Source organism: Rhinolophus hipposideros (genome assembly GCF_964194185.1).
Source record: "Rhinolophus hipposideros genome assembly, chromosome: 19".
Lineage (NCBI taxonomy): Eukaryota > Metazoa > Chordata > Mammalia > Chiroptera > Rhinolophidae > Rhinolophus > Rhinolophus hipposideros.
The window spans coordinates 29,657,562-29,920,892 of NC_138065.1; the positions used below are offsets into that span (position 1 = coordinate 29,657,562).

The following is a 263,331-nucleotide window of genomic DNA, read 5'->3' on the forward strand; positions in this document are numbered from 1 at the left end:
TCCAAAAAATAGTCACTTTATTTGTATCCACTCTACTAGCCCTTTAGGGATTAGGACAGGTGTCCAGAATTCAAATCGAGCCATTAGAACCAGACCAAGGCAAAATCAGGACTTAGAGGAAGCTTGCCTTCCCATCTCCTCTTTCTCCATTTTCTTGTCTTCCTTGAACCATTAATGCTTCCATCTCTCTCCAGACATCCTGCCGGAGTCCAGCTGAGGACTGCCATTATCTTGTATTCACTTTCTCTCTCTAAGCTCCAGCCCACAGAATTTATATGGCTTCTTAATTATTATTCTTTACAGAAAGATTTCAAATTGAGCAGTCCTGGGAAAATCCTTCACACTGAGTGTCAACTGATAACCACTGAGTACCTGCCAAGAAAAGTAAAACAAAGGCATTGAGTTTGGATGAAAAGAATTTGTGTGCCTTTCGAATGCGTCCCGCCTCTCCTCCCGCAATCATAGACCTTATACCCTAAAACAGAAACACAGGGCATCATGTAGTAATCGAGAAAGGCTGAGAATTATTTTTCTTCTCCTACAGTCCTACCCTCAGTCTCAGAGACCAAATCCAGGGGAAGCTTCCAGGGCCTGAAGCACCTGATACTTCCATTCTACAGGACCTTGGGACAAGCCTTGTTCGTGGGTCACCTGGGCCAAAAAGATGACCATGGTGTTGGCAGCACACTATCATGGCCTGATTCATGAGGGCGGCGGCACTCTTCTGAGAACTCGGGGATTGCTGCCTGGAATGGAGGCTGACATGTGCCGCCTGAGGTGGGGCATTGGTGGAATGGAGGCTGACATGTGCCGCCTGAGGTGGGGCATTGGTGGAATGGAGGCTGACATGTGCCGCCTGACGGTGCATATGCTTTAAACCCAGCTCTGCTCTTACAGAAGGCCTGGCCTCAGAACCCCTATAAATTGCCACGAACCCCAAGGCCAGCCACAGTCAGACACGGACACAGAGTGCAAGAGACACACCACTTAGACAAACCATTTTATTTCCTGTATTGGGCTTATACAAACTTACAAGATACAAATGCAGAGCTCACGGGGGGCTCTTCAGTACCTATATCTAAAAAGAATGCTGCTGAGAGGGGGATCCAAACTCTCGCCTATCAATCAGGATGCCCCCCTCCCCAGGGAGAAGACTCATTCGCTAGAAAGATGCGAAGAGGTTGCTATAGCTGTTTGGTCCCCTGACAGAGATGCCCTCTGTTTATCTTACCTTAATTCTTCTTCTAAGGTCACTTTTATACTAAATAAAGACACTGAGATCATACATTTCTTTGTATGGTTTATTATCTAATACTAGCAAATCAGATTGGCCCCAGTATGTGCATAAATAGATATATGTGTGTATATATATATGTATATTTCATATTTTCCTTAGTTTTAAGAGCATCCAGGTGGGGGCTAGGGGGTTCTAAGAGGGGAAAGGAATTGGTTTCCTCTTGCTATAGTCAGTCCTGCCCCTAGAACATGCCTCTCCCCAATGCAGGAGAGCAAATGTGCACAGCTTGCAACCTCAGAAAGTCTTTAAAGTGACAGGAGCAGTGTTTGATTGCAGCCTCTTGGTTATTGATCAGGGAGGTAATATGCTAATTGGGAAGGTTCTAGATTAGTAACCAGGGCTGTCCCCAGATGGGTTACTCTGCCCCGGGCCTCCACCTGGGCCCCATTCATTCATAGCAAGATGCTCGAGGCTGGGAAGAGGGGCCATTGAGTGTCAAGTTGGGAGGTCAGGCTTCCAGTGCTGGCCAGCAGCTCTGTGCTAGATTCCAAAACCCCGGACTCCAGACCTGGACAAAAGACTTCCATCCTGCCCAAATTTGTGCAGAGCGAGAGCCCTCACCCACCTTAACAGCTGACAAGCAGTTTAGAAAGCTGAGCTGGCTTAGTTTGGTGTCCCAGTGACAGCCAGTCAGAGGAAAGTCCTGGGCTTTCACGGGCGGAACTGAGATGCTACATTGTCCATGGGACCCTCCTCAGCCCAGAAGCTGACTCTGCAGTATGGATGCCAGAGTGAGGAACAGGGCCCTTAACAATAGCCCCAGAGGGAAACAGATGCTATAGATGTGACCCAGACCAGAGAAGGTCCAAATGAAAAGGAGAGTGAGAAGTCCAAGGAACTTAATACATCTGTGCTGAAGAACCAGGGATCCAAAATAATTTCCGTTGGCATTTGCACCATATCCTGGGTCCATTAAGGAATATACTGACATTCTTGGTGCTGTTTGGCACAGGCTGCCATTAAACTGCCTGCCCTTTCCAGCAGGGTGGAGAGAGGTGGTCCAGGAGCATTTCGGAGTGGGGGGGAAGGTGCCTGCATGGGTATACTTTTGTGCACGTGTTTACAGAGGATTCATATCTGATAATCCTAGAGGGCCATCAAGAGTTGACAGTGCAATCCAAAACTTAGACCACGACGTCCAAGAGAATGTCCTGCTCTGGAAAGATGCTCTCTGGGTGAGCACTGGGGACCAGCCCTCTGCAGACTGGGCAATGGGAGGAAGGTGCTGCTGGGGAGGAGGGAAGGGTCGAGGGTTGGACCTAGACACAGCCACCCCAGTCTCATATCGTTCACCAATTCCATTCAGACATTGCACAGTTTGAAAATAGATTTGCTTTTATAACAAAAGCGTAAAATAGATCTGTCTCAAAATAAGTTTTTCTCTCCCCTTCTTTGGATCAAAAGGCATGCGATACAGCCGTAACATGCTAGGAATGGTGTGGAAAGTAAAGGAGAGAAAATGGGCCTGGGCAGGAGTTCTAGGAAAGGATCGGACATCCAAACAAATATATATATATATATATATTACATATATATATCTATAATATGTATAATCTTCATAAAACATATATTAAGGCATGTAAAGCAACATAAAGGGCCAACTTTATGAAATAAGACGTGAGAGAGAAGTGACAGAGGTGCATACATTAATCCTTGGTATTTTACATGTATTTTTAAAAATATCACTTAAAAGGAGAAACAGACAATGTAAGGGGAAGGCATGGAAGGCCCTGAAAAATCTGTGTCTTGTGGATGGAGAAAGGTGTGGGGAAAGACAATGAGGGTTACCTGGAAGCCAGCTCCACCTGCCGGTCTGTGGGGGAGAAAGGACAGCTTGAGCTATGCTAAAGATGGGAAATGTAGCTAAGGGTCATGTTCAAAAAACCTGCTAGAAGTGAAGACAAGTAGAATCCCCCCAGTCCGTAATGCCCCAGTAATTGGAGAATATCCTAAGCACCTAGAACAGTGCCTGATACATAAAGGTGCTCGATAAATATTTGTTGAATGAACCGCCATCTTTACTTGCATATGAACCAGTAACTGCCCCAACCATGAGCAAGTGGACAATTGGTGGAAGGTAAAGTAGTTGTTCTTGGGGCTGCTGGAGTCTTGGGGCAGCAACTCTGGCAAACAGAAGGCCTAGGGGCCAACTTTTGAGCTGCACTCTCCCCCCTCCCTCCTTTCTGGCTACATTCATTTCAAGGTGAGTGGAGCAGAGCAAGAATGAGTTAGCTTCTGTCTCTCCCTGACTGGCTTTCCTGGGTAGGTGGATTAAGAGAGGGAAGCTACAAGGGAATCCTTCACATAGCCTCAACTGGTCCTCATCTGGGATGCCTGGGCTGTGGGGTGGGGTTTAGAATCTGGCCTCCCAGAGTTAGACTGCATCCCCACTGCCTGGAGACACTCTCAGTTGGCTCATAGCACATTCCGGGGGGACGTGAGACAACAAAATGTCACGAAAGTGGTTAGGAAAGGCCCCAAGGCTCTTGTGTCGTTGTCTCTGCCTCAAGCCCACTAGGGGAGGCAGACACCAGGCCCAGATCTACTAAGTACCGTCTGTCTCCTAGACTGTCCTACGCAGCCGCCTCACTCCCTACCCATATCCCCCTACCAAACAACTTAGCTGAAGGCCACTGTGTGCTCACCAGGGGGTCCTCCTGGGGCCATTGCACTGGCAGGCCCCTTGACCCTGGGGATGGCAATCTACTTGGCACCAAGCTAAGGCTCCACCTTGGGAAACTTATCCCACCCCCTTTCCACCTCTGTTCTCTTATTTACAAATGAGTCCTTCTGCTTCTTTCCCTTCCTCTCCCTTACCCTTCTCAACCTCCCCTCAGACACTGCACAGACCTGCTGCTATCCATCCACAGCCAGCACTGTCCCCTCTGGGAGCCAAGGAGCCTCTCCCTATCTTGTGTCATTTTATCTTTGGCTGAAGCAGGGTGGTCAGTCTCCACTGGACCCCAAAGGAGCACCAATAAGCAGAGATGTGTCAAAGCCCTGGGTACAGCTGGGACAGTAGGGTGGGACTGCTGAAGGGGATGATGGCAAGTGCTGTTCTTAGTGTCAAGAAGGGCTGGAAGAGGCAGAGTCCATCTTCTCATCACCTGTAGTCCTAACCTATGGTAGCCCAGGGCATTTTCCCCACCACAGTGTCTTCTCCATCAGGAAATGTTCCAGTAGGACCCTCACAACGCCAGCCAGAGTCAGGCCTAGGCTCCCCATGACCTGGGCATCAAACAGGGTGCTCCCCACCCCATCATCTCGGGCTCTGGCCTAGGACCACCGTCTGTATAGTGAGGGCTTCAGGGCCAGGTGTGGTGGGTGTGCGGACACTGAGGTATCCATGTTCCTCTCAGCAGCAATCCCTGGCCCCCAGCCGTGCTCCTTGCCGCTTGCCCATGGTAGCACAGGGGCTGGGACCAACGTGGGGCCAGGACCTCAGGCAGGCAGAGGAGGGCTTCAGACGGTGGCTCTGTGGAGCTTCACAGCATTGGCCTCGGCCAGGGCTTGCACTAAAGAAAAGAGAAATTGAGTGAGAAAAGTGCTACACAGAGGAGCAGACCTTAAACAACCTTTCTCTTCTTGTAAAAACCTGTGGAAACCTGCCCCACTCCTTCACCCTGAGAGAGGGGAACAAATGAATAGAAGTCAGTGTGCTTCTCCACTTGCCTGATACCAAGCGGCTGTATGCTAGGGGTAAGGAAGGTACCTAGCCTTTGGCTATAGATTCCATTGTTATTTTAATTTACGATAACATCTAAGAGTGATCTGGGAGAAACAGCTTCTGGGGGCTCCTGGCAGGACTGCTGTGTATCTCAACAGATGGAAGGCTTGACCAACAGTAAACACAGAGATGGGGTGTCAGGGAAATTCCCTCCTGACAGCAGGCCAGGCAGGCCTCAGCGCTGTTCCCTGACTGCTTCTGGAGAAGCAAAGCCCACTGGCGTTGCAGCGTCCAAGAAGCGGCCCTGTCAGCCGGCCCTAGGCCAGCAGTGCGCAGGGATGCTGGGGCTCAAGCATTGGGATGGCGGAGAAAGAGCGGAACGGAGCACCGGGGATGAGGGGAGAAGCGATGCCGGAATGAGAGTGTACAGATGGCTCCATGTGGGTGAGGGCAGGGGTCCCACTCCCGGGGGGGGGGGGGGGGGGAAGGAGGGGGGGAGGGGAGATGAAATACAGTAGAAAAGTGCTTACGTCAGAGCTCAGACCCGCATGGTATGGCTGCTGTCGATGCCCCGTGGGGATTCAGACGATAGGGGGTTGGCTGGTGGACTCGGGGAAGCAGGGGAGGTGGGAGGGCTTGGGGTGGCACATTGCACTGGAAACAGAAATGAACAGGGAAGTGAATTGGGGTGGGGGGGGTGTGAACAGGCAAGGCCCTGCTCCGGTGGGCAGGGAGCAGGGCAGGAGGCAAGCAGAGAGGAGAGCTGAGCCTGGGGCCTTGCTCAAGCTGAGGCAGGGCCTACCTGGTTCCAGGTGCTGTGGAGGAGAGCATGGGGCCCCAAAGGAGGCCTGGCCGAATGCAGGCTCTGCTGAGATCCAGTGTGACTGTGAGCAAGGCCCGGCCTCTGAGCCAAAGGCTCCCCTCCTATCCAGACCGTGGGGAGGAAGGCTCACACACCTCTCCACTACTGTGTGGACAAGATGGGGGATGGTGCCTTGTCCATGGTGATAGCACTATAATCATGATTACTAGTGCAGTAAAATCACTCTAATCCAAGTAATTAAGGCCCCCATTTATGACTAGATTGAAATGAAGTGATCACGACGTCAATCCAGGCTTCTGACAGACTGAAAATGAGTTCTGTTAACCTAGGCCCCAGGGCTCAGAAACACTGTTACTCAAGACCTCTAGCATCAGTCCAGGAAAGGCAAACTTTCATCCATCCCTGAAAAAATCATTACAAACCTTTAAGTGGTGACTTTGAATTAATGAGATTTTGCTCTATTATCGTTATTAGTCCATGTTGAGAACAATGAGACAGGCATTGTATTGTTAGGGTTCAGCTCTATGCAGTCTCTGGGCCCTGGGCCACCTTCAGCGCAGCTGTGAGACAGGAGGAGGGCAGAGAGGATGTCCTCACTCGGCTCAGAGAAGCAGACCTCAGCCAGGTCACACTGTGTTTCCTCCAATAGAGGGGTCCTGGCATTGAACTTCCTGCTCCCTTGCTCCCACCCTGCCGGGACCTCATCACCTTTCCTGTCCTCTGGGCAAGAGAAAGGGCCAATGCAGTGCCTATCGCATATGCACACACACCACATATGTATAGAAGGCATAGCGCTCTCACGAGCAGGAAGTCCTGTCTGCCCACACACACTACGGACTTTGTGCATGGGACCTGGCAACACTGCATCTTTACACTCACGGCACACAACTCATACACGTGTGTGTTTGTGCACTTCTTCCACATGGCCAGCACACCTGTAACTTCACATACCAATATACTCACAAATGCTTTCGAAACACATACTCATGTGCATGTCAATATCATGATGGTTAGTTATCAGGCAACCTCGGCTCCTAAAACAGTCAAAACCCCAAAAGCTAAGCAAGGACCATGTCAAGGAAACCAAATAGATGTCACAATGTACGTGCAGTGAAGCTCTTACAATCTACTCATAGAAGAGCTCCTTGGAGTCCAGTGTCTCTTATCTATACACACTTCTACTAGGTGTAGGCTAACCGGGTTTCTAGCCCATGGGCGATTAGAAACAGAAAAATGTGAAGAGAGAAAGGAATGGAGGTATCTGTAAGAAGGCACAAATGAAGAGAGAAAATCTTTTGTAAAAAGTAGACATAATAACTTTAAAAGTGTAACCACTGGGGAGCATTTCACATAGCTACAAACAGATCTGGGCCAATTACAGCCCGCAAGGACATCCCTTTAACAGAAGTCAGCAAAATAAGGGTGTTTATAATATAATGACTTTAAAGGAGCAAGAGCAAGAAAGATTAATTATGTTAACTATCATTTTTTTAAGAAGGCAGAGAAATACCAAACATACATTAGGAGTACACCCACTGAAATAATTAGAATTCACACATGCATCAGGTATGTACTGGACAGATGTGATATTATAATTGTGTGTTCACAAGCACTACCACATGTGCATGCACAAATAATGGGTCGCATGTAATCACATTTATGAGACTGTGCTCTCCCCAAATGGCACACACAAATGGATGTTCACAAATACTGCAATATATACACTGTGCACAACATCTACACCAATTTGTTATCATTCCCAAACTGCAAAGAAAGATGACTGCACACGAACACGTGCATCATAAACACCACCTCCACCCTTTATTATACTGCCACATATACATAAACCTACACTGCAACAGCTTACCAAGCATCACCCGTACTTATAAAAAATGGGTCTCCACACAGCACCCACAGAGCACACGCACACACACACACACACACTCCTGTGTTTGTACTCAAATGTTCCCTCTTCCACACACCTGAATACACACAAATACAAACAGTGCTGATACAGACACTACACGTGACCTCATGCCACACAAACAAACCTAACATTGTCACATCTGCACACACCAGGTGTACTGACAAACACTGCAACTCTTGTCACTGACCACACCATCCATGCCACACACCCATACTCAGGCACTAACTCTATATCCCACGTCTGCTGCACTGTCCTCACGACTTGTGCCTAGTGTCCCCATACCCATAGGTCCCCAGCACGGACCTATGCCCACACTGCATGTGCCCAGGAACATTCGTTGCTATGCCTGGCAGAGCTGCAGCTCTGGGAATCTGGGCCATGGGGCCAGGGACAGTAGGAACAGTGAGCTAAGTCTGAGATCCAGCCCTGCCACAGCCATTTTTTAAATAGCTGGGGTTTTGGTAAAAGCCAGGTGACCATTTGCTTTCAGTGCAGACCCTGAAATGTAAGCCTTTGTGTGCAGAGGGGGAATCTGATAGGCTAGGGGGAATCTGATTGTTTCCGTGGAACCTTTGGCTGGGAAACTGTAGTAGCGAGAGCCAGGGGCTGGGGCAGGGGCAGAGGGAAGTGTTAAAAACTGTGTGGTGAGCTCTAACCCTTGAAACAGGAAGTAGTCTTTTGCGTAGAGCACGTAGAATTTGATCTTTGGAAGATCCAAGTTCATTTCACAGCTAAAGGACCGCGAGGTTTGACAGAGGCCTCCTTGTAGCCAAACTGGTTTTGCTGCCTTTTGACTCTGGCAGGACAGGGCTCTCTGAAGACCATGCTTTCTCTTGCCCTCAACTCCAGCCCACTGACAGCCTAGCCTCTCTCTGAAATACCTCCTGGGTTTTCCCTGGCCACCCATCTAATGTCCATTATACCCTAATTGCCAATAGGTTCTTCCTTAAGGCTTACTTAAATCCCCCCCTCTGGTTTCTGTCATACCCATATTTAAAATAGCTAAAAACAAAACCCAAAACACAACTGGTTCCTATTTCTACTTCAGCTGTTGCTATTTCAACTAGTACTACCACCACTACCACCACTACTACAGGTATTGCTTGGTGTCATTGGGCACTTACTGAGTGCCTGGCACTGTGCCAGGTGCTTCCTTGTTTCCGTTCCTCACATCACCAGGCAGGTATTTTGATTTGAATTTTACAGATGAGGAACAAGTCTCAGAGAGCCATAACTAAACCCTCTTAATCACCAACATGAAACACCACGCCCTCCAATGAGCTCCTAGCCAAAATCCTTATCTGCTTGTTGCCTGACTCTCGCCCAATCTGCTGGGACTGTGGCCGGTACATCTGTCTCTACCTCCTTGACCAAAGCCATCACAAATCTGGCATCCATCCCTCTTGACTTGCCTTCAAAGCCCTCACTCTCCCTCTCCCTCCTAACCATCTTGTCTTAAGGAGGAGGAAATATTCCATTTCCCAGGCTTCATGACTTAACCACTGTCTCCTCTACCTTTCATGTTCCTGTTCATACAGAATTTCTTCCATTCTTCCCATCTTCATTCATTTCATCCTTGCCAATTACACTCTCATCTACTCTGAGCCATGTCTCAGGCCACGCAGAAGTTAATCCTGTTGACTTTAACCTCACGGTGTCCACTTCACACCAGGCTGAAGTCAGGTGCTCAGATTCATCTTTTCTTAGCAGAAAAATAGGCTGGGGTCAGTAGCCAAAGGCGTGATTGTATCAGTCCTAGCTCCTTGGTTACCTGCACCATTTTCTCTCATGCTTTCTATCTGTATGCAGCAAGAATGAAAAGTGAAAGGGCACCCTGGAATACCTGGCCCTCACTCCACAACTAGTGAATACTTTCATCTTTCCCAATCAAGTCAGTTATCACCTTTTCTCTGTGCCTTTCCCAACCTGCCCAGGTAGAATGGCTCCCTGTGATCTCTGCATGGCCTGGGCCATTCCTCCATATAGTGGCAAGGAGGGTCATTATAGTTCTGACCTCCGGCATGCCAGCAATTCTGGCCCCTGTGCACCCCCTGAGCCTAGCACAGTACATGGTGCTCAATAAATGCTCACCCTGACTTTGAAGAATATCTCCCTGGCCCTGTACCTCTGTGTCCCTGGCTCTCTCAGTGCCGTGCCTCCTCCCTTACACATGGTCAGCCGGCCTCCCTGGTGGAGCGAGGCCCAGCCCCTCTCACCAGACAGCATGCGGCCCCTGCGGGAGGCCTCGGTCGCCAGGGCGCAGGAGATTTCAATCCGCTTCTCCTGCTCCTGCAGCTGGCTCTCTGGGTCCTGAGGCACGTCCACCAGGTCCCCCTCGCCGACGGGTACCACGTTCTGCATACTGGAGAGGCACAGACAGACATGGTGGGGGGGCAGGGTGGTCCAATTGGCTTGGGGGGCATTGCGCACTGAGGCTGGCGGGGGAGGGGGCAAGGGCCTGTGCGTGTGTAGACTCTGGTCCCCAGCAAGGCTGTCCCAAGAGGTGAGTGGGACCTGGCAAAACACATGTTGGGACCCCTACCCACAATATTTTTAAATGAATTAGAAAGTTCAAGTAAACATTTAGAGCAGCCTTAGAGGAGAAAATAAGCCACCAAAGGGCAACCCATCAGTTTGTTTTAATGAGAGCATGTGCATGAGCTTGGCAGGTCTTTTGGGCACCCAACGGCAGCTTCGTTGCCCTGGCCACAGGGCTGGGCCCAGTCCACTGCCCTGAGCCACTGTCTCCATTTGCTCCCTGCTGGGGAGTCTCAGGGCCCCTACCAACGTGGAATGGGGTGCTGGAATCAGTGGTACTAGTGCTTTAGGTGTCCTAGGTGGTCAGATGCCAGGTGGTCGGAAGTGGAGGTTCACCCAGGCCTGTTACCTGGACTTGGCAATGAGCGTCTTGATCCTCTCTACCTTCTTCTGCTTTTCCTTCAACTCCTCAGGGCTCAAGGGAGTGTCAGGCTCCAGGTCAATGTACCGCTCGGGGATGAGGACTTTGTCTGGGGTGGAGAGCTGCGGAGGGACCCAGGTCACTGCCTCCATCCCTCCCAGAGCTTCTACTCCTCCTTCGCCCCCTGGACTCTGCTCACCTCCTTATTGATGTCCACGTCATAGTGCTGAGGCTCCAGCTCCATCTTTCGAAGCCGGGCAATTTCTTCCCGTGGTGTCTCATAGGCCTGCCCACCAGGCTCTTCTGCTCGCAGCGCTGCCTCCAGGTTGGAGATGTCCACCTCATGGACGCTGCGGTGACGGCGCATCTGAGGGACGGCACCTCCACTGCTACTGGTGCCTTCAGGCAGCCCGCACTGTGCCGCGTCCCCGCTGTCCCTGCCCAGCACGCCCAGTCTGCCCACCACCCCGTTGCTTCTGTGCGGCTTATCCAAAGCCTGCCCACCTGCAAGCGTCTGGAGGTACAATCTCATTGTTATCTCCTGTCAACACTTGTCACTTCCCATCCTACTGTGTCCTGTGTTGTGTTCACCTCCTGTGCCATATATTTTGGACAGCTGAATCAGTGTTCTTACAATGATTGCTTACTGCTTCATATTATGGAAGTTCCAATCCACCAACTAGAACGTAAACTGAGGGCAGGACTTATAAAGTCATAACTTTTCTGTATTTCTGAAATTTAGTGGAAAGAAAAATTAGGCAGATGTCTTGGGCTCCTCCAGCTCTGCACTTAATGGCCGTGTGGCCCAGGACTCTCTTAATTTCTTGTGACTTTGTTTCCCTCTCTTTAAAATAGGAATAATAATTACTAACCCAGCATTGTTGAAAGGACTAAATGCAATAACATGAAAGGGAGTCATGAAATGCAGAGCTATTATGAGTATTTTCAGTATACCCAGCCCAACGATAGGTGCATAGAAAATGCTCTAGAAATGTGTGTAAGCGATGGCTGCTTCTGCATGGTAGATTTTGTTACTATCCTCTATCAACTGAGTTGTTTTATAGTTTACTCCAACCAAAACCATCAAGGCATCCCTTTTCGTGAGGTGTTTTTCTTTAAACACAAGAAACAAACCACACGTTGCAGGATCTCTTTTGCTCGGTGGGGAGAAGTCTCCCCCAGATCACCTAGGTGCCCAGCTTGTGTCCTCCCCAACCCCTCCCTCTCTAATGCCCAGCCTACCCCCCGCCTCTCCTGCCCAGGCTGGCCACACCATGGGAGTGGGTTGTGTTGGCAGATGTCAGGCCATGCCTAAGGGTGTCTGGGAGGACGTTACCACTTTGTAGGAAGGCCGGGGGCCGGGGTCGGGGGCTGGGCTGGCCGGGAGCTGCAGGCTCCTCCGCTTCTCCTTTGTGGAACCGCTCTGGTGCCTCCGCATGCGGTCGATCTGCTCCTCCACGCTCATCTTGACCTTGCCCTCGCCCGGGAACATGGCACTCTTGGGGCGCTCCTGCTGCAGTGGGAGGTGGGCTCTGGCAGGTGTCACATCTCCCACCCAGCTTTTCCATCTGTCCTAATCCCTTAAATTTCCCTTCTCTGGGAAGCCTGCCTGTAGTGGGTTGAATAATGGTCCCCAAAAGATCTGTCAAAGTCCTGATTCCCAGTACCTGTGAGTGTGACCTCATTTGGAAATAGGGATAGAATTAAGGATATAATATCCTTTATATTGCAGATATAATTAAGGATCTCAAGATGAGATCATCCTGAATTAGGGTGGGCCCTAAAACCAATAATGGGTGTCCTTATGGAGAAAAGAAGATACACAGAATAGAGGTGATGTGAGGGTGGAGACGGAGGCTGGAGTGATGTGTCTACAAGCCAAAGAAGACCAGGGAGTATCAGCCAGAACCCGAAGTTAGAAGAGAGGCATGGAGTGGATTCTCCCTCACAGCCTCCAGAAGGAACCAACACTGCCAACACCTTGATTTTAGACTTCTGGCCTCCACAACTGTGAAAGAATAAACTTCTGTTGTGTTAAGGCCCCCAGTTTGTGATATTTTGTTAATTTCCTAGCAGCCCAGAATACTACTACATTGCCTTCAGCCAGCACCCTGGACTCTGAACACTGGCTTTTGCTGCATTTGTATGTTATCATTGGCACGTGATAATAATTGTGTCAAATATTGTTTTATCTTTGTTATGCACACCTTCCTGGTCCCTTGCCACGTCTTCCTAAAGGACTCCCCCAGTGGGGCTGCTGCCCTCCTCCTGCTTGCTCCGCTTTCTTCCTCCAGCCCAGGTTTCTTGAACAGCAGTGATAGATGGGTGGACACACAGAGGCCCCTGGGCTGCCGACCTGGCTCAGGCCTGAAGGGTGTACTCACCCGGGAGGACAGCCCGTTGGTGAGTCCACTGGCACTCCTCCTCACTACCCCTGATGGGGTTGCCTCTTCACCAGCGGGTGATTTTGTCCGTGGGGGCACAATGCCAACTGCAGGGAGACAGAGCAGCCAGTGGGTCTCATGGAGAGAGGAAGGCAGAGAGACAGGGAGCCTGTTTCTCAGAGAGGCTCAGTCTCTCCCGCCTTGCAGATGAAAGGTCTGGGAGGTGAGTGCTCTCTTTCGGTGTGAGTGAGCGCCTCCCTGGACTCCTCTCTGGCCCTTAACCTTAGATCTAGGGGAGGATGGGACAGGAAGTACCTTTATTGAGAGCTGCCTGCTTCTCTGCCTCCACATCTTGCCTGGTGGGCACAAGTCTGGTATCTCTAGAGGTGTCCAGCGCTGATGTCTGGTGGGGCTCTCTCTTGCTTTGCTCACAGCTGGTTGTAAGCTGGGAAGAAAGGATGAGAAGACATCTGATGCTGGAGTGAGTGTCAGGAATTTGGCTCTTAGTGATGTTTCTTTGTTTAGCAATTATTGAAGTGCAAACCCTTAAAAACATGGGACAGGGACACTCTATATGTGCCGGCTGGGAAGTGGGCAGGGAGGCATTAGGCTGTCAAATGCAAGGTCATCTTGGGAAGAAATGAGGGCTCAAGCCTCGGGAAAGCTCCTTAACCCGACCAGTCCCCTTGGCAAGCACCAAGAAGGATGGACTTGCTGTGAGCCAGACAGGAGGGGGCTGCAGGCCAAGGATCTCTGAGGATTCTGTCAGGATAGCACCCAAGACTGGAGCAAAAGAACCAGGTGAGCTTTGGTACCAAGATTCTGGGGGCAGGAAAGGGGCACTTAGCTTGTGGCTCACAGAATCAGGAGAATAGAAGGGACCTCAGCCATCACCTGTGCCATTGCCTCCCATTGTGCAGTTGAAGAACCTAAGTCTCAGTGAGGGGCATAGAGAAAGAAGTCTAGGCCAGAGGTCAGAAACCTCTACTCCAGCCCAGCTAGAGAGTGTAGATAAGTCCTATCAACTTCCTCCATCGGTAAAACAGAGGTGCTGTTACCTGCTCTGCCCACCTTACTGGGCAGACCCTCAGGATTATGCACATACCAGTAGCTGAGATAAGAATATGGGTTTCCCAAATTTAGGCACAGGACTCTTGTCTATTCACCATGCAATCTCTTTAAACCTAATTGCACATCTTACCTGGATCTTGACTAGGGATCCAGGCAAGAGAAAGGGCCAGAACAGGGGATAAAAAGGCCTGTATCCTTACACTCTACCAGACCCTAGTAAGACTCAGAGAGGATACAGGCAAGGCAGAGACAGAGATAGGTTATGGGAGGATTGGAGTCTGGGGTGGACAAGAGTAAGAAAGACTGGAACAGCACCAGTGTGTGTGTATGTGTATGTGGGGGCTCCCTTGATGCCCATCGTCTGATCAGGCTGGTAGTGAGTGGGTCATGCCATCACCCATGGCCAGCGGCCACCCAGGAGTGACTCATTTTCCCACTGTCCACAGAAAGCAAATAGAGAAAAGAGGGCCTATGTGACTGTTTCAACCATCCCTTTCCTGATTCCAAAGTCCAACTGGGCAGAGAGCCCAGCAGAAATTGAGGTATAGGAAAAGTAATATTGGAATGGGGAAATGACTCAGTGTCTTGCCTTGCCCCCTCACTTGGCCTTTTGTTCCGCTCCCTCCACCCCTGCCCTCTAGGACCCAAAAGTGCTGGGTACCTGACCCCTGGCTGTCTCGTCACTGCGGTGCCAGGAAGGGGAGTTGGGGTAAGGCCAGAAGCCGCTCTCACTAGGGAGTGGAGGCACGGTGGGAGGAGACTCCAGGGGGACGTAGGCTTTGGGGAGGGGAGGCCGCGGTGGGCCAGGCTCCTGAGGCAGAGAGAAGCCAGAGCATTAGAAGGCACAAGAGCAGCCACTGTGAGAGCAGAAGAAAAGAGCGTTAGCAGGAGGCAGATGACATCACTAAGACCCGGTGGGCCCTGGATCATCAAACTCCCTCTGTGGTCCGGACAGAGCTTCGACTACGGAGCTAACTCTCTGCCCGGCCTTCTAGGCTCACCTCGACTGAGCCCCACCTGTGTACCCCTCCCCATTGCTCCCCAGTTTTTCTCCAAAGCTCTCTCCTCATTGCCTCACCATCACACTGAACACATTCCCACCCCTGTACCTGTGCTTCTGCCATCTCTCCTGCCTGTGATGCCTTATTCCTCTACCTGTCCATTGCAGTACTTCATGGCCCAGTTCAAGTTCTACCCTCTCTCTGGAACACTGGAGTGTTTACAGTTTGAACCATGTGGCTCAGTATTGAGACACCCAGTGCCATATTGCTGCGGCTGATTGTTAACTGTGAATTGGTCTTGGTCCCAATTGGACACTGGGCTCCCTGAGTGAAAGCCTTGGGAGTGCATGGGCGTCTTTCTGAGAAAGCCTCCTACCATCCCTCGCCCACAGTAGAGCCTCACTAAACACTGGGTGATTGACTGACTAAGAAACTGCTCCCCATACCAGCCCTCAAACCTCTTACCCATGGAACAATCCTGGATTTAAATTCCTATGAAGTATTTGGTATCTTTGCTGACCATCCTGGTGCTACGGAAGAGATTCCCCTGAGAGGAAGCTAGAGATGGCAGATGGAGACGAGAGTAGGGAAAGGAGAAATCTGGAGGGAAGGTCACCAAATTGGATGTGAGAATGACTACCTTAGACAGGGCACCAAAGCACTAGGACTGGAGGCTCTGGGGAAGGATGGGCACAGAATTTGTGTCGTTTCAGGCAAATGAGGACCTGATCCTCCCACCCTCACCTACCTTCTACTCCATTTTCTCAGCTTACCTCATTGGACCCAGGCTTGGTGGGGGATCCCTGAGAGCCAGATACCAGTGAAAAGGGGCTCAAGGGGCTGGTGAGGCTGGCAGAGCTGAGAGGGCTGGCAGGGCTGTTGGAGCTGTAGGTGGCTGAGGGGCCAAGTCCTCCTTGGGGAAAACAAGAGGAGAGAGATGAGGGATGGGGTAGGGGTGTGACCTGGAGTATTGATGGGCTCCATAGGTGGAAGACGCCAGGGAGGACCCGGGAATGTGGGAGGGAGGATTTAGTGTCTCAGAGCCACTCAGGCCTGACAAAGCTCCCCATAATGGGGCTGTGTCACGTGCTGGAGAGATGTGCTGCACAGGGGAAGATAATGGAAGGAAAGGACGTGATTGCTCCCAAGATGTCAAAGAAAGCCAGCTCAACGTCCCAAGGCTGAATGAAGTTACTAAGGTAGTAGTCTTAGACCACCAAGGGGCCCATGGGCTTATGCTCTTTGACCTTTTCTGGGGAAGAATCTAGGATATCAGGGTCGACAGCATCTCTGAATGGTATATCTGGTCTAACCTGGGGGGAGGGGTGTAAGGCCCTACCTACCCACCCAGGGTCCAGGTAAGATCCTGGAGCCCCGAAAAGGCCCTGACAGGCTCTGAACACAGTGTGAGGGCCTGGAGAAGTGTGGAATGGAGGCCAGACACACTGGAGCATTTCTGGCGAGGCCAGACGCCCAAGAGGTGGGGAGGAGGTGCCCACCTCTGTGCTTGGCTGTGTCTGTGCCCCGCGAAGGGTTACTTTTCCGGAGCCCCTCCATCACGTCCTGAACCCTCCAGATCTCCTTCTGGATTTGCCGGGTGAGCACTTCGTTCTGCAACAGCCATAGAGCCAGTCAAAGAAGTGGCTGCTAAGGAGCAGCCCAGCCCTTTTCCTGCATCCCTCGGACCAGCAGTAGGCAGGAACCTGCATACACACGCGTGTGTACACACACACACACATCCCTCCAGCACACACACACCATACCTCACACACACACACACACCTCTCCAGCACATTGATCTTTTTCACAGACAGCCTCTGTTTCTTCAGCATCTATAACATGGAGGTTGGATTTGCCAGAGGAGAGGACTTTTGGTAAACCTGAGGCTTCAGAACCAAGAGAGAGTGAGGGCCCACCCCTGAGAGCCCCCCATGGGAGACCAGGGTGGTGTTGGAGCAAAGGCCCCTTTAGGTGGACATTTTATGGTAACCTGTTTTCCAGGGCTGAGAGCTTCCAGTTTCCTGTTTTTCTGCCCTTTCAAACAGCCCTTTTGTAATACCAGAGCCAACACATGTCCAAATAGCCATAAATTATATTCAATATCAATGTTCACTCTTTGAAAAATAACAGCCACCACTTATTTAGCACCCCTTCCACCTGGCGCCGTGCTAAGTGCTTTGTGTGTACTAACCATTTAGGCTGCACAACTCTATGAGGCGAGGGCAGCAGCTGTCCCCACTTCAGAGATGAAGGGACTCATGGCCAACCATCTTTCAGTAAGTGGTCGACCCCCACCTGCATCTGGGTCTATTTGTCCCAGGAGCGGGCGCTCTCTTGACCGTGACACTACCCTATCTCCTAAAACTTTCTGGACCGGCCATCAGAGCTGTCATATTACCCTGGATGTCCTGACTGTCACCAAAAGGTCTCCCTTTCAATATTTCCTTTGTCTTTGGGTAAAGAAAGAAGTCATTAGGGGCCAGATCAGGTGAGTAGGGAGGGTGTTCCAGTACAGTTATTTGTTTACTGGCTAAAAACTCCCTCACAGACAGTGCAATGTGAGCTAGTGCATTGTCGTGATGCAAGAGCCATGAATTGTTGGCGAAAAGTTCAGGTTGTTTTCATCTTTTTCATGCAGACTTTTCAGCACTTCCAAATAATAAACTTGGTTAACTGTTTGTACAATTGGCACAAATTCATAATGAATAATCTCTCTGATATAAAAAAAGGTTATAACATCATTTTGACTCTTGATTTGGACTGATAGAACTTTTTTGGTTGTGGAGAATTGGCTGACTTCCATTGTGCACTTCAATGCTTTGTTTCAGGGTCATGTTGGTACACCCATGTTTCATCACCAGTGATAACATGGCCCAAAACATCATCTTGCCTCTCCAAAACTTCGACTCTCCTTTGCTTTTGTTCATTTGTGAGCTCCTTCGGGACCATTTTTGCACACACCTTTCTCATGCTAAGATTTTCAGTTAAGATTTTCCTGACTGTTCCTTTATTGATGTTTACTTGGTCTGCTACACTTCTCATAGTCAGCCAATGATTTTGACGCTCAATTCAACGAATTTTTGCAATGTTTTCGTCAGTTCTGCTCTGACTGGCCACTCTGACCTCTCTTCATTAGAGACGCGTTCTCTCCCCTCAGAAAAACGTTTAATCCATTTGTACACTGCTGTTTTCTTCATGGCATTATCCCCATAAACTTGGACTAACATGTCCTTGATTTCACATCCACTGTTTTCACGTTTAATAAAAAATTTAATGTTTGTTCGTTGCTCTAATTCAAGCTCACACATTCTCACAACAGCACACAGAAACACACAACAACAGTAATGAACACCACTCAGCAAGACACCTCCACACATCAACATGAACACAGCTGTGAGACACTCATATACCAAGGTTATGAAACCTTACCGAGCTGTTCGTACAGTGCTGCCAATGTAAGCGCACGGTGGCAAGTCTGCGAACTTAATTGTCAGACCTCGTATACTTATATTTATAGGTCTGTTAAAACCTTTTAGTCATAAAACACCTGATGTCTAAACTAATGCTTCCCATGCTTCCACTTGACTCCATCCCCTGTGATTTGATGAAAGTGAAGAATCCCACATTATTTTCCTCCTGAAATTTAGAGTCTGCTGTAAGTGGCCCTGAACCTTGTCTTGTCTTAGAACCAACTCCTTATGTTAAGTCTCTGAAATCTCTAAAGCAAGAAAGGTGCCACTTTGGTCTCTTTTGGACAAAAAGAAAAGAGAAGACCTATAGCACATGCCAACCCCTGTCAGCTCAGGGCCCTTTTTACCTGGATGTCCAAATTGAGCTGCTCCCAGAGATCGTCATGCAGGGCAGAGACCTCTGATTCGAGGTTCTCATATTCCATGGTGCTGTTCGTCAAGGCCTGCATTGGGGAGGGTTTACTGAGAAAGCTGCCATCGCTTAGCATTCCTCCTTATCCTGCTCTGGGGCCTGGGGCCAGGGTGCTTGAGGTCTGGAAGGTCTGGGAGGAGGGCACAGTGGGCCAGGAGGAGAGTGCACAGGGCCGAGGCATTATGCTGACAGCCAAACCCTAGCCTTACCAAAGGTGCCACAGCCCATCCTGCTGCAAACCAAAATAAAGAGAAGATGGCATCCTCTCCAGATATGTGGATAGGCCAGAGGGGGTAACATCACTCCCTCATCCTCCTGCTCTCCCCAGATTGGGTGGTTGAAACTGGAGGACAAAAGTAAAGAGGCCAGAGGGAAGATGTTTGCTCTCTAAAGGTTAGAGCCTGTCCTCCTTTCTGGGCCACGCTTTCCTACTGGGGTTTTTGCTACTGTCCCTAGAGCTATTACCCAGGCAGTCTTTACTGTAGGGTCTGCCCTGTGCCCACCTGGAAATGAACAGAGCAGCAGCATTGCCACCAGTGTCCTGGGGCTCCAGGGGAGAGGACACAGGTGGGCAGAAAAGATATTAGAGCAGCCAAGGAAAAAAGTGGCCCTGACTTCACGCTGTCCTGAAAAAATCCTGGTGTAGATGTAGGTGGTGGAAAATTTGCCAGTGTCCTTGGTGGAGACTTTATGGAACAAACAGGCTGCCATACTGGCTGCCTATTTGCAAGGCAGTGTTAAAGTTTATGCCCCTCCCAGAGGAGCACCCTGCTCTGGCCCTTCTAGGAGAATCGGGTTAGGGGAGCAACACCTGGGAGAGGTGCCTCTCATGCAGGGTGCAGACCCAGTGTGCAGGTTACCGTGGTCGCCTGAGACAGCTCCACCCGGATGTTGATGAGCTGGTTCTGCAGTGACTCCTTCTTGTGCAACAGCTTCTCTGGATAGGTGGGCTGGCTTCCAAACATGTCAAGTTCCTGATGGGTCCCCATCAAGGCACTTTCCAGGCTTTCCTGAAGAAGGGCAGGGGGAAAAGCTGTGAGCAGCCCTGAGATCTCTCTGGAATTGTTAGCAACACAGGCCTGAGCCCTAGAAGTTCAACAAGGCAGCTTGAGGGAGGTTGTCTTCACACTGCCTAAGATTCCCCAGGAGAGTGTCAGCAGGTCTGATTAAGGGCAGGACGGAAGTTCAAGGAAGGCAAGTTTGACAGGCAAGCTGTCAGTTTAGTCAGGATGGAAATAGCAGCTCACACTTTCTCCCCACCAGCCCCCAATGTGCCCCCATTCCAGGCCACCCCTTGGCTCTCACCTTCTCAGCTCGGAGTTGCTGCACCAGCCGGTCCTGCTCCCTCACCACCTTGTTCTGCTCACACAATTTGCCCAGCAGCTTCTGGGGTCCCAAGGGAGCGGGGGTAGGGTGGGAGAGAGAAGGGGGTGAAGGACACAGTTTGATAGAAAACTGAGACTGGGGTTGGCAGGGCCTAGCTTCTGGATACCGCCTCCTTTCTCCTGCTGAGGAACCCTGCCCCTTCACCTTGACCTTGGAGACTCCTGGGAACAGGAAGATGGTCTTTACCTTGGGAGACTCCCCAAGTACTCACTGGGTGGGGAGGTATGTTTATTCTCTGAGGAAGTGAGCCAGCTTGAGAGAAGAGAGGTCTGAGAGCCAGACGATAAGTTCCTGGCTTCTCACCCTCCTAGGGCTTCCGTTTCACCAGGACTGAGGAGATAGCGTGGTCTGGCCTCCCAGGCCTCCTCAGTGGGTGTAGACTTGAAGGGTAGGTAGGCTGTCTGAACGACAGTCTCAGAAAACCAGTGAACAATGTAAACTGGTTCCCCAGCCCCAAAGGATCTGTCCTCCCTTCTTCCTTCCTCTAGGGTCTCAGGATGGCTGACACTAGAGTTCCACGGAAGTCTGGTCCTTGCCTGGACGTAACCTCTCCCAGGCCTGCTGGGCAGATCCACTACGCAGGCAAGGCCATTGGTGATGGAGAGGAGGCAGGTCAAGCCAAACCCCTCTCCTGGAAAGACTTTGCTTTCCTGTGTGCATACCTTTAACCATGCCATTCCTGAAACATTCCTGTGGCTCTTTTCCACTGCACCAGATCTTGCTCTCTGCACCTTTCAGTTCAAGGCCAGCTCACATGGTACCTATTTTGTCCCTGACTCACCAGCCCGCATGGCCCCACACTCCCACAGGACCTATTATCGGGCCCGTACAGTATATGAATCATATGCTACTACCTATTGTCACCTGGCCATCTGCCATTACCCTGAAGCCCCCTGAGGGCAGGGACGTAGCCACGTTCTTCTTTCCAGTTACCCAGGGACTATGCCAGGCTGGGCACAAAGTGGACTAACTGATCTCCTAACAAATCTGTGTTCCCGCAACAAGCAGATCCCATTGCTGCGGGCAAAGGGGGCCTAGAGCTCAGCAGGAAAACAGCCAGCACGGGAAGTAAGTGGAAAGAATGAGAAAAGAAGGGGGATGAGGAGGGACAAGCAGAATGTTGTCCCTGTGGTGAGCAAGGACATGAATGAAATGTACGAAGAGCTGCGAGAAGGAGAGAGATGGACAGAAGCCTTGATGAGGAGCTCAAGGACAACAGTGGGAGCGGCTGGAGTGGACAGAGGAGCAGAGAGCTGCTCTTACATCTGTGTCTTGCTCGTTTAACTTGTAGGTGTGGAGGCTCTCCCGGAACACTTCTGGGTATGGAGGGACCTGCAGGAACATGAAGCCGGTTAGTGCAGCAGGGAACGGAAGGGCACGTGGGGGTGAGGAAGCTGACAACCCTTGCTCCATTTTCGCCAGAGACCACAGTGCATCACTCCGGGTAGCTTCCATTCCAGGGCCCTGAGCTGAGGTAATTCTCTGTTCCCTGGCTGGGAAGCCTCGGATGGCCCAATCTAAACTCCATCCCAGTTGTCCTAGGCTGATTCTGGAGATGGAGATGCTGCTCAGCTCATGCTGTGTATTTCCTCTTGCCCACGCTCGAGGAGCTACTGCTGGGAGGAATTCCAGGGATGTGTAGCTCCCAGAGGGATTGTTGATAACAAACATGAGAACAACAGTTAACCCTAGGCTGGTTTTGAGGATAAGACATGGGAGAATGGAATAAGCACTGGAAAGATTTGAGAACCATTATCCTAGTGGATTAGATACCAGTCACAGGGCTTATGCCTACACCAGAATCGGTATGAATTCAGAAGTATCTCTGGCTCCAGCACACGCTCCCTGCCCTGGTAAGCACATGCATCTGGTAACCACAACACACTCGCCACACCTCTGGCATCAGATAGTTCCGTATTACACCCCTATGCCCTTAATCCCAGTGATGTCTGTGAAGAAGATACGAAATATGAAATAGAAATCCCCGACATTAAAAAGCAGAATTGTGATCCCTGGCAGGCATGAAATATCGGTGCTGGCTATAGTGATACGTTGTGAAATGGGCCTTGGGTTCATCCATGAATGTGAAGAATGGAGGAGACATGGTGGAATTAAAGGAGGGAGACCAGGCTGAGCCTGGGAGAGGAGGCCTGGCAGATGAGCGGGTTCGGTGGAGCAAGCCCCATCCCAGATGGGTTGACTTGACAAAGCACAAGCAGCTAAAATGGTGTTGATAGGGCCCATGCTGCCAGGCAGAGGTCTTACTTGCAGGAAGAGTTGGGCCCTGGGGGAGGAGCTCTCCACCATGCGGTTCACCATACTGATGAGAGTCTCACTCTCACTCATCTGTAGCAGAGGAAGGAACGGACAATTCAAACTCAGACCTACATAGAAATATTTCCCCAACACCCGCCTGTGCTTGCTTTCCAGGAAACAGGAAAGGGCAGTTCCTCTTAGGGACTCCAGTACCCTCTATTTGGCCTTACCCACTGCTTATCCCTTGTGAACTCCATCACAGGACCAGCATTAAAACTGACTTTGAGGAAAGGCCACAGAAGGGAGCTGGGAGGCCACTGTGCCCTTGCTCACAGCTCTGAAGAGGTCCCAGCCCTATGACACTTCCCCAGGGTGCCTGAGTGTCCTGGGTCTCATCCATATTGGCCAAGGTTGTCATCTCCTCGCCCCAGCTCTCATTTCTCACCACATAGGCAGTTGCAAAGGCCAATCTCCCCAAATTTGAACTAAATGAAACAACTGAGAAAGAACACCTGGGACTTGCTCTTTGGATGGGCCTTCCCAAACATTATAGGCACAGGTCTCTCTCCCCAACCCCTGCCCACCTCTTGGCTCTAGAGCAGAAAGGATTGCTAAACACGGTTTCCAGAGCTGGGCTGGTAGCATCCATGTCCATCTTGGATGACGCTAGGGAGCAAATAAGGAGGCCAAAACAAGCAAGCCATGTTAAAGGGACACCAGATATTGGAACCCTGCTCTCCCAACACGTTACCTTATGTTTCAAGGACCATTAGAAATATGGAGCGGGAAAGACTATTGGCCAAATGAAAAGAAAGAAAAAGAAAGGTGAGGGACGGAGGGAGAGAGGAAGGACAAGTCAAAGCAATCAACCAGAAATGCCATCATTTCCCCCACTGATTCCAGTGTGACAGCAGCAAAACGTGAACATTTTAGGGAGTGTCCTTGGCTGTGTCCCTTTAACTCAGTTCACCTGCAGGAGTAGGCAGCAGAAGACAGAAGGGAGTTGTGCAGGGAAAGCTTTTGAGGGAGGAAAAGTGAGGAAGGGAAGGGACCGGGCCATCTTAGGGCAGATTTTCTGGGGTCATAGTTCAGGGAACCACCACCTTTTTTGCCCTTATCTTCCCAATCTTTGTCGGACCCACATGTATTTTCCTCATACCCCATTTAGAGGGCAGCACAAATGCAGCCTTGCTTTTGCGTGCTGTGGACAGGGTGAAGGGCACCCATCTACCCACACTTACAGGGTCTGTCTACAGCATTTTAAAAGGCTTTCCTAGAATCTGATTTTTCAAGCCCTTTAGCCCAGTTGGAAATTTTTTCTATGACATAAAATGTCATTTAAAAGCCTTTTAAAAGAGTAGTTGTAACATGAAATTGAGTCTTTGTGAAATAGTTAAAAGTCAACAGGATATCAACTACATTTTCTGTAAGTAGCTGAACTCAAATTGATCCCTATCTTCTGGGAGCCTGTGTGCATATGTGATATAGTGTTTAATGTGTATGGGTGTGCATGTATGTGTATATTTACTTCCGCTGCCCGTGTGTGTGTGTGTGTGTGTGTGTGTGTGTGTGTGTGTGTGTGTAAGACAAAGCAGATCTCCCAACACATCAGGCTTTGAGATGGTAAGGAAGGCTCAGGCTCTTCCTGGACACCTGCTGATCTCATTCCTTCCCCAACAATTGGATCTAAAGCAGTGAAGGAGGGAAGCAGGAATATTCTTCCCCTGGCCTGCTTCCATCTGTGCTGTGGCTTTGGGGATCTTTTGGCCCATGTGGGTTGTGCGTGGAGGACTCCTGTGTGCCATCTTCTGTCTCCCCAAAATGTTAGAGAGCTTTTGTGAGAAAGTACCTAGCCCAGTGCCTCATACATAGTAAGGGCACTCAGTTTATATTTTAAATTGAGTTTTAGAAGAAAAGAGCAATAAAATAATCATAGCAGCAATTACTACTCGTTACCAACGCCTGACAAGGTGCTCTCATATAAATTCTTACTTGATTCTTCCAGTAACTCTGTGAGGTAGAAATGGGAAATTCTACAACATCCATCTTATTATGATTGAGAAAACAAAGGACCAGAGCGACTAAGTTATGTTTTCAGGGTTAAAAAAAAAAATCCTTGTAAATGGCAGAGCTGGAACTAGAGTGCAGTGTCTAACTCTGTGTTCTGGAGTCTAATCATATAAATTTGATTTTTAAGAGTATCTAGAATGTCTATGTTTATCTAGCAGGAGATCCTCTGAAAAGTTATTTCTGAACCCCCAGCCGAAAGGCCCAGCCCACATGGGAGGGCAGAAGCCTCAGGAAAAGGCACTGCCGTCTGGATTGAATAATTGAATAATTGGACGGTCAGACTTTGTGGATGGCCAAAGGGAGGAAAGCCTGCCCGGAGCCCAAGGGCACTGAGCCCTGCTCCTCACCACCCCCTAGCACCGCAGCCCTTGCTCCTGGACGGCGATCAGTGCTTCCAGGCCTGCTCTGGGTTGGCGTCCCAGACTAGACACCCCCATGGACTGGACACCACATGCTGCTTCTGGAACTAAAATGCAATGTCCTTGAGGGCCAGGAACCATCCCTGCTGATTAAAAGGCAGATGTCTCTGCTCCCCAGTACTCAAGGTCTTCTACAAGGATGAACTGACCAAGACATCGCGGGCTGATGAGATGTTGGTCACGTGGCTTGTGACCTCAACCACCAACCACTGCAGCTATATCCTGTGATTTCATGTTTCTGGTTCTTTCTACAACTTTGAACATCCTGCGGAGGTTTGACCCCAACTTCTTCATATATTATATGTTTGACCCCAACTTCTTCACATATTATATGTTTCACCCCAACTTCTTCATATATTATATGTTTCCTCGGCTGTAAACTGGGTTAAAAGCTCAGAATCATATTCCAAGCTCTGCTGTGCACTGGTTGTATGCCCTTGGCATGTTTTTTAACCTCTCTGCGCTTTCGTTTCAGCAGCTATAAAATGGGGATAATAACAGTACCCATTATATAGGGCCGTTACAAAGATTAAATGAGTTAAGATCTGTAAAATGCTTAGAACAGTATAGAGCACAGAGGAAGCACCCAATCACGGTAGCTGTTGCCATTATTATTATTACTATTACTACTACTACTACTACTACTACTACTACTACTACTACTACTACAACTATCATTATTATTTCCACCACCACCCCAGGCTGCCTCCACAAGACAGTATGTGCATGGTGAAATCCCACAGATCTGAACCTAAGAGTATGTGTTCAGAGAAATGCCCAGCATGTTGCCTGTCTAAACCCAGCCCCTTTAGTCCCACAAGGCAACGTAGCAAATGGTTGGAACCCTGGAGCTGGGAGCCCAGGCAGCCAATCATTTCCATCCCGTGGGAAAACTCATTGCCTCTTCAGGATACTCATTTATAAAACTGGGTTGAAAATACTCTCTCAGTCCACTGTACTGAGCTATGTATACAAAAGAACTGCATGCAGGAACTAACAAATATACTGAATTGATGTAATTTTTAAGTTATCCTAGGACAGATCTATAGTCCTCAGTTTATAAACTATGGAGTTTAGTAACAACCTGTGAAATATAATTGGATAATTTCCCATATTCAGGCTGAACTAAATCCTAACATTTTAGCCCCAAGCATGGAGCTCCCGCTCATCTCAGCTACTCTCTCCAACAAAGATGCAAATTGCTGCCTGCCCCCTAGGGGCAGTTCCATCTGTGCTGAACAAATAGGAGGTGGCATTAATTATTCATGTGGTCATTTATTATTATTCTTTCCCCAAAAAACTCCCAGCTGCCCTAAAGAGCTTTGAAGAGAAGGGGTGAGAAGGCACAAACCAAAATATAAGCCACTTTGTTGTGCCCTGGTTGTGCCAACAAAGGGTGTCAAATGGATGGAAAATGAGGTGGGAAGGAGAGGGTGGGTAAACGTGACAGGAGCAGGGGGACACAGGAGCAGGGGGACGGCGAGGGGCACCAGCTCTGCCTACCTGCTGATCCAAATACTCTAGGTTTCTTTGCAACTGAAGGTCTAAAAGTTCATCCTACCCGGAGCCCGGAGCCCGAGGCCCAACGGCAACACAAACAAACAGGAACATGACAAAAGAAAACAATAAAAGGAAGCAAAGCAGTTAAGAGTTAGCTGGGCAAGGACAGAAAGAGGTCTCTCTGCCCTTGAGGAATTCTAGGGAAGGGAGGGAATGAGGATGTGGGCAGGCACAGAAGCTGCCTGCTGGACACACTCACTGGACACTCCCAGACCAGCTCCTGGAGTGTCACACTTGGGCCCCCCACTCCATGGCTCCTAGGGTCAGCCTGGCCCTCCCTGTGTGACAGAAGCACTGCTGAAGCAATCTAGTAAGCCTTTCCAGCAGCATTTTCTGAGTTTTCTGGGGAAATCTGTTGTTTCTGGATGGGTACATTTACCATGTGACAAGGCTACAGGGTTTGGACACTGGCAGAGGAGAATGAGAAGGAGTAGCAGCCCTCCCTGCCCACCAAGGCCCCCTCCACCCTGGCCTCCTGATGCTATCCTGGGAGAGGGGACAGCAATAAACAGCCCTTCGTGGATGAGGATTCTGCCTATTGGTTCCGGTGGTTCTCCCCGCTCCCTACCCCCAGCCTCCAAGTGGAGCGTCCGCGGCTAGTTCTCCTACTTCTTAGGAGAATAATTCCAGGAAGAGACAATAGAAAGGGGAGGAGAAAGGAGGAGGAGACACAATATGGAAAATCTTTTCTTCCTCAGTCCTTCCACACTGTCTCCTTCCCCAAAGTGACATTCCAGGCAAGGATAAACTGGAAGCAAATACACTTAGTGGGCAACTTGGGAGCTCCAGCCTGACTTCCTCCCCAGGCCACAATCTGAGCCTATGTCCAGGCCCCTCGGCATGCTGGAGAGGAGGATTGTTCTGAGGATGAGAGGATCAGGACATTACATGCTTCCATATCTTTTCCCTACTCCTCGGCCCTGTGTCACAGAGGAGAAGGAGCAGCCGACACCAAACTCCGTATTGGTGTTAGAGTCCTGGCCAGGAGGGAGGAGGTATCCAGAGGCTGCTAAAACCCAGATGGGCCAGGCATTGGACACAGAGCATCCCTGCGTCGGCCCTAGTTTGGCCCACCCTGGGAGGAGAGATCCTGAGGGAAATGGAAGGGAAGGAGAGGACGTACCATCTTATCGTGGACCGTGGGGGGTGGTGGGTAGTTGTAGGGGAACAGTCCTGCAGGGACTGGCCTCCTGTCTCCCAGGTAATCATACTGGAAAAGAAAGGGGATTGGAGAGGTGAGGGGGGTCTGACTGGGACACGGACTTCCCCACCAACTGAAGTTCAAGGTTAAGAATGTTTGTATTTTGTCCCAGAGCAGACTCCAAACTAAAATGGGCAGCATTGATCTGTCCAGGTCCTCAAGATTTGAAAAGACAGAATACTCTCTGCCCTATCATAAAAAATTAGGGTTCCTGGCACAACCTGGGGACAGGCACAGAGAGCAATGTTCCTACTCAACGGGCAAAGCAAGTCCCCCAGGGCAACAGCCCTGGGGGTGGAACCACAGGGCCAGTGGCCCCTGAGCAGCACCACTGGTCCTTCCGACACACAGCCCAGTGTCCCTGGATCCCAGATGCCCCCACATCTCCACCTTTTCTCAGCAGATGGTCTCAGGTTTCTGGGGTACCTCAGGGGATGAAGGAGGAGGGGAAGGCTGGTGGCTCACCTTGGGAGAGCTGATGGATCGCCTCATTACATAGGCAGCTGGGTCAGCATAGATGTCCTCGCTGCGAGGTGGCAGCCGCTCAAAACGGGCACTGGGTGAACGGACTGGGGAGTAAATACGGGCACGGCTGTAGGCGCCCTGGCTGGGTGAGCGGGGCACAGAGTGGGACCGAGGCTGCAAGGACAGGCGGCGCAGAGAGCCAGAAGTGGCATCCAGCTCATCATAATAAACTGGCTGCCGAGAGGGGCTGGGGATCCAGACAGTGCCATCCTGCCGCCCATAGCCAGCAGGCTCCTTCCACCCGCCCCCATTGCGAAAGGAGTGGCGCTTGTCCTCCAGAGCCCAGGGTGGGCTGATCCGATCGTAGGCGGGCATGGAGCAGATGCTGTCTGGCCGCACTCCTTGTGGGTAATACTGGTAATCATCAGGGTACTGGGAGGAGTAGGGGCCATAATACTCAGGGGTCCTGCGGGACACAGGGTAGAACCTAGAGGGACTGAGAGACAGGACAGTGTAAGGAAGTGGAGAGAGTGGTACGCCCCCACCCATCCATCCATGCCCCAGCCCCACCTTCTTGTCCTCTAGCCTAGAGCGGGGTTTGACCAGGTGAATGGTGCCCCAGGCTGGCCTTGTGAGTACACAGAGCACCAGGTTTGTTTCCAGAGGTGCAGAGAAGACCCCCTCCTCAGAGCTCCTTCCTCAATCAGCTCCCTGAGGCCCAAAATTCCACCTGTCAGAGCTTCCATCTTGTCTTTTTAAAATGAAATACCCCTGGGGAGAAACTTTAAGCTTTATTAGCCATCTCTATTTCAAAGTGAACCAATTTATCAGATCCTGTCCAGAAAGGCAAATAGAAGAAAGAGTGCAAGTGTACCAGGAACCTCAAGGAGAGGGACAGAGGAGGGACAAAGGGCAGCTTCCCTGATTTTATGGGACTCATGCCAAGTGAGGCTGTCTCCCTAGGGCAGGTCAGAAGCCCCAGGCACCAGACCACCAGCAGTGAGCAGCCCTCCTGAGTCTGTTACCTATAGCCTAGAGCTGCCCAAACCCCAGGGAAGGAGCCCCACTTGCCCTGATGATCAGGCCCAACAAATGTCTTAAAATCTTTATCACTAGATAAAGGAGTCAATTGTTCTAGAGAACAGAAGTAGGATCAATGAGTGGCAACATTTTGTTACTTTTCTTTTTATAAACACTGGCTTTCAAATAATCAGAGCTGTTCAAAAATGGAATGAGTTGGCTTGGTGGTTAGTGAGTGTCCTGTTGGTAGAAACAGTGGAACAGAAGATGCTGTAAGAGGGTGGAATGATGTCTGATGGAATGATGGACAGATCTCTGACTGGAACAACGTTAAGGCCCCTACCACAGTCAGCCAGTTTCCTGGGCCACTCAACACCCTGTGGAGAGGCCCTGGGTGCTTTGTTCCTTCCCTGAAGGAAGCAGAGAGCAAAATCAAGGGCAGAGGGAGCCATGGGGTAGGAAAGGATTTGGGCGCGTTGGGAATTCTGGAATTTTATTTCCCAACTCAGCCTGGCTTCCAGAAGGTTTCCAACAGGGGACACCTCTCACATTACTCCCCTAGCCCCTGCCCCTAGCTATGACTGCACCCCAGCTCCACCCTCGTCCCCCACCAGGCCTCACCTCCGAAGGTCTTCAGGTGGAGGTACCCCCCGGCGCAGGTTTACCCACTGCTGAAGCTGGTTCATGGAGCTCTTGCGCTGGGCGATCTTGTCAGAGTTGGCATGTGGCGGTAAGCTCCGCTGGTGTTCCCCACTCTCTGAGTCTTGAGGCTGGAAAGCTGTGCTCCCTGGCCGGCTGGGGGAAGTATACTGCCAGCCGTTGGGTTGGGTGGGCCGCTCCCCACCCCCTGGGATCCTTGGGCCCTCGGGGTAAGGGCTGCCCCGTTCTGAGACTGGTTCCAGTCCAGCTTGGATGCCATTGGCTTTCACCAGAGGCTCACTCTGGACTTCAGGCCTCTCTGGCCTCCTCTCTGTCTTCTCACAGCCTCGGCCATCACCCTCCTCTCGAGTCTTGGCCTCTGGCTCAGGCTTGGGGAGGCTGTTGTGCGGTGGCTGGTGGTGGTGTTTGCTGGGTGGGATGTTCTCTGAATCTGGTTTCTCGTGGCTGCAGGTTGCCAAGGGAGACATTGTAAGGGACTCCAGCCCAGCATGGAGTTGAGGAGGGGGTGATAGACTGGGATGGAGAAACGGAGTGGAGAAGGATAGGCAAGAAGGTAGCGATGGGAACAAAATTCAATGAATTACTATTCTGTTTCCTAATTATTACAAAAAGTCATCCAGTCCTGCCTATGCCTCTGTGCTCATTCTACCCCCCAGTTCTCCCATGGGTCACGCCACACCCCACGCCCGTCTGCTGACCTGCCTTGAGCCCAGCCTTCAAGCTATGACCAAGATGAACCTCACCCAGTTTTGGTCTCCTCTGCCGTCTATCCCTGATTCAGACCCCCAACTTGGCATACACTACACGGAAGCTTCACAACACCAACGACCCTTGATGTCCCAGCTACAGAGACTTCTTATAGGTGAGCCCTCTCTCCTATAGAAAGTTCCTCAACTTCCATAAGCCTTGGGCTCCTTGATGGCAGTATGGAGATAATAATGCCTCCTTTCACAGGACTGGTGTGGGATCAAACATGGCAGGCACCAGGGTAGAAGCTGTTGCCTCAAACTTCACAGGCATAGAAACATGCTAGTTCCCTTGTCAGAAACAAGCTTCTCCTAGGACTGACTTTTTGTTAGAATAGAAGCTCCACTAAGCAGGATCATGTCAGAATTTTCCTTGTTTTCCTAGCTCCTGCTATAATGCCTTACACATTTCTACTTGTAGGAAATATTTATGCAATAAATGAGTAAGCTTCTGGAAGTAGGCCCCTTGATTGAAGCAAATATTTGGAATCTCGTGACAATGTTCTTCCTATAGTTTCCCAAATTCAACATATTCAAGCATCCTTATTGAGACACTGCTTGGTAAACATTTCTAAGACACATGAATAGACTTGGACTCTATACTGTCACACCTCCTTCTGGATCCCCGTTAACATCTAACTCAAGACTCAACAGCCAGTTGAAGGCACTGAGACAGCGGATGAGGAAGTGATGGGAGCAGCCATGCATGTACTGAGCGTCCATGAAATGCCAAGCATTTTATATACTGTTTAGTCCTCACAACAACCTGTGAGGTGGGATTATAATTGCTGTCTTTGAGGAAAGGAAACTGCATTTCACATAGGTTAAGTAACTTACACTGAGGTCGCACTGTGGGCAAGTAGCCAAGTTGCCAAGTAGCCAAACCTGAGTCCACCTTCCTCCAAAGGCTGTGTGCTTAACATGCACAGCCAAGAAAAAAAAAAGAGCAAATGACCTTGGTCTTTGGCTCTTGGCCCCAGTGGAATCTGGCTTCTCACTTGGCCTCCACCAGCTCAGAGAGAAGAGGAAGCGCAGGTCAGGGGAAGAGAGTATGAGCTCTGAAATCACTCAACCCGGCACCCTGCTGGGGTGTAAGGAGACAGTTCATATGTTCCCAAAGATCCAAGCCAGCACACTGGGTTCCATGATGGCACAGAATGGGGCACTTCCTCTCTCTTCCTCTTTCTCTAGCACTCCCCACATCCAGGCCCAGTACTCTGGCACTCACTTGTGACGCACAGCTTGGGGCACAGACTTCTGGGCGGGGGGGATCTGTACTCGGGCAGCCTCCCCCATGGCCTGGATCCAGGCCTCCTGCTCCTTGGGGCTCTCAGCACTGAAGAAGTAGGTGCGGACCCCAGCATGCTCAGCCTGTGGGGGGAGGCAGTACGTGGAATTGGCCCCGGCCTCGTCGATCCAGCACACAGTCACCTGTAGGGAGAAGACACCCACACCCACAGAGAGGGTGGTCAGTCAAAAAGGCTGTTCCCTTCACCTGCAGCTCTTTTTCCCACATGGAGCTCAGGAGCAAGGTGAGGAGGGTGGCCCACAGTCATCCAAGTGCTCCAGCTGGCACCCACATGCCTGCCACTGGGCAGCCGAGGTAAGCTTACCTGTCCCACCTGAGGTGATTATAAGCAGAAGGGACAACTACCACACCCACTCTCCTACCACATCTTTGATTTGAAGGGCAATTACCCAATGTCTAGGAGAGATGCCCCCTAACACACGCCAATCTCTTGGCCTCTGAGAAGCTAGCATTGTCTCTTCCATGCAGAGACAGCCAGGCCTCTCTCCATGGGCATGCAAGGGGCATGCACAGACAGACAGAGCACGCTACCTAGTTGGCGGCTGCGAGCAGGTGCGGCAGGCGGGAACCCAGAAGAGAGCTCCTGTCCAGAGGAGGGGTCCTCACACGGTCAGAAGGAGGAAAAGCAGAGAACAGGTCAACCAAACACCAGAGGAAAAGAAAGAAGACGATATGGCAGGAATGTTAAGGAACAGACAGAAGTGGGGAGCTCTTCAAACTATCCCCCTCCACTTGGTGTCACCATTGGGACAACAGCACCCAACAAAGTCCCCAGTTCAACCCACCAGGAGGGGGAGAGAAGAGCTTGCACCAAGGGAATTTGGTGGGGCGGTGGAGAGAAATCAGGGTATTCCAGTGCTAACCCTCGCACTGTTCCTGACCAGCTTTGGCCTTAATTGAGGCGTCTGTTGAATGGGGATGGGTCTACCTGGTGAAACTCAAGATTCTTAGGCCACAAGGAAAAGATGCTCCAGAGCTAGATTCTTTCTGGGACCTTAGCATACTCCAAGGTGAGACCTTCAATTTCCCAGGAAAAGCAAGTGGCCTTCTTTATCCCACTCAGCATGAGAAATCCAAAAGTGATTAAGAGTCTCAGATGGGAACCTCACTTTGACCTCTGAACCCCTGGGTGTTAAATCCTGAGTCTCTGGGGGTTGGAAAGAGAGAAGACAGGGCTCCTCTCACAAAGCCCCAGGGCTCTTCTAAGTGGCAATGTCAAATCCACAATACCCTCCAAATGCTTTCCCAGCGGGCCCACTGCAACCCCCTTCCTCTGCACAGGATTTCTTCCTGACAGGAACCCTTACCCAGTGAGGGAGCATCATCCTCTAGGGGCAGAGATGGGCCTCCTTCCTCTGGGTCCTGCCAGGCCCCACCCTCCAGCAGGAGGCCCAGCATGTCAGCAGAGGCAGGGAGGTGCTAAGGAAAAGCCAGTGAAGCTGTGAGGAGGTGTCTGGGAGTTGAAACTATACACAAGGAATGTGGAGACCAGGCAAGCCCTCCGGGGTGGAGAACACAGGGTTATCACAGAGGACACAGACACACCGAGGGCACTCATGGGTGTGTCCTGGGGCTGGTAGGAGTGCGCAGCAAATGAGTTCATTCGCTAAGCATCTAGTAGGGCTTTTGTGAGTGCAGAGCTCTGCTCTGGGCACCAGTCACAAGGAAAGCACACATACTCTTTGCACTTGAAGAGCTCACGGTAAATCTGGAGGACACAACATGCCCATGAGGACACGAAGGAGCAAATGCCTGGGAACAACTGCTGCTGGAGGAAGGCAGAGGGCCTGGGGAAGACAGGACAACTGAAAGGCAGCAGGAGGTGACACCAACCTGGATCCAGGAAAGGGGGCCAGAGAATTGAGGGTGGTACCCCAGTGGGGTGAAATCCACTGAGTTCCCACAGGCTGGGATAGGAAGAGGCTAAGGCACCTGGCAGTGGGCGGGGCAGGAACAGTCTTGGCTCATTATCAGCCATCCAAGAGTTTCACTCTGTAGCCATAGCAGGACAAGCCTCCCATCTGTCTCAGCTCCCCTGCTTTCCTTGGGGAAGGGCCTCTGATTAGCCACAATTGGAGTCCTTTGTGGCCACTAAGCCCTCCGAGTTGGGTTTAAAGAGGCTCTGCCCTCCTTTGGGGGATGGGGATGGAGGAGAGGAGCTGATGGGAACATAAGTGAGATCTGGGGTTTATGGAGGGTATGTATGTCAGTCATCGGGATGCCTGCCGAACTCCGAGCTAGAGTGTGCATGTGTGTATGCACAGGTCTGGAAAGGAGGGTGACATAGGCTGTCTGATTGTGTGAGTGTGTGTGTACATCTGTGTAGAGCAGGACTCTTTGTTGTTGGTTAAACAGACTGTTCCTATTTCCCCAGCTAGAACCCAGCTCCCTGGAACCAGAGTTTCATTAATTGTTCATTCTGTTCACATCTCTGGTAGACAGGACCTAGGGAGGCTAGAAACTAATTATGTGCCAAAGAAGTCCCTCTTTGTTCCCCAGAGCAGCACCTGTGCATGTTGCCCACCTCTTCTCTACGGACAGGTGACCAGAGTCCGAATGACAGAAAGGGGCAGAGTCTCTGAGGCTCAGACACTGCCCTGGAATGACCTGCAGGTCCTAGCATCTAACACCATAGCTTTAGGTTTTCAGGGCCTCGGACAGCAATTCTCAATTGGGATAGAGAGAGGGCTTTGTACTAAGCATGGTAATTTCATACTGGAAAATGAAAAGGAACCAGGGCCTTTACATCATAAAACACAAAAAGGGCCTGGGATTTGTATAGTTTTTAATGGGTTATGAATTTTTAAATGTGGAAAAACACTGCCTAGTAAGAACCAGCTGCAGCCTTTAATGGGTGGATCCCCAGAGGTTCTGAGGGAGCCACACTGAGCAAGCCTGTGAGGCCCATCTTCCTGCATATTTGTTCTCTCGAATTGTCTGCGTGAGGTTTACTTCTCTTGATTGTAATGAGACTCAACTCCTAATTTTCTCTGAAGATTGAAACTTAACTATTGGTCTAGTTCCCTGGGCCCAAGGTGGGGAAGAGACTTTCCAGAAAGGATCTCACAGCCCCTCCATTCCCAGCCCATAGCTCCTGCCTCAACTGCAAGGGGTCTCCCAGGTTCCAGGTGCCAGGCCACTGGGCAGAAGGCCCATGGGCTCAGGACACAGCTGGGCTACATTTATTGACATTTATACCAATAGGACTGATACACTCCTCCTCCCTCATCCTAAGAAAAACTGTGGTACCACACTGAAGCACATCTCTACCGGCCCACCCTGGGGAGAATCACCCACCAAACCCCAGAGGAAAGAAGAGGGGGTTCCAGCACGGCCTTACCTTAGCCTTACAACAGCCTGCACTGAGTCCAGGGGCTGTTGACAACTCCCTCCCCCCACTACCACTTGAGACTCCTTTGGGAGGCGGCTCTTAACCCTTCTCTATTCCCCCATGCTCTAGAAGAGCAGGCCTCCCTCCCCCATCTGACCTGAGAGAGGAGGGCCAACTGACCTTAAAGGTGTGTTTTCGGCTGATGTTGTCCGAGGGCTGCACTGCGGCCACCCGGAAGCTCAGGAGTGGGATGCTGCCCAGGACGCTGTCCTCCTTCTCATCTGTCGGGAAACAGAGGCGCAGGTAAGATGTATGCGCACACATATGTGCATGTGCAGGGGGGCAGACAGAGGAGCCCATCAGCCCTATTATGATAAATAGCAACAAGCAATAAATATTTGTTGCTCATCTATTTGTCAGGCACGCAGGGCCACCACACACCACCACACAGGTTGTGCTCTGCACAACACCAAGAGGCACGCTCCCCGGAGTTGGGGTGCTGGGGTGCGTGGAAGCTCTGCAGACATATTGCAGACACAGGGACTATAAAGGTGGATGAGAGGGAAGTAGTCCCATTCTCCAGGAACTGACATTCTAGTACCGAAGGAGGCAAATCCATTAGAGCTAGTATTTTAGAGTGTTCCATCTATGTTGGGCACTGCTCTAGTGAAACGCCTTCATGGATTTAACCCTCCCAACAATCCTATGAACAGATACTATTACTACCCCCATTTTATAGGTAAGGAGGCTGAGACACAGAAAGGTTAAGTAATTTGTCCAAGGTTACTTAAGTAGAAAGCGGTGGACTGGTCTTTGAACCCAGGGAGTCTGACTCCCAAGCTATTCTTACCCACTGTCTTATGCATAGTGCCTTTCCACACAAGACTATTCCAAAGGCCATATGTGTAATAGGATAATAATGGGATAGGGTGTGGTAGAGTGGACAGTCCCATCTTCGCCTCGGCTCCTCTGGGTAACTGTTTCTAAGGTTCTGCTAGGCACCCAGCAGTTTGCTTTGTCCTCTCCTGACGCAAACCCCTCCCCTTTACAGTCCTCATTACTCCACAGGAAGATTTGCCCCTGCAAGGCCTCCTAGTCTATTATCCCTGGATCAGGTTAACAATCAGGCTATTACATAATTTGTTCTGGATCTCCAAAGAAGCCTGATGGATTAGTTGGGTCCCCAGCTGTCAGTAAGAGGCCAGAAATGGTGGGGCTATTCTGAGGGACAGGTGGGGAGCAACTATGAGGCCATGGCAAGACCCTCCCCACTTGCCCAGGATAGCTCCTTATTCCCTGAGCTGAAAACTCTGTAAAACCCTCAGATAGAGCTCAGAAGAAATATCTCAGGGATTATAAACTAGTTCCCCTTCTCCTCTTACTCATCACCTGCACAAGATACAAGGTATGATCAAAAAAATACAGTGAATGTTTAAATAAAAAAATTATTACAGTAAAAGACACATTGCCATTAATCCTCCTCAAAATACTTCCCCTCTCTTTGAACACACTTATCCCATTGTTCTTGCCACTTTCTGAAGCAGTTTTGGAAGTCCTCTTTTGTGAGTGTCTTTAGTTGCGCTGTTGAGGCTGCCTCAATGTCCTGAATTGTTTCAAAATATTTACCTTTCATGATATCAGATCTAGTAAATAAAGTGGACGAAGACACACCATAATGTGTTTGTTTGTTTTAAGATTTTATTGGGGAAGGGGAACAGGACTTTATTGGAGAACAGTGTGTATTTCCAGGACTTTTTTCCAAGTCAAGTTGTTGTCCTTTCAATCTTAGCTGTGGAGGGTGCCGTTCAGCTTCAAGTTGTTGTCCTTTCAATCTTAGTTGTGGAGGGCGCAGCTCAGCTCCAGGTCCAGTTGCCATTGCTAGTTGCAGGGGGTGCAGCCCATCATCCCTTGTGGGAGTCGAATCGGCAACTTTGTGGTTGAGAGCCCGTGCTCCAACAAACTGAGCCATCAGGGAGCTCAGCGGCAGCTCAGCTCAAGGAGCCGTGTTCAATCTTAGTTGCAGGGGGCAGAGCCCACCATCCCTTGCAGGACTCGAGGAATTGAACTGGCAACCTTGTGGTTGAGAGCCCACTGGCCCATGTGGGAATCGAACCGGCAGCTTTGGGAGTCAGGAGCATGGAGCTCTAACTGCCTAAGCCTCCTGGCTGGCCCCCATAATGTTTTTATTTGACAGAAATTGCCATACCAGAAGTGTGACACTGAGTGTTGTCATGATGGAGGATGAAGATACTCACAAAAGAAGACTTCCAGAACTGCTTCAGAAAGTGGCAAGAACAATGGGACAAGCATGTTCAAAGCAAGGGGGAGTATTTTGAGGGGGATTAATGGCAATGCGTCATTTACCATAAATTTTTTTTTATTTAAACACTCACCGTCTTTTTCGATCACACCTCATACGTGGTCCAATGTCCAGAGTCCTGTGCAGGCCTCCGCATGGTACCCAGAGAAGAGCTAAGCCAAAGAAGCAAGAGGAACTGGGGCTGGGGATCCAGGGCTTCTTCAGGAAAGCAGGGGCTGTCAGCCCCAAGAGGAGGCAGGCCCCCTGCCTGGTATTGTCTAGGCCTGTGTTTGGGAGTCTAGTGAGAGCACCTCTTGGTGGATAGTGACCCCTACCACAGTGCACCTGGAAATGCACAGCTTTTTAAGGTTGTCCTTATGTCAGGCCCAGCGTCTCTCCTCTACAGAGAGCTGGGTTTTCCTCCAGCTTTGTTCGCACTCTGGTTCCAGGGGAGCCCTTTATCCCACGGTGCCAGCCTGGGCAGATTCTTCTCCCCCAATATTGGGGTTTCTTCTGTGACTAGACCCTGCTTACGTGATCTCTTCCTGATTTCTCTCCTCAGTGTTCAGGTGGTGGCAACTCAGGGCACAGGGACAGCAGCGTTATCGTGGTGGAACACTGGGTACAACCTTTGTTTGCCAAAGTTAATGATTCACTGAATTGCTCCCAGGAGGCCCGGAGAAGTCAGTGCTCTGCCATTTCTGGGGCATGAAGGGGCATGGAGGAAAAGGGAACTGCCTCTCCTGCTGCAAAGTCATTTCACCCTTCTCTTGCCAGCAGCCTGCATCAGTGTGACAAGACCACCTCTGTCATCACCCTCATTCGATCCCTCCAGACCCTCCTTGATACAATGTTGCTGTATATATTTTTAAAATACCTTTCTAGAGATTGCTGCACCAAAGCTGTCAGATCTTGGCCCGCCTTTCTTTTATCTTTTATTTATTTTTTTATGTTTTGAGAGGGTCAGGAGAGTGTTCAGTGGAGCAAAGAGAGCAGAGCTGGGGATATTCATTTATTCCACACTGGTGGAGCAACTACTATGTGCCATTGTAGGCACTGTTGTAGGTGCTGTGCATACAGCAATGACCACAACAGACAAAACTTGCTGCCTTCATAGGTCGGATAGTGCATTCCATGGGATAGCAGGAAGATCAGCATACAAGCTCCAGTTGGTAGGTGACCTGCTAGTAGTAACTAATGACCTTCCTCTCGTTCTCCTTTTCCACCCCTTTCCTCCCTGGACTTCACCATCTGTCATGTCGTGTTCACCCCTATATCACGAGTGCAGGCCTAGAACTCTGCCTGAAACCCAGTAAGCACTCGGTAAACACTGAATGTGAATGAGTAAGTGAGGGAATGTGTGAGCAAGTGAGCTTTGTCTTTATTCCACTGCGACACCTTACTGATGACAGAGACTGCAGCGGGGGAGATAGTCCCTCCCCGCGACCCCCTGCCAGCCAACTTCCATCCAAAGCAGAGCCCAGTGATCTGGCAGAATGGTAGGGTGCTGGGCCCTGGCTTCTCGTAGCCCCCGCAGGCCTGGGGGCAAGCTCACCTTTATAGTAGAAGAGGCAACGGTCCACCAGGACAAACCAACGCTTGTTCCACTGCTTGACCCCAGAGCTGGCCTGCGGGGCACATAGAGAGACAGACAGGGTGAGCTGTGAGTTGTGCATAGGGAGAAGGGGGACGTGGCAGGAAGAGTACTACACTATGAGGACATTCTGCCTCTGGTTGCAGCTCGGCCACTAACAAGTGGCAGCAACCCTCTTGAGACACCAGATGTAGGGAACTGACATTGGAATATTGCCTGTGACGTTCAGTTCTGTCATCCTGGGCCTCAGTGCCTCCCCCAGGGAAGATAAAAGGGGTGAGGAATGAGTCAGAATGCGTGAGCAGAAGACAGGCAGGGACAGTGGCAAGGCCAATGGGGACAGTTGCTGGACCCCAGACTTAAAGGACACACCACCCCACCTCTCCCTTTTCATGGCAAGAGGGACCTGCTGAGGATGAGCCAGTTGCTCCAATATGGTGGATGACCTAGCATATTTCGAAGTCATTGCATCTGCCTATCAGGAGATCTAGATGGATTCCCAAGTATGACACTAATTGTTCTGTGACATTTTGGGAAGCTAACTGACTTCTCTGGGCCTTCATAAAATTAGGAGATTCGTTCATAGAGATATACCAAATTAGGACATGGGAGGACATACCAAAATAGACACGGACTATAGTAACCACCAAGGATACAGCTATGAGGAGAAAGCGAGGGGCGTGCTGGGCAGAATGGATGAGGAGGCCTCACCTGTTTGAAGAGCCAGCCCGCCTTGGTGACAGGTGCATTGGGATTCCGCTTCATGGAGTGTGAGCGCTTGCCAAAGGCAATGGCCTTGCGGGAGTTCCGGGTGGCCTAGGGAGGCAGAGAGAGGAGCAGGCCTGACTTCCTCTCTCTAGTGCTTCCTGTTCCACAGGTGAGGGGAGCAGCTGTATCTCTCCGGTACCCCCAGGTGCCCACGTGTGAATCTTGGATCTGTTACTAACTCAAGGGCATTGGCCTCTCAAGTGATTGTCTCTTTTTCTTATAAGGCTCAAAATAATAGTCCTGCCTGTCTGATGTGTTGGGGGCTTTAAAGGTTTTCTTGAGGAGAAACTAAGATTTTTCATTTCTCTCCTGTGTCCTTCCTCTACTGTCCTTACTCCCTACCTCTTTCATAATGCTTTCTAGAACCCATTCAACTCCACCCTCTCGGAGCCCTGTTCATTCTCAAATGTCCAACACACCATAGAGCTGGGAACATCTACACAAGTGTTCTCCTAGCTCCTTACTGCCATGTGGACACTCATTCTTTCACATTCTGGCAACAATCTCTTTCCTGAAGCACTACTAATCTTCCACCATCGAGCCCTTTTCATCACGGTCAGCTTCTAGATGATTCTTTCAGCATCAGTTATCTTCTTCATTCTAAGTCGTGCCATCACTGTTCTTGAAGATGACTGAACCAATGCCCTAATTTTATATGACCTTGATGTCCTCAACTCCAAAGTCCTCCACTGCCACCCTAGCAACTGACTCCCATGGCTGTACTCAGCTCCTACGCCTCTGCACCACTAACATCTTCAGTTCTAATATTCCCGTTGTCTGATCACAGCATTCTATCTTACTCTCTTCCTGAACTGCACAAGTTTTTCTACTCCACTGGGATCCTCAGCTCCTCAATTCTTCCCTTTTTTTTCTGGAGCCATCAGCCTCTTCGTGGTTTTAGTTATTTCCCTACAAAGTCTACACCCCATGGTAAAGTAGAACAACTGCACTCTCAAACAACCCATCCATGGTCTTTCTGCTCGATTTTCTAAAACTCAAACTCCCAGATTAATCAAAGTATCCACCCTCCCTGCACTCACATGCAGATTATGGTGCTGCTGGAGAAAAATCACACTGCAGTACAGACGAGGACACTGCAGATCCACAGTCCCCAGTCGCAGCTGGGCTCAGCCCTGATGACATCTCCACTCCACACCCCTGCCTTTCTCCTGAGCCTTGCAACTTCCCTCTCTGCCCTCCCCACAGTGGACCTGACTCTTGCTCCACAGAGAAAATTGAGGTTATCAGACATGCACTTCCTCCATTTTACATTCTTTTACCTAGAAAATTACTGCCCTTGCCACTATCTTTTTCTCTTTCTCTCCAAGGTCTAATAAAGAGGCATTGTCCTCCTTTCTAAGACTAACATGTCGAAGCCACCATCTCCTCTGAGACTTTGCTCCATCAATAATCTTCTCTCCAATCTGTCTTCAACTTTTCCTTCTCCACTGGCTTCTTCTCCTCAGCTAATATGTTCAGGTATCTCCATCTTAAAGCATCTCTCTCTGTCTCTCTCCCTCCCCCCTTCCCCACACACCTGAATGCCACCCCCCACCCCACCCCTGTAACCCTACATCTGCTGTCAGGTAATCCCTCCCCTCTTTCTCTTCAGGGATAGGCTACTGGGAAGAGTCCTGACTTCCTCTCCTCCCATTCTCTCCTAAACTTCCTCTACCTCTTTTCTGAAATGGCTCTTGCACTCTCCTTAAAGTGAAGCTGCTCAATCTTTGACCTTTCTAAAGCACTGGACAATTTTAACCTTTCTGTCCTTCCTGAAACTCTTCTTTTGGTTTTTTCAATGCTATTCCTCCTTTTCAATACCTCCATCTGTGGCGACTCCACCTCTACTCTAAGTGTTGGTGGACCTTAACCAAACTTTTATCCTTTTATTCTTGTTTATCTAATTATATGTCGTGCCTGTGTAATCTCCTCTACACCCATTGCCTCAACTGCCAGCAATATGCTGAAAATTCCCTAACCTACATCTATAACCTCTCTCCTAGCTCTAGTCCATTTGGTAACTGGTTGTCCAACCAGGATGAAGAAAAGTACAAAGCCAAACATCCTCTTTCTAACCAAATCTGTTCTTCAGTATTTCTCATCTTGTGAATGGTATTACAATCCACTCAATAACCCAAACCAGAGCTCTGAACCACCTCACACTGTTCCCTCCATTCTCTTACCCAATCATTTATGCAGGTCTGGCAAATCTATCTGGCAAATCTACCCATGCTGGTATTATGAGCCTTGCACTCCCCCCGGCTGAGGAAGTCGGTTGCCAGTCGTCAGTCAGCGGCTCACAGCAGCTCTCACCAGCTGCCAGCCGCTCACGATCGCTGCCAGCCACTTACACTGGCTGCCGGCCACTCATGCTGGCCACCGGTCACTCCTGGCAGCACATGGTACCCCACAACAGAACGTGGCAGCACACGCTGACCTCCGGTTGCTCACAGGAGCCCAGCTCCAGGGAGAGCTGTTGTTCACAATCTTAGCTGTAAGGACGGAGCTCAGTGGCCCATGTAGGAATCGAACCAGCGACCTCGGCATTAGGAGCACAGTGCTCCAACAACAATGTGAGCCACTGGGCTGGCCTGGTTCTCTTTCTAAAACACAATAAAATCATGTCACTCTCTTGCTTAAAATTTCTTAGTACTGCTCATCACTTAGAAGAGAATTCAAATTCCTCAGCATGGCACACAAGGACAGGTCTGCCTAACTCCTGTGCTTCTCTCCCACCCACTATGCCTTTGCTCACTTGCTCTCTCCCATTGAGGGTGGGGGAACAACATCTCCCTTCTATAAGTCACAGCTCATCCTTTAAAGTCTACTCCACAAAACCTCCCTGGTCTCCCACAGCGGGTAGCTGCCCCCTGCTCTCTGTCCATTCGTAGAGTCTAAAACTCGTCACACTGCAATAGTAGCCTTCCATCTCCTTCACTAGATTGTGAGCTCTTTATAGGGAGGAACTTCTGTTCTGTTTATCTATTACCAGAGCCTAGTAAGATATCTGGCTATAATGAGCGTTAGTAAATACTTGTAGAAGGAAGGAAAGAAGAAATTGGGCTTTATTATAAAGTACTCCCAAAACTGGGAAATAAAATTATTTTCCAAACTTTACTAGTAAAAACCCACATATAATGGCTGAAATTAGCCATCTGAAGAACTTATCCACTGCCCTAAGAACAGGCATGTCCCCAAATCCTTTCCTTTATTCTCCTCTCAGTCCATCACCTGTCATATTTCACCTCCTCTCAGCAGCCTAGAAGCTGCTCCCTGTACTTTACCACCTAAGGTGTTCTCCTGCTACCCGCTCAATACTCTAAGCTCTTTATCTTTCTGCCACTACTTCTCAGCAACCCTCAGCCTTAGGTCAATCTAATCACCTGCCTTCCCTGCTTCCGCAGCCAGGCTATGAGCATTGCTGGAGGAAATCCACATGCCTGGGGGTTAGAGCCACACAGATTCGGTCTATGATCGCAGATGACTTTTCGACATTATCAGGCAATATTTTATATGTCTCTCGTTGACCACTATTCCTGTTCCCCAAACCTCAGGAAAATTCTCAAGCCTCCCAATGCCTCTTCACCCACCCCACTCCTCTCAGCAGAAAACCCTACCTCCTACTTCCCTGCAAAAGTTGAGGACATCAGGGGGGAATGTCTTTCACTTACAAGCCCCCCATCCCCCAGCTACACATGCCTTTTTTATGCACTCTCAGGAAGAGAGCCCCTTCCCTATCAAGGCTAACAGCAGCTCTGAATTTGACTCCTGTTTCCACAGAAATGTGATTCATTGGCTATCCTCTTTCTCCTGAACCTATCCACTGGGTCATTCTCCTCCTGCCTCTAACATCTTGAAACAAAACAAAATGAACAAAGAAAACTTACTTCCGTCTTATGCAAGATCTTCTAGCTTTCGCCCGCCATCCTTCATTTCCCTTAACAGTCAATTTCTTTAAAAATGTTTTTTGAAATATTATACTTCAAACATTTCAGGAAAGTAGGGAATAAATCACTACTACACATGGGATTTTTTTTCCCTAAAAAAACGTGACAAATAAAGCCGAAATTGCCTTTAAGCCCCTCTTCAACCTCATTACCTTTTCTTCCTCCCTAGAGTCAACCACTGACCCAAAATTAGTCTGCCTGTCCATGGTTATATGCTGTATTGCATATTTATCTATAAAAATGTAGTATTGTTTTTCATTGTTTACACATTTTACATGAATGATATCATATTTTTTATATTTTGCAACTTGCTTTTTACTCAACATTATGTTTTCAAGATTTATCCTTGTTAATACATCGAGCTCTAGACCATTTAATTTTTGGACAGTACTCCATTGCATGACTAGAACATCATTCATTATCTAATTTCTTAGAAGAGCAGTTTCTACTCTTCAGTGTTTCTTCTCCATCCTCCCTCACACTTTCTCTTTAGCCTTCTCTGGCTTGTCTTCTGCCCTCATCATACCACTGGAACTGCCCTTGTAAGGTGTCCAGAAACCCCAATATTGTTAAACCCCATGGATGCTTTCATCTAAGTAAGACTTCTTACTCAATCTCTCAGCAACATTCTTCTCTGGATTATTTATTCTTCCTGAGACTCCCGTCCTCCTCCCTTTCTGAGCTCTCAGCTGCCATGTCCTTCATGAGTTATTCTTTTGCTGTCCCCCTAGATCAGTGGTTCTCAATGAGGGTGGGCACTTTTGTTCCATAGGGAACACTTGACAATGTCTAGAGACATTTTGGGTTGTCACAGGGTGGGTGTTACTGGCATCTAGTGGGTAAAGTCCAAGGATGCTGCTGAACATCTTATAATGAGTAAGCCCACACTGCAAAGAATTATCAAGCAAAAAATGCTAATAGGGCTGAGGTTGAAAACCCTTCATCTAGATGTTGCTTTTCTATGAGGTTCTGGTCTGAGCACCTCACCTGCCCTTTGGAGCCTGCAGACACAGCTGCACAGGCTAATACATTTCCTAGGCTTCCTGCTTGACAGCCTGCCTTGGGGGCTGGACTCACCCGGACACTGGGACGCTCTGGAGGGAGCTCAGACACCATGTTGTGGTTGGATATGTCACTGTTGGTGGCTGTGCGTTTCCCACCTGCTTTATTAGACATGTCCAAGGCCAATCTGCTTTCAAGTTGACCAGAAGAAAAGAAAGAAACTATTCAGAACCAAGAAACAATGGAAACCACCCATCCCTTTCCCACCCTGCCACCCACTGTTCCAGCATCAGCACAAAATTTAATCCCCTAAGTGCTATCAAGAGGTCATCACAGCTGCTCCCTCAGTTCTTCTGACAGTACATGCCAGTAATCCTGGACATTCTCCTTTTCCTTTCCTGTAAATTTATTTTTAAAACCTCGAGCCTAAGACTCTGGAATTCTTTTTTCTTCTAATCTAAAAGACACAAAAGCCCAATGAATTATGAAAGTCACTTAATTATCTTTTTTTCCTTTCTTTCTTTCATTTAGCCAAGATCCAGAGCAAGTAGAAAATTAGCATTTGACTCTCAGGGTTAGATTCCCTCACCACTCCCCTCAGAGGCCTCTGGGTGACATGCCAACCTCAGATCTGTCTCAGCCCTTCAGTTCAAACTATGGGATACACCAACCTGAGATCTGGTAGATTCTGGGAAAAGTGGATGAGGATATGAAGCCAGAGGGTCTCAGAAGCTTCCAGTCCTCAGAACTGAGAAGAGTGACCCTAAATCCCTTAGCTCTCCTTTCCCCCCATTCCTTTCCCCTTCCCAGCTGCAGTGGCAGTGAGGTGGTGGTAGGTAAGGATGGAAAGGTCAGACAGTAAATGGGGCAAACCTACATTTTCAAGTCAAATTTTTTGTTTTCCTCTGGAACCTGGCCAGTCACTGGGTGTAGAAATGTGTTCCGTTTTTCATTGTGGCTGTGGAGGCAAAAAAGAAAAGAAGTTGTGGTAAAGATGAAGAAAGTAGAGACACAACCAAAGGGTAGACAGGCCCTGAGCAGTGACAGGGACAGTGACCATGTAGGAGCTCGTCCCTCTGTCCTCCAGTGGGATTATTAGAGGCAAAATGGAGGATTGGGCTGTAGAGGAAGCAATGGGGAGGACACCTTTCACTAGCCAATATTAACTACTTACTAGAGATCTCTGAGGCTGGGCAGGTATGTGGGTGGGACAGGCAGGGGACTCTAATAGTTAAGATTGCCCATGTGGAGGGTTCTCTCCCAAGGATAATGCCTGCCAGTGCGCCACATAAAAACTGCTCACTCATTTCTGCTGAAAGAATTCTCTCACGATGTTAGACTCCTTCCTCTCCTGCTCTATGTTTCATCTCCTTAAATGAAATGAGAGATCCAGAAACTCCATTCCTGAACTTCGGCTGGGACCTGTACACACACTCTAAGCCCAGGGTCTCCCCATCTAAGGGCTACTGGATGTTGCTGAAACCTCAGGCAGTGAGATTAAATGCTGGCTCAGCAGTCAGATCTAATTGAGGGATGTGTGGCCCCGGAGTGAGGTGTTGCAGGATCAGCCTGTAGGATGCGGGCGGCATGGACCAGGCGGGGTCCGTGCAGAGGCAGACGGGGAGCAGTACTGTGGAGCTTCCTTTGGGAAGTCCTGTTGTGGCCCTTCTGGCTGACTGACTGTCAGGCTAGTTCCCTGGAGGCTCTCTGGGGAGATGGGGAGGAAGAGCAGCAGACAGAGCTTGGAGTGAGTTGGCGCAGTGGGTCTAAGGCACAAATGGCAGCCATTTGAGATGGATTCTGTACACAGGCAACCACCTGGCAAGAAAGTTGTAGGAGAGTCAAGCATGCAGCCAGTGGGGGGCTGGAAAAGTGTTAAAGACCTCTTCGTCCACCCCTCTTGAGAGATACTGTGAGTGCAGAGCAGGCTCAGCCCACCCCAAGAAGCAGGTGCCCAGATAGAGCCTGCTGCGGCTGCACCAAGGCCGTGGGTCCTAACACTGGCCATGTGAACACTCCAGAGGAAGGAGATCCTAGCTTGGTCCCTTCAGCTGCACGAGAGAAGTAAAATAACCTTTTGGAGACCTCTTTTCAATAGCCCTGGACACATCCCAGCCCTTGGGATATCTGTTGAAGCTAAAGATAATATCAAAAGGTATTTTTTCAGCTTCCAAACCAGTCATGTTCAGCTCAAATTCACAGACATGTAGCAGATAGAAGCACAGCGGACAGTGGCAACAGCCTAGGGGGAAATGTGGGTTTTATAACGGGGCTTGCAGGCCAGGACCTAAATCAGGCCAGCGTCTGCCTGCCCTGTCTGCTAGTATATTGATCACCCGCTTCCTGCTTCTCAAACTCCTTCCTTCCCTCCCTTCCTTCCTCCCAGGTCCAACCAGAATGCTCTCCTCAAACACAGGGAATCTTTGAGAGGAAAGATAGCTATTTACAGTTACCCTCATCCCTGGCTCTGCCCAACCTAGAGGTTCAGGGGGGCAAGCGGTCTGTGACAACTAAGTTCCTCAAGCTGCCAAGGTCTCTTTTTTTTCACACTGGAACAGAGCACATGCCGAGAGAGAGAGAGAGACAGAGAGAGAGAGAGAGAGAGAGAGAGAGAGAGAGAGATCACACACAGTCTGCTATCAGCTAACACACATCTTTCAGAGCACAGAGAATTTCTTCCTGCCCCAGCATTTCCTACCCAGCAACCCCTACAAATGACGTCCTCTCTCCATCCCGGCGCTACCAATTTCAAAATAGCTCCTAGCTTCCCCTTGACAAGCACTGCAATGCAGCAACCACTGACCTAACTATTCTTCCTCCTCCAGGTTAGGTCAGGCAGTCCCCTTACTCTGAAGCCCCAGATCCAAGGAGCTGCCAACACCGCCTGCTCTCACTTCGCTTGGCTTATGTCCATTGAAGAAATCCCTACCTGACCCGGCGATCAGCCCGAAACTTCAACATCCTTTTGGCAGCTCCGTTCGGCAGCCTAGGACGACCTACCAGCACCCGGCTCCTACCACCCCTCTGAGCAGTAAGTCCTCCGGCCCCACGCAGGCCCTAGTCGAGCTCCAGACACTGCTGGTGCCCCCTCTTCCTGGCTCCAGCATGAGAGAAGGGGTGTCGAGGAGCCCTAGGGGGCCTGTGGCTCCCCAGCATTCAGCCAGTCAGAGTGCTGGAGGCAGAATAAAGGAGCAGGGGATGATAATCCTCCCAGTCCACATCCCCAAAGAGAAAATGCTGAGATGGAGAGACAGGCGTACGTGGAACAGGTGTACAACTTCCAGGTAGTCCGACCTCACTGTGCTAAGGACACAGAGCAGCTGGGCGGGCAGAGGAGTCTGGAGCTACATGCCCATCTGCACGGCAGAAACTCAGCCAGCCGACCTGCGGGAAGACAGACAGTCCTCCCTGCCTCCCGATTCCCAGCCTGGAACACAGGCCTTTGGGCTGAAATCAACTTGCTTCCCAAAGACAGTTCTGATCCTGTGGGCACAAGGGTTAAATGAAGCTCCGGATCCACTGATGTTGTTGCCGCGCTGCCTGGAAGCTGAGGTTAATGAAGTCTCCTCTCTCCTCTCTCAGCCTGCCCAACCTTCTTCTGTCTGGACAGGAGCAGAATGAGGGAAGCTGTCTGCCTCGTTCCCTTCCATGCTCCCTTTTGACCAGCCCCAGCTTGTTTGCCCTCTGCTCGAAGTGGTCCAGCTGATGAGGGGCATGAGAAGCACATGGGCGCGGGTGTAGTGGAGCCGGAGCTGGTGGCAAGGACTGGCTTCTTTGTTCAGGAGAAATTGAAGGAGAGCTTTCTCCCAAAGCTCGTGAGGAAGAGGGCAGCAAATGGGGCTCAGAGGAGGTCACTGTGTGTTTATTTCTTAAAAATCTTGTCAGATGCAATATGATAATTTCCAGCTGGCAATTGTCAGATCTGCTCAAGGGCAAGGAGGTCTGCATCGTCATTCATTCCCCTGACCTCTCCAGACACTGAAGATGGTAAAATCTCCCCTCCTAATGTCTTCCATGACTTAGGGTCGTTGGACTGCCAGGGCCTCAGAAGGTCATCTCTTCCATGCTCCTGCCTCCAGGCAAGCCAACTGGCTCTCCAATCAATCACATTAAGTGCCTTGGTTGTTTGTAAAGTGTTCTAGCAAAGAAGACTCCAGACCCACTGTTACCTTATACTGACGAGATGTTCTTTTTGATACCAAATTTCAGTTCTTCTGGCTTTCAAGATTATTCCATTTTTGTCTTAGGATAACAGACTCCTTTCTGACTAACGTGATTCCTTTAGCAGTGCCAGGCATTCTGTTGACATCATAGTCTGTTGTTATGGCAATTCTGTGATGTCACAACAGACACTGAAAGGGAGGGGCTAATCTAATTTTTTGGACGGAGGACAGAACTCCATCAGAGAACAACGTAATCAGTGAATGCAAAAGCAAATGGACAACATTATTATGTAACCCATGATGAGGCAAACTGCTCAGATATAGCTGGGATCAATAGCTGCTGATATTTAAGCAACTAATCCTAAATCCAAAAAAAAATGTCAATATATTCAGACCTTTAGTGGTAATTTTGCAAATTTTTTGTCCTGGTGACAAGAGGCTTCAGTTTCCAGATGCCACATTCTCCTTGTCCCTAGTCCAGTTATCGAACCCTGCTGTCATTATGGAGAGCTGAGCCCACTTCTGATGCACACTTGAGGTCTCTGCCTGTGCACAGGAGGGGCTCGATAAATATTTGTAGAATGAATGAGTGAATGAACCAACAAAAGAAACTCTCCATGTTCTGATTTAATTTTAGCCATCTGCATTTGGAGTTTCACATTCTATTACCAAGGGCTTCCCTATCTCTGCGCTCTCTTAAAATTAATTACTTCCTCTCGGTGAGAGAAGCTGTTTCCATCCCCTCACCCCCTCACTCAGCTCCCCTGACTGGCTCCCCCTTGAATACATAGTTTGGCTTTGATCCGTCCTCACTAGGACGGGAAGAAAATTAAGCTCATCTGCACAGGAGGAGGGGTGGAGGTGCAATGAGAAAATGAGTTTTCTTCCTCTAGAAGCAAAAATATCCCCTTTCCCTTCAAGCTGAGCTCAGGGGCCTCCCACAGCCTTTGCTTAAGTTGCAAGTTAAATTACTTCTCCAGTGCCCAGTGAAGACAGCACAAGGGAGTAGGAATGAAGGCTCAAGGGTTTGCCCTGCCTGTCAAGAGCCCTGAAATCCTCAGGGTGACGTCCACAGACCACACGCAGAATGCCTAGCTGGGGTTTTTTTCCTTCGCCACTAAATTGCATAGAATGGTAGGTTGCCATTTTAGTTTAGGCATTAGGAAGACCTTACCAGGTAAAGAATATTTAAAAAGGGAAACAAGGAGAGGTGAATGGTTTACTCTCTCTTCTTTTCTTTCAGGATGTCAGAGGGCCACCATTTCTCAAGGACAAATGGTTATGAATACATCTCCAAATGAACTTCTCAAATGCTACCCAAGGAAAGGGAGAATCTCAGGCAATAAAGGAGAGTTAGGGATGGAGGCAGGGGCATCCCTAAACTCCTGGGATGCCCACTAGGCATTCACCTGGTCCACTGTACCTACAAAGCTGGCCCCAATGGTAATGCCATCAGCAGAAAAAGAATTGGCAGGACCAGGATTTCACTCCAAGATTAAACATGAATTAGCACTTTGATTTGACTTCTTTGGCCCTTAGTTTTCTCATGTGCAAATGAGAAGCCTTCTAATTCTATATGAAATAATAGCTGTAAACTTTGAAACTGTGAAATGTTTTGTGCATTAGAGACAATGGTTATGATCATTTCGCTTAAAAACAAATCAAGAAATACGCCAGGTGCTGGAACTAGAAAATGAGATCCCACGGTGTCAGACATAAAAAGGCTGTGTGTGGGGCGGAGCAGGGCAGGAGGGGGCTGGCATTCCGGAAGGGCCAAGACTGATAAATGACAAAGAAAAGGGGCAGTTCCTCTCTGCTTTCCAGGCATTTGTCTCTCCATGTAGTTGGGGCTTTTCTACAGTTCAAGAGACACTCTCAGCTTCTAAGTCCTAGTAATAGATGGAGTCACTGCAGAGTAACCATGTACTGATTCCACCAAACATCCTCCCTGAGAATGACCATCTGTCTAGAGTGACATCTGGCAGTACGCAGTCAAAAGCAGCAAATTCAACCTTCACAACTCTTGGCAGGTGTGCATATCTGCACATGCACTTACACATGCACACGCACACCCAAGCTGGACACCCAGAGATCCCACTGTGATAAATATTAAACAAGTGGAGAAAGACACTCAGCCCTTCCACCCCGGAGCCCCTCTTGGTTATCTGCCGTACACCAAGCTGCTTCATTTCCATAGCTCCTGAGAATCTGCTGACAGAGAATTAGCCCTGCCCAGGCTTCCCCATCCTGAGAACGCTTTGGCTTCTGGCATTACAGCTCATTAGATGGAGAGGGGACAGTGAGGTGAATGGGAAGGAGGGCTGCCTATGGACCATCCCTCCCACTTCCTTCCAGCTAGCAAATTCCAAGCCAAGACTGTCCACACTCCAGGGAGGATTTCTGCTGCCAACAGAGGAGGAGAGAAGTTTGGCTCCTGCTCTCCACCTCCCTCTCTGGATCTCATCATTATTTTCAAGGCGCTTTATCTGCTCTGGCATTCTGTCCCAGTTAAAAACCAGCTCAGTTTACATTTCCAACAACCCTGATGTGCCTGGTTCCTGGAGCTCCCCCAGTCATTCCTAGGAAAAAAACATACACTCCCCCAGCCAGAGCCCCTCTGTTCGATGATTGCTGCACACAGATAAGAGGCCTAGTGAATTAGGCCCTAGTGGCAACTCTAGGTATTCGCATGTGAGAAGGAGCACCTCTAAAGATAAAGTCTCCTTTCCATTTGCTGCCTACAGATCAAAACACCAGTTCTACAGGCTGTGGGGGGGCGGTGGGGGTTCCAGCTGCCAGCCTTGTACTTGTACTTGCTCTCCTCTCCTCTCTGTCCTGGCCCCACCCAGGCCACAGTAATTTCCAAAATGGCTAAAAGAGGGTATCCTCCCTCAGGCAAGCTTGACTATCTGAAAATGCTAGGCTTCTGGACTGAGTGTGTAGGAGGTAAGACTCATGCTGCTCTCTTTCCGGCCTAACTCTGCCTCTCTTCACACACACATCTCCACCCCCAGGGCCAAAACACATTTCCTTACCCATGATGGCCAGTCATGGAATACTGGGGAAGGTCACCCTGAGCCGGGACCCCACATCAGATGGAAAGCAGAAGAGCTGGCTGTTGAGCCATCGGATGGAAAGCAAAAATCAGAGGCCAGATCCAGGTTTCCTTCTTTCCATCCTATATGGATATCCTTCCGTCTCACTGTGTTAACTCCTAGCCCCTGCCCTGCGCCTCTAGGCCCCTTTTATTCCTATACTAGAAGAGAGGAAAACCTAAGGCAGCAGCATAAGAGTGGGAGGACCTATGTACTTTTTAGTCAGGGTAATGGCTCACTCTGTGTGTGTGTGTATCTAACTGTCTCTATATGTGTGTATAAATGTGCGTATGTGTGTGTAGTGGTATACGTATGTGTGTGTATGTGCTGATGTGTGTGTCTGTGTACATGTGTGTAAAAGTGTGTGTGTCCATGTGTATGTGACGTGTGTGCAGTGTGTCTACGTAAGTGTGTACATGTCAATGTGTGTACATGTGTACGCATGTGATATGCATGTATGTGTAGTCTGTGTATAGTGTGTATGTGTACATATATGTATATTGTGTCATGTGTGATGTGTGCCGATTGTATATCTATTGTGTGCGATGTGTACGTGTGTACATGTGTAATATGCATGTGTAGTGCATGTCTATGTGTGTCTATGTGTGTGGTGTGTATGCATATATGTGTAAATGTGTGTATGGGAATGTATGTGGACAGGGGGAATAGAAATTTCTCTCAGGGAACTTCATGGGGAATCTTCATGCTCATCTTCTTCCTGGCTTGGACTATCTTATCTTTAAGCTGATTATTTTATGAATTCCATTTGTTTGAATTCCAGCACCTGAAAGGTGAAGATTACCAGGATGGGTATTCAGCCTAGCTATGTCAGTTATTAAAATGGGGAACTTCTTCCTTATTGGACAGTAAAGAGCTGCTCTGCCAGGCCTGTTGAGTGCCCCCACCCCTTCCCTGGCCAGTGCCGAGGCCCTCCACACCTCTGTGATCCAGAGACACCACAGGGTCCTCCAGGATTCCAGGCCAGTGTCCTTCCTGGTGGATATATTGTTGAATGTCATTCCTAGGACATCAAGTGTTAAGAACAGTGGTTCTGGGGCCCAGAGGTTGTTATGGGCAGGATGGAGGCATTTCCCCCTCACACCGTGCCCCAACCTGGAGAACTGGGCCAACCCAGCTTCCTGGGGCTCCTCACACCCCTGTCCTCCTGCTTCTGTTTTGTTCCCTGCTAAGAGGAAAGAGAAATGAAAGAAGGAGAAAAAGAGGCTGCCTATGGCTCCAGCTCCATATTTTCCTTTTCTCAACCTTCCCCTGAGTGGCCCCCAGCTAAGCCAGAAAGAAAGGAGAAGAAGGCCCCAGTCCCCTCCCCTCAGCCTCCAAGCTGCTTTCTCTTGACAGTCAGCAATGGGGAAAGAGTCCCAAGAGATAGTGGGGCAGGGCAATAATTAATTACCCCTCCTCCCCCAGCTCTGAGCCCAATCCCAACCCCCTACCCTTCAGAGGCTGAGGCAGTCCAGCTGTCCACACTTCCAGGCCTGTGGAAGGTCACTGGAACCAGCTCTTTTCATTCCTAGCTCAGCAAATTTGGGTCTGGTGTCCCACAGAGAGCAGTAACCCCACTCCACCCTGCAGGAAGGAATTTTACAAAGTGCTTGTATGAAGCTGGGCTGTTGTCCCTCCTTTCACACCCTCAAAAGCTACAAATGATTTCTTGGATCCTAATCTGGCAATTTGCAAGGGTCAAGCTCTTCTGTTCCTTAGTTTCCTCGTTTTAAGAATGAAATAATGGTAATAAGTGATGTCTTGTTCAGGAAATAACATAAATTTACCACCAGACTAAACAGCAAAGGAAGAAAGGTGATGATGCCATCAGGAGGTATGGAACTAAGGGATAAATCAAACTCACATACATGGTCTCTGGTCCTTGCACTGGGAGGAAGGCAAAGCTCATTTCAGAGTCAGGGAAGCTGAGGTCCACTGCCCCAGCTATAGTGACAAGAGAGACAAGACAAAGTTCCCATCTCCTTCACTGTCCCCAGTCCCATCTACATGCCCAACCTGAGCTCCTTGTCTCTAGGAAAGAAGAGGAAGAGAGCTTCATGATTCAGGGTGATTCCAGCTCCATAGGCTGCTGCAAGGACACAGGGATGAAAGCTACAGACCTTCTCACTTATAAGCCCTGTGGGCAGAAGTCTGGGGACTGTGGTGTGGGATGTGGGGTGGGGGTACTGCCTAGGAGCAGAGGTGTGGAGGGACAGCCACATATACACTGCTTACAGCCTGGCCTTCTTTGTCACTGTGCCCTGGCCAGCACCTCACACCCAGCAGGAACTGAATAGCTGTTTGATGGAGTGGCTGTAGAGGCAGGCCAGTGGTCTGCTTTGGGATGTTGAATAAGAGAGGCAGGAGAGATCAGCCTCAAATCCCTCTCATTGGATCCCAGGGACAGATTCCATCTGCTCCATGGCCCCTCCTCTCCTTGCCCCCTCTCTACTTGCCAGCCAGACTCTGATAAGAGTCTACAAAGCAGAGGCTTTGTCTGGGGAAGAGGAGAGCAATAAATCAATGGGAGTGGGGGAGCAGGAGCCTGAGTGACTGCTTCTGGAGGAAGGAGCCCCCACCTCAGAGGGTGGCATGGGGTGGGAGTACAGAGGCAGGTGGGATGGCAGCAAAGCTCTAGCGTAGCGCTGCTCCTCACCTGCCCAGGGGATGAGCCTGCCCCTGTGCCCCCAGGGAGGTTCAGCTGCTTGTCCCTCCTAGACTGGGAGTAGTGAGCAAGCAGGGACACATGCGGATTGTGGTAAGTTATGAACCCCTCCTTCGTCAGGACTGGGGAGTCTGGAACTTCCCCTATACTTGGGGAGCTTGCCAAGGTCTCCAAGGGCAGAAGAATGTCCTGGATTGCTGTCCGCTGTAGGGAGGATCCAAAAGGAGCTTGGGGACAAGGGCCACCGGTGTAACCAGCCAGAAAACAGCTACGCCTGGGGAGAATCCTTTCTGTTGTCCACCTCTGGGGACTGAAGACAATCATCAGGACCTTCCCTGACATCCCAGAGCGGAACAGAGGTCTGGAACGGAAAGGATTTAGGAAAACTTTTGAAGAAAGCTGTCCGATGAAGACAAAGAATGGACAGAGGGAGGAGTCTCTGTGGCTACCCAGTACTTGCCTTTTACCTTTCGGGGTCTCAGTTTCCACATTTGTAACATGGAGTGATACCAGAGTTGCTGGGAGGATTAAACAAGATCACATATTTAAAGCATCTTGGAGAATGCTTGGCACATAACAGTTGCTCAGTAAATGGGTGATGTTATAATCATTAATAAAGGAATAAAATAAAACAAGTAGCACCATCCCAAATCTGTGCCATCCAATTTAGTAGCCATTAGTCATATGCAGCTATTTACAATTAATTCATTAAAATTAAATAAAAATAAAATTCCAGTTCCTCAGTCATGCCAACTACATTTCAATAGCCGCAGTGGCTACCATACTGGACAGAGCAATTGTAGCACATTCCATGTAGAACAGCCTCTAAGACAGGGCTGAGCAAAATGTTTGTTCTCTAAGCCACCTTCTAGTTCTAATATTTTTGGGTTTTATGAAATACCTTACTCCAAACCAGTTTGTCCTTCCATCAGCTATGTGCTCAGTGTCCTCAGGGAATACAAGTACCCTTATAGTCCTCAGCTAAACCAAAAAGAAAGGGAACTCTGCTGCCAACAATAGCAAAAAAGTAAAAAATCTAAAACCAAATGATACACTTCAATGCCCAATCAGAATTAATTTAGATAATCCATCATTTTAAAATATATGTATTAAGACCCCTTCTGGGGTTTGAAAATACTGTTATCCACAGCCCTCCTGGGGGGAAGCGAGGAGGGGAGGCATTTGGGAAAGGTTATAGTGAAGCTCAAGGAGGTGGGGAGAGGGGAGTTGGAAAAGGGGAAAGAGTTTGGGAGACAGTCTAGAGATACAGGGGACACGTTCCTCCCTCCTGCCTTGCTTTCCTTCTTGGATTGGCAAACTTCCATCTGAGGTTAGAGGGAAGAAGAGGAAAGAGGTGGTGCGCAAGGTCTTTTGGTCCAGAGCAAGTAGAGCCAGCACAGGGGGAAGAGAGAGAAGCTGCCACCAAGGACAGTGGGCTTAGGTGCACCTGCACCTGCCCGTCTCCACCCCGGCATCCACCCTGACCTGGATGGAGCCTGTGCTAACAAATGGCACACAAAGCAGGTGCCAGTGTGCCCACTGATAACCACGGCTTAGAGAGGGGAGGGAAGATCTCAGAGAAATGGAAGAGGTGCTCCAGGCCTAGACCCCAGCCTCGAGTCCAGATGAGGAAAAGAGGAGGCCAGGGAAGGAAGGGAAAGAGGGAGGGGAAGGAAGGAAGGGATTCAGGTAAGAGACACTGCTGCTTTCTCCCCTGTCCCTCTGCCATGCAGTAGCTTTGAAGGAATACTGGGCAGGGAAGCTGTGATAAGAAGGGACAGAATGCTTTGGGAGGCCAGCAGAGAGGAGGAAAGGGAAAGGGGTGCTCTGCTGGTCCCAGCCAGGACAGAAGCCAGTCTTGGAAAGTGACACGTGAGTAACAGGTGTGTCTGCCTACACCTGTTGGAGCACATGAACAACTATCCTGCTGCTGCAACTTCTGGCTGGGCCTGGGAATAGCACAGGCTACATAATTCACAAGGCCCAACGTAAAATAAAAATGCAGGGCCCCTTGCAAATTGAGAATTTCAGGATGGTGACAACAGAACAACACACCAAGCCCTTCCATGAGGTCCACACTGCCTGAGAGTAGTAATTCCTACGTGCTTTTACTGGGAGGGTGAGGACGGAGGTAGCTGGTCACATTTATTGCTAACTCTCAATACAAGGCAGAGCACGGCAAGTAGCCCCACTGCTCTCCCTCCCACTCTTCCTTGGCTCACATGCCCCGAAACTGGGCTGTTTTGCTCCTGCCTTGCATTGGCTCTCGGGGCTGGTACCTCCCTCTTACTGCGCCTGGTTTGTTTTCCTGAAGGCAGCCCAGCCAGAGGAAGAACCACCACAGAATGCCATCTGAGTGAACTTGCCTTATCTCTCAAGAGTGCCTTCAAGACTGGCATACGGAGTACTTTGTTCCTACCAAACAGACCCCTCCAGGGTCACCTACCATCACCATTATGTCACCAAAACTTTTTCGTCCCAAGAAGAGACAGAAGACAAAAGGGCTCCGGGCTGAGAGGGGGTCATCAACATTTCTGGTTTGGAGACTAGTCAGGCTCTCACTTTTTGTCACATGTGCATGTGTGAGAGACACACACACACACACACACACACAGAGAGATTTCATTAGCTGAGAAAAGTCAGTCTGATCGACCTCTTGCAACAGAGCCAAGGAGCTCTTGTCCATATTCCCTGCACAAGTCTGTCACGAGAAGGTGCCCGGGTGAAAGAGCACAAGTGTTCTGGAGGTTGCGGGAATGAGGGACCTGAATGAGAAGTTGAGGAAAGGGGACAACAAACAACTGAACCCAAAAGATTGGTTCTCTTTCTTCCTGGATTTCAGTTTTGCTCCCTAATGACAACTTTACCTTCTTGATGAGTTAAGAGTTTTCCCCACAACTCTCTGCACCGCCCCCTACCCTCCACCTCTCCACAAATAAGTGAAAAGGAAAAAAGGCCAGACACTGTTATCCCAGTCTCCTTTGGCTCTGCTCTCTCCACCTTCCTTCTGTGGCCTGGTCCCAGGAAATCAGCCCACTAGAGAGACCCACGGTGCTTCTGCCCAGAGTTCTGGAGACAATGGCTCAGAGAGGAAGGAAGAGCAGCGGCTGCAGCTTTGTGTACGGGGTAGCCACACAAAACCATTGTCTCTGCATCAGGACAGACAATGGTTTGTATCCCCGGCTTCTGCGTGGAGTAGCTCACCCTCTTGGATTGAAACAATCCTGAAGGTTTCCTTCTAATAAATAGAAATGATACCGACCTCTGGCCCCAGGCTGAGAATTTGGATCTGGTTGTAACAAAAGCCCACTAGCCCACTCTAGCTGATGGAATGGGTGTATCTAGTGTCCCCTAACCTGTTCCAGAGCCACCTAGACAAACACAGTGGACAGATAACCGACCACTCACTTACCTGTGCTCTTCTGTGGTCCCCTCTGCTCTCACTCTGACTTCTTTCACACTCAGGAATAGGGAAAAGGTTTCCCTTTAATACTCACCAGGTCCCTGGTGGGTAGCAATCATTAACAGCCACACATGCTGACTGGTCTTAACCCCTTCAGTGCTGGGCTGCCTCCAGCTGGCTGACAGATTGCCGTGTCCCCTCTTCTCAGCCCTGAGAAAGCGGCGACTCCCACATTGACGCCATGCACCTGAGTAAAGCACTGCCTGCCATGTACAGAGGGAGCCCTCTAGTCCCACCCTAGCCGCCCTGCCTGATTGGAGCACACTCACAACCTGAGGCGCTTGACTCTGGCATGATGCCCAATTGGATGAACCCACATTATGAAATATTTGCCTTGTGGGCCAATAGAGGAGCTGGGATCTGGGGGAGGGGATGATATTTTTATTTATTCCTGGAGGAGGGAGAACAGACAAAGGTAGTCATAGCATCTCCAGCCTGGGGACGAGAAGCAGTGGGAAGGCGGCTTCGTGTCAGTGAAAGTGCCCCTGGCTGCTCTGTGGAGGCCCAGTGCACAATCCTTGAAGGCATCTAAGCAATTTCAGCTCCTGGCTGTTTAGCTAGAGAGTTTCTTTGCCTTCATAACTGCCCACCTCATTCAGGAGTTTGAAGAATGGAACTAGACATTGTAATGGAAAGGAAGAAAGGAAACACCTTGACAGGCAAAGGATTGCTTGTGTCTGCAAAAACTATGTGGCCACAGGTGGTCGGTCTTCTTTGTATTTCAAAGTAGCCGAAATCATTTTTGCTTCTTTGTAGGATGCAGATGAAAGGTGGGCAGGAATGAGCAGCGACAGATCCCCTCTTTATCCATTTAAAACTAGACAGCTGATTTGGAGAAATCTAAATCCAGCATAAAAGTATCTACATGTAGGACACATGCAAATCTATGCAGATATGTGTGAAGGAGCAGCTCCAGGCTCAGAGTAAGTCCTTGCCAAGATTTTTCTAGTTTGAGCAAGAAATCAGGTAGTCTCAAAACCCTATAACAGAACATCTCACTAGAGCATAAAGATATCAGTAGAGGGAGCATTCAGAGCTCAATAAGCCTACTTATTGAACATTTACTACCTATAAAGCCTTTAAGTGCAGTCTAGCAGAGATTTTAAACCATGATCATAAATATGATAAGATATACAGGGAAATGCAAATACCCTCCCTCTACACACCCACAATTAATACCCCCTTCTCCTTTGCGGTCTCAGTGGATGATGGGGCTGCTCCACCTCTGAGCAGCCTGGGTCTAGTCACTGGCACTTCCTCCTATCACCACTGGTTCCTGTTTGTCTATCGGCAGTCCAGCCACGGTGGCTCAGGATCCGTGCTTAAACAAGCCAGGGGCCTTATCTTATCTCCTGGGCTGCCTTCCCAGTGGCCTGATGGCTGATTGGCCCTAGTCTCTTAAAGGGGCTGCACTGCATTGCCACCTGTTTCATTCACCCTCAAGGATACCCTAAAAACCTAGGGGAACATTGCCTGTGGAGGGTCCGATTCACCATACCACCTCCTCCTCTCACACACTTTGCAGCCATGGCTGACGCAGGGCTGCTGATGGATGACTTATTGACTGAAAACAGGGAAAGATGCTGATGTTTTACATGCCATTTTAAATGCTTATCATATCATGCAAATACCACAGACCTCAGTATTTCCAGGCTCCTGTTCTGTTAAACTGAATTTTTTAAAGGGGCTCAGGATACAAAGACAACATAAAAAAAGTCGTTTGTATCTCTACATACTAGCAGCAAACAATAAAAAATTTTAAAAATTTAAAATATCACAATAGCGTAAAAATATGAAATACTTAGGAATACATTTTACAAAAGATATGTAAGATCTATACACTAAAAACTATAAAACATTGCTGAGAGAAATTAAATAGAATTCAAATAAAGGGAGAGATATAGTTTGCAAGGACTAGAAGACTCAATTTGGTGAGATATCAATTTCTCCATATTTTTCTATGGATTTATCATAATCCCAAACCAAATCCAAGCAGATTTTTGGTAAAAATTGACAAGCTGATTCTGAAATTCATGTGGAATTCAAAGGATCTAGAATAAACACAACTTGGAAAAGAAGAACAAAGCTGGAAGACAGACTACCTGACTTCAAGACTTATTATAAAGCTACAGTAATCAAGACAATGTGGTGTCAGCATAAAGGTAAATGTTTAGATAAATGGAACAGAAGAATCAGCAATAAACACTGCATTTTCAACTGATATTCAACAAAGGTAGAAAGGCAGTTCAGTGGGGGAATGACAGCCGTTTCAATACATGATGCTGGAAAAACGGGAGATCCACACCAAAGGAAACAAAAAACCCTTGACCCTATTAACATTGAAAAATTAACTCAAAATGGCTTAAGACCTAAATGTAAGAACTAAAACTGTAAGATTTCTCAAGAAAACAGGAGAAATAGAGTGACTCTGGGTTTGGCAAAGATTTCTTATATATGACCAAAAATACACCAACAATAAAGAAAAAATAATAAACTGAAGTTCATCAAAATAAAAACCTTGGGGCTAGCCCGGTGGCTCAGGTGGTTGTAGCGCTGTGCTCCGCCGAGGTCGTGGATTCGATTCCCACATGGACCAGTGAGCTGCGCCCTCTACAGCTCAGATTGTGAACAACGGCTCTCCCTGGAGCTGGGCTGCTGTGAGCAGCCGGAGGTTGGCATGAGCTGCCGGGGGCTGCCATGAGCTGCCATGTGCTGCTGTGTGCTGCCATGGGCTGCTGTGAGTGGCCGATGGATGACCGACTGCCTCAGCCGGGGGTGGAGGGGGGAACGCAAGGCTCATAATACCAGCCTGGGCCAGGGAGCTGTGTCCTACACAACTAGACTGAGAAACAATTGCTTGGAGTGGGGGATGGGGGCAAGGGGAAGAAAGGGGGAAAAATAAATAAATAAAAATAAAAAAACTTTGCTCCTCAAAAGATGCTTTAACAAAAATGAAAGGTAAGCCATAAACTGAGAGAAAAGATTTGCAAAACGTGTAACTGACATAACTTTTAGCTAGCACATATAAAGAACTCTTACAACTTAATATTAAGATGGCAAACAACACAGTAAAAAACAAACAAACAAAATGGTAAAAGATTTAAACAGACACTCCGCCAAAGAAGACAGACGATGTTAAATAAGTGCATGAAAAGATACTCAACATCACTAGTCATTAGGAAAACACAAATACAAATGAGGTAACATTACACACACCCACCAAAATAGCTAAAATGAGACTAACCATACCAAGTGTGACATGAATGTCGATGACCTGGAACTCAGACCCTGCTGGCGAGAATGGAAATAGGACATCTGCTTTGGAAAATTTGGTAGTTTCTTAAAAAGTTAAACATATACGTAGTTACCAAACAACCCATTGATTCGCTTAGGTATTTACCCAAATGAAATGAAAGAACACATCCACACAGAGATTTGTACACAAATGTTCATCACAACTGCTTTGTAAGACTCCCAAACTGCAGGGGTAGCCAATTAGCTCAGTCGGTTAGAGGACAGTGCTCTTTACAACAAGGTTGCCGGTTCGATCCCCATATGGGCCACTGTGAGCCACGCCTTACATAACTAGATTGATTTGACTTGGAGCCGATAGGTCCTGGAAAAACCCACTTAAAATAAATAATAAAAGGTTTTACACACAAAAAAATCTAAGCTTGAGAATTAAAAAAAAAGAAAAGGAAAAAAAGGACACCAAATGACAAACACCTGAATATCCATGAACACCAATGTATGTGTCACATCCATATGACAGAAGCTGCCTCCGCAATAAAGTGAATTATTGTTCTACACAACATAGATGCATCTCAAAATAATTATGCTGAGTAAAAGAAGCCAGTGCCCTCTCCTCAAAAAAGTATGATTCCATTATATAAAATTTTTAAAAAATGCAAACTAATCTATAGTGGCAGAAAGCAGATCAGAGGTTGTAGGGGGATGAGGTGCATGGAGGAGTTTCAAAGAGGCAGGAGGAAACTTTGGGGGATTGATGGATATACGCGTATGTGCATTATCTTAATTGTGGTTATAGTTTCACAAAATATATCAAGTTTTACCCTTTAAATATATACAGTTTATCATAAATCAATTATACATCAATAAAGATAAAAAAGGAAAAAAGCCTTCAGTGGACAAACTAAAAAAAAAAACTACTCTTGGGCCCCACCCATTATGTTTTATACTGTGATGAAATGTGAGTGAGTGGGTGGCGGATGGGAAGGGATTCCAGCTTTTCCTCGTGACTTGTTTTAGTCTGACAGAAATGCTGGTTAAAGACGGGGCTGGACATGGACCCTGAATCAGCCTGGACTCTTCTCATGGATTTAGGTCAAATAATGTGGCAGACCTGAATATGGCCTTTATAAAAAATAAAGGATTTGCTTTACAACAGAAGGCGTAATATCAAGTAAAACCCTTCACAGTTCACAAGGCACTTGCATCATTATCTCCTTTGATTCTTTTAGGGTTCTGTGAGGTAGGCAGAAAAAAATATTAACACTTTTATTTTACCAAAAAAACATGAAGATTAAAGAGGTAAAGGGTCTTGGGTAAGATATCCCAGCTCCTACATCGCAGGCAAGGCTGAACCCTATGGTTGGCCCAGAGCTCTTTCCTGCTAACACATGACCTGCCCCCACAGCCTGGCTAACACCCCTGCCTATGTCCCTCAGCTCTTGCTGTCTCAGAACCATGTGGAACACGGACTGCACTGGGCAGATGCTCTCGGCCAGCAGCCAGCGACAGACCTGGAAGGGGCTCCCAGGATGGATGAAAACAAGGGCAGATGTAGGGAAGAACAGGTTCAACCATGGAGAACGATGCAGTGGTAGGACAGGGAAGACTGGTAGACATGAGGGGATCCAAGGATCTAATTCGATCACACATTTGATGAGAAAAGAGGGGGGGGAAATCCAACCAAACACCACTCCCAAGGCAGGAAGTCTGGTGGGTGTGGAAGCAGCTGGAAGCTGTTAGAGGGCTCCAGGCCAGAGACTCGGCTGGGTTCCAAGCCTCTGTACCCCTCCTCTCCCTCCTGTTCTCTCTGTCCCTCCTCCTCTCTGGCTAGGGTGCAAGAACAGAGCTGGCTGGAAGCCCCACCTCTTTCTCCCCCTGTTCTAAGGACAGGATGATGGGGAGAGGAGAAAAGCCACCCTGCAGGGTATGAGGGCACAAAATGTGAGGGGCACCCAAAAACTCAGTAATCAAGATTAATGATATTTTAATGCAATTGTTTTTGAAATGAAAATGCAAAAAAATCTGTGATGAATGAAATATTTTCAATAAATCTGGATCAGTATTATTGAATTTCCCTTTTGTCTGTGATTCCAACATGGCTTTGAGTGGCACTGGTACTGATCCTCTTTACTGATATTTTGTTCTTCATGAAATTTTTGCACTGACTTTGATTTTTTAAAATATTGCATTAACATAATGTAGCAGACCTGAATATGGTCTTTATAAAAATAAAGGACTATTTACTTTATGACAGAAGGGAAAATATCAAGTAAAACCCTTTACAGTTCAGAGGGCACTCTCATCATTATCTCATTTGATTCTTGTATGGTCCTATGTCGTAGGCAGAAAAAAAGTTATGTTGGTTACTGAGTTTTTGGCACCCTCTTAAATTTTGAGCCGAGGGACAGTGCCTCCATCACCTCACCCTAGTCAGCTCTGCTCAGAGATGAGGCGGGGGTAGCAGCAGGGAGACAGGAGCCTGGACAAGGCCCAGAAAGGACCAGGGAACGTCCTGCACTCTTCAAAACCCCTCAGTGCATGAATAACAAAGAAAGGCTGAAGAACTCTTCCACATTTAAGGGGAGTAAAGACATGGTCCTGGATTAGATTCTAATGACATTATTAAGGCAACTCATGAAATTTAAATATGGACTGTACAGTAGATAATAGTATTGTATCAATGGCATGTTTCCTGAATTTGTTAATTGTACTGTGGTTATGTAGAAGAATATCCTTGTTTTTAAAAGGGGGGGGGGAGATGAAGAGACCCCAGAGGATGACAGCTGCCTGAGAGCTACAATAAACCAAATACCCCTCTCTCTCCAGCACTCTCTCCTCCTATCCCAGGAAGTTCCAAGGGGGACATTAGGAAATGGTGATGGCAGGAATTCTTGTCGGAGACTGGGTATCGGAGGGCTGCTTGGACATTTTTTTCCTGAAACAAGAATTAACCTTGAATTCCTAAATCACTCCTCACCCTCCTAGGAAAACTTAACAATTGGCACAGGAAAGAAAAGGAAATTAACACCTACCTAAGCCATGACACTAGCAAATTCTCTGCTTAACCTCCAGAGATAGGCACTGCTGTCTGGGCTGATGAAGAAGAAACCTGAGTGGTCAGGTAAGTAGCCCAAGGCTATACAGTTAGGAAGTGTGAGAGCTGGGATTAGAGCCCAGGACACAGTCCACAATCGCTCTCTTCTCACATTGTGTTAGTTGTGCAACTTGAGATTCCCTTCTCAGGCATCACCCTACAAGCTAATCTCTTGGTTTATTTTTGCTAAATTGAATCTGCATTGGCCTTGAGATTTTTGGCTCTAGAGTCAGACTGCCCCAGTTTAAATCCTGGCTCCACCAGTTACTACCTAAAGGGTTTGGATGAGTGATTTAACCTCTCTGTGCTTTCATTCCTCGATCTGTAAAAAGGGATAATATAAGCACCTACTTCATGGGTTTTGCACAGGATTTAATGAGATGATACACGTGGAGATTTTAAGGGACTGGCACCTAGTAAATGTTCAATAAATGCCAGTAATAATTATTATTATTTTTTGAAGATTTTATTGAGGAAGGGGAACAGGACTTTATTGGGGAACAGTGTGTACTTCCAGGACTTTTTTCCAAGTCAAGTTGTTGTCCTTTCAATCTTAGTTGTGGAGGGCACAGCTCAGCTCCAGGTCCAGTTGCCGTTGCTAGTTGCAGGGGGCGCAGTCCACCATCCCTTGTGGGAGTCGAACCAGCAACCCTGTGGCTGAGAGGACGCGCTCCAACCAACTGAGCCATCTAGGAGCTCAGCGGCAGCTCAGCTCAAGGTGCCGTGTTCAATCTTAGTTGCAGGGGGCAGAGCCCACCATCCCTTGTGGGAGTCGAGGAATCGAACCGGCAACCTTATGGTTGAGAGCCCACTGGCCCATGTGGGAATCAAACCGGCAGCTTTCGGAGTTAGGAGCATGGAGCTCTAACCTCCTGAGCCACCAGGCCGGCCCGCCAGTAATTATTATCTGTCTGCCTCTGCCTTGGACTGTTCACTCGTAGGAAGCAATGTCCTGATATTGACTATTAAACCCCTCAGCACTTTGACATGGGAAGATGGATGTTTAATAATTGCTCCTAAAGAAGTTGTCCATCAAGATGGCACTGAGAGATTCCTAAATATAGTTTGCAATGCGTTTAAGCCACTACCCACCTCCTTTTCCTGGGGATCCAGAATAATCAACACCTGAGAAGCTCAAGCAGGAGGGAGATCTGCCCCTAGCACACTTTGAACTGGAGTTGTTTTTTGTCTGTGTGCCACCACACTTGGAAATCAAAAAGCAAGTCAGTTCTAGGGGTTGCATCACTGGGCAGAGGGCGTCAACTGAGAAGACCCAAGTTCTCGTGCGTACGCTGCACCCACCCGGTTGTACAACATGGGCAAGTACTTGCCCCTTGGGGCCCACTGGACATGAGACAGCGACTCACCCTGCCCCTAAAGTGAATGACAGCACAAAAGAGGCCACTGAGTCCTGAGTAAGTCCAGGTTCTTCAGGAAAGCCCCTCTCGAAGGCTAATTTCCCACCTGGAGGCCTCTGCCCATTTTAGAGGTTTGGATTCATCTGGGGAGGACCCAAAAGTACAAGAAGGAAAAAAAAACCAGCAGAGTATGTTGTAGGATACTGAAGAGGGATAGGCCAAGGGCAGGATGGTCAAAGGTCAAGCAGCAGTCAGACTTAGCCAAGATGGTCCTTCTGTGACAAAGGCGGAGCTGGAGCAGAGCAATTTTCTAACTATAAACAGAAACTCAAGATGCCCCAAACCACACAGTCATGACACAGAAGGTACCAGGGAAGTGTGTGTAGAGGAAAGGGCTGTGAGAAGTGGCAGTGAGGGACAGAGAGAAGGTGAGTGGATGCTGGGACTTGTGGATGCAGGCACAGAGCCAGGTTTTGTGGGGCCTACACCTTATACAATTTGGGGGGACCTCATTAAGAAAAAAGATTACAAACATGAGTTACATAGGGCGTTGGAAGAGGCGGTGCAGGTGAAGGAGCCTTAAGCTAAGCTGCATTGCTTCACGGTGAGCTGAGCTAGCCCCCACGCCTGTTGGTATCCCTGAACACCGGTGCACACTTACACACCTGCATTTGTCTGGGCCCCCTTGCCCCTGCCTCAGCACTATTTCTCGTTCCCTTCACACAGTGCTTTGCCTGACCTGATTTGTCTTGATGGCAGAGAACACAAATTAGAGCCCCCACAACTTGGAATTAAATTCCTCCCCGCTCAGTGCAATGTATGTTTGGCTTTTGCACCACTCCCCTAACCCCCTCCAATGAGCTACACCATGACCATCACTACCAGGGCCCAATCCCTCCCCACACCATGCACTTTGCTGTGGGTAGCCCCACCTTCCCGAAAGGGCATTATAGGGGCCCTCCAATCTGCCAGAAGGGGTGAAATCGCAGCACCCCCCACCACCACCACCACCACCGCCTGGCCCCTTGCATTCCAGCCCTGCGCCCAGAATTTGACCTTCTCTGTGGCTGGCTGCAGATGTGTTCTGTGTTACAGAAATAGCTGGGCTCCTGGGCCCGTGCAGACCCTCCCTCTCCTCCACTCAGAGACACCCCCACCTTCCAGGCTCCAGGGGAGTCAGGCAAGATCAGAGGGAAGTGCTCAGTTCTCCATTCCCCTCCCACACACCCGGCACAGAACAAAGCCAAATGGGGCCTGTCTCCCCACCCCTCCTTCCAGCCCCAGTACTTCTGCTCCATGTCTGCCACTACAGTGAGTGGAATAGACCTGAAAAAGGCATACAGAAAAAAGGGGTAGAGCACCATGAAGAGATTATACAACCTGACCCTTCAATTTGTCTGTTCTCTTCTCTAGGATTTGTTTGGATGAAGGCAGCAGCCAACTCAAACCCCTGTCTTCGCATGCAAGAGGATGATTCTACAGTCACTGATTTGATCCTAACCTAAACGGGACAGTGGGTCTGGTAGCCCTCATGAGCCCAAGATGGAATCAGGGGAAACAAATTCAATTACATTATGAATGACTGAATTCAGAAACAGTGATGAGCTTTTGCATATTGACTCCCTAGTATCCACTGGAACAATACAATCTTGTACAAAGGACTTTACTAAAAGGATAGAATTTTACCTATGGGCAAAGCAGGGGCCTAAATGGCCTTCAAGGATCAGGTCACATGCCTTTTCTACCCACAGGGAGTGGCAATGACACCACAACCATGCCCTGGGCTCCTTTAGTCACACTACCTGCTACCTACTAGGCGTTGCCCATCGCCATGATCAGGAGGGAAAAGAACTGAACAAGAGAAGTCAGGGGTGTATAAACTCTCCACACCAAACTCCTCTAGGCTTGGAGGTCTAAGAAGGGCTAATGTGTGACAGAAAGTATCCACCCCTTTCTAGAAACTGCCCACACCCCGAAGTTACAGTGGTAATAGCCATGTTCTTAAACCTCGAAACCACTCTCTTGGTTACACGGGTAGCTGTCTGATCACAGCTCAGCCAAACCCCTTGCTGGGGATGAGAACTTGGACTGAGAGAGAAAAGAGATCCATCCTCTTCAGGTGACACGCATACGAGGGAGTTGCTGAAGGCCATCTCTTCTACCCTGTAGACTGACTACGAAGTCGAGAGACATCTACAGTGAGAGCAAAGACTGAAGCCAACACATGGAGAGGAGCAAAATAACAAGATCACACTTGAGGCATTAGGCTTCTTGGTTCTAGCTTGTTCCTGTATTCCAGCCATTTCTTTGACCCTTACAATAAAACCATCTTTGGGGCTTAAGCTGCTATGACTAGTTTCAGTAACACGTACTCAGAAGTCCTAACTATACCAGGAAGAGGGACAAGATGACCAGGATGACTCCTGGGGGACCCAATGTCTCATCAGCTCTGCATGGCTGGTTGTCATGAGGAAGAAAAGAAAGGTGAAAAGAGGAAGAAGGAAAAGGGCTGGGAGGTTTGCCCAAGGGCAGCAGAAAACAGTTCTGGGAGACCTAGTTTACTACTATCCAGTTTAGAAAAGCTCCTAGGATTTTTAGGAAGGAGCTGGCAACAGGAGAAATGAGCCTATCTAGGTGAGCTAAGATCCCTAATGAAGGTGGCAGGTGAGCACTGCTGATGGACAGGCTTGGGGAGTTCTGAGTCAACAAGCTGACAGAGCTTTGAGACATGTACCACAGGACAGCCATGATTCTGGGGAGTAAAAAATGTTGTGTTCTTCCTCCTGCACTTTCTAAAGCAAATGTGGGTCTTTTGCTACCTTGGAGCCTCTGAGTTCTCAGGCCCAGGGGTTCTAATCGGCCCCTCAGATCTTCTTTAGAAAAACCTAATTCCCTGACACCAATTTCATGAGCTAATAGTCCCTTTAAGAATATTTTCCCCCATCTGTTCTCTAGTTGGCTGGAGCAGATGTTCCTTGTTGCTATGGCAACTAACCTACCACCCTTCCTAATGGTTATCTTCCTAGTGAAGGACACAGCACAGGCCACTCTGCTCTGCTGCTTAGAGTTCACTGACAGCGGGTTTCTCACCACACAGGAATACCATGAACACATGGGCCTGGATGTTATGAGTTCAAATCGTTCATGACCTAGAGATGACCCAGAAATGGCAGTCGTCATCTGACCACACTTAGAAGGCAGGGGAGAAGGATTATCTATGCCACTGCCCAGACAACAGACCAATGTCCATCTTTCCAATAAAGTGCTAAAAGCACATAATGTATCTTTAGCAGATTGAATTAGCACTTCCCTTGACCTTTTTCCACATCACTGGTGAAGACCAGTGAGACCCTTTAATTGAATTCTCCTTATTTCAACATCATTATCTGGGGTTGATGATCCTTCCAGACAGTCCTTCTCTCAAGACTGGTCCCTACTCAAAGAAAGACTTCTATAGCCAGCAATGGGTGGGGAAGCAGGAAACACTGTGCATTCCACTGGTTCTTCATAGGAGGTGGGATGTGAGGGGGTTCCCACTGCAGATGATGCTTCTCTCACTAAACCCAACTTGACCCCAATGTTCTTGGCTCTCACAGCCCCCACAAAGCCAGCTGGATTCTTCTTGAAGCCACAAAGCTGACTGAACTTTAGCTTTCTTTCTTCTGTGCCTTTAGCCTACAGGGATCCCAGAAGGCAATGTATAAACAAATGAAACTTCTCAGATGTACAGAAAGTACCTCCCTAATTAGAGCTCCCCACCCCCACCCTTGACTCTCCTTCACGCATTCCTAGAGGTAAAGTGTGCCAAACCTCCAACTAAGAAGCCTGACTCTGGAGGCAACAGACCTGGATTGTAATCACATTTACTGGCTGAATGGCATTAAGCAAGTTACTGACCCTGTCTCAGCCCTAGCTTCCTCATCTGTGAAATGGGAATGCTAATTCCACCTGATAGGATTTTAGGTGGCAGTGCAGAGCTGCAGTGCTTTAATCCACAAACATCTCCAAAGCCACAAACATCTGAAAATTGAAAGCTTTTTTCTAACTCAACTGGTGGCAGAACCCAGCCTGACTTGACCATAGTTAGCAGCAAAGCATGACCCAAACTGGCACGAGACTCTTCATAGCCTTTAATTTATCCCACTTATGTGACTCTCTAGGTAGGTCTTGCTGCAGAAATATTAACATATTTGATTTGGGAGCTGCTCCAGACCCTGCTGGAGATTGTATGTAATACACAGTATGTATGTCATGTTCCCATTCTGAAACCCACAAGCCCCAAAGGTTTCAGAGGACGAGTTGTAGAGCTGTCTCTGCTACTCCTCCAGCCCCTGAAGACAGGGGTTTCAGGAGAACCACCAGACTTATTCAAACTAAAGATGTTGACAGCCACTCGCCTCATCACAATTTGGATCTCCCCTGGGTCCCTGCAGCCTGGAGCCAGCTCCCTGGAATGCAAGTTGGCATGGGGCAGGGGAGAGTACCCTAAGACCAGCCCAGCAACCCTTAAGGATCTACTGCTTTTCTACCAGAACAGAGCTGGCAGAGGACGTGCATTGCTGTTACTAGGTTGGACTTCAGGCATAGACATGCCTGAAGATTCCTAACATACATGCCTCCCAACTCCCCGCCTCACTGGGCTTCCAGCCCTGTCTCCAAACCCCCACAGCTTCATCTGTACTACCTACTCCCTAAAGGTGTTCCCAGGGAAATAAACGACTGAGCCTCGGGGAAGGCATGGGGGGGACAAAGTTTGTGGGGAATTGGGCTGAAGCAAGGAAAAGATGCTGAGTGTGAGGAAGATGATGAAGATGGGATGCTCTGGGGTGAGAAAAAGCACATCCAATACACACACAGTGGAACAGGTTTAGCGTGTTTCACCTGATGTGTTTTATGGCCCCAGGAGGCTTTTAAAATAGGAAAGCAGCCCTGGCCAACAACTATGAGCAATATTGGGCAATTGCTATCCTCAGATCTCTTGGCTCTAGACATACATTTTAGGATCTTATTGATGATTGTTAGGGACTTGACCCAATCTGAGGCACAGGCGTTCAAGTGGGCTTCTCAGTTCTGACCCTGGATCTGCTGTCCAGAGAATACCTGTCTCATCCTGCCCCCTCCAGCGACTTTTCCAACAGACATGCAATTCTGAAAGAGATAGCAGACTCTCCTTCTCTTGGAGCAGTAAGGTCTACCTGAAGTTCTGAGAAAGGCCCTACTATCTGCCTCTGAAAACTGAGGCATGTGGAGTTAAACGAATAGGGTGGTGGCAATAAAATTTAACTCCCTCATTTTACAGATGAGGAATCTGAAGCCCAGAGAAGGACTGAGTTGCCCAAGATCATTCAGCCAGTTGAAGACAAAGGTAGCCCTAGAGTCCAGATACTACTTTCCATAGCCTCACCATGACAAGGATGGGGACATCTTTAAGGTCCCAATCATGTCTTTGTTGACCTTTACCATCAGAAAAGGCCACACTAAATGGTACCTTCTGCCCTCTTGGCTTAAACATCTCAGAAGAGATCCTACCTCCAAAAATTTAGCTGTGCTCCCTATCTCTGTGTCCCAAATATATCCAAACTTAGGACAAAATTCTCATTAAAGCCTCCTTGGGGAAAGCCACCATCACTGGTGACCAGAGATAAGGTAAGAGAACTACTGCCTCGTCACGATCATTCACCTGCCCCAAACCTTCAGATGCACTGCAGAGATCTTTAATCGGTACTTTTGGATCCTTTTTCACTTTGTCTTTCCTACTCAGCTGGTTTGAACAGGTCCATGGTGCCTGTCATCAGTCACAGGTTCAGGCTTTTCCACAGCACTGCGCTTAAGGAATGTGCTGCCATACTGACCCCTCAGCACCCAGAAACCTTTTGGAGAGGAGCCCATGCACTTGAACTTGGTCTTCCTTGTCAGAGCCCAGGCCCCCATTTCCTTTACTGGTAGTAGTTTGTCCTGCTTCTCTGTTTGCACCAGGAAAGCTTAAAGGTCTGCTACCTAACCCCCAAATTTAACAACATAAATCAAATCTCAATTGTTTTCCTAGACTAGGAGGGCACTTGTTTAAGACCATGAAAATGGGGTGGAAAATCAGAAAATTCTCTTATAAAGAAGCTCCTGGGAATCTGCTTTCAGAAAAAGGGTCTTAGAATGAATCTCAAAAAGAGCATCTAGTTCTATCTCTAGGGTGATTTCAAACTAATTTTCCCCTAAACAATTTCTCTCCTACAAGTCTGCACACATGTGCACACCCAACAATGTGTCTCAGGTCAGAAGCCTGGGGATTCCCACATATTTGCTGCTATTCAGGCCTGACTCCTCAGAAGGTAAAAGACTCAGACACTCTAATGCCTCCAGGAGCCTCCAGATTTAGAAAAGCTCCAGTCGATATTCTTGAGAGCTCAGGAAGATCCACCATTTCAAAAACTGATAGCAAAATTTTTAAATGCCCTGATTCTTGACCATCTAGTTACAAAGATGTTTCCAAATGATTACCACCTGGACAGCAAGACCCCAAATGTAAAATATACCTCATGCTGCTCCCATAATCCAATCCACAAATCCCCTCCATCTTTCCAAGGATAGAAGATGACTTCCATCATTCCCAAAAGATGACTATAGGAATAGGAATAGGCAAGGCCTATTTGGAGCCCCTCAGAGAAGGGGGAATCTCAGACCTTAATGAAGGGGAAAAAGAAGTGAGAGCACATTCCTTTGCCAGTGCCCTAGTCCTGGAGGTAGGAACCTCCCACAACATGGGGAAACCAAGTCTCATTGTGAGTTTATCATGCTCCAAGGACCCACAGGGAAATAACAGTGGAGATTAGATCAGAATCCAAGTTTTATGGAACCTGCCCCAAAGAGCCCTTATCAGGGAGATTGTCATCTGTCGGGAGAAGGTCCTGCCTGGAGGCAAGAATTTTGGATTTCACGAACCAATTACATTTCAAAAAATTAAATTTAAGAAACCACTAAAAGATTGCCAGTATTTTGCCAAATAAGGACATTTTAAAAGGCCAACTACCCTCTACTCTCACCATCAGCTCAAGAAAAGATTAAGAAAGCCATAACCTCAGAATAAATATTTGAGTACATCTCCTGCCCCAAAAAGAAATCCTTTAAACTGAATACATTTTGCTTTCCAAAAAAAAAAATTCAGTATGTTTTACCCATTTTTCTCATTTCACCTCAGACTGGTGAAAACTTGATAATCACTGAGGCAGCTGACCTCTCTACGTTTCTTTTAGCTTAAGCCTAGAAATTAAGAGAAAGACTCTAAGCATTGGGGATTGCGGCCTTTCCAGGACTGGACAAATGTGGAAGAGAAGGGGAAATCAAGAAGCATACACTGTTCTTTGCTTATGTGAATGCACTCTGTCAACTACAAAGAACTGAACAAATGTTGGTTGTTATTTTAGAAATACAGTGTTCTGTGAGGATCTACTTCCACTTGGAGCTTCCCAAAATTCTGGGAGTCCCTGAATTTCACAGTTCCTCTGCCTGTTCAGATAATCCCGGGAGAACAGGAGGAAGTCAGTCTGCCCCAAGTCAAGAATTATCTGAGAGATAAAGGTAGCATCAAACCTGCAATGTAACAGAGACCCAGACCTACCGATACCATTTCAGTCGCACAATTAAGAGCCCGGGAGGGCTCCCTGCCCTTCCAGGGAGCAGTTTTCCCCTCTGCCTTCCACCGGTTATTACTCCTTGCTCATTACTATATGGAGAAAGTCTGGGGGATGAAGAAGTAGAGGGAAGTGAATACAGTACAGTGGTGCACAGGGAAAACCCAAGAAAAGTACTGAATCAGGAATTGGATCTCGATCCTAATCCTTGCCTTTTGCATCTTTTGGCTCCAGTCTCCCCCATCTCTGTTGTAGGAATAATATTCTCTCTATCCTACTTATAGGACTACACTTAGCCTGTGAGATCCTTGAGGGCACAACCAGGTCTCATCACGCTGTATATACTCAGTATTTAACACAGGACCTAGTAAAGAACAGGGGTTGGCAGACATCTGCTGAACTGAGCCAGATGGGAATGTCTATGAAAGTGAACTCCAAGCTGGAAAAGCACTACACGACTGAAGAAAAGGAAGGGTTACTATTGTCTGTTGGCCAAAATTATGTACCACACCATCTATCAAATATACAAAGACGCTGGAATTCTATTTGGAAGTAGCTGGTGATGTAAATAAAAAAAGCATTTTTAATAATGTACGATCTATTAATTATATTGCCTAACAAATATCTGTGTGATCACCTCACAGATTCAACTACACAACGTCTTGCGCCTCAAGTTTGTTTTTATGCACTCTGCCCAGCCCACATCATCTCTCAGCCATCTCTCTTGTAATATTCGGAAGTCAGTAGGCAAACTCTGGTTCTCTCACTATTTTGGGTTACATGTATATTGAGAGTTGAGGTCCCCTGGCTGGCTGCAGCTTTAGAATGTACAGAGCTTAGGACTCCTCGTCGTTCCCCTCTCCTTCCTCCTTTCCATCTACCCCATGTTTTGCTTCCAGCTCACTCCACCACACTCCTCTTCCAATGCTTACCTCACCACCCCAAATCTGCTTTTCAAAAGCTACCTCCTGTCTCTTGCAGAGTCCCATTGGCCTGGCCCACCCACCGTTCCTGCCAGACCCTGCCTCACAGCATGGGTTGCCCGCTGGGCATAACTGCACAAACAACAGGTCATGGCATCTAGGTTAGGCTGTCTGCCCACCAGCCCCTGTATGAGGTAGGTCTCTGATTTCTGTTCCTGGCCATTGAGACACCATACAAACCCTGGGAAGACAGAGCCATGTTCAGTCAGCCTTACCTACCACCTACCAATCATCTCCCCACCCAAATGTCTGCTTTCAGGAAGAGTACCAAGCCCCCATCCCCACCTCTGCTCCAGACATTGGCCTCCATCCTGCCCCATTCTGAGGCACTGAGAAGTGCTCCTGGCGCTTGACCTCTCAGCTTTAAAGCCTGTAGGTTAGTTCAAACTAATTCCACATGGAGGTCATGCTGGTATCCATACTGGTTACAGCTTCCCACCATGCACACAGCTACAGGACTCACAGCTAGCTTTATCAGGAATGTTTCCAAGTGCCTGCAAAAACCTGGACTGGCTCTAGGGACAATAGTCCTCTGGACATATATCTCCAGTACTGACCCATGTCCCCAAGTTCCCTCCGCAGCCCCCTACCTCCACGTGAGGAAACAGTCACATTTTAGAAGTCAGAAAATTTCTCAAAATTTTTGATGGGAGACTCCCATGGAAGATGGACATTCATGGGATATTCTTGTTAGGAGAGAAAGGGGAGCAATAACAATAAGAGGAAATAAAAGGTTTATTTTCCAAATATAACAGAAGTGCCCCCAACACACACACACTTTCTCTCTCTCTCTCTCTCTCTCTCTCTCTCATCATTCTCATTACTCCTCTTTGCCCAGCATGTACATATGTCCTTCTCCCTGGTCCTGTCCACTGAAAGTTTGGGTAGCCCCAGTTCCTCCTAGCCCAGGTCCCCTGGACCCCAGATTTTACCTTTCACGCTGGAAGTCAGGACCCAATTAGAAAATGCAGAACACGGACTGGGAAAGAATGAAACAATATTCCAAATCCAAGAAAATTGTCAAGGCTAGCAGATGCGGCTCCAGTGAGAAGGAAGGAGACAGAGAGAGAGCCTGGGAATCCAGAATTTCACCAATCTTCCAGGAAGGCTCTAGTGTCAGCTCTCTCTCTGCTCCAGCATTGACTGAAAACCAGGGGAAAGTCTCCTGATAAAGCAAGGGGTCTGAAATCCGAAACTGCAGGTTGGCTGAGTCCTATATAAACACACTCACACCCAGCTCCTTGGTCTGATGGCTGAACCGCCCTTCCCTCCCCACCCTGCCTGCAACTTGGTAACATCAGACAGCCCTTTGGCTGTAGCTCCTCCAGACATCCCAAACAGAGCCATGCAGACATGAAGAAAGAGGACAGACATGGGGAGAGAGGCCTGTCATGAGCTGTCCACCGGCTCTCTCTGCCCCAACCCTCTCCAGTAGTTCAAGTCCAGGTGGCTCTGAGGATCATGGAGGTAAGGGTTGTCGTGAGGGGCAGCCTGTGGGTGTCTGCTTCTGCTCCCCACATAAGGAATGCAGGATGTGGCTAGGCCAAAAAGGAACACCCACGGGGCCATAGATAGGGGAGTCATACCACTATAGTCTCACTGGAGGCTGGATTCACACGACGTGCGACCTGCTGTCCGCTTTTCTGCCACCCGACCGACGACTCTCTCTCCACCACAGCCACGGCAGTTATATCAGTGGCCAACTGGCTAACCGGCTACAGCTGATGGCCAACTAGCCACAGCTGACGGCCATCTACTACCCGAGCCAGCACCTTTCCACATGAGGCCGAGAGCCTGGAAACTGCTCTCTGGGGCTCTGTCCCCACAGGGTGATGGGCAAGTTACCACTTTAGAAGCTGAGATTTCTAGACTCTTTCTCCATATCAAAGAGTAATAATCTCCTGAGATCAGAGTCCAGATAACTAGTCTACGTGTACTAACTGTAAATGTACCTTTCTCTTCTCTCTCAAATTCCTGCATCTGGTTCTTACAGAGCCACTCCTCTCCCTATATTTCACCTTCAATGTAATAGCACCAGACCAGGTGCTTGTGGGAAGGGAAATCACGGTGACAATTGCCTCATTTTGTAGATGAAGGAGCTGAGACCAGGAAGATGAAATGGCTTGTCAAATCTGGAGAGGGACTCCTAGCACAATTTGGCATCTTGGGTGGTAGAATGGAAAGGCAGCTTTAAAAGTCAGGTGGAATCACGTTTTAATACAACTAAATATTCACTTGCATCACTGATTGTGAGAAAAAGTCACTTAACCTCTGTGGGCCTCAATTTCCTCATTTGCAAAATGAGGCAAATGATACTACCTGAGAGAGTAACAATTAAATAAAGTAGCAAGTATAAAGCAGTAGGCACATAAAGATCCACCGCCCTCCGCTCTGTTCATTACTGCACACTCCCTTTCGTTAGCTTATTTCTGACTCAAGAGGTAACTCTAAATTGCCTTTAGTATTTACTGTTCCTTCAGGTGTTGGTTTAACGTTTCTCGTTCATTGTCTTTATGTCAATCTGACTAGTCACATTCGCAGGTCACTTTGTACAGTGCTCAGAATGCAATGCTTCAGGTCTATAAAGGGAAATGTTTAATTCACAGGCCAAGGTCATAGATTCGCACTGCAGACCTCCCTGCAGATGTCTCTCACATCTCCACCTCCACACTCCAAGCTTTAGTCTCATCAGCCCAACCAGCTGTTGAGCACTTCTCCAAAACGACAGGCACACCCTCATTTTATTGTGCTTCACAGGTGTTGAATTTTTAACAAAGTGAAGGCAAGACCCTCCACCACCAAAAAGATTATGACTCACTTTATTGCACTACTTGCTTAATTGTGGTCGTCTGGAACCAAACCTGCAACACCCCCAAGGTATGCCCGTAGTCTTCGCCTTAAACTCAGCACGTCTGAAATGAAATTAAGATTCACCACCCATTGACTTACTAACTATATTACAGTACTGATGTAGAACAGTCTCCAACACAGAGTAAATAAGATAATGAGGAGCAGAGCAATTAACTTTGTATGCTACCATGTGGCTTAAGAAATACTTTGTGGGCTGACCCAGTGGCTCAGCTGGTTGGAGGGCCGTGCTCCTAACACCCAGGTCGATGGTTCGATTCCCGCATGGGCCAGTGAGTTGCGCCCTCTACAGCTGAGACTGTGAACAACAGCTCTCCCTGGAGCTGGGCTGCCGTGAGCAGATGGAGGTTGGCGTGAGCTGCCATGGGCTGCTGTGTGCCACCATGAGAGGCTGGTGGCCAGCGTGAGAGGCTGGCAGATGGTGAGCAGCTGACCGACGACTGGTGACCAACTGCCTTGTGACCGACTGCCTCAGCCGGCGGGAGCACAAGGCTCATAATAGCAGCATGGGCCCAGGAGCTGTATCCTACACAACTAGACTGAGAAACAATGGCTTGAAACGGAGTGAGGGGAGAGGCAGAAGAAAAGAAGAAAGGCGGGGGAGGGGGGAGAATACTTTGTAACTACCTGTATGATTATATTTACCTAGAGCAGGGGTCAGCAAACATTTTATGTAAAGGGTTAGGTAGTAAATATTTTCAGCTTCATTGGCCTTATAGTCTCTGTTGCAAATACTCAATTCTGCCTTTGTAGAACAAAAGCAGCCACAGACAATATATAAACAAATGAGCATAAACAAATAAGCATAAATGAATTAGCATGAATTAATCAGCATAAACAAATTAGTATCAACAAATGAGCATAAATGAATGAGCATTGACAAATGAGTATAAATGAATGAGCATGGCTGTGTTTCAACACAACTCTACTTGTGGACACTAAAACTGAATTTCAGATAATTACACTGTATCACAAAATTTTATTTGTTTCTTTACTTTTTTCAACCATTTAAAATGTAAACATCATTTTTGGTTCATGGGTCATGCAAAATGAGGTGGTGGGTCAGATTTGGCCCATGGGTCATAGCTGAGACTGGCTTAGAGCATCTCAGGAAGGACACACCTGAGACTGGTAACAGTGACCATCTCCAGGGAGGGAGCTGGCGATAGATCCAAGATAAGGTAGGAGGGAAGCTTTCCACTGAATACTATTCTGTACCATTTGAATACTGTAACCTATGCACGTTAAAAAGAGTCAATTATTAATGGGCTCCACATCGAAGTTCTCTTACTTCTATCAATATCAACGTTAACTATCCCAATCAAACAGGCTTCTAACTATCAGGTCAACTCAGAATCTCTCTCTCTCACCCCAATAGTAAGTAATCAGTGTCTAAAATCCACTGGCTCAGTTCACCAAAGTGCCTCAGCCTACTACTAGCTATTACTCTCCCATTCACTCCTACCATTGCCTTAACCATTTACCACACTCAGCTGTCATTCCAGACAGCCTTGTACCCTTACCTGATTTTTTACTTGTGTAAAGCTTATTTCCAAAAAAAAGAGACTGAAGCTTTTTAAGGAGTGGGACTATGTGTGGCAATTGCTTGCCTTTCCCCTTGGCTCCTACACTAATGCCCTGCGCCTAGTGGGAATGCTGTAAATAGTTGCTTGACTATTAATCTCCCATCCTGTTCAAGATAGTTTGGAATACAGAGAAAGATCCACCCAGAATAGAAGCTGGTTTTGAGGCATGCAGCAGGGCAAGAGTACACATGAGCTTAGAGCCCTTGATCACAGTAATGAACATTTAGGGAGAGGAAAGATGTTACAATTAAGACTTGATCTAAATGAAAGAGGTGCTTTGGAAAAGGAAGTCAGGAAGCCCCAGGGGAATTTTCTCCTAATTCCAATCTCTTACGCATTAGCTTAATAGGGTAGGGAAACCCCCCATCCTGTCCTGGGGAATTTTGGTGATCCCAGAAGGAGAGCCTCCCACACTGAGGAGGGATCTCAGCACTAAACAGTCTGCCCTCCCACCTAATGCAGGAAAAGATCTTTGCAGCACCTAGGAAAAGTGAACATGCCACTTGAACTCCTGCAGAGACGAGATGCTCACTACTTTTGCTGGTAGCCCGTTCCACTGTAGAAGAATGTTGTTAGCATGATTTTCTGCTTCCACTCATTGTTTCCAGGTCTGGAACTAAACAGATGAAGACTTCCTAAGTGGGTCACAAAAAAAACTAATGATAACTGCCAAATATAATAGTTCTCAAATATTTTTTCTTTTCAAGATGTTCAAAGAGTTTTTAAAGACACAAAGTCATTGACTCTTTGGAACTGGAAATATCTTTGCTCAAAATGTTTATTGAATGAAATTGAATATAGTCCATTTTCCTGCTTCCCAACATGAAAGAATTCAGGTTACGCTATAAGAGGAATTGTTTTAATTCTTTAAAGGAGGAAACTTCACAATTACCTATGGCAATGTGGGTCCCAACATCCCATTTACACACAGGGAACTCATGATTAGAACAATGAGGGGAGTTAGCTGACTTGCACAAATCACACAGCTAGAAAGTGGTAAACCCCAAATCTAAAACCAGGTCTGCCCAGCTTCAACATTCACAGTCTTTTCCCTACAGCCCAAAGTTTCCATGACAATAGATCACCAATCTCACCCTGTCTCTGAAATGGGAAGAAATGATTATTTCTATGATTTCTACCAGAAGCACAGAAGCGATCAACAGCCTGCCGCAGTCCCACAATCTCTCCCCAGATACTATCCTCTTGATACATTCAAGCCTTCCTGGGATAGAGAAAATTAGACCAAAGACAATCCAAAGCCAGGATGCCAGTGTCCCAAAGACACCCAAGGGGCAGAGGCCTCTCCCTGGCTCACACATGGTGCCCAGCCCTGTGCTTTCCTACGGCCAGCCTTCACTGGGGCCTGGCTCCAGATTCCCAACAGGGCTTGGTGTTTGGAAGCCCATGAAGCATGGCATTGTTTGGGCAGCACAAACACAACATTTACCTGGGGCCTGGCACCTTTCCTCTGCAGCCCTGCTTTTGGTAAATATTTGGCTGGCTTACCTAGAAGAGGGCTGGGGCCTCTTTGCCCCACATCCCAACAACCCCAGTTCTAGGAAGATGAGTTCGAGTGCTGGGGATAGGCACTGAAAAATCACAAACACTGAAATGTAGCCACTCCCCCAGTCATCAGTTTGCCTCTAGCACACCCTCTGGGCAGAAACATTTGCGCTAGGCCCTGTGCCCAGCGTGGAAACTCAGCTTCAAATCCCCAAATCGTTCCTGATTGTCCAGACGGAGTTCACAAAGCTCAGTGATGCACCGTCTGGCACACAATCGGCAGAGTTCCCCACCTGGCTCTCTTTCCAACCTAACTTACAGGTGCCTGGAAAAACACTCGGTTGCTCTCCACCTCAGAGTACCAACCCCCAGAAACACACACACTGTGGCTTCCGTGGCTACCTGGACACCATGGATGAACTCCCCCTTGCCTCCCCATTTCTCAAGATGGCAAACCACAACTAGGAATTTGAAGCTCATATACACAGGATGTTAATATTGGAGAGAGAAACAGGCCCCAAGCCTGTTTCAGGCTACCTCTCTTCTCAGTCCCTGCAGAGAAAACACCCATTCTCTCTGATAGTCTACAGTCTGTATTGGCCCAAGGAAATCCCATGATACTCTGCCTCCCCTTCCCCCATTCTCCGGGGGCTATCCTTGAGATCTTCTCCTCACACTCTGAAGCTACCCACCCTTTTATCTGTCATCTCCCTGAGAGATGTAGTCATTAGCAGAGAGCAGTATGTAGGTGTCTAATTAAGCAATCAGCAGCAAATGCAGAAACCTGTCCAAGCCACCCCACAGAGCATCCACCGGGGATCCTCTTACAGGCAACTCCCTCCCCCGAGCTTCCTGGAAAGGTCCCTATTGTTTGTCTAGAACTCAGAAAAGTGTCCGATTCTGCCCTCCTACTTATCTGCTGGCACTGGCTTCCCGGCCTCAGCACAACCCCAGGGGGGGCCATTCACATGGAGCACAATGTGACTGGTGTCCCCAGAATTGTGGGATACAGCAGCCCCAGGTGGGTGGGAAAGTGAAGGTCCTCAGATGGGAGGAAGAGGTTCTTCTGAGAGGATTCCACATACCTGGCCTCTTTAGGAGTCCCAGAGCCATATCTTGCGGTGCTGGCATTTTGGGGTCAGGGCACAGGTAAGAGGAGCCCTTGAATAGATTGGTAGGAGGTGGCAGAGGTGGGCAGCGTGTGTGGCTCAGCACTCCTCCCACCTATGTTTCTAAGTCCTCTCTCTTTTTTGCACTGTAAGCTCACCTGTTCCTGGTTCACCCTTTAAATGGAATGTTCCACTTGTTTTGGAAGCTCAGGGGTGTGTGAAATTCTCTGTTCAAAAAAAACTTTCTTTTTAGAGAATGGAGTCCTGGGATTCCATCAGATACTGCTGCAGATGACAGGTGGAGGAAATGGGACAAGGGCAATCGCAGAGGAGGACCCTTGGAGGACAAGACAGACTTTAACTCATGCCCACTCCACCTAGCCTGGAGATGGTCTAAGCTGGAGACTGGACGAGAACAGACACCTGCCGCCTCTGTGGCTGCAGGCAGATCCCCTTCTCGGGTGTCAGACCTGCACCCCAACAAGCTGGGGTGAGAAACGGTGAGATCCCCCCTTAACCCCTTCTACGGTGCCCCTCTTTGAATCATATCTTTCTTCTAGGCCCTTATCTCCCAGCTCAGAGACCTTTATCAGCCTTACCTCTTTTACCTTCACAATGAAACAGGAAGGTAGAGAATCCTGTGTTGATGCCACACGCTTTCCAAAGACACCGTGTGTGCGGCCGTATTGCGGGGGGCGGTGAGGAGGAGGAAGCAGCACCTCAGGGACAAAGCCAGGGCTTCTAATTCCACTGGGGCTCCAATTACCCCAAAACCACACCCGTGGAGGTGGGCACCTAAGTCAGTGCAGGCCTCAGTGCCCTCACGTGCCCCACGGCTCTGCCAGCTTTGCCCAGAATCCTAGCACACACTCTTATTCCACCAAGAAATGTGGGTTTTTCTCTGACAGAAATGGGAGAATGATTTTTTTTTCCAGTCATTGGGCCCTGTCCAGCTGCTTTCCAACTCCCATGAGACAAACTGAACTGTGATTACAGCAGAAAAGATTGAGGTTTGACACCAAGAAGCACTTGAAATGAGTGATAAGAGGAAGTTTAGTACTCTGCCATTGTGCTTTAAAAATACAGCCAATTTCCCCTCCGTAGGGTATGACTTAATGGCTGTTTTCATCACGTTATTCTCTTGCTCAGAAACGTCCAGTGGTTGCCCCCACCACTGCCTGCTACATAAAGGCCTCACTCCTTGTCTTGGTGTCCAAGGCCCATTACAGCGCATCCCCATTCATCGTTCAAATATCATATTCCACTGCTCTCTATGTAAATTTTCTAACCCAGCCGGAGTTTCTCAATATTTCCCAAAAAGCCTTAGGCATCTCTGTTTTGGGCCATGCCATCCCCTCCCTCGCCTTTCAGATGCCCCTTTCCTCTCCAGCCACCAGAGCAAGACATTTAATGTAGCAGTTCTCAGCCACACTGATTATCTCTACCCCGAGAAACTGCTCTAAAAGTCCGATTCCCAGATTCCATCCTAGATGCCTGCTGAATTCCAGTCTCCAGGGGAGGCTGGTGGACACTGCTTTCAGGCTGAACTCAGATGCCATCTCTTCCAGGAAGCCTCTGTTAAATGCCCCTACCTACAGAAAGCCCCCTCCCCTGTGAAGATATGGGCTTGTATTGATCATTGCTTCTACAGACATGCCCTGAGCATCCGCAGTGTTAGAGACTAAGGTGGGGTCCCTGCACTCGAGGGACCCCCAACTGGACATAGACAAACCCACAAAACCATCTTCCCCTCAAAAGCAGCCCGTGATGAGGGCAGAATGGAGAGTTGGGAGATGGTCAGAGGAGAGAGCAGCATGAGGACAATAGCTTCCGAGAGGGAAGGTGGCGCTCCAGAAAGAGTGCCACAGTCAAGGTAAGAGAATATTGGTCAGGGGTCATGCTGGAGGTAAGAATAGCCTCCGTTTACTGTGTGCTTACTTTGTGTTCTATTGGAACTGCTCTATATTTGTTTAGCCCTCATAACTAAAGCTGGGGCCGGGCTGTGGAGTCCCACCAGCACAAAGTAGCTCCTGCTCAGTAAATGTTTTCTCATTGATCAATAGATAAAACGTTCTTTGAAGGCTCATTCCCAGCGGGAAGAAGCCAGGATCTTTCAGGAGCAACTACAGCTCTGAAAAATAATTCCCTAACTTTTAGACTATTAAAAGCAACACCAGGGAGCAGAGGTACTGGCTGGTAGGAGCCCAGCTTTCCTGACACAGGATGGAATAGTGGGTGTTAGGGCACTCCCTGTCCCCATAAGGAACCCAGGTGAGGCTTGGGGAGACAACTGCCCCGAAAGACAGCTGTGGGTCACTCAGAAGAGACTACAGGGAAAATGTTCTCAATGGACGAACCTAGTGGTATCCAACTTCCAGCAGTCCCTTACCCCAAATGCCAGTGTGGGACCTGTGGGGGCAGGGTTCCCTCAGCACAGCCCAGAGCTGGCAGAGCCTCCTGAGCTGATCTTGACCTTCTCCTGCCCCAGAAGTGCAGCACCTTAGCTGATCCATCTCAGAGAGATGATGGTCTCTTCTAAAAGGTCACAGCTTCCTTTCGTTTCCACCTTTTCTAGCCATGAGTTTAACCTTTGTCTGGCTGGCTGGAATTTAAACACATTTCCCACTGGAGAAGTCAATATGGATATCAAATTTATCGGTGTAAGAATGACACCACCAGGCTCTAGCCTCCTCCGTCCTCTAGCCTGTGCGTTAGTACATCCCAGGGTGGGAATTACTCTGTTGTATCTCACCTATGGAACAACTGGAGCTGAGGGACAGAGGAGCCAAGTGATGAACCCAGACAGGTGCGGTGGCCTCTTTGTATCCACTTCCTTAAACATCATCATGGTTAATACAGAATCATACAATTGACCATGTGGTCTGCAGCTGAGACCACCAGAACTAGAGTCAGGGGACACGCATACTAGTCTGCTCTGAGCCTGGGCTACGTCACTGAACGTCTCTGTGCCTCTCTTTTTTCACCTATGGAATGGGACAGAAACTCCACTCACCTAATTCAACTTTTGTGAGTATAAAATAACTTGAGAAATATAAAAATGTGGCACCTGGCTCTCCCAGTCTGTCCTTCTTTCTTTCCCACCTTGACATTGATGCAAATTTCCCCCAACAGTAATAACAAGTGTTGGAGAGGATGTGGAGAAAAGGGAATCCTTGTGCATTGTTTGTGGGGATGTAAATTTGTGCAGCCACTATGGAAAACAGTATGGAGGTTCATCAAAAAATTTAAAATAGAGCTACCATATGACCCAGAAATTCTACTTCTGAGTATTTAGCTGAAGAAAAAAAATACTAATTTTAAAAGATATAAGAAATCCTATGTTCATTGCAGCATTCCTAGCAATAGCCGAGATGTGGAAGCAACATAGCTGTCCATCAATAGATGAATGGATAAGGAAGATATGGTATCAATATATGGTGGAATATTATTCAGCAATGAAAAAGAATGAAAAGTTGCCATTTACGACAACATAGATGGACATAAAGGGTATTACACTAAGTGAAATAAGTCAGAGAAAGACCAAAACCATATGATTTTACTTATATGTGGAATCTGAAAAAAAAAAACAAAAGCAAAATAAATGAACAAACAAACAAAACAAAAACAGACTCACAGAAACAGAACAAGCTGATGGTTGCCAGAAGGCAGAGGGAGGGAGGGATAGGTGAAAAAGGTGAAAGGGAATAAGAGGTACAAACTTCCAGTTATAAAATAAGTAAGTCAAGGAGATGTAGTGTACAGCTCAGGAAATATAGTCAATAATATTGTAATAACTTTGCATGGTGATAGATGGCTGGTAGACTTAGGGTTGTGATTGTATATAAATGTCAAATCACTAGTTGCACACCTGAAACTAATATAATATTGTATACCAACTATAATAAAATATTTATTTAAAAAAATTCCCTCCAACACAGCGTCACTCAGTTCATCTCTGGAACTGTCTGTAGGTTTCACCAAACACAGCTGGTACTTCTGAAGGGAAGAAAGAGGAGACAAGAAGATACTATAGAAGACTGTAATTGTGAATTAAGTCTCCTTCCCCCCAGAGTCGCCCACAGTCCTTCATGTTGTTACAGAAAAGTCATAACAGGAGCAAGAGGTGCAGGCATTTCTGTCCTGTCAGCTTTATGGACCATTTCCTCTGAAATTCTCAGAGTCCTCATTTACTATCCTCTCCAATGAGAGATGGCTAACATTTCCTCATACTAGGCCAAACTCATGACTTGTGTTTGTATCTTTTCATTCTTTGTAAGCCTCAAACAGTTAAAAAACAAACAAACAAAAATCAAATAGGGAAACTGAGATCTAGAGAGGGTAAGGAACTAGTTCCTGGTCACAAACTTTGTGACTATCAGTGAGGGTGGGTCCTAGTAAGGCCAGGCTCCCTTTAAAGTTGGTAGGAACTTCTACCCTCCTATAGCTCCCCGACTCCCCACCCCAACAAAAGTGACCCCTCCCTCTTGCACATGCGCTGTAACTCTTGCACAGATATTTCTGAGCCTCGCCATCGTCCAGTATTGCCAGAATTTGTTCACTTATCTGTCTCCCCATTGGACTCCAAGTTCCTTGAGGGCAGTGGTCATGTCTTTCTCATCTTTGCTTTTCGGAATCTGGCATATGGTGATTTCTCAATAAATGTTTGGTGTAAAAAAGGGCATAAGGGAGGGGAAGTGGGAGGAGAGAAGGAAGGGAAAAATGGAAGGGGAGGGAGGGATGAAGAGGGATGACAGTGGGAGGAGTGCACCGGAAGCAGGCAGGAGGGAGGGAGGAAGGGCGGGTAAGCAGGTACCAGCAGATAATGTCTCCCCAAGCCAATGGAATTGCACCGTGGTCTTCTGCTGATTTAACTGGGACACGTGGAAATAGGCTGCCCGCCGCCCTCCCCAGCACGTCCAGGATATAAATGAAAAGCACTTGTAAGGGGGTGGCCTTTCAGCTACCTAGGTGGCCAGGCAGTTTCCCAGACTCCAGATGTTACTGCTCCACTGTCTTTCTTTCTCTCCTTTCCCATCTCCATTAGCAGAGCCAGTGCCTCTTCTCCTCAGGGTACTGCTATGCTCCAATGCCCCTCATGCCTTGGTGTCCTCATGGTTAAATGGAGGCTCATTCTTGTCCTGGATGATGGGAATGGATTTAGGAGAATGGGGGCCTGCAACATAAGCAAGAGATACCCCTTCCCTAGACCCCCAACCCCAGAGGTGGGGTGAGCTTTGGGAGATATTTCTCAGGTGTGGAGTTGATGCCAGCAGGAACCTAAGAGTCACGTTCCTCCCTCCTGGAGGGGACCCTGCATGACCTGGGGAAACAACTGGAAACCATGACTTAACAAATTGGCTTCTCCCTGGAATTTCCCTGGGGTGAGGAGATAGGAAGACTTTCTGATCAGCCATGTTTGGACTGAACCCCTGAGAGGTCCCCACTGCTCCTCCTTCTTTTTGGAAAATACCAGGTCCCCTATTCCTCCCCATATAGTCCTCGATCATACATCAGTCACTCATTCCACAAGTATTTGTGGAGACCTACTATACCCAAGGCATGCTGGCCCCGGAGGGAACTCTTTGAACTAGATTTCTAGAATAGGTAGGGGTAGGATGAGGGTTCTTGGCCTTCTCTAAAAAATCCAAATAATGCTATCACACTCTGCAAATCTGCCTGATCTCTTTTGAAAAACAAATCCTCAAGCCAAATCTGGCCCATGCCAGGCAGCCAGGCACCTGGAAGTAAAGCAGGAAGCTATTCCAGGGGATCTTGTGGCTTCTCTTTTGTGCCAAAGAACTGGGCAGGGGAGGAGGTCCAGGCTCAGTCACTCTGGGCTCTCTGAATGGAAAACGCTATTGTTGCAAGGCAGAATGTGGGAGAGTATTAGTCAGAGACCATGGCTGCCTGGATGACCCTTGGGAGCATCCAGAGTAGAAAGAGTCAAGCTACATGGACAGGAGAGGCCATTACATAAAGCACCACTTAGTGGAAACCAAAGGCTTTGAGCTCTCATTCGGACCCTACAGCTAGTGTGCTGTGTGCCCTCAGGCAGGATACAACCTCTCTGATCCTCAGGTAGCTCACCTGCACAGAACCTCAAGGGGGCAAGGAGAGGAGAAAAAGCAAACTGTGCCCATGCCTGCTTAAACCCTTAAAGGATTAAATCCATTCTCCTGGTTAGAGCTGCCAAGGCTCTTCACAAGCCAGCCCGCCTTCCAGCCTTCTCCCCTGGGATCCCTGAAGGGTTCCCGGTGCTCTAGCCCCTGACCATACTGATGTATTTCCAGTTCACATGCTACTTGGTACATCTCAACCTGTGGGCATGCTGTTCCTTCTGCCTGAGCTGCAACCCTTCCACCCCTTCACCCTCCATTAAGGTTCAGCACAAAGCTGCCCCCTTCAGCCGCTCCTGACTTCCACCCAGGCAAGCTTCCTTCTTCTGTGTTTGCAAAGCATTCTGCACATCTAACCTTATTTTTCTTAATTCTTTGTTTACAAGTCTGTCTCTGCTGCTAGGCTATGAACTTTAAAGGACCATGTCAAATTCATCTTTCTTTCAACAAACATTTAGCAAATGTCTGCTCTGTGCCAGGCACTGATAAGTGCCAGGATCCAAAAGAGAGAAGGGCAGTCTCACAGTCTGCTTTCCCCAGTGCTTAGGCCAGAGAGGGCACTGAGGGCCCGGCCTGCTGCAGAGTCAGGAAAAGCAGGCGCCAGGAGCTGCCCTGGGCTCTGCAGTGCAGGCTCTTCCTTCTGTCCTTTAGCAGGAGACTAAAGGATATGGGGAAGAAGGAACTACAAACATAAACCATGGCCTTTTCCTGAGCACTTCACTTTACTATGTACTACCAAGTAGGCACTGTTGTTGGTATTTCAGAAACACTATTTTTCCTAATTTTCAAATTCACTCTCTGACAAAGGCCTTCATAGATGAGAACAGTGGTGCCCAGAGAGATTGGAAAATGTGCTCGAGGTCATGTAGCAGGTGGCAGATAAGACCTCAGGTATGCCTGACAGCCTCCTGTCCTTAGTTCCATGCTGCCCAATTTAAATACACTAACAGATGAGCACCTGTGTGCCTAGACATCTTTTTTAAAAGGAAGAAATAATGATCTATTAACCTCAAGGCTCTAAATGGTATGACTTTAATCCTAGCTGCTCAGACAGCCTTCTGGAAATTCTCTGTCCTCTTCCTTTCCCATTACAACAGCAGTTCCCAGAATCTTAATGAGCCAGGCTGGCTCCCCACCCAGCCTGGGGAAGCCAGTGGGACTGCTTGTCAGAGTGCTGCTATCCAGCTTTTGCCATCTTTAAAGTCATTAGGCCCCTGCAGCCTCAACCAATGTCTCTATTATCCAGAGCTATCAATCCCTGGGGCTCTGCCCTTAACTGGGAGATAGCAGATAATGGGCGTCCTGTGGCCTACAACCCCCTACAAATCACAATCACACTTCTCAGGTGTGCTCGTCCACATTTTCCTGTCAAGCATTTTTCTCGCAAAACCCAGTTCTGGCTACTGCCCATACAAACCCTTCTGCCTGGGCTTAAACAGCTCTTTCCCACCATCCCTTACTCCTTCCACTCTTTCCTTCTGCAACCCCCCTACTCGAACCAAGCTAACTGGCCCTGGGGATTTTGTAAATGCCCTTCCTGTACCATGAAGTGTCGTTGTTCCAATGCAAGTTCTATTCCTTCTTCCCATTCTAAATCTAAATTATCTCTTCCAGCAGGACCTCCCTGAAAGACTATGGCCAACCCTGATCTACCCTTTGCTTTGCATTTCCTTGGAACTTAATACCCTCCCTGCATTTACATTGGTTAGAACCATTTGTTACATTCATTCATTTGACAAACATTTACTAAGGGTCTACAACTATGTGCCAGGCATTTGTTTTTTGTCTACTGTGTGCCTAGCACTGTGCTAGGCACTGGATATTCAGCGCCCTCAAGAAGCTTGCCTCCTGGGCCGGCCCGGTGGCTCAGGAGATTAGAGCTCGAGCTCCTAACTCCGAAGGCTGCCGGTTCGATTCCCACATGGGCCAGTGGGCTCTCAACCACAAGGTTGCCAGTTCAACTCCTCCAGTCCCACAAGGGATGGTGGGCAGCGCCCCCTGCAATTAAAATTGAACACAGCACTTTGAGCTGAGCTGCCGCTGCGCTCCTGGAAAGTTTGAACCAGTCTGTCCTTATATTCCTGGCACATAATGGACACTCAATACATATTTATCAAATGAATGAACGACTTACTAGAGGGGCACATGGCAGAGGGTATGAGCTAGCTAATATCAACAGCTATTTGAGTGCATACTTTGTGTCAGGCATAATTCTAAATGCAACTCATTTCATCCTCACAACATGCACATGACTTTTGAGATGGCTATGAGCATTATCATCGCCCTTTTACCGCTGAGACCACATGGGGTTAAACGCCCAAAGGGGCAGGACTTGAACGGCACCTGGAAGACTGACCCCAGCGCTGTGCTGCAGACCACTAGCCAAGTACAGGCTGCACGCTCCTACTACCGGGATGTCACTCAGCTCTCATTGCAAGCATGCTGAATGAGTATTCTGGTGAGTGACGACTGAAGTCACTTCTGCCCTGTGCCCCAGGTTCTGAATGAGCCTGCATGAGTCACCTGGCTTGAAGGAAATGTAATAAAAATCCAGCTTGGAGGGGTTGGCTGTGTTTTGGCTGCACGAGGACTTCATGAGCCGCCTGCACTGTCCACATCCAAGAGTCCCGCTACTCCCCATGAGCCTGTCTCTAAAAGAGCGGCTTCTCTGTGACCTGATTGCCACACATAAAAAGGAACCAGGGCTGCTTTTTATGAAGGTGAAAGGAAATTTCTAGCATCTCGACCAAAGCTGAAGTAAAGAGCAGGGTTAAGGAGGATAGAGTCACGTTTGTCACTGAGACAAAGACATGCTGAAAATTTTTATAAATAGGATAAAGAGGGGCCTCAGTGAATAACGCCTTTATGGGATGGGATGGGAAGGACGGGGCTGGGCAACTCCAGCTCTGGCTATGTTTTGACGCCCATTAGAAAGGATGTTCAGACAGGAAAGTCTCAGCACCAACGAGACAGAAGTTGGGGCAAAAAAAAAAAAAGAACGAAGAAATAATCTTCTCTGATGTTGGGTTTCTCTAACAAAATCTTAACTGGGAGGGATAAGATTCAGAAGAAGGGATTTGGAGCAGGAGAGACTATCCCAGAAATCACAAAAGCTGAAGATTTTGTGCCTAAAGGTGCTAAATCGGAAGTTGATGCTGATCTTAGTGCTTCTATATGATCTTGAGCCAGTAGCTTACTAAACTTTCCACAGATTTCAGCTTCCCCACTTATTAAAAGGGTATCATGTCACCTGTAGGTGTCTTTATCCTTTGGCATAGGGACTGTGTTAGGGTAAAGGAGACCAGAGACCAGATGGCTTGGAGTTATTTAGAGGAGAGGAGATGCAAAAATGCAAGCTCTGATCGGAGGTCTGGGCTGTAGACAAGCAGGAGCCGCCTCCAGGTTTCCTTTAGCTGCCCCAATTGCAGGCAGAGAGAAGCAACTGTTTTGATTGTCTTGGAGCAGGTGGGAGATAGAGAGGACATGCCTCCTGCACCTTGGATAGGTGACATCTCTGCCCAGTTATCTGAGTTCAAATCTCTGGAATCAGCCCACAGAAGCTGAATGGGAGGGGGGGTCCGCCATGGTTTAAGCAATACAGAGAAATGGAAACTGGGTTTAGAGAGCTGGCAGAGAGAGAATCCCAAGAGATAGGGTGGCCAACTGTCCCAGTTTGCCCAGCACTGAGGGGGCTCCCAGAATGCAGGACTTCCAGTGCTAAAACGGAGAAAGTCCCAGGACTACCAGGACAAATTGGTCACCCTAACAAATGACTTACACATGAAATAAGCCTCTGGTTTGCCAAAGAACCCATGGGTGCCACATGAACTCTTCATGCTCAGAACTATTGAGAGCTCAAGTGCCAGGGTTGGGAGGCTGAGCGCCTCCATGCCCGTCCTGGTGAGCCCTTGGTGCACATGTTACTGTGGGCATGTCCCAGCCCTGCTGGGAGCCTTGGTTCTTCCAGAAGCTCTGGGTAAGTTTACCTTCCCAGCTGGAAAATACAATCCTGTTAGAAACTAATAGAGATTGCTTGGGACCCTGAGCCCTGAGAAAGGCTTTTCTTGGTGATTTCTTAGTGTGAACAAACCCAGGTGGAGGCCACAGAGCAAGATTCTGCTTCCTGGCTATCCCCAGAGCTCTGCAAAGCTCTGCTTAGCTCTGCAAAGATCTCAGTGGCCAGGGCAAAAATGGGGTAAAGTATGGGCAGAGGGAGTAGCAAGAACAGCCATTTCCATGCTTCTAACACCAAGCACAGCTAAGCTGCCATTAATTTACAGACTGGACAGATCAGAGAAACGGGCAGTGCCCCATTCCTCACCCTGAGCAGCCCCCTCCCAAACAAGTCCAGCACAGCGAGTTTTGCCTGGCTTCAATCCACTTCCTTTCCCCTAAGCTGCTTTGTGGGGCAGGCTGCTGAGCACTAAACGTGTCCAGTCCTGCTGTAGCCGACTTTCTCTACGGCCAAGGGCAGGCTCCAGTTCCATGCTCCTTCTGCCAGCTGAAACAGAGCCCGGGCTCAAACTGGGCCCCTGAGTTCATGGAGACCAGAGAGCATGAATGGATACTCAGCTCCTGTGTCCCTTAAAGGCAGTCTGTCCTATTCTAGAGCAGGGACAAAGAGCACGGCTTAGGAAGTCAGGATGGAGAAAGCTTCTCCCTTCTGCCTCTACCAACTTACAGCCATTTCTTAATTCAGCAAATATTTTATTAGTGACCCCTGTGCACAACACACTGGTGAAAAAACAGAGGTGACTGAGACCCAGACTCATAACCCAAGGAGGGGCAGGAGGGCACAGAGAGCTGAAATGTACATATCCTTCCAAATGCTCACCCTAAGGAGTATGTGTGTGGCGGCCCAACTCCGTCCCCACGCATCTATGAAAGTGAGTACATGCAAAGAGGGAGATAAAAGAGAAAGAAGAGAAGTCAAAATCCTGGTTAATACACAAAGCAGAGCTCTGTGCAACAGATAATCAAACTTTACTTCAACTTAGAACACGTTTCTAACAAGCAACTTTTGCCGCCCGAGCCCTAAATCCAACCCCTAAGGTTCAAACTAGCAAATGAGGAAGGTCTAAGGAGAACTGTAATCAAATTCCTTTTCTTTCTCCTTGACTGGTTCATTTGTTCATTCATTCATTGACTCCACATTTCATGAGAGCTTTCTGTGTGCCAGCACAGAGCTAGGCACTGGGACTTGGAGAAGTTCAGTCTGACTCAAGGCCACTGTCCCCATCATCCCTGCTTTCACTGTATGATCCAATGGGTCACAGCTGTGCACCCTTGAACTCTGCTCACTACCTAAATTCTGGGGCCCTACGCTTAGGCCGGGAATGGTCCCCAGCAGAAGCCCTCTCTGCACTGCAGCCTCTGTAGTATGAAGTTATGAACAAAGCAGCTATTTGGGTGTCTGCCTCTTCCTAGTCTCTCCCCTCCCCCTTTCTCCTCTGCTGGGATGGAAACTCTGCCACTCTCAGCTCACATGCTCAAGTCACAAGGCTGAGCTCCCAGCAGAATAAGAAGCTCAAGGATATAACAGGCGGGAGCCCAGTGAAACAGAAATACAGCATTTCATTGAGTTTGTTATGTACCAGTTCTTTCTTTCTTTCTTTCTTTTTTTTTTTTTTTTTTTTTTGTGCCTAAGAAAGCAGTGCCAGTGCTTCCTGTTTGCCCAGCCCTCCTAACTCTCCCCCCACCTGGCACTGAAGCCTCGCACCCTATTTATCCTTAGCTCCATTCCTTGTTGTATCTCTCTGAAGGTCCACAAATGGTGTCTTATTGTCTGTATTGCCCAGCACATGGAGAGTTACAGGAAATAGCCAGTGATAAGGAGCTAATACAGAGCAAATGAGCTCAGTGCCTACCAGTCTCCTCTCTCTCTCTCTTTCTCTCTCTGTCTCTCTCTCTAGACCCCTTCTCAGAAACCCTTCCCGGTCTGGAGTGTCTGGCCCACTTAGGCCAAGAAGCGTGCCGGGAGCCCTGTGGTTGATTGGCACCTTCTCTGCCCAGGGAGGTTGCTGTGTCTAATTATCTAACTGCAGATTTCCGTCTCTGATCTGCATGGGCAGACGGGCTAGCAGCTGTGCCAGGCCCCAGGGGACCGCAAGCTCTCAGGGCGGAGGCTTGTCCACCTGGCTCTCTAGACCTGAGGCCTCACGGGGCCTCCTCAAGGGCAAGAGACAGCATAGGCCTCCAAAAGGGAAAAATACAAGAGCAAGTCTAAGCCAAACCCCACGTCCTCTCAGTCCCTCCCTGCTGCTCCTATTCCTAAGGAAAGGACAGAGGGCATATCAGAGAGCCAGGGTGGCCAGTTTCCTTTCCCAGTGTAGGCACATCTTCTGACTCGCTGTGGATTTCAGGTAGCAAGTTCTCTGGACACAGCTTCGTCATCCTTGAAATTAGGGCTGGAACCCTAACTACTTTGACATGACCTTGACGGGGATGAAAAGGAAAGAAACTGTTATTAAATGCTGCTTGAGCCTCCTTATTGATGGGTCTTGGAATAAGTAATATAGCACACAATACTACATCTGTGACATATGGTCATCTTTCAATTGTCTGCTGCCACTCTGTGCGGATTCTCGCAGTTAGACATTTTGAGTGCTATGAGCAGCTGATTCAAAATAACAGTGCCAGGCACTGTGCTGAGTTTTTTGTTTACGTGATCTCAGCTAATATTTCATAACGCTACAAGGTAAGTGGAGACACTGATGCAGAGAGAAGCTAGCTGACTTGTCCAAAGCAAAACAATTAGAAAGTGGTGGATCAAAACCCATACTCAAGCAAGCTGACCTCCGTGCTTCCCTCTTAACCTCATGTAGTGTGTGTGTGTGCGTGCGTGCGTGCGTGCGTGCGTGTGTGTGTGTGTGTGTGTGTGTGTGTGTGTGAAGATTAGGTAGCTGATAGTGGATCTGAGACAGGGGTGGGTATACGGCATAGTCAGGGAAGATTGGTGTCTGACCATTCATCTGATTAAATGTGGCTGAACTGTATTTCTAGGCTAACCGGAAAAGTTATCTGGACTGACTTGGGCTCTGACTCATTCCATCAGCACAGAAACTGGAAATTTGACTGAATAAAGACACAAAGGACTCTTTCCAGGGCTCCCACCTGGCATTTATGGGATGCCTGCCTTACCAATCCACAGAGGCCAGGACGGGTAGGAGTGGACCACCCCATTGCCATGTGGTCTGGGCCTCCTCAGCAACATCTCCCAGAGAAGGAGGCCTCTTAGCAAGTAAGAGATCACTTACTGTGGGATGAAGGAAGTAACGTCTAATTAGAGAGCATCATTAATAAGTAATTAGCCTGTAATGAATTAATGGATCTAGGCAAGTTAAAAAAGAAGAGACAGCCAGACATTGTGGGTCTCCTGATAGATGTACACACCACAACCCAGGGATTCTTGCTTCCCACCCCCAAATAAATAAATTAAATGAACCTGAATTTCATTAAGCCTTTAATCTAACCACTCATACAGGGACAGTGGAACATGTTAGGTGATATGATGAGGATGCAATCAGCCAAATCCAGAATGCTAAAAATTCTACAGGACAAAAGACCTGGTTTCTTCAGCAAAACATTGCAAGAGAGAAAGAAGGAGAAAAAGAGTATCTATAGATTAAGAGTGATTTAAGAACTTTAACAATCAGTCACAATATATAGATTTATTTGGATCCAAATTAAAAAGAACACGGGAAAAACATACAATTATCAGAGAAATATGAATATTAACTGAATATTTGATTATATAAAGAAATTATTGATTTTGTTTAGGTGTGATAATGATTTTTTTAAGTCCATATCTTTAGAGATGAAATGATAAGCGGTTCAGGATTTGCTTCAAAACAATCAGAGTGTAGAAAGGACTGGGATTATATCTAAAATAAGATTGGCCAGGAGATGACTTCAAAGCTATTGAAGCCGGGGTGCAGAGAGGTTATTACAGTATTCTTTCGACTTTTATATACGTTTGTAATTTTTTTAAATGAAAATCAGACGCTCCGTGACCATCACTGTGGTGACATAGCACAGTGCAGTAAAGTCCTCCAAGCTGGCCAGGCTGATGGCTCTGACCTCTGGGGCTCCCACCCTTAACAGCATGATGGGAGAGGACCCACAGGATGCTTTTCCCTTTCTAGCAGCTCCACTGCAACAAGTTAGACCTCACTTTCTATGGCTATATCCTCCTCGGGCCTTTGATAGAGGTAGCGCCAGTCCAACACTGGAGAAAGCAACCCTCTCAAGGTCCCACCAAGAGACAGTAGTGGAGATACATTATCTTCTGCGGTGAAACTGCACACACCCCTTCCTCTCCAAACCATCCTGGCGCAGAGCTAAAAACTAAGAGCTTTTCCAGCCGCATATTGAATTCAGCCTCTCATTACCCTAGGATCTGGAAAAGAACTAGAATCATTGCAAAGCAGCATTTGCATAGCTGGATCAAATGCCTGTTGCCACACTATACAAATGATGTATAGTATTATACACTTGAAACTTATATAATCTTATGAACCAACACCACCCCAATAAATTTAATAATAAAAAATTTAAACAGGAAAATAAATAATTAATCAATTTTTAAAAATGTCTGTTGCCTTTCTGCCTCTGTTAGGCACCAGAGTGAAAATGGGGAGGACGGGAGAAGGAAGAAGTTGTGGGAAGGACAGGCCACAGAAGAACCAAGGACCCAAGTCCACACTCTAGCCCAGCCCAGCCCAACCCAGCCCAGAGGCCCAGGCTACCACCAACCCCACCTTGGGCAAACAGCTGGCACCTCCCAGGTTGGTCCTTCCCTTAGCACTTTCTGGTGCTGCCGATCACAGAACTCATGGGAAAGAAGAAAAGACAGAGGGAGAAAGGGATGAGAAATCAGAAAGGAAAGGGAGAGGACTACAGGGTATTGGGAGAAGTCCTTGGGAAGGGAGGAAACAGAGGGGAAGAGTATACCAGGCCTAGCACATTGCAGAGTTGAAGATATAATTTAATAAAGGAAAGAAAAGAGAAGAGGGAGCAAGGGAGAAAGAAAGCAACACTAAGGCATGAGGGGAGAAAGATGGAGTGGGGAGGGTTAGATACCCCCAGGAACACATAACCAGAGTGACTGCTTGGCAGCCCCACACCTCCACAGTCCCCCAGCCATTCCTAGCCCAGTTTGCTCAGAAGGAGTTCCCTGCCCTTACCAGCCCAGGAGGGGTCTGAGGCATCAGCTGGCAGACACACTTCCTGGCCCAGCCAGTTCCTTTCCCACCTCCTAGCAGTCTGCTTCTGGAAGAGACAAGTGGACTGATGTACCTGCCTCCTGAGGGGCTGAGTGCTGGACGGGAGGCTCCACCTCAGACCAAGTAGCCAATCAAGGGAGCCAGAAGGAGCCTGCCCAGAGCCCGCCCTTTTGGGGCACAATGCTGAAGGGGACACAGGGTTAAGTTAGTATTCCTCCAAGGTGCCTGTTCCATATTCATGCCCATGCTGGCGGTCACAAGATGACCACCTCCCACCTCTTCACACTCACTGACCTTCAGGGACCACAGGACCCAAGGTTACCTCGGAGTCAACCCACGCAAGCATCAGTCCTCACCCTTAGTCACAGAGGAAGCGGAACAACAAGTCTCTCTCTGGCAGTTGAGGAACCCAGTGACTAATTCCAGGGCCGTCCCAACTCTGAAACTCAAATCCTGGCTCTGCCACTTGCTGGCTGTGTGACCTACGGCAGGCCACTGACTGCCTCTCAGCCTCAGTTATAAAGTCACCAGTCTCCTGTCCCTCAGCCTGCACCTCCAGAGCCAAGGAAGCACACACAGAAGGAAAAGTACTCTGGGCTCACAGAGAAGCAACACTCTATAAATGTAAGGTATCGTTACCATAAACAAGAGTTCCTGCCACACCTAGGACGGAAGAGGCAGGTTTCTGTAAGGTTATCTGAATAAGGAGAAGGCGAAGAACAAACCAAGTCAGAGAACACCAAGGCCCCCAGGCCTCGGGCTCCCTGCCCAGGGGCTCCATCAGAGGGAAACGGAAAATGCTGCAAGGAAGAGTAAGGAAGAAGGGGACAGAGAGACAGGGCAGGGAGGCATGATCTGGTCCTAGGATTTGTATCTGTGGGTTGATGAGGTTTCTCTAATTATCTGGAGCTTGGCCCAAACAGGGTGGCTGGGAGCAACAGGCAAGTCACACCCAATGGCTCCTTCTCTTCACTGTCCCTGGGGAAGGTGGGAGGAAGTTGCAAGAACTTCCACAGGGAATAAGGGCTGAAACTTAGGCCTCCAAGAGTTCTCGGCCTCTCCTCAGAATAATAATATTCATAATAATCTCTGACATTTGCATAGCTTTTTATACACGTTGACGCTTTTCTCTGCAGCTTCACAAAGCCACAGGAGGGAAGCCTCATGACTGATCCCTAGTCCTCAGCTGACTAATAGCTGCAGCTCGGAGGAAATAGCAACCATCTTAGGGAACCGGTGCTGACACTCAGAACCTGGCTGTCTCTTCCTGGGCAGGTCAGGCTTTGGTCCTCAAGGGGGCTCAGCCCTGTTCTGCCGGCTGGAAGGAGCCTCCTTGATCCTACTCGCCAGTGTTCCGGGCAGTGCACCTTGCTTGGGCTACCAGGACTAAGCGCTAGCAACCCACTGCCAGACCAGGCAAGTTCCCAGGCCTCCAGGGTTAAAGGCAGTTCTATAGCAAGAACTGCCTATATTGCTGTTCTATAGAAAGCCCAGGGTTTCACTGGCAATGCATTCCCTTAAAAAACTAAGAAATGTCCACTCCTCTTGCTCCTGTTAGACAATGACTTATTAATCAACCTATTTAAAACTGTATGGTCCCTCTGAGGTTTTGAGTTCTGAAGAGGTCCAACTTTGGGCCATTTCTCTCCAGGTCTTGAACACAAAAGGCCAAGAGTAACATGACGCCGGCTATAGTAGAAGTGGAGAAGGAAGAGAATTCTTGTTTCCAGAACCTTCCCTGGGGACAGGCCTGGGATGGGGTGAAACAGGCGGTGTGGTCTGGACATGCTTCAGCCCAGGTACCCTGAAGAAATTCCCCTGAGGCAAACCTTCTGCACTGGGGAACTAGACAAAGGCCATAGCTTATACAACACCCATCGCAGAGGGAGGAGCCAGGCCCACCATCAAAAAGATGAACTGGAAGCAAGGCCCCCTTTCATCCTGTACAGTGAAATCTTAAGTTTTTGTGCTAATAGAGGGAGTGACTCAGAGAACCTGACCATTCAAATAACTTTTCGAATAAGATCACCATAGGAGGTGGGCTCTGGGCCTGCCATTCTGGAGTTGGTCTTGATAAAACCACCTATCAGGAAACAGACAAACACTTTCCCACTGGACTCTTCTACTCTTGGCCTCCAAGGGTTAACCTATAGCCAACCACCACCACCCCCATCTTCCACTCCCAGCCAGGCCAGGAAAGCTGGATGGCTGGGGCAGTTTGTGGGAGGGTGTTTAGCTTGGCCTCAGACCAGCACTACAGACAACTCCACTCAATGTATAGACACCAGGTTGGGCCCCTTGACTAAGTGCCTGCCTTCCTTCCTCACCAGAGAAAGGCTCTAGGGAAGGCCCTTCTTGGGGGAGGAGAAGAGGGGGTCTGTTTCTCAGGCCTGGAGAACAGTCTGAAGGAGGATCCTTCTCTCAAATGCATCTTTGCAGCTGCGGCAGGCAGCCACACTCTGCTTTCTGCCAGAGCAACTGGATTAAGGCAAGAAGGCATGCAGGCAACACCAGGCAGCCCCCAGCTCCAGGGACAGCAGTGCAGAAACAAGTGACCTTGGGAGGAAGCTGACAGACAAGGAGTTATGTCATTCCCCTTACCGCTTTTCTGTCTGGGAAATGAAGGCTGAGCCCCCAGGGGGAAAAAAAGGGCCAGCTGTTCTGAGCCATGCAATGGGAATGATGGTACATATGTGACATGGGCATATCTGTAACCTCTTTTCAATCCCCCCATAGCCACTAACAGTTCCCTGTCACCTCGCCACAGCTACTTTGATGGCCAGCAAATAATTCTTCTGGGACACCTTTGACAAATGCCTCTTGCACAAGGGAGGGGCCCAATATAAACCTCTACTGTCAACAGGGGCCCTGTACCTCTTAGATCTGATCTGAACCCTCCTGCTTCTAGTCACCCACTCAACTTTATCCTAAAACTTTACCCTAAGACTTTGGATTCCCAATCTTACCCCCTGGAGCCCCTGAAATCGCTCTCAGTGTGTCACCAGAAGTCCCCATTACCAACAAATCTTCCCTATTCACATGTAGTCTTTAGACTATAGGTTAAGCATGAGCTAGCAAACCTGCCTGAACTTTCATCCCCAGTCCCATTGTTCTGGAGATAAAACAGTGTGCCTCTGAATTTGGTCTCCCTGCTCTCAATAAGTGACAGTTCGGTCAGGCGCTGGCTCATGAACCTTCAGTGTATCTCCAGTGTCTACAGGATAGAGGCTAGCTCAAAATGCAAGACCTTATATAATCCAGCCCCAATTCATCTATCTTCTACTACCACCCTACAACTAAAAGCATAGATTTCCTGTAAATGTTACAAGTCACTGGTACCAGAGGAATTCAATGGAAAGAGAGGTTACTTCTGGCTGAGGCCATCAGGCCTGAATCCTTGGAAGGTATATGAAGGGGGAAGGTGTTATTCAGAATCATGCACTGGACCAGCTTGTATATGATTCTGCCTTCGTCCTCCCTGTCATTCACCATGGGCTTGTAAACATAAAGGACATATATCTGCAAATCTGCATGAATGCAGGCAATGCTTTTTTTCACTTGAAGATCTATCAAACTCCAGGCATCCAGGTGCAGAATTAGACTGGAACAGAATCACAAAAGCTAGTAGCTGCGTGTGACGAGCTCCCTGCTAGTGCTGGGCTAGAGTGATAAAGAAAGCAGTTTGCTGGGACAGCTTCCATCTCACCTCCCCTGAGCCCTGCGCTCAACCAAACAGCTTACACTGGGAGGAAAGAAAAGCCTGAAGGCAGGGATAAAAGAATTTTAAGAAACTTGCGTCTGTCTGAATTCTCAGACTTTTCAGTTTGGACCTTTGGAGGGAAGGGTGTGAGAAGAGTTAAGGGAAAAAAGTCCAACCTCCCCTGCCTTCTGTGATTCTGGCAACTTTATGCTATATATCAGTGGCCATGCAGGGGATGGGAGATGGAACTGAGCTTGGAATGAAGGGACAGAGACCAGAGCAGACTAGTGGACGCCTAGACTAACCAGTTCCTCCCTTCCTGGGCAGTGTCTCGAGCCAGAAAATGATGAGGCCAGAGCCAGAGCAATAAGAGAGAAGGGTATCAGGGGAGCAAAGACATAAATCATCGCTGTCCCCAGCTCTACGAAGGAACCCCCTTCACAGTACTGCAGTCTCCTTTCTGATCCATATCATAACTCATCCAGTGAAGCAGCACCACTGCACAATCATCCTGAACGGGGTCTTGTATGCGATGAGATAGACAGAGACCAAAGAGTGAATCAGACCTGAGAGGTAAAGTGAGCAAGTGAGCATGAGGATGAGGAAAAGAAAAAGTTCTTGAGTTTTTGTTGGAATTAATTTTCAAAGAGCAAACAAAAGTAATTAATATGGCAGGGCAGGCTCCCCAGGCTCAGCTGCTCTGGGATAAGAACCCAGGTGACTGAAGACCTGGCTGTCTGCATTGTGATTGGAACAAAGGTGGGAGGTCACTCACTCATGCTCACCACTCACCACTCATCGGAGGGGAATCTAGGGAAAATGACTCCCTATGTGCCCCAGGGAGAGGGTCAAGGAAGCACAGGACCAGAGTAATAATGTATGTGTTGGTGAACAACGCACACACCCAAAGATGATGACAGGGCAGTTCTGTCAACTATGTCACTAGCCATAAAGGCACCCCAAATGCATAGAGTGCTTGTCAAGCCCTTAAGAACAGAACAAGAAGTCATGTCAGGACGAGCAGTATGAAGTGAATGCCTACTCTACACCAAGCACTGGAAGTTTTGCTTGTCTTATTTCCTTTCATCCAAACAACCCTGTGAGGTGTATTACTCTCCCCATTTTACAGATGAAAAACTGAGATTCTAAGAGGTAAAGTATAGGAGAGAATATTCGTCCAAAGTTCCCAAAGGCCTACGTTCGAATCATGACTCTACAACTTTCTAACTACATAATCCAACGATGTCACCTTGAACATGTGTTAATATCTCTGAACCTCAGCTTTAACATCTGTAAGATAAACATACTACCATGTACTTCTCAGGTTGCAATAAAAATTAAATAAGATAATTTATATAAAGCTCCTAGCTAGTGCTAGTAAACACACACACTAAGTGTTCAGCAAATGTGTCCTCTTCCCCGCCCCCTTTCATTAAGCTAATTTAGGCATTCATTGAACAGACAGTGAGTGAAGAGTCCAATGTATGAAAAGGGGTTAAGGAATGGGATGTATGGAAGCCCTTTTACAGCCCTTTTATGAGGTTTTTTAGGGTAGGGTGTAGAAATTAACAAGAAGAACAGGACAGAATTCTTGCCTTCAAGCAGGAGTTGACACCCAGCAAGCTAAGCCCATAAATAACTGAATGCTGTGATGTGTGATAAGAGCTGAGTGAGACAAGGGCAAACAAAGATACGGAGCCTTCAGGAAGGCAAGGGAGGAGGGATGCCAGAAGAGATGACTCCTGTGGAGCCTTCAGGGAAGGTTCTGAGAAGAGATCACATGACTTCTGAGCTGTGAGAATGGGCAGGATTTGGAGTGGAAATGACGGGATAGGCTCTCTCATATGGCCTCTCATAAGCAGAAACTGATAGAATCCATAGGATGCTAATCAATACAGGCTTTTTGTCTTCAAGGGTAGAGGATCAAAGATGGCTGCAAATTCTTTGCTACTCCTACCATTGAGAGGTGTAGTCTATTCGCCCTCCTGCTGCATCTGGATGGGCCTGTGACTCAGTTTGGTCAATGGAATGTAACAGAAGTGACATTGTGTGACTTTTGCAGCTAGGGCATGAGAAGCCTTAAAGTTTCTACTTGCGTCTCTTGGAATACTTTCTCTTGAGACACCCCCTTTTGGAACCAACTGCCATGCGGAGGGAAGCCCACGTTACATGGAGAGACCACAGGGAGATGCTCAGGTTGACAGCCCTGAGCTCCCCAGATGACAGCCATGTAAGGATCCACCTTGGCCATCCGGCCCAGTCTAGCCTTCAGATAACAGCAAGCACAGGAGACAACCCAAGCCAGCACCTAGCTAAGCCCAGGTAACCTAGAGAACCATAGAGATAACAACACATTATTGTTGTAAGTCACTACTTCTTGGGGTAATCTATTCTACAGCAATAGGTAACAAGAGCGCCAAGTCTCTATGTCACTAACTTGGGTATTACTAGGGATGTTGGAGCAAGGATCATACTAGAAATGGATGGGAGAGAAATGCAAAGAGAAGGAATTGCATATAGGAGAGACAGGAGAGAGAATCAGTTAAACTCTCCCAGTAGCCTCCAGCTTCCCACTCCCCTCTACTCTTCCCAACATGATGCCAGATCAATATAACTCATCATTCAATTTACCCCCTGGGAAATAACTGGGGGTGAAAATCAGTAATATATAAAGACGTTTATAGCAGAGCTATTCATAATAGCAACAAATTGGAAACAACCCAAATTCCCAGTAAAGGAGAAGAGCAGTACAAGAATGAAGTAACATGACAGAATTATTTACAGCTATTTAAAGTGACAAATTTATGGAACATTGTCATACCTCGAAGTGTTTGTATAAAATCATATTAAACAAACAAAAAATGCATGGCACAGGACAAGAGCGACACACTAATTACAGTGATGTAAAAATATTAACAAAGAAGGGCCCATGGAACAAGGCACAGAATAGAGTTTTTACCCCTTTTTTAAAGCAAAGTTGATTAAGTACTACTTCCTAATAAAATATCAATCAACTTCACAAATACTAAAAATGAGATCATGACGGCCTGAGGATGAGGCGACAATATTTTGGAAGATGGGCATATGCTCTCTGTCACCCAGAGGATGTGGGTAAAACCCGGGGGTGAGGACAGGTGGGCTGGATGACAGGGACTAGTGAGCTGAAGTAGGCTGTGGTATCTCCTCAGCAGGGTAGCTGAATGTTGGGAAACAAACCCTTGGTGTTTGCTGACACAGTGCAAGGAGAAGGACTCACACAAAAGCCACCCATTATCGCATAATTATTGTCTCTCTCGTGCCTGCAATTAACGGCTGTCTGAGAGGCGGTTCACCCGCATTAGAGTCAATCAGCCAGCTGAAGCACCAATTAACAAGCCCACTGCAGAGACACTCTCAGCACCCAGCCGCAATTGGTGGGAAAGGATATAGGACAAGATAACACAGATCTTGGGCACACTCCTACCCCAAAAGCAGGAAGGGATGCTCAAAGCAATATCCTGAGCGCCAGGGTAGAAGCCAATATTGCCCCACATGAGCCAAGCTGGGCATGTGCCTCTAGTGCCAAGCCAGAAGGGTCTGTATGTGTTCATGTGTAGGCCAACAAGGTTCCTGGGTGTTGCCACAGCCCAGCATGGAGCAGCCCTCAGCCTATGGGAGTCAATAAAGGGAAAGACATGGCCCAGAGGTGCAGTCACCTCCTGAGTTACAGAGGAAAGAAACAGAGGGCAGAGAGGAACCAGACCAGACAGGGAGCCATCTCGACTGACTTATGCTAAAACTGACTTACACTGACCCTTGGCTATTTTTCTTAGGCAGCAAGCTCAGAAACACAGAAAGGACCCAGCATCAGAGGACTGAAGATGATTCTTCTGTCCTGAGGAAAAGGATAGGAGAGCAAGCAGCTGACAGGGGGCTTCCCGTGTCCTCTCTCACAGATTTGGGGAAGACAACGGTGCCCTGCGGTCCTGCATGGCACACCCAGTGCCTATATCAGCCAGCCAGGCTTTTTGTCCAACAACAGACTGCAGCCAGCAGAGCTCAGGCTGCAGGACAGGTGGCCCAGAAGATGCCTCCCAGGCTGCAGGGACGCCCCTGGGATCAGACAGGCATATGATCATGTTAGAGACGACCTGGTCCAGCGGTTCTCAATCCCAGCTTCACACTAGAATTCCCTAGAGAGCTTCTGAAAAATACTGAGGCCTGGGACCCCCAGAGACCAACTGAATTAGGATTTCTGGGTGGGAGGGGGGCCTAGGCACATGCATTCTTCAATGCACCCTAGGAAGTGCTGATGACTACTCCAATTTCCTCAATTACAGATGAAGAAATAAGAGTCTGGGGCAGTGATACCTTGCCAAAAGGTGACAAAGGCAGCAGGGAGCAGAGCCAGAGCTCCAATTAGCTCATCTGATGACAGGGATGCAGCTTTTATGCTCAATAATGCTGCTGAACCGATGACTGAGTGGCCAGTGGTGCCCCACAGGGGTCTGTTCCCAATCCTGCTATATTCCACATCTTCATCCATGATTAGCACGAAGACTCAAAGGCAGGGCTACCAGATTTTCTGCTGACGAAGCCAGGAAGGATGGCTAACATGCTTAGGGCAGAATCAGGATTCCACATACTGAATAATGGCCTAACATTAACAAAATGAAGTACATCATAAATGTAAAATCCTACATTTAACATTGAAAAAGATTCGAGTTGTATATACAATCCAAAGGTTTGAGATATGCTCAAGAACATGTAACTAATAAAATAGGGAAAACACAAATAGAATCTGGATTTTTTAAAAATGTATGACTGTTTTATAAAAACCTTATTATTGGCATTCCAAAGGAACAAATGGGGAATGTGGAGCGTTTGTAATCAAATAAGTGTTTGTAATCAAATATCCTGGAAATAGTTTTATGTCTGTCCTCAGGAGCCTGGTCAGTAGGACTGATTGCAAGATATTGGAAGATGGGACTCTTCCCTCCTCAACCTCATTCCTACCCCAGGTTGAATAATGTACAGCAATACTTCTCAAATTTTAATGTGCGTGTGAATCTCCTGGAGACCTTGTTTAAACACAGATTCTAATTCAGTAGGTCGGGAATAAGGCCCGAGATTCTGCATTTCTAACAAGATTCCAGGTGATATAGATGCTGCTGGCCCGTGAAGAGCAAGGATTTAAGAGAGTCTTGAAGGTTTGCCTGTGAAACCAGGCACTCTGAGTGTGCTTGGAGCCCCTGTGGGAAGTGCAAGAAGTGAGTGGGAGAGCTGGATTTGGAGGTTAGGAAGGTCCTAACAGGACGTGCTTAGCTCACTTGATAAGCAAGTGCATCAAATAAGCAGAGACGAGTGAAAGAGACCCACTGAAGGACAAAAGACCCATGGGGCAGGGAATTTTATTTCAGGCCAGTGTAGGTCAAGGGGTTTTCCAGAGAGAACACCAGTTGCAGAATGGCATTATAAAAAGGACAAGACTTCTTCAGCGAGGGTACATGTGTGTTTGGAGCCAGTGTGAAGAAACACTCTGGGCTCCTGTCACGCAGGGGACCCTGCTCGCTGCGCCATTTGTCGTGCAGGGTCTCAGCTCCCAAACCCCGCCCAAGAACGCAGGACACGGTAAGGCCAAAAAGGAACACCCATGGAGCCATAAGTAAGGGAGTCAAACCAATATATTCTCGCTGGCGGCTGGGCTGGAGACACAGGAAGCAGGATCTACATAATCTGCCTAACAACAGTCCACGCTTGCCAGCCACCATCTTCTTGCTAGCCCCCATTCCTTCCTCTGCTAGCGTAGCCACAGCCGTTATATTAGTGGCCAATGGCTTACGGGTTACAGCTGACGGCCAACTAGCCACAGCTGCTGGCATCTGATCACAGTTGATGGCCATTTACTACCCGAGCCAGCACCTTTCTATGTGAGGCCGAGAGCCTGGAAACTGTTTTTTTGGGGTTTTGTCCCCACACTCCACCCCTACAGGGTCTCGCCTCACAATCTACGCGACAAGCGTCTTCTGCGAGGGGCCCTGTGCAAGGAGCCTGGAGGTGAATGCACTATCCTGAACACAGCCAGGCTCTCTGGGCACAGCCAGGGTTTCTCAGGGCACCACCAGTACTTCTGGGCACAGCCAGACTTCCTGGGCTTCTTAGGGTACCACCTGTTTCCCTGGGCACAGCCAGGGCCTCTCAGGGCACCACCACAGTACTTCTGGGCACAGCCAGACTTCCTGGGCTTCTTAGGGTACCACCTGTTTCCCCGGGCACAGCCAGGTTTTCTCAGGGCACCACCACAGTACTTCTGGGCACAGCCAGACTTCCTGGGCTTCTTAGGGTACCACCAGTCTCCCAGGGCACAGCCAGAGTTTCTCAGGGCACTGCCACTCTCTCTGGACACAGCCAGACTTCCTGGACACAGCCAGGGCCTCAGGGCACTGCCACTCTCTCTGGACACAGCCAGACTTCCTGGACACAGCCAGGGCCTCAGGACACTGCCACTCTCTCTGGACACAGCCAGACTTCCTGGACACAGCCAGGGCTCTCAGGGCACTGCCACTCTCTCTGGACACAGCCAGACTTCCTGGACTCAGCCAGGGCTCTCAGGGCACTGCCACTCTCTCTGGACACAGCCAGACTTCCTGGACTCAGCCAGGGCTCTCAGGGCACTGCCACTCTCTCTGGGCCTCTCAGGGTACCATGCTGAAACAACAGCGGCTCACATCAAGGTGCTTACATATTATCAATGGCGGCCAGTCAAGACACAAAAGCAAACATTCTCGCCAGTCCCACTACATGGTGGTATGTTCCCAAACAGTCAAGCGTCCATTAAATTAGGGATAGAAGGCAATTCCCCATAGTCCATAGTCATTCGCCAGGGCTGTCCTGGGGGTGAGGGATGACCTTGACCTCACCCTCATCTCCCAAGGAGGACTCAGCAAGCGTTTCCTCCAGGGACTAAAAGTCCTGCATCCGGGCTGCCTCAGCAAGCACTTCCCAGCCCACAGGGCAGCAACAACCTTCTCTTTCTCCGCTTTCTTCGGCCTCTGCTGGTTGGGGAACCATCCACGTCTTTCCACCCCTCCACGGGAATCGAGCTCTCCGGCAGCTGCTCCTCCTGGTCTTCCCCAGACCGAGCTTTCACACGCACAAACTGCTCCACTGCCCTTCGGAAAGCTTTGGCCAGCACCGTATCCTGCCGACTACGCCATGTGTCACGCAGGGGACCCTGCTCGCTGCGCCATTTGTCGTGCAGGGTCTCAGCTCCCAAACCCCGCCCAAGAACGCAGGACACGGTAAGGCCAAAAAGGAACACCCATGGAGCCATAAGTAAGGGAGTCAAACCAATATATTCTCGCTGGCGGCTGGGCTGGAGACATAGGAAGCAGGATCTACATAATCTGCCTAACAACAGTCCACGCTTGCCAGCCACCATCTTCTTGCTAGCCCCTATTCCTTCCTCTGCTAGCGTAGCCACAGCCGTTATATTAGTGGCCAATGGCTTACGGGTTACAGCTGACGGCCAACTAGCCACAGCTGCTGGCATCTGATCACAGTTGATGGCCATTTACTACCCGAGCCAGCACCTTTCTATGTGAGGCCGAGAGCCTGGAAACTGTTTTTTTGGGGTTTTGTCCCCACAGCTCCCCTCGACACTGACCTTCCCTCTGAGGCAGATCACATCTTTTATGTAGGAGAGGGGAAATCTAAACCTAACAGCTGTCCATGGGAAAGTGACCTGAGCTTTGAGTATAACGAGCTCAATTTAAACTCCAGTGACTTGTAAACGTAGTCTGAGATATAGAAATAGATTATCAAGTAGAGGGCATCAGAGTTCTGCTGAATAGACCACATATGGAGTAGTGCATTCAATTCTACACAGCTTATTTTAAGAGAAAATGAAAAGTGCCCATGTCCTGAGTGGCTTACTGTTGCCAGGCACTGTTCTAAGCTTTTTACATGTGTTAATTCGTTTAACCCTCCCAACAACCCTATGAGGTAAGTGCCGTCATAACTAACAGTTTGCAGATGGATAAATTGAGTCTCAGAGAGGGTAAGGATATAACCAGAGTAACTGCAGCTGGGGAGTGTGAATGGAGCTGGATGCAGTCTCAGACAGACAGACCCCAGAGCCTCTATCTTTCCCACTGTGTCTGTTGTTCCTCGACACTTGTCTGACTCTGGAAAGGATGACAAACAAGTGAGACCAGGAAAGAATGACTAGGATGTCAAACTGGAACTAAAGAATGGACGGTAGAGGAAGAAAAGTATAAGATCAACATAAAGGAAGGATAGGAGTTGATGCTGTTCAGTAACGGGAAAAGCTGCTTTACAAAGCAGTTTTCCTAGTCACAGGTGATGATTCAAATGGCGCTAGCTGATCACAGGTCTGAGACACTGGAAATGTGACTGCTGTGCGAGGAGGGTTGAACCAAATGAAAGGTTGCTTTCAAGTCTGAGACTCTAGGTCCCTCTTCTGTCTCGGTCTCTCCATCAAGAAAAACACAGATTCTGACACTGGAGCAACAGCATTTATATAAGCTACATTTAGTTTGACTTGCTCACCGATTCTGGTGTGTGTGGTAGAGAGAAAGTGACAGCAGTGCCCAGACAACAACTTGCCAGGGACAACTACAAACTGACCAAAGGAAGAATTGTGGGAACTATGCAAATGAGCTGCTGCTGACACCTCCTTCTCTGACCTGTTATCTCATGAAGTTCTTATGGTAGTGATATATTCTTCTCAGCTGGCTGAAAATAGCTTGCTTCTTCTCAAAGAAATATTAAAAACATGCAGAATTGTCATAAAAAGTATGTAAGAGATTTAGTGTTTCCTAACCCACATTATGCTGTGGGCCAGCCCTTATCTACATTATCGGAGTACCCCAGAAGTGAATGACAGGGCCAGGTCTCCAAGGAGAAAGGCAGAGGAGAATGGAAAAGATGTGATCCAACTCCACCTTGAAATTTTTTAGCCAGTGACTGGGAGACAGTGGTCCTGTGAACGAGGTGGAGAAATACAGATGAACCTTGAACAACATGGGTTTGAACTGTGAAGGCCCACTTATACGCAGATTGTTTTCAATTGACTCATGTTGTTCAAGGGTCAACTCCTCAGTTGGAAATCTGCATACGTGGAGGACAGACCATAGTAATATTCGACTGTATAGGCGGTCTGTGCCCCTAACCCCCACACTGTTGAAGGGTCCATTGTAATCTAAACTCTCAGCCCATGAAAGAATTTGGACTGAGAGAAGCTTCTTATCTTACCTTCTTGCGTGTTGCCCCATCCCCAGGCATAATGTCCCTAGAAGATGGGGAAGGTAGGTATAAGCACCAGCTCTTCCAAGGCATTATGCTTTTTACTGCGGGGAAATATAAATTTATCAGAGAGAAGGACATATGTGCATAAAAATATTTTGAAACAACTACTTCCAACTCGCTATTTCAGCCAATAAAAGGACACATTTAAAAGCATGATGTAATAAGTTAATGTGTTGATGACTTGGCCTTGGTTCTGTCAACACCAAATTTGGAAGATGCTGGTCCCAATTGGAATGCTTTTGTTCAGATTCAATAAAGTCCTGTCTGGGGTCTGGATGCTCTCTAAGTCACCACTCTTTGTCCCTTTGTTTCCAGAACAGATCACCAGAGGCAGCACCTATGCCTACTTGACCCAGGTTTCCTTTCTCAGACCCTCGGCTCTCCCTTCAAGGTTTCCTTCCACTAGGAACCCTCTCCACACGCTCCATCTCTGCCATGCTGCTCTTCCAGAAGTCTGTTTCTCTCTCCTCTTCCTGCTTTCTTCATATCTGGGGTCTGCTGCCATGAGGAAGGCTTACAGGATCTCCATCTTTATTCCCCCTCAGAACCTATATGCACTCTGCATTCAGTACAGCCTCACGCACAGCACAATCCAAGAGAGATGGGGAAGGTAGTTGAGTTGCCACATCCTAACAAGGACACTCTAGAATCACCTGAACAGGATAGCAGGATCAGCCACGACTCTCCTGTCCCCTCTTATCCGACCATGTGCTGCTTCCTCCCCCTCTGAAAGGTCCCCCTCCACAAAAGCCACTGGAGCAAACCTTCCTTTCTCTGATGAGTCATTTGACCTGAATAGTGAGGGACCAAAGGCATTGGGGAAAGTCAGCTCACCCAACTTTCCCAGTCACTATACACACTCACATCGAGAGAGAGAGAGAGAGAGAGAGAGAGAGAGAGAGAGAGAGAGAATGAACACAATGATAGGGATATCAGGGAAGAGCAGAAACACATGGCAGTGAAATAAAGAGGAAAGAAGAGAATCAGTTAAGACCACCCTGCTGGCTGCCACCAGAAGGTTATTTGGGTTTAAATGAAGACACTGGGTTTCTAGACTCAGAGAAGGCCTGCACTTCAAAAGGAGGCCATGGCTCCTGGAGGAGCTGCTTCCTTCTTAGATAAGCCCCTTCCTGTAGAATGTGGGCAGGAGGGAGCTGTAAGGACTGGCACTGAATATGGTCTCTGAGTTCCATCAGAACTCTTAGTCACACACCCACCACCCTGGCTCCATGTGTGTTACAAAGGCACTCAGAGCCTAAAATCAGGAGCTGGGTCTGACTGCTCTCATTTTTATAGTTGGAATTGATACTCAAACCAGTGGGTGCTGAGTAAATTAACAAAGTTGGGCTTGAAGCACCCTCCCACCTACCCCATACCCCACAGCAACACATGGCAGATTGGGCAGCCTTTTGTGCAGTAGGGGCCCTATAAACTCTGACAGGGGAATACACCCAAACAAACGGAAAGAAAATGTCTCTCAGCTATAAAGGCCCCCTTGCTTGCCCATTCTTCTGTTTGTAAAGGGCAAAGTCCTTGGCAGGAAGGGAGGGAACATGCACCATCCACTGAGCGCCCGCCCACACACATGGGAAAATCCACTCCTGAGAGATGGAGAAGTGGGCTAAATTCTCACAGCATGGTTGAAAGAGGAACCCGAGCAGTATGAATTCCTTCACATGCTCCTGATTCTGATTCCAAGCCTTATCTTTAATTTATCCCAATAAATATTTATAGGTTCAGCATTCTTCCTGGATATTCCAGAGCCACTCATGCCCCTCCCCCTCCAGCCACTCCTCACCTCGCCACCTGGTGCTAAGCTCTCCCCAAGCTGAACCTATTCTGTGGTCAAGTCCACACTTGGCAGGCCTCCTGCTGACTATCATTTCCGTTGTCAAACCAGAGATAGGCAATTAAAAACTGGCTTCCGTGGGGACTGGCTTAAGGCTTTCCTGTCATAAAATCTCCCAGAAGCCTGAGGCATTTAGGCATGGCCCCAGGCCCCTGATATGGACTCTTTCTTTCCTTACAGTTGTACTCAGCCCGGCTCAGTGACCAGAAGGGTTAGCTCCAATGCAGCCAGGCCCACCCTCCCCTTCCCTTCCTGGACTTATTCCCCTCACAAATACTGAGGGAATACTCAGACCACTTCAGGCCCAGCTGGCATCTCTGACAGCTCTCCCCAGCACCCAGCCTCTCCCATCCCCATAATAACAGACAAGAGGCACCAGTTCAGGACTAAGCTCCAGGCCCTTGATTTTGACATGGCCATGGCAGAGCCATTTGGATCTTTAGATCCCATTTGCTCTTTCTATGAGAAGAATCCTTCAGTTCCTCTCACAGCAAGAAAAAGCTTTGCAACAAATTCAACACACATGGGGGTTGCTGAGCCATAAACCTAAAGAAGAGACCCCAATTCAAGCCTTGGCTCTATGACCCTGGACAAATTGTGTGACCTTTGACCTGTGACACTGGGCAACTCACGTGACCTCTGAGCTTCAGTTACCTCACAGATTGGAGTTGTAGGATCCAACTAGATAACATTATATGTGGATGTGAAAGAAACCTGAGGTTATATACATACCTAAGAAGCTTAAGTTTTTATTTTCTGTCAGTGTTTCTCAAATTGAAGACAATGACCCCACTTGTGGGTGTGAAATCAAGCGGAGGGGTCAAGACTATGTTTAAAAAAAAAAAAAAAAATAGACCAGGCTAGTTTGAAATGTAACAGGAAGCTAGCAATGAAAAAAACACATGTGTTTGCTACGTTGTAATGAAAAATTTAGTCCCACTGGTTGCAGTCAAAATTTTCAATTACGTCTTACTTTGAACACTTTCTTGCAGGTGTTCCCACCTGTATAAACTTGCTTCCTGCCCTTGGCATAATGGGATGGTAAACTCCTTGAGGATGAGAGCCATGTCTCTGGTTTCTCAAGTTTTCTAACTCTCCCACCCCTACCCCTGTCACAGGGCTGGGCTCTGACCAGGGTTGTTCTCCAATGCAAGCTGTTCATGGTCTGGAAAGCGTCCACCAAATAGAAAATCAACATGGGAGATGAGGAGGGAACTGCCATTGACAGTGCAAGGCACTGTCCCAAAGAATGTCCCTGGAGGTCCATGTTAGCACCTCCGTTTCACAGATGAGGAAGCAAGAGCTCAAAGAGGGGCGGGGACCAGGATTGAGACCTAGGTTTGCACGGTCCATGGCTTTCCCTCTGGACCACGCTGCCTTTGTCACTGCCCAAGAGCTCTTGCACCACCCTATCAAATCTTTCCAACATACTGCCTTGGCCAAGACTACTCACACCACAACACACACACACACACACACACACACACACTTGCGCACACAATGGAAACAACACAGCATCCTTTCCTACCTGCGTTTTTCTGGCTTTCCCCTTCCAGTAAGAGCGAGAGGAGAGAGCTGTCCTGGGGGCATCTGGGGTTTGTCCTCCTCTTGGTCCCACCTTCACCCTTCTCTGCCTCTTTTGAGGCTGACTCCCCCCAGCTCACCACCCCTCCCCCAATACCAGCTAACTGGTTACCAGGGCAACCCAGCTGGGAGGCTGCCAGTTACCACGGCAACCCAGCATGGCTGCCAGGCTGCCTTGCTTAGCAAGGTCAGGGACCAGCCAGGCAACAGAGCTGCTGGGATGTTGCCGGGTGGGACTGGCCTGGGTCGGAGGCATACGTGCCAGAAGGAATGAAGTTGCTGCTGGTAGGTGGCCATCTCCTAGTTTCCAGTGAGGCAAGCTCCCCCAGCCTGGGGCATGAGCCACAAGCCGCTCTCCCCAATTTTGTCACTCAGGCCCGGTCCCTCCAACCTTTGCAACAGAATTCGTCACCTCACCTCCAGGAAGTTTTCTCAGATCCAGCAGCAATTGGCTGTCACTCAGCCTAACCCTGACCACCCCTCATCCTCCCCCCTCTCTGAGCATATCTGAGAGTCAACGTGCATGCAGCATGTGTGTGTCTGCATGTCATGTAGTCTCTCCATGAAATATGTTGATAATAATAATAAAGAAGTGCTAATATTTTCTAGGACTTACTGTGTACCAAGCATGTTGTACCTTATGTGAAGCCTCTCCACTGATCTACACAACAAACTTACTATCCCCACTTTACAGACATAATAACTGAGACTTTGGAAAATTAAGGCACTTGTTTAAGGTCACGTAGGTATTAATTAGCAGAGCTAAGATGAAGTTATATGGATTAGCTTCTGAAATTCCTTGAGCTTTTGGCTTCTGTCCCTCCCCCACCAACCTGGCCTGGCTTCAAGGAAATATTTTTTAACCTTTATTATTCAGTGCCACATGTTTTATTTATATTATTTTATTTCATCCTTACCTCTATGAAGGAGGTTTTAGTCTCCTCAGATGGTAGCTTAGGAAACTGAGACCCAAAAGAATTAAGTGACTTTCCCAAGCTGATGAGACCCAGCTTAAGTTCCCTTCCTCAGGGAATCCTTTTCTGCTTCCTCACACAGGGTGTGGAAAAGAGTGAAAAGAGTTTGTCACTCTTTTCTTGCCCACCAACATATGTAGCATTTGTTTCTATTACATATAATATAATCGTTTGCTCACAGGTCTGTTCCCTTACTAGACTGTGAATTTAAAAATTCGCTTTTGTAATTCACTTTCACTTAATACCTGCCTGATACATAATAAGCATACAGTAAATTTTGGCCAAAAGAAAATGGTGGGACCAGGATTCCAAATCCTATCCCATTCATTCATTCATTCATTCATCCATTCAAAAAGCAGTGATCAAACAACTGCTATGGGCCAGCTCTGTGCAAAACATCATAAAGACAAATAAGACCATCTCTTGACTTGAAGCAGCCCAGTCTAGTGGAGGGAGGGTCAAAGCTGAGCAGGACAGGAAATAAATGCCCCTCACCACTGCCATCAAGGCTTTCTCATGACTGTTTCCCCATGCCTGTTCCTTGGGCCAAACTCCCTCCCATCCAAAGCTTCACATATCCAAACAACACTTATTGAACGCCCACTACATGCTAATGTCTTCAAATCACCCATGGTTTGGGGCAGAGTGGGCAGGATAAGGAGACAGTGGGAATCGGGAATTACCAGACAGCATGAGAAATGACAAATACGGTACAGGGGTCCAGGAACTAGTGGCCAGGGCCACCGGGACCACTTTCACATTTGATGTGATAAAGCCACTTCACGTTGCATTGCTTTACATCCACAGCCACTTCCCACATTAACTCATTTGAACTACAGTGATGTAGGAAGGGCAGAGATTATTACCCTCATTTTAAAGATGGGGAAACTGAGGCTCGAAAGGGGAAGAATGTTAGATTAGAAGGAGGGAACCTGGGTTCTAGACCTCACTTGTGATTCTAACAAGTCTAATGACACTGCTACCATCACGCTCCCATGCCACCATCCCACCTCACCAAAAGCAGGTTTTCCTTACCCACTATGACTTCTTTAATTCCCCAGCTGGGCAGCAGAAGTTTCAGGTGAGGCAAGCAGGCCTGCCCACAGTCTCTGGATAGCCCATTGACACTAATAAGGACCCAGGAACCAAGCAAAATCAGAAAAATGACCTCACCACCAGAGGCCAGGTTGTATTTAACAGGCTAATTGCAAGCATTAGGCTAATTAAAAGCAAATTAGCACCTGCAATTACCTAAAACTCAGTATTTTAGGTAACGATGAGCCAGGCTGGGTGACATGGTGATGTCAGAGCTAAGGAGGGACCTCACCTCCCCCATGAAGGGAACGCTAGGCCCATGCATGTTTATCAGATCAGCATTGACATGCCCAGCCCGATATCCTAAATTCACACAGTAAGGACAACTCTTTACAGAGACTAGATAAGTAACCTGAAGTGGTTTGACAGTCACCCTGAATATCATCTGCCCTAAACACATTTCCCACTAACCAACCTCAGCACCTGTCAGACCTTTGAGTTAAAGCATTGCCTCTGATATACCTTGTTCAAATACTCACATCTAATAATAACCAATAGATGTGTAATTATTTGCAGTTTAGAAAGCACTTCCATATGTATTACTTATCTAAATAAGTGGGTAACTGTCAACTAGATAAGTGGGTAATGATACTAACCCCATTTTTCAGACCAGGAAACAAAAGCTCAGACATATTAAGTGACTTGCTACAAATCATACGGCTGCTAATCTGGACTGTCTTCAAATTCCAGATGGGCATTCTTTCAACTACCCTGCAGGCAGTGCACCAACTCTCTCTTATTAACACACGGACTAGAATCAGTTTATCAGATCACCTAATGCTACTTTGGAAAATGCAAAGAGGGCTCACAGGAACGGGGAACACTCTGGGTAGATTTGATAAAGAAGGATCAAGAAAGCACGTGCGTGTGGCAGTGTGTGAGGAGAGTGGACAGGGAGAGTGGGTGACCGGAGGTGCAGGCTCCAGTGAAGTACCCTGTTAGCCAGAAGACACTAGAGGAGCTGAACTCCCTTCATCCAGCCACCACCAGAAGAAGCCCCCAGGACTGTGATATTCCCAGAAGGGGATCATCCGGAAATGGAGTGTGGCTACCTCACCATTCTCTGTGCTGCTGAGACCAAACCCTGTGTGAGGCCCCAGGAAAGCTTGAGAAGGAGAGTGGTGGTCACTAGAGGAACAGGAGCATTGAGCCTCCAACAAGGAGACTTGGGGGTTTGGAGGGAGGGAGATCATGATACTCTCTTCAGATATCTGTTTCTCATGCAAATTAACAACAGTCAGACAATAAGAACAAACACATTTATCACTTACTCTGCCCAGCATGAGTCTATTTCTTACATATATGACCTCATTTATCCTCACAAGAAGTATGTGAGGATAAATTTTACAGATGGAGAAACTAAGGGCACATTACTGGCCCAGATTCAACCCAAATTTGACATCATAACTGCAATCTTGACAATTGCACTAAACTGCCTTTTAAGAAAAGCCAAAGACTCAAACAAACAAAATGACAACAAACGGACTATTTATACTTATAAACCTCTTTTAAAATTTTTAACTCTTACTACTGATCAAACAAATGCATTAAAACAATGATGAATCATTTAATTAAAACAATGAAAAAAGTTATAGTATTCAATGCTGATGCTCATGCAACAAAATGCATTTTCATACACAGCTGGGAATGTCAATTAGTGCTTTCTAACAAGGATTGGCAAAAGATGTCAAAATATTTAAAAACATAACAATTCCACTTCTAGAAATGTAACCTAAGGGGGGGAAAAAGTGATTGATATGTATGAAGATTCAGATATTTATGTTCATTGTAGCATTGTTTATAAAAGTGAAAAACTGGAACCACTTACTCTAACATAGGGTTCAATTAAACAAACAAATAAACAGAATAGGTACATAACAGGTATATATAATTTGAAGTGATGTTGTAAAAGAATGTTTAATGACACAAAAAAATGCTTTCTATTTAAATGATGAAAATATTCATTTGGTCCAAAATTTTAACAGTCTATATGTGTACTTTGATAAACATAGTCACATGCCCATGCATGAATTTATAAAAACATTTTATATATGTATATAAATGTTAAAATTATATGCCATATCTCTGAGAGAATTACGAATCATTTTAATCTTTACATACTTTCTACATTTGTAATGACTATGTATTACTTTTATACTTACAGAATAGCAATTTTTTTAAATATATACCCTTCATCACATTAATTCTATGTCTTGGGATTTATCATAAGGAAATAATCCAAAATACAGAAGAAAACTTTATTCACAAAAATGTTCACATTGTGTTATTTCTAAAAGGAAAATAAGGGTCACAACCTAAATGTCTGTTACAAATACAGTTACTTAAAATACATTATGTCCACATGCTCACTATTATATACTATTTTAATATGAAGAAATCCATCCTTATCACCATAGGAAAGAGAGCTCACTTGATCTGTGCTGCTTCAAAGAATCAGAATCAAAGGCTGGAACTTAGAAGTGAGCAGATTTTGATTCAATATAGAAGAATGTTCTAACCATGGAGCTGGCTGCCTGGTGAAAGAATGAGTTCCCATCACTGCGATTATCCAGGTGAGCAAAGATCGCAAAGGGCTCATCTGTGCTTGGAGGGAGACTGGACTAGACGGTATCTGGGGGGCATCTGGAGGTGTGGGTGCTGAGCAAGAGCCCACCTAGACTGATTGCCAAGGAAAGGGTCCCACTCACCCTACCACCAACTCCTCTTCCTCTTTGCTCCTCGTTTATTCTAAATGTTTCCCAAAGTATGCTCTTTGCTCTCTAAATGATTTTTAACTGGTTGGAAACTGGCCTGCTGAAGCCATTCCACTGATGCACTGGCCTGGCAGACCAACTCAGACCAAAGCTCAGACCCCGTGCAAAAGCTCTAGAAACCAAGACCCACTCCTGCAGCTGTAGCCCAGCTTCAACATTCTTCCTCCTGAACATCCTCTGGGGACCCCCATGTCAGTACCAATGACCTCAGGGAACCTTATAACAGGCCAGGGAGGAAGACAGAGAGGAAATGGGCTCAGAGAGACAAGCTGATCAGGACTGGCTGTTGCCATGCTTCTTCACTCTGGGCTGGGCCCACTCTCAGCTCAGCTTCTCCCCGTCCAGGGCCCTGGGCCCACCAGCTCCCTCCTCTGAGCTAAAGGATGCAGGTTTGACTTGGCCAGGTGGGGCATCTCAGGCCCACAGGCCGTGATGTTAGCCAGGAAGCCAGGGCTGGCTGCCTGGCTCAATGACTTCCTCGGTAATTACTTCATTTACACCGAGCAGGAAGAATCCAACTCAATAAACTAGGCAGACACGTTAAAAGTAATTATCTGTGAAATGCATCCTGCACAATCACCTTCCTGTGATGAAGGGGAAAAAGACGACACAGAAAAAAAGCCCCCATTGTCTTGAGCCTGTGCAGCCGCTCCAGTATTAATTACACTCCAAGCTAACACATTTATTACCTAGGCTGATTGGAAAAGCAAGGGCTTTTAATAATTCCTATCTGCAGCCCAGCACAGCTTTTAATAACTCCTGTCTGCAGCCCAGCACTCTGTCGTGAGGAAACACAGAGCCGCTTGTTTCCTGTAGGAAAGCCTAGGGCAGTGCCAGGCAGTGCCCTCGGTCCTCCTACCATCCCCACCTGGAGATGGCTGGAGCCTCAGGCAGGAGTCTCTGTGGGACCTCCCTCCCACCTCCTCTCCACCAACAGGATCTGCTTATCACCTACTCAAGCTAAAATGCAGCAGCTCTGAAGTGGTAGCCATGTTCCTCAAGAGGAGCCTAGAAGCCTAGGTTTGGGGGATGTGGCTGCGGCTGTCTGGACCGAAGGCAGAGACAGGCCAATGCCAGGGTTCCCACCCCATGTGCATGAGGCCCTCAGTGGAGCTCGCCACCCAAACTGCCAGATCAATGGCGAGGGGTCTGTAGGGATGGGGAAAAACTGCCAGGCCCTGGAGGATGTTACCCCCCTCTGACTCTGACTCTGAGCCCATCCCTTCCCACCACCTTGCTTCCTGCAGCTCAGCTTCCGGGCCCCTGTGCCCCAGGGCTGACTTCCTCCATCCTGGCTCACTCCATATTTTCCCTTGTTGGCTTGCCTGTGGTCGAAAAGTGCATCTTGGGTAGCCTCTTCTCCATTTTTCTACTTTTGTCTTTCCTGTCCAATCTCCCTCCTTGCCTCCCACCCCTCTCTGCCAACTCCCCAACCTTGCTCTTGTGCCCAGAACCGCGCACAGGAAGCCCGAGGCTCTTAGCCAGCTGCAGCCTGGTCCCACATTAAGAACCTGCCCCCTTAAGCCCCCATGCCCACGTCCCAGGCTCCAGCTCCTTCAGGCGCTCCCCACCTGATCTGAGCCCCCAGAGGTCAGATGCCCCCTGGAAGTCCAAGAGCCTCAGCAGCTCTGGGCCCCAACCTCTGACCCATAAAAGACATACCCTGACCCCTCCCCACACCAAAGCAGGTGAGTCCCTGGGGCTGACCTGAGTCTGACTTCTTCCCCTCCCCTCCTTCTTTCCTTCCTGCTGTCCTATTCCTTCTGGCAAGATTATAGACAGGGTGGGGCTGGCCTCTTTGCTTTAGCCAGGCTGGGGCGCCCAGCTGAACCCTAGGAAGCTGGCAGCCCCAAAGCTGGCCTCACCTAGAATGTACAATTCAAACGTAATAAATTCAAACCACATCAGCCCTTCCTGGGGATTCTGGGGGAGGGGGGGTGCGCATTTAGAGGGCTATAATTAGCATTCTCAGCATCCATGATCCCCAAGTAATGCTGCCAAGAATGAGGGATGGGGAAGGCAGTGGCACTGCAGTGCCAGCAGCCCAGACCCGCATGGCAGGCAGCTGCCAGCCCTGACCAGAGCCCAGTCTCCTTCCTCCCACCTCATCCCTACATGCATCAAAACACACTCACCGGCTCCTGAGGTGTGAGCCTCTTGCTGAACAGCTATAACTCTCCAGGCCCCAAGACACCCCTCCCCCCAGCTCAGCCTGCTGGGGTCTTCCTCCCCAGCCCCTCAGGGGCCCCTTCTGAAGAGCAGGGGCTCTGGATCTGATCTGGTTTAATCAGTCATCTCTCTGGCTGGCAGGTCCCTGGCGCAGGGAAAGGATGCTGTTGTGGTGACTGCAGGATCCAGCATCTTTCCCAGGCAGAAGCAGCTGGGCATGCTCCGTGGGCTCCCAAGGGGATTTCAGGGCCACGTGACTCTCCCTCCCCAAGCTGTCACTTAGGATCAGGAGTAAATAGTCCCCAGAAAGGTTTAACTCCATCCACACCAGTGACAAGCTGCTAACCACCCATGCTGCCTGCCCCAGAGAGGATGGAGTACTTCCGCACAGCCCTCCTGGCCTTCCACCAACAGGACAAGGCTGCCCCCCAAAGGGGATCTGGGTCACCGTCTTTGTAAGCTGCATTTTCCAGTTCTCTCAGAGTGCGGGAGCCAGAAGCTGTCCACAGCTCTGGCATCATGAGGCCTCACCAGGCCTGTCTGTGGTGCCTTTTCACCTCTACGGCTGTCCACCAAAGAGATGGGCACGTCTTTGGGTATCAAGAGGGCTTGGAAAAAAAAAAAAAAAAAAAGAGGGCTTGGCCAGGACCCTAGTACTTCACATCCCCCATCCCCACCCCAGCACAATGAATTTAAAGAAGTAAGATTCGGAGTTGGTTGGAGTCCATTACAAGATGCCAGGACCTCTTAGGTCCTCAGCTCAGGTTAGTCTACAATAACCTTGGGTAAGGATGCCAGCCAAGCCAGGGGCACCTGTGTTTTGCATTATTGAGGGTCAAAGGCAGAAAGGAGGGCTTCAGACAATAGTATTGCAGCCCTGTTTCTACTGTAGATAAGCCCATGCCATAAAGATCTCTCTCTCTCTCTCTCTCTCTCTCTCTCTCTCTCTCTCTCTCTCTCTCTCTCTCTCTCCATCTCTCTCTCCCTCTCTCCCTCAGTTTCCTTCTCTTCTTCACATTTCTGTGGATGCTGGAAAAATAATACATACTCTGTGAAAATGGGTAAGTGCGATTGAAACAATGAGTTTCACAGCCAGGATCAGAAAGGTGAAAAGAAAACGGAGTATTCCCCACTGAGTTTCCAGGCCGCTCACTGGTCTCAGTCCCACCCACCCCTGAAACCCAGAAGCTGCCTCTAAACTAGTTGAGCTTCTGGGTTCACTTCTGAATATAGAAACATTTCACGAAGCGGGATCTAGAGGAAGAGCATCTGCAAGGATCCATTCACATGATTATTCTATCTTTTTTGAATGTTTATTAGAACAACTTAATTTTTAAAATTAAGCTTCTCTTTACTCAAATATAACTATTTACCCTTCTCTGTGGGTCTCTTTTAATGTGATCTGAGTATAGGCATCATTTTTACCTACTGAATGAAGCCTTATCTTTAAAAATACTCTACTTTAGGATAATCAGAAACGCAGACTTCCTCCCAGGTCCAGAAGGAGCCCTGTTGTGGGGAGAGGGGTGAGGTTACTAAGGGGATCTGATCCAAACCCCGCTCTCACATCCTAGAGAGAACTACGCCAAGAACTGTCCTTCCCATTCCAGAGCAGGCCAGGCTTGGGCTGGAAATCTCAGGTTACAGCAGCATGCACCTGCCTACAGCCATGGTAGGCACCTGCCTCCCAGCCCAGCTGAGATGCTGAGTACATCATCTGTGGGAAAGCCACTCACCTGAAGGGGCAGAGAAGTCCTGGGTGCAGGCCCAGTGCCAGGCAGGACCAATTAAGCCCAACCCACCTGTCCTGGTTCTCCAGAGCTTGGCAAGGCTACCCTGTACAGGCAGGGGTAGAACCAGCTTCCAGCCAACCAAAGATGAGGGGTTCTGGGGGGATCTCTGGCCCTGAGGAGCCAATGGAACAAAGCAGGGTTGGAGCCAGAGATTACAGCATCCAGAAGGGGACAGAGACGGTGAGAAAGGGGACAAAGACCCCAACCCCCATCCCACACAATCCTCAGGCAGCTGGAAAAGACAGGAGACAGACAGATGGGCCTGCTGGGAGGGTTTCCTCTCTGGCAGACAAAGGCCACAGATCCTCCGAGAGGCTTGAGCCAGACATGCCCGTGCCTCTGGGAGGTCTGGTGGCTTTGAGGGCCTAAAGCTACAAAGGGAAGACTGCTGAGAGGGCGGTGCCTTCGTTCTGGGGAGCAAGCTGGGGGAGATATTGTAGCAGGAGGGTCTTAGAGGCCCAAAAGGATGGGTGAGGTGAAGCAGAGAAGATACACTCCCTTTACCAAATCTAAATTCTCTGTTTTCTGCCAGCAGAGGAGAAGCAAGACTTGTCTGAGTGGCTCAAGTGGGGAGGGCGTGAGGAGAAATGTAAAGGAGGAAGTGTTCCCAAAACAGTGCCTCTGTGGTTCTGCCCATTCTCTACTCTAGAATCCACAGCCCCAGTGCTCAGAGGAGAAAGTGCACAACTCTAAACGTCAGGTCCTCCCTGCCTTTTTGGTGTCATCACTGCTCCCTCTCATGTACACAGCCTTACTGGCCGCTGGCTTGTTGGCTTGTTGCCCCTCAAACATGCCCTGCCCATTCCTCATGCAGGCCATGTCTACATGGGTCTCCCTCCCCCAGAATGTTCCAATTGGGGATCATAAAAGGGAGTCCCATATGAGGAATTATCTTTGAGGACCTACCTGAGTTTGAACTCCAGCTCCACCCTCACCAGCTGAGGGACTTTGAATAAATTACTTGAGTGCTGAGTCTCAGTGTTCTTCATCTGCAAATGGGGTTTCTCTCCCCTGAGCCCCTTACCACTCATTGTCTTTTCTTCTCATCTGTCTCATTCTTTACTGTTCAGGGCATTATTTGCCTGTTTGAGGGCAGAGCTAGTCCAGGCACTAATTACCAGATTTATTGCCCTGTGACCTCTCTCTTTTGTCCCATCTGCCCTCTGGAAACAACAGAACAGCTCTTGGTGGTTCCACTGGACTTCCCAGGGCACTGCCATCTCTGAAGTCCCTCAGGCTGGGGTGTATATTAATGACTCATGGGAATCCAGCCCACAGGCACCTGGGGACAGAGCCCTGGACTTCTGCATCCCTGCCTCCTCTAAGCCCCTACACCCACCCTGAGCAGCACTGAGCAGGCAGTTCATGGAAGAGCCAGGGGCACTGATGGAGTCACTGCCCATTCTGGCACCTTTTTGGAGGAAGTGTTCAGACCAGAACAAGGGAAAAATGACAGTGGCTGGGTGGGGCACTCTGGCTGGAGGAGGTGCCTGGCCAGGTTGGCATGGCCCATGGGGGCACTGCACCCACGTGAGAGGAACAGCAGGGGCCCAGACTGGGAACAAGGGTGAGCAGGGGTGTGACCCTGCAGAAAGCAGTCTGCCACATCTCCCTCCCTGCCAGGTTTGGAGAAAGAGAGAGGCACTACTGGAGACAAGAGTTGGCAAGCTCCACAGCTGGCTGCTTCAGTAGGAGTCAGGGGCCAGAGAAAATCAGGAAGGAGTGTTACACAGCCAGATGTTTAAGCTTTGAAAGAAGTTTCCCAGACCATAGTGGTTGAGATGTGGCAGAAAATGGTCAAGATGGCTCTGTCAGCTCTGGGGGAGCCTGCTCTGTGAGCCTGAAGAGTGAATCTGAGCCCTTAAAGCCTTAGTGGGGCCCAGTGTGTTGTTTTAATGCCCTCTTGTGGCTTTGTGTGGCACAGGCATAAGGCTTGCAAAGGGTTTCATCCACATTTTAACCCTTTGCTTTTTCTCTTCTCCCTGCACCACACTCCCTGGTAAATGACACTTTTAAAACCACAGGCACGCTTAAGCAATGACATCAGTTATGGGTACCATGAGAATCACCTTCCAAGCACCATGAAGCGAAGGGCTGATTGACACGCAATTATATTTTTCTGATCCTGGGCAAATGTTAATATTGGCTCACTGAAATTTGACTCATCCATATTAGAAGAAAAAAATAGCTTCCCAAGTTGTCTGTATATCTGACTTTTATTACTTCTTGGGATCCATGTCTGGGGTCCTCAGAGTTTCTGACGCATCTGCCAACCAAATGTCATAAACCTTTGTAGGGAACTGATTTTGCAGGGAACTATAAAAGTACGGAGAGTGGGCCATTCGTTCGCTCACTCACTCATTCAGTCAGGGTTTATTGAGCACCTCCCTGTCTGAGCCCGGCACCGGGACGCCCAGCCGTGCCATTATGCTAAGGGCATGGCCTGGAAAATCAGGCAGCCATGCCACTGCATCCCAGCTTCACTTTCTGCAAGCTTTATGACAGTAAACAAGTTTTTTACTAAGTTTACTTGCTCAAACAGCTAGGGATGATAACAGGGCTCTTATAAAGCTGTGGTGAGGATTGAATGAGATCATGTAGTAAAGTGCTCAGCTCTTAGGGTGTCCACTGCTGCTCTTGATGTGTGGAATGGCCAACAAGTCTAGGAACGGACACAAATGCACAATAGATGGCGTGTTGACATTTTGTTACCACACATACTGCAATAGCATCATCTATGTTTCCAGACTTTATGGCCTCCCTGTGTTCATCCCTGTCCTGGATGTGTTTTCAATCTAGACCACGGATTCTCTAAGCCGTGTCCATGGACCAGCAGCATCAGCATAACCTGGGAACCTGCTATGAAATGCAAATTCTCAGACTCTCGGAATCAGAAACTCGAGGGGTGGGGCCAAGCAATCTGTTTGAACAAGCCCTCCAGGTGATTTTGATGCAAACTCCAGTTTGTGAACCACTGATCTAGGGAAAATGACAATGTAGAAACGAGCAATTACAATACAGGTGGGCTTCTCTGAAGAAGTGATGTAATGAGCAGAGTCTTGAAGAAAGAACAAGTATTCACAGGTGGACACAAGCCATGTTAGAGGCGGGATTAGCACTTGCAACACCTGGGAGACATGGCAGGCAGGTTGAGTGTTGAGGGAAGCACAGCAATGTGGTCTGGCAAACTGGGGAATGTGGAAGGTAAGGCTGGGGAAGGAAGGCAGGAGCCAGATTACTAAACCCTTTCAAGTGTCTGAGTTTATCCTGTAACTGATGGGCAGCATGAAAGATTCTCAATGGGAAATGATGTGACCAAATTTTCCTTGTAGAAAAAAAGCATTCTTGCAGCAGTGTCGCCTGGGGACAGGAAGATTAGTTGGAAAGCTGCTAGAATAATCCTGGTGAGAGCCCCTGTGGGCATGATCTCAGGTAATGGTCATGGGATGATGAGAAGAGGGGGGCTGAGAGATATTTGGGAGAACTGAAAGGCCCTGCAGGGGTGGGGCTTGAGGCTCTCTCTGAGGGTTCTGCCTTAGTGGTGCCTCAAACAAAGATGGAACAGGTGTTGGCTCTGAGTTCAAAACTGAACATGCTGAATTGGTGGAACTCAGGAGAGTACTCTGGGCTTGTAGCGGAAGCAGGAATTAATTATGCCTCTGTTGTTTATCTCCCAACAATTTTCATTCATTCATTTATTTCAGCAAATATTGGGTTCCTATCATGTGTCACCAAGATTCTAAGACAGAGTGGAACACAAAATAGCCAGAATCTGCTCTCAGGGCTGACATGGCAGTGGGGGAACACTAGCAATCAATATGTAAACAAGTACATAAACAAAAATCTTTCGAGTAATGGTAGGCGCTATGAAGAAAAGTAAGAGGAACTAAGGAGGAGTACGGGGTAATCTTCAGAGGGGTGGTCAGGAAATGTCCCTCTGAGAAGATGACACTTGAGCTAAATGATAAGTAGGAGCCAAATGTGCAAAACTAGGAGGAAAGTGCTCCCAGGCAGACGGAACAAAGATCCTGAGTTAGCAATGAACTTGGCATGATGGAGGAAAAGAAAGACGAAAATCACCATAGGGGCCAGCTATGGGAGATGAAGTCAGGGAAATGGACAGGGCCAGACCATAGCAGGTGATAAGTTTTTACTGACTGATGAGAAGAGGCGATACATGTTAAAGTGGGTAGTCAACTATCTCGAGAACGAAAGGTACATAAAGGAATAAGATGGTATCTTCAAAGGAGCAAAGGAGAAATGTCTTAACTAAAGCAAGAAGGACTTGGGTTCAATTTCAGGGAAAGCTGACGCTGTAACAACCGTATGATATCAGAACAATTTCCAAAACAGATAATTTGTCAGATGTTTTTGTTTTTGTTTTAAGAACATGGTTAACGGGGCAGCCGGTTAGCTCAGTTGATTGGAGTGCGGTGCTCTTAGCAACAAGGTTGCCGGTTCGATCCCCACATGGGCCCCTGTGAGCTGCACCCTCCACAACTACATTGAGACAACTACTTGACTTGGAGCTGATGGGTCCTAGAAAAACACACTTAAATAAAATATATATATATAAAGAATATGGTTAACAGCCAAACTGATGTAAGTGCTAGCTGGTCTTGAGGCGGGAATGGAAAGGTGACCTCTTGTGGTATAGATAGGTGAAGATTTCAAAGAAAAAAGGGAGTGGAAGGAGAGGAGAAGAGGGTCCTCCCTCCCCTGGCTGGGTGGGGGCTCCCTCTGGGCAGCTGCCCTCTCTACCAGCTCTGCAGAATCTGAGGCCAGACCAGGCAGGGAGGCCCACAGGCCTGAGCACGCCAAGCCTCACCCACGGGAACGAAGCCAGGACCCAATCTGGCTGAGAAATGGAGAGACCCAAGCCAAGGCCCAGGGAAATTAGTCCAATCGGGTAGATACAGACCACCCCGACCCAAAGAGCTATTTCCACAGTTACATCCAGGGTGGCACCTTGAGCTGCTGAGAACGAGTTACCCCAGCCCACAGAGGGGCCTGACCAACCCCCTAGAGGAAAACCGCACCAGACACACACCTGCCACCCCCAGGATCACAATGCCTTCATCCAGAAGAGCAGCAGTGACAGAAGCAGCCTTGTTACCACCCAACCTGCCTGTTTGTGTACCCCACTCACACCTTCCCTCCAAATGGCTCATGGCACCCAGTACTCCATCCCCTTCCTTTCAAAATTTGTCCTTTGTGTCTAGAGCCGGGGTGTCCAAACTGCGGCCCACGGGCCAACTGTGGCCCACAATCCATTTTTAATTGGCCCGCAGCAAATTCCAAAAATATATTTAGTTTATTTAAATAAATCAGGTGAGGCAATACGTACTTCACCTCGAGTGAGTGGCCCGGCTGTTTGTGTATTTTACTGCATATGGCCCTTGGTCAAAAACGTTGAAAAAAGTTTGGACACCCCTGGTCTAGAAGAACCTCTCTCCTCTACTTCGTTAGCCATCTCCCTCCCACCTGCACAGCTGAGCCTAATGCTCCACCCACCGCACCCTACCTTAGAAAACTTCCCACAATTGACACTGGCTCTCCCAAGCCAACATAAACACAGAGACACACCTACACACACACACTCACACACACACACACACACACACACACACACACACACACACACAGCTTTATCTGCAACTCACTCGGAAGCCTTGACACCTCCTGGCTATTCAGAGACCTTGGCGAGACCTTCTGTGAAATAGCAGACCCTTGAACCTTCTCCCCTCTCAAGGAATCATCAGTGACAAACACAAAAGCATAACCAACAGGGAGATCAGAAGGAAAGTCCATCTTACTCACTTGATGAAATACACAGCTCCTTCCCGGGTGGAATCCATCTCCCAGCCCTTAGGCAAACCTGTGAGGAAGCAAAATCATAAAATCACCCTGTCTTCCTTCTCAGACCCACGAGCCCGATCTACATTCAGGAGGGATGAGAACTGGAAGATTCACAGATAAGCCAACAGTGTTCAAACCAACCATTCCACTCTCTTTTGTCCACTATTCTTATCAGTCTTTGTTTCCAGCAAATATTAAGAGAGATGGCAGTGAATGGGACATCCCCTGTCAAAGAGCAGTGAAGAAATGACCAAATGAATCACCGCCTCACAGGATTCACTCATTCAGTTAATAAAGTTTTACTGAGCACCTACTCTGTGCCAGGCCGTGTGCCAGCCCCTGTGGATACAGCGGTGAACACAGATGGTGGCCCTGGAACAGTCCTCCGGGTCCTCCCACAGCCCCCTTACATCACAGCAGCAGAAGCTAGAGCCAATGGTGGGTCACTTGCCCCAGACCTCTCAGATAATTGACCCAAGCCTGTGTTATTACCTCCAGATTCTGCTGCTGAAGACAAGACACTGAGGATCTAGGAAATCAGTCCTGGGAAAACAGACTTTTAAACAAATTTTTAATAGCACCTCTGAAAAAAATTATACATGGAAATGCTCAGAGCAGAGAATCACAGACCCACCAAGTAAGCAAGAGCAGAACAGCTGAGGAAGGTGACCTTGGCCCAGAGGTGCCTGAGCAGCCCCCATCGGTGGGTGCAGGCACCTCCAGACAGCTCCAGAAGCAAATGCCTCCTTCTCCTGGGAGAGCCATGTTAGTCTCTGTCTCACCCTGTCTGCCTTCCCGAAGCAGACCCCTGGCAGGGTCCTGTCTCCCCAGCAAACAGGATTGTTCCAACCTGTACAGGGGTGGAGTCTTGAGAAACCCAAGGGTATCCACAGTCAGAGGTGTGGACAGGCAAGACTCTGGGGGAGATCATTCATTTTGGGGTGCAAGAGCCACCTGGCTGGCATATTGGAAAACAGATGCGGGTTCTCTTGACGATCAGTGCCACCTTTCTGGTCCAAATGCCCACCTTGTGTATGAGGTTTTATAAAACATAGCTATTCACTGTTGGCCTGAATCTCACCAGCCATATTATCAGCTGGGTTCTATAGTGGCGAGCCCAGCTTTCATCCATTCAGTTTACTCACCCCTATTTATCAAGGGTGTATCTCGATAGTTGCTGCTGATGGTGATGCTGCTGCTTCAACACAGCAGGACAGCCAGCGGGCCCTTCTCTCTTCTCAGGACATGGTCCATAGAAATAATAACACCAACTATCACTTAGCGAGTGCTTCCTTCACCTAAGCTACTCATCTCACTACTACTAACACATTTAATCTGCACTACAACATTATATAATAGGTCTCAGCCCAAACATTTTTACAGATAAGGAAACTGAGGCCCAGAAAGGTTAGTCAACTTGCTTGAGGTCACACAGGAAGTGTCTGAGCCAGGACGTAAGTCTGGTGTGCTGCCTCCAAAGCTCACATTCTTTCCTCTGTGCTGCTCCATGAATGCTACTTGTTCCCCTCTGTCCCTGTCGGAGGACATTCCCATTCAGAAGGGAGTGGGTTGGCAGCCTCCCCAAGTAGAGGGATCCCTATTGGGTCAGAACCATAAAAAATCCTGCTACTGTGATGTGCCTGGGAAAGAGGCCAGTGTGGATTATGTCTCCTCCCTTTTCCAGCAACTTCCCTCCACACTGCCCTCTCTGCCTGGGCAACACCAAGAGTACTTATATTCTTGTCCAGGCGGAGTGCCCGCTGAGACATCTGCCCTCCTAGCAAGCTTCAGGGGCATCTTAACCCATTCCCAGCCTCCGACAAGATGACTGCAGCCAAAAACAAAAGAATTGGCTCATAGGCTTTTATTCTTCTTCCAGTCCTACCTAGGGACGCAAACTGTCAACAGCTATAACTGAAGAAGAAAACAGCCCTGACTCGGGGTCAGGAAGTCTTGTTTTTCCATCAGAAATACAACTGTGACAAGAACAACGGCAGTCACCTCCGCTGACAATGACTCTCTTGCACACTCTGTGCTACAACATTTTGAGGTTCATAACCCTTTCTGCATTCTACAGGTGAAGAAACTGAGTCCTCCCACCTGCTCGAGACTAATAGAAAGTAGAGCCAAGAAGTGAGCTCAGGTCTCTCTGCTCCTAGAACTTAATGTATTTCACCCCGATGCCACTTTACTTATTAGTTGAGTGGCCTTGAACCAGGGACTTCCTCTCTGCTTTTCAATTTTCCTACCTTTAAAATGAAAGACTTGGACCCTAGAATCCCTGATGTCCCTTCCAGCTCTAAAACCACAATGATTTCAGCCTGGAATCTAAAAGAAAGTAGGCTGCAGGCAAGTCAACACCTTAATCCGGGATGTCCAGCAGTGACGGCTGTGCCCCAAGAGAGACCCAGACTCCTGGAAGTATGTGCCTGCTCTGTGGTCAGGCAAAGGGCTGGAGGGACATGGGGGTGGGTCTATGGTGGCACTGGAAATGGACGATCAGCTATTCACGTGAAGTACCTCAGGCTTTCTGAGTTTTGGTGTCTCCATCTCTACAATTAAACTGAAATCTTCCTGTATGTGTCCCACTTGCCTAGGAGGTCCCTGAGGGCTAGCAATGGAGTCTTCTCCACAGTAAGCAATCAATGTTGGTCCTGTCCCATTTTCTTTCAAGTTTCCCCAACATCAAGGAGTGCCTACTAGTCATGTGGGGCTTTTAAATTTAACTGAATTAAAATTTAAGTTTCAGTTCCTCAGTCATGCTAATCACATTTCAATTGCTCATTAGCTACACGTGGCTAATGGCAACTACACTGTGTAGCACAGAGAGAGAACATGTCCATCGTGGCACAAAGTTCTTCGGTACAGCCCTGGGGCTGGGGTTCTGCCCAGTTCAGGAGCTCTCAAGAGGGAGGGAACTTTCTGATTGGGTAAGGGGATGAAAGAGAAGTAAAATCTCTGTCGTCAAAGGTCTGTCCCAGATACTAATTATACAGTTGGAGGCTTGAAAAGACCTGAGGGTGAGCTTCAACCCTCTTTTAATATCCCCCAGAAGGTGAATGGAATGATCAGCTGAGTCTATCCCTGGAGAAAGGAAAAGTGAAAGCAAAGTCTTACTGCCACCTCAAGCCAAGGCTTCCTCTTCGATTGCAAAGGCAGGGACAGACAAGCTCCTTACCTGGGCTGGAGCAGTATCCACTCTGGATGGGTGATTCCGTACCAGGGTGTACCCAGCTGGTGGACTTTTCCTCATCACTACAGAAGACCAATAAGAAAGTGTCAGATACAAGAGAGGCTTTCCTGAGCAGGACACCCATCTCCAAAGTCACTTCAACACTGATTGTCCAATCTCAGACACCTGCCCCAGAGACAGGGGCATCCACACTGCCATTCATTCATGAAGCATTTACTAAACAGGCTCTGAGGATTCAGAGAGAAATAATATCTGATCCCTGACCTCTAAGAATTTATAACTCACTGGGGAAACAGACATATAAAAAGATAATTGCATGTATAATGTTGTATGTCAATTGTACCTCAATTCTTAAAAATGAAATAAAAGCAGTAGTTGCAATATGATGTGATAGGAAGTATAGTCCCTATCACAGCTGTGCACAGAGAACATTATGCCATCACAGAGCAGGGAGTACTAACTGGAATAAAGTTGAGGAAGGGGAACAACATGAGGGCTTCACTAAAGAGGTGACATCTGAGGTGATGGTGAAGTCACATGGGAAGAACAGGAAAGGTCTTTCAGTCACAGCTTCTCAATGGAGAAGAAAGCAGAAGGCCGGGTGAACCGACAGTGCCTAGGTGTCTACAATGCTAACTATTTTCATTACCAACATTCCCTTGCATTAGTAATTTTACAGATGATGAACCTGAGTTTCAGAGAGGTGAAGTAATTGACCCAGAGTCACACAATTGATAAGTGATGAAGCCAGGATTCAAACCCGCATCTATACCCTCTAAAACCCAAGCTTTTTCTAATATCTTACTCCCAGCAAGGTGAGCTCCCCAACAATGCAGATCCTCTGGGTTTTAGCTCTGATGGCAGATGAGCCCATGGATGTCGCTCAGCCCATACCAACCAAGTGACATGATTTTTCCAGAGCCAGCTGTGACCCAGAATGAAGCACCTGAACTTCTTGGCCAATCCATGTACGTGGAGGAGAAGACTCTGAGATCATCTGTTATCATCCAGTCTTGGGAGGGTGAGGAAGCCTTGGGGCCCAGGACAGGACTCCACTCAACACTTTCAAGGTATAAGTAATGTGAAGAACTCCACTATGAGAGCTCCACTAATTTTTTTTTCCCAGTATATAATTTTTTTTAATTTATTTATTGGGGTGACAATTGTTAATGAAGCTCCACTAATTTTTTATTGAAGTAAGATATACAAAAAACTGCACATAGTTAAAATGTACAATATAATATAAAATTTTAACATATGTATATACCTGTGAAACAAATTTTCTTTGTGTCCCTTTGTAATTCCTCTCTTCCCCTCTGCCAGCTCTTGCTATCCTTACCCTCCCAGATTAGCAGATTAGCAACAACTAATCTGCTTCCTGTTATTGTAGATTAGTTTGCATTTTCTAGAGTTTCTAGAGTTTTCTATAAATGAATCATACAAGATAGACATCTTTGTCTGACTCCTTCTTTCCTTCCTTTCTTCCTCCCATCTGTAGCATGTGTTCATAGTTCATTCCATGTCATTACTGAGCAGTATTCCATTGTAGGATATACCACAGTCTGTTCCTCCACTCACCTGTTAATGGACATTGGGATGTTTTCAGTTTGGGGCCATTACAAATAAAGCTGCTATGAACATTCATGTCCAAGTCTTTGTGCAGACATAGGCTTTCTTTTCTTTTGACGCCACTAATTTTTCCATTAAGTTTGGACACCTGCTGCAGGACGAAATTTCCCAGGTGACCCACCCCTCTGATGAGGACAGGAGAGAAGAAACAAAGTCACTATTCTGGTGCCCCCAGGGCCCTGGAGCCATTGTGTACCATCAGAGATGACCCCGGGGCTAGGGTTTGGTCTTGAGAGGCAATCGTGAGAGAAGCTGAGGAAGGGGAAATCCAGCCAGAACTGTACATGTGAGGGGAAATCCACTCTTATACCTCCTCTCTAGCAGCCCTGAGATTTTCTGGCCTCTGATCCTTCTCCTCCTCTCACTATCGGCACCCTCAGACTTTGTGTCTATTTCTGCCGGGCGTAGATATCATGGATAATCATGGGGTCACCGGCGTGAGCACAGCCCCAGCATAACCTCCACCCTCAACTTTCTCTTCCCTTTGTTCTTCCTCTCAAACCCTGGCCCAGGACAATGCAGTCACAGGCTATCTCCACTCCAGATATGGGTTAATGGGGAAACTGTAGAACTGAGAAGAGAGATGTCACTGCAAATCCACTGTCCCCAGGCTTAGTTGAGCCCTACACACCACCTAGATAGTTGGTGTGTAGAGCTCAGCTGCCATTTGCAGAGTGTTCTAAGGCTTTCCCACCAAACTCAAGTTTCACGCCTGCTTCTCCTCCCCACCCTCGACATAGGCTATTCAATGGATAATCTTATCTCATAATTCAAGAAAAAAAATAGAAAACATTAGGCAGGAGCTTCCCCAAAGCACCCAACCATGCAAACTTAATGATGTCCTACCTATACTTTCATACCTGCATCTACATCGGCAAACAGGTAGCCTGCTCTCATTAAGGCTAATCCCTCTGCCTGGGTTGTAGTCTCCATTCTCTCCCATCTTTTATAGAATCTTATTCTATTGAGCATCCAAGACTGGTAACTTCAACTTCCTTCTCCCTGTCAGGTCCATCCCTTTAGCCCTCAGATCTTTCACAGTCTGACCCTCTGCCTCTCTCTCAATGCTACCTCCCCTTCTAGCTCTTTTAGTGACCAAACATCCCTCATGGAAATTAGTCCCTTCTAGCTGTCCTCACTTTCTGGTCTCTCACTCTCAGTTCTTTTCAACCTGGTTCTCTTCCCAGCCCTCCCCTGGAATCACTTTCTGAGAGGTTATTAAAGACCGCCCCCCACACCCGCTTCCTAAACGCAACAGATACTTTCCAGTCCTAAGCTCATGTGACCCTTCCTTCCTAACATCCTTCTTCCTCACCTACCGAGGGCAGCACCCTTCCCTGACCTATTGTCTACTTCTGTGACCCCTGGATCTCCTTCTCCATCCTCTCCTCCTCTACCCTTTCCTTAAACACTGGTGTTGCCTGGGTACCCTCATGTCTTCTCCCTCGCACACTTCTGAATGGTTCCACCTCTACATGATGACTCCCAGGACACTCTTTCTAGCCCAGGCCTTTCTCTTCAACCTCTTGTAGACTTGCTATATTATCGGGAGATTTTATCCTGGCAAAACATGAGTACGGTAGGAGAGGGCCAAAATAATGCCAGCGGGGCCACTCTGTTATAATGAGATTATGCCAGAGCCATTTTGGTTTGTGAAATTAATACAACAGTGCTAATATATTACTGACAGCAGCAAAGCCTCTGTCTCTTTAAAGAAAGCTGAATGTACTGTGGACATCTTCTCCTTCCCCTTGACCACAGCCCCATAAAGAAGCAGGAAAGGAAAGAGGCTGTGCGTGGAAAGACTGAGTCCTGAGGTGAGGAAATGCCAGGAACTGGGTGGTAGAAGCAGGGTCTCCCGGTATTTTGTGCTGGTATGTAGCCCAAGTCTTCCCTTAGGAAAGAGGGTGGGGGCAGACAAGAAAGGAAGAAAGAAGTCACGCCTGGCCCTTTCGGTGGACTGGTGGGAGCTGAAAGGAAAGAAATGCAGGCTGGGGCCTGGGTCTAGTCAATCTCCTCAGGGCCCCTCTTCCTGTCTCTGACGGAGTGGGGGTGGCCAGCACCTGCCCTGTATGGCCCTACCCTTCCAGACTGCAGGAATGCTGAGCCTCTGCTGGACTTTGACCCAATGAGGAAAAGGCGGGAGACCCATTCAAACGGGCATGGTGATAAACTTATTAGTCAGACCTGTTGTTCCAGCTCAGAGTCCCCCCACCCTCTCCAGCCAGCCCCCAGCCCTGCCGCCATTCAAGTTGGGCAACTTTAAAGAAACAATGAAACAAACAGACACACAACATACTTGATGAAGAAGACTCTCCCGCCGCGGTCAACTCCATAGGCCCACCGGCCGGGCAAGTCCAGCCAGTCCACCTCATCGGCCATCTCCGCGCTCCGCGGCCCCTGCTGCTCTCCGACCACCAGAGCGCTGGGCTGGCAGGGGCTTCCCACCCGCAGCCCCCACTTTCTGCTCCTCCTGGAGGCAGTGATGGGGGCGATGTGGGGGGGCTGTGATATGGGTGCAGCCGCGGCTGTTGGCGTCCCTCCGGATCCCTGGCAGCTCCGGCCTCTCCCTGAAGGCAGCTGGCCGCCAGCCGGGCAGCAGGGAGCCCACAAGACTTAACCCCGGCGGGGCCGAGAGCGCGCAGCGCCGCCGGCTCGAGCTCCCGGAGCCACCTGCCTCCTGCTCTAGCCCGACTGCTCTTCGGACGCGTGCTAACTTGGGGACTGGTGATCACCGCGGCGAGAGTTGGGACACTCCCAGCCTGGACCGCTCAGGGCAGCGCCCGGTCTCGGTCCCTCCTACTCCCAGCTGCCCGCCGCCTGGCAGGCTGAGCGGGGAGCTGGTCCCTGTGGGAGCCAGGGGTGGTGCCTTACCACCCCAGCTCGGAACCCACACTTGAACCTGCGGCAAGAGGGGAGGCGGAGCCAGGCCACAGCCTCCAAAGGTTATTCACAGCCAGAATGAGCTGCAGCCTGCAGGTCCCCAAGTCCAAGCACGGGACGCAGGAGAACCAGTTTGGCTGAAAGCTTTAAATCACAAACTTCATGGACATGTCCAGCCACTGAACGGAAAGGGGTATGTGGTCAAACCTGGTTCGACTTGGCGGGAGGTTAGAAGAGAAACAAAGGTCAAATTCAGGGAAGGGTGGTGGCATGGGTGTGAGTAGCAAGGGGCCCTAGGAACCTCTTGCTAAGATGCCAGCCTCATTAGTCAAGCAAGTCCTTACCTTTCCTTCCAAGCACTTCCTCCAAGAAGCCTGCCATGACTAAGTAGAATCAGAGGAGGGAGACCTTAGAAACATACTCAGAAACCAACAACTTTATGTGCTTTCCCCCTAATTTGCACCAGAAAAGGAAAAGAAAGAAACAAAAATAGAGGAGGGAGCATGTGCTGTGCACAAAGCGTAGGTTGCAAGCTTTCCATACTAGCATGTCAGAAACGGTGTTGCTGGAGCCCACAACTTTCCAGTCTCTGGATCTGCATCAAAGTTGGGCTCCAGTCAGCTTTCCCAGCTTACTCAAGGACCTGACCCTCGGGCTCCAAGTAGGTGCACACTGTTTCAATCCGTGTGTCAGACCCAAGGGAATAGACAGTGGGAGAGACACCTGTCTTTAGAGGAGGCAATGAGACCATGGCAGTTGGCAAGTATCCTTACCGTGAGCACTCTGAAAGATTTGATCCCTGTTCCACCCAGGTTATTCTTTCAGTGTCCCCTTCAGGGTCCACCCATGTCACCTCCTCCAGGAAGCTATTCCTGGCTCCACCCCAGATAGATTTATATGTCCATCTTATATGTCCATTTATATGTCCATCTTATAGATAGATTTATATGTCCATCCTATATGTCCATTTATATGTCCATATGTCAGGCAGCCTTATTAATAACCCAATAGTGGAGCTTATCATGCTGTAATGCAATCCTTGATTTACTCATCTGTCTCCTTCACTGGACTGTGTGCTCCTCGGGCGAGGGCCTCCATCTCACTCATCTGTCTAGCCCCAGTACATACCTGAGGCACCTCATTCATGTTTGATGAATGACTTATACTGGCATAACTGGGAACAATTCTTTAACCACAATCCTGAGGTCCACTTTAGGACCTCATTTAGGGGCCTGCTGAATTTAACCATCAGTAACATCACAGTGTGTGGGGACAGAACTTTCTGGAAAAAGAGGCAGCCAGTAAGCCTTACTGCTCAGCCTGGGGGTGTAATGTGCATCTGATAGAGAAGCTTGAAGATGCCTCAGAGAACATCTGGTCCAATCCTCTTGTTTAAATATGGGGAACTGAGGGGCAAAGAAGGGAAGGTGCTGGTGAATATCATTGAGCAAGGTGGTGGCAGAAAAGTTCTGCCACCAGTGTCCCAGGCCAGAGCTCTTCCCATTTCATCTTTCTGCCTCCGACACTGGAAATTCACGCTGGAAACCCACGTGTATACAGGTGGATTCCTGTGTGCCAGGTGTAAGCTGAGTTCATTCTCCAGATGCAGAAGAGCAGAAATCCGTAACACCTAACTCTTTCTCCCTTCTCAGATCTTATGGATTTCTAATAGAGAAAGCAGAGCCACACCTGAGAATCACAGATGAGGATCTACACCCATTAGTTCCTGAATTGGGGAGGATGGGAGGGTTAGGGGATCAGACTCCCAGCCAGTCCTCAGCCTTGTGAAACACCTGTAAGACTCATGCCACGGGTAAAACACAGAGCCACCTGCCCAGCCCGTGATATCCAAAGATCTGAACACAGAATTACTGCCAAGATGCCTCCAAGGAAAATACCAGCAACCAGTGCGCTCCCTGTCCAACCTGAGCAACCAGTAAGGGCAGCTGCTGCTTGGGCTGAATGTGGGTGGAAATAGGGGACGAAATGACATATACTTGAAAACATGTATTCCACTGCTATCTTCTTTGAGGAGTAGGGGGCTCCTGTTGATTTCTTTACAAGATCTTGGTCTTGTTTATCTTGAATATAGCCTGGGGTTCCTAGAAACACTTGCCTAGTCAAGAAAAGGCCAGTGGTTGAGATTGTGAAAGTTTTTACTCATTTGAAATAAGAAAAGAAATCAGGTTTGAAAATACTTTCCTATGGTGTATTCTTGCCAATGACTTTTTCCATTTGAGTTTTTGTTTATGAATTATTATCAATATTAATACAGTTGACCCTTGAACAACATGGGGGTTGGGGCACTAACCCCCTGCACAGTTGAAAATCCACATGTAACTTTTGACTCTCTCAAAACTGAGCTACTACTGTGTTTCCCCGAAAATAAGACCTAGTCAGACCATCAGCTCTAATGAATCTTTTGGAGCAAAAATTAATGTAAGACTTGGTCTTATATTATGTTAGATAAGACCCGGTCTTAATAGTATGTTAAAATAAGACCGGGTCATATATTAATTTTTGTTCCAAAAGACATATTACAGCTGATGGTCTGGCTAGGTCTTATTTTTGGGGAAACACGGTAATAGCCCACTCTTGACCGAAAAGCTTACCGATAACATAAACAGTCGATTAACACATATTATGTATGTTATAGGTCTTACATACTGTATTCTTACAATAAAGTAAGCTAGAGAGAAATATGTTAAGAAAATCATAAGAGGAAATATATTTACAATACTATACATATTTATTGAAAAAATCCCCATGTAAGTGGACCTGTGTATTTCAAACCTGTGTTGTTCAAGGGTCAACTGTACTGCTAATGAAAACATTTTAGCAAAGAACTGAAGAAAATGAAGAAAAGGAGTAGAAAACACAAATAAAAACAGTGGTTCAATAGTTACCTGGAAGAGGGCAGGAGGCTTAATGTATTGAAAAGAAAATCTTACATGTAAAGCCTTGCACTCAAGTCAGAAATTTGGTCATTTATTTTTCTCCTGCAGCAAATTTTATTTTATATCTTTAAAAGGCAATAAAGCATGTGGATAAAATGTATCAGTAATATTTAAAAATTATTCTCATTCTTACATACATTTTGAGACGTTAGTCACTTAAATATTATTACGCTTCTGGTTTGGTACCTGTGGTAGACTAAAAAATTCACCTGCCCCCCCTCCCAAAAAAAAATCTTGTCAATGTCAAACTCTGAAACCTAAGTGTGTGACCTTATTGGGAAAAGATCTTTGCGATGTAATTAAAATAAGGATCTTAATGAGGAGATTATTCAAGTGGGCCCTAAATTCAACGACAAGTGTCTTTATAGAAGAAAGGCAGGGGAAATTTGAAATAGACAAGAGGAGATAATGTGACCTCAGAGGCAGAGATTAGAGTGATGCAGCCACAAGTCAAGGGGTGTTGACAGCCACCAGAAGCTGGGAGAGGCAAAGAAAGAATTCTCCCCTAGAGCCTCCAGAGGGAATATGGCCCTGTCAACACCTTGATTTCAGACTTTGGGCCTCTAGAATTGTGAGAGAATAAATTTTTGTTGTTTTAGGCCACGCAGTTTATGGTAATTTGTTACAGCAACCATAGGAAATTAATACAGTACCTATAAGAAAACCATAACTTAATGAAGACTGAAATAAATGTCTATTATTTTCATTTGTCCATTATACAATCTCCTTTCTTCTTTCAATAGCCTCCTGAGTTTCCTTTTAACATCTACTCTTCTGCCACTATGGCAGAAGCCCATATGGGATGGATGGGATGGCCCCATCCCCACGCCAGCTCCATTGGAGAATGAGGGCTGTGACATAGATGTGGCTAATCTGACTCTCTATTTCCCTAGACATAGTGATTGGTTCAGGAAATGTCACATGACTTAGACCAGACCAATGAGATTCAGTTTTAATAAGATTCCAGAATTCTTGGGGGTAAGCCTTTTTTCTCTTGGATTTGAAGCTGGCACTGTCATTATGGTGCTGTTGGAGTCTTCATATGGGGGGAGCCTACTGAAAGTGAAGCCAATACAGGAAAACGTGGAGCCAGAAGATGAAGAGAGAAGGGTCCACCTTACATCCCATGAGCCTTCAGACCCAGCTTGCCAGGAGAGGCTCTACCCTTGGAATTTCAACTTATAGATGCCAATAAACACCCTTGTTTGCTTCAGATAATTTGAGTTGGGTTTCTATCCCTAACAATGGAAAACTCCTGAACAATATAAAGGTCGTATCGTCTTGTGTCCCTGACTGTTTCTGTGGCGTAACCAGTGTTTCTTTGGGAAAGCCAATGAGAGAACCACCTGCATTTGTAGTGGCTTGAGCATGGGAACTCTTCTCTTCCAAGAAAACCACAATTTTAGGTCAAGAAAAAGTCGTAGTGATCATCTAGTTCAAAGCCTACGTTTTACCCCTAGAGAATGCTGAAGAACTCAGGGCAAGTGCCCAGAGTTGTGGCAATTCCATGGTAGAGTTGGGACCACAACTCAGGTCTCCTGAAAACTTGATCAGTAGAAAGCTATATTTCAAGACATTTGCTTCATCATTTAAATGTATTTGGCCAAGAGACTCACATAGTAACAAGAAGATTATAACAGATTCCTCTGCTCTATAAAAAAAAAAATTGCCACAACAGTAATTTTTATTGAGTGCTGGTATTTAATAGTTGTATTGACCAGCAGGCTAAGTCACCAGCCACTGGTGATTTTCTTACAGGAACTCGGAAGCAAAGGAAGAGAAGGCAAGGACCACCTCTACTGGGATTAGATATATGATGGTATAAATATGCAAGAGCTCAGACAAACTGGTTGCTTGATTACAGTCATGCTTCTAGAAGAGCTTGAGACAAAAGGTTTTTGTTAAAAAAAAAAAAAAACACAACTGTGCTAGTAACCAGAGATTGTAAAATTCAGACGGTTCCCTACAGCCAGTTGAACTGAATTACATTTGTTCCACAGATATTTATTGAGTACCTCCTGTGGACCAGGTACTTTTCTAGGTATAGGGGATCCAGGAATGAATAAAACAGAAAATCCCTGCTCTCATAGTTTACATTTAGTAAATATATAGTCTCAGAGGATGATGGGTCTATGGAGTAAAATTGAAAGAGTGGCGGGGGATAGGAGAATAGTGGATACTGCTATATTGTAGTCCATATAATTATATAGAGTGGTCAGGAAAGGCCTCAGTGAAGAGAATGACATTTGAACAAACACTTAAAAGAAGTGAGAGAGCAAAAACCATGTGGACTTTGGGGAAACATGTTCCAGGCAGAGGAAGTAATAAGTGCAAAGGCCCTGAGGCAGAAACACCCCTGGAGCGTTTGAGAAACAACAAGGTACAGCAGAGTGAATGAGGGGGGAAAATAGTAGGAGATGAAGACAGAGGGGATGAGGAAGGCAGATCATTCCAGAACCTAGTAAGCAGATTTGCTGTTATTCTGAATGCGATGGGAAACTATTGGAGGGCTGAATGTAGGAATAACATAATCTTCATGACTCAATGTTTTAAAGAGGATCATCTATCTGTTGTTTGGAATAGGGTAGCAGAAGATTCCAGCTAGGAAGCTATTGTAATAATCCAAGCAAGACATGATGATGGCTTTTGGTTCATGGTGTAGGGGGGTAGAAGCAGTGAGAAAATGGTCAGATTCTGGGTATATTTTGATGGTAGAATAGACAAGTTTTGCTAATAGATTATAATTGGACTGTGAAAAAAAGAGAGCAGTTAGGTTGACTCCAAGGTATCAGGCCTAAGCAATTGGAAGGATAGAGTTGCCACTGACTGAGCTGGGAGGAGGCTGCAGGGAGATCAGGCAGGGGAGAACGGGAAACACAAGTTCAATTCTGAGCATGTTAAATTGGAGATGCCTGTGAGATACCCCAGTAGAGATGCCAAGGAGATGACTGGATGTATAAGACTAGAGTGTCTCAGGAGTACAGATATACATTTGGTGTTTTTCAGTGATTAGATGGCATTAAAGCGGTGAGGCTGGTGGAGATGACAAAGGAAATGAATGTAGGTAGGGAGGAGCTGGAGATCAAGGGCAGAGAACTGGGCCACTCTAACGTTTAGAGGTCAAGTAAATGAGAAGGAACCTACACAGGAAGCTGAATAACAAGCAGCTAGTGAAGTAGGAGAACAAGAGCGAGTAGTGTCCTGGAAGTGAGCCTTGAATTATTCCCATCACTTAACAAGGAGAAGGAATATGCGAATGGTGCTTGTGTTCTAGAAGGGCTGAGGCTAGGGTGGGTTCTGTCTGAGCAAGAAGTGACTTGTACTCTGTGTGAAAGGGAGGAGGGACAGCTCAGGTTATTTTTAAGTTGTTCTGAGAATGGGCCTGGGAAGATGATCATTTTGGCTAATGAGCCCTTGTGCCTCTGAGTGATTGTGCACTGAAGAAAGGTGCACCTAAAATGTGCTTCCTTCAGCTCCATTTTTCAAAGTCTCTGCTCTGGATTCTGCTGGGAATGACGCCAGCCCAAGATGGCTAGATGATTTTTCCTGCCAAGACTATGTCATGGAGCAAAGAACTGGCACAGGCAATTCCTCAGAGGGGGAGGGGAGGAGTGAAATTGTCAGTCATCAGCTCAGGGCAAGAGATGTGGGCTAGGTGGAGCCCAGAAAAATGGTCCAGTAGTCAACCTGCTGATATTTATTTTCTGGGTCTCTTCTTCTTCTTCTTCCTCTTCTTCCTCTTCTTCCTCTTCTTCCTCTTCTTCTTCTCCTTCTCCTTCTCCTTCTCCTTCTCCTTCTCCTTCTCCTTCTCCTTCTCCTTCTCCTTCTTCAAAAAGATTTTATTGGGGAAGAGTAACAGGACTTTATTGGGGAACAGTGTGTACTTCCAGGACTTTTTCCAAGTCAAGTTATTGTCCTTTCCATCTTAGTCGTGGAGGGCACAGCTCAGCTCCAGGTCCAGTTGCCGTTGTTAGTTGCAGGGGGCGCTGCCCACCATCCCTTGTGGGAGTCAAGGAATCAAAACGGCAATCTTGTGGTTGAGAGCCCACTGGCCCATGTGAGAATCGAACCGGCAGCTTTTGGAGTTAGGAGCATGGAGCTCCAACCGCTTGAGCTACCGGGTTTGCCCCCTCTGGGTCTCTTCTTGAATCTACCGCTTAGGCAATGCTTTTTCTGTGCTGACTTTGATGTCTGACCTGGGTTTTTTCTAGAAAATGGCAGCTTGTGCTGACTTGGGCATTTCCTGGAACTAACAGCAAGCACTTTGGTTCAGCTTAGGTCAATAAATTTATAAGGCACCATTAGGCTTCTATCTCTACGTAAAAACTGTTCCAGCCTTCAATTAACCAGTTTCTTCACCCTCTCATCGCTGCCACCCACTAGCCTGCTGGCCAGTCCTCTGTATTCATCCAAGACCTGGGATCCTGGCTCAGCACTTTCCTCTCCATCCCTTACTGCCCTCAGTCTGAGTGATTTTAGTGCTAATGTGAATGAACTATCCATTGTCCTAACCTCACAATGCTTTACTATCCTCTACTACAGGGATAGTCACCTCCACTCCAATGTTACTCATACCCAAGGCTGTACCTTAGACTTTCTTAGCACTCAGATTTACTCCAACTTGGAACACATAAACTCTAATATACCAATTTCTGACCACAGTTTTGGTCCTTCTAACATCCTCATTCCTCTCTTCCCTTTACACCTGTTCCTTAGCTTCATATAGTACATTTAGCCTCTCAATTTTTTTCTTATTCTCGTAACTAAAGCCTTATTTCATTCCTGCACTATTCAGCCCAAACTCACGGCCCATCACGTCATCCTCTCACTAGCCAATATCCTTGTTCACTTGTCTTCGGCTTGTAAAACTCTTGTAAAACTCTACTCTGGATTAATCTGTCCCCTTTTCTGCTCCTATACCCAGAAAAACATCACACCAAGCCGTTGGAGGACTTAAACATATCAATGCTCATCATTCACATTCTCCCACCTTCCACACACCTCTTGCTTGGTCTACAGTCACTCTTGGCAGCAGACCCCATCATGATTCCAAGAGAAAATAAAGGCAACCAGAAAGGAACAGCCTCACCCTAGAGCACCTTCACTTCAGTGTCCTGTTACAACCATCCATATCTCCACCTATCTGTCTCTCTCTCCTCCTTTCCAAAGCTAAACTTTCTACATGTTCCCATCCTTACAGGTACCCATCCCTTACCAGCTCTTCAGAAATACTACTCCATCAATTATCTCCTCTCCCTATATTTTCAAGCTTTCCCTCTCTTCTAGTTGTTTCCCTCAAGCCTATAACTAAGTTCAAGATTTCTACCATTAAAAAACAAAAACAACAAAACCCAACCCCATGTCCACCCCTACCCCAAGTAACTTACCTTATCACCCATTATCTCCTTTCACTTTCATAAAGGAGTGATCTATGAAGTTTGACAATTAAGTTCACAAACTTGTTGCAATGATACTGCTAACCTTTTTGGATATCAGAGGAATTGTTCACTATGAATTTGTACCAACTGGACAAACAGTTAACCAAGTTTACTATTTGGAAGTGCTGAAAAGCCTGCATGAAAAAGTTAGACAACCTGAACTTTTCGCCACGACAATATACCAGCTCCCACGGCACTGTCTGTGAGGGAGTTTTTAGCCAGTAAACAAATAACGGCATTGGAACACCCTCCCTACTCACCTGATCTGGCCCCCAGTGACTTCTTTCTTTACCCAAAGATAAAGGAAATATTGAAAGGAAGACATCTTGATGACATTCAGGACATCAAGGGTAATAAGACGACAGCTCTGATGGCCATTCCAGAAAAAGTTCCAAAATTGCTTTGAAGGGTGGACTAGGCACTGGTGTCGGTGCATAGTTTCCCAAGGGGAGTCCTTCAAAGGTGACTGAAGTGATATTCAGCTATAAGTTATGTAGCACTTTTTCTAGGATGAGTTCGCGAACTTAATTGTCCGATCTTGTATACACGTGGGGTTTCTGATCCTTGCCTCCCCATTACTCACAGTCTGGTTTCTGTCTCCATAGCTCCTTGAAAATAGCCAAAACTATTTTGGCAAAGATAAACACTTGCTTCCAGGTTGCTAAATCCAACAGACACTTATCGGTGTCATCTTAGGTGACCTTTCTGATGCATTTTTCAGCTCTGGCCCTCCCTCTTCCCTTTATTGGGTGTCCCCATTTGTCTCACCACTCTATGCTTCAGCCATCGTGAAACCCCTACCACTCACTATCCTGTTGACTATCTCCTATCAGTGCCTGTGGCCTTCTTGGCCTGAAGAACCCTTCTCCGTCTGCTTCTTGTTTTTTGATTCTCCTTCATAGTGCAGCCTAGGAAGGAGAGGCTGGTGTCCTGTGCTTATCCCTATTAGAGTGCTCATCACTGTATGGGAATCCACTCTCCTGTCCCTCTATAGACTGAAACTCCTGAGGAACAGGAACTGATTTTTCTTTTTTAATTTTTTTTTTATTGGGGAATTTTGGGGAACAGTGTGCTTCTCCAGGGCCCATCAGCTCCAAGTCATTGTCCTTCAGTCTAGTTGTGGAGGGCGCAGCTCAGCTCCAAGTCCAGTGGCCGTTTTCAATCTTTAGTTGCAGGGGGGCGCAGCCCACCATCCCATGCGGGAATTGAACCGCCAACCTTGATGTTGAGAGCTCGCGCTCTAACCAACTAAGCCATCTGGCCGCCCCAGGAACTGATTTTTAAATCTACTTTTGTGTCTTAATTTTACTCAGCAGCATTTGATGCAGTTGGCTACTCCCACCTTCGTGAAGCTATTTTTTCCTCTAGGCTTTCAGGACAGCACATTCACTTGATTTTTTTCCTCTTTACTGGCTATTCTTTCTTAATCTGTTTGGTAATCACTTCTCCTCTGCTTAACCTCGAAATGTTGGGAGTACCCAAACTCCACCCTCTGCCCACTTCTCTATCTACATACGCTCACTAGGTCATCTCCCCATTGTTTTAACTACAATCTACATGGTGCTGGCTCCCAAATTTCTATCTGAATCTAACCTCTCCCTTGGACTTCAGATGTGTATATCCAGTTGCCTCCTCCTTCTCCACATGGGTGTTTAATAAGCATCTCAAACTTAATGTGGCAAAAATAGAACTCTTGATTTATACCTCCAAATCAGTTCTCCTTGAGTCCTCTTTTTCTCGGTATATGTCTCAATCAACAATCACCCCATTGCTTGGCCCAAAATCCTAGCAGTAGTGTGACCACCTGTCCTGGTTTGCCTGGGATTTGTCCTGGTGTTAGCCCCGAAAGTCCCATGTCCCAGGAAACTCCTCAGTCTCAGGCAAACCGGGATGGTCGGTCATCCTTCCTAGGAGTCATCCTAGATTTCCTTTATTCCTCACACTCTACTTCCAATCAATTGGATCTCCCTCCAGATATACCCTCTTCCACCTCCAACATCACCTGGTCCAAGCCTCCATCATGTTCCACCTAGACTATCCCAAAAGCCTCTTCATAGGTCTTTCTGCTTCCTTGGTTGGTTCACTACACTTTTCACACAATAGCCAGAGCATCCTTTCAAAGAGAAAATATGATTGTAGCACCCTACACCCCTACCAGTTCAAGCCCTCCAATTACACTTAAAATAAATCCAAATTCCCTTCCTGTAGGCTCTGCATGATCTGGCCCTAGCTTACCCATCCACTGTCATCCCTTAGTCCCATAATCTGTTTCCCTTTCTTCCTGTCCCGGCCTTCCCTCATCATCTCATGACTCACTTCCTCTAACCATTCAGACATGAGGTCAAAGGTTCCCGCCTCAGCAATGCCTTCCCTAATCACTGTATCCAAAGTCATTCTTCAAGTTTCTCCCCATTATATCACTCTCTTCTGTTATCTTCATGGCATTTATTACCACTTGAAGATATTTTGTGAACTTTTTTGTCTTTGTTTCTTGACTCCCCCATCTAAGATGTAAGTTCCTTGAGAGCAGAGACCTTGGCAATTGTGTTCCCATCTATGTTCTCAGCACTTGGCCTGGCACACAGAAAGTGCTCAGTAAATGTTTGCTGAATAAATGAATATTTAGCACATAGTACAGGGCCTCTCATTGTAGTCACAAATGATGCTGAATGAACAAATTAATGAGAATCAACTAAGCTCTATGCTAGGCACTGGGTGCACCTTAATAACTTAGATATATTTATGTAGGGGTTTATGGTTTACTGAGAAACAGATGCATAAATCAAACTTTTAAAATAAATAATCATACCGATTATACAAATATGCCAGGGAGTAAGAAATGTCGTATTCTTTTATTTTGTTAACTAAAATGTGATCTGCTCTAGTTCCCCATCCCACCAGGGAGGCAGGGTATTGAGTCTCAATTATCAGTGGACCTCTCCCCTGACCTCTAGGAGTCATAGGAGCATCCAGGAATCCAAAAGATCCAGGAAGGGTCCTTTTATCTTCAGTCCATCCTGGCCACCTCTTATATGTTCCTGCCTCAAGCCTTCATAGTTCCTTGAAGGGTCAGCTACTTCTTGGCCAAGCTTGGACTTGGGGAAAAGGATAGGTGGGGGTTTTGTCGGAGCAAAGTGCTGATCAAAGCTACTCATAAGACCTTTCCAAATTCCCATGCAATTTTCAGCTCAGGAAAATTATGTCAAACCTGCTTCTGGTCTGTAAATTCCCCCCTTCCTCCTTGGAACGATCCTACAAAACCTCCCTTAGGTGGCCCGCCTAGCTTCTTCCTGCAGATGGAGAAGATGCTAAAATGGTCAGTCATCCACATAAAGCAGAGTTGTTACATCTCCCTCCATCAACCTGCTCCTCTTTCAGAATCCCCTGTCTCAGTTAATGACATCACCTTCCTCCTTGTCACCAAGTAGAATAAAGCTGACTCATTTGTAACTTCACCTTCTCCTTCATCTAATAAGCCACTGAGTTCTCTAACTATTTATCTCCATGATTGCCCCTTTCTAATTTAAACACCCCTCTGGTTGAGCTCATTACTTCATACCTACACTTGTATAAGAACATTCTACTTGAGCTCTCTATTCTAGATTTTCCTAAATCCAATCCATCTACCAAACGACCCAAGATTATTTAAAAAGAACCAACCTGATCATGTCATTGCCTCGATGGCTTTTCACTTTATGTAGAATTAAACAGACCACATTTCTTAGCATGGCTTTCAAAACGGTCCATCATTTAGAGTTTACATAACAAACATCCTCTACTATACTTCTCCATCCCATAGAATATATACCCAGCTTGACCAGCCTATCGGCATTTCTCAAACATGCTTCCTATATTTTTCCATTTTGATCTTTTCCCTAAAGCTATTTTTCCTATTTGAAATGTCCTTTGTCTCCCTGCTATGCTCAAGTTCAGATCTGTAAATTGGGAGATATATACATAGGGTTTCCAGGCAGGAATTCCCGCCCATTCTCAGGAATTTTTTTCACTTTCCTGTTCCCGAATCACGAGAAAAGTTAGTCAGGAAATCGGGAAAATCAGCTCCTTGAACCCAGTAATACCCACAATGGGAAATTAAACGTACTACTCACAATGTATGTCTTAGACATTTTTCCTATTTATCGCTAGGGTTTCTGGGTGGGAATTCTCATCCATTCTCGGGAATTTTTTTCGCTTTTCTGTTCCTGAATCCTGAGAAAAATTGGTCGGGAAACTGGGAAAATCGGCTCCTTGAACCCAGGTGGTTGGTAGTATTGGCCATCACTTTGTGGAAACGATTCATCATGGAGAACAGAAAACAGTTTATATCTTGGGATTTGGGAATGAGAAAGCGAAAAAAATTCCTGAGAACAGGCGGGAATTCCCACCTGGAAACCCTATATATACATATATCACATAATACACGCTACGTGAGTGTTTCATATGATTATTATGTGGCACTAAGAACTTTTCAAACATTATCTAATTTAGTCCTCCCAACTACTCTGAAAGATATTATTACTCAAAGTTTACATAGATTACTCCTAAGATTCAAGTAATTTACTCAAGGGCACACAGCTGTTGGAAATGGAAAACTGAAATTCAGCCCCAGTCTGTCTGAACCAATACCTAGTTTTTCTTTATAGCACTGGAAAGAGGCCTGGGAAGGAAATCAGAGAAGGCTGATCTCTCAAACCTCCTCTTAGATAGAGCAGGCAAAGGAGAATGTGTGCTTCAGGTAAGAGTACAAGGAAATAGAATTAAAGAGTACAAGGAAAAAGAAATGACAGGAAATATTACACATGGGTATGATCCCAATAGTAATATCATAATTTGTTACTGGGAAAAGGTAAATGTGTTCCTGAAACTGTTACCTTGAGGAGATAAATGGTATATGTGACATTTTAATTCCAAGGCACCTAGCACAAAATTAGGGACTTGAGAGTTTAAGAGCTGAATGAGACAATCAAGTGGCATCTTTAAAGTACCAAAATAAAAAAAAAAGAACACATTAACTCAGAATTCTATAGCTAGTAAAAATATCTTTTAAAAATTAAGGAAAGTAGAGACTTTGTTTCAGACAAACAAGATCTGAGAGAAATCATGATCAGCAAACTTGCATGGCAAATGTTAAAGATGTCCTTTAGGCAGAAGGAAAATTATATATGTATATTTTTTAAAGTTGCAACTACTTTTCCCCCTCCCCCCACTCCCCAACTCTAGTGCAAGTCGTTCTCAGCCTAGTTGCTCAGCTCCAGGTCGAGCTGTTGCTCACAATCTTAGCTATAGAGGGCACAGCTCACTGGCCCATGTGGGACGCAAACTGGCAACCTGGGCATTAGGAGCACAGCGCCCCAACTACCTCAGCTACCAGGCCGCCCAGGAAAATGATATGTGATAGAAATCTATATCTATGCAAAGCACTGGAAATGGTATGTGGTAAATAAAAAGACGTTTTTCCCTAATATTCAATCACTTTAAAAGACGACTGATCCTTTAAAACAAAAATAACAGCAATGTATTGTAATTTTATAACTTTTGTGTAAGAAAAATATATCACAACAATAGCACAGGAGGGGAGAAACAGAAGCATACTATTGTAAAAATTGTGTGTGTGTGTGTGTAGTGCTATACATGAAGCGGTATAGTATTATTTAAAGGTATACTGTGATGAGTTAAAGTTGTATATTTAAACATTACTAAAGTCAAATCAAATAGAGGTATAGCTAATAAACCTACAGTGAAGATAAAATGGAATCACAGGAAAAATAATCCAAGAGAAGGGAAGGAAATAGGACAAAAAGGAATGAAATCAGATGGAACATACAAGAAACAAAAAGACAATAAATTTAAACTCAACTCTATTGATAATTACATTAAATGTAAATGGTCTAAATATTTCTAATTAAATGACAGATATTGTCAATATTGGATTTTAAAAATCCTTCCATGCTGTCCACAAGAAACCTACTTTAAAGACAGATAGTTTAAAAGTAAAAGGATGATCAGACTTCCAGCTATGGTGACATGAAGAAATAAGCAAATCTTTACCAAAAGCAACTGGTACAAAAAAACTGGACAAAACTGCAAAAAAAAGAAACATGTCAGGGCTCTGGAAAAGAATCAAAGGCAGACAAAAATAAAAAGAGACAGACATGTTTATTCTTGAAAACTTGCTAGAGCTTTGAATATGAAATATTAAATCAATTGGATTTCTCAACCTCAGCACATGACATTTAGAGCTTAATAATTCCTTGTTGTGGGCGGGCGGGTGGCTCAGGCGGTTGAAGCGCTGTGATCCTAACACTGAAGGTCTCCGGCTAGATTTCCGCATGGGCCAGTGAGCTGCGCCCTCTACAGCTAAGATTGTGAGCAACGGCTCTTCCTGGAGCTGGGCTGCTCTACTGTGTGCTGCCGTGGGCTACAGTGCCACCATGAGTGGCCAGCAGCCAGCATGAGTGGCTGGCAGTGAGCTGCTGTGAGCTGTCGTGGGCTACCGTGTGCCGCCATGAGTGGCCAGTGGCCAGCGTGAGTGGCCGACAGCAGGCGAGAACTGCTGTGAGCAGCCAACCGACGACTGGCGACCCACTGCCTCAGCAGTGGGGAACGCAAGGCTCATAACACCAGCGTGGGCCAGGGAGCTGTGTCCTACACAACTAGACAGAAACAACAGCTTGAACCGGAGTGGCGGGGGAGGAGGCGGGAGAAAGGGGGAGGAAATAATCATAATTCTTTGTTGTGGGGAGCTGTCCCAGGTATTGTAAAATGTTTAGCTTCTACCCACTAGATGCCAGCAGCATCCTTCCCAGTTTCAACAACCAATAATGTCTCCAGACATTTCCAAATGTCCCCTTGGGGGCAAAATCAGGAAGATAAACAATTATAAATTTGTCTATACCTAGCAAAGAGCCCCAAAACACATGAAGTAAAACTGACAGTAGTGAAGGCAGAAATAAACAATTCAGTTCAACAACTATAGCTGACAATTTTGATATTCCTCTCTCAATAATTGATAAAACTGGACAGAAAATCAATAGGTATATAGAAAACTTGAACAGACTTCAACCAACTTGACCTAACCAACACAGAAAACATGGCACCCAACAACATCAGCATACACTTCTTTTAGGTCAAACATATATGAAACATTCTATAAAATAAACATATGCTAGGGCATAAACAATTCTCAACAAATTTAAAAGAATTAAAAATCAAAGTATCCTCTCATTACATTAGAAATCAAAAAGAAATTTGGGAAATCCCAAATATTTGGAAATTAACATATTTCTAAATTCCATGGCTCAAAGAAGAAAGCAGAAGGGAAATTAGAAAATGTCTTGAACTGAATCAAAATTAAAATACACATATAAACATATTTGAGAAGCAGATAAAGTAGTGCTTATAGGGAAACTTATAGCATTATGTATTTATAGTAGAAGAAAATAGAGGTTTTGAATCAATGGTCTAAGCTTCACCTTAAGAAATTAGAAAAAGAAAATCAAATTACACACACAAAGTATAGAAGGAAATAGATTATAATTAGTGTATTAGAACACAAAACAGAGCAAAACAAAACAAAACAAAAACAATAAAGGAAAATCAATGAAACCAAAAGCCGGTTCTTTGAAAAGATCAAAACAATTGATAAACCTCTAGCCAAACTGATAAGCAAAAAAGAGAGAAGACATAAATTACCAACATCAGGAATCAAAGAGAAGATATCACCAATCCTATTGACAAGACAACAATGTCTGCGCTCATCACTTCTACTCAACAATGTACTAAATACCCTATTCAGTACAAGGCAAGAAAAAAGATAAACAAAAGGTATACAGATTGGAAACAAAGGAGCAAAACTGTTTTTATTCTAAAATGTGATCATCGGTGTAAAAAATCCTAAAGTCATAGGATGTAAGATCAAATACAAAAATAAATTGTGTCTTCATATGTTAGCATCAAAGAATTGGAAACTGAATTGAAAAACTACAATTTACAATAGCATCAAAAACCAGAAATTATTTAGGGATAAAGGTAACAAAATATGTGCAAGACCAGTATATTGAAAACTAAAAATATTGTTGAAAGACCAAAATAAATGGAGGGATATACTAGGTTCATGAATCAGAATACTCAATAAGAATACTCAATATTGTTAACATGTCAACTTATCCTAAATCCATTTATAAAGTCCGTGTAATTTCATTCAACAATTAAGTAGGTGTTTTTTTTATTGTAGAATTAATAAGCTGGCTTTAAAATTCGAATACAAATGCAAAGGACCTAAAATAGCCAAAACAATTTTAAAAAACAACAGTGATTTCAAGACTCACTATAAAGTTACAGTAATCAAGACTGTGATATTTATGTAAGGACAGAGACGCAGATCAAAAGAGTAGAGGTTCCAGAAATAGACCCAAGCATATAGTAAACTGATTTTTAACAAAAGTGTCAAGGTTATTCAATGGAGAAAGGATAGTCTTTTCAACAATTGAATATCTACAAATATCTCGTATGTGCAAAAACATGAATCGCAACCCTTCATACCACATACAAAAGTTAACTCAAAATGGACCATTGACTTAAATGTCAGGGTTAAAATTATAAATCTTCCAGAAGAAAAAAACAAAAATATTTGTGACCTTGCATTAGAGAAATATTTCTGATATAGGGTACAAAAAGCATGGACTGTGGAAGAAAAACAATTGATAAATTGGGCTTCTGCAAGATTTTAAAATTCTGCTCTTCAAATGACATCATTAAGAAAATGAAAGGGCTGTCAGCTATGCTAGAGGAAAGGGACCTAGGTTCTGCTGCCCTCTGGCCTGCCCCCTGCTCCCATATCTATTATTGTGTCCATAGGAATAATAGGTAAGGGCTCCGTCTCTGTCAAGCCATGTAACAAAGGACACTGTGGAAAAATGTCTGGCTTCAGAGGGAGCATGTGGAGAGCAACTTGGGAGGAACAAGTTTATTTTGTATTGAACGATTTTTAATGAATGCAATATTAATCCTTGCAGATGAGCAATAATCATTAAAGTCAATTAAAATAAGAAAAAAAAAAAGAAAATGAAAGGGCAAGACACAGACTGGGAGAAAATATTTGCTAAACACTTATATGATAAGGAAATATCAGTAATGAAGACATAACATCAACTTATTTAAAACCTTAAGTTTAAAGTCATCACTAGTTAACACTAGCTTCTCAAAAATATCTCAAGTACTATAAATAAACCTAATGTATACATTGAACATAGACCTTTTTACACATTTAATTGCTTCTTTGAAACATAAATTAATAAATTACTTAATTGTTGTGTGTGGGGGGGAGCCTATCCATTAGAAGGAGGCTATGGAAATTGTCGGTTGAATTAAAGAAAAGTGTACTGTGCACCTAAGACATTCTGGTCCCTGTGCTGAGAACCCTTCCACCAAAAAGGTGACAGGAAGAAAAGGAAGTGCAAAGCACAATTACGACTCAATGTTATATGAACAGTGATAAAAAGATGTACAGGGTGCTATTAATATTGAACACAAGATAATGAACTCTGAGGATATAGAGATGGAGTCATCATCAGGGAAGCCTTTAGAGGGAAGATGAACCTGACCAAGGAAGGTAAATATTCCCAACAGACCCTGAGGAGGTCTATGCCAAACAAGAGGAATAAGAAGGGACACTGGCTTAATGTAACTTGTCATCCCACTTGAAACAACCTGGGAAATTAATTGCAAGAACATGTACCTGCTTCAACTCTTTGACTTCCCAGCAGGACTGTTCTTCTGTAATTCAATATTCCTCTAAAAAAAATGGCATGTCTCAGGTAATACTGGGTTACACCCCTCTAGGCCAATCGAGCTGTGACTCTTGGCAGGTTGTCCTGGGGAAGGGAATCTGTTCACAGGTGGATGTCTAGAAAATATGGCAATTAGTAGTAAAAATAAGCAAAAACCTCCTCTGTAAATTCCAGAAGGTATAGAACAAAAACAAAAACAAAAACCTCTTACCGTAATACAGTTGAAATGTGCCTCAGTCACTGCGGGCACAGGAAAATTATATGCAAATATACAATAGAGTTCCATTCAGGCCCCCCTGTATATGGATTGGGGGCAACCCCTTGAAGCCAGTACAACTACCAATGAGCAGTCCTGGATATGCACCTGGCCTTAGCTACCACTAGCTCCAAAAAGGAAACAGGCAACACCAGCATGAAACCCAAGTCCAACAGTCTCTTAAGACTCAAACCCAAGTCTTGAGTCTCTTTTCCTGCTTCCAGGCCCATCACATGCACAACTCTAATTAGACAGTGATTCTCCATGTCCTGAGCAGTGTGGCACCCTCTCTTCTCCTCATGGAGAATGTCTGATTGCACAGGCATGCAATAAAGCTGGATGCTGAACATTTAAATAGTTCAGTGAGAAGCAAGCCCTACCTGGAAAAACCCCAATACACAAAACCCAGCAAATATCCCTACATCAACCTCTTAGATGTCACCTCCACTACCCTAAATCCTCACTAAATTCATTTTTTTCTCCCTCCGTGTATATGAGGAAGAATCAATTCACTTGTTTGTGTTCAAATACAAATTTTTGTTCTCCCATAAGGAACAGCCTCCACTGCTGGGTAGTTACCATAAAAAGGTGGAGTCACAGCCCTAGAACAGGCAGGGCAGGGAAGTTTTCCAGCTTGTTATACCAGGAACAGCCTCCACGCCAGCAATAGCCATCAGCTTTTAGTAATAACAAGGATCCATGAGGCACTCCGAGATAGTAACGCCATCTAGTGGAATCAACAGAGCATCTCGAGCAACCCAAAGCCAACCTTTTGCCACAAGGGAGTAGAACTGAAACCTCTGGTGTGGTGGGAAGCATTTTGAAAACTTTCATACTCCAGTACAGAATATTAATTCCAGAAAAGAATGTCCTCAGCTGATTTGATCACATATTAAATTCATCAATTAACATGCACTTTATTAATAACATTCAAATTAACTGAAGTGGTATCCCTATCCAAATTGAAATTTGTAATTACATTCTACAAATTTAGAGCTTACTCTAAGGACCTGTGATTCTGTGTTCAGTTCTTGTGATTTTTCATCAGCTATGATTGTGGCACACTTGTTTCTAATCAGACATGGCCATGTTGATGAAATCTCAATAAAGACTAGATAAGGTGATTTGAAGAAAGTTATTAACTCATTTAGTAAATATCTGTTGACCATCTATGATGTGCCAAGTACAGGTCTAGGCTCTGGGCTCAGAGTATACAAGACACACAAGGTTACTGCTTTCAGCGTTTACGGATTAGTAAGGGTGGTGGCAGACAAGAAACAAGTAAAAATGTTAACAAGATGAGGTCAGAGTGAACATAATTTTAAAAGGTGAAATGAAAAGAAAAGGAGGGGTTGGGGTATAGTGTTGTCAGAGTTGTCTTGGAGATATTTGAAATCGAAAGAGGAGCTAGTCTTCCACAATGAAATTTGAAAACAACCATTCCAGAACATTCACCAGATGAGCCTTTTTCAAAACTGTTTTGGGACTCCTTTCTTATTTTTGCTTTCAGAGCCAAGGTATGAACTCCATTAAGAAAAGCAGGCCTATCTCAAAGCAGCATAATACAGCTTTACTTTGACCCTGAACATATGTGGGATATTTCTGAAAGTTACTGCAGTCTCAAACGTGTATATTAACCTAATGTTCCGGTAGGGAGATGTGCAGTAAGCTCTGCAGAGTGAAGAACTCTGTGGGATCCTTTCTTGTTGATGGAAAGTATTTCTAATGAGCACACACCTTGGCGATTGTGTTCTTTCGTTACGAAGGTCCTCATCCTTCTTCTTCTAGGTAAGTGTGGGGACAAAGCCCCAAAAAGCAGTTTCCAGGCTCTCGGCCTCACATAGAAAGGTGCTGGCTCGGGTAGTAAATGGCCATCAACTGTGATCAGATGGCCATCAGCTGTGGCTAGTTGGCCGTCAGCTGTAACCCGTAAGCCATTGGCCACTAATATAACTGCTGTGGCTACGCTAGCAGAGAAAATGGGGGCCAGCAAGAGCGAATTGCAGAGAGGCGGATGCCACCGGCGAGAATATAGTGATATGACTCCCCTACTTATGGCTCCGTGGGTGTTCCTGTTTGGCCTCACCATGTCCTGCGTTCTTATGTGGGGAACGGGAGCTGAGACCCCGCAGGCCACCCCACATGACAAATGGCGCCACGAGCAGGGTCCCCGCAAGACACGTGGCATAGTCGGCAGCAGACAGTGCTGGCCAAAGCTTTCCAAAGGGCAGTGGAGCAGTTTGTGCCTATGAAAGCTCAGTCTAAGGAAGACCAGGAGGAGCAGCTGCCGGAGAGCTGGACCCCCATGGAGGGGTGGAAAGATGTGGATGGTTCCCCAACCAGCAGAGGCCAGAGAAAGCGGAGGTTGTTGCCGCCCTGTGGGCTGGGAACTGCTTGCTGAGGCAGCCTGGATGCGGGACTTGTCCCAGGAGGAAATGCTTGGTGAGTCCTCCGTGGGAGATGAGGGTGAGGTCAAGGTCATCCCTCCCCCCCAGGACAGCCCTGGCGAATGACTATGGACTATGGGGAATTGCCTTCCATCCCTAATTTAATGGACTACTTGACTGTTTGGGAACATACCACCATGTAGTGGGACTGGCGGATGTTTGCTTTTGTGTCTTGACTGGCCGCCATTGAGAATATGTAAGCACCTTGACTGTGAGCTGCTGTTGTTCCAGCATGTACCCTGAGAGGCCCAGAGAGAGAGTGGCAGTGCCCTGAGAGCACTGGCTGAGCCCAGGAAGTCTGCCTGTGTCCAGAGAGAGTGGCAGAGCCCTGAGAGGCCCTGGCTGTGCCCGGGGAGACAGGTGGTACCCTAAGAAACCCAAGTTTGGCTGTGCCCAGAAGTACTGGTGGTGCCCTGAGAAACCCTGGCTGTGCTCAGAGAGCCTGGCTGTGTCCAGGATATTACATTCACCTCCAGGCTCCTCGCACAGGGCCCCTTGCAGAAGACGATTGTCGCGTAGATTGTGAGGCAAGACCCTGTAGGGGTGGATTGTGGGGAAAAAGCCCCAAAAAGCAGTTTCCAGGCTCTCGGCCTCACATAGAAAGGTGCTGGCTCGGGTAGTAAATGGCCATCAACTGTGATCAGATGGCCATCAGCTGTGGCTAGTTGGCCGTCAGCTGTAACCCGTAAGCCAGGCCACTAATATAACTGCTGTGGCTACGCCAGCAGAGAAAATGGGGGCCAGTAAGAGCGAATTGCAGAGAGGCGGATGCTGCCGGCGAGAATACAGTGATATGACTCCCCTATTTATGGCTCCGTGGGTGTTCCTGTTTGGCCTCACCATGTCCTGCGTTCATATGTGGGGAGCGGGAGCTGAGACCCCGCAGGCCACCCCACATGACAGTAAGGCTCTATAAAACAGTAGTGAAAAAAATTCAGCAAAGGCAGGAAGAAACTGGAAGAAAAAGATGTTACTTAGATGAAGGAAAGGGTAAAAGATTAAAAGAACAATGGTTCCAAAGCTTCTTCCCTTACAGTGCAGCTTTCTAGACCTTATGTTCTCACTAGATCTCTAGGGTACTCTCCCCATGGGTCCAGCCACCCACTTTCCTGAAACTATTTCCCCTATTTTATCCTGCTGAGATTAAGGAGTCTGCCAACCTGGTAAAAGTGACTGAACTCAATTGTTACCTAGTAGTACATACCACTACCTCTACTCTATGCCCTCATTCCACGAGTAAAACGATCTCTCTAAATTCCCTAATGTTAAACCTGTCACTAAAACATTAATTGAGAGCTTGCTTCATGAATCCTCAGAGCAGGGTTAGATCTATTTATCCTATTTATTACATCTATTATTATAGATCTTGATATCATGCTGCTTCTGTATTTTAAAGTCATAACTCACCAACAGTCTTGCTTAAGCAAATCCAGGGAGAAAAAGGCCGTTTTGTATTGATCACAGAGCATTCAAGTGCGTAAGAATCCTAACTTCCAATGTAGACAAGTTCCAAACAGGTGACATTTCTGTCCTAATCAGTTGAATGAAGAAACATCAAAATCTCTTTATAAAATGAAATTGTCTCTCACCTCGAAAAGGCACCCTGGGCAGCGTACTTATTTTTTAGAATATACCGAGAATGCCTTCATATATCTTCATATATACCTTCATATATCTCAGTATTAGCTGCTTTAATAAATGACACATATTTTTGAGAAAAAATTATTTCCATTATTTTTAAAAGGTATGTAGAGAAGGATCCAAAGGAAGTCTCCAAGAGACCACCAAATTCTATGTGTAACTATCAGCAATTCAATTATTTAAATATTTGCTTTAAACTTTCTATTAAAGTAGAAAAAACACACAGTACAATTTCTATAAAATACCGGGATAGTCATAATAATAAATCTGGCTTAATTCGAATATGGCTATTTTCATATATCTTCCTGGAAAAAGACAGCCAAAAATGCTTAAATTAACCCCAAGGTGGTTAAAAAAGTGTAACCTGGGGCTGTCAATTCAATTTGTACTAAACACTGATTATCTGCAACTAAATGTTGTTTCTTTCCTTCTAGTTCAGAAATACACCTTTAATAATTTTTCTTCATTAGCTAGGAAGATCCAAATACCTAAATTAAGAGTGTTATTATGCCTTAATCCATTAATAAGCTTGCTATAACTCAAATGTTTGTCTTTTTTTCAGGGTAAAAAGTTCTTTTCTGATGTTACCATCACATATATTCAATATTGTTTATGGGAGAGAACATCACGATTTACAATTCCATAGTTATCAATAATAATGCACAAAATAGAGAAGCAGATTTCCCTGCTACTTAAGAGAAACACTATGCTAACCCCAGCATATGAATTTTACTGCTTCGTGAACACTTTTAATTTTACTGTTTTCTTTGCAGAAGACAGCTGGGGCCAATTTTACATTCTAATCCCCAGTCTCTAAGTGGGGCATTTCATATTCAAAGAACCAACTTCTCCTTGCCACTACTAAAATGTGGTTTGCAATTATATTTATCCCATTACCATTCCTGCCCTTCAATTAGCTGAGGTGCAATTTACGTATCACATAACCTTTTTAAACCAGAAATTTGTTTAGTACCTCTAAGTTTAAAGTATTTCTACAAAAATACCTGATTTAATCCTGAAAATCCTGCTAGTAATTCCAAAACCAATGTAAAATACTAAGAAACATAAAATATAAAGCTGAACCAAAATATCACATTAACATTTAATAATCAAATATATTTATTACAATTTACAGATTAGTTAAGTTACATACACAAATAGAATTTTACAAAATCCCAACAAACTGGTTACATTTAACTCATTGGTCTGTAGAGAAGCCTTCTAGTCCCCTAATTTCATCTTGCTTAAATTGTAAAAAAATAAAATCTGATAGTTTTGATTTCAAGTTAAAGATAAAGAGGCGCTGTTATTACATTTGAACACTGGGAAATTTTATCTGTCTGTACAAAGCCTTTCATATGCTACACTGATACTTAAAGCACCATTGCAAGACGTTAAATGCCTAAAATGTTCAATTAAAATTTCCAAGGATTTTCTTTTTAAGATGGTGGAGCTTTAACTTTGTTCTAACAACTAGGATTGGGATCAAACTGGCAAGAATTGTCTTTCGTCTTCTATCCAACCTAAAAACGGTCCCTTCTGTCCTTCTCATCACCCTCTGATCATTCTTTTAGAGGAGGGTAGTAAATGGAAGAATTGTTAACCAAGCTTTTACTCATTTGGTAGTGAAGTTGAAGTTGGAACCCAAGGGAACAATTTCCCACAATCCAATCAATGTAAAGATATCCATTATTTTCAAATAGGCAGGGGTGCTAGATTTCAGAAACACAAAACACAACCTAAGTCTCTGACATAAAATAGTATACGTCATTCTGATTTTAAAAGAATGCCTATGCATTTTTAAAACACTTCCTTCAAGGCAAACAATGCCTTCGTTCCACCTGACATAACTGGTACCTACAACCAGCCTGCTTTGATGGTGTCCTACCCAATTCTGTGAATGCATTCTCTGTGATTACCTAAATTGGAGGTACAGAAAACACACTAAGGACTCTGCAAAAATCTGACCAACTTTTATGTTGCTGCACTCTCAGTGTGTTTATGTATGAATATATATAAACACTGGAGGCAGTTCTTAGAGCAAACCAGACAGAAATAAAGACCAGGTAGATTATAAACTGAGGTAGTAACCCTGCAAGCACTTCTGATGAAAAATTGTCCTCACACTGAAACAAGTTCAAAATTAAGAGGTCATCTATTCTATACTCATGTTTTCCATTACCTGTGACAGGAAAAACGTGGAGTAAAAATAGACCATTAAGGAGTTGGTTAACATTCCCTCAACCTAACAGATGCACACCACGTAGACCTGCCTAAATCAACCACGCACAACCAATCACTGCAAAAACCTGGATTCAAAAGTAAACTTTGGGCTTTGGATATCAAGACTTTCTGGTTGTTAAATCTATAGCTCTATCCTTTCTTGAAAGTATAGCCCTTCTCTCATTATTCTCTCATTATTAAAACTGTAGAACACAATAAACTTGGACACTGACTGAAGCCTGTATTTACATTTCAAAATGGAAAATTCAGAACTGCCCATTTCCAAGTTTACAATGTCACCCTGACAGGTTTTAAAAGTGACAGTGCCGAGGCATATTAGTAACACTGGTTTTCTGTTGACAGCATATACAACAAAACCAAATTGCTCTGATTTGTCCTATCTTCTTCCTAGGAAAATTCTAGGCTTTTAATTTTAAAAAATTAATGTTAATTATTGATATAATTATTACCTTCTGGTGTCTTTTACAACAATTTCCATCTGTTGAAAGAGCCATTCAACTGGAAACTACAATAACATATACAGAACCCTCTCCAACAAACAGTTTGCATAGAAATTAAATATATTAGGTGTTAAAATTTGGCAGAAAGATGCAGCTTTCCCAAAGTAGCAGAGACTACCACACATGAAGGTTTTGTGTCAGTCCTTGGAAATATCTTAGGTAGAACCTAACCTAGAAATAAACACCCACCACACATTTTCAACACAAGACATTTTTAGAAGGAAAAAAAAGTTACACAAGATAATGTACCTTAAGTTGGTAGCATATGCAAGATTATTTTCTTAGCCTTAAGGTATACGGGCCAAATCACTAAGAAAATATAGAGAAACCATAAAAGTCCATTAATTTCTGAATGTTGAAGAGAAAAAACAAAAAGAGCCCGAAGTTTTTAGACAGGTATACATAATTTAAATTAAAATGGAAAATGTGCTTTGAACCCTGTACTGTTTCCCAAGAAAGTAAGTTTTGGAAGTGCAAAATTAGATCTTAAAAGGTTCCCTTTTCACCTCAGCAAGCAAACATCCAAAAACACATCCAACTAAATAAAACAGGGAAGGATTAGAGATCATACCATCTCATCCTTCATTATCAGGGTTTGGCTTCAAACCTGAACATTTCTGAGTGGGATATGTTGTAAAACAATATTAAATAAGGTCGCTGGATCCAAGTTACATATCCTCTTAAAAAAAAGTCAAAGGACAGCTGCCAATTTTTGTTTGAAAAGAAACCTCTCTCAAGTAAGAGTTAGTGTATGCTAGGGACAGAGGCTATCAAATCATCTGAACATGGCTCGAAACATCAAGTCCTTTGAAGCATGTTTCCTGGAGTCTATGAAACATTCTTTCTCTGTGCTCAAATGTCAAGCAATATCCAATGGCGTCTTCTGTTTCTTGAATTCGTTTCTGGAACCTGCATCCATCCCGGGCAAATTCTTCCCATGGTCCTTTGCGATCCTCATCACCACTAATATAATACTCAGTAACTTCTTCAAGGAAGGTTACCTATGAAGACAAAGACTAACTTTAATCACTCTCTGGGATCTTACAATCATTGAGGTAATTAACCCTTCAGTCTTTCGGAATATTGAATACCTTACAAGAATATTTGGTCTCAGCTATAAATGGAAGTGAAGATGTTTGACTAGATGACATCTGAATAAAACAGTGGACAAATGCCATCTTAATTTCTTATACACGCACACAGTCACATCCCCAATCCCTCATCTTGTCATCCCTCCCACCTTCTTGGTTTTTCATGTTAAAAAAATGAATCCAGGCCCGGCCAGGTGGCTCAGATGGTTAGAGCTCCGTGCTCCTGACTCCAAAGGCTGCCAGTTGGATTCCCACATGGGCCAGTGGGCTCTCAACCATAAGGTTGCCAGTTCAATTCCTCCAGTCCCGCAAGGGATGGTGGACTGCGCCCCCTGCAACTATGATTGAACACGGCACCTTGAGCTGAGCTGCCGCTGAGCTCCCAGATGGCTCAGTTGGTTGGAGCATGTCCTCTCAACCACAAGGTTTGCTGGTTCGATTCCCGCAAGGGATAGTGGGCTGTGCCCCCTGCAACTAGAAAACGGCAACTAGACCTGGAGCTGAGCTGCGCCCTCCACAACTAAGACTTGAAAGGACAACAACTTGACTTGGAAAAAAGGCCTGGAAGTACACACTGTTTCCCAATAAAGTCCTGTCCCCCTTCCCCAATAAAATCTTTAAAAAAAAAAAAAAATGAATCCAGATGGGGAACTGTGACTTTCCTGATGTTATTAATCCTTACTTTTTTTTTTTTCAATCCTTAGGGAAATACAGTCACAATACTCTTCCTCTAAAATGACAAATGTTTCAAAAATATATACCTGGAAGTGAGTGCTTTTATACTAGCATAAAAGCTTTGACAAACTCTATACTTATTTCTGTTCTTCCTTTTTAAAAGAAATTTCACTTCAACACTTTTCAATTTTTAAATCATGAACGTGTAGTATTATTCTTATATTACTTTTATAATCAGAATACAGAAGAGAAAGTTACTTAAAGTGCAGCAAAATTAACATATCTTTAAGGCTATGTTACTATGAGACTTTGTAGTTAAGATAAAAAACCCTCTTTGGGGCTAGAGGATGGGGGGAGGGGAGTCCACACAGTGTGAGGGATATAAATGATAAACGTCTAAGTATTTGTCTTGTGCACCTGAAACTAATAAAATAAATAAATAAATAAATAAATAAATAAATAAATAAATAAAATTTTAAAAAAGTAAAAAAAAAAAAAGAAATAGAAAAGTCAAAAAAAACCACTCTTTGTATTCCTTCTCAATATGCTGCTACACTATAAGAGTACACATTAGGTTGGTGCAAAAGTAATTGTGGTTTAAAAGGTTAAAAATAACTGCAAACACCACAATTACTTTTGCACCAACCTAATACTTGAAATTGTGAATATTATTACATACATGATCACACGCAATGAGTGACAGGCCCTGTTGACCCCTAGTTAATTTCTAATATAGAAGTTTCTTTGGAAGATATCAAACTCCAAAAGTAAATAAGTACTTGGTTTAAATTATATTCAATAGTTACATCAGCTAATCCCACTGTGGCCCACTACATTCATTCCCTTTACATCAGACCAACAAATGCCCCTGAGGACAATTAGTAGGTATGTAACCCCTTACTAGATATTGCATTCTAGTGTTATTCATTGTGTCACTAAGATAAATAACAATAAATATTTACATAGTGTTTACCATACACCAGGCTCTTTTCAAAGCACCTTCCAATTTTTATCTCATTTACCTCACACCAACCCTACAGGGTACATACTATCATCATCCCCATTGTACAGATAAGGAAGTAGATGTACAGGTTAACTGACTTGTTCAAGTCACACAGCTTCTTCATGGCATAATTGGGATTTAAGCCTTCAGTCTGGCTCTACAATCTACACTATGTTATACCACGACACAAAGCATTTTAAATTCCCAGATCTGAAAGCTTCATTTTAAGAATTAAGCACTATCCATCATTTCCACATACCTAAATAATGTCAAATAGTCAAAGGATGTCAAATAATTTTACCATATTTAGACATATTTTATAAACGTTGCTTCTAGTTTAATCAATAGTCTCACACCTACTTGACTCATCCCATTTTTACTCAATGAGCAGGCTAAAATGAGACATGCAATTGCCCTGATGTCCCCAAACAATAAGAGCTACCATTTAAAGGCAAGGCAATGAATTTAGTTTTATTTACTCATCTCATTTGAATCGTGCAATAACTCATACGATATGATTATTATTATTCCCATCAGATAAATGAGTGACTCAAGGCCACGTTACTTCTTAGGTTTGGCTGTGTTCCCAAATCTCTTGGCCCTAATCACTCAGGAGTAGGGAACACAGCAGCACTCCAGATGTCAAGTGCTCATTCAATTGCTTGACTTTGTTTCCTACCTATTCACCAAAAAGGTTATTTTGTCAGGGGCCCCTTACAAAGAGAGAAAAGCTCTTTCATGATGACATTTACAGAGACGTAAACTAAAATTTAATTTTTTTTTAAGTGTGTTTTTCCAGGACCCATCAGCTCCAAGTCAAGTAGTTGTTTCAATCTCATTGTGGAGGGTGCAGCTCACAGTGGCCCATGCAGGGATCGAACCAGCAACCTTGTTAAGAGCATTGTGCTCTAACCTACTGAGCTAACCGGCCAACCCTAAAATTTAATTTTTAACATGACTTATTCTGTATCTACAGGTAAGACATAAGATTACCACATTTAGATGTATTTTCTACCCCAGGAATAGTTTCAAAGTAGTAAGCTAGATATTTGGAACCAATGGATGAGGGTACTGTCCATTGGAAACTCCCTGATGCTGCAGAATCTGAGGTCAATAATAATTCACCCACTCCTTTCTCTCTGTCCAAATAAAGGTACGAGTCACTAAAGAATCTTTTCCTCTATAATAAAAGGTACCCTGTGTGTTTGGGGAGGATTTCTCTCCAATTAGTAACTTTAGCTGAATAATCAATAGAGAAAAAAAATAAAGCAATTCAAAAGACTGCCAAAATAAGGTTAACTTGACAATGTGTTGTAAGAGGACACGTCCCATGAAATTTTAAGACTAGCCTGGGAATAGAAGGCAACTACTTAAGATAAACCAAATACATGATCATCATTGTTTTACATGATTATTAACCTACAGGTAGCCAATGATAATAGCATTGCATTCTTAAAGAAAAGGCAATACTATTTCCTGTATTGTTTTTGGCCGTTAATCAAAATCATATACATGTCACAAACTTTTTAATACTGAAATCAGTATTTTCTTTCATGGCAAAAACCAGGTGAGTCTGACTTGCTCCTTGGCACCATCATCTCTTTGGCTTTTAATGGACAGGAATGAAGACACTTATCACGACATACTGCCTTAACAATATTTTTAAATGCTATGGCTATACTTTGACTTTCCCAATCTCTAGAAAAAATTAAATCATGCATACCCAAGGTTTATTTTTTCTGTTCCTTAAAAAAGTGAAAAGTTGAAGCTTGTAGGAAAATAGCGCAGAGCCGCCAACTCAAATGAAAATGGCACTTTCCTAACATCTGCACACTGGTATCTCCAATTTGGACAGAAACAGTCTACTGGAGAGAAAAAAAGGGGATCATTTCTAATCAAAGTATATGGACTTACGACATTTGGAGGCCTTCTTCAAATATATGCACTACTATGCCTCCAGGAAAGGCATTCTGCTATATTTAACCACATCAAAACAGTTCTTACAAATTATTAAGCAGGTTAAAATAAAGAAACAAACCTTTTTTCTCTTGACATGCGTATGTCTTTCTCCAGAAAGAACCCCAGCCTGTACCAAGTCTGAACATTCACTGTCTCGGCTCCCTAACAGTTGCACCTTACAGGACAGTAAGGTGTGACACTCAGAAATGGCCACAATGGACTCAGATGGCCTCTCTGAATCATGACAGGCTTTCCAATTTTTCCCTGATGTTTGAAAAGGAGCTTTAAAATTTAAAAGGTTGTAAGGGTCATCCGAATTACAGAAAGAGTTCCACAGTTTGAGACTCTCTGCTTCATCTGCACTAGATTCCCAGTCATCTTCCTCCCCAGAATTATGGTCAAGAGACTCAAGAAGGTTTCCAGTCTGGAGAGAATTCTCTAGATCAGACTTGTCAGGCAAATCCTTCTCTGAGTCAGAAGAGTCCCCAGGAACAATTCTGGCAGCAGTCTGAATCGCTGCTGTAAAGTTTTGGGGATTATAAGGATCGACACTGTAGAAAGAGTTCCACAGGTGAAGCCCTTCCGAGTCCTGTTCGTCTGATTCTGAGAGTGACCTTTCACTATCAAAACCATCATCCTCAGCTTCCTCATCCCAGTCCAGACCTTCTGAATCAGAATTTGTTTCGTGGTCACTGGATACACCTCCCAAAATGTAATCTATCAATCTGTTACTACACGCTGGTCTGGCAGAAATGGGAAGGTCATCATCTATGTCTGAGGAGTCAACTACAGTTATTTGGTCTTCCCCTGGCTTTCTTTCCATAAGTACCTCACAAGATGCACAGCTTTCCGAAAGGCCCTGTTTTTCCAAAGCAAGAGGAACCTCTTTAGTCAATTCTATTTTTTGCTCCGTGGGTTCCTGGGCGGTTCCAGGAATGGCTCCAGCAGAGGGAACAAAGGGTGTCAGACTATCTCTGCAGGGCTTCGGGTCCATCCGGAGAAGGCTGTGTTCCTCCTCCAGGCTGTGGTAGCCATGATCTTGGTCGGGGGTAGGTAACGCTTGCCCCTTGATAGGCTGCTGAAGGAATTCCAACCGTTTCATGCGAACATGGTGAATTTCTGGCAGGCCTTCTCTAGAAAGAGGTGGACATCCCTGCCACGAGGCGCGAGTGATCTCAGCATTCAGTGGCTGGGGATGAGAATGGTCCTCAGGCAGACAGCTGCTCTCTGAGCTCACAGTCTGGAAGTCAGCTAGCTTGCCACTTCCGATGCCATTCTGATAGCTGAGCTCTACCAGCGGCAGGCAGTCCAGATAAGAGGGGTTCAGCAAATAAGAGACGGCGTTGAAACTGCTTAAGCGCTGAAGGTTTCGAGGCCCGGAGGGTGAAGGGCCAAGTTCCCGGTCAGAGAGCAGCCGGGCATTCGGCAGCAGTTCCACTCCCCACAGCTGCTGCTCGAGGAGCACTGCGTGGGCCGCACGGTTCATGGCTCTTCCCTGGGCTTTCAGTTCCAATTCTAGATCGCGGGAGGGGCGCCGCCAGGGGATCTCCTCCTCCGGCCAGTCCAGGAGGCTGGCGGCAGAGTCGGCCGAGGGGTCCAGCCGCAGCGAGCTCAGAGATTTCTGCGGCGCGGGCCCAGCCGGTTCCTCCCGAGCTCTCCGGGACCTCAGGGCGCTGGAGCCCCCAGTGTAATCCATCCATCTGGTCGGAATCCCCCCACTGAAAAGCTGGCTCCAAATCAGCAGCTTGTGAAGCAGGACGGGGAGAGGCGCCAAGAGCTGGGAAAGGAGCTTCATGCAGTAGCTGGTCCGAGCGTCAGGCCGCGGAGAGGAAGCCGTCCCGGGGTCCCCGGGATGCTCCGCGACAGGAGGTGTGGGGAACCGGACGGTGCTTGGTGGCGAGAGCCGACGGAAGAAGGGCAGCCGGAGCAGGGGGCCCGTCCGAGGCGCCGGCCGTCCTCGCGGCCCGTCCGTTCCCGGTTCCATCGCCCGGCTCTTGACAGTGTCCCAGCGAGGTAGGCGGACGAGGAGGCAGGGGCTCGGTCAGGATCCGGAGAGGCCTACACGGTCCCGGCCTCGCCTCGCGACGCGGTCGGCGCCCCCGGCCGGTCCCCGGGCCAGCAGGAGAGCCACAGAGGGCAGCGGCTTCGGCCACCGGCGGCAGGCCCCAGTCCGGAATGGCCGGCGCAGGACACAGCGGCGGCGACAACACCCATCCCGGCGGGAAGTAGGGGTCCTAATCAGCTCGAGGCCTCTCCACCATGCAGAGGCCTCCAGCGGCGGCGGCGGCGCCACTTTCCACGAGAGACGGACCGTGGACCAGCCCGTCACAGCGCGCCCGGGAAGGACTGGGCGGCCAGGCAGGCAGGCAGGCTCGGGGACAAACCTGAGCTAAAATGGCCGCAGGGCCAGGGCCGAGGCCGGACAGCTCCAGGCACCCGGACGGGAACCAGGACGACGGGCCCTACGCCATCAGCCAAGCGCTGCCAAACGTCATTCGCAGGGCCGGGCGGGCGGGTCCCGCCGCGCTCTTCCGGGCGGCCGCTGATTGGACTGGCCCGGTGCCTGTCGGCTCCTCACTCTTAGTAGATCCGGCTGGCGTGCCGGAGGTTGCATCAGCCGGGCCCAGCGTCTGCGCCTGCGCGCTCGCTTCTCGGTGCTCGCCTGGGGGCCGCTCCCGCCCCGCCCTCAGGGCGAACGGGGGGGTTTCCGATGACCCCCAAGTTCCCTCGAGCCCCTTTAAGGGCCTAATACGTGCCCAAGCGTACACATTTGTGGTCGACTTGCGTATATAGGTGTTCAGTATTGTTGAGTGCTAAGCAGATCACCACCTGAAATCTTACGTAAAAGAGTTGGACGGTGCTGTGTAAATACACGTCTTGTGCTAAAACACAATCTGGTGTTAAAACGTACTCTGGAGTGCTTGATAGCAGTGAAAAATGAATCATTCTTATGTATTCCTGCCCCCTTGATTTTAGGATTTCTAAAACACTAGTTTTGCCTGGAATCTAGCTTTGAGGTTTTCCAGCATCCAACCCACATACGTCCCCCAGGAAAATACGAACTCTTTGTTTCTCAGGTGGTGCCCCTATTAAACTAGTGTTCCCCGGAAAGTATAGACCTAGTCAGACCATCAGCTCTAATGCCTTTTTTGGAGCAAAAATTAATATAAGACCCGGTCTTATTTTACTGTAAGATCGGGTCTTTATAAGTATATAATATAATGTAATATAATATAATATAATATAATATAATATAATATAATATAATATAATATAATATAATATCGGGTCTTATATTAAGTTTTGCTCCAAAAGACACATTAGAGCTGGTGGTCCGGCTAGGTCTTATTTTCAGGGAAACAAGGTATACCTTTTCAGTGGAGTAAACCCAAGTAACAGGAGGAAAGAAACATAGTCCCCAGAACTGTTTACTTTCTTTCATGCTTCCCAGGAGGCAACGCATTCAAATCATACTTATATCCCGAGGCCCCAGAACCACATTCAAAGAAGGAAGCACAGATCATTATCCTTTTTAAAAATTTTGTCTGATAATTTTAGCTGCTATATTTGATTCTCTTGTGAGTTTGGTCTTAGTTCATTTGCTTATTTTTACTACCATGTTTCCCCGAAAATAAGATTTAGCCAGACAATCAGCTCTAATGCATCTTTTGGAGCAAAAATTAATATAAGACCCAATCTTATTTTACTATAAGACCAGGTCTTTATAATATAATATAATACCGGGTCTTACATTAATTTTTGCTCCAAAAGAGATATTAGAGCTGATTGTCTGACTAGGTCTTACTCTCGGGGAAACACGGTAAAACTTTTTAATTGACCTGAAGTCAAGTATCTATTACAGAGAGAGGGTAGCAGTTATGAGCAGGAAGAGCTTTTAGGAGCCATGAGGAGGCCAGCAGCTCCTCCTGCTTCACTGGGACTGCTCAAGGAACAGCCACTTCTTTCTAGAAAACTAAGAGGTCCTCAAATTCTGTGGTTTTACTTCTTATTATATTATACATATCTCTGGAAATATCTCATTTCCAATTCTAAGAACTTCAGAAAGATGTATTAATAGGAGTCAGTATAATAATAGAAAAGAAATCCAAATATGCAAATCAACAACTCAAGAGCTTCAGTTTCTTCAGTTGTAAAATGAGGCTAATAGTTCCTTTTTCTATGGGGTGGTGAGAGAACTAAATTCCTAATATAGAGCCCACCCTAGATAGGGTAGGGGCACAAACAACAGTTAATATTTGTTATTTGTCAACTAATAAAATTGTTTCCTACTGCCTAAAGAATACAGGCTCTCTTTAGTCTGTCCTCCCACTTTTCCAGCCTTCTCTTTAGTAACTTCCCTTCATGCATGTTATATTCTAAGAACGTTGGACTTGTTTCATGCCTTTACTCAAGCTGTTTCTTAGCCAAGAAATCCCTCACCTGCCCTGTTATATAACTACTCACGTTTCAAGGTCCAACTCAAATGTCAACACCTTAAGTCTGCTGCTCTTCCAAGTCAAAATTCTATTATTATACTCTGTTAGAGCATTTAACACACTACACTATATACTGCATACTGGAAATGTTCTCTCCTGCTGGTCTCAGTCCCTTGAGCGCTGTGTCCCAAAACCTAGCACAGTGGTTCTCAAAGTATGGTCGGGTACCCTGGGTTCTCAAGGTCAAAAATGTTTTCAGAATACTAAACTATTATTTTCCTTTTTAACTCTCACTTTCTCATGAGTTTACTTACAGAGGATGTTTATCTTCTAGAGGACATGTACATATGTGATCTGGCAACAGATTCACTATAAAAGCATATATGATATTTCAGCTGTCTTTTATTAAGCCAGATATTAAAGACATTTGGGGAAAAATGTAAAACAATGCCACTCTTCTTGCTAAACATTTTTGTCTTAAAAAGTATTTTTTTCATTAAAAAATGTTATTTATGTTAACATGTAACGAGTTTATTATTTTTCAATGAATATTTTCTTTGTTTCATTATTGTTATTCTTGCAGGATTGTTCTTTTGTTTTTCATTAATGTTCCTTTTTATCCCTGTTAATGACTCTTTGCCCTAAAATTCATCTGGAAATTTAATTTTTCCAATTAAACTTTTCAATTAAATGTTTGAATATTATGTGTCATTTCTTAAGTGTGTCTTCAATGAATATTTTCAATTCCTCAGTTTTGAGTTCTAAAACACTAACTATTGATAGATATAATCCACATAAACAAAAATTCCTTGGGTCCTCAATAATTTTTTTAAGAGTATAAAGGGGTCCTGAGACCAAAGAGTTTTAGCAACCACTGACCCCGCATGTTGACTGGCACATAATAGGTGACCAGTAAATGTTGAATAGAAGAGTAATAAACTTTAAAATAATAGCATCTTCCTTATGACCAAGCTTCTTGCATTTTGCTGTCAAATTTGTCACTAACAATACATGCTCCTAAAAAAAATTTCTTAAAACTTTCCTGAATGGGTTTCCCCTTTCCCATTTAGTCATTAAATACATAATTTTTATTTTCCTTACCTTGGAAATTTTTTAAAGAGTGGAAAATGCAATGATAAAGTATTGGAAAGCTATAGGATTATGCGACTTTGCCTTGTCAGTCTCAACAGGTAAATAAAGTGTGAACCAGCCTCCTCACGCCTGCTATCAAGTAGAGGGCAGAGGCAGGGTAGCTCTGTACAGAAAGATAACGACCTGTTACTGTGGCTGTGTACATGTAACACATGTACACTTGGGGAAGACAAGAAGTCCTTGCACTGGCAAACTGACTGGCACTTTAGCGGAAGATAATTTAAACCTCAGTTAATTATGTTTAGTTTTATAGATTTTGCTGGGCTTGAGATAAAGGCTGTAGAGCTTTTGACTTCATTTTTCAGAGTCAATACTGCCTCCAAAATTTTATTTCCAAGCATCCCACACTCTGGACACCACCTCCTATTTCTCCAACTCACTGACCTGATATCCTTATAGTAACTAATCAACCCCCAGAAACCTCCAAACCATTACCATTACCGCTGTTTTATGATTTATCACCCTCTTTCACTTCCCTTCTTACTGAGTATAAATTCTATGATCCAGCATTAAAACGACCCCCTTGTAAAGACCCTTCATCCTCTTGCCCCTCTCCTGCTTCAGCATTCTTCTCTGGCAAAATTCTAGCCCGAGTTAAACCCAGCTACGCACTGATTCTGAGCCTACACCCTTGCAGCTATAATCGGTGCAGGAGAAAAGCACTCAAACACAATGACTGACTCACTTCATGTTTGTGATCAGAAATTTCATCAATGCCAGGCACTCCTGCAGGTATCCATATCTGCAGTAGCTTTGCTTCTCCTACACATATATTTCTTTATTCATATTTCCAGCATTCCCATAAATATACATTCTCAACTTACAATCACACTTCATACTTTTCTGAGACAACAGATGCAATTGGACACAAATAATCTCATATTTCCACCACCAGATCCACCAGTCTACCTGCATCTGGATCCACACACTCTGCCTTCAATCCCATTACAAGCAAAGAAGCCTCCTAGACCCTACCCCTTCGTGTCTATTCAAGGAATTCTGGCCTCCCTTATCCCCTTTTTCCTGTAACATGTACTTTTCTCTCTCAAACTATTAGAGCACTCACATTAACATAGGTTAACATCACCTATTTTTTTAAACAAAATTGTAATATTTTATAAAATGCATTCCTTCTTCCCACACCTCCTCAAAATTTATTTCTTCAAAGAACTGATAACTCAATACCTGACAACCAGATCCACAGTGACAATAAATGTTATGTGTAAAATGACTTAACTAAAACAATTGCAAAGTACCATTATCAGAGATCACGCAGAAGTGTAACATGGCACTTTCAGCGTTACCTTCTGGAAAAACAGTTAGGTCTCCAAACCATGGGAGTCCCAACAGGGGCCATTTACACAGGCAGATTATCAATGGCTAATGTACTCAATGGGAGACCTATAGGTCAAGATATTTAGTGACTAAGTGGCCTACATATATCTTACAGATTTTCTATGTTTTCAAATTTCTTACAGATATTTTTAAAATATCAAATATAACAGAAAGTATATTTTAAGTCTCTCAGGTATTCTGGATGGTTTCTGAATTATCTGTACGAAGCTGTGACTTAGTTGTATAGAGTTTGATATGTGTGTCCACCATTAAATTCAGTTCATGTTTTATATCAAAATTTATGTTAAGCAAAGCTAAGTTACTCGACCTTTGGTCTGTCAAAGTGTTGCTCAGGTATTCTTTGAGACACTTTCACCCATTTTCATAGCGGTTATTCTCAACCTTCACAGAAAGAATTCATAGGACCTTCAGCAATGCATAAACGTTGGGAAAAAAACTTGATGTCTGGCAGGTGCAGGGCTTTATAAATGGTGGTTGGAAGCTCTATATCTTTCCCTGTTTTCACTTGAATCTCCAACAATGCAGCTCAGCTGAGAGTGTGTCAGGATTGGGTAAGTCACTTCTATACATGTCAGCATGGTACTCCTCCGATGTTTTGAATTTGAGCTGTCTCATGACAGAGGGTACCAGAGATAAGCATTTAAGAGCTTTGAAGTACTATTCTGAGCATATATCTTTCAGTTCCTGAATAATGTGTTCCACTGTTGGAATACTAAGAGATTCTTTATAGTAATTCTTAGAGGTCAGCGAGGTTCCAGTTGCTGAGTTCTGTGGAATTACCCAGGGAGCTTCATCTGAATATCAAGTTTGTTTGCCAAATTGGTGGCTTTCTCTAACCAAAACTCAAGATAAACTTCAATATTTTCCATCACTTCATTTAGTGAATGCAACACTGCAGTCAAACTACTGGCTGCAAAGACATCAGAGGTTTGCCCCCGGAGATTTTTCTCAAAGACGCTTGTAAAAGATAGAACATTTTAAAGAACAACAATGGTAACGATGAATTCAAAATCTGTTACTGCACTACAGAGTACAAATGCTCGGTCAGCTATACAGTTATTCCATCTAATATTTGTATCACCATTTATACCATCTAAACATAAAACAAGGGCTTGTAGGAGGTCCACTAAAATTTCAAAAGTATCATGCCTGCCTGTCCCCTGAGAATGGCAAATTTCCTTTAGTTCTTTACCCCTTTCTTCATTGTTCTGAAAGAGGACAGAGATTACATTGTCAAGCTCTCAAAGCAGTTGTGGTGATTGATGGAAAAAAGAACAAACTTCTTCAATTGTTCCTAATGCAACAGACACTCCATGACAGGCATGGATTTTGCCAACCACAGATTTAAGGCACATGAAGAGCAGTGTGTAGATAGCTTGGGGGTATTTCTCTAAAAGTGTAGAAGCAACAACTTTCATGTTGGAAGAAAATCCACTGGACACGACAATACTCCATGTTTAAGCCCCACATCTCAGTTATCATAGTATGAAATTTCACAGCCAAAATTTCAGCATCAGTTTTGTAAGGCTGGAAGCCCACAAATTCCTCTCTCAGGTTATGAGATTCATTAACAAAGCTCACCAACACGGACAGGTGCTCTTTTTCTGGTATGTCCACTATATCCTCAGAGTTAGTGGGAAAGAAGTGAATCTCTTACTTCTCTGAGGGTTTCTTACCAAATCCAGCATCTGTTTCTGCTGTTTTTGAACAGAAGTGTGTTGACTGCTGTTGTCTCAAAGCAAAGCACTTTCTCAGAACCTCTTCACCAGAATTTATCCGGCACTCCAGTAGTGCTTGAAAGTTATCGGGAGTAAAGAGAACTTCTGGGATTTCATCATCTTCATGTCCATCCAGAGGTATGTTTTGTTTTCCCATAAGAATCAAAATCTCAAGTAAAGATTTTAACTTTGTTTTTGTTTATCTTTGTTTTCCTTCTCTTCAAGGGTTAAAGGTAAAAAAAAATGTCTTCATTCTGTTCTTCACCCCCGTCTTCTCCACCTGGGGTTCTGAGCATTGCTGTTGTTTATTTCTTTATATATATATATATATATATATATATATATATATATATATATATATATATATATATAATTTTAATCAAATTACATTTAAAAACACTTTAGATTTTTTTCGTTTTTTTTTTTTATGATTTTACTGGGGAAGGGGAACAGGACTTTATTGGGGAGCAGTGTGTACTTCCAGGCCTTTTTTCCAAGTCAAGTTGTTGTCCTTTCAATCTTAGTTGTGGAGGGTGCTGTTCAGCTTCAAGTTGTTGTCCTTTCAGTCTTAGTTGTGGAGGGCGCAGCTCAGCTCCAGGTCCAGTTGCCATTGCTAGTTGCAGGGGGCGCAGCCCACCGTCCCTTGCAGGAGTCGAACCCGGCAACCTTGTGGTTGAGAGGATGTGCTCCAACCAACTGAGCCATCCGGGAGGCAGCTCAGCTCAAGGTGCCGTGTGCAATCTTAGTTGCAGGGGACAGAGCCCACCATCCCTTGCGGGACTCGAGGAATTGAACTGGCAACCTTGTGGTTGAGAGCCCACTGGCCCATGTGGGAATCAAACCGCCAGCCTTTGGATTTAGGAGCATGGAGCTCTAACCGCCTGAGCCACCAGGCCAGCCCTATTTCTTTCTATTTTTGTTCCTGTTCAAAAATTTCATCGATTTGTTTTCTGTTTCAGTGTCCTGATTTCATCTTCACTCAGTTCTTTTATTCATTTTCTGTGTCTACTACGTGGATTGTTCAAATGACTGGTAAGATCAAATATTGTTGGTATGGATTGCATTATCTTGAAGAACTGTCCTGTGAGGACTCTCTTCAGTTAATTTTGAGAAATAAAACAACCAATCATTCTTTAGTTTTCTGATGCCTCTGCAAAATGTATATTTCTACAGATCACAGAGGCCTCATAGTGTTTGGTACATAATCGCTATGCTTATTTAGTTGATCGGGTGTTTTATCTTCAAAGTCGGCTTGCCTACAATTTTCCATTCACGTCTGGCATCTGGCCAAATTCCATGGGAACCAGAAGAAGGTGAGGTATGACTGTGTCCTCTTCTGCGTGCAGTTGGGGGCAGCACGAAAGTACGACATCAGCATCGTAGCCGTCCAAGGACTGGCCCAGCATTCCCCTCAGGGCAACCAGCCAGTCGGTACTGGGCTGGGGAAGGGAGCCAGGCTGGTCTGCCCGCTCGGTATGGCCAGAGCGCCAGGTTACATCACCTACCTTAAAAATAAAACTCTTCCCTAGACACATGTACCTCCAAGTTTCTGTAGCACTACAGCAACATTTCTCAAGAGTTATCTATGCTGATGGCCTCCACTTTCTCATCACCTTTTCCCTCTTCACCCTACTCCATTGGGGTTTTCATCCCCACCGCTCATACAAATGGCTCTTCTCAAGAACATTTTGCCAAATCCAGTTCTCTAACTGTGAAAGGTTAAATCGTACTCCTCTAAAAGATGCTAAAGTCCCAATCCCCTAATCACAGTACCTGTGAATGTGATCTTATTTGGAAATAGAGTCTTTGCAAGTTAAGATGAGGTCATTAGGGTGGGCCCTAATTCACTATGGCTGTATCGTTATACAAAAGGGAACTTTGGACATAGACACACATACACACAGGGAGAACACCATATGGACTTGAAGGCAGAGATTGGGGTGATACATCTACAAGCCAAGGAATGCCAAAGATTGCCAGCAAATCACTAGAACCTAGGAAGAGGCACAGAACAGATTCTTTTTTCAGCCCTCAGAATAAATCAACCCTGCCAACACCTTGATCTTGGATGTCCAGCCTCCAGAATATGAGAAAAGAAACTTCTGCTGTTTAAGTCACCTAGTCTGTGGTATTTTGTTATGGCAGCCCTAGGATATTGACAATACTTTTCTTTAGGTACTCATGACACCATTATCTTGGTTCCCCTACAGTTTCAGTGGCTCCTCGTCCTCCTCTAAACGTTGGCCTGCATCAGAGTTCAGTCCAATAGTGATTTTTTGTTGTTGTTTTTTTTCCTAGCCTCTCTAATCTAGGTGATCTCATCCACTTCCATGGCATCAAATGCTGCCTAAGTGCTGATGAATTCCATATCTAAACTCCAGACTGACCTTTCCCTTGGGCTTCAGATTCCATTCTCCTACTTCTCCACTTGGATGTCCAGACATCTCAGACGTATCATGATCAAAACAAAACTCTTAATTCAGCTTCACCAAGCCCATCTTCCCCATCCCTATAATGCCCCCAGTCCTCTTCACCCAGTTGCCAAGGCCCCAAACTCAGGAGTCATCCTTGATTTCTCTTTCCCTCAATTCCACATCCAATCCATCAGCAAATCCTGTCAGCTCTGCCTTCAAAATAGATCCAAAATTTAACTTCTTTTCCCCACCCCCTTAGCCATCGTCATTTCCCTTCTAGACCATGGCAATAGCCTTCTCTTCTGCTTCATTCTTGCTTCCCACAGTAGCCTGAATGATCTTGTAAAGCATTAACTGGAGCACTGCAGTCCCTTTCTCAAAACCTTCTAATGGCGTCCCCATCAAACTAAGAATAAAATCCAGAGCTCTGACTGACCTTAAAACTCAATTGAAATCTTTCAACTATCTCCTCTTGAAGCCCACTCTATCTGCCCTGCCCCTCCACTTCTACACTGGAATTTCTTGTGTCCATGTCTGTCTCCCTAGCTGGACTGAGTTCCTTGAGGACAGAGCCCACACCTGTCATCTCAGTAGCCACAGTGCCTGATGCTTCGTCTGACCCAGAGAAGGTCATCAGTGTTGCTTGTTGAACAGACACCTCCGCTTACCTCCCAGCTTAAAATGCTGCCTCACTTTTAACCTTCAGTCTTATCTTTGCTCCCCAAATGCCAGCAAGCTGGCTTACTTCATTTTTGCCACCTTTGAACTCAGAGAACCTGGCCTGCTGGGTTTTGTTTCTCTCCTCCCTGGGAAACCCCATTCCACCCTCCCCATCTCTCATTCCTACTCCCTCAGGGTGGTTCAGATATCTACCCTATTTGGCCAAGAAATTTCCTTAACTAAGACTTGCCAGATTCACGTTCTAACTTTTTTTTTTTTCTTAAGATTTTATTGGGGAAGGGGAACAGGACTTTATTGGGGAACAGTGTGTACTTCCAAGCCTTTTTTCCAAGTCAAGTTGTTGTCCTTTCAATCTTAGTTGTGGAGGGTGCCATTCAGCTTCAAGTTGTTGTCCTTTCAGTCTTAGTTGTGGAGGGCGCAGCTCAGCTCCAGGTCCAGTTGCCGTTGCTAGTTGCAGGGGGCGCAGCCCACCATCCCTTGCGGGAGTCGAATCAGCAACCTTGTGGTTGAGAGCCCACTGGCCCCTGTGGGATTCGAACTGGCAGCCTTCGGAGTTAGGAGCACGGAGCTCCAACCGCCTGAGCCACCGGGCCGGTCCTCATGTTCTAACATGACTTGTGCAGCACTGCAGTGATACCTCAAAACTACTTAGAAACACAGCAGGTGACACTTCCTACTGTTTACTACTGAAAATCCCTTGGAAGCCCCATAAAATTTCCCAGTATGAAATATGACTCTCACTGGAGTTTTGAAAACTTCTGGATAAAATACTTGAACAAAGGTCACATCACCTTCATCTTCCTTTTAGGAGTTCAACTCTGGGCTATGGCTCTGCTCTCATGACTTAGTAGTTGTGAGCCATCTCAGAAGTTCAGTTTCCTTTCTCATAAAATGAGGTTGGTTAAATATCACTTGACAGTAAACTTCTTAAATGCAGAGGAGTATTTTCATTTACCTTTTAACCCTCAGCCTGGTGCCTGGTACAGGGCCCAGTGCACAACTCAAGGCCTGTATGCTTAGGGAACGGAGGCATGCTAGGTGAACTAGATAGCACTGGTACACACAGTAAATGTCTGCTGACAGAATTAATGAATGAGCCATATCTACTTTCCAGAGTAGTTGTAATAAAAAACTGATATATATTAAAACACTCTGAAAAGTAACAAATATTACATCAACTTAAGGGATTATATTAAACATTGTACAAGGTTTGGAGTCAAATAAATGTGGATTCAAATTCCAGATCCAAGACTGAATGGCTGTGTCCTTAGATAAATTATTTAATCTCTGAGTTTCAGTTTCTTCATCTGTAAAATGGGGATAATAATATTCACCTGTTATATCAAGTTATGAGGCTAGATTTAGCTGACAAACGCTAAGACGCCTCGTGCATATAAAATGTACCATTTGTAAACCATTATTATTATTTTTCTCTTGTACACTAGATGTTTTCATATAAACATTTAAATATCAACCAATCTTGAAAACGACAGATTTGTTTTTCTCAAATGCCATTTATTAGAAAATACAATTCCAGAGAAAGTAGGAGATACAAGGACATCTGGGAAGTGGGTACAGTACACAGACCTCTTTAAATCAGGAGTATAGAGGGTCAAAATAAAATGAGCTACAGGCAAAAAGCCAGTAACACATCTATGGTCCATTCATCTGGAGAAGTCCACCGCTGTGCCCCACTCCCCTCACACCTCCTTACAGCAGACAGCTTTATCCTTGGCATTTTTAATTTAAAAGAAAAGTTTTAACTTCCTTGCTGCCCTGTGGCTTCAATGAATGGAGCTTCTTTCTCCAGTTACGGAATGAGTCAGCAAAAGGAGGAATTTCTGATCCTTGGAGCTGGGGAGGAAGCTGAGGAGGGGCAATATACAGAGTATCCCCCATTAACTCTGTTACGCAATCACAGGGCATCTCCAGCGAATTCTGGTTTAAAATGTTAATATCAAACTCCAAGTCTCTCCCTTTTTTTCAAGGCAGACAACCTTTTGGAGTAAAGCGCAGGAGTGAATTTCAAATCCATGTGGTAGAGAATGAAGAGTATTAAGAGATAAGAGACCCAATCTCTCCCTCCCAGCTCAGCTCCAATCAATCACTGCTCCAATCCAGCCTCCTCGAGACCAAAGAAAACCCCTGGAAAAAATGAGTTTGACAGGACCCCACACCCCTTTCCTTCAGTTAGGGCATCCTTTTGGTTTCGGGCTAAATAGGTTTATGGCCCCATAGGATGAGGGAAATTCTTATTAAAAATGTGACAGAAATGGAGTTTGGGAGAGAAGCAGCACAAAACGAGTAGTGGGTATTGTGAAAAGCTTTCCAGGACTACGCAGCAGGTGGCCACGTTGGCATCTGCAGCCTGGAGGCCCTTCCCAGAGCCCAGGTGCCCTTGGGTGAAATGAAAGCTAAGGGCCAAGGCAGCGTTTTATCCCACCAGACAAAACAGTAAGGGACAGACGTATGGGGGGTGCACCCCCAGTGTATTCACAGGGATCAAATGGCCCCCAGAAGGGTGAAAGAATGGAGGGGTAGAAGACAGTATTCAGGGCGTGTCCTAGCAAAGTAGGGGAAGATGAAAGGAAAAACTTCCCCGGAAAGAGCATGCGTCCCTGAATACAGGTCCTTTGGCAGAACCCCACATGGAAGGCCCTTCCTTACACACATAGGTATCACGTCGCTCTCCTTTGGAGGCAAAATCAGAAAGGCCCAGGAGCACAGGCCTCAGTTCAGCACACACAGCCCTTCCCATCCCTCCCTGGCCTGCCCTTGGGGAGGAGCGGGGGGGGGCTCTAACTGAGGACCCACTGGGCCCCTCCCCAAATAAATTCCTATAGAGAGAAACACAAAAACAAAAAACAAACACGAACCTAGGGAAAAGTCCAATAAGAACCTTAATCATACAAAAAGTCCAAATAGTCTTCCTCTTTTGCCTTCTGAGGCATATGTAAGTCCCTTCTCACAAAGCTTCCTGTCCAGTTAGGACAACATTACTATTTCATTTTTTAAAAATAAAAATAAAGACATCCACTCACCTTGCCCCAAAATGCTACTTTCTACAGCCCACCCCACACACCCAAACCAGGCATTGCTCCCTTGACACAAGGTAAACTTAAAACTTTGCTGCAACCTCACAGCCTCCAAGGGGCTGCTCATCACAATCAACCTAAATCCAGTTTGCAGAGCGGGAGATGGCAGAGAGCCTCTTACTCTCCCTGCCTCCTATCATGGAGGCCCAATCCACCTGATCAGCAGGGAGGCCTGCCAAGGGCCCTGCCCTTTTCCAAGGAAAGGACACGTCAAGCAGGGAGAGTCCTCTCCCCCGGCTCCACCACCAGCCTGGGGTCCTAGGCCAGGGCTCCGCTGGGCTCATGAGGTCTCATGACTTCGAGATCCCAGTGCAAACCAGCCGGTCTTCTCCTGGGCCAGGTCGAGCTCTCGCAGGCGGATGTGCACCTCCCCGAGGAGGACGTTCTCCCAGAATCCTTGCTCACTCAGCACACTAAGCTGTAGCTCCCGCTGCTGCAGGTCACCCTTGGGAATCCCATCATACACCAGCTGCAAACACAGAGATTGGGAAGAGGGACGTAGTAAGAGAGGGAACTCAAAGAATCCCGAGGGAACATGGAAGAGGGAGACGCTCCAGTTTGTGTTGGCTTGATCTGCTGAGGCTAACACGACTTTATCTCCCCAACCAGAATCCAAGGCAATAGAGAAGGCACACAGAACCCAAGCGAAGCATTAAAGAACACTGTTCTTTGCTCAGAGTTCAAGCAGGTGAGGGGCTTTTTATTGGAGTCACTGCTTATTATCAGCAAAGCATCAGCAGATTCCTCTTCCCTACAGGACAGGGCCCAGGCTACACCCCAGCTGTGGAACCCCAACCCTGAAAGTCAGCAAACTTTCCATGTAAAAGACAGGAAACATGGCTTTCCGGGCCATCTGATCTGCCATTCACAACAGGAGAGCAGCCACAGATGATATTTAAATGAATAGGTATGGCCATGTTCCAATACAACTTTATTTACAAACCCCTGCCCTCTCCCAACACCTTCCCCACACACCATCTCATTGTAGGTTGGGTTGCAGGTTTTCCGGGCCACTTTGGTTTTCTTTTTAGTGGTTTTCTGAGGGTCAGGAAGGAGGTAAATTTTCACATAGGGGTCGGGGTCATTCCCATCCTGGAGCAGTTGCTACAAAGGGAATGAAAAACAAAAAAAGATGAAGATTCTTATATCTGTCTTTTTATCATGATTCCTGAGATCACACGCTGACCCAGACTCTTATCTCACAAACCTGGCTTCTGGTAACGCATAGTAATTTATCTGGCTGTCTCCCAGATCACTCCATTCTGAGAGAAATATCTACCATAATAATGTTAGGTGCCCTAAAATATCAACTGGATTGCCTATTATATCCAGTCTATACTTTTTATACAAATGCTCAGGGCACGCCATACTTGGTCTGTTTTGAATGAACCATGATGTCCCCAGATATTTCCCTGCATTGCCCAGTGCCTTTTGTCTATTTTGTTATTTGATCCAAGTAACCCCCTACGAGGTGGAGAAATGAGTCAGAGAGATTAAAAATTAAGTTGCTTGCTCAAAGTCAGCCAATTAGTGACTCACCCAGTTTGACTTTTAAATCTTAAGTTAGAGCTTGTCATGCCTGTGGACCCCAAAAGAAAGATTCATTTGATGTGAACCCCAAGAAGGAATTTATCTACTGAGTGAGATGGACTCTTCATGGTCAACCAAGGGCCTAAATTTTATGAATAACAAGAGCCTAGCGGCCATTTGCTGACAGGGGCTTCTTACATACCAGGATACCAGGAAGAACCTCAGACTGAGCTCTCAGCTTTCCACACACACTATGCCCTGCTGGTTTCTGCTGGCTGAGTCAACTACGATAAGGGAGTTCCTGATTTTGTCTTCTTGACCAATGGATTAAGACCTGCCCTATCTAGTCAGAACTGCTTCTTAACGACCAATCAGAACTGAAAAATTTGGAAACTTCATTTGCATAAAATTGGGAACCTGGAAAGAAACTTTATAAAAGATGGCATCCAATTTGTCTCAGTGGAGCAAAATTTAGATTGCAACCTGAATCTGTGTCTCCCGAGCAGCAGTTCTTTTTGTTCAAATAAATGCTTTTTAAATCTTTATTACAGTCTAAAATTAATTTTGGTTTACATGCCTCTGCTCAAAACCATCCAATGGTTCCCATCTCACTCAAGATAAAAAGCCAGTCCTGACTGTGGGTCCCAGGCTCTAGTCAGCTGTGCTCTCTCCAACTTTATCATCCCCTACTTTCCCCTTTGTTCCAAAGGCTTCAGCCACAAGGCCCCATTATAGTTCCACATGCATCCCAGGCAGGCTCCCCAGCTTTTGAATTTAACTGCTCCCTCTGCCGGGAATAGATCTTCAGATATATATGCATGGCTCTCTCCAATACCTGCTTATTAATGAGGGCTTCCCTGACCTATGCAAAACTGCCACTACCTATATTCCATCCCTCTATTCCTTCTCTGATTCATTTCTCACCAGAGCACTTGCCATATATTTGTCTGTCAGACTCTTCCTACTGGAATATAAGCTCCCTGAGGGCAAGGATTTTGTTTTGTTTACCCTGTACCCAGAGCTAATGTAGCAATAGTAGGCTCATAGTAGGTACCTGATGAATATTTGTGGAATGAATGAATGAATGAATGAATGGTGCAGTAAGAGTGCAACCCAGGTCTCTAACTCCAAAGCCCATGCTTCTTCTGCCGTATGCCAATGCCCCGGCCTATAAAGCCCAGCACACTGCAGGTATTCGGTAAAAGTTCCCTTCCCCTCCCCTCACAATGCTCGTAGAATCACACCAAAAATTTTAGTAATTATATACTGCATGGATTATGCTCAAATAACTAGGTAATAAGCCCCTTGGGCCTCTTCCTTATTATAATAACCATAATTACCATAACAATAATACCAGGCACTATGTTAGGTGCTCTACATGCACTATCTCATTTAATGCCCATGACAACAACCCTATGATGAAGACACTAACATTATCTTCATTTAATGAGGCTCCCAGTAATTAGGCTACTTGCCAAAGACGACAGGTGGTAAGAAGCTGTGTCCAGTACTGCTTGGTCATACCCTAGGTCTGGCATAGTAGCACGTCCATTGGTGGGGACTCAGTAACTTTGTGGTTATTGTCACGAGGTGGAGGCAGAGGTCTGACCAGTCAGAAAAGTACCAGAATCTGAACTACATGAGGACTGTGCATGCACTTACCAAGCCCCGAATGTGCATCACCATGATGAAGAGTTTATTGTTTTTGTAGGAGATGGACAGCTTCACCTCCCCTCCCACCTTCCCAACAGGCCGGGCCCATGTGCCGTCTGTAGGGACAAAGGAAACCAAGAAAGGTCATGAAGCCAGCCCTGTCCCCATCTGGTACCAGGCAGATGTTTGTTTCCCTCTGACTCCCTCATCCCCCAACAGTATCTCCATGTCAGGTTCCTGATACCTATGGAGGGTTGGACAGGGGACATCTGCTGACATGATAGAGAGTTAGGTTGGGATGGGTCTATCCAATTTGTGTAGTCACCAACTGAATATCCAGTCCCTGGGGAAGCTGTGCAAGCAGCTATGGACCCCACAGTCTGAGTGGGAAACCAGATTCTCTAGCCAGTAAGCAAAGGATCAGAGACAAGTCAAGAAAAGAGAACTGGGAAGAGGTAGGGGCAGGAGAAATTACCCTTGAGAATGGTTCAGAGGATTGGCAGAAATGTCACAGAGAAGGCACTGTACCTGAAGACTTGGAGGCCAGGCTGGTGCCTGCAGCTTTCTCATCCCGTGGCAGAGGGTGGAAGAAGGTATACACCAAATCACACTGGAATGGAAGCAGAAAATAGGGTCATTCTTCAATAGGCGACGGCCCAATTAAAAAAAGGAAAGAGACTGTTCCAGAGTAAAATACTTCAGAAATGTAACAATCAAATGTAATATGCAGTTCTTGTTTTGGATCATGGTTCAAACCAACCAACTGTAAAAAGAATTTGGGGGATGAGAGGAAATTTTTGAATATGGGCTATGTATTGGATGATATAATGACACTGCGGTTATGTAAGAATATGTCCTTATTTTTTAGAAATGCATAGTGAGTATTTAGGGGTAGAATGTTATGATATCTGTGATTTACTTTAAAATACTTCATACAAAAATACATGGAGCAAATATGGCAAAATATTAACTGTTTAGGTGATATATAGATATAGGCACTCATACTGTTTCTCTATTTTTCTGTATGTTTGAAATTTCTCATAATAAAGTCATTTTTAAAAAGAAAAAACAAATAAAACTAGGTCATTTCAGGTCAAAAGCAGTCTCTTCTTTTCTACCAACCATTCCCCCCCACACACACCCCCTTAGCAAAGAAATGCCTGAGCCAGCCTTGGACAAAGATCGTGAATCCTGCTCTGTAGACTGTTTCCTTAGTAACTAGGGGAAACAAAAACCCAAACTAAAATGTGTGAATATACCCACTGAAGCATTAATAGTAGGGGGAAAAATGGACATAATCTAAATGTCTTTCAAGAAGCGAATAGTTAAGGAGACTATGGATGCATTAATTTGGTACAGATATTTAAAGTTATGCTTATTATAAATGCTAAGTGAAAAAAACAGAGTATTGAATTATATTTAAGCTATGACCCCTATAAAACTGTAAGTCACATTTGCATATGGACAAATAGGAAAGAAATATGGAAATGAAGCTAGATGATCTGTTCAGGTGATGGGACTCCTGAGGACTATTTTGTTTTTATGCCCATTATAATACCAAATTATACTACTATTTGTTTTTTAAAAAATCCAAGTGGTGTTAAGAAAAAGAAACAGCAGGACAACAAACCAAGAGTCAAGTACATTTTCAGCCCCTCCCAGGAATGTGACCTTAAACTAGTCTGGAATTTCCTGGTCAACATTAGTGAGGTATCTGCCAGCTAAGACCCCTGTGGCCCTTCCCGATAAGAAGGTGCCCTTACCTGAAACAATCAATGCTTTTTTTTTTTGCTAATGACTTCCATGTCCCACCCAGTTTTTGCCTAGAAAAACCTTCAGCTCTGTACAATTTCTCAAAATACCTCTCTACTTACTAGATGGGATGCTGCCCGATCCTTGAATTTACTTGGTTGAATTTTTGCTTGTTAACAGTGGATATGTAACCTAACCAACACATGTAGCCTAGCAGGTAACCTAGCATGAATTAATCTTGTACTGGCATAGAATTAACCCCTAGTCATTAGCAGAATGTGAAAGCATTCACGAGACTCTACAAGAGCAAGAAAAGGTTTTTTTGAAAGTCAGGCAGAGAGAGAGTTCTGCTGGGAACTGGTGAAAATAGTTTTGCCAGGGCAGTCTGATAGAGAGAGCTGCTGAGACAGGAGTAAGAGAAACACTCGCAGAAGGAGTTTGGCAGGGCAGAGTCTGCTGAAGACAGCTGCACCAGTTTTCTGTTTAGCTCAAGTTTTATATTTTCCTAAGCAGGATGTAGGGTGCTTGTCAGCTTGCAGGGGAACTGCCATTACAATTGTTTTCTCCTGGGAACTGTCCTGTTCCCATCTATGATGGATGTCAGCTTGCAGGGGGCTGCTCTTGCGATTGGGAACTGTTCTGTTCCCACCTATGATGGATGTAAGGTGCTTGTCAGCTTGCAGGTGCAGCGCTAGCCAGGCAATTCAAAGCCAAGCGGTTAATTTTTAAGCTTGGTCCCCGCTAACACACATGCTCACTCCTGTTAACTCTTTGCCTGTCCCATCCTGCCAGCTCACAAGCCCGCTCCTGTTAACTCTTTACTTGTCTCATCAAATCTTTGTTTAGAGTTTATAACTTTGCCTTGATTAACCTGTAACTCCACTTAGATCACTCTAAAATCTGTAAGGTTTGTGTAATGCTATCTTGTAATTTGCTAAGTTTCACAGAAAGACCGAGACTTGATCAGATGTTTAGCTATCCCTATGCTTCCCTTCACACTGGTGACCGCTAGAATTGTCTCAGGAAAAAGGCCAAGATGTTCTGCAAGACCAGGGCGGTGAACGAGCTGAAACTGCCTGAGACCAGCTACAGCAGCCTGAAGGGACCGTCCAGTGACCTCTTCCTCCTGAACTTTCCTCATTATAATACTAAAATCTCCACCCAGGTGCAGAGATTTTCTCCCATTTTTGAACATGGGATGTAGGTATAACCATGTTCCCTGACTGCACATACACTAGAATGTCCCCTCCTACAGAGGCAATGACAAAATCTATCTTGATATTCATGCATGATTTCCACTAATAAAGATGGACTGGATGCTTTGTGTGGGGACACACTGCTCTGGGAATGATCCTGGTGTGTCCTTGCTTGATGGCTCCCAATAAAGTTCTTTCTCAAAAAATCATCTCCAAGTTGTCTTTTGGCCGGCAACTACTGAGCATTGGACCCAGTTCAGTCTAGTAACAGATTCAACCTACTCAAAAAATTCCTTTTCCTCAGGAACTCGTTCATTCCTCAGGTTCCAGATCAGAACCAAGCCCTCTGGGATGGCATCTGACACCTACCTGCATGCCCGCTGCATTCTTTTCACTGCGTTTCTATGCCTGACCCCCGAGGCTGAGCCACAACCCGGTCCCCTCCACCTCCCCGACCTCCTCTGCAGAGTCAGTTTGCAGGTGGCAGCTATAGCGATTGGGAACTGTTCTGTTCCCACCTATGATGGATTAAGGTGCTTGTCAGAAGAGCCCAGTGCCCTCCCTGATTGTCTGCAGGCTCCCCCTTCTGCAGCATCCCTCATACCCCACAGCAGTGCCTGGAACCACCAGGACCACAGGACAGCTCACCCACCTCAGCCACCTCTGGGATGGCGTGGATCAAGCGCCAGATGTAGCCGTTTAACTCCTCTCTCCGCCGCTCAGCCCCTGCATCTCCCCTAGGGCGGCCAATCATGAAGCGACTGGGGAAGCTAGGGAGGAGGGTGGGCCATGATGGGGAAGATAGGGAAAGAAACTTAAGAGGCACCAGGGTTTTGTCACATTTCATTTGCATTTTCAGTCATCTGACCCACATTTCTCACCAGCCTCCCTTCCCAGGGACCACCCCCAACATGCTCCATTCCAGCAAAGGACACACCTGGACAGTTCCAAGGACCCCAGATAAGAAAACCAAGCTGTTGGGGAGAGTCCTGAGTCTCCAGAAGTGCCTCTGGGGCTTTAGAGGCCCCAGTTTTCTCCATCAAGGTAAAAATTGTTTGAAAAATCATTTTTTTTTAAATTGTGGTGAAATACACTTAACAAAATTGACCATCTTAACAATTTTTAAGTGTACAGTTCAGTTTATTTATGTACATTCACATTGTTGTGCAACCATCACTATTGCCTATCTCCAGAACTCTTTTCATCTTGCAGAACTGAAAGTCTGTACCCATTAAACAACTCCCTATTTCCCCCTTCCCCCCAGACCCTGGAAACCACCATTTTACTTTTTGTCTGTATGAACTTTGCTACTCTAAGTACTTAATATAATATAAGAGGAATATCATACAGTATTTGTCTTGTTTGTGACAGGCGTATTTCCCTTAGCTTAATGTCCTCAAGATTCAGCCATATGACAGGATATCCTTCCTTTTTAAGGTTGTATGTATGTATGTATGCATGTAGACACTACCCTTTGTTTATCTATTTGAAAAATATTTTCACTCTTTAAAAGACAAGAAACTTTGAAACATCTTCACATTTAGTAAATACCCTGCCTTTAGACCCAGTTCGCTTTGCTTCTGGCAGGTGGGCCCAGCTTATTTTCAAGGCTGGAGTGAAACTTCTTGAGAGCGTCAGGAGAGCTTGGCCAGCAGGGGCAGCACTTGTTATGAAACGCATTACCATGCCAAGAAAACCAAGGACCTACTGTTGATATTTAAAAGAACAGTTTCTCACTCCTGCAATCCTGTCCACGCCCCATCCATTCTCCCTCCCCAGTATCTTCTGGCAGAGAGCAAAGGGGGCAGCTACCTGGGCAAGAGGGAAGAAGGGAAGAGCAGTCGCAGCTTATTGTGTAACTCCTGGAATTCCTCAAACGTCCGCTGGATATAAGTGGCCTCGTGAGCATTCTCTCGCATCACCTTTACCACATAAATCTGCAAAGGTTCAAGTCTTAGAGAATACCTGCCAAGCCCTCCGCACCCAATGGAGGAGGCAGGTAAGAAAACTGAAGAGTGTGTGTGTGTGTGTGTGTGTACGTGTGTGTGGTAGGGGGATACACTTTCCAGAAGGAAGAGGGCAAAAGTATCTCCAATGGAGAGGCAGATGATATGCATATATATTTATGCAGGAATCCAAAGCAAAGATTTCCTGCACATGTCTCACAAGACCCTTGACTCAGAGTAACCATCCAATTCAGCTCCCTGAACCCAGGCAGGCCACTTGGGCAAGGGAGAGGGAAGTGGTCTGTGACTCTTCCCAACACAGAATACTCAGTCCACTCCAGTGCCCACCGTGTGGATGTGAAAAAACAGAACCCAGTAAGCTGGGAGCACTGAGGAACAAGAGACGGTCAGATTGGAGAAGATGCTTACGTAGGCCTTGTTGGGATGGAAGACCTTCTCCTGGCGGCAGACAAAGACATCACTAAGGCGGCCAGAGCGCTGGAGAGTGTATGTGCGGGGGGCAAAGGAAAGGGTCAACCGGTCATCTGAGCCCGTGAACTTCATCTGAGCCAGGTTATGGATGAAAAAATTGAGCTTTGTGGCTACACTGCCCAGGCTGGACTCAATCAACCTGTTGGTGCAAGAGGATGAAAAGAGAAGGATGTCACCATAGACCCAAGTCCCCACTGTCTGGACAGACTATCTCAAGGACTATCCCCTGACACCTGAGACTAACACTTAGCTCAGATCAAATAATATTCCCTGTGTAATATCCTCACAGTGCACATGACTAGCACATAATTATCCACATGCAATTTATTCATGTGAAGCTGAGAGTCCTATCTCTACTTGCCGTCCTCCTAAGCCAAAGACAGTTCAACCCGGGTAGGAAGGAATTAGGGACTCCACCTAGGGTCACCATGTAAACATCTGAATATTGTCAAACTGAATTTGAAAGTTCAGTAGCAAGCAACTTCACCAAGCACCTTTCAATCTATAGATTTCAGTTCAAAAGGAACAGTTCTGTGATAGACCAACACAAAAAATGTAGCTCACTAAGTTCCAAAAGTACTGTAGAATAAGGAGACATCATCTACACAGAGAAAACTATAGACTGCTTTCATAAATGTTTTAGTGTGCCTAAAAACATCAAATATGGGAAAATGGAACTGTGGTATTTATGTCTTGAAAAAGGGGAAGGAAGGTTCTGATCCAGAGAACTAAAAACTATTAAAAACCGTATTTACCCCATAAACAAAGTCTTTGACCAAGACCTGATGAGAATGCAAATAAGAACAGATTACAGTACCACTATAAACAAAGAGCAGATGGAAACTGAGTCTGAGAGAAGCGAAGTGATTTACCTAAGTCAGAGGCAAAGTTGGGGCAGTAGACCCACTTTGTCACCTCTCGGCCGTGCCATCTAAGCTAACCATTTCCCATTTCCCTAGCCCCGCTCCTCCCCAGCAGGCAGCCTGGAAATTAAATACTCAGTTTGGGCAACACATTTTATGCGCAGCGTGTTACCTAGTAAAGTAGGTGGTGGCATTGGCCTCTGTGTCCTGAGGCCTCAGGGCGTCATACACATACTTGAGGTCCTCCAGGTCTGAGAGCTCAGGGATCCCACAGGACAACATCTAGGAGAGCAAAGGAGGAGAGAGGGCACCTGTAACAACCAGGATGTCTTGCTTTTCCCCACCATAAGGCAAGCTTTTCTACAACTATGCTCCCTAACCTTCCTAGAGGGTGGTAGACAGATGCTGTGGGCAGTGGCTGGAGGGCCACAGGAATGGAGGGGCTGGAGCAGGAAGTCACACACCTGCACAGACACCATTGTCCCCAGGATTCTAGGCCCTGCCTTTATCTAGAGCTCAGAAAAGTAGGTTCAGAAATTCAGAAATCCTTGGAAACAAGACAGGGGAGTCTTAAAGATGGTGCCAGATGATAAGAAGGAAGGGTTCAGAAGGAAATGGAGCTCCTCACCAGGCCCAGAAGGTTGAGGAAGAGGTGGGTGTGCTTGCGAATGAGGTTGTAGGCTTGGCAGCAAAGGTCAACAAAATCATGGAAGCGGCTGGAAGGCTTGTCACCCCCGTTGATGACATACGCCATGTCCGAGGTGAAGACAAAGGGGGCACGGTCCCTGGGCCAAGGGGAACACATAGGCAGACAGTCAATACCTTGCAGGCTGTCTCAGGGGACGATGATTCCCCTCACCCTTCATCACCTGTGTGGACCTGGATAGATGGGGCTCTCTTTTTTGTTTTTCTTTTCCTACCTTAATCCTAAAAGGTCCCCAGAGATATCCCTCATTGGTTCCTTGTCTGTGAGCTAGCAAGATTTTTTCCTGGATATGTAATTGTATTCCCTTTACTGTGGTTTGGGCTCATTTCCCTTTGCTCAGTCCTCAGCAGGGGGAGAAAAGCTGGCCCCTGCTTTCTTCTGTAAGGCCCTGCAAGTTTGATCTCTTAATCAGTCTTCTCTTCTCCAAAGCTGCTCAGCCCGGGAACCATGCTCTGAAGTGCAGCCCCTTCCATTATGGGCTTGTGTCCCAGCTCTGAACCACTTCTGCTGACCACCCCCTGCCCTAAACACATATGCTGGCTTCAGGAGACCACTTAGGACCACTTACCGTTTGATATTGCCAAACATCTGGGCGTGGCCCAGGAAGCGGCCAAAATCTATGTGGAACATGTGGCCAGTCGTCTTCAGCATGATGTTGTCATTGTGTCGGTCACAGATGCCTAAGACGTAAGTGGCCACACAACAGCCAGCACAGGAATAGATGAAGTTCTCCACGGCCTGGGAGGAGGGAAAACAGAAGGTAAAAGAGAACACAAAGCTGGCTTAAAAGGACTCCAAGGGCCACAGCCAGACTGAATTCCACCAACGCTGGCCTCTCTCACGAGTCCCAACAACACCTCACATCTGCCTGTTCAGCCTTCATCACGTACTAACGTACACACTGATGCACACAGAAAAGGTTCTTATATCTTATGGAGCATAACAAGATGGAAGGCTTCCACAATTATCTCTTTATCACTTTATCTGAAATTCATCTTCCTCTGTACCTTTCTGTCTCCCAGGGAGCATGGTTGGAAAGACAAACCATCCAGAGCCCAGACTTGACCAGCCCAGGATAAAGAGGCCTTAATAGACAGGAAGACTGACGTGTACAACTTTTCCAACTGGCTGTGACAGTCTTAACTCAAGCACACACTGAGGCAGTCGACTTAAAGGTCCTTTCCTGACCTTGCTCAGAATTCTTCCATCCTTCTCGCTGACCCAAATACAACTCCCATCCCCAGTGTTCTTAGTAATGGCTAAATGCTAACCTCATTAAAGTCACTTCACACTGAAGAAGAGCTGAGGCAGCTTAACACTTCTATGGGTATTTTATACTTGAAAATCAGACATCTCCAGTTGGATGTCTTAATGTGTTAGAGATATTTTTTCATTTTAAAGCAGGAAGGGAAGAAGGATGGGATTGGTACACCTTCTTTTATCTGGTCAATGCCTATCCCCTTATGTCTTTCCAGGAAGTAAAAATACATGGAATAAGCAAATGGACATCTTTCACCCTCTAAATCCTCTTTGTGAGGTTTATAGGATTCCTAAGAATTCAAGAAAGGCTCATCAGCAGAGGGCAACAATTATTACAGCCAACCAGGAATGTACGAAGTTGGGAAAGGAAGAAAGCTTCCCAGATAGAGAATGTGTGTCCTCCCTACCACCCTCTGTAAATTTCCAGCCATCCTTCATATACTTCCTGGAGTCCCACTCCTTTCCCAGACCTCCCCAGCTCACACTGACTTCTCCCCTATTGAGCCCCCACAGCCGCACAGCCCCACTGCCACCACCATTTAGTCAGGGCTTAGTCTTTTCACTCCCCCCGGGGCTAGAGATCCCATCTCCCAGCAGCTTCCTGTCTGTTCCACATGGCCTATTTCAAAACTAGCTACACACAGCAACCTCTCACATACTTGTCGAATTAAACCAGATGACTAATCCATAGGAAACTAAGAATAGAAAGTTTATCAAAGTTACAGAATACACCTTCTGAAAGAAAGACTATTTCTATGCAAGGGAAATATATGAATGAAAGGAAACCACTCAATAAGGAGTAGAGCACATAAACTACATCTTGACCTTCACCTCCAACAACTTGCCTTCCTGTCACAGATATTCTTTCTACCTGAAATGCATCCTATTTTGACTCACAAACAGTTGTGTGGCTATGGGCAAATAACTAAAGTCCCATCACCTAAGTTATGCAGGGTGTTAGCAGGAAGTCTCACCGAACAAGGGGAGCTCTCCTAAGGTAAGGGGTCTCACTTGTAAGATATGGGGAACTCTCTTTTGCTGAGTAAGTGGCCAAGAGCCAAATGTCTCTAGTTCTTTCATACTGGAAGTCATCATAAGACTCTACCAATGTCATTTTAGCAGGAAGGCCAGAAGGTCTGAGAAGCTAGCTTTGAAACACTTGATATTAAACGTTAAGATACAGAGTTAGTTTTCTGTGTGTGTATTCTTGTTGTACATACTTCTGTCATATTTATTATGACTTTTGATTACATTGGAGTAGCCATAGTTCCAGCACAGTGCATGGTGGCTGTTTAATACTTGAAAAACACATGTTAGTGGACAAGTGGGCTCTCAACCACAAGGTTGTCGGTTCAACTCCTCGAGTCCTGCAAGGGATGGTAGGCTGCGCCCCCTGCAACTAGAAACTGGCAACTGGACCTGGAGCTGAGCTGCACCCTCCACAACTAAGATCGAAAGGACAACAACTTGACTTGGAAAAAAGGCCTGGAAGTACAGACTGTTCCCCAATAAAGTCCTGTTCCCCTTCCCCAATAAAATCTTTAAAAAAAAAAAAGAAAGAAAAACACATGTTAGTAGATACAGTATACGGGTATGTGGGAGAAAAGAATCCCTATTACTCCTCTCCAAGGGCAGAGGACCTTGAAATTTGCAACACAGAAGGGGTGGCTTTTGGGGGATGGGGAAGGGATCACTATCCTCTAAAAGTATTGAGGAAATGCAAGTAGCCCCCTAGGCTAGAGCACAAATTATCATAAAATGGGGATGTGTGGGGGATGAAACTGGGGGGGAGTAGGCAGGGCTGGATTACAAAAGGCTTTGTGTTCAGTGCTATGGATATTGGACTTTTAGGACATAGGGAGCCTTTGAAGAACTTAGAGCAAAGGAATAGCATATAAAGGTTTGCACTTTATTAAAAAATACACAAACAAACCTCGGAAATCAAGTAGAGAACAGTAGTGAAAGGAGGAGAGGCATGCCAGTGGTTCAGGGAACTGACAGCAAAGAGTTGAAAGAAATGGGGAAAAAAGGACAGGATTGAGAGTTATTTGGGAAGAAGAATCAGCAGGATTTGGTACAGGATAGGGGGGCCAGAGGCAGCATCAGGACACCCACGGCTCTGGCTTGGATGCGAGTCATACCATTTACTGAGAGAAAACACTCAAAAAGCAGGTTTCAAAAGCAGGAGAGACAGAAAGCTGGGTTTTGTCTATACTGAGTTAAGGTTTGGATGAAACACAAGTGAGAAGTCCACTAAGCAGGTGGTGACAGAGTGTACAGCTCGAGGAAGGGAAGAGGGAAGGGCTTGGAAAGGCATCAGCATGTGGGTGGTAGTTAAAGTAAAAAGTGATAATAAGCTGGCACAAGACAATACAAAGAGAGTATAGCAGGTCAGGAATTAAACCCTGAGGAACGTCAATGTTTAAGGCTATTTAAGGTTATCTAATTATATGTTCACTAAACAACATTATAATTTATCCATGTAGGTACTCCCTCAGGAATGAAGTTCATTGATCAATATAAATTATTATTTGGATCCCCTTGGAAGTTAAATTATATAAATGAGCATTGTCCTATAGTCAGTCTCTTATGAGTTTGGTTATTGTGACTTGTTCCCTCCCCTAAACTTAATTAACCAGAGACTAGAGCCATGAAACTGTGGACCAACCATGAACCACAGCAGCCCACCAAGGCCCTACCATCCAGTAAAGCTGCACCTGAGAAACAGGTGAGCCTTCTTTTCTATCATCTCCATCTCCTACCTAACCTTAATCCTGGCTTCCAGTTACAGCCTTGCCACAAAAAAAGCTCCGTAACTAAGAACAACTAAGTGAAATCTTAATTTACATATATGAAAAGAGAAGTTGGATTAAAATGATCTCTAAAGTCTCTTCCAACTAACTTTTGTTCTACAAAGTACTATGGAACCTCTTGGAGGGCACAGGAGAACTGAACAGTATCCACGATTAGGAGAAATACAGATAGGTTCTCAAAAGTTGGCCCTTCTCCTTCAAAATTCAATCTGCCAGGGGAACTCAATGAAGGTTTCCCAGCTGGATACAAGGGATTTTCTGTCAGTTTACCAGTCATTTGACCCACCCTAGACATCTGGAGACACCAGTCAGCCAAGAAAGAGTATTTCCCCGCAACACAGCTGAGCTGTCTCCTCTGAGCATGTGCAGGCCTCATGGTAACACAGCAATGGCCCAGAGTCAGGCACACACCCGCCCCGAACCCCCAGTCCTACCTTCTCGTACTCATCCTCCCCAGGGTTGTGTTTCTGCAGCCAGTCGGCCAGGGGCCGGTCCTTGAAAGAGCCTGTCACCCCATGTTCCACCTGGATCTTGCGCAGGGTCTCAGCGTTTGGGATCATCTCCACCATCCCTGTGAGGTAGGCACTGGTCATTCTCCAAGGCAGAGAGAGGGGACTGTTGGGAGAGGACTACAAGCACTTTGCTGGATGCTTCTCTGTAAATTCCACTCTAGGGCATTTGGACCAAGCCTGATATTAAGGGGAGCGAGTAATGGGAGAAAGGACGTCATTCCCTACATCTCACATTCCACAGTGACTCTGGTCTCTCCTATTCATTCATAGCTGCTTCTCCTTTTTTGCGTTTAAGTTTTACTCTGGAAATTTTCAAATACATATAAGAATAAAGAAACAGATCATGAACTCACACATAACCACTGCCCAGTTTCAAAAATTATCAACACTTCGCTGATCTTGTTTAACCTATTTCACTCACCCAACGCTGCTTTTCCCTCCTGGCTGGAGTATTTTAAAGCAAATCCCAGACATGCCATTTCAGTCGTAAATATTTCAAGTATAACTAACAAGGACATAACCACCACGTCATTATCACATCCAAAAAATTAACAATCATTCTTTAATCTCATGTCATCCAACCCAGTCCATATTCATCTATTCCCCAATTGCCTCAAAATATGTCTTTTTAAAATTGGTTTGGTTGAATCAGGATCTAAAGTCCACAGATACATTTGGCTGTTCTGTTTTATTTAATAAGTCTCTCTCCTCCACCTTCTTTTTTTATGCCACTCCACAGCTTCTAATAAAATCATCTTACCCTTATCATGTTTCTGGAGAAGCACACAGTTTATATTGGGAATGGGCAAAAGGACAAGAAGCAAAGGGCATCCCGACCCCTCACGTCCCCACCCCCTGCCAACTGACCTCTCCCCCTGCCAGTGGAGAAGCAGCGGAAAATCACCATGCGCATGTCCAGCCCCTCCTGGACCCAGATCTTACTCATGATGCGAATCATCTGCAGGGTGAGCATGTCCTGGCGAAGGTCGTCCCCACACTGGAGGGAGGAAGAGAAGACCAGAACCATCTCCATCGCCTCTCCAAATCCCGGGTCCTCCCAGACCTCCCAGGAGAATCTGAACTACAGTGACAGGGAGGGACTGCCCAGTTCTCCACCTCCGCCCTGCCCACTCAGCTCACAGGAGCTCAAACCACCAGAGATGGGCCATGCGGTGTTCTGGCTCTTCCCCAACCCTACATCCTCATCAGAACTGCAGTCAGGTTCCCCTTCTTCATGCAGCCCTCCTGACCATTAAGCCCTTTGAAAACTTGAATGTTTTCAAAGGATTCAGAACTTGGATTCAGAACTTATACACAACAAATATATATAAAAAATAAGTTACTAGGGGAGACTGGATGGCTCAGTTGGTTAGAGTGCGAGCTCTCAACAACAAGGTTGCCAGTTCAATTTCTGCACATGGGATGGTGGGCTGCACCCCCTGCAACTAAAGATTGAAAACGGCGACTGGACTTGGAGCTGAGCTGCGCCCTCCACAACTAGACTGAAGGACAACTACTTAGAGCTGATGGGCCCTGGAAAAACACACTGTTCCCCTATATTCCCCAATAGAAATGTATTTTAAAAAATCAGAGCTATATTAAACTTTATTAATAAATAAATAAGTTACTAAATCATGTATTTGCATTTCATCTCTCCCACTGGATTACATGTCCTGAGACTATCATTCACTTCTCAGAAGCATGAGTGTACCAGTTAAAGGACCTTATGGTTCAAGCAGTCCAATGTGCACCTGACGTATTAATTTCCTCTTTGACATCACTGCCAGTCATTCAGCCTCTGCTTGAATACCCTCAGGAACACACAGATCACCACCTTATCCATTCCACCATTGGGGTAGCTCTGCTTCCTAGAAAGCGCTTCTGTATATTGAACTGCCAGTTGCCCCACTACACATCCCAACCTCTGGAGCCATGCAGAAATTAGCCTATTTCCTTTTTCACCTGGCGGTCTTTCATATATTAAAATATCAGCATGGAATAGCAGGAAGAGAACTGGCCTGGGCCTGTTTCTGTCACCCTTGGGTTCCCTCCTCCCCTTCTTCCTACCACCTCCATCCTACCAGTCTTGAGGGAAGTGTCCTCACCTTGAAGATGACTCGGATGTTCTCACCCAGCGGATCCACATTCTGGAAGGAGAGCTTGAGGGGGACTGCATTGGAGTTGAAGTAGGAACAGTCCTGTCATAGTAGAGAAGATGGTGACGAGGGTCAGGGTAAAGGAAAATGGCCTGTCGAGCTTGGGTCAAGCTGCTGCTCATCCACCTGCTCATGGTTTCTTCTAGATTTTCTCAGGAGCCCTTATTCCTTTTTTCCCTCCCTATTGCCATCACCCTGTTCAGTTTGTTATGATCTCAGCTCTAATATGTGACCTCTCGTCTCTTAAGTTCGTTCTGCATACTAGTTGCGTGATTTCTGGTAAGTCATGTGTCCTATACCTCAGTTTACTCCTCTTTGAAATGGGGCTTCCAATAGTAGTGACTTCATAAGAGTCATGAGGATGGAATGCAATAACCAGCACAAAGCACTCAGAATGGTGCAGGGCGCAGACAGTGCGCATAAATAATAGACAACAGCTTCCCCAGCCCAGCTTCAACCCAACATCATCAAGAGACACTCATCCAGCCCCGACCCAGTTCCTCCACCCCGCACAGCTGTTGGGCAAAAGTCCCTACACATTAGGGTTGGGGAGAGGCCCAAATATGCCTTTCATCCTCATCTCTCTCAGTAACCAAGTCAGCGAGGACCTCACCTCCACTGAGCCCTCCCCACTCCGAGAGCCCCACACCCACTGGTCACTCACCCTGGGCACAATGCCCTTAACCAGCAGACTGGGGCTGAGCGGCAGGCGGCAGGAGCCATTGAGGGCAAAGAACTGTTTCACCTCCTCCAGGCCTGTGCGGAGGACCCCCTGAGAGGGACAGGAGAAGGGGTGAGGTAAGAGGCCCATAAGCTCCACTCAGAACCAGGTCTCTCCCCAAGGTGGGCGCCCAGCAGTGGTTGGTATATAACCAACGCCCTGTGAGGTGTGGACAACCTCCAGGAGACTATGAGAAAAGAAGACCATCCCTCCAACACCCCAGCCTGGGACCGTGCACGGGCAGAAAATCCAACAGCTCAAGAGGCGAGGTGCTGACAGAACAGCTCACAGGAGGATCCAGTGAGCCGAGGGCAGGCCGCACGTCACAGGGGAGAAGCTGCTCAGGCTGTGGCCAAGAAAAGCCAACCTGGACTTTACAATCCCTCAATTTTCAAACGTTAGCAAGTAGGCACACTGCTGGCCTAATACAGGCCCTTTGTGCAAATAGATAAAGGTGTCCTCTGGGTGGCAGCAGCCCTGAGCCATGGCTCACAGCATAGTGAACAAAGTCTGGCTGGATTTCAGCCCTCACTTGCTCCCTCTGGCTGGGTGATCTTGTGCAGTGAACAATTTACACAACTGTGCTTAGCCTTTGAGGAAAAAAGTTAAATAAAATGTTAATACTTTGCCAAACCTAACATATCCGTGGGCTGTATTCAGCTTGTGGCCTATAGGTAAGAGAGTCATCTTCTTCCAGCTCCTAAATCAGAGATAGTCAAGTGCCATCGTGCTGGTCAGGCTGCCTAAGAAGTTAATGACTGGCTATAGAAGCCTGGGACCTGAAATGGGTAAAGGCAGCCACTTACCTGCCGTGCAGACGGAGCGGCCTCCCGGACCTGCTGTGCCAGTTTGGCTAGGGTGTTGACAAGCCAGCACTGGCGGTTAAACTCCTCTCTCAGCCCCTTGCCACAACAACACAACAAGGCCGCCAGCAGATACTGGTAGCGAATGCTGAACTGGGAGTCCTTGAGGCCATCCTTCAGCAACCTGCAGGGCAAAGAGAGTGGGGAGTCAGGACACTCAAGGGATCACAAGCAAGGGTGTAAGTGTGGGGAGGAGTCAGACTTAGCGCCAACCCCGGAAAACCCACCCCAAACTTGGGAGGGAAAATAGACTTTGCATACACAGCTTATACACAGGTGTTCATTCGTATCCCAGAATGTGTCCACTCTGCCTGTAAGCAGAGCTCAAAGCCGCTCAGCACGTTTCTCCTTTCTTTCTCCCGTGTGTGGATGAGGTGGGGGGCGGGGAGCCAGGGAAGATCTTCACTATGCTACACAGGGGTGGACTGAGACCCCCTGAATATTAAGGGGCTGGCCCGAGGCCACATGGTAAGTCAGCAACACAGTGGAACCCAGACAGCTCAGCTCCCCACCCTGCTCGCCTAGGGATCAAGCATGCCCAAGTAAAGGACACACGTCTCCCCACTTTCTGCACACAGTTTTACCAGAAGAAGTAGTGAGTCACTCTCAAGTCAGAGACCGCTCGTTTTAGGAGGAAGCGCACCAAGGGGCTGTCCAGGTAGCACTCGTACTTCAGGGCCTGTTTAAGAGAGATGGACAATGAGGCGGTATTGATCGCTTGTAATCTAGACCAACCACTAATCCTGCTCTGGGTTCTCAGAGGCAGAATGCAGACTGACATGGGGGCCCGGGGATGGGGTTGTCAGAACGGGAGGGCAGGCCAGTCCACCGACCTGCACGAGCTGGGGTAGGTAGTCAAGCAACTCAGCATCTGACAGCGAGCCGATCCACTGCACAGCCATATGGCGCACCTCCTGGTCCGGGAAGCTGCAAAACACAGCCCAGTGCCCCGGTCAGCCACCTGCACACTTAACAGCAGCTGAAGGAGCCAGCACCCTCACACCTGGGTCTCAGAGGCATGGGTGGAGAAAAGGCAATGTCCCGCCTACTGCCAAAGCTACTAGAAGCATCGTTAGCACCTTCTCTGGTCCTGCCTCCTGGTCAGAGCTGGCCTCAGGCCATAAAAGAATAGGAGGGTGGACATGTTCATTCCTAGTACGATTTAAAGAAAATGGAATAAAGTCCTCGATCCCACTCCCAAAGATCTCTTCTTTGATTCCCACTGGGCCAGAAAGTGCCATCATCAAACAGCACTTTATGAGGGTTAAACCATTATTGTGTCTTGGTACAATCCTTTAATACAAATCTTGCTAGGCGAATTAACAGAGGGTCATGAAATTTTATATAAGCCCATACACCTTGGCAGAATTAGTTTAGTACAGCAAAACATTTGCCTCGAAAAGTCCTGAAGGCAAGACACATGGATCAGGTACATTTTAATTCCTGAAAAGGTGAGAAAGAAGCTGAAAATACTGGGTACTACCTGGGAAAAGCAGCCCAGGGTCTCAGACTGGGAGCCCTGTGCTGCCAGAAAACCCTTCAGAGGAAAGAGGGAAGAGAGGACTGTTAAAATAGACTAAGTTTTGGGTTACACAGGTGTATGTACTTGTCAAAACTCAGCAATTATGCAAGCAAGGCTGAGGCATTTCCTTCCAAAAAAGGTTAAAAAATGTAAAATTTTGCCTCAAAAGAAAAAAAACACATAAACAAACATTGAGCTCTAGTCAATGATATTCATGCTAAAGTATTTAGGAGGGAGTTATAATGTCTGCAATTTACATCGAAATGCATAAAAAAGTAAGATGGACTGCTGGATGAATAGATGGATACACGACAAAGCAAATGGAGCAAATGCTAATGGTTAGGATCCAGGATATTCACTGTAAAATTTTCTATTTTGTTGTATGTTTGAGAAACATTGAGGGAAATGAGACAAATATAAAGCGAAAAAGGAGAAGTGAAAAAGCCCTGAATTTCCAGGCGTATGTTCCCACTTTCCCCAAGGGCTGGCTCAGGTCAGTGACGGGCAGTGCCAAGCCTTGGCTTCTGGAAGGACACCTGGCCAGGAAAGGTGGGTGTTACAACTCACGTGGCATGCAGAAGTCCCAGGGCATCCTGGTGGTTCATGTGGGTCCACTGCTTCAGGAGAGCATAGATGTCAGGCAGGCAAGCCCACTCCCAGCTGGGGGCACTGGCGAGCACCAAGGGGAGCGAGCTCACCTCTGAGTGGCAATAATATCGCTTCTCCCACAAGCGCTTCTTGTCAGCATCACTGAGCCTGAGGGTAGGGTGGGGTGGGGTGGGGTGGGGTGGGGGTTAGGGAGAGGTGAGAGAGAGCAGTCAGCCAGTGGTAGGGTTTGTACTCTCCAAGAGAACAGTACACACTCCAACTCAGTGGTTCCCTCACTTTGCAGCTCATTACCTGAGGAACTTTGTAAAATTCTCATGCCCAGGAGACACCCCATACCAATTAAGTCAGAATGTCTGGAGAAGCAACATTGGTATTTTTAAAAGTTGCCTAGGTGATTGCAATGTGTGAAGGGAACCAGGGCCCAAATCTCATTTTTGATGCTGACTCTGGGACATCTCAGACTGAGGCAGAATGCAGGGACAAAGATGCCAAATTTGCTCCCCGTTCTGAGGATGCCCTGAGGGCACTACTCCCAAGTAGAGAGCCACCAGAGGGCAGTGGTCCCCACATGGTCGGTCTGGGCAGCTGAGAGGCCTCCTGGGCCTTCCAGGGGCCAGCTGGAGGTTTTATAGGACCTACAGATAATTAGGCCTTGCCTGAGATCAGGTGTCCAATGGGAGGCGGGAGCGGGGGGGCTAATGAAGCCAGGGATCAGCAGAGGAGTGGGGGCAGGGGTGGTGTGCAGTCACTCAGCTACTCTGGCTATGCTGAGTGGGACGTGAGGGATAGAGATGAGCCCTGCCTCTCTTGGTTCCCTCCACTCACATGCACAGGGTCCTGCAGAAGCCAGAAAGGTACACAGAGAGAGCAGGCAGGGGGATCCCAGATCCCACCAGCACCTCCAGCTCTGCGTTCCTCAGCCCTCTTCTCCAATCCTGGGGAGAGAAGCAGCTCCGAGGATGAGATCAGCTTGGACTCACTAACCCCTGAGAGCTACTAGCTTGCCTTGACACCTGACCCTTTTTGGAAAGTGACAGGGCTAGAGAAATGCAAAGGCTGTGTGGTGTGGAAGGGGCACGAGGTGGGGGTAGGGTGGTGCAGTCAGCAGCCAACTGCCCCAATAGACAGCAAGCAGTAGACAGCTTATCTGGAGTGTGGGCAAAGCTCTGGTCCTCTGGGCAAGCTGAGTCTGGGCTAAGTCCCAGCATGGGTATGGGCATTCCTAGACCTCACTTCCTGACCCTGACAGCTGCATTTGGCCTAGTGTCAGCTCATGAGAAAAGGCCTAGGGACTGCCCTCAACAGAGCCCTTCCTGCCCAGGTGGCAATACCCATGTCATCCCACCTCTACTCTCAAAGCAGGAGGACAAGGATCTGGAGCTGGGGGCGAAGAGAGGTCAGACAGGAGGTAAGAGACTCCCAGGGACCTGAGCCACACGGCGGGGCGGAGCCTCACCAGTACAAGGACTCCTTCTGCATGATGTTTTTAAGCACGAGTTGGTCTTCCTCTCGGAGGCTGCCAAACTCATAGCAGGGGCTGAACTTCTCTCCAGGGGGACTGGTGAACTTGATGTCGAAGGCAGAGGTGGGGAAGTCAATCTGGGGGCAGCACCAGAGAAGCAAGCAGAGAAAACAGGCAGGTGAGTGGGGGTGCCACCTACTTGGGTCTCCAGCTTCTTTCTCACACACCAGCATTCCTGCCTTCCTCCCTCCTCCCATTCTTCCGCCTTGTGCTCTCTAAAGTCACTTCCAGCAAAACAAGAGAAGGAAAGAGAGAAATAAAAATAGGCAAGTGAGGAGATGCATCTAGGTGAGGGGACCAGGCCCAGGCCAGAACTCTGAACAGAAGTGTCACCAGGATGACCCACTGGAAGCTTCCAAGCCAAGGTTAGGGAGCCTTCGGTGTGGTCCTGGAGGGCAGTGCTGCCTGATAGGGGTCAGACCACACCAGGTGAGGGCCCTAGCAACTCCAAGGCCTGCGACCCTGGGTCCCCTGCTCTAAGCTTCCAGACGTTCATCCTCCTAAAATGGATATTGGAGTTGAGTGAGCCAGTTCTCAGAAAGAGTTACATGTTCCCTCATTCAACAAATGTTACTGAACCCTAATACGTACCAATCATTGTTCTGTGCCCTGTGCATAGAGTAGTAAATAAGACAGACAAAAATACCTGCATCTTGGAACTTTCATTCTATCTCATTCTATATCCACCTTGACATTCCATGTTCCATACCAAGCATCTCATGACCACAGAAAGGGGAGCCAGAAACTGGTAACCAGACCTTGGTGCTAACGAGCTCCTCCTCCTTTCCCCATGAGCGGGTCCACCCACTAGAGCACTGAGTGACTGGCTTCGAGGAGGGCTTCCCCTTGGGCCCCAACAAGGGATAGTTCAGATTTTATTAGACTTAGTAATATGGGCATTCAATATAACGTACTCAGAGGAGTTGAACCATGGATGGCGAGGGTTTCGGACCCTGCCTTCAGGATCCTTGAAATCAAAGTTCACTCCAGATGATGGGACGCAGATTCCACAGAACTCACCCTTGAGCTCCAAGTCTAACAACATTCACCCAGTTGCTTCAGTCACATCATCATCCCATGCCCACATTCCAGCACTTTCTGCTCCACCCCAGCCCAATCTCTAGGGAAAACCTGGAGCTGAGTCTGGTGTGGTCCTGAGGGGTGGGTGGGAGACAGGGACTGAGACTGAGCTCTCACCTGCAGGATGACACTGTCCGGCTGGTGGAAATTAGGTACACTCCAACGGGCACTGGAATTTTCCTGTGTTGCTGGCCATAAGCCCAGAAGCTTCCGGCCACAGGTTAGGACTCTAAGGAGGATAGAAGGTGGGATGAGCCAACAAGCTCAGTGGCTAAGGACATGGTTTCCTTCCTGCTTCCCCATCCAAAAATCTGCCCTTTTTTACCTAATGCCATCACCCATATCCTCTCTCTCATTCTCCCCCTAAACTGACTGAACTATTGCCTTTTGCTTCTTCCAAGTCCTGGAAAAGCACCCCCTTCCAGGAAGTATTTCTGAGCCGACCACACCCTGGTCTGCATGACCTAGTTGCGGGGATGCCTTCCTGAGGTAGAGACTAGACTAGATGACCTCTAATATCCCTCCAGTGACAAGACCAGATGACACGTTACCTGGGCAGTGCATCTCCATGCCCCTCCCCAACAGTCCTGCGCCACCAGTCCTGCCCAGTAGCTATTGGTTACATCAATTGTCCTAGTCACTAGTCCTGTGCTTTGGTCTCCTCCACCAGGGCTGCGAGCCTCTGGACTCTGCTGGTGAGCGCCTCATGGCCAACCCTCCTGAGGGGTAGTGACCAGTAGAGCAGCCTTCTTTCTATCCCCATCCTTCTTCTCCAAGGCCAAGAAGCTGCTGCCCTGGGGCTCACATACTGCCTGAAGTTGAAGAGAGGGGTAGTGACCCAGCCCAGGGCTTCAGGCACCCGACGCTGTTTATTGGCCTCTGAGGAGCTCCCGGGCGGGGGGATGGGCAGAGCATAGAGAGTGGCACACAGCAGCGTCTCCCGAGGCAGCCGGTTCACCTGCACTGGGAAGCAGATCCTAGGGAGAATAGGAAACCACATCAGGAGGTGCCACCCCTGGGGCTTCAAGGGACAAGTGGCCCAGGAAGTCAAGCTAAGGCTGAGAAGTTGGCCTCTCTCTCAAGATCCTGGACATGCTCCCTGGGGAAGTCTTTCTACAGAAGCAGGACAGTCCCAAACTATAGGTTAAACCTCCGCTGGATGTTCCTAGAAGCCCAGTACAGTGTCTTTGCAGCCACTCAGTGGAATGAGGCAAACAGCCCATGATTTGGGGGCTGCCTCGCTTAGCCAGAGCCATCTCAGAGTTCAGGTGACTACATGTCCCATACTGTAAATCAACCTCCTCCTCTTGTTTTAGGATTTCTGCAGAAGGCTACCAAGGACCTGCTCCTTTTGACAATCCCTCTCCATTTAATGATCCCACCGCTAGCCTACTTCCTGCTGCTGAGAACAGGCAGGAAGCAGCAGCATGTTCTCTGCCCTGAGATCACCCTCCCCCACAGTCCTCCACCTGTCTGTCTTCTCCTGTCCCCTTCCCCTAAACCCCCGGGGCACAAGATGGTTTGTTCTCATCCCAAACATTTTCAAAGCCAAAGGGATAAAGAGAAGGAGTTCTCAAAGTCCAGGGGTGTGGGGTGGGGGGCAGAGGAGAAAGCAAATTGGCAGGGCCAAAAGGACTGGGACATACAATCCCTGGCCACTGCACAAGCCCAGAGGTTCTTTCCCAGGCTCCTCTGCCTGAATCACACCCTCTGAGTTCAGGAAAAGGAGCTAGGGTGGGGTGAGGTAGAGGCGTGGAAAGAGAGGTAAGGCCCACATTACCTTTCTGGAAGCTATCCCTGGGCCAAAGTCCACACTGTCACACCCTCCTGGCCAGCCCAGGGCCCAGCAGCTCCTATGCCAGAGGGCACACAGGCAAAGCAGCCACCCTCAAGGTTAGCAGTTTCATGATAAGGCAGGCTCCCTCTACGCTGCCCCTCACTCCTCCAGGGGAATCTCCACCCAGATCAGGCATTCCCTCCCTCCCTCCCTCCAGAGAACGGCAGAGCTCTGCTCTGTCCCAGCTGCCTCTCCCCTGAGGGGCCCACAGCTATAATTAGAGCCCCCCAGCAGCCAGTGGACAAGCCAGGCCAGGGATTGGCTGGAGGTAGCACAGCACGGCTGCTGGGCCTATTTTGAGAGTTAGTTGATCCCTGTAAGGCTGCAGTGGGAGGGAATCAGCTGACCCCATAGCAAATTGCTAAGGGAGCTGGGCCTTATCCCTTTCTTTGCACCCAAGAAGAGGCTTCCAGTCTCATGGCTGGAGGAAAAGGGGAGTGAGGAAACTTTCTAAGTGAAACCATAATCCCTTGAATCAAACCTCCCTATGGAACCTTCACCTGGGGTCAGACAGAATAACCAGTAGGTTAGCTGCAACCCTGAACCCCCTCCCTGCTTGAGAAACTCCTCCCCTTTCCTCTGCAACCCATTCCTCAACATCGCATCACACAAAAGGGCTCCTTCCTCCAGGAAGGCTTCCTAAGATGTGCTGGTTCCAGTTCTGGCTCTGCCACTTACAACCTTGGGCAACTACTCACAGCTTTGCACCTCAGTTTCCTCATCAGTAAAGAGGGGAACATAGCTTCACATGTGTATACATTGTCTGTGTGCTTTTTGCTATGGCTACTATGACACTGTGGCTACTGTACTGGAAGTGGGCTAAACAGGTAATAATATTTTCATGCATAAATATCTCCATGTATCACAAGTCACTGTGTCAGTCACTTGGAACAGAGAAACCGGAACTGAGAGGGCTCCTCCAGCTAATAATAAGACAAAGAAGGAAGCATTTATCATGTGCTAAGTATTATGCCAAAAACTTTACTTGCAATGTCCCAACAGCTCTCAAACAATTCTAGAGGGTAGGCCCTGTTACCATGTACATTCTGAGTTGAATGACCAATCCAAGGTTGCACCCACAGTAACAATGACTACACCCAAATGGGTGGATGGGACAATGACTACACCCAAAGCCTGAGCTCTGAACCTTACACTGTAGCACCTTCTCTCAAATGCCTGGTGGGGTCTTCACCATGAAGGTGCCAAGAGGTCTCCCGTGGGGCATCTGGACTGGTAGCACTGAGATGACACCTTCTACAAGGCTCCAGGCAGGGGACCAGCCCTTTGAGATCTGAGGCAGAGATCTCAGAAAGGGAGTAGAATGAGACCCACAGAGTAGGCAGGCTTGAGGCAGCAGAGGCCAGGTTGCCTCTAGACCTCTGACACTCTAAGGGAAGAGTCTAAGACCAATTTTGTGGGGTCTACCTGGGCCAGAGCAATGTATAGCACCCCTCCCTTGGCAGCAGAAGTAACTGAGGCCAGAGAATGCCAAGGGGATGGTGAAACTCAGTAGCCACATAATGCCTCTCCTGCGCATTTGTTTCATCGTTTCACACCTTTATTGCTCTGAGAGTTACACAAGTGTGAAGACAGGAGAGAGGGCCTGCCTCCCAGTTGTCCATCTGTAAAGTGCCCTCCCCGCCCAGCCCTCAGCATTTCCACAGACTCTCCATCTACTATTTCGGCATTCTTGGCCTTCCCAAGGACCCTTCTCAATCTCTCCAAGCTGTACTCCAAATATTGAAGTAGTAGTTCTACTCTGAAAATAAAGACTCAGATATAGTCAGTCTGGGGAAGTGAACCTGAGGCAGCAAACCAGGGCTTCCTGACTATTTGGAGGGAGGACAGAGCATAGCGCAGAAGAGGCCCCAGGCAGGCAAACACCTGCAACCATTCGAAGCGCCCTCGCCTCCATTTCCTTCCTGCTTTGCTTGGCTGACGCCTACCTTCCCGGCAGCAAATTATTGTTGATATAAATGGTGATTAATACTATCTTGTGTTTATGGTTTCATATTTATAACTTATCTGTCTCCTGTCAGTGCCACAGCTGCCTAAGTTAAACAAATGTCACCACTTTACAGTTTGAGAAACGGAGGCACAAAGAGAACTTAGGACTAGAAACAAAGCTAGAATACAGCCTTCATTCTTTGGCTCCAAGCCCGTTACTCTTTCCTCTAGACAACCTTCCCTTCTCCATCTATAAGTGCCCTCTCTCTATTCTGTGGAAACTTGGGGAAGAAAAGCCAATGAAAACTTTTAAGGGAAACAAGATCAAAACAACGAATTATCATTAAAACTAACAACTAACGTCTATGGTCCTTCATGGTTTACAAAGAGCATTCATAAATACTTCTCATTGGAGTCTCATAACTACTAGCGGGGTAGACATTATACTGTCCCCATTTAAGAATTAGGGAAGTGGAAACTCAGAGGTTGAATGACTTGTTTGGTTAGAGCAGTGAGGGAGCCTGGTCTAATGTAAGAGTGGGCCCTCAGCCTGAATCCAGGCATTCAGGAGCCTGGGAAGGGCTTACCGCTGGTCCCAGATGATGAGGTGGAAAAGGTACTTGGAAAAGTGAGCCCTTCGAGTCTGCAGGGGGCTGCACAGCTCCTTGCCACCATGACTGAGGGAGCAGGAGAGGTAGAAGTCTTCATAGCTACAAGAGAAAGGGCACAGGTCAGGACCCTTGGCTCCCAAACCTATCACAGTCACCCAACTTAAGCCAAACTCCATTTCCCCTGGTAAAACTCCTCTGGGTCTCTGGGGACTTATAACATGGGACATAAGGATAGCCAAATTGGATTTGCGGAGGTATGCTCTTAGGAGAAGCAATTCAATCTGGATCCTTCTGCCCAGTTTCAGGCTTCATGTTGGGACATGGCTTTCTTCCCTCTTCATGGGGAACCAGACTTGCAGCCTCCTCCTTACGGTCAGCTCCAGCCAGTCAGAGTGGATTTGTGCATGTGTGCGCATGCGCAGGTAAGAAGGGTGGGGGATGCAAACGACATATGCCAACATGAATGCCAGCACTTGGGGGTCCCTGTGGGTGACAGGTGCCTGACAGAAGAGGTCAGAGAAGGCCCTGGTTTCCCAGGCTGCCTCCTTTGTTCACTGCCAATCGCCCAGAGGAATACATTAAGTGAGGAACAAAGACAGATGGGGATGGGAGGAGGAGGGAGGGATCTAGGATGGGGTGGAGCCAAAGGCTTATTCCCTCAGGCCTTGGATGCTAGAGACCTTGCAGAGGAACAGAGGATTACCAAGTGACAGTGCCGCTCCACACCCACCGACCAATGCAGGCCTAGGGAACTTCAGACAAAGGGTCATCTCCCACCTCCCCACCCCCTCCCACCGTGCATCTGCAGGGGAGAGCAGTCATCGGCCATGGGGCAAGCACTGGATCTGGAAGTGACCATCTGTCGCCTGTCTCTATCAGCTGGCCTTGGCTGGGAGGGGGCAGGGATGCCGATGCAGCCAGCACTGACAGGGAACGTGGAATGCCTGCCGCTGCCTCTTCTCCATCTCCTAAGGGACCTTCTGTCTCCTTTGGGATGTTCCAGGCCATGTCCCCCCCAGGCACTTGGCTCTCCCCATCAGCCACCCTAGACCATCATGCCACAGAACCTAAACACAGGGAAGCAGAAGAAACCATTTGAAAGTCAAACTCTGCTTCTCTCTAGAGGCCATCAGGCGTAGGCTCACCTGGCAGCCCAGGTGATGGGGATGCGGTGGGTGGCATAGACAGTGAAGGCCAGGGGCCCGGCAAAATGGCAAGCGTCCTGCACCAGGTCATGCTTGTGGCTCCCATGCACTGCTGTCTGGAAGTCTGCGTTGAACGTGTTGCAGTACAGCTCCACCAGTTCCAAGATGGCAGCTGTCAAGGCTTCCACAACCTTCTCTGTGAAACAAAGGGGTCAGAAGGAAAAGTCATGAGGCCTCAATAAGCCCCATCTTCTTGCCATAGTACTGACTAGGATGGAATACACTAGGAAATACTCCCCAAATGCCAGTTGGTTGTCTAATAGCTGTGATAAATTTCACCCATCTGTGGTGAAGTGAGAAGAAAGCAGGAGCACGTCATGAGCTTCTCATAAAATGACATCAAATTTTAAACATTGTCCTTGTTTTTGTTTTGTTTTTTAAGATTTTATTGGGGAAAGGTAACAGAACTTTTTTGGGGAACAGTGTGTACTTCCAGGACTTTTTCCAAGACAAGTTGTCCTTTGGATTGTAGCTGTGGAGGGCACAGCTCTGTGCAGGTCCAGTTGCCATTGTTAGTTGCAGGGGGCGGAGCCTGCGATCCCTTGCGGGACTCGAGGAATCTAACTGGCAACCCTGTGGTTGAGAGCCCACTGGCCCATGTGGGAATTGAACCGGCAGCTTTCGGAGTTAGGAGCACGGAGCTCCAACCACCTGAGCCACCGGGCCAGCCCCTGTTCTTGTTTTTATTTATTGCAATTTATTTAATGTTAAATGTCCTTTCTTTTAGGAAAGGGTGGGGATCATAATTGTCAGTTACTTTTAAAAAGTCTGTTTAGCAAAATAAAAGTTGGTAATTTCTATGTTGGCCCCCAAAATAATATTTTTGGGGATATTTTATTGGTCCATGAAACTCAAAAGACTAGGAATCACTGACGAAAAATCCCAGAGATATGGGCTTTGTAGGACAAAGTTCTCCTTGACAGACTTAAGAGGAAATCCTAGTGAAAAATTCTTTATCACCTTCTCCCCAGGCCCACCCTACCTTAGAAATGCAGGGGTTATGAGCAGCCTGGAAAAGAATCACAACTCCCCAAGAGAGAGTTTTCCCATCTGGAACCCAGGGCAAACTTTGTCTCACCACCCCACCCTCACACTTCCACCACCTAGTCACCATCTCCCAGGGACATCACAGGAATAACTAGTAAAAATAATGAGAAAACATTTTGTGGAAAATGTGCTTTCCAGCTGTGTCCATGCCTCATATAGGAAAACACACACATAGGCAGACCTAGAGCCATTAATCAAGGGGGCCAGGGAGAAAAAGGAATCTGAGCCGAGTTCAGTTTTCAGCTGCCCCTACTGGATAAAGATGGAGAGCAGTTCCCTTACCTCGGTTTTCCCTCACAGCCAAGACGGCGGGGTCCTATTGAAGAAAAAGGAGAGGGAGTGGAGCTTCAGGCCCAGAGCCTTTTCCGTCACAGCTAGAAAAACAGCTTTTCACAGCTGCACTCATCTGGACCAGACTGGCCTGAAGTTTGAGGAGCAGAGATTCCCCAGGGAGGATGGAGTAATGGTTTGTACCAGATCCGTGTGATGGACAGAGTGAGCCAGACCAAGGGTAAAATCATCGTGTCCACCCAGATGAGATACTCCAACCCTCAGGCCACTAGACCAAGGACCTGTCATGCTGTCCCTGTCTGCACAGGACAGGGCCCCCACTGTGGACTCACTAAGCCCCTGGCTCAGGGAGATTTTGTTTTTGCACCCTGATGGGTACACAAACTGCCAGCAATGCCTCAGTAATTATGAGCCTGGGCCCATAATCTTCGCTAGTCTGGGCTCCCAGCAATCAGTCCCAAGGGCAGACCCTGGCCCTCCCTCATCCACCAGAGGAAGGAACATACTTGACATCCATTTCCCAAGAACTCTTGGTGGCTAAACTGTTCAAACATAAAAGATGGAGGTGGAGAGGGGAGTCTTTTAGTAGTTGGACAGCTAATTACCCAGTTGCCTGTGAATATTCCTCTTCTTCCCCATGCTAGTGCTCTGGGCCCCGTTACCTTCTGAATTTTAGGCTGCACACGGGAGGGGCAGGGGGGCAGCTGGTTGAGAGCATTGGTGATCTCAGGGGTCTCCACGGCAGCCAGGGCGTTGCAGATGGCCTTCACGGACTGGACCACCCTGTCAGCCTTCAGTGGGAAGTCGCCCTGTGGGAGGGGGCACAGTGAGGCCAGCAGGCTAGCGCTCTCGGCCTCTAGCACCCAGCAGTGAAGGAATAGGCTGGGGGGAGTATGGGCTCATGACCCTCAGGAATAACCAGTAGAATCCATGCTTTATTTTCAAACACCCATCATCAGTCAATAATCACTCTTACTGAATTAAATGAGGCATACGTACGTTCCCAAGTTCTCTCAGCCATCCTCCCTGAGCTTCCTCTTATTTCCAGCTACAGTCTACTTATACTATGCAAACACACACAGGGTCTTCCCCAGAGACACGCAGTTTTTAAAAAATGAATCCAGAGGGAATAGCAAAAAGGCCAGAGATCACATTCAGGCCCCAATTGCCCACGCAACCTTATTTCTCATATTACTACCTAGAATTTCCAGACATAGCTCACCTCAGTACCACAGACATGCCATATCCCTTCGCTCCCCTCTGCACTTTGGCCCTGACAGTATTCTCATTTGGAATTTCCCTCATCTGTCCTGCCCTGATTACCTATATAAATTCAAATCATGGACCAGCTGAAATCCAACCTCCCTTCCAAAGCTTCCTCTGGCCAAGCCCCCTGTCTATCCCTCTCCAAGAGCTCCTGATGAACTCATTACCATCCTTTTCTGTCTACTAATAGCTTCATGTTACTATTCCATTTTTCTAGTGGGAACATAAGCTCCCTGAAAGCTAAGACAATTCTTATGCTGCTCTAAACCCAGTAGCCACTAACATATGGCCAGACTAGTGCAGAGAAAGTATTCACAGAACTCCCCCCCCATTCCCCTCAATGCCCCCTCCCGCTCATCACAGGAAAAGTCCAGACAGAGGCTGCTAAAGAAGGGATTCTCGCAGTGGGGAGAAGGCTGAACTAGATATAATGCTGAAATCCCCCAAAGGGAAGAGTCTGTGAGCACTACTGACCAGATCAGAGATCAGTGATTGTTTTGAAGATCCCACCTGATTTTCTTTAGCTTCACAACATTTGGGGCAAATGTTTATTCTCGTGGTTTTGAGGCTTAAAACTCCCTGTGAATCTAACTGAGGAGAATCCTGGTCCTTCCCTGCCTCTGGGACCCTCCACCTCCTGACAGTTTTCCACTGTGTCACCAGAACCTCAGGACCTCTCACATCAAAAGTTCCTGGGCATTCACTGCTCACAGGACATACCCAGTGCACGTTCAAGTACAGCAGCTAGGCGACAACTGTATGTCCTTCAGCTTTGGAGATGCCCTACTCTAGAGACAGGGATTAGGGCACGGCTCCTGACCTACTTCTACAGAGGCACAGAACCCCTCTGCACACACTCGCTAGCTGCCCAACAGCCAACAGTCTAGGTTTGCCCCTGAGGTAGGAAAATGAAAGAAGTGCTCTCCTGGACAAATCTTCAGTGTCCATTCCAGATCCCTTCTAGGGTTGTCTGATCCCAGGAGGACTGGGGGAGAAGAGGGGGTGCTTGGGCAGCTGGGCCAGCCCCAGGACCTATACTCACATCAGCCAGCAGGAAGGCATCCACCTCATTGTGGTAAGTGTCGAACAGAAGACTCAGGGCCTGCCTGGGGAGTTGGGGGCAGGGAAAAGTCATAGGAGAGGTCAGGACAGACCCCGGGTGCTGGGAGACCCACTTTCTCCCTCTCTCTCCATAGCTCAGGACTCCAACTCTGGTTTAAAGGAGTTTCCACTCTTTCGATATGTCCCATGAAGGGTGAGTCCTTTCTACTTAGCCACCTTTCACCTGGAGAATGATGATAACGTACTAGAGGGAAGAGATTTAACACACCTGGAATGGGGATCTTCCCCATAAGACTCTTGGGCCCCACCCCCAACACCTGCAAGAAGCCCTGGCAGAAAGGCAAGCAAGGGTATCTACTGGGATCCCCTCAGAGTTCCTACTTGGCCCACATCCAAGAGGGCACTCACTCTCACCTGCTGATAGTCTGTTTGACTGGCCTCTCTTGCAGATGGACGAGGTAGTTCAAAGTGGAGGGGCTCTGGTCATCATTTACCTGTGTAAGAAGTACCCTATTCAGGGAGGGGTGGTGCTTTCATCTCAGCCTGGTGCTCCTATCTCACTCCCAATGTATGTGTTTCATATCACCCTCTGCCACCCCACCTCCCCTACACGAACCGTCCGGGCCAGGTTGATGCGTACGGCTTTCTGCTCCATTAGCTGTAGTCGAATGTCAATGTCAAACTTGCGGCAGTACTGAATGTACTCATGGCTGCCCAAGGCGTGCTTGCTGGTGGGACAGGGGAACAAGACCATTAGCATCCTGGGGACTCAGTAAGAAGGAAAATGTCGACCTGAGCCTCGGGGAGAAAGAAACAGGAGGAAGGAGAGGTGAAGGGACGGGGTCGGGGAGGGGGGAGTCCCTGTGTTGCTCCCCCACCTTGGCTCCTGGAAAATACCATAGTAGAACTCAGGGAAGAAACTGAGGTGAGTCTAAAGAAAAGCCACCTAATATACAGAACCCTTCGTCTATACAAACATTGACTTTCCCAGGTATTTATTACATTTTGTTATGGCTGGTTCACACCAGGGTGGGAACTTCTGGTGGGGCGGGAAATAGAGGGCTTCTCAGGGGGCAGTGTTTAAACCCCATTCTCGTCTTCAGTATATGGGACATGTTGGAAGTCAGCCTGTGGTCAGGCTTGGGCGTGGAGTTCTGTAAATGACACTATACCCCCATTGAGGTTCTAAGTCTCCCACCCCCTACCATTATCAACTGAGGTGCTGAGGTCAACCAAGCAAACCCAAAAAGATTCCAGATCTGTTATCCTGAAGTCCATCAAAAATCCGCTTCTCCCCTCCCTCTTGTGGGTCCTGCCTTGATTGTGAATAACTATATAAATCTCTTGGACTTCCTGATAGACACCTGCTTGCATGCCATTCCTACTGCTCAAGCGACAGCACGTAACTCCCCCCCACACACACCAGTGTCAGAAGAGGCCTATTGAGTCCCTCCATGATCCAGCCTCTTTTTCCCTCCCAAATCACACCTCAGTCAGAAAAGAAATCCAGAAGAAGGACAGAGTGAGCCCCGCCTGCAGGCCTGTGCTAAGTCCCAGCAGCTGGGGAACAGAAGCCGGAAAGGGACTTCCTTCCTCAGCAGAGCTGGGAGTCTAGGCCAGCAATGGAAGGGACAAGGAAGGAGTGAAGGGGAGGAGTGTGCCCTACGTTCCCTGGGCCCAAGGGCAGTTGGGGTCCAACTAGGATTTAAGGGGGCTCTCAACATCCTGAGGGACCAAACCTCTGATGGGGGTCTCAACCTGCTAAGTCTGAGTTGCAGCCAAAACCTGGGGCTGGAGAGGCTGGGCTGTGGGACAGGTCTAATGGGAGTGCCCTGAAAGGCAGGAAGAGTGTTGTGGGGGTGGGGCAGGAGGCAGGAAATCCAACCCTCCCCCCAGGACTGTCTCAGGGTTCTTATCTGAGAGCAGCCTGCATCCTGGACCTGCCACTCCCCCTGGCACCAGCCCCTCCTGCTAAGCAAGGGTGGGAGACCACAGGGCTTCCTCAGGAGCTAGAAGCTTTCTGGAACCCCCAGAGGATTTTTTTCCACCCCACCCAAGGCAGCTGTCTTGTGCTCAAGGATCTGGACTTTTCTGTTGGTGGGAGGGAAGAGAAGAGTCTGGGCAGGGGCGGGAGGCTCCTGGATGAGAGTCATGGACACAGGTTCCCTGGGCACTTGTTCAGCATTCTCTGTGGAAGGGCTTCCTATGTGTGCATTCAAGTAAGAGTGGGGGCAACATGACCCCAGGCCCATCCATCCTGTTCCATCTGACTCTGAGCACTCCACCTGGGTCTTGGCAGAAAATCAGAACCTGACAGCTTATCTACCACCTCTGAACTCAGGGGTTCAAAGTCTAGGGGCCCTACAAAGGAAATGACAGTATCTATCTGATCCAATCCCCAGGAATTCCTCTCTTTGGACTGGTCCTTCCCTGCAAATATTTACTGATTGCTCGTTGGGTCATTCTCACATTTAATCCTCACTACATTTTATGGAAGAAACTGAGGGTCAGGGTTTCACAACTAGTAAGTGGCAAGCCAGAACCCAAACCAGCTATACGTGATCCACTGTGCTTCTTGTTCCCTTACGACAGTGGCAGGATGCGTGGAAAGCTCTCCGCCAGGAGACCCTGAATCTAGGATCCCTCTCATTCCTCCAGGTTTGGAAAGCAAGGACACTCGGAAACATTTGAACAGGTCTCCCTGGAGTTGTGCTACAAGCCCTACATCTTTCCTTTTCCAGTTGAGGACAGAGTCCAGAAAGGGCCCACAACATCCCTCAGGTTAAAAAAACCAGCCGAGAGCTGCTCTAGCCATAGATCAACCATCCTTGCACCTATCTACACCTGGATGTAAGAAGGAGCCAAGTGGTGGCACTTACACGCTCTCCTAAGAACTACGACACGGGCCTCTCCTTTCCCCACTCTCTAGACCTGCTTTCAGGGACTACCGGCAACCAGAAGCTTGGGAAGGAGAGCAGATCTCTTTATTTCCTTATCTGCTGCCCTCTGGCTGACCCCACAGCCTGCCAGCCCAATGTACCACCTGAGGGGTGTGATCCGCCCTCTCCAGCCAGCACCCCAGAGCTCCCAGGCAGTGAGACGGGGTTGCTGCTGACGGTCCACATCAGACTGTCCAGGGAGGCTGCTTGCTGCAGAGGGCACTGGATGGAGAGGGCCGGCAGCAAGCCTTTGGTGAGGAGGCTGCACATGCCCGTGGGGAAAAGCTGGCAGGGGAAGGGGCAAGACAGAGCAACTGGGATTTCTCCCCTAGGCTCCACGGGGCACTTCTGCCCAGTCCTCCTTCTGCTCCTTGTCATTAGGGTACCACACATAATCTAGGACGGGAAAAAAACACCACACAGGGCCCCGCCACCCCACACACATCTCTCCATATGCAGAAGTCTGCAAACAGATATGGCCTAGTCTTTGCCTAATCCCAGCTCCAAGCTCTTTCCACAGATTTCGCTCAGGAAGCTGGCCAACTCTGCTGGAAGACAGAGCTCCTGGGGAAAGTGCGACGTGGCTGAGTGTTCTAGAAAGCAGGAGTCCTGCCTGTCAGATTGCGGGCGAGCTGCCAGGCCCAGGCTTGGAGCCCAGCACCTCCCCTAGGAAGCCCCTGACAATCCTACTACCCAGAAGGCAGATGCCAACTCCTGCCCTGCTTGTCCCCACCAGTTCACTCACTTCTGCAGGAACTCCTCCAGCCCACAGGGCTTCAGCACAAAATCACCCACGTCCACATCCCTCAGTTCATCGTGGGTGTAGCACAGGGTCTGGTATATGAGCAAGTCCACAGTGGAGGAACCTGTAAGGGGTGGAAGAGAGGAGCAATGATGGGGGCACTGGGGCAGGCGGGGCTCAGCATCTATCCTGATTCCCCCATTCCTGGCTAAGTGTGCTCCAGGGCGGTTACCGACCAGATAAAACGGTTTGGACTTGGCGGAAGTGACCACAGACCTAAAAAGCTGGCCCTGGAGCCAGCCTCCCAAAGGAGCTTCCTTACTGCCCCTCCTCTGGGCCACATGGTAGGGTGGGAATCGAGGCCAAAGGTTCCTACCCAACCTCCAAGGAGACTCCCCTCCTCCCCCACTAACTTACAGTTGCAGGTAAAAGTGAGTGGCTCCCGCAGACTGTCACACAACACCGTCACCTTCAGGTTGACCTCATCCCCAAGGTGCTCTGGGCTTGGGGTGACAGCACTCCAGACATATCCAGTGAGGAAGTAGTCTTGGATATCAGAGCCAGATCGAAGGCTGTGCAGGAAGAGAGGGGCTCGCTATGTCTTCAGAAGAGAGCAGTCGAGAAGAGGCCTGCTGGGATCCTCCCGCCCTGAGGCCCAAGAGCCCTTCTGTCCCTACTCTGCCCGCCCTTCCAGGTCTGTAGGCCAAGACGAAAGCCATAGGGAAGCAGCTCTGGGAAACCATATTCTTGACACATTTGCTACAGTTGCAAAATGTTTCCCAAGCCAAACTGAACAATAGGGATAGTTCCATGCTAAGTGCAATGGAAAATTTTTCTGAATCCACTTCCTTTTTCTTTTAGCTCCAGATAACACTCTTATCTCCATCTGGGGTGCATTTTCTCCAAAGGGCAACCGAGCCTGAAGTGACGGAGTAGTTTGCCTGTTAGACTGAGGTTTTGTGAATTTGGTAAGAAACGTGACATGTGTAAGCTTTCACAGCCCGTGAACACCGCTGCAGGAGGCGTCCCATAGCTCTGAACTGGGATTCATTCAGTGCGGCTCTTCTTCCTTCCCAGAAAAAGGAAGGTGACCCTTCTCCCCAGCCCCACAGCCCTCCACAACCCCTATTCTTTAACTCTTACACATCCAGCGTGTGGCAAAATGCAGCAACTTCCTCATCTCTCTCCTCTGAGACCTCAAACAGCTCGTGGCCATTGGTGACAGTGTGGGGCCGGGAGCCCACCTTTAAGAGAAGAGCAGGTGACTCAGTGCGTTTTCCCTAGAGTCATCCTCTTCCCACTCCTTGCAGATCTAAACTATTAAACTCTAGGTGGGAAGACTTCCTAGGCATTCAACATTCAGGGAAAGGGGAACAAGAAAATATGGGAAATCCTAGGAGACTAACAGTCAAGTTGAAAGAGAACACTTGAAGCTTGGGCTAAGTCTGGAAGCCTGGGTGGGATGGACAAGAGTGTGGGCAAACCTGCTTCCCAAGGGGACAATGTCTAATAGCTCAATCCAGCAGGTCAGGCAGCACATGGCACTGCTGGGTGGCTGGGCTCCCAGAGGCTGGCAGGGAGCTGAGCAGGCAGCTGTTTTTCCTGCCACACCACGGAAGCCAGAGCACGTGGGTTGCCAGACAGTCCCCAGGCAAGCTGGGTCCTGGGCCTTAACACCCAGCAAGCCCTGGGTGTTAAGGGTCCTGGGCCTTAACATCCATAGCAAGCCCTGGGGACCCAATACAGAGAGACCGAGAACCCTTAGATGGAGGCAATGACAGACACACATCCCTTCTTGGTCAATGCTATTTGAGGAAAGTGTCAGAGCAGCTTTCTGGGCAAAAGGGAACCTGGGAAGAAGGTTTAGCTCTTCCTGGCTCCCAAATCTTCTGTTTCTGAACAGCTACAATGTCAGGGAGCCTGCCTGAGTCCCACTTCCTGTATAAGAACACATGTGTAGTAGTGGGAAGTCTCTCAGACAAGACCTCAAACTGTCTCCCATATCATCGCAGCATTGCTTTCACCCAGCCGTGAGGAGTGAGTGCTAAAGAAGCCCTCTGGCTTGGCCTGCTGCCCAGGCCCCAGAAGTAGGAAGTAGGAGAGCTGGTGCATGACAGGTTTCTGCCTGGCGGGCCTATCCACAGCCTCCAGGGGAGGCCACCCCAAGGGAATGAAGCTGCAGCTGGTACAGAGTGCTGGCAGGCAGGCAGTGTTAACAGCTGCTTCCGGGAGCCCAAACCTTAGGTCTGCACATACACACAGCAATGCCTCACCTCTCGTTCTCCCTCTGGCTATTCTCATGTCCTCCCCGCCCCTCAGGCAGAGGGCACCACTGAGCTCCTCATTTGAATAGCCAGTGTTTCCTCTGAGTGACCCTCTCCCATTAGCCTTGCTCCCTGGGTGAGCAGGGAGGGAGTGTAAAGAGGGGAGGGCAGCAATGGGGCAGTTGGCATGTGAGGCCCTGGCTCTGCCAAGTTCATGCCTGTGTCCCAGTCAAAACAATAGTACCACTGTCAGCAATTAACCCACAAAAGTGAGAGTGAGAGAGACAGAGCAACAGAACTAAGACAGAGAGACAGAGTGGGGGCAGGGAGGGAACAGAGTAGCTACTGAAGGCCATTTTCATGCCCTATCAGTACCACTTCCTGGATCCATAAGAAAACAAAAGCCACTTACGTTTGCCCTGCTGGCAGGCCCTGGTAGCATCGCCCGGTACTGGCTGGGGGAGTCTGCCGGGCAGAGGCTGGCAGCAGGGGTACCAAGCTGATATTTGGAGCCAACCATTTCCAGAGCTGGCTCCGCAGGCCTGGGGTAAGGTGGGTCCCTCCGGCTGGCAGCCCGACGAAGGCGGGGTGGTGGTACAGGCCGAGAGCCCGAGGGGTTCCCCTGCCCAGTGAGATGGGCCCCTGCTCCAAGTTGAGGCGGGGAAGACCAAGGCCGCATTTCCCCCCTAAGAATGGGCAAGAGCTTTGTGCTTTGCCCTAGCTTCTTCAAGGAGACTCTGGACCGATCTCCCTCTCAGAACTCTGATGACAAACAGGGGATGGAGGAAAGGTGAAAGAGTAGGGGGAGGAGGAGAGAGAGGGAGTGACAGAGATGACCACCTACCAGGGTTTGCAGGACCCAGGGAGCAGGCCCAGCTCTGTGCGAGGAACTCTGGAGCTTGGAATAAGACTCTCCCTGTCCCTATAAATAGCGGGAACAGCCCCACCTCTCAGAGCAGGGCCTTTAAAAAGCCCTGAGCTCTACAGCTGTGACTTATCCGAGGAGCTGAAGCTGCTTTGGGGGCTCTATCAGCAGAAGCACAGGAAGGAAGGACCGTGTGGCTTTTCCAGAGTTGTGAAGGATCCCAATTGCTGGGATACCAGTTAGGAAAGCCCCAGTGCCCCTTAGACAATGGATAAGGAGGAAGCAAGGATGGAATGAAGTGAATGATCTTCCTACATTCAGCCACAGGGGTGTCTCCTGACTCCTAGGGCCAGGGCTTCCAGGGCCCAAGGGGAAAACAGAAAGCAATCTTTAGGTCCCACCCATGGAGATGCTGCTGGCACTTTTTACACCAGAAGAAACATCAAAGCTGCCCTGGAAACCACCCTGTGCTTCTTTATAATTACTTTGTTATTTTATATTATGTACTGATAAAGGTAAAATTATTGTCACGCTACATATTTTTCTAAATATTTTTGATGTGAAGAAGAGATAAATGGTAGTGATAGTCACAGAACAATGTGAATGCACTTAATGCCACTACACTATTCTTAAAATTGGTTAAGATGGCAAATTCAATGTTATGTATTAATTTTACCATAATAAAGGAGAGAAAGAGAGAAAGGGAGATAGACACGAAGACACGGAGAGACATAGAGAGAGAGGAGAGAGAGACAGAGGGAGAAAGAAGGACAGAAGGAAAGAGACAGAAAGAGAGAGAGACAGAGAGAGAGAGAGTCAGAGAGAATGAGAAAAAGCCAGCCTGGGAACGAGAGAGACCAGGGCTTTGTTTGTGCCTTGGACCATCAGGCAGCGTCGCTGAAGGGTCCGGACCTGGGTCTGGTATTCGGTAAGCACACAACGATGGTAACATGATTGAACCTCATCACCATGCAGCACTTTTGGCAGAGCAGAAAGTCAGAAAGCGGAAGCCACAACGCTCCAGTCTACACGGCCATTCGGCCACAGTCAGCAATGAGTCCCGTACCCCAGTTCAGTCCTGACATCATGAAGTGAACACACACACTAGGAATTGGGATTCTAAAATACCTGCCCCCAGAAGACACACAAAATATTTAAGGTGCACAAAACTCAGTCCTGGAAAGGAGTCATGTCTCTCAGGTGTCCCTTTTCCTCTCCCCCACCAGGACCCAGGCGCCCGAAAGCAGAAGCAGAGGGGAGGAGAGGACTAAAGGGATGAGTACATAGCAGATTTGGAACAACAAAGAAGAAAGAGGGACTATTCTGTTTCTGAATGACATGAGGAAAGGAGGACAGAAGAAACACAATAAGGTCCTTACCGAAGCAGCGGAAATCCGGTGGTTCTTGCCAGGTGTCACATTTTTTCGGTTGGCATAGCGGGAGCTGTAGGTGCGGGGCGGTACCTGGGGAGGCATGGTCTTGCTCCTGGCCACAGGCTTTCCAGGAGCATCCTTCCCAAGACCCAGGGGCCCCCGGCCCTCCTTCCAGCCCCTGGTGACATCCCGCAATATCTCTGCATCATAGGTTGACTTCAGGTTGAGCCGTGTAATTGCATCATTGATACCATCATAATCCACAGACCCCAGTACGCGTCCCGTACCCCCACCTCCCAGCTCCTCTTCTTCTAGGATCTGACGCCCTAGCAATTTGCCTGGAGGCTGTTCGACCAATGAGAAAGTGTTAATGTCATTGGGCTGGGAGATCTTAGAGGATGAAGAGGATCCCTTTCTAGGAGGCAGAGGAGGGGTGTCCCAGATAGAGACTCGGGGAGGCAAAGGAGGTGGGGACAGTTTCTTAGAAGAGTCATCTATGTCCCCCAGTCCTGGGGACAAAGAGAGCCCCCCATCTGAACCATCAAAAATGTAGAGATAGTCTCTAGCCAGGGAGCCTTTGGGCCAGGGATCTGGGCCAGGCTGGGAGCACTGGGAGGTAGAGTGTTTGAGCAGCCCTTCCTGTGGGGAGAGTGAGTTGTAATTGAGGGTAGGATCAGAGCCAGAAAGACCGCGTAGGAGCTTGAGGTCCTTCTGCCTTCCTGCCGGCTTGCTGTATGAATCCAGGACGGGCTCATCCCAGCTGATGAGAGAGGGGTCTGTGTTCTGCTTGGTTCTGCTTTCCTCCTTGTCGTGCCGAAGCCGGGAGAGAGCATCATACTCCATCTGCAAGGCTTCGGCCATGGCCAGCTCCTTGTGGCTGATGCCCACTGACTCCAGGGACTTCCAGTGTTCCCCACTGCCCTGAGTCGAAGACATGGTGAGGATGGGAGTGGAGGACCCAAGGAAGTCTTTTACTTTCTGCCAATGTCAGGTCTGCAGGGTTGTGGCATGGTGTCTGGGCACCTGCAGGTGACAGGTAAAAATATCAATCATTCAGTCACAAAAAGAGAAGTATTAATAATCTGACTTTGGTGACATGATCTGGGCCATGTTTCTTTTTTCTTTTTTTTTTTTATTAAGCGTGTTTCTCCAGGACCCATCAGCTCCAAGTCAAGTATCAAGTAATTGTTTTAATCTAGTGGAGGGTGCAGCTCACAGTGGCCCATACAGGGATCTCTTGTTGTTAAGAGCACCGTTCTCTAACCAACTGAACTAACCGGCCGCCCCTACTGCCTGTTTTTTGAGCACCTACAACAGATGAAAAGAAACAGAATGATGGAGGAAAAACAGCTACCAAGACAACTTTATTTATCTATTACAGCCATCTACCCTTCCACTCATCTATACATGTCTCCACCTCTGGTCTCTAATTCCCATCCTGATCTCTTTCACACATACCCCAAGAAAAGAAGGAGGTACCTGGCATCAGCCAAGAGGAGAAGACAGAAACAAGATTCTTCAGTTTAGAGAGGACAGCTCCCCAATGCTGCTGGTGGGCAATGTGAAATGGCACAACCATTTTGGAACACAGGCAGCGTCTTGAAAAGGTAAATATCCACATACCATATGACTCAGCTATGTCCTGCCCCTAACCCAAGAAAATGAAAGCACATGTCCACACAAAGATTTGTACATGACTATTCATAGCTGCCATACATATAATATCTAAAAACTGTAAGTACCAATATATGGTGATGCAAAGAGAACTCACTCTGGGTGGTGACCACACAATGTGATATATAGGTGATATATTACACAATTGTACACCTGAAATCTATGTAACTTTACTAACAATTGCCACCCCAATAAACTTCAATTAAAAAAACTAACGCAAATGTTCACCAACAGGTGAATGAATAAAAAAATGTGTTATGTCCACACAAGTGAACACTGCTCAGTAACAAAAAGAAATGAATTATTGACACATGCAACAACACAAATGAATCTTAAAATAACTATGCTGAGGGGCTGGCCCGGTGGCTCAGGAGGTTGGAGCTCCATGCTCCTAACTCCAAAGGCTGCCGGTTCGATTCCCACATGGGCCAGTGGGCTCTCAACCACAATGTTGCCAGTTCAACTCCTTGAGTCCCGCAAGGGACAGTGGGCTGTGCCCCCTGCAACTAACAATGGCAACTGGACCTGGAGCTGAGCTGCACCCTCCACAACTGAGATTGAAAGGACAACAACTTGACTTGGAAAAAAGGCCTGGAAGTACACACTGTTCCCCAATAAAGTTCTGTTCCCCTTCCCCAATAAAATCTTTTAAAGAAAGATTTGAGTAAAAGAAGCCAAAAGAATATGAATATATAGGATTCCATTTATGTAAAATTCTGGAAGATGAAAACTAATCTACAGTGACAAAAAAAGCAGATCAGTGGTTTTCTGGGAAGGGGTAGAAAGAAGGATGCATTATAAAGGGGACTTTTGGGGATGATGAGTATGTTCATTATCTAGGTTGCAGTAATGGTTTCACAGGTATATACAAAAGTCAAGACATCAAATTGTACACTTTAGACATTTACAGTTTATTACTTAAACTGTAAGTTACAGTCACTTAAAGCTGTACTTTAAAGCTGTACAGTTTGTTACACGTCACTAAAGCTGTCACTATACCTCACTAAAGCTGTAAAGTATAATAGAGCTCTATGAAATAGACCTTACAATTACTCAGATTGTACAAAGATCCTCCCGGAATACACCAATATCAGCAATTAAATAAAGCTTGCCAACAGGTGAGACCCGGGTGCTTGATGAATTACAGCTGTGCCAAAATGCTGATTGTTTTTTCCCCCTAGGCCATCAGGAAGCCAGGCAAAGGTCATGGGTGACAAGAGCCTCTCCCAGGCCAGCTGCCTCTGGCTGCAAGCAGTCCCCTTCATTTACTCCAGTGTTGGCACTTTTCTTTAGAAGCTATGACATGAAAAAAACACTGAACAAATGGTTGTAATGACAAGGTTATCCTGACTCAGTGGTTCCCAACCCTGGCTGCACATTAGAAACACTAGGGGAACTTTTTAAAAGTAAAAGGATGAATGCCCAGCTTCTCTGGAGAGATTCTGATTTAATTGGTCTGCGGTAGGGTAGTGCTATTTTTAAAAACTCCCCCAGGAGATTCTAGTTTATAACTGAGAACCACCGGCCTATGCCTACCTACACAGTTAGTCCTCACCTAAAGTCATTGACAGGTTCTTGGAAACTGCCACTTTAAATGAAACAATGTTTAACGAGACCTATTGCACCAAAGGCTAATTGATACAAATAAGAGTTAAGTTCCTAGGGCATATTTCTGGTCACAAAAACATCACCAAACTTCAAAATAAAGACCCCAAATACTTCTAATATTAAACATTGAAATAAATGTGAGCTATCCATACATTTAAGAAAGATGAATAAAAACAAGAGAGATAACTGTTTTCCAACCTGCTTATTCCAGTTCAGGGTCATGGGTGACCAGAGCCTCTCCAGAGAGCTAAGGGTGAAAGGTGGTACCCCACCCTGCACAAGACACCCTTCCATCGCAGGTGCACTCACACACACCACATTCACTTAGACTCGAACAACCGAGACACGCTGAGTCACCTAACGTGCATAGTTTAGAATGTGGGAGGAAACCAGAGTCCCCAGAGAAAACGCACACAGATGTGGGGAGAACGTGCAAATTCCACAGGCAGTGGCCCCGGCTGGAAATGTATTTTATTTTTTCATCAACTTATAACAAAATGATGTTTATTTGAGGACCGGCTATCCGTGTGTTTCAGATTAGCTTGGGGGAGGTGAGTGTGAAGTAGTCACCCCTGACCCTTAGTGCCAACAGGTGAGAAGTTCACAATTTCATGAAATTATCAAAAAGTAACAAATATACAAAGCATAGTCTTCCTCCTGATTAGAAAGTTGAAAACAACAATAGGAAAAAGGTTCAGATAGATTTTTGGTTGGCAAGTTCCATCAGATCCAAAATGAGTTAGAAGAAGGGTATCCCTTCTATCCCCACTATCACCCAAGGTGCCCCCCACTATCCCCCAGGACCCCATTCATTGGTCAGGCACAAGCACAGAACCCTGAAGGGCCAGAGCTGGCTCAGTGAGTTTGAGGAAGTAGTTTCCCAAAGACCAACTAGCCCAAGCCCAACCTCAGGGCGCACGAAGCACTCTGCTGATTTCTCTGCCTGTTGAGTTTCTCTATCCCTTAACAGCTTTTTACAGATTATTTTTTATCTGCAGAAGGTAAGAGGCAGTGTCTTGCTATTTGAAATGCAAAGGAATGGGATGAGCATACTCAGAACTTAGCTGCCCAGAGCTGGAAAACTGGTCCCAGAAAACTTAGTACCTTAGATAGCAGACACTAGATAAATGCTCAAAGTTGGACTGAGTTTAAGCCTTTTGATCCAGAGAACAACTGTGGACTTTCAGCCCTGAGCTGGGATAAGCAGAGTGGTAAGGGGTACCTTAGCCACGCACCATTGTGAAGAGGAAAATTGAGGCCATTGGGAAGAATCTCAGCGTCCTGCCTCTGTCCAATACTAACTTGTCCACACTTGCATTTAGCCTCTTTCTACCTCTTGGGTCTCAGGGGAAGCTGAACGACCCTCTGTGCTCTTGCCCCCATCCACTGGATCTCCGTCACGATGATTCTCCGCAAATTTTCCCTCTTCCCTTACCTGGTCTCTCTTCAGCACATAAACTTGTTCAAGCTTTTTCTAGCAAAAGAAGAGCAAGGAAGAGAGCAAAGAAAGAGAGGAAAGGAACGAAAGAAGGAAAGAAGAAAGTGGGGGAAGAGAGAGAGAGAGAGAGAGACAGAGAGAGAGAACCCTATACCCTAAGCACCTTCCCTTGATTTTTCATCCTCTAGCTAATACCCTCTCTGTTCTTCCTTCCCTAATCAGCCAGTTTCCCAATTCTCCCTTCTTATTTACTCTTCCACTCAGTGTCACCTGTCTTCTGCCCCCTACGTTCCTGGAAAACTGCCCCAGCAACAATGCCCCAGCCTCCCAATTCTGTAAGTAATTCTGTCTGCTCGAACATGGCTGTTGCATTTGGCTCTACAGACCATTCCCTTCTTCCTTAAACCCTCCACCCTGGCCTCCATGACAATTTTTTGTTTCCTTGTCTGTTGTTCTATATGTCCTTCTTTGTTCTCCTCTTCCTTTGTCCACCCTACAACACTGGTGTTGGCTCAGGATTCCATTCTCAGCCTGCTGTTCACAACGACACCCTCTGCTCGGGCAACCTCATTTGTTCCATCTTCATACCACTCACATGTTGATTCCAAATATGTAGCTCCCCTCAGGTTTATATGCCCACCCCAAGCGTCTCAAACTGAAAAATCACCTTCTTTCCTCCCCAAAATTTCTCCTATAGTCGTCCTGAATTCCTCCTTCCTTTCACCCCACATGCAGTCACTGAGGCCTACCAACTTTTCCTTTTTAATAATTCCCAAATCTAGTCAGTCCTTCCTTCTATCCTAACTGCAGCTGTCCTAATTAAACCCTTATCTTCTCTCACCTGGGCGATTACAATGGCCTCTAACAGTTCTTCCTCTTACTAATCTTCCCTCTTTAAGGCTTTCTCCACAGAGCAGCCAGAGGGCTCTTTCTAAAATATAAATCTGATCGTCTCACTCCAGATTAAACCCCTTCAAAGGCTCTCCATTTAATTCCTTTACAAGGCCTTTATCACACCCACATCTCCCTCTCATCTCCAACCATTCATTACCATGTATTTGATGCCTCTGTGATTTTGTTCTTTCTCCTGGGCATGTCCTTCTCATGTCCTTGCGACTCAAACTCAAACTTCTAAGACTTTGACCAGACACCATGTTCTTCAGAAAGCTTTCCTCTGAACCCCCAGATTGAGTGAAGGGCCCATTCTTTATGCTCCCAATAGCAACCTGTACATACGTCAAACATAGCCTCAAAATATTTTATTCAAAATTAAATGTGTATGGATCTGTCACCCGCATTAAGCTCCTCTAGTTCCAAATTCACCTCATTTCCACTGACAAAAAATGTACTTGAACTGGGATATATAAGGACAGAGTTTTCTGGGGGTGAGAATGTTTAGACATAAAGCAGGTGGTGTCCATCCTTGGGGTCCTTCAAGCACAGGGCTGGGTATCTACTAGGCCAGGTTTGGCATCTGTAAAGGCAGGGGGGTGGATAAACAAGACCACCACATTAAGTGCCTGCCAGCTCTGGGAGTCTTTGATTCTGACCTACTAAATAAATCCCTGCAGGCAAATTCCTCAGAGGACTCCAAGGTCAAACCCCAGCATAGCCCCTCCTTAGCCCCAGGAGGGAAGAGAAGAAAAGCCCAAGGGAGATCCAGCAGGCCCAGCTCCTGAGGTTCTTCCTAGACTAGAATTCAGAGTAAAACTGAGCTACTCCTCTCTAATAGAGATAGAGCAGAGGCAAGAGTAGACCCTCTTTTCCTGCAACAGAACCACCGTTCCTCTAGCTCCTGACTAGGACACCACAAGACTGTCAGCCATGCAGGGAAGGAGACCCAGCCTGCTGCCTGAGCTCACGCTTGGGGCCACGCTGGCAGCTGCTCCTCCCACAATCTCCATTCTTGGCTCACTCTGATGCTGAGGGATCCCTGGTGAGGACGCAGGACAAGCAGCATACCTCCAGGACCAGGAGAGCCACCGCTAAAGTGAAGTGTACCAGAGCAACCACAGCCAGGCACAGGGAAAATCAGAAAGGGAAAAAGGAAAGGCCAGGAGTAACCAGTCCTAACAACCTAGAGCTAGTGAGAACTCAAGGCCAAATTTCATTTTCCGGGAGGAGGGACAAGGCACAAAGTATTTCAGGATTAAGCATCTCATGTTTCCTGTCTCCCCCTTCCCTAGTTCAGTTCCCTCTCTGCCAGCCTCTGCTGGGCTGACAAATTAGAAACTGCTCTGTTCCCTTAGTCCTCGAGGGCTGCTAGGGATTCTGTAAGAAAGCAAATATCCATGTAGGTCCCAAGAAAGAGGTGGCGTGGGTGAGAGCCTGGGTCTCTGCTACTCTGCAGCCCATCCAGGAAGAGATGGCTGGGGCCAGTACCACTGTGTCACAAACCCCAGGGAGCACCCACACGTGTTCTGTGTGAATGACACCCCTGACCACAACAAAGAAAATCACATGAATGGCATCCCTTGGAGTTGTGCAACTTGGTGGCCCTGGCTGTGTTCTCTAGTGTCCATCTCAGAGCAGATGGAAATCACCTGAAAGGTCATATTGGCCAGTTTCCTTTCACCGCCTGCATACACCACTTAACATTTCCCCACATTTGCGCATTCTTTCCACTTAACCATTTGAAAATAAGATACAAACATTTCACCTCTAAAGACTTCTGCCTGAATTAGTTAAGAAATAGGATATGGGGCTGGCCTGGTGGCCCAGGTGGTTGGAGCACCATGCTCCTAACGCAAAGGTTGCCAGTTCGATTCCCACATGGGCCAGTGAGCTGTGCCCTCTACAGCTAAGACTGTGAACAAAGGCTCTTCCAGGGGCTGGGCTGCCAGGAGCAGTCGGAGGCTGGCGTGAGCTGCTGCTGGCTGCTGTGTGCTTCCGTGGGCTACTGTGTGCTGCCATGAGCGGCCGGTGGCCAGCGTGAGTGGCCGGCAGCCGGCGAGAGCTGCTGTGAGCAGCCAACCAACGACTGGCAACCAACTGCCTCAGCCCGGAGCGGGGGGGGGGGAGGCTCATAATACCGGCATGGGCCAGGGAGCTGTGTCCTACACAACTAGACTGAGAAACAATGGCTTGAACTGGAATGTGTGGGGCGGGGGTGGGGGAGGTGGAAGAAAGGGGAAAACAAAAAGAATTAGGATACTCTCCTATATAAATACAATGCCACCCACAAAATTTAACATTGACACAATCACATTATTTAATATGTAGTCCACATTCAAATGTTCTCAATTGTCTGTCATCTGGGAAGTTTTTCAAACATATAAATTCCTGGCCCCTCTCTGATTCAGTAGAGTGAGTCCTTAGACTCTGAATGTTTCTAAGCCCTTCAGGAGATTCAAATGTGCAGCCAGGTTTGACCCACAAACTAGGGTTTCAGAGGAAACTGTGGACGGGGACCCCAAAAGCACCAGGCAGTCAGCTGGTAAAGAAAGAGGACATGGTTAAGGCTGAGCAGGTCGCCTAAGCTGCAGCAGGCACCAAACTCAATCTACACAACTGCCAACAGGTGGCTGAAGGCCTGCAGGAGAGGAAATGGGGTCAGGGCCGAGCCACACAATGCTTCAGAGTCAAAGGGTGGAAAGAAAGAAGAGGGCACTCCCTCCAGTGAGCTGGCTCTGCCTAGTCCCTGTGCCAGAGAGGGAGGGCCTAGGGGCCAGCACTGATCCCAGCTGGGGGAGGAGAGTGGACAGGGCTTCCTGCTGTCTTGCTAGAGGGTACTGTATCAGAGCTGCTCTGCTGGGGACAGCCTAATGGGTCTGTGTCATCTTCTCCCCATATCCTGAGCCACAGAACTGTATCCCAATGGGTGCTGAGTAACAGCTACTGCCAGGTGTCATGCCAGACTTAGAAGTATTCAGATGACCGTGGCATGATTCCAGAGAGCTCACATCCTAGCAAAGGTGAGAGACATATCCATAAATAATTCAATCCCTTTCTTGGGGCACAAAGCAGGGAAGATATCTTGGCCCATCTTCAGTGGGCAGGGAAAATAGACAGCTTTCAAAGTGGTGAAAAATAAAGGGTTTCCAGCCCCCAGCCTCAGGCATCCCACCTTTTAGTGGTTTTTACTAAGAGAAGATGACTCAGTTATAGGACTGCCCTAGGGAAGCACCTCCTCTCAGAACAGAATGGGGCAAGGGGTTGGAGGCCATAAGGACTTAATCCCTTTGGCTTCCAGAGTTTTCTCTTAAGAGAGGACCCCTACCCCTATCCATCCCCCAAGATCCACATTTACCCATACCCAAAATTCCCCTGTCTTTGCAGCCAGGGTCCCACGCCCCACACCTCAGTCTACATATCTGTTGCCCTGCTTCACCTCTCCCTCCCACAGCCCCAGCTCTAACAGGAAAGGTCAGCATGTGCTATGCCAGGAATCCGTTTCTTCCACCAGGAAGGTATATCCAGAAGGTCAGGTAGGCCAGCTCCCGCCTCAAATAGACGTGCGTGATCCCTGCTTCTGCATTGAAAACCTACACATTTTATACAGCTCTGCAAGCTTCTTTAATGTCAGGCCCATCACTAAGTCACACACACTAACAAAGTCTTTCTATTATCTCACTTATGTCCCTCTATGTGGCTCTCACTTAGTTCCAAATGTGGGGAGACAGATATAACTGCCTATTTTCTTCCCACTCAAACAGCCCCTCCCTAGTGTCCTCTTAGCCAAGGTAAAGCAGCCCCACACAGTTCAGTCTTTCCTACTGGAACTTACTTTCCATCTCTCTCTTCCCTGGGCCTATCCTGGACTTTCCACTAATTTGAAGCCAAAGTAGATACAAGAGTTAGTAGAGGGCTCTCTGGCTCCTAGGAGAGAAGAGGGACGTGGAGGCTGTGTGACATGGTTAGATCGAGTTGAGTTTGCATTGAGAGGCCTGAAATCCCCAGTCCTGGCTCAGAAACCATTAGTGTAGTTGGTTCTGGTCACACCCGCACACACAGAATCCCTGGAAATCACAGCTCCCACCACACGCCCTGCAGATTCAGGATCTGAGTAAGAAAAAAATCAAGGGTGGAAGTGGTGAGGCAGCTCGTGGCTCCTCTCAAAACTTTCCTTCCTACAGCTGGCAATTTAGATGGCAGAGCCACAGACCAGGAGTTGGCAACCAACTAACTGGAACCTTTCGTGAAGAGGAAAGAAAGGTCTTGGCAGTGTGTGATCTCCAAACCAGGAATCATCCCATGAGCCAGAGCAGCCACATCTCCTCTCTGTCTGGTCCACACTTCCCTCTTTCTCCCCCTCGCCTGGCCTCAGCCACTGCAGCCCCAAGAACCAGCCCTTCTAGTTCAGATTGGCCTGGATCCTCCAAAGAGCATAGTGGGTAGGAATGTAAATTGGTGCAGCCAATATGGAAAACAGTACGGAAGTTCCTCAAAAAATTAAGAATAGAACTACCTTACGACCCAGCAATTCCTTTTCTGGGTATTCATCTGAAGAAATCCAAAACATTGATTTGAAAAGATATATGTACCCCTATGTTCACTGCAGTACTATTCATAATAACCAAGACATGGAAACAACCTGTGTTCATCAACAGATGAATAAAGAAGATGCGCTACATATATATAATGGAATATTACTCAGACATAAAAAGATGAAATATGCCATTTATGACATGGGTGGACCTAGAGGGTATTAGTGAAATAAGTCAGACAGAAAAAGACCAAAACCATATGATTTAATTCATATGTGGAATATAAAACAAAAAGTAACAAACTAACAAAACAAAACAAAAAAACTCTCTTAGATACAGATAACAAAATGGTGGTTGCCTGACCGTGAGGGGGTTGGGGGAGGCCAAAGAGGATAAAGGGGGTCAGATACATGGTAATGGGAGGGGACTAGACTTTGATGGTGAGCACACACTAGAATACACAGATTTCAATTATAATGTTGTACACCTGAAATTTATTATGATTATGTTATTAATCAATTTTACCCCAATTTAAAAAAAAATTTTAAGAAAAAGAATTACTTCCAGCTTCCTCAGCCCTCCAGAGAAAGGCACTGAAACAGGATGGTGAGGGGTAAGAGGAGCTCTCAGGATGAACTTCCCTTACCAATCTTGGCCCCCGCTGAGGGGACTCCTGAGGAAACTTCTTCACAGACAACTTTCCCACCAGCCCAACTCACATCAGAAAGAGAACCCCAACGTTTTCAAACAGCAACATCAAGGAAACCCTAGCCTCTGAAGGTACTGCACGGCCCATGAAGTATAAAAGAAGAACATAAGAAAATGGGTGCAGTGTGGGATGGGGACAGACACAGCAGCCCCTGTGTAGTCCTTGCCTCTCCACCAGCTCTCCCTGCCTCATTGCCTCAGCTTTGCTTCACAGCCATTTGCTTCCTGCAAAACAAGAGCTCCTGCAAGGCCCAGACTGCTGCCTCTGTCACCCTCAGGTGAACCTGCAGACCAGCTTACCCACCTCATACCCTGTGGAATCCAGTTCCCCAGGATTCCTTCGGGGGCTGGGAAAATTCCCTGGAGGAGACCAGCCCAGAAAGTAGGTCACAGCTGTTGCCATCCAGCCCAGACACCAAAGAGAGGACAGAACATGCTCTGGCTGGAAGATTCACCTGAGAGAAGAGATGAGAAGCATCGTGGATCCAGCTCATGCTCAGGTTCAGTCCTGATACCCCAGGTCCTCACCAGCTGGGTGGAGCTAACCCATCAGAGTCTGCAAGGAGGCACTTCAAATATGGCCCCACCCCATGGCGAGAGGACAGGATGTATCTCAGGGTAACTGCAGAGGCGACGGACTAACTAGAGTGCACCAAATAATGCCAGTGAGACCAATCTCCAAAAGAAGGACGGACATCTTTGCTGGGCATCAACACTCTGATTTTTAGAGAGTGTCTCCAATTCATTCAATTATAACAATTTTTTGGTTGTTTTCTGGTAGCACCTTTCTTAAACATCTGAAAGGCTGTCTCTCTTTTCCTGTCTGTTAGAGATGAGGAGAATGAGGTCCACTAAGAGTCACTGACGTTGCCCTCTGTTTCACACTGGAGAAGGGTACAGACAGCTGATGTGGGGAGGGCACGTGTTGTTGACACTCAGAAACAATCTTGGCCCCAGCACTGGGTTCCCTCCACAAGTACACACTTGGCACAAATGTGTCAGAGCCCTGGGTTCAGAAGGACCCAGGAAATTAGTCCCCAGAATGATCTTATGCACAGAGTAGAGAAGGTGCGACGAGCAGCTCAGTGTGGTAACGCTGTCTGTGGGAAGGGTGGGGGTGAATGCCTGTCAGCCTGGGCAGGGAAGCCAGTGGGCAGGGGCACGCTGTGTGGGCAGTGAGCTGCTGGCAGCTGACAGCCATCTACTTGGCTCAGAGGAGGGTGAAAGGAAGTTGAGCAAAAGAAGGTAAGCCAGCCATCCACGCACACCGCCATGGAACTGAGGAACTGCTCCCCACCATGGCCAGGGCAATCTCCTCCCCTCCCGCTGGGCAGGGAGGCTCTGCACCACTGTCCACAGCCTTGCCCACTGTCCCTCTGCCACCAGTTCCTAAACCAGCCCTCTAAACATGTGGCGTGATAATAGAGAATAACTTCAATGAGTGCTAACACTCCAAATCAAGAAAATCCCTGATAGACTGCAGTCATTCGCAAGGACCAAAAGCCATAGTAACCATACAAATGGGAAACACACCCACACCTTGTCCCACACACCCCACATTATACCCCCCACACTCCATGCACACCCCATGCCCCTCCCCCATGCACACACCTCCATACCCCGCATATCTCCCACAACCCCCACCCCCATACATCCTATAGCCCCCACACACACCTCCTCCAGCCCACTCACTGTCATCAGCTCCCTGAGGACAGAAGAAGCTAGCCTAGACACCATGAGGTTGCAATCTTAGCGTCACTGGCAAAGAAGTCTGAGAGAAGTAGACTGAAGTTGAACCAGGAAGAATAAGGGAAATGGGACTTTTGGCTCCAGGCATCAGCTCTGGGCCTTCCAAAGCAGGTCCTTTCCTGTACGCATTCCAGTTCCAGCACGCTAGGAGCAGGTCCAGGGAGCATCAGGGAGTGAGTGCCAGGGAACCAGAGCCTAGACAGAAGAGCCCAGGAGGTCCTTGCCCTGGCTCTGACAGGCCTTAGGGGCAGTTATTTCCTAAGTCAGGGCAGAGTGGAAAAGCCCTGGGGTCCCCACAGACCAGCATGGAGAAGGAAAGGGGCACCAGCTCTTAAGAAACCCCCATCTTTCAGCCCAGAAAAAAAGCGCACACAAACAGAACACCATCAAACATCAGGTACTAATTTACACAGGGGTGTTAGAGGCCTAGGTGTTAGACAGTCCCAGGGACATTTGCATTTAAAAAGCAGAGTCTGAGGGTAGGAGTGCCCAACTCAACCACTCTGGCAGTGGTAAGGGAAATGTCTAGTGGCTGAGAGGAATGATCCATTAAAAGATAGGTGGGTGGGTTCCTTGTGTAAGCCATGCCTCTTCTGGCCTCTCATGGTCCCAGCTCCTGAACCCCAAAAATCTCTTGCCCCTCTCCAGAACACAAGTACCCACAGTGCTGCCCATCAGGCAGCCTGTCCCTTTAAGTCACCAACCCCTGCAATTTCTGGCCCTGGCTATTGTTAGCCCAGCCTGACCCAGGCAGCCACCAGGCCTTCCCCAGTAGCCACAGTTCCATTCCACTCTTCCTGGTAGCAAGCAAGAAGGATATCCTCAGGGCAGCCAAGGACACTGAACCCAGGGGGTTCTAGTTTACCTACGTCAAAAGAAAAACCCCAGTAGGGAAGCAGGGCCCCAACAGAGAACTGAGAAATGAAGTCCTCCTGGAGATTGTCTCTCAGTGTCCAGAATCCCTAAACCACAGGGAAGGAAATTGTCTAGATGGGGAAACTGAGAAGGAGCAACAGGCAGGGGTCCTGACGGTGCCAGACCCCAGCCAGGACTCCCCAAGTCAGCCTGGTCATCCCTGGACCGGTCCCAGTGGAAGGTCCAGTGCCCAGACCCCTGTGCCCTATTTTCCAGTCCATCTGACACAGGACCTCAAAAGCCATGGGTGCAACTGGAGGCACCTTTCTCTCCCTCCTGCTTTCTCTCTCCCCTTTTCACTCAACAAAATCCTTAGAAGCCTTCCCTGGTCAACCCTTTCAAACTCTCCTCACTTCTTTTAATGTTCCCTTAACACTGTGTGCTGTGTGTATCACCTGACTGATGTCTGGCCTGGTGTCTGGGGAACAAGATGCCTTAGATGGTGTTAAAACAACCATTTTTGCATCTCTGTGCGTGGAGGGGTCAGGAAGATGTATTTTCTAAGTAGTAAGTGATCGAGGGGTTAGGGAAGTAGAGCAAGGAATCAAGTAAGTTAGTCTCAGTGTTGCTCTGTACATGCCCTGATGCCTTTCTCCCACCTCCTGTGACCCACTTTGCACAGGAAGATCCCAAGGGGGAGAGAGCCCAAGTCTACACCGGCAAAGGGGACACTCAGCAGAGGGGTGGACCAGCTGGCACAGTGCAGCACACTCATTCTTTCCAGCAGCCCCATCTTCATGGGGCACTTGCCCGTGAGACCCTCGCTCAGGCTCTACAAAGATGGCAATAGTCAGAGGCCATTCTCAGCTGGGATTAGCTGACATGCTGGCAACAGGGAGTGACTGTATGTGCGGGTTTATCAGCTAACAATCCACAGGCATCTGGCTGAAACACCATTACAATGTATGTAATCACCATTACAAAGTCTCAAATTAGTACCTCAGGGCTATCGTGACTGGAGTGTTTTGGTGAAAGGGAAAGAGGAGAGGGGGTGCTAAGTGAACAGGAGCATCACGGAAATAGAAGGAAGGAAAACAGACCTATTAATTTCCTTTGGTATTTTGTGCCAGCTATTGTTTTGTTTAATCCTCATAACAATCATTAAGTATAGATATTATTAGCCTTACTTTATGAATGAGGAAACTGGAAGACAGGAAAAGGACTGAGTAAATTGCCCAAGGTCATACAACTAGTAAACGATGGAATTGAGAGTTAAACTGAAACATGTTTGAGGCCAAAATTCAGTCTTTTTCACATCCTGCCATATACCCAGGCACATCACGTTTTACCAAATGTTCAAACAGACATCGGAGATTATTCTGGTACACCCCCACACTCTCTTCCCACACCCCAAGACTTCTTCACCCTTCCAAGCCATGCAAAAAACAAGCAAATGAGTAAACACACAAAACGGACCCGTTTTGCAGTTAAGAGAACCAATGACCACAGGGTAGAAATGACATGTCTGAGTCACATAGCTAGTAAGTGGCAGCAGTGGGACTGGAAGTCAGTCTCAGACTCACTCCAGTGCTCTTTCCAAGACTAAACCACATCCAGTCTATCATACCCATTCTCAAAATCCTCCGGGGAAGGAGATCCCCCAGACTTCCTGTTCCAATCTCTCTCTACTTGGTCCATTCCTTTCCAAGCTTCTGATTACTTTTATTGAGTGAAGTATCAGGCACCAAAAGATTATTATTTCTTTCTCTTACCTGAAGGATTGAAACAGCCTCCTAAGTAGTCTGTCTTCCCTGCACTCCACTGCCAGGATCGTCCTCCAGCAGTACAGCTCTGTCTTTCCCCTTCCTTATCAGATACTCAAGACACACCACAGTGAGTCCCAGCCCAGTCCCCCCACCCCGCCCCAATGCCCCCAAATGCTGATCCCAAGTTTTCCCAGAGACCTTCACTCATGCTAGTGCCTTCTGGAATACACTCCGCTTGCCCTCAACGAATACCTGCTCTTATACTAGAGCCTTCTCTCATCTCCTATGACTATCATTTTGTTCTCTTCTAACATCTCTAAAATTTTCAGTGCATCCCACTACATTTACATTGTTTTGTATTATCCCTACTAGTCATCAGAATAAAAATATATTCTATTCATGTAGGTGCTTTATAGTTACAAAACACTCATAGACATTAGCCCATTAATCTTCTTTCCCCCTTTCTTCCACCTCCCCCCTTAATCTTTTTCTCCCCATTTCTTCCCCGCCACTCTAGTTCAAGCTGTTGTTTCTCAGTGTAGTTGTGTAGGACACAGCTCCCTGGCCCATGCTGGGATTTTGAACCTTGCGCCATCAGGCACTGTTCTAGGCAGTTATGAACTGGGTTCATTTTTACAACAGCCTTTTTTTCCTGATACTATTATTTTCCCAATCTTCACATAAGGAAATGGAAGCACACATAAATTATGTAATTTTCCCAAGGTCAAATAACTAGTTTGTGGGGGAGCCAGGCTCTGAACCCAAGGAATCTGGCCCCAGAGACATACACTTAACCATATGCTGAATTTATACTCCCTGTCAATTGATGAATGAATAAATATAAGAATGAAAGAGCAAGAGGCACTGAAGATGTTTTTGTTGAACAATTAACCAACCCAACCATTAATGAACCTACCCTATATTATCCGTAGAAATATCACAAAGTCCTTCTCAAACTTTCCTTGAGTTTAGCTAGAGTATATCTACAACTAATTCCCAGTAGAGAATGCTTGTCAATAAAATACAGAAGCTTGGTTTGATTAATTTTTAGTGAACTGAATTCTCCAGAATATAAACTCCAGGAGGACAGAGATTTTGTCTGTCTTTTTCATGGCTGGGCATTTAGGAGAAGGTCAGATACGTCATGTACATGCAGTGCATACCCGGTGAATGGTGACTAAAATGAATGGATGAATAAAAAATAAAATGCAAACTCCTTCAATGGCTCTGGTCAGATTAAACTACTTTCAGTTCACCTCTTTCACCACTTACTTCATCCCCCACCCCAATTCCTGCACATTGGTCAGATCTCAGCTAACGTTTAATTTTTTCCAGGAAGTCTGACCACCCCAAATGCCCCACATGAGTTCTCACAGCATCCTACACTTCCCCCACCACAGCCATTTAATTGTCTGCATCCCCACTCCACAATTAGTTCTAGAAGGCTATCTATCCTAGGCGCTGAAAGTACCTCAAGTCCTTAATAAGCACTCAAAACCCAGTTGCTGAACGAAATGAATGAGTTCTTTTTAAACATTATCTGACAGACATATCCCTTTGTGATCATATCTTCTTCCACAGGTGACGTTAAGAAGAACCCTTTCTGTTGTCATCTGGCTCTTGGGGAAGCCCCATCTCATTCAGAACTTGGGCTTCATTGACATTTTTTTTTCCCACAGGTCCCTTCAGTGCAGCACAGAAGGAACACAGGTTCTGGAGAAACCCTGGCCTAGATTCAAACTTCAGCTCTTCTCTAATTAGTTATACAATCTTAGACATGTTTCTGAATTTTTGGTTGGAATCTAAACCTAATATAAACCTCAGTTCTCCCAACTGTAAAGGAGGGAAGAGACAATTTCTTCATCATCCAGTTCCTCCAAGGTTGGGGAGATGGCAACATGAAGATAATGTTTGAAAAGCTATAGGTGGCCAGATGTTCAATGGCAGTGGCCATCCTCTTGCCTTTCTTAGTACTTGACTATTTGCTTAAGTGGCTACTTCCTTTTTTTCTTCCTTGCTGGGGTCATCTATAACAGCATGGTCAGAATTGCACTTCAGGGGGCCGGCCCAGTGGCTCAGGTGGGTAGAGCTCCATGCTCCTAACTCCAAAGGCTGCCAGTTCAATTCCCACATGGGCCAGTGGGCTCTCAACCAGTTCAATTCCTCGAGTCCCACAAGGGATGGTGGGCTCTGCCCCCTGTAACTAAAAATTGAACACGGCACCTTGAGCTGAGCTGCCTTCCCGATGGCTCAGTTGGTTGGAGTGCGTCCTCTCAACCACAAGGTTGTCGGTTCCACTCCCACAAGGGATGGTGGGCTGCGCCCCCTGCAACTAGTAACGGCAACTAAACCTGGAGCTGAGCTGCGCCCTCCACAACTAAGACTGAAAGGACAACAGATGGAAGCTGAAGAGCACCCTCCACAACTAAGAGTGAAAGGACAACAACTTGACTTGGAAAAAAGGCCTGGAAGTACACACTGTTCCCCAATAAAGTCCTGTACCCCTTCCCCAATTAAAAAAAAAAAATCTTAAAAAAAAGAAAAAAAAGAATTGCACTTCAGAGCATTTGTCAACCCCTGGAATCACGAATCACTCTACCTTTCAAAGTCTTTTGTCAGGGAACTAACTGTATCTACCTTTTCTTTTCATTAAAAACAAAAAGACAAAAAACCTGCCTTCTTGAAGTCTAGAGTGAAAATCTGACTTCCCTGGTTATAACGTTTTTTAGGAAAGTATAGTTGCCTTCTCCAAGATTCCCCTAATATCTAAGATGCAAACAATCTCTCCTTTCTTGGTCAGAATTAAATGCACTTTAATAGTGCTCCTAGTCCTTTGGATGGCATAACACCATGGCAAGTAGGAATGGGACGGATGCTCTGCTTTCAGGAAAGCTCTCAAGAAAGAGAGAGAGAGAGAGAGAGAAAGACAGCACTCTCCATAGTTGAAGGGCACAATCATTACTCTTATTGGGTTTCAGGGTTAGTTTGTGACCTAAGACAAGAAGAGCTCATATCTATTTCTTCTACCTGGCAAGGCAAACTTTAGTATTTCCTAAAATTGGAATCTTCTTGGATCTCTTCTCTTTATCCCGCTCACCCTTCCTATGCTTTCTGGTCATATTGTGACATTGCTAGTAACCCTGTGACTTCTCATGGAAATGATCTCCAGGGTCGTTTCCAGTTGTAACACTGTGTGATCACAGGAAATGCAAAAACAGTTTCCTTTTATTTCATAAAACAGATACAAAATAAAGCACATATGGAAATGCCAAAACAAAAGATCTGCCTCAATTATCCCAGAGCCCCCAAGTCCTAAACTTCTTACTAGAATTGCCCAAAAGGTGGCAAAATTACTTGATTTGATTATCTGGTCTTCTTACACTGAAGGTAAGGATATGAATGAGAAAGACCAGTAAGGCAGGAACCCACGGAATTCACACACATGTGCCTCACCCCTCAAACAACTGGGAATTAGAGATGCTATGCTGGACTGGGGCTTATCAGTTAAGGGTATGTCCAGTCTGGTGACATCTCATGGGCATTCAATTCAAGGAATCCACTACCAAAAAATTCTACAACTCTGCTGCTCCTTTCTACTCTCCCAAGACCCAATATCTGCCTGATAGTGCCATCGAGGTTTACGAGCACAGGGTGAGACCGCCTGCTTCAAATCCCTCCTCTGTCATTTACTAGCTGGCTCACATCGGTAAGTGCTAGCTATTATATCATTTGCTAGCTGAGCATTACTCTGTCTATAGATAGTAGTCAGCCTTTGAGAGGGTATATGTCTCTTCCCAATTCCCTACAAATATCATTAAGCAGTCTTTCCTTCTCTCTCAGTAATCATCCTGCCAACCCTATTTGAAGAGAAATACCCAAGGAAGAGTTACTTTCTTGTTGTCACATCTCCCTTCCCTTAGCAAGAAAGGAAAGGTTCCGGAACATTCTCGATTCCATATCCCTGTCCTCCCACCCCTCCCCCACCCCACCAGCTCTCCCTTCCTTGTCACTAAGGCTAAATTCAGGATGAATAACTGACATTTGTATAATACTCTGCAGTTTTCAGAGTGCTTCTGCATACATAATTTTATTCAGTTCATAGTAAACAGTGTATTTCATCCTTAAAACAATCTTGTGAGCCAAGGGCATTATTTTTCCCCATTTTACAGATATGCAAACTAAGGCTTAAACAGGTTCACAAATTGTCCATACTCACAGAAAGGAAATAAGTCACACCAGGACTCAAAGCCAGGTCTCCTGACACTGACCCTACTCACTGTTTTCTCTACTACTCCACATTATCATGTCCAAATTCACATCCCAGGAGCATGAGGAGCCTGAAGTTTATGACCAGTTACAAACTCCAAAAGGAACAGAGATCCCTCATTTTTCTCCCTGCTGGCCGGACTACAGCTGTCCAGCCTCAAGGATCATAGACATGAGACACCTGCAAAGCGCCAGGTCCAGGTGGTTGAGGGAACCACAAAGCGGGTACCAAAGGCCCACAGGGTGTGGAAGATCTGCTAGAGCACCACTGGGTCATGGCAAAGACCACCGGCAGTCCAGGCCACTGGGCAACCCCAAAGGAGCACCGCAGGGAAAAGCCTGAGGCCTTCCTCACCAGTGCTTCCAGGGAGAGGGAAATGGACAAGCTGCCTCCGGCCAGGCTGAGAGCTTGATCAGATGCAGACACACACAAATGCATGTTCAGCAGTAAATTCAGAGCCGTGGAAATGAAACCTTGGGCTTATTCAAAGACCAAAGGAGAAGCAGCCACCATCTCCTTAGATGCTGGCTGCCAGGCAGAGCTATAAAATCTGCCTACACTTAATTTTTCCACGGACACATCCCCAGATGGGACCGCTTGGCTCTGGAGGAGCCACAATTCCGAAGCCTCAGAACAGCTCTGCTCTGGGATCCATAGCTGGGTTTGGGGAGAGAGGAGTATTTGGGGATTGGGGTTGTCACCCCCTGGGCCATTTCTCTTCCAGTATCTTTCCAAGGCTCAGTGTGGCAAGAGTAAGTTTTCATTCAGCAACTGCTACAGGGTTGGAATTCAGTGCAAATTGGTAACATCTGCTTGGCCATGTCCCAGACAGTCAGGTAGTTTAGAGAGAAAGGAGGACCAGTGTTGATCCACTTCTGGGAGCAGGGGTAGCTGTGTGCTAAAGAATCTGGTGCCATGCTGGGTACAAAATTTCCCAATGGAATAGAGAAAAAAACATCAGGGCAGCTGGAGACAATAGATTCCATCCCAGGCATGGCTAGGGGTGAATGGTAGGTGAGGGAAGCCACAAAGACCCCCAAAGGGGTGGAGATACAGGGAGAGATGGTTGGCCTGAAGGCTCAAGAGCAATGGCAGCTCCTTCACACGCAGGAGGGTGTGTGCACTCATTAACCTCACACATTTGTAACCTCTTCCCACCACCCCGGATCCTGCCAAGTCCCTGGGCTCCCTACCCTACCCCACCCAACCCCAGCTGGGCAGCCTCCCTTGGGCTTCCTGCTGCTGCGGTGGCTCCCCGGCATCAAAGCCACAGCTGTCTGGAGCTTAAAATGAGAGACAAGTACAGACCAGGAGAGCAGCGCCTCCCCCGAGGGCCGGGAACTCGGGCCTGAGGGTCCCTCTCCCTCTCCCAGGCTTTCTCCTTTTGCTCCAGTATCCTTATAAGGGAAACGCCAAGTCTACAACCGTTTGACTGAAAAAAATGTATATATTTCCTAGGCTAGATGCTGACTTTTCACCCACCGCGCGAGAAAGCACCACCCCACTTCACAGCAGGTTTTGCTTTTTATTTCCTATATTAAACAAACAAACCCCAAAACCATTGATTGGCTCAGATCACCTAGCAGAAAGTGTGTTTAGAGGGAAAGGGGTGGAGAAAGAGGTCCCGGGGGCTCGAGACGCCCCGAAACTGCTGGAGCGTGTTGGCGGTGGGGGTCGGCAACCTGCTTCGCGCTGCGGCCGGAGCTGTCGCCCCCACGACGCCTGCCGCTCGGCACCCTCGGCTCCTGCCATTGTTGAGCCTCGGCCGTTGCCATGTTGGTGGGACAGTCCCTTGACCGCCGCTCCCTCCACGCCGGGCCATCTGCAGCCCTAGAGACGACGTTCTCGACCGGACGCGCGTCCTACCTGTGCTCCCCACGGGCTCTCTTGCGAGACCCGGCCGCGACGGGGGCGACCGGCCCCACAGCTCCCCGCGTCTTCGGCCCTTCGCCAGCCGGCTGCTACCGCCCCTCGGCGCCGCGCCCTCTCCGGGCTCTGAGCTCAGGAGCAGCTGGGAGGCAGGAAGGGGCGCCGGGACCAGCTCCGGGGAAAGAAAGTCCTCTCTGCTGAGAGCGTGCGCAGCCCGCAGTCAAACAACCCCGCGTGAGACAATAGCCGGAGCAGCGGGCGACAGGCGCGAGGCCATCTCCCGGGAACCCGGCGCACTGCACCGCGACGCGATGGGGCCAGACCTGCCCGCCAGCGCAGGACACGCGGCCGCGGCGCGCCAGCCCCGGCCTCCGCTCCAGCGCCGACCCCTCCGAGCCCCAGCGAGGGGCGGGGCGGACCAGCAGCTCTGAAGGCTTTCCATCCCTCCCCTCTCCTCCCCGCCCCTCCCCTGCCTTCCCCTCCCCCGCTTTCCTACTCTTTCCTCCCCTTCCCTCCCCTCCACCTCCTTCTCTCCTCTACCTTTCCCATCCTCCCTTCACCCTCGCCCCTCCCCTCCCTGCCCCTCCCCCACTCCCATACTCTTCTCCCCACGCTCCCCTCCACCTCATCCTCTCCTCCCCTCCCCCACTCTCCTCCCTCGCCTCTAGCCCTCCTCCCCTCCGACTCCCTCCCTCCCTCCCCGCATGGGCGCCGGGAGGAGAAACGCGCCCATTGCAAGTTTTGCTTGGGAAATCCAAGAGCCAAGATTCCCACTTCCCACTTGGGTGAGGTTTTTTGCAGATGGGCACTGCTTTTCCCTTTGCGCTGTGTCAAATAAAATGCTAAGTCCTTCTGCTGGAAATGACAGAGTTTTGAGGTCCTGTTATCGGTGTGAGGAATTTCACCGCTCCACACACCCCCAACCCCGGTGGTTAGGACAGCGATGCCGGAAAGAACTCCTACTCGAGGTCCGAGGTCGGGGTTGGGGGAATCTGTCTCAGCGCTTGGCACACTCAGCCTCCTTGGTTTTTCTATTCGCCCAAGTGGGTCGGACCAGACCCCCAAAGAATAGCAATCAACAACCTGAGGGGGTAGGGTAAGTGACAGGTCCTCCAACCCAACTATATGGTAGGGGGTAAAAACTTTTAAAGAGTATGTTATATTTAACATTTCGACTCTTAAGTAAGTACCTTTCTTTGAGCGCTTGTCTCTAGAATTTTCCTAGAGCCTCTACACAAAAGAAACCAATAGTTGACCAGATCCTCATTTGCATTTGATATGTGTAATAGCTATGATCTCTGATCTCAAAGTATATTTTCTTCAAAACCTAAATCTTGTTCTTCCCCAGGATCACCATTCTTTCTTTCTTGCCAGACTACGAAGATGACACCTGGTTCTCAGCCTCCCTCCACTGCAATCCTCTTTAGGTATTCAGGGGCTCAAGAATCCTAACCTCCTTCAAATGCCCAGGACTCCCCAGCGAGGGTTCCCATGAAAACATTTGTCAACCTTATCCTTCCCTGGTCTCAAGGAAATATTTGTTAAAATGCTACTATTACAGTTTGTCTTCGGTTCACCAGAGTTTAAAAAAAAAAAAAGACAAAGGTGTCAGAAAAGCATTTTTAAAAATTTCTTTATTGGGTGGCAGATTGGCTTAGTGGTTAGAGAACATAACACCAAGGTCGAGGGTTGGATTCCCACATGGGCCAGTGAGCTGTGCCCCCCACAACTAGATTGAAAGCGACGACTTGACATGGAGCTAATGGGTCCTGGAAAAACACACTAGTCCCCAATATTCCCCAATAAAAATTTTTAAAACAATTTCTTTATTAATATTAAACTGTCGGACAAACCCAACACAATCCTTAGATTCATAGAATAGTAGTACACTTGAAAGAGACTCCAGAGCTCAGTAAGAGGGTAACTGTTTGTTCATAAGGGGATTGGAAGACCCAAAGGATGTCCTACGGAGGGGAGTAAGCAATTAAAAAGTGAGTTCACGACGACTGGATTAAAAAACTGTGGTACATTTATACAATGGAGTATTACTCGGCTATAAAGAAGAATGAAATCTTACCATTGCAACAATACTGAGAGAACATTATGCTAATAAGTCAGTCAGAGAAAGACAAATACCACATGATCTCACTTATCTGTGGAATCTAAAGATCTGAATAAATGAGCAAAGCAAACAGACGTAGTCTCAGAGATAGAGAGGAAAAACTGATGGTTGCTAGAAGGGAGGAGGGTGGGGATGAGGAATAAGGGGGAAGGGATTAAACAGCATAAATTGGTAACTACAATATTGCCATGGGGATATGAAAGACAGTTTGGGGAATATAATCAATAACGTAAAGATTTTGTAGGGTGTCAGATGGGTACATGTCTTATTAGGGAGACCACTTCATGGATGGTGTAGATATTTGACTACTGCACTGTACACCTGAAGCTGAAGTTGATGATACTGAATGTCAATATACGTAGTCATGGGATATGGAGTACAGCACAGGGAATAGAGTCAATGGAATTGTAATAGATACCTACGAGGTCAGAGGGGCAATAGATTGGGGGAGGGGGGTTATCACTTTGTGAGGGATGAAATGTCTATTACATTGTTTTGTACACCTGAAACTAATAAAAAATGAATAAGAAAGTGAGTTTACTATTCAGAGTTCACTATTTTGTTTTCATGTAAGATGAAATCTGGGCAAATGCCAAAGACCCTTCATTGCAAGCGACCTCAGTGAGGTAATGGGAAGAGAACCCCGTGAGAGGAAACTGAGGCTTGTTTCTTCTCTCTACCCACTGCGATGTGACTGTGGGTAATCAACTTCACGATCTGAGCATCAGTAATAATATTGGCTTCACCTGGCACGCAGGGCTATTGTGAAGATCAAGTGAGAGAATGTAAGTGAACCGTTTTGATGACTCTGGACAATCTGCTCTGCGCACATACCACAATGTATATATGGTCTTATTCTGGATCCTCAAGCACCACAGGAGATAAACATGCATTTATTCACTCACTCAGTCACACTTGTGCACGATTAATGTCATCAGGCTAAGCTTGGAAGACTGAGAGAACAGAGGAGCATAGGGGCCATCACTGCTTCAGTACTGCTGGAGTGAAAAGTCGGGAGCAGAGAGCTAACAGGTAGTAGGCCTGGGTTGCTGGATGATATCAAAGGCTTTCTAATACATTTCAATAGGGAGAAAAATGAGTTATGAGAGAACCCAGAGCACATCAATAAGTTTTGATTTTGTCCTGTTCGTGGCAGAGAACCCAGGGTGTAGACAAGTGGAGCTGGGAGTGATGTGATCAAGAATAAAACTTCTTGGCATATTACACAAGAGTATTTGGAAGATGCTGTAGTGTGAGGTGTCCGGCATCTCAGCTCCCGCTCCCCACATAAGAACGCAGGACATGGTGAGGCCAAAAAGGAACTCCCATGGAGCCATAAGTAGGGGAGTCATATCACTATATTCTCACCGGCGGCATCCGCCTCTCTGCAATCTGCTCTTGCTAGCCCCCATTCTTTTTCTGCTAGCATAGCCACAGCAATTATATTAGTGGCCAATGGCTTACGGGTTACAGCTGACGGCCAAGTAGCCACAGCTGATGGCCATCTGATCACAGTTAATGGCCATTTACTACCCAAGCCAGCACCTTTCTATGAGAGGCCGAGAGCCTGGAAACTGTTTTTTGGGGCTTTGTCCCCACACTCCACCCCTACAGGGTCTCACCTCACAATCTACGGGACAAGCGTCTTCCGCGAGGGGCCCTGTGTGAGGAGCCTGGAGGTGAATGCAATGTCCCAGACACAGCCAGCCTCTCTGAGCACAACCAGGGTTTCTCAGGGCACCACCAGTACTTCTGGGCACAGCCAGACTTCCTGGGCTTCTTAGGGTACCACCTATCTCCCCGGGCAAAGCCAGGGACTCTCAGGGCACTGCCACTGTCTCTGGACACAGCCAGACTTCCTGGACTCAGCCAGGGCTCTCAGGGCACTGCCACTCTCTCTGGACACAGCCAGACTTCCTGGACATAGCCAGGGCCTCTCAGGGCACTGCCACTCTCTCTCTGGACCTCTCGGGGTACTGTGCCGGAACAACAGTGGCTCACATCAAGGTGCTTACATATTATTAAGGGCGGCCAGTCAAGACACAAAAGCAAACATCTGCCAGTCCCACTACATGGTGGTATGTTCCCAAACAGTCAAGCGTCCATTAAATCAGGGATAGAAGGCAATTCCTCATAGTCCATAGTCATTCGCCAGGGCTGTCATGGGGGTGAGGGATGACCTTGACCTCACCCTCATCTCCCACGGAGGACTCAGCAAGCGTTTCCTCCTGGGACTAAAAGTCCTACATCCGGGCTGCGTCAGCAAGCAGTTCCCAGCCCACAGGGCCGCAACAACCTCCGCTTTCTCCGGTCTATGCTGGTTGGGGAACCATCCACCTCTTTCCACCCCTCCACGGGGATCGAGCTCTCCGGCAGCTGCTCCTCCTGGTCTTCCTCAGACTGAGTTTTCATACACACAAACTGCTCCACTGCCCTTCGGAAAGCTTTGGCCAGCACCGTATCCTGCAGACTACGCCATGTGTCGTGCGGGTTGTCCGGTGTCTCAGCCTCTGCTCCCCACATAAGAACGCAGAACACGGTGAGGCCAAAAAGGAACACCCACGGAGCCATAAGTAGGGGAGTCATAGCACTATATTCTCGCTGGCGGCTGGGCTGAAGACACAGGAAGCAGGATCTACATAATCTGCAACCCACTGTCCTAACAGCAGTCCGCGCTTGCCAGCCACCATCTTCTTGCTAGGCTCCCATTCTTTTTTTGCTAGCATAGCCACAGCAGTTATATTAGTGGCCAATGGCTTACGGGTTACAGCTGACGGCCAACTAGCCACAGCTGCTGGCCATCTGATCACAGTTAATGGCAACCCGAGCCAGCACCTTTCTATGTGAGGCCGAGAGTCTGGAAACTGTTTTTTGGGGCTTTGTCCCCACAGATGCACTGCAGGGCTTCCCTTGGCCCCTGCAGCTCCATTCTGACCCGCTGGCTTTCTAGTAGGCATTAGCCAATGGGAGCCACGAGAGAAGACGGAGGAAGGAGACCAAAGAGGTCTGGGTATTTATTCCTCAGGATCCCTGTCTTTGGTTCACTGTGGGCTGGCTGCCACCCTCAACCAAAGATCACAGCTCCCTCCAAGGGGTTTCCTCTCTTTCTCCTTCTCCTTCTCCTTCTCCCTCCTTTTCTTTTAATTCAGATAATCACTCTCTTCCTTTGACTTTTCAGGTCTGGGGGGTAGACACTTGCTTTCCCGCTGGCCCCAGTGTACTGTACACTATACTCTTTTTTTTCTTTTTCTTTTGGACTGTACAGAAATGCTATGGTTCTCGTATACCCAGCTGACCCTTTGTAAATTGTCTCTTCAAACTGGAGTGTGCCATTTCCTTTCTGCCATGTTACCAGGGTGGGGAAGGAACCAATTTTTCTCTGCCTGAAAGATTCTTTGGCTGGTCTAATACTCAAACAGACATGAGACAGATTAGCAAGAAAAAATTTAATACATACATATGTATGGGAACTCCTCATACACGGGAGAGTCAGAGACCCCACATGCACGAGCGGTTCGTAGATAGAAAAGGAACGTGGGTATATTAAACATTCTGAGCTAGGGATGAGGTAAGGTGCCATGCGGGCTTCAAAAATTCATTGCAGGATGATAACAAGAGTAGAACTTTAGTAAATAGAAGTTTGCCCTGCCCTATAAATAAGTTAAAAGAAATTATTTCTGATAATCTCTCATGGGCAAGACCTGTAATTCAAATTCTTCTAGGTAGTTAGGGGTGGGGACAGGAGCTCCTCTTGAGCCTACGGCTAAAGTTGCCTTTTGTTCAAAATAATCTGCATAGCACAGAGGCACAACTTGGGCTGACTAGTTCTGGACTCCCACGTGAATACAGGCTGGGAGCTCAACAAGGAATCCATGGCTGAATTCAAAGTGCAAGATTAGAGAATCTCAAAACTGTGCCATGGTTGTGACAGCAGGGACAAAAAGGAAAGGGCAAATGCAAGAGATAATTAGGAAGTCAAATCAATAACATTTGCTAATGTATTGAATGTGGGGAATCAGGGAGGGGAAGGAATCTAGAATTACTTCCCACATGACACCTTAGGAATTGGTGGCAGGTGGTGCCATTCACTAACTGAAGGACTATAGTAAGACAGGGCCCATGTGTTGAGGGAGCAATCATGAGTTTAATTTTGGACATGTTCAGTTGTAGGTTGGCAGTGGGTATCTGTGAAATGTTTAGGTGAGGATGTCTAGTAGACAGTGGATTTATGAAACTAAACTCAAAGTAGAGGTGTGGACAAATCATATCAGTTTTGGACTCTTCAGATTATAGGTAGTCAACAAAGTTATGGCTATGTATGAGATCACCCAGGTGGGCATATAGAGGAAGAAAGAGAGCTGCAAAAGAGATTGAAAAAAAATAACCAAGTTGATAGAGAAACTAAGACTGATCAAATATATGGTGATGGAAAGAGAACTAGCTCTGGGAGGTGAACACACAATGTGATATATAGATGATGTATTACAGAATTTTACACCTGAAACCTATGTAATTTTAGTAACCATTGTCACCCCAGTAAACTTTAATTAAAAAAAGAAAAAAAAAACTAAGACCACAAAGTGTCAGAAAGGAGGGTGGGAGAAAGTGTTGGGAAAGAATGGCGGAACACAAGTGCATCAGGGACATGCTGGAAGACATGCTGAAAAAATGGAAACGCTTAAATATGTGTAGAGGCGAAAAAGAGATGGAGAGATGACTGATGAAAAATGTCACAGAGGAGATGGGATCCAGGCACAGCAGGGTAGAATTGCCTGATTTATGTTTGAAAGGAAGGGTGCACGAGCACATGCATTTGTGCTAAACCTAGAGGTTAGAAGTGAAGAGAACTGGTTGCTGCCTGGCAGTCTCTAAGTCATCTCCTGAGAGAGAAGAGGTCAAAATGGGGTTGAGGATTAAGGAAAGTGGTTAAGGTTAAAATAGCCATTGAAAGGAATAAAAGTGGTAGCTTCTTAGAGAAATGGAATTGTCAGCAGAATTGAGGATATGGCTGGGATCAGATACGTAGTGGCTACAATATGAATATGTTCATCATTTTCTTCTGCAGTGCTGGGAAGCCCAGGTGTAGAATGTTAAATCACTGGGGGGCAGAAGAGATTGCAGAATAGGTATGGTGGAAGGATAAAGTGGAAAGAAGGTGCCTGACAAAAGAGGATATGCCCAAGGAGGGACATGAAACTGAAAAGGCTGTTGTCCTGTGGGGTGGCCTGCGGGGGTCTCAGTTCCTGCTCCCGCACAAGAACGCAGGATGTGGTGAGGCCAAAAAGGAACACCCACGGAGCCATAGATGGGGGAGTCACACTACTATATTCTCGCTGGCTCCGCCCCTCTGCTATCCTCAATCCACAATCCGCCCTTGCTAGCCCCCATTTTCTGCTAGTGTAGCCACAGCAGTTATATTAGTGGCCAATGGCTCACTGGTTACAGCTGAGGGCCAACTAGCGACAGCTGATGGGCATCCGATCACAGTTGATGGCAATTTACTACCTGAGCCAGCACCTTTCCACGTGAGGCCGAGAGCCTGGAAACTGCACTCCTGGCTCTGTACCCACAGCTGTGAACCTCTAGTCTTGCTCCCCTCCAACTTTTCCTCCAACACCCCAGCCAGAGTGATCTTTCCGAAGTCAAGATCTGCTTCCCTTGCTGAAAATCAACTAGCATATAAACTCCATAAAAGCCCCAAAGTTTTACTTTGTTTTTTTTTTAGTTGTGGAGGGTGCCATTCAGCTTCAAGTTGTTGTCCTTTCAGTCTTAGTTGTGGAGGGCGCAGCTCAGCTCCAGGTCCAGTTGCCGCTGCTAGTTGCAGGGGGCGCAGCCCACCATCCCTTGCGGGAGTCGAAAACCGGCAACCTTGTGGTTGAGAGGACGCGCTCCAACCAACTGAGCCATCTGGGAGGCAGCTCAGCTCAAGGTGCCATGTTCAATCTTAGTTACAGGGAGCGGAGCCCACCATCCCTTGCGGGACTCGAGGAATTGAACCGGCAGCCTTGTGGTTGAGAGCCCACTGGCCCATGTGGGAATGGAACCGGCAGCCTTGGGAGTTAGGAGCACGGCGCTCCAACCGCCTGAGCCACCCGCCGGCCCTTACTTTGGTTTTTAAACTTCTGTATTCCCAGAGCCTAGCGCAGTGCCTGGCACATAGCATGTGCTCAGTAAAACTTGTCAGGGGAGGGCCTTTGGCAGTGGCCTGTGGTTACCGCTTTACTGAGGGCTCCCCCTCCCTTTGGCCTGCTGTTTTTCTGGGCGCCACTCCTCCCTTCCCGACGTGCCAGGAGCATGGCATCTCTTGGTTCTTGGGCGTTGCTCTGAGCAGCCTCACCCTTAATACCAGAAAGAAGCTGGAGGGCACTATGGGGAAAAAACAAAACAAGAAGAAGGTGGAGGAGGTGCTAGAAGAAGAGGAAGAGGAATATGTGGTGGAAAAAGTTCTCGACCGTCCAGTGGTAAAGGGCAAAATGGAGTACTCCCTAAAGTGAAGGCGCTCTCAGATGAGGACAACACCATGGGAGTCAGAAGAGAACCTGGATTGCCCCAACTTCGTTGCTTAGTTTCTTCAGTCACAGAAAACAGCAATTGAGACAGATAAATCAGAGAGAGGCAAGCTCAGATCTGACTCTGATTCTGAAGATATGGGAGAGGAGAGCAAACCAAAGAAGAAAGAAGAGTCAAAAAAGCCATGAGGCTTTGCGGCGGGTTTTGGAGCCAGGGCAGATTATTGGAGCTACGGGCTACAGTGGAGAACTCATGTTCCTGATGCAATGGAAAAACTGATGAGGCTAACCAGGTCCCTGCCAAGGACCCCAATGTCAAGTGCTCCCAGGTTGTCATATCCTTCTAAGAGGAAAGGCTGCCGTGGCATTCCTACATCCGCGAAGGACGATGACAAAAAAGATGGCAAGAATGAACTCTTTTGAGTACCAGCCTCTGTCACATCTGACTGTGGGTTTCAAGTGCGGAAGGGAAGGAGTTCTACCTGTCTTGACACCACAGAGATGGCTTGAGAAGATGTTCTTTGAAGAGCCAGTATAGTTTCTGTGCCATACAGCAGCCTAAGTGCTTTAAAGCCATTCCGTGCTCTATACTTTGCACACCGATTCCAGTGGAGGAGAGGGAGAATAAGTGTTTCAGGGTAAACCATTCTGCACTTTACTGAGAAAAGCAAATGACCTTCTATGAAGGACAAACATGCAGAATGGTTGTTTGTGAACCAGAGCAAAAAGATACTGTAGATCTTCAAAGAGCATCTCCACAACCCATAGCCTTCTTCCCAGCAGTGTTAACTGCATTTTTACAGTGTAGCATGTGTGTAGTTTTTGACTATTGCTGGCGTATTATTTGGGGGTAGGAGGGCTGGGGTGGGAAGGAAAGGAGATGGGCAGGAAACTTTTTTGTTAAAATTTGGATCGTGATTGGGAAAATGGTGAAACAATGGAAAGAACAAACAACTAATGATGATTCAGGTCTCTGTCCAGAATATTTTATCTTTTTAAAAAATCTCATTGGCAATCTAAATGAGGACTGTGAGAGACTGTTTAAAAGCTGGGACTGCCTGAAACTTATAAGCCACGGTGTTCCCTGCCTGAATTTAATGCTGTTCCCAACAAAGAACTAAGCCAACTGTTACCAAAGCTGCCATTTGGGGGATGGAAACTGGTTAAGGAGGGAAAATCTTTTATTGGAGCATATACAGAGACAGATCACTCTGTCTTAAAGGTGCTAATTCTTGAACTGACAAGAAGACCCTTTCTTTTCCAGTTATGAAGTTATAACTATTAGCTTGTCCATCCAAGGCACTGGCTGAGGTATTTGGGTAGGGGAAGAGGGTGGCATAGGAAGTGTGAGAGTAAAGAGAAGGGACCATGCTCTTAGGATGGAAAACTCTTGGAGCTTCCCTGTTTTTTGAACTTTGAACTCTGAAACCGTTGGGGGCAGGGTACAGTCACTGACAGCACAAGTTCATTGAGTCACTTCAAGAGTTGGATTATTTCAAAACCCCTGGTCTCAGGAGATTAAACTTTAATATTGGGGCAGTGGTTCACTTTAAAATATAAAACAAAACAAAAAATTATTTTTCAGTCCTAAGAATTAATTAATCCCAAAACACTGCCTTGATTTATGCGTTCCATCAGTTCTTGACATCATCTAGACCTGCATGTAGCACTCCATCGTAAAATCTTTTTAGGCATGTGTTAGCTTTCTATAAAAACTTTGTTTAAATGTAAACTTCATACCACACTGTCAGTTTTTGTCTTAATAAAACGATATAGATTTATAAAAAAATAAAATAAAATTTGTCAAATGGATGGCTCCATATAGCTCTTAGATAAAGTTCAAACTCCTTAAGAAAGTCCACAATGGCTCTCACAATCTGGCCCTTGCTTTTCACTATAGACTCAGAGGACAGGGATTTTTCTCTTGTTCCTACTTGTATCCTCAGAACAGCACCTGCCATGTACCGTGTTTCCCCCAAAATAAGACCTAGCCGGACAAGCAGCTCTAATGCGTCTTTTGGAGCAAAAATTAATATAAGACCCAGTCTTATTTAATATATTTAATATAATATATTTTACTGTAATATAAGACCGGGTATAATAATATAATATAGTAAAATATAATATAATATAATATAATATAATATAATATAATATAATATAATATAATATAATATAATATAATACCGGTCTTATATTAATTTTTGCTCCAAAAGACGCAGTAGAGCTGATTGTTCGGCTAGGTCTTATTTTCAGGGAAACACAGTAGTAGGAATTCTATAAATGTGGGTTGAATAATAACTTCCTCCCACATTCTAATGCAAACTCCATGCTTTGGTTTTACTGACCTTGCAGTTCGAGAATACACAGTAGTTTCACTGAGGGGCCTTTCTACAACCCTGCAAAGTCCTCACCTGTATCATCCTATCTGGCTCTTTCTACCTCGTAGGCAAAATAATGGCCTCCCAAAGAAGGAAATATCTGCTTTCCAATCTCTGGAACCTGTGAATACGTTATCTTACATGGCAAAAGGATTGTGCAGATGTGATTAAGTTAAGGACTTGAGGCGGGGAGATTATCCTGGATTACCCAGATGCGCCCAATGTAATCACACAGGTCCTTAAAAGAGGAATACCTTTCTTAGTTGAAGTCAGAGAGAGATGTGATGACAGAAGAATGGTAACAGTAACAACATTACTGGCTTTAAAGTTGGAAGGTGGAGGTCCTGAGCCAACGAATGTGAGTGGTTTCTAGAAACTGGAAATGGTGAGTAAACAGTCTCCCCTAGAGTCTTCAGAAAGGAACACTCTGTTGACATCTTGATTTTAGCACAATGGGATCCATGTTGGGTTTCTAATCTACAGAACTATGAGGTAATAAACTTCTGTTGTTTTAATCCACTATGTTTGTAGCAATTTGTTACAGCAGCAATAGCAAACTAATACACCCTGTAACTAGTTTCCCAGGAAGCTTCCCCAGAGTGCCTTCTAAGGATGTCTAGACATACCTGATAGCTACTACGTTTCCCTGAAAATAAGACCTAGCCAGACAATCAGCTGTATTGCGTCTTTTGGAGCAAAAATTAATATAAGACTTGGTATTACATTACATTACATTACATTACATTACATTATATTATATTATATAAGACCCGGTCTTATAGTAAAATAAGACCGGGTCTTATATTAATTTTTGTTTCAAAAGACGCACTAGAGCTGATTGTCTGGCTAGGTCTTATTTTCGGGGAAACATGGTAGCTGCCAGGATTATAAAACTAATCACAGTATTGTAATTGTTTATTTGCTTTTTTCTGAATTGGGGATGGTATAGAGGAGGGTTATGAGACTATAAACTCACTGAGGACAAGGAAATCTCTGTTGGGTTTACCTTTTAATTTCTAGGCCTAATGCATTGCATGATCCAAAGCTGGTACTCAATAAAGGTTTGGTGAATGAGTGAATGAATGAAAACCTGGATTTAGTTTACAGGAAGAGAATGGTCCCCAAGTTCCTTTGAAAACACAGTTACTGCTCCAAGGTGCAATCACTTAAGCTAATGTTTGCTGGCTGGAGGAATACTGTTTCCATGAAAATAAGACCTAGCTGGAGAATTAGCTCTAATGTGCCTTTTGGAGCAAAAATTAATATAAGACCCGGTATTATATTATTTATATTAATTATATTATATTGTATTATATTATATTATATTATATTATATTATATTATATTATATTATATTATATTATATTATATTATATTATATTAAAGACCCGGTCTTATAGTAAAATAAGACTGGGTCTTATATTAATTTTTGTTCCAAAAGACGCACTAGAACTGATTGTCCAGATAGGTCTTATTTTCGGGGAAACACGGTAGTACTGGGTCAGGGTCCAGGTAACAAACAGGACCACTGAGAAAACAAGAAAGTGTGTGAGAATTGCAAGGATAAACCTTTCTTGAGATGGCCTTTGAATAGGAGTCCACCATCCTCCCAGATGCAACATTCTGAATAAGCCTGCTTTTCTTTCCACCAACATTGTCTCTTGATTTTTAACTCTTTCAAGCAGCAGGCAGCCAGAACTACACTGCTACACCTATTACTTACCCTAATCACACCAGACTACCTTCTTTACGGTGCCTAAAAACATTAGTCTCAGGCCTCCCACAAGGATATGCATTTGCTATTCCCTTCCTCCTTCCAGATATCTTTATGACTGTCATCTCCTGTAGGTCTCTACTCAAATGCCACCTTTCAAAGAGGACTCGATTGGTCCCCTCGTTAAATTTCACATCATCCTTTCTTGCCATTGCCTATCCTTCTTCCCCACTTTAATTTTTGCATTTCAGTTATACATCTAATATATTGTATATTTTATTTATGTTTATTTATGGTTAAAACAGTACCCACAATAGTGCATGGTAAATGGTAAATAGTTGTTTTTTGAATGAGTGAATTAATATCTTATTTAATCCTCAAAACAATTCTTTAAAACATATCATAATTTCCACAGTAGAGATGAGGAAACTGAGATACAGAAGTTAATCTGTCCAACATCACACAATAAAAAAAACAAACAAACAAACAAACAACAAAAATCACCTTTCTTGATCCACAATTTTTCCCAGCTCTGATACAGAATTGACGGTGATTTTTCAAAGACAGATGAGTAGGAGGATAAAAAAAATCTCTTTAAAAATTAGTGGGGGAAATTAAGAAATAGGCGGGTTTGTCCACAAATATATAATCTTTCAGTTTAGACTGCCCACTAGTGGGAGAATTAAGTACAGCAGTCTATGAAGTGAGAAGTTTAAGAAGCATTCCAAGATTTCATGCTAGGTAAAGATAGCACTCCTGGTGGTGTTTTTAATGCAACGTACAAAAAAGCCAATTCAGTTCATGCAACCTCAAGTGGGACTTTGAAGTGTTAACAAACCAAACTTTCAATTTAACTTAAACTTTGCCGTTGCCTATAGGATAAAATGTTTTTACTTAGCCTGAAATAAACCTGGTCAGCTGTCTCCAATCTGGCACCTCCCTACCTCCCTCCAGTACAGCCAGATTAATTTATTCACTGTTCCCTCAAAACACAACTTGCACTCCCAACTCTCCTTCCAGACTAACTTTTCCTTACCACTGTGCCTAGCTCACTGCTGTGGAAACAGTGGGTACTCAATAAGCAAATTGCTAGGTTAATCCCATTCAGCCTATTTGACATTAAACAGTTAGTTTATTATCCTGAAAGAAAGGGAATACAATGTAACAAAGTCACTGGACAGGGAAAAAACTTGAAGGCCTCTTTATTCTTGCCCCTTTAACTGCCTTCCTGTGAAAAAAAAAGTTAGGTATAATACATTTCCACATCTCATTCATAAAAAGAGAACAAAAAGTTTTTTCTTGTCTAACACCGTGGGTATTCAAGAAATGTCTGAATAAATAAATGAATGTCTGTCTGGCTCATTACAATTTCTTTTTTCTTTTTCTATTTTTCTTATTAAAGTTTACTGAGGTGACCATTGTTAGTAAAGTTACATAGGTCTTAGGTGTGCAATTCTAATATGTCATGTATATATCCCATTGTGTGCTCACCACCCAGTCAGTTCTCCTGCTATAAATCACATATATTTGACCCCCTTACCCCCTCTACCAGCCCTCCCCCTCATTACAATTTCTTTTATAAACCGTTGACAGTTAATTGTTTAAACTCATCTCTGATCACGTATTTTCCTTTCTGAAAATTTAAGGGCCCCACCCTCATTTTGTAATCCCTGACTTTCTGTCCATTCTCATCTCCTGACACTCTTGTACTCGAATTATTACTGCATTTATTACTTTGTTAAAATTGCTTACATTCTGCCTTCTGTGAGCAGGATGCGTGTCATACATCTCTGACTCTAGAGCTAGCACAGGGCCTAAGCCTTAACAGATGATCGATAAATGTTTGTTCAATCAAACCATTCCTTCCCATTGCATTTTGAATTTGCCACGTCTAATCTTAGTCACAGTGGGAAAAGTAACAGAGTGGTAAAATTTTAGATTTAGAAGGTATCTTACAGATCCTCTAACCAATTTCCCTCATTTTATAAATGTGGCCTGTTCAGAATCACAGTTTGTTGGTCTTTGTTCTAAAAGAACCAGACAATTGTCGGAAAGAAATTCCTCCAACTGAGGCTGAGCTATTTTGTTGTTCATTGTGTTCAGAGCCTTGAGTTCCCAGAAATAAAAATGAATTCCCCTATCAGTCTTTGAAATTTCATAATCCTGTGTTCCACACCCTATGCGTCAAGGTTGATGAAACTGATTTTAGGAAAACCCAGGCTGATCTGCAGACTTTTTATTCTTAATACCGCATGTTGTTCTCACTCTAATAATGCTTTAGAAACTGCAATTTGCCTGGAAGAGGGGAAAGGCAAAAATTTAATCAAAATCTAAATTAAAGGTCTAAGTTCCCTTTCTCTCAATGTAAATTCAGACCCACATTTCCATGGTCACTGCTCTTTTCCTATATTAGCTCCTCTATTCGTGAACCAAATTGTGTTATTTCTTCTTTTGTGCTAAGGAATGCTTATCTAACAGCTACATTATCTAGTGAATGGAAATATACTTTTCATTAAAGGGAAAGATACCGTAATTTGGTTCAGTAAAATAACTAAAATTAAAAGGTCTTATTAGGAAAGTGATAGATGGAAGACAGAAGAATTGTAATAGAAAGAGGTTACAACTCTGTCTGAATGTTCAGTTTCGTCTTGGTTGCCCATGTTTCTGTAATTTACTACCCTTTCGTTTTAGAGTTTAGTAGATATTGACAGTTTATTAAACATGAAATACGAAAGAACTTGAGGAACAAAGGTATTAAATAAATGGAGAAAAAATAGAAAAGTGAATATTCATTTTTCTTTATGTTGCTGAATAAATACTTTGAATCAAATTAAAATCTAGATCTAATTTTTTGGAGAGGGAATTTTTTTAGAATTATAACAAATAAATGAAAGAAGAGGGTTTTGCAAGAGCGCCCGGATAGCTCAGTCGGTAGAGCATCAGACTTTTAATCTGAGGGTCCAGGGTTCAAGTCCCTGTTCGGGCGGTTGCTATTTTTCGTACCTTACTTGGTTACCAAATATATGAAAATTGCAATGTTTAAGCCTATTTCTGTTTTAAGTTGATTCATTTCATTTTTCATTGATTTCAGAATATGCTAGATAAACGTTCTCAGGATAGAAAGACACTGTGGAAAATCACTGAATTCCTTAGCAATTACGGAAGTATTACACGGTGGTTTCCCAACGAAAAACAATTTGTTTTTTCAGATTGCTAATAAGTGAAAAAGAAAAGCACCATACCGAAGATGAAAGTTAAAGGTAAACGCCCGAACAGGGACTTGAACCCTGGACCCTCAGATTAAAAGTCTGATGCTCTACCGACTGAGCTATCCGGGCTCTCGTGAGAAACCGCTGCTGCTACAATCCCTTACATAAGAATAAGGAACTTTGTGTAATCAATTCTTTCTACCTACTTTTTGTGACACCGTTTTAAACCCAAGAAAGCTCGGGATTCATATGCTAAAGAAACCTAAATCAGCATTTCACCAGCATTAGCAGCTAATTGAGAATTGCGAGATATTTCTGTGCCTAATAATCGGTGCAGGATTACGAGAACCCGGACGTACATCACTTTTGAAGCGCCGTAGTGACGTCAGGTCTATTAGACTAAATCATGATAGGGTGGATATCAGTTCTAAAACCTACCCGACAACAGCAAAAAAAAAAGTATGCTGTTTTAAAGCTATCAGTTGAACTGCTGAAAGTGGGAGAAAGGACCCTGCAGGGGGTGATAGTGAGATTGTTTTTTAAGTAATTTTAAGCGATTCAAACCCTGGAGGAAGTCACTAGAAATGACCTTGGGGGCAGAAGCCCTAATAAACCAGTGACTGAAAAGCCGAACATGCCAGCAAAGAGATTAAATCCTATTCATTTTTTTAAGGCCCCACTCAAATGATACCTCTTCTACAAAACCTTCAATGATTATGTTAAATGTGAAGAAAAGATTAATTCAAGAGACGCAGACTCACACACAGCTTATGCATTCAGTAATTGGGTCTCTCCATTACAGCACGCACGAAAACCAGTTCCAAATGAGTTAAAGGCCCTAATGTGAAAAGCAAATCTTTACAAGAAAATATATGAGAGTATCTTTTTGATCCAAAGACAGAGAAGAATTTCTTAAATAATCTACAAAAAAGAAAAGCAAAACATAAAGAAAATAAATTTGACTTCATTAACAAGACTTTTGTTCATCAAAAGACGATTCAAAAAGTGAAAACAAACTATAGACTTGAAGATGTTATTTGTAATACATATAATCAAGAAAAGTTAATATCCAGATTATATATAAGGAACCCCTACAAATCATAAGAAAACGACAAACCAATAGAAAAATGGGCAAAACATGTACAGGCAATTCATAGACAAGTAACCATAGTTAATAAATATGAAAAATGCTCAACTTTACTAATAATCATGGACACATAAATCAAACCACCATGAGCAACTATTTCACATCTATCACATTATTTTTTAAATAATCTGTCAATACCAAGGAATGGCAAAGATGTGGAGCAACAGAATTCTTACGCACACCTATGAGGCGTGTCTACTTCTACAATCACTTTGGAGAGCATTTTGTCATGATCTAATAGAGTTGACAATGTATTGTGACCCAATAATTCTACTCTCTAGAGTGCACATGGAGCATTCATTACTGTATGGACTAAATAGTGTCCCCCTCCCCAAATTCATATCTTTAATTCCTAGCCCCTAGTATCTCTCTTTGGGAATAGGCCTTTTACAGAGGTCATTAAAGTAAAATGAGGTTCATATGGATTGGCCCTAATCCAATATGACTGGTAGATTTATAAGAAGAGATTAAGACACAGACAATGCACACAGACTGATGGGCAAACCTGAGAGGACATATCAAGAAGGAGGCCATCTGCAAGCCAAGGAGAAAGGTTTCAAAAGAAACCAAATCTCCCAACACCTGGATCACGTACTTCTAACACCCAGAACTGAGAGAAAATAAATTTCTGTTGTTTGAATCACCTAATTTATGGTATTTTGTTATGGCAGCCTTAGAAAACTAGTACAATTACTATATAGCTACTCATTATACAGTTCAATACATTACAACATTACTAAACAATAATGAAAATTATAACTCATGATTTAACATTGTTGAATTTCACAGTGAAGCAAAAATGCAAGTTGCAGTAGAATACATACAGTTTGATGCCATCTATAAAATTTTAAAAAGCATAAAATATTTTTTAAGGAATATATATACATATAAATCCTAAAAGTATAAAGAAATGCATGGCAGGGATAAATACCAAACTCAGGATAGTGGTTCCCTCTGGAGTTGAAAGAGGGAGATGCCATAGCAGAAGGGACTAACAGGGAACTTTTTTGTATAAGGTATTCCTTCATAGGAAGAGTGGTGGGGAAAAGATTATAGTCTTTATACCTTTTTGTATATCTGAAGTAGTTCATTATAATTTTTTAGAAAGGCTATAGACCAATAACACTGACTTCTAATTCTTTAGCACTACAAGGGACCTTGTAAAAATTGTCTAATTCAGCCATTGTATTTTACAGATTGGGAAACTGAAGAATTGTTAACTCTGGTTTCTAGAAATAACTAGACTAAATCCAAATTTCCTGTCTCTATTAAGTAAATGACTTGTGAGTATCATTCTTAGAGAAGGAAGTGGTGATCACTGAGTCAGTTAAGAGCTTGTTAAACCATTTTCATTTTCTTTTTTGGTATGATTACTTGACTGGAAGAAGAAATACTACAGTTATGGTTTATTTTTATTATAGCAAATTATTTAACGAAGTTTTATGAACTCCTTGGAAAAGGGTAGAGAAATGCTGCCAAATATGGACCACTATTAAGTAGGATCACCAGTAGTGTAAAAACAACACTGGAAGATGAATCAGTGTCACCCACAAGGGGAAAAAAATCTCTATTCTTAACCATGTCCTATTCAACATTATCTATCAAGGCTTTAAATGGAGACAAATTAAATATATTGATCAAAACTCCAGGCAAGGCTTACTGCAGCTCATCAGTCATTGCACTTACTACATTCTCTTTACCTACACAGTGTGACTCCTCCTGTAGACAGATTCCAGGTCTTGTTTTGAAATTCTCCAAGTTGGTTCTTGGTACACAGTAGGTGTTCAACAAGTATTTGTTGATCTTAAACTGAATTGCATGACAGGATAATAATTCCAAGAATCCAGGACACAGTAGGAAGGGACCTAAACTAACCAGATACTATTTAAAAGACAAAACAAATTCCTGTTTGAGAATTAAAAAAAAATAAAATTAATTGCACAAAAGGAGATGAGGAATAGTTGACAGTGGTACACACAAAAGAGCTCCTCCCCTCTATTTTTTTGAGAGAGGTGGTTGCTGAATCTCCCAGCTATTGGGGAGGTTATGCCAGAAATGGAGTCAAGTGCAATGTGCAAATTAGGGGAGGCCATTACCCCATTATATTTTGCACAGGTCTGTATCTAGTTCTGGGAGCCACATTTCAAGCAGGAGGAACAGGTACTTGTTCAGAAGATGTCGACTAGGGTGGCAAGGGGGCTTGAAGCCATGTCAAATAAGAAATACTTATTTGTTCAAGGGTGGACCCTTGAACAACATGGGTTTGAACTGCACAGGTCCACTTATAGGTAGATCCCCCCCCCCCACTCCATTTCAACCCCCCATGCTGGTATTATGAGCCTTGTGTCCCCCACCCCCTGCTGAGGCAGTCGGTAGCCAGTCGTCGGTTGGCCGCTTACAGCCACTCACACCAGCACACAGTAGCCTGTGGCAGCACACAGCAGCCCACAGTAGCTCACCCCACATGGCAGCTCACCCCAGCCTCCCGCTCTCACTGCAGCTCAGCTCCAGGGAGAGCTGTTATTTACAATCTTAGCTGTAGACTCCGCAGCTCACTGGCCCTTGTGGGAATTGAACTGGTGACCTCGGCGTTAGGAGCACCGCGCCCCAACCACCTGAGCCACCGGGTGGGCCCTAGATATGATATTTAATCAATCAATTAATTAATTAATTTTTCAATAAATACTATAAATGTATTTGCTCTTCCTTATGATTGTCTTAACATTTTCTCTTCTCTAGCTTAGTTATTGTAAAAATACAGTATATAATGCATATAACATACAAAATATGTGTTTATCAACTCTTATCCAGTAAGGCCTCCAGACAACAGTAAGCTATTAGCAGTGCTAAAGAAAAAAACACAGGCCCCAAATGGCATAATTTGTACTGAAAGTCCATGATATTGTTAGGTAGAAGTTAGAAAATGTAGGAGAAGGAGGAGAGTGGAAGGGGGTCCACAGTGCCTGCAGAAAAAGCTCATAGCTATTAGGTTGGTGCAAAAGTAATTGCGGTTTAAAATGTTAAAAATAATTGCAAAAACTGCAATTACTTTTGCATCAACCTAATAGCTTGGATTAACTGCCTCCAGCAACTATCTGTTTGTACAACAGATGACAAGAGGTGGTCTGGAGCAAGATAAGGATCTGAATCAACAGACCTCCACCCATTTTAGGGGGTCATGTCCTCCGGTGGAAGGCACCACTTTTCCCACCAAATCAATTTGTAACTCCCTCCCTCACCCCATCCAGCAAACCTTAAGTCCTTGGGACAAGGGTTCTCTCTCTCTCTCTCTCTCTCTCTCCCACCTTAGCTGTTCCTGTTCTCTCTCTCTTCCCCTTCTCTCTCGCCCTCTCTCTCACCTTGGCTAGGCCTCTTCTCTTCTCTAAGAATTTATCTCTACTAAACCCTGCTTGCATACGAATCAGCTTGCTGACCTTTGATTCTTCTCTGCATCAGCAAGAAGAATCGAGACTCCCGTAAAAATACCAAACCTA

At 46.8% G+C, this 263,331-nt stretch overlaps 3 protein-coding genes and 1 pseudogene across 32 annotated transcripts; 1 reads left to right on the forward strand and 3 right to left on the reverse strand.

Moving 5' to 3' along the window:
- Positions 1-773: 773 nt before the first annotated feature.
- Positions 774-135,351, reverse strand: PLEKHA6 (pleckstrin homology domain containing A6). 24 transcript variants are annotated; one of them, XM_081025572.1, is made up of 29 exons: positions 135,316-135,347; positions 131,373-131,449; positions 128,156-128,213; positions 45,862-45,942; positions 45,060-45,174; positions 39,979-40,083; positions 39,229-39,301; positions 35,555-35,655; positions 31,963-32,165; positions 29,950-30,501; positions 28,309-28,804; positions 27,766-27,852; positions 26,586-26,639; positions 22,603-22,683; positions 21,601-21,669; positions 20,257-20,337; positions 19,812-19,961; positions 18,887-18,982; positions 16,569-16,680; positions 15,843-15,982; positions 14,730-14,879; positions 13,313-13,442; positions 12,998-13,104; positions 11,950-12,126; positions 10,813-10,980; positions 10,602-10,735; positions 9,931-10,076; positions 5,495-5,618; positions 781-4,812 (listed from the first exon to the last, which is right to left on the reverse strand). In XM_081025572.1, exons 3-28 carry the CDS (start codon positions 128,191-128,193, stop codon positions 5,503-5,505), a joined length of 3,762 nt encoding a protein of 1,253 aa, XP_080881698.1. In that variant the 5' UTR covers positions 128,194-128,213; positions 131,373-131,449; positions 135,316-135,347; the 3' UTR covers positions 781-4,812; positions 5,495-5,502. The 24 variants fall into 24 exon arrangements, with proteins under 24 accessions (XP_080881700.1, XP_080881706.1, XP_080881717.1 ...); XM_081025583.1 differs by having other exon boundaries at positions 782-4,812; positions 45,060-45,171; XM_081025590.1 differs by having other exon boundaries at positions 785-4,812; positions 31,963-32,105; positions 135,316-135,346.
- Positions 135,352-159,521: 24,170 nt separating this feature from the next.
- On the reverse strand, positions 159,522-168,411 carry PPP1R15B (protein phosphatase 1 regulatory subunit 15B). Of its 3 annotated transcripts, XM_081026118.1 has the most exons (3): positions 166,728-168,397; positions 165,663-165,801; positions 159,522-162,171 (listed from the first exon to the last, which is right to left on the reverse strand). In XM_081026118.1, the coding sequence occupies exons 1-2, from the start codon at positions 167,880-167,882 to the stop codon at positions 165,670-165,672; spliced, it is 1,287 nt and encodes a 428-aa protein (XP_080882244.1). In that variant the 5' UTR covers positions 167,883-168,397; the 3' UTR covers positions 159,522-162,171; positions 165,663-165,669. The 3 variants fall into 3 exon arrangements, with proteins under 3 accessions (XP_080882244.1, XP_080882242.1, XP_080882243.1); XM_081026116.1 differs by lacking the exon at positions 165,663-165,801 and having other exon boundaries at positions 165,978-168,411; XM_081026117.1 differs by lacking the exon at positions 165,663-165,801.
- A 10,747-nt stretch (positions 168,412-179,158) lies between these two features.
- Positions 179,159-243,155, reverse strand: PIK3C2B (phosphatidylinositol-4-phosphate 3-kinase catalytic subunit type 2 beta). Of its 4 annotated transcripts, XM_081026896.1 has the most exons (34): positions 242,753-243,155; positions 221,402-222,418; positions 218,037-218,137; positions 217,311-217,465; positions 216,897-217,017; positions 213,829-213,940; positions 213,627-213,706; positions 213,193-213,256; positions 211,547-211,693; positions 210,876-210,909; positions 209,487-209,682; positions 208,318-208,440; positions 204,756-204,923; positions 204,064-204,175; positions 202,801-202,943; positions 201,434-201,491; positions 201,303-201,352; positions 200,047-200,140; positions 199,798-199,892; positions 199,157-199,337; positions 198,294-198,401; positions 197,579-197,671; positions 196,341-196,470; positions 195,396-195,532; positions 191,457-191,626; positions 190,811-190,967; positions 190,355-190,464; positions 189,257-189,458; positions 188,694-188,818; positions 187,534-187,651; positions 184,462-184,543; positions 183,943-184,049; positions 181,726-181,854; positions 179,159-181,219 (listed from the first exon to the last, which is right to left on the reverse strand). In XM_081026896.1, exons 2-34 carry the CDS (start codon positions 222,329-222,331, stop codon positions 181,031-181,033), a joined length of 4,821 nt encoding a protein of 1,606 aa, XP_080883022.1. In that variant the 5' UTR covers positions 222,332-222,418; positions 242,753-243,155; the 3' UTR covers positions 179,159-181,030. The 4 variants fall into 4 exon arrangements, with proteins under 4 accessions (XP_080883022.1, XP_080883021.1, XP_080883020.1 ...); XM_081026895.1 differs by having other exon boundaries at positions 201,303-201,491; positions 213,853-213,940; XM_081026894.1 differs by having other exon boundaries at positions 201,303-201,491.
- Positions 243,156-251,245: 8,090 nt separating this feature from the next.
- On the forward strand, positions 251,246-251,809 carry LOC308487666 (chromobox protein homolog 1-like; annotated as a pseudogene). The gene has a single exon. The product of its transcript is annotated as a chromobox protein homolog 1-like (transcript).
- The last annotated feature ends 11,522 nt before the right edge of the window (positions 251,810-263,331 follow it).

Coding starts and splice junctions, on each gene's coding strand:
- PLEKHA6 (XM_081025575.1), bottom strand. CDS start 113,536: ATGCCCCCAGGACAGCTCTCTCCTCTCGCTCTTACTGGAAGGGGAAAG. Junction 27,853..28,308: donor GATCCATCAGCTCTCCCAAG/GTGAGCCACCAG, acceptor TTTCTTTTCCAG/TATGATTACCTGGGAGACAG. Junction 19,962..20,256: donor AGCAACTCCGAGCTGAGAAG/GTGAGAGCCAAG, acceptor GCCCTTCTTCAG/GAAAGCCTGGAAAGTGCCTT.
- PPP1R15B (XM_081026116.1), bottom strand. CDS start 167,882: ATGGAACCGGGAACGGACGGGCCGCGAGGACGGCCGGCGCCTCGGACG. Junction 162,172..165,977: donor CGCATGTCAAGAGAAAAAAG/GTTTGTTTCTTT, acceptor TTGTCTTCATAG/GTAACCTTCCTTGAAGAAGT.
- PIK3C2B (XM_081026894.1), bottom strand. CDS start 222,331: ATGTCTTCGACTCAGGGCAGTGGGGAACACTGGAAGTCCCTGGAGTCA. Junction 218,138..221,401: donor ACCGGATTTCCGCTGCTTCG/GTAAGGACCTTA, acceptor CTTCTCTTAAAG/GTGGGCTCCCGGCCCCACAC. Junction 201,492..202,800: donor CAGAAGGAGTCCTTGTACTG/GTGAGGCTCCGC, acceptor CCCTACCCTCAG/GCTCAGTGATGCTGACAAGA.